This window comes from Dipodomys merriami, unplaced genomic scaffold (genome assembly GCF_024711535.1).
Source record: "Dipodomys merriami isolate MVZ:Mamm:240054 unplaced genomic scaffold, mDipMer1.0.p SCAF_112, whole genome shotgun sequence".
Taxonomy (NCBI): Eukaryota; Metazoa; Chordata; class Mammalia; order Rodentia; family Heteromyidae; genus Dipodomys; species Dipodomys merriami.
Window position 1 is genome coordinate 1,195,820 of NW_027202405.1, and position 288,358 is coordinate 1,484,177.

General features: G+C 39.5%; 3 protein-coding genes, 1 long non-coding RNA gene and 1 other non-coding gene across 18 annotated transcripts; 2 read left to right on the forward strand and 3 right to left on the reverse strand.

Annotated features, from left to right (window-relative positions):
- The first annotated feature begins 29,128 nt into the window (after nucleotides 1-29,128).
- On the forward strand, nucleotides 29,129-40,398 carry LOC138822556 (uncharacterized). Its single transcript, XR_011370550.1, has 3 exons — nucleotides 29,129-29,250; nucleotides 30,564-30,695; nucleotides 39,669-40,398. It is a non-coding gene; the product is annotated as an uncharacterized lncRNA (long non-coding RNA).
- Nucleotides 40,399-51,909: 11,511 nt separating this feature from the next.
- On the reverse strand, nucleotides 51,910-122,282 carry Mcm9 (minichromosome maintenance 9 homologous recombination repair factor). Of its 4 annotated transcripts, none has more exons than XM_070015324.1 (13): nucleotides 122,014-122,282; nucleotides 118,917-119,235; nucleotides 112,584-112,903; nucleotides 110,899-110,980; nucleotides 108,293-108,493; nucleotides 107,580-107,705; nucleotides 105,836-105,955; nucleotides 69,298-69,472; nucleotides 62,383-62,585; nucleotides 61,101-61,304; nucleotides 60,007-60,089; nucleotides 58,721-58,866; nucleotides 51,910-52,164 (listed from the first exon to the last, which is right to left on the reverse strand). In XM_070015324.1, the coding sequence occupies exons 2-13, from the start codon at nucleotides 119,218-119,220 to the stop codon at nucleotides 52,158-52,160; spliced, it is 1,971 nt and encodes a 656-aa protein (XP_069871425.1). In that variant the 5' UTR covers nucleotides 119,221-119,235; nucleotides 122,014-122,282; the 3' UTR covers nucleotides 51,910-52,157. The 4 variants fall into 4 exon arrangements, with proteins under 4 accessions (XP_069871425.1, XP_069871423.1, XP_069871421.1 ...); XM_070015322.1 differs by lacking the exon at nucleotides 51,910-52,164 and adding an exon at nucleotides 53,331-57,583 and having other exon boundaries at nucleotides 108,368-108,493; nucleotides 122,014-122,281; XM_070015320.1 differs by lacking the exon at nucleotides 51,910-52,164 and adding an exon at nucleotides 53,331-57,583 and having other exon boundaries at nucleotides 122,014-122,280.
- Nucleotides 88,342-101,963, forward strand: Asf1a (anti-silencing function 1A histone chaperone). Its single transcript, XM_070015327.1, has 4 exons — nucleotides 88,342-88,849; nucleotides 94,228-94,343; nucleotides 100,008-100,184; nucleotides 101,488-101,963. Exons 1-4 carry the CDS (start codon nucleotides 88,741-88,743, stop codon nucleotides 101,698-101,700), a joined length of 615 nt encoding a protein of 204 aa, XP_069871428.1. The 5' UTR covers nucleotides 88,342-88,740; the 3' UTR covers nucleotides 101,701-101,963.
- A 602-nt stretch (nucleotides 122,283-122,884) lies between the features above and the next one.
- LOC138822570 (U6 spliceosomal RNA) lies at nucleotides 122,885-122,991 on the reverse strand. The gene has a single exon (XR_011370555.1). It is a non-coding gene; the product is annotated as a U6 spliceosomal RNA (small nuclear RNA).
- Nucleotides 122,992-135,160: 12,169 nt separating this feature from the next.
- Nucleotides 135,161-224,411, reverse strand: Fam184a (family with sequence similarity 184 member A). Of its 11 annotated transcripts, none has more exons than XM_070015334.1 (18): nucleotides 224,147-224,411; nucleotides 187,813-188,667; nucleotides 186,928-187,063; nucleotides 185,350-185,531; nucleotides 182,767-182,964; nucleotides 178,316-178,438; nucleotides 172,171-172,332; nucleotides 168,810-168,931; nucleotides 168,262-168,412; nucleotides 156,623-156,835; nucleotides 154,975-155,128; nucleotides 152,542-152,669; nucleotides 150,570-150,754; nucleotides 149,888-150,034; nucleotides 142,319-142,436; nucleotides 140,171-140,275; nucleotides 137,093-137,127; nucleotides 135,161-135,511 (listed from the first exon to the last, which is right to left on the reverse strand). In XM_070015334.1, the coding sequence occupies exons 1-18, from the start codon at nucleotides 224,303-224,305 to the stop codon at nucleotides 135,430-135,432; spliced, it is 3,255 nt and encodes a 1,084-aa protein (XP_069871435.1). In that variant the 5' UTR covers nucleotides 224,306-224,411; the 3' UTR covers nucleotides 135,161-135,429. The 11 variants fall into 11 exon arrangements, with proteins under 11 accessions (XP_069871435.1, XP_069871430.1, XP_069871441.1 ...); XM_070015329.1 differs by having other exon boundaries at nucleotides 136,925-137,127; XM_070015340.1 differs by lacking the exon at nucleotides 224,147-224,411 and adding an exon at nucleotides 223,670-223,736 and having other exon boundaries at nucleotides 136,925-137,127.
- Between the last annotated feature and the right edge of the window lie 63,947 nt (nucleotides 224,412-288,358).

A 288,358-nucleotide genomic window follows, 5' to 3' on the forward strand; every position in this document is an offset into this window, starting at 1 on the left:
AGGCCGTTTTGTTAGCATCAGCGGACACTACATATGTGGCATTCTAAGCTGAGGAGCCAAGCAGGACCATGCACTTGAGTGGACAGGCCTGATTTAAACAGAAAAGGAAGTGGAAATCGATTTTTTTTTCAAACTCTGTGAAACCCCAGGGTGAGTGGGTGATTCCTGAGAATCCAAGAATCCAAGGAATCAAAAGCTTAAGGGACTTCTCAGGGCTTCTCACTCTTGCTTGGTTTTCTTCTTCACATTGCTGTGTTTCCATTTGACCCATGCCTTCAGTCTGACAGTTTACTGGTTTATATGAGATGGACTCTTACTCTTTTTTTTGCCAGGGCTGACTTTGAGCAATAGTCTTTCTAGTCTCAGCCTCCTCAGTAGTTACGGTTACAGATATGAGCTACTGGTGAATGGCTGGAACAAGAATTGTTGATGCTCAACATTGTCACTCTCTAACCTGGACTGTTATCAGCATTCCTTCTGGTGGACAATCCTGACCCTTAGTGTGTGTGTGTGTGTGTGTGTGTGTGTGTGTGTGTGTGTGTACATATATGTACACATATAGTAGACTGTATTTACAAAGCCAAAAATAAAACACAAAGTATAAAAAGTAAAGCTAGAGAAGGAATCATGGGTGAGATCAGAGAGCCTTATGTGCCATTTTAAGTAGTGGAGAACATTGCCTAATGCCCAAAAGAAACAGAATGTGAGCCAGAAATGTATTTTCAAATTTTATGATTACCACAGCAAGCAAGTCCTTGACTGCCTGGTCACGCTGCTGGCTTTCAGTTTTCTGGGGCAGCAGCTCCAAGACAATCTCATCTACCCACCCACTTCTCCTGGAGATGAGCCTTTTCTGTGAGTACTAGCAATCTTTATGTGAACAGACCCCAATCTAGTTGCCTGGGTTTAAGACATGCCTAAATCCCAGTGGGAATGACTCGAGGCCCTAGGTTCAGTGTCTCAGTGAATAGGGATGATGCAAATGATAAATCAGATGTGTAGATAAGACTTCAGGGTTTAATGTTAGAAATGTATTGGGGGGGAATACCAGGCATATTAAACTCAAAGCCTTACATTTGCAAGCTTTCTATTACTTGAGTCACCCTCCTATTCTTTTTGCTTTCAGTTTGTCTTTCAGACAGAATCTCATGCTATCTTTGCCCCAGGTCAGCCTTATATCTTAATCCTCCTACCTCTGCTTCCAGAGTGGTCTCATGATGTGCACACCCAGAAATGTTGATATTGAGACAGTAATAGGACACCAAGAAAATATGAACAGGAGATATTTGAGCTAAAGCTGAAAACATAATTTAGGATTTCCTCAGTGTATGGAAAACTAAGATATAAAATTGATGAGATTCCCAGAAGAGAGCACCTAGAATGAGAAGAAATACAAATGAGAAAGAAGAAAAATGCTGAATGAAAAGATGTCTGTGAAGGACAAGAGTCAGAGAAGAGACCAGGAAGAGGCCATGTCCCAGAGGCACAAGAGTGGACTGGTTAGTCCTAGAAGGAACTCATCACTCACTCATTCAACTCTTACTTATTGACTGCCTGCTCTGTGCCACAGGTACTGTGGCACAGCAAAAAACAAAACATACAGAATGTCCAGGTGAGATTCTCACTCTGGTATGACCATAGTAAAGAGGTCCAGAGAGACAAAGAACAGGCTCCACTCAACTAAAAATGGTCTTGATGTAATATGAGAGCAATTCCAGCAAGATTAAACTCTGATGTGTGGTGGATTGTTAGGAGCTGAGAAAATGGGAGGGGGAGGAGTACTGATAGTGGACATACATTTTAAAAATGATATATGTGGGCTGGGAAGGTGGCTCAGTGGTAGAGCGCTTACCTTACATGCCTGAGGCCCTGGGTTCGATTCCTCAGCACCACATAAGCAAAAAGAAAAAAGCTGAAAGTGATGCTGTGGCTCAAGTGGTAGAGCGCTAGCCTTGAGCTGAAGAACTGAGGGGCAGTGCCCAGGCCCAGAGTTCAGGCCCCACGACTGGATCCCCCCCCAAAATGATATATGTATGTATTTTATTGTTATTGTAAAGGTGATAACACGGAGGGTCACAGTTACGTAAGTCAGGTAATGCAATGAGTACACTTCCTTTTGAAACAGGGTCACCTCTTCACTGGCTTTCTCCCAGTTTTTCTCTCCAGTCTGCAGTGGCAGCATTCATTTTCAACATAGTGTGTAGTATCACTGTTGCATTTGTCCCACCCTGTCAGTGTCCTCCCTTACCCTTCTCAAAACAGATAAATTCACAAACAAAACAAAGGTACAGAAAAGAGCAACACCAAAAAGAAAAAAAACCTTCGTTTCCATTTGACGGAGTTCATTTTTATAACTATTATTTTATATGATCATATGTATATAGCTATCTGTCTAGATAGCTATACATATAGCTACCTATATAGATAGCTGTATATAGATAGCTATATAGATAGCTATGTATAGCTATCTAGACAGATAGCTATATGGTTTTTGTGATCCTCTCCTAAAAATATCCTCCTTTGGACTCACTGAATGAATGAATGTCTCATTTTAAAAGGAACAATGATATATCTGACACAGATTGAAATGGAAGTTTTTCTCTTTGGCCAAAAGCCTTGCATGCATTCTTGCCTGTATACATCACAGGCTTCTAGAGAAAGGAGCCCAAGAATATAAGGAAGCTGAAGCTTTCAAGAGAGAACACTTGATGGGTCCAGGGTCTAGAACAGAAAGGCAGTGAGAGCGCCAGATCCTTATAAATTAAGAACTATCTAATGGGTATGCCTTTAGAAACGAAATCCTTCTTTCCCCCACTGATACAGCATCCATGTTCAAGGCAAACCTAGGGCTACACTTCTCTTAGGATTTTTCTCTAGGAGAGAACAACCATTTCTCCTCCCCATTCACATCCTGGGTACCTTCCACTCCATCTATAGTATTTTAGGAACTACGACAGGACCCAGAGTGGTCTCCCCAGCCTGTTCAGTTGTGGTTTGCTTGCACAACTCTCCAACTAATCAGGTATGTTTTTAGGAGGTTTTTTTTTTGTCGGTCATGGGACTTGAACTCTGGGCCTGGGCGCTGTCCCTCAGCTCTTCAGCTCAAGGCTAGTGTTCTACCACTGAACTACAGCGCCACTTCTGGTTTTCTAGTGGTTTATTGGAGATAGGAGTCTCACGGTCTTTCCTGCCTGAACCGAGATCCTCAGATCTCAGCCTCCTGAGTAGCTAGGATTTCAGTTGTGAGCCACCGGCGCCCAGCTTTAGGAGTTCTTATAGACACATTTCCTCAGACAGCAGAAGTGTTCAGGATTCTGGGAGCTGCTAGTCCTGTGGAACCCAGTGTGTACCTGGGGGGAGAGGGGTTCAGGCAGCATCAGGCTACCACTGAAGACATTGTTCTGGGTTTCCCAGGCTGGCTTGATTACAGACACAAGTCAGTCCTCAGGCTCCAGGACTCTTGTTCTGAAAAGGAGCCTGTTAGTGAGTGTGGGCAGATATATATGGAATAAAAAGCCAGCTGCATGCAAATCTTAAACCCCAGTTCCTCTGCCTACTCATCTTCATTTATTACATCTTTCTATATGAAGACAGGACTCACCTCAAACAAGTGATATGAGATGACTGATTCCAGTGGCTTCACCAGGGCTGGACCTAGCATTTTGCTGACTCACACATGCACATTCCCTAGGTACTTTACACACTCCTACCATCAGACACTTTCAGCACGTGCGTGCGCGCGCGCACACACACACACACACACACACACACACACACACAGCAGAGAGACAGTGGAACAGGTACTCCCTGGCTCCACATAAGTTCATCTACGCAATACTTTCCTTCCTGATATGGCTGTAAAAACAAACCTACTTCCTGTCATGTCGGCTTCTTCCCACACGCCAAAGTCACAGGCCAAGCTCCAAATCTATGATAGTCTAAAAGAACTGATGTCACAATAGCAGCAACAACAATAAAAACCATGGGGCCAAGTCAAGCCCAAAAGCTAGAGGGTGTTTTATGTTACATAAAGGCATGTCTGCATCTATCTGGAAAATGCAGATATTTACATTCACAAACACACGTTCCCAAATAATTAATGTATACCAATATTAGCTAATTTCATTCAGAAATTGTTTCAAAAAAATAAATTTCATTCAAGTGTTCTCCTTCATAGAATAGCAAATGAGAATTTGGGCTTTAAAAATCACTTCTACTGCAGTTTGTTTATGATTATAAAATAACCAGATGGAAAAAAGTCTGGGCAAAAAATCTGTATCATCACTGGAGTGAACAAACACAATTAAAATGCTAAAAACATTCTCATGAAACTGAACAGAACAGGGGCTTTACTCATGCACAGTGCCTTGGATGAATTTTAAGCACCCAAACCCCAGTAATCTCTGGAGATTCCATATCCCTATAGCATCAGCTGCAAGCAACAGAGAAAGTGCTGGTTAATTTGAAATCAATCATTAATATTCGTCTTTATCTTGCTACACTGTAGCAACTGTGGTTTGTTATCATGGCCTTCCAAATGACATTACATTCCTGTTGAAGAAACAAGATAGGTAAGCTTCTCTCATTCATCCATTCCTTCATTCACTTATTCATTTTCTTCTTAAAAGACACATTTTCTAGAGCTCTCCTCAAATGACTTGAGTAATCTAAGCTGAAATAATTAGACATGTGAAATTAGAAATTAGAAATAAATGGTTCTTATTAATGTATATATTTTTTGTTTAGGAATGTGAGTGTTTAAGTAAAAGCACTTTTCATTAATCATGCTGCAAACAATGGGAGTAAAGAAAAAGGAACCAGAGAAATAATGCGGGCCACCAATTTCAATGAAATAGAAATAGAGATTTAATGCATGTAGAAAATACACTGAGCAAAAATGTGGTCAAACTCTTTTAAGATACAGTTGTGAAAAGATAGAAAGTAAACTTCTATGTTTCTCCTCATATTTATCACCAAATGCATGTGGTCAACTAGTTAGCCATGAACAGAACTAGTTAGCCCTAAGAACAGAAAGATAAACTAGCAGCATGCAGAAGGGAAGTACTGAAAGCATTTTAGAGATGCAGAGCTCCTGGTAAAACATAAATAAATTAAGGTTTTCTTGTTATCACCACCAAAAATGCTGTTTAGAAAAAAAGTCATGCAGTTGATTCATATTATTCATGAATTCTGCATTAGCAAATGTGGCCTTCTCACTAAAGTTCATTTGCCCCTCCAATATCAACACTCCCTGTGTGTTCACCGTCATTTGCACATCTATGTGGAGCACTGAATATTTTTGAATTACCCAAAGTACACATTCCCAGCTGAGGTTGAGCAAGGTGATATCCAGTCTTGGTCAGGATTTCTCAGGCTGCAAATAAGTATCCTTTTCATGACCTATTTAATATCACGTTTTGTCTTGTTTTTTGTTTTTGTTATTTCATTGGTCAAGAATAATGCTTCAATGCTGTCTAATGTCCCCAGGAATAATGTGATGTGCTTCACAGAGAAACTATGTTGTTAAATGGACTTCTTTGGGGCATGAGTTATAATGCTATTGACTATGGATTCTGTATATTCAACAGGGCGTCTTCTAATGGAAACAAAAGACAAAAGAAGACTGAGTATCTATCGATTGAATGATGTAGAGACTCGCACCCTCACATGAGAGCAATTATTCAGTATTTTCCAAGTCAGTGTTTGAAGTGACCAACAGTACATAGGTCCAGTGAGTGACAAGAATCAACTAGATTTACATTCTTTGTATTGCAATTTTTTTTTTTTTGGTTGGTCATAGGGCCTGAATTCTTGGCCTGGGCACTGTCTCTCAGCTCTTCAGCTCAAGGCTAGCGCTCTACCACTTGAGCCACAGCACCACTTCCAACTTTTTCTGCTTATGTGGTGCTGAGGAATTGAACCCAGGGCCCCAGATGTGCATGCTGTGTTTAAAAGCTTTCATCTCCCCTCCCCCATCCATTATTACTGACTGGAGTTTATGTCCTAAGGATGTCATTCAAAACCTTACTTTTATGCCCTAAACTATTTTTTATCTTTATGCCTAGTATAAACTTTGGTGGCTGAGAAAGATTCTTGTATAACTGTAAAAGAATAAAAAGGTTGAAATAAACATCTTTGTGTCAACATCTTTGTTGAAATAAACATCTGATGGAAAAGCAAATGCCAATTTGGATAATATTCTATAGCCCCAAAGCTTCTTTCTTCCTCAAGCACATAGAAAAAGGGGCTTGACCTTTTACTTCTGAGAGTCTGGCAGCAAGCCCTCAGAGTTCATTTTGCTGGAAAACTATTGTGTTGTTACCATGTCACTGACTTCATACATAGACTCTAGCCAAGCCCGGCTGTTTTCATTACAGCTGATGGAACTCCTGGCTCAGGACCGCAGGAGCTTGCACACAGCAATGATGTCAACTCTGACACTTTTGGTCCTGCAGCCAGAACTGTTCCAGGAAGCATAATCAAGTAGTGAAAACTTTTCACAGAGAAAACTTTTCAAAGGGTGGGGATACACTTTTTTAAGTTGTCTTCAGAGATTCTGGAGTTGAAGGTTTCAGATTCATTGACCTTGGAGCTCGTGAAGAGCAGGAACAGAGCCCCATCTATTGTGTTTCAGGTGCCAGCCCAGTGTCTGCCAGGAGGAGGTGCCCAGGTGATGATGGCCAGGTTGGTGCACGCAGAGATGCATTTGTGATTCATTAATATAGCTTGGCTCTAAAAATCCTCTGGTTCTTGGTTGTCCCACAGTCTCCTGTTAATAGTTTAGCCTGGCAGGCTCTGAGGGTGGACCAGTAAGAGGGTGGTCCCTCTTAACTGTTCTAGGAAGAAGGATGTGACATAAGAGAAGCTGCAAACACACTCAGAGAGGTCAAAGGCCGGCCCCACCTGCCTACTACAAAGAGGGAAGCAGAAAATCGATGAAAGTTGGGGAAGCAGGCATTGAGTCCTCATCACACAAAATTCCAATTTTTTCTTGGAAGTTTTTAGCTGGGGAGGGGCTCTTGGATGTTGGCTAGTGCCTGACCTTGCTGAGACAGGAGAAAGATTTTTTTTTTGGCTCTTGCTCTCACTAAGCTTCAAAGCCTCGCTGAATAGACCAATGTAAAAAAGGAGTCATTCTAATCCAGCAGGAGTAGTTGTAGCGTGAGGAATTAAGAAGTATGGAAGCCAGGCACCAGTGACTCATGTCTATACTTGTAGCTACTCAGGAGGCTGAGCTGAACACTGTGGCTTGAAATCAGCCTGGGGAGGAAAATCCTTGTGATTCTTATCACCAACTAACCATCAAAAAGTCAGAAGTGGAACTGTGGCTCAAGTGGTAGAGCATTGGCCTTGACCACAGAAAACTCAGAGACAGTACCTAGGCCCTGACTTCAAGCCCTATGATTGGTACACCACACACACACACACACACACACACACACACACACACACACACACACACACACACACACACACACACACACACACACACACACACACACACACTCACACGGAGCATGGAGTTAACTCTATGTCAGCCTGAGCAAGCTGTGAAAGACTGCTCAGAGAAGATGAGGGAAGAAGAAATGAAAACATGAGTGCTTCTGGGGAAGGGGAAGCTGAACGAGAGGGATCTTATCCCACATTCGCTGGTTAGCATTCTGGAAGAAGAAACACAGGATGGCCCCAAGCAAGCCTAGGACACTTAGGCTAGATGGATAGTAGACTCCTAATCCCGAGGTCCTTTTTCTTCTCAGGGATATGGAAAGAGTTGAGACAGTACTGCAAGCATCTGAGGTGGACAGCCAGTCACTGAGAGGCAACGGACCTGACCCTCATGTAAAAGCAGTGAGGTAACTTCTGTACAGAAATGTGGCTTAAATGATTTAAGTCAAAGACCACATGACAAACATAACTAGAGGGTTACACATAACCAGCAAGGGTAAATTCGAGCCTAGTCCTCAAGAGATCAGAGCTCTAACCAAGAGACAGACCATAGCCCACCAAACTTAAGTTTTAGCTGTAGGTTCGGGCAGAGCTCCCTGGTAATCAAGAGAACAAGGGTAATATCACTGGGGATGAAAAGGCCAACGAGATCTCCTTTTGCAGCTCTGAGATCTTTTTACCTTTTAACACTGTTACTACCTTGCAAAGAACAATATTGGGAAAGAAATGTAAAAGGTGCAGCGTTTGCATGTAATGAAACAGCTTAAATTCAGAGCAGCGAGGCTCATCTACGATGAGTTAAACCTGTCTACCTCACCCAAACCCAGAGTAACAGCCCCAAAAGGAACATTTGTCTCTGCTAAATAGTATACTATGCTTTATACTTGCAATTTTGCTCTAAATAAAAGAAAAAAGGCAAAGGAGAAAGGGTCAGGCCACTCTATTACTCATGAAGAATCACCTAGCAGAGAAACAGCAGAGTTGTTCTGGGGACTCCAGATCATTTTGCTCAGAATTCTGTCTCATGCTTGTATTTTCAGACCTCGTCTGTTGTGGACATCTGTGCTTCCTCCAAGCCCCAGAGAGAAGGAACAGAGCCTGCATGCCTGACTCTGGCTGCAGAAGTCAGCTGTTGATCCAGCTGCTGCTACCCCTGGCAAATACAATTTTCCTTTTGGCTGCCTCTTGCTGAAATGTGGAGAGAGAGAGAGAGAGGAGAGAGAGAGAGAGAGAGAGAGAGAGAGAGAGAGAGAGAGAGAGAGAGAGAGAGAGAGAGAGAGAGAGAGAGAGAGAGAGAGAGAGAGAGAGAGTGTGTGTGTGTATTTTATTTATCTGAGCATCAAGAAATCATAGTCCAACCCAGATGAAGACTTGCAGGACTTGTGCTGGTTTCACATCTTGTTGGTGGATGAGGAGTGACCAGTCTCCTAAGATCACACCTTGTATACGTGGGTCTAGCAACACAGCTTCTGCTTCTGGATCCACTGCTTTCCTCTCCTGACCATTTAGTTTAGGATTGGTGTGTATACCCTTAACTGTTTCACATTCCTGTTCCATGTGGCTTCTCTGCCTAAATTAAAAGTCTTAAAGACATTGAGATCTTTGTTAAAACAACAACAACAACAAAAACCTTCAGCACTGGCTTTTCCACAGAAGCCAAGGCTTCTCAACTAGTAACGGGTGACTTCTATTTATCCTCCTCAAATGTACCCCCACCACCCCTCACAGCTTCCCCTAAACCCCTTCAGCATGGATTGAGTCAGGAAGTGCCTTCTCATGTTACTCTCAGCCACTCTGATTCTTGCTGCATTCTGAAATACTCACAGTGATTTAACTATGCTTAGTTACCACATATGCAGTCAGGGTGATGGTTAAAACATCACTAATGCATTTAATCCTGCAGTTTCCTTAAAATATTGTTGTTTTGCAAATGGGAAAACTCATGCTTATTAGTATTATAAGTTTTGTCCAAAACCAAAAACCTAGCACAATGTGGAATCAAAATTTGGATCCATCTCTGCTTAGTTCCAAGGCCTATGTGCTGAACCCTACAGACAAGCCTTCCCTGAGAGTCTGGCAGTCCTTACCCTCAAGATGATCCTCCAGCTCTGAACTCCCCAATTTACAGACAAAATCCTTGCTCTCATCAGGTTGGAATCTATAATCTGTGCTAACTTACAACCTGCGTTCCCCCTTTAAATATACCATTGTTAAAGGACAACTTTAAAAGAGGAAATGAGGAGGAGGGGGGACCAAGATGGCGACGGGGCAGTAGGGAAACGCCACAGCTCTCTCCAACCAAAAAGAGAGTTCGAGTTCCAACGCTTAATCTCCCCAAGAGACCGACAACAACAAAAAGACGAACACTCAGAGAAAAACCAGAGGCGGAGAATAACAAAAAAGAAAGAGGAAAAGAATTTCAAAACAGAGAAAAGCGAAGACCCCTCCCCCAACCTTTACTGGCCGCGCGGCAGCGCGCCAAGCCGCCGGCCAGCCGGCCCGGCGGGGGCTGTGGGAGCCCCAGAGAAACAGCAGAGACACAGGGGGCCACTTTCAGAACATCAGGTACTGGTTTGCAGAACAGCAGATCGCCAGGAACAGAGAAACCTACCAGCCGGGAGTCTCCACGAGGATCCCACCCCCACCCCTCACTCTCCACCCGAGCAGAGAGGCTCCATCCCGCCAAAGCCGCTCGGCATCAGCAGAGTGACAAAAGGACCTGCGGCAGACCACCCGGCCCGCCTGATCGCGATCGCAACGATCCAGCACTCTCCACCCGAGCAGAGAGGTTCCATCCCGCCAAAGCCGCTCGGCGCGACAAAGGGTCCTGTCTGCAGACCACCCGCCCGCCCGATCACGATCGCAACAACCCGGCGGGGTCACTTGGGCCCCAGAGGTACCGAGAAGAAGCTGCCTGAGCGTGGACACTCTTGACCCAACAGCTTCGACAGAGACAGAGACAGAAAAGAATCACACAGAGCCACCACCGCCCAACCCAGCCCGGATTGCAACAACAACTGACGACCTACACCACACAGAAACAACCAGCTCCAGGGTGAGTACCCCACAGGGGAAGTGTATCCCTCAAGGGAGACCAGAGCTGGAGGGAATCCCCAGACCCTGACCTAGACTCCCTACCCCAGCACCCGGACCACAGGACCCACTAAAACTGGGAACTGTTTGAGAGCTCCACCAGACCCTGACCTAGACTCCCTACCCCAGCACCCGGACCACAGGACCCACTAAAACTGGGAACTGTTTGAGAGCTCCACCAGCCCGTGGAGCACACTCAGCTGGCCAGGCTAGAGCAAGAGCACCCCTGGAAGGGAGCTTAAATGCCCAAGCCAGGAACAGCGCCCCTGGGTCAAGACTACCAACAGTAGAAGAAATTTGAACTGTGTCCCCCAGGCTGTATAACCTAGGGGGTATACACATCAGCACAGGCCTAACAAGCGCGCTCCAGGCTGGGGCCGAAACCAAGCCCGGGGATCCGGAGCCTGAACAACACAACCAACTCCTCCCAATTGAAGTAAAAAGCTGAGCATACGCCTCAACAGAGGGGAGAAAACCAGGAAACAACACTCCCCCGGGAAGCACGCCTGTGACAACAAAAGACCTGGAGGCCCAGGACAAGAGAAGCCCAAACCCCACCAAAACTCCACCCATATACCCTAGACTGGGAATTGGGCAACACAGGCTGCCAGCACCTGATAGTAAGCAGGAGCTCAGACTGTTAAGGCGGCTCAGCAATAGAGTGATAGTCTTGGATGTATGAGGCCCTGCATCTGATTCCTCAGCATCACAAAAGCAAAAAGGGTCAGAAGTGGTGCTGTGGCTCAAACGGTAGGGTGCCAGCCTTGAGCTGAAAAGCTGGGGGACAGCACCCAAACCTAGAGTTCAAGCCCACAACCAGCCCAAAACAAATAAACAAAAACACATCAGGAGCCCATAGCAGACTCCAGCATTTGGGAGAGTGCATCCAGAGCATCTGTTCTTCACAAGAGCACCGGTAGGAGCAAACACAAGCAGTCTAGGCTGCTCAACCCTTCCAAAGGCGGGAACTGTCAGCAATCTACAGCAGAGAGCTGAGAATCCTAAGTAAGTCAGAATAGCAGCTGGAAATAGGCTCCCAACAGAACCCAGATCAGGCACAGACTCTCTCTACCAATACAGAATCAGCAACCAAGCAAAGACAGACACACCAAAACAAAATTGAAGAGCAGTCTCCTGAACCTCCATGCGAAAATCACAGAGAAAAATCACAAGGTTTACTACCACCCAGGACAGCAAGCTCACCTCAAAAGCCAGCAGCCACACAGGGGAGAGCCCCAGTGGGAGCAAAGCAGGAATGGAAGACAAAGGCTACTTCCAAGGGTTGCTGGAGGCAATGACTCAAGAAATAAAGCGAGAAATTTATCAGAAATTGAAAGAGCACAAGGATGAACTATCCAAAGAGATACAGGGTATCAAACAAGAGATGCATGCAAAAATAGAAGCTGCACAAACCTCAATAAGAAGTGAGATAAACGCCAAATTAGAGGTAATGCATACCTCATTGAGAGGTGAGATCAGTACTCTGAGAACCAACATTGAATCCATAAAGGGATCCATTTCCTCCATGCAAACCACAATAGAAGCCACTGTCAACAGAGTGAATGAAATGGAAGGTCGAGTGTCAGATACAGAAGACAGAATACACCAACTGGACCAAAAAGTGACAGATATGGAAAAATTACTCAAATTAAACCAAAGGGATATTCAAGAGCAAGCAGATAATGCTAAAAAATTTAACCTTCGCATAATTGGAGTGGACGAAGGTGAGGAATTCCAGAGCAAGGGAATGCAACACCTATTTAACAAGATAATCAATGAAAATTTTCCCCACCTCAAAAACGACCATCTTAACTACATCACAAAAGCTTATCGAACACCCAACAAGCAAGACCCCAGGAGAAACACTTCTAGACACATTATAGTAAAAATGATAGATCTGAATAATAAGGAAACAATCCTGCATGCAGCAAAAATGAAGAAGGAGCTATACTACAATGGGAAAAAAATAAGAATTACTGCAGATCTCTCCACACAAACAATGAATGCAAGAAAAGCCTGGGAAAGCACCATACGAGCCCTGAGAGCCAATAACTGCCAACCCAGACTGATCTACCCGGCAAAGCTAGCATTCACATTTGATGGAGAACTGAAAACTTTTAATAGCAAAGAAAAACTAAATGAATTCATAAACATTAAGCCAGCATTACAAAGAATTCTAAGAGGGGGGACACAACCTGAAGAAAGCAGCCAGGAACTGGGGCCTGCCCCAAACAGGCATTACTCAAAGTCTAACTGAGCAAGCACAGGAGGAAAGGAAAAAAGAAAAACTTAGGAAAACGGAATGGCAGGGACAACAATGCATCTCTCTATACTTTCTCTTAATATAAATGGGCTGAATTCGCCAATTAAAAGAAAACGAACTGAGGACTGGATAAGAAAACAAGACCCATCCATCTGTTGCCTTCAGGAGACCCACCTCTCAGCCAAACATACAAACAAACTCAGAGTGAAGGGGTGGAAAAGGATCTACCAATCAAACGCCCCCAGTAAGAAAGCAGGTGTAGCTATCCTGATATCTGACAAAATAAACTTTTCATTAAAATCAGTACAGAAAGACAAGGACGGACACTACATATTAATAAAGGGAACAATCCAAGAGGAGGATATAACCATCATCAACTTATATGCCCCAAATATTGGTGCACCCAGATATGTCAAACAAATGCTCTCAAACTTACAGAATAAAATAGATCCCAATACGATAATACTAGGAGACTTTAACACACCACTCTCACCAAAGGACAGGTCTACCAACCAGAGGATTGGCAAAGAAGCTACCGAATTAAGAGAGGCCATGCTGCAAGCGGAATTAACTGACATCTACCGAGTATTTCACCCTAAAACAACACAGTACACATTCTTCTCAGCAGCTCATGGAACTTTCTCCAAAATAGACCATATCATAGTTCATGCAAGGAACTTAAGCAAATACAAAGGGATTGACATAATCCCCTGTATCCTATCTGACCACAGTGGAATCAAGCTAGCTCTCAATAACAAAGCATACCGCAGAAATTTCTCCAATACATGGAAATTGAACAGCACACTCCTTAACAATGCCTGGATAACAGAAGAGATCAGAGAAGAAATAAAGCATTTCCTACAACTCAATGAAAATGAAAACACCTCACAAAGAAACTTGTGGGACACAGCAAAAGCAGTCCTGAGGGGCAAATTTATTGCCCTCAGTGCCCACATCAAGAGAATGGAGACAGACCAAGTAAATAATCTCATGTTGCAATTAAAACAGCTAGAAAAACAGGAAAAAATGGAACCTAAAGCTACTAGAAGAAGCCAGATAACCAAATTAAAAGCAGAGATTAACCAATTAGAAAATCAGAAAACCATAACCAAAATAAACCAAACAAAAAGCTGGTTCTTTGAAAAAATAAACAAAATTGATGGCCCATTGGCTAGATTAATTAAAAAAAGAAGAGAGGAAACCCATATTAATAGGATTAGGGATGCCACGGGAAACATCACCACACGTACCCAAGATATCCAAACAATTCTAACAGACTACTTTCAAAAGCTATACTCTCTAAAGGAAGAAAATCGGGCAGAAATGGATGCATTTTTAGAGAAATACAAGTTGCCCAAACTGAGCAAAGAAGAAGTTAACCAATTAAATAAGCCAATATCCTATAATGAGATACAGGAAGCTATCAAAAGTCTTCCAACAAAAAAAAGCCCAGGACCAGATGGATTCACAGCAGAATTCTATAAGACCTTTAAACAAGAACTAATACCCATACTCCTCAAGCTCTTCAGAGAAACAGAGAAGGAAGGAGCTATCCCAAACTCATTCTACGAAGCCAATATCACACTCATCCCCAAACCAGGCAAAGACCCAACCAAAAAGGAGAATTACAGGCCAATCTCCTTGATGAACACAGATGCAAAGATCCTTAACAAGATTCTAGCTAACAGAATCCAGAAACACATAAAAAAAATAATTCACTATGACCAGGTAGGCTTCATCCCAGAGACACAGGGATGGTTTAACATACGTAAGTCAATAAATGTAATCCAACATATCAACAGAGCCAAGGTCAAGAATCACATGATTATCGCTACAGATGCAGAAAAGGCCTTTGACAAAATTCAACATTCATTCATGCTAAAAGCTCTGGAGAAAATAGGAATAGAAGGAACATTTCTAAAAACAATAAAAGCCATTTATGACAGACCAATAGCCAATATTATACTTAATGGGGAAAAGCTACAACCAATTCTCCTAAAATCAGGAACAAGGCAAGGATGCCCACTGTCTCCACTCCTCTTCAATATAATCCTAGAACCCTTAGCCAGGGCAATAAGGCAAGAAAAAGACATTAAAGGGATCCTCATAGGAAAAGAAGAAGTTAAACTATCCCTTTTTGCAGACGACATGATACTATACCTCCACGATCCCAAAAACTCCATCCCCAAACTCTTAGAAATCATAAATCACTTTGGCAAAATAGCAGGATACAAAATAAACCCACAAAAATCAGTTGCCTTCCTATACACTGATAATGTACAGGAAGAGAGGGAAATAAAGGGAGCAACCCCATTCACAATAACCTCCCGAAAAATAAAATATTTAGGAATTAACCTAACCAAAGATGTAAAAGAACTATTTAATGAGAACTATAAAAAGTTAAAGAAAGAAATTGCAGAAGACACTAGGAAATGGAAAGACCTCCCATGCTCCTGGATAGGCCGACTTAATATAGTAAAGATGGTAATACTTCCAAAACTAATATACAAATTCAACGCAATTCCTATTAAAATCCCAATGACGTACATCACTGAAATACAGAAAACAGTCCAAAAATTCATATGGAACAACAAAAGACCTAGAATAGCCAAAACAATTCTAGGGGATAAAGACAATATGGGAGGGCTATCCATGCCGAACTTCAAACTCTACTACAGAGCTATAATAACAAAGACAGCATGGTACTGGCACAAAAACAGACCCGAAGACCAATGGAACAGAATAGAAGATCCAGAAATAAATCCACAGGCCTACAGCCAGCTGATATTCGACAAAGGAGCCAAAGACATACAATGGAAGAAACACAGCCTCTTCAACCGCTGGTGCTGGGAAAACTGGGCAGCCACATGCAGAAAACTAAAAGTGGACCCCAGCCTATCACCATGCACCAACATCAACTCAAAATGGATTAAAGACCTTAACATTAAACCTGAATCTCTGAAACTACTGCAGGACAGAGTAGGAGAGACACTTGAACTAATAGGCACAGGAAGGAACTTCCTGAACAGAGTCCCAGGGTCACAACAAATTGGAGAGAGACTCGACAAATGGGACTACCTTAAAATAAAAAGCTTCTGCACAGATAAAGCTATCGCAACCAAGCTAGAAAGACAACCAACTAATTGGGAAAAAATATTTACCAGCAATATATCAGACAAGGGGTTAACATCCTGTATATACAGGGAACTCAAGAAACTAATCCCTCCCAAACCCAACACACCAATTACTAAATGGGCAAGGGAACTAAAGAGGGACTTCTCAAATGAAGAAATAAAAATGGCAAAGAAACACATGAGGAAATGTTCATCATCCCTGGTGGTGAAGGAAATGCAAATAAAGACAACCCTGAGATACCACCTTACCCCAGTCAGAATGTCCCACATCCACAAATCAGCCAACGACAAATGCTGGAGGGGATGTGGAGAACGAGGAACGCTATTACACTGCTGGTGGGAATGTACACTCATACAACCACTTTGGAAAGCAGTCTGGAGGGTCCTTAGAAAGCTAAAGATTGACCTCCCTTACGACCCAGTCATACCACTTCTAGGCATCTACCCTGAACAACAGGAACCAATATACAAGGACACGTGCACCTCCATGTTTATTGCAGCACTGTTCGCAATAGCTAGGATATGGAAACAACCTAGATGCCCCACCACAGATGAATGGATCCAAAAATTGTGGTATCTATACACAATGGAATATTATGCAGCCATTAGAAATGACAAAATAATGGCATTTGCAGGGAAATGGATGGAGCTAGAAGGAATCATGTTGAGCGAGGTAAGCCAAGAACGAAGAGACAAACAGTACATGGTTTCCCTGATAAGTGGATGATGAATCCAAAATGTTAGGTGATATGACAAAACTAACAGGACTTAAGAAACAAAGAACTCCCACTCATCTGGTTGAACCACTACTAAATATCCCCATGCTGCTGATCACATATATGGTATATAACATATGAGCACCGTTATATATTACAGACTGTGATAGACAATTTGCTCCAGGAAAGTTAGAATGAACTTGTGACTTTAAATGAGCATCATTATTCCACAATACTGTGAATTTCCGGAAATTAAGTAATCACTTAATCACGATAAAAAAAAAAAAAAAAAAAAGAACCTTGGGGAAGGGAGGGAGGGAGGGGATGGTAGGGGGAAAACAATGGAGGGGGTAACAATGTTCAAGAGGAGTGTACTCATTACCTCACTCATGTAACTGTAACCCTCTGTATAGTATCTCTACAATAAAAAAAATTAAAAAAAAAAAAAAAAAAAAAAAAAAAAAAAAAAGAGGAAATGATGTCTCCTGAGTTATTGTGAAATGAACTTAATTACAAGATGTTAAAAACTCATTAATTAGTGATATCACCAATAGGATGGTAGACCCAGCTCTACAGGGAATGAAAACTACCACACATATACAGGCAAGCAGAAGACACCCCCACCCCACAAAGCAATAAGCAGTAGCATTCCACTACACATAGTTCATTCACATTTGTATGAGAAAGAGCCAGCTTTCTAGAACTTGCAGTGTAAAACTAAAAGATAATAAAAGAGATTGGGAAGTGTGTTGACCTGAATAAGCCATTTATGCCCATTATAATGTCTTTTTCAACTTACTTTGTATTATAATACATTTTTATTAATATGCATCAAATATAAACCTTTTCTATTAACACACATGGAGAAACTGGTATAGATTCAAGTCATGAGGAAGCATTTCAGCATTAGAATATAATAAAATTAACAATTCCTTCTATTCTCTTTAAGTGACATAGATTAGAAAAGAGTATTCCACAACCAAGGAGTTATTTAATCTTTCTTTAAACACTGTCCTGAACAGGTTCTACTGAGACTATTTGTCTTGCCTATAAGGCCTGCCAAGAATCATGGAACAGTCAATCACAGACATTCACAGGATAGGAAATCTTCAAGCCAGAATTAAATATTTTGACCAGAAATATAACTTTGATTTAACAAAATCCTTACCAGAAGCACTTCTTAAAAGAAGATATGATTCTATCTCTTAAAAAAAATACATCAATTTCTTCTTCCCCCAAACACCTGTTTCCTGCCTCATGAAGTTAGGCTTTTAATAAGTAGTCATGGACACTTGTGAATAAGAATTTACCTGATGAAAGGACTCTCCATCCAGGAATGGTTTGGCAACTGATATTTTTATCTAAGCTGCTCCAGGATCTAAGGCATCATTTTGCCTTCTGAGGGAAGCAGAGCCAGAGCCAAGAATCTCAGTGTAGGTACTTTATTTAGAATATACAGGAAACTCTTCTACAGGAGTGGGGAAGTGAGCGGAGCTGGTAGCAGGTAATAATGAATATGCCACTGAGCCACTGTCACAGTAAGTAAATGAAGGCTAACCTCTTGGGAAAATTTGAGAAAATGGTGACTAAATCTCAGATTTACTCCATCCAAGGAGCAATGGAACTGTGATTTTTTTAATCTATCAGTTCTTAGGAGTCATTAAGTGAGGGGCTGCTCCTGAGAAGTGCTAATTCCCCAGAACTTCTAGATTGCTGGAAGATCTGTAAACAAAGCCTTTAGACTCAGAGACACAGATCCTGGCAGCTGGAGTCAGTTGGAGCTACAGAAAGCTTGTGGGAACACAGGGGAGTGTGGAGTAGCAGAACTGAAGAAACCTGCAATGCCTCTCCCAAGCACAGCTTTAATGTGATTGGACTTCCCTCTTGATCTCTGGGTTTTGTTTTTCTCCTGTTTCCAAGCACGAAAGAGAATCTGATGGATAATCTTGACTCATCCTTATCCTCCTTGGTATAGGGCTTAGTGCCCTGGATAAGCTCAAAGGTCACTGCTCAAACTCTAGACTGGTTGTTCTGGATCTAGTACATACCACCAGCTCCTGTTTCTGAGCATGAACAGAATCAAGTGAGATAAAGCACAACGGTGTCTGCTAGAGAACAGCCTGGGGGCTGTGAGCAGGACTGACACGACACACATTCTTCTGTTCCTACAAAGACAGATGGCAGAATTGGAGCTTCATGTGGCTTTGCATATGTATAATTACCTCACTAGATGAAAATGGTGAGACTTAAAAGTCATCAGCATGCCTAACCTGAAGATTTGGGGGGTTCCCCTTTAGAATAGAGTGTTTCCTTTGGCTCCTCCAAACTTAAGACTTTACTCTCACCAATTCTTCTCACTTGTGTCCATGGATAAAATGATGGCTATTGCAGGATTTCATACTAAAAAATGTTATGATCTTGGCATTCAGGTATAGGCTGCATTTCAATGTGAGGACACTCTTCTAACTGTGCTCCTAACCACCATCTTCATGTTCCCTTGAAGAGCAACCCACCCCCCACCCCCACGGTCTCTCTCCCTGCTTCCTTTATTCTGCATTCATTAAAGTTTATTTTTTATTATTTGTTTATTGTTAATTTTCTGACTCACAAGTGAACTTCATGAGAGCAGAGGTCCAAATGATTTTGAAGTAAGGATGCTGAATCTAACCGGTGCCATCTTGCCCACATAGTGGATGATAGGGTATTGGCTTTAACTGGTGCCACCTTGTCTTCATGGTGGAGGCAGGGACGTCCCACCTCCCAGATGATGATGTGCCTGAATTCCTAGAGGCAGGGGCGGGGACTTGGACAATGGACCTGCCAGTCTTGGGTGATGAGCTCTAAAGCTCCCTGTGACCCTGCCCCCTGACCTGACCTATTACGCCCAGACCAGTTCAGACAGCATTATGCCATGCCACATGTCTCTGTGTTTGCGTCCTGTCTCCTGGCTCTTCTCTGACCATCGCGTCCCACTTCAGCTCTCCATTGGAGCTAATCTGGTTTGTTGATATTTTCTGCTTTTTCTTTCCTCTCTGGCTCTCAGGGCTGCAGGTCTTTGTGACACGATTCTACTTCATTCACTGGCCTTCTAACAAAGACTCCTAATCCGATCTCCCAAAATGTGGCTTCTCTGTTTTCTTGCCACACAACAATTTTATGAATAAAGTAAGGCCTTTAAGGCTTTTTCTAAGAAAAGGCATGAGAGATCTAGTTTTGATTGTTCCAATGGCATCTGTTGCATGTCCAATATTGGGACAAAGACAAGTTCTGTGGTGGTGGTCAACCAGGGCAGCAGGGAATCAGCTCAGAGATAGAAAGCCTATTGGGAAGCTAAGATATCAGGAAGACTAATAGAGCAGGAGCAGATGAGGTGGGCAGCAAGCAACATAGAAATATATCTAGTAGGGAATATCGGTCAGGGTGAAGGGCAGAGGTAATCATGATAATCATGCCTCATAGATAATGCCTCATGGGTAAACCAGTGGTCCCTGCCAAGGGCCATCCCTGAGGAGGAAAACTGAGTTGAGGAGGGAATTCTCAGTAGCCACATTGCTGATGTCAGCTGCACCACCATGACCTACACTCAGCACGCCACAGCTGCCAAAATAAGCAGCTGTGGAGATTGAGTTTCCAGATCTAGAATTCACTGAGCTTCTGGAAAAAGCAGTTTGCCCTCATTTGTAAACACTAGGAATCAGCACTTACCCTTACTTACTTTTGGTCTTCCTTGTATTTCTGACTTTGGAAATTCACACATTGGATATTAATTATTAAGTAAAATTTAAAAAGCATAGCTTCCTATTTTCCTTGACTTGACCAGTAAGTTCAACATGTTAGAGGAAATATCAAATGGCACTTAACATCTATGTCATCCACGGAAGATATTCTTTGGAGAAATGGGATAAATGAGAATAGCTTCTACTGGAAATGTACTTACAAAGACTTGAGACTGCTGCTAACATACCAAATAACTCTCTGATCAAAGGAAATGTGAGTACAAGCTGATTATATCTAAGTGTGAGGACAGTGTGACATTGACTTTTGGAAAGACAGGGTAATTAATAGGCTTTGAAATGATATAACAACATGGAGAGGAAATAGACTTCTGTAATACATGAGAAAAAAGTTTTACAAGTGCATGGAATTGCTAAATTGTAAGTGTAAATGGTTTGGGTATGAGGTATCCCCACCCCTCAAAGAAAGTTCATGTAGTGAAGAGTTTGTTCCCAAGGCATCAGTAGGTAGGGTCTGGAGAAGTGGTTAAATCAGGAGGGCTCTGATTCCATCAGTGTAAGGATGGACTCATGATTTGGCAGTATTGGGGAAGTGGTAAAACTATTAGGAGATGGAGCCTTGTTGGAGGAAAAAGGTCATTTGGGGCATGCCTTTGATATCTTGTCCCCTGCCTCTTCTTGTCTGTCTGCCTCTGTTTCTAGCTCACATGAAGTAAGCATGATACTCTCCATGATGATGACCTCCCTTACCATAGACTCTAAGCAATGGAGCCTAGCTACCATGCACTGAAACCTCTGAAGTCAGAGGTCTTTCTTCTTTTTAAGTTGTTTCCACCAGTTATTTGTAACAGAGACACAAGATAACTAACTAACACAGAGGGCATTCATACTTGAAAATATCCAGATGTTCAAATCCTGGATCAAGATGTGAACAATGTGTCACACAGACATGTCACTGAATAAAAGAAAGTCTCCAGGGAAGACAATTCAAATAAAGTAACTCCAAAGAATTTTCCAAGCTTATCAAAAATTCTCTCTTTAAAGAATGAATTCCCTTTCTTCCATTTCAATACACATTATTCTTCTTAGCCAGATTGATAATAATGATGTATTCTGATATAATGTTGTTAAAAATAGAATATCAAAACAAGGAACCAATATTCAATCAATATACAAATTCCTGAGGGTTCTAATCACGGTCTCTAACATTACCATTTTTTGTTGTGTTGTTGGTCATGGGGCCTGAATTCTGGGCCTGGGCGCTGTCCCTCAGCTCAAGGCTCAATGCTAGCACTCTACCACTTGAGCCACAGTGCCACTTCTGGCTTTTTCTGCTCATATAGTGCTGAGGAATCAAACCCAGGGCATGCAAAGCAAGCACTCTACCACTGAGTCACCTTCCCAGCCCCACTGGTATGCTTTTTAAATTGAACACTGACATTCAAGCACAGACATGAATGAGATGTGAGATTCAGTTTTGTGGGATCTTAGAGAAGAATACCTGCAGCCATGAGGTGGTTCACTGGAGGGACTTGGTTTTACTGTGACAGGAAATTTTTAGAGGTTTAGGGGCAGAGAAATGTCAGGATGTGATTTCCTTCTAAAAGAACCACTTCAACTTCTGTATTAGGAATAAACTGAGTTGAAGGACTTGACAGGAAACCAAAAGGCATAAATCAGAAAACCTGTTACAAAATTACTCTGGCAACTCTGTTCTTTTATCCAGATGAAATGTGCTGGCTCAGAGCAAAGGTAATGGAGTGAGGGTTGGTTGAATTCTAGACAAGTTTTGAAGGCATCAGAAGGAGGTACCAACCGCCTGGATATGGAATGTCAGAGAAAGGAAAAGAGGCTAACACTATGTTAGGCTAACACTAACATTTGACTTGAACAAATGGAAGGATTGAGTTACCTGCCATCAGCTGAAAAGTGCAAACCTATGGGTGAAGAGAGATGTGAGAATAAGACAAGGTAGGACAATCAGAAGTTCTATGCTGAACCCATTTGAGTTTGAAATACCAGTTATGTTAGTTATTCTGATCTCAGGAGAGTGGTGTGCTTTTGTGCATGCACTTGGAGGAGTATTGATGCTATAGAACTGAGTGAAGAGAAACAGTGAAGAGTAAAAGAGAATAGTTAGCCTAGGGACTCTCCAGGTGAGGGAGAAGAAGAACCAGCAAAAGAGGAGAAGGAACAAAGAAAGGGATTGGAGAAAAAATACTAGGTTGTCCTAAAAGGCAGGTGACAAAATTTTATTGGGCTTGAGGAACTTAATGCTAATAGATCTGAAAATGTAAGAACTGAGAATTGATCAGTGTATTCAACAAACTGGAGGCTACTGGTGACTTCAATCAGAATCATTTCAGTCCAGTTGCCAACAAGAGAGGCCTTATTAGGCTAGCCTTATGAGAGAATGGGATGAAAATTAAGAAAGAGAAGTACAAAAAACTTTTCTAGGTCATCTTTGACTAAGTAGAGAAATGGAGTAGGTAGTAGTTGACCAAGAAACACAGGTCAAGAGTAGAGTTTTGACTTACAGTTTATATGACCTTCCAAGGTAATGAAATGTCTCAAATGGGTTTTGTCTGTTTTGCTTTGCTTTGATTACTCCATCAATTTAAGGAGTACTTTCTGAAGTACTTTCTGAAGCAATATATTTTTGGCAGAATTTACACATCTATACTAGTAAACTATGTCCCAAATGTAGTTCAGTAAACCTCCCCCAACTTCTGCCCATTGACTGGTCCTAGGTATCAACTTAAATCTCTAAGCCTCATACACATCAATAAAAATTTGTACAGGGATAAAAGTCATTGTTATTCTCTCCCTGGAGATGACCTGCTTTGAAAGTGCATTTGTTTCCTTATAAACTTTTCTATCACCGTCACTTAAAAAATAAAAGAGTGGTTTTGTTTTCTTTGAAGATGAGAGAATTTACAGTGAGTTTCTATGGTGATGGGAATGAGCCAGTAGAGAGCAAAACTTCAGTGGGAGAAACTTTAGTTCTCTTGCCCTTTCTCTGTTTTTCCCAGGCTAGGTTCATTTCCTCTTTTGCTCTATTTCCCTCTTTAGCTAACCTGGACCTATGATATCTTAATGGTGCTTTCACTAACCCATTAGAATGCTCCCTTCCCAAGTCCACCATTTTCTTCTTCTCTTGAACTTGTAAGTTTCCAGTTGGGTTTATTGCAATTGATTCATGCTACCTAACCTTATTTGAACCCAGAAGGCTTTCCAAGTAGTTCTTCATTCTTATATTCTTTCATTGTTTACTTCCTAGCAAATGGCCAAGAGTGCTTACTCTGATTATTTTTTATTCTCATTCACAATTCATTCAATACAAACTTACAGGGCAACAACTGTGTTGCAGACACTGGAGCTGCCCTGACCACTAATGCTTCCCCTGCCCTGAGCCGATGAACTTTCCCCTACTTCACTGAAGAGACTGATGGAATTGTTTGATTTTCTCCCTTATATTTACTGTCTTTGAATGTCTCCTTTCCATTATTGCTTCTAAAAAATAAAACTGTTCTGCTTTATCTCAAAGACTAATTCTTCCATTTAGCTCTCAATTTTATTACTTCTTACATTTTAAACCATGGTTGTTCGACCCATTAATGTCACCAAAACCCACCTCATCTTTAGTATTGCCCCTACACAGATCCTTCCTTTTTCCTAGAGATAGCAACTATACTGGCTTTTTTTGTTTGTCAGTTGTGGGGCTTGAACTCAGTGCCTGGGCATTCACTGTTCCTGAGTTCTCACAGACTTTCATGCTCAGGCTGGCTTTGAACTGTGATCCTCAGATCTCAGCCTCCTCAGTAGATAAGATTATAGGCCCTGAGTTCAAGCCCCAGAACAGTGAAAGCGAGTGTGCACATACATACACATGTTACACTTAGAATCTGTACATAATTTGTGGTGCTTTCATTAATGGAAATTTTAGTTTAAAATAAGTGCTTTGACTAGAGGGAAAGAAATCTTGAAGATTGTTCATTTGTCTTGAAAGTAGCCATATGACACTGTTGAGAATAAAATCTCTGCTTTATGGAACCTGGGGTCTTGTGTGTGTGGAGAATTTGTGTGTCTGGCCTATGCAGAGGGCTCAGTGGTGATGGAACTCTGAAGGAAGGTCAGATCCAGAGGTAAAAACCACAGACTTTCAATGTGTTGACCTTGAAGGTTGAAGAATTTTTGTGATATTCTTGTAGAAATTTCAGTAGGTTGGTGAGTGACCAGGTATTGGTTGACTTCTCCTATACTAAAATTTATTTTCTCTGTCATACTTATGCGTTAGTTTCCTATTGAGACTGTAACAAATTACTACCAGTTTAGCAACTGCAAAAGAAAAAAAGAGAAAGAAAAAAAGAGAAAGAACGAAGAAAGAAAGAAAGACAGGAAGAAAAGAAAGGAAGGAAGGAAAACAACAAGATTATTATTATTATTACTATTATTATTGTTATTATTATTACTATTGCCAGTCCTGGGGCTTGAACTCAGGGCTTGAATTCCCTGAGCCTCTGTTTTTGCTCAAGGCTAGCACTCTACCACTTGAACCACAGTGCCACTTACAGTGTATGCGGTACTGAGGAACTGAACCCAGGGTTTCATGCATGCTAGGCAAGCACTCTACCACTAAGCCACATTCTCAGCCCAAGCTTATTATTTTATAGTGCTGGAGCTTAGAAATCCCAAAGCAGTAACCTGCTTCTCTGCCTTCTCCAGCTTCTGAGGCTGATTGGTTTCTTTTTTTTTTTAATGTCCCCTTATCAGTTTATCTGTCATCACATGTCCTCTGATTCAGATCCTGCTTCTTCCTTTTCTGGAAGCTCCCCGTGGTTATATTGTACCCACCCAGATTATCATGGATGATCTCACCTTCTCAAAATTTCCTAATTTAATTACATCTGCAAATTCTTTTTTTCCATGCAAAGAAACACAGTGTCAGGGAAAGATGTGGATGGCTTTCAGAAGCCCTTGTTCTGCCCACCATACCTTCTTTGTTTGGTTGTTTTTAAGTCTGTTGTAAGTCTGCTCTGGGGTCCTCTTTCACTGATCTCTATATTCCCTCTGATTTTGGAATAGTACACAGCATGCACTCAGTAAGTATTACTGGAACTGACTGAAGAGCTTTGGTGTGAGGTGAGGAGGTAGACAAGAGTGAGTACCCTACTGGAAATGAAATTAGAAAGGAAGTTTAGGGTATCCGAAGGAATCGACACCACTTGCCTGCAGGGAGGTGGCTGAGCCTAAATAATTTCTTGCAGACATTGTGGTGCCTAGCCAGGACATGGGGGAGTCTGTCCACCCAGCTCCAAGACCTAGAGGTGAGGCAAGCCATCCTTTGAAATTCAGATGCTTAGCTCAAGGTGAACTAGGAGGGTTCTGTGTCAGAGAAATGCAGATGTCATCTTGTTTTCCTGGTGCGGGGAGGGTGACACCCCCTAACCTCCTCAGGTGACAAGCATACACAGATCCCTGGAGACACTGGGCTGACAGGTTGCTGAACCTGTCAGTCCGTGCCTGGGACTGGAAGTATCCTGTGACCTTGTCCCCTGCCCAGACCCTATTTAGGGCTGGAACAACTTAGGCACCAGGATGCCATGCCATGTGTGTCTCTGTGATCCTGTTCATTGTCCTGGCTCCTGGTTCGTCTCTGGCCATCATGGTGTCCCAATTCAGCTCTCCATCCGAGCTGAATTGGTTTGTGGTTAGTGTTTTGTTCATTCTTTCCTTTCTGGCCTGTTTTCTAACCATGTTATATGTTATTTGGGGGCTGCAGGCCTTTGTAACAACTGGCTGTCTGCAGCCTGCTAACTGTGTAATAAAGATTCCAATATTCCATCTTCTGAAGTGTGGCTTCCCTGATAGCGACGGGGATAGCATCTGAAGGAACTGGCCACAGGACACACTGCTTGCCCAGACAGTGATAAAAGATGGAATTGAAGGAAAGATTGCTCCCTGTCTAACTGGCTGGTGGATATCTTGAAACATGTGTGAACATGGATGAAATGTTTTAGAAAGCACTTGCTTTCCCGATGAACCACATATGCATTCATGTTGATTGGCTCACTATAAAATTCACTGTACCATGTTTTTGTTGTTAGTTTATGGTTCCAGAGTTTGAACTCAAGGCTTTTCTCTTGCTAGACAGACATGTTGCCACTTGAGCTACATCTCTACCCTTTTTCTCTTGTTATTATTGAAATGGGGGTCTTACTTTCCCTCTCAGACCTTCTGGACCACGATCTTCCTATTTACACTTTCTGAAGTAGTTGGGATGACAAGCAGACCTCTTGTCCAAATACTGGTTACAATGGGGTTTCATGAACTTTCTTCCTTCCATGGATGGCCTTCAACTTCAGATCTCCCTGTCTCTGCTTCTCAAGTAGTAGCATCGCTTATTACACGGCATTTGGTGTAATTTCTTTTAATTTAGAGGATTTTGGTAAATGCTATCAGACCAATCTGTGATCCACTTTGAAACAGTGTCCTAGATGTGTATGTACAGGATATGATTAGACAAATAAGAAGGGAGGCCAAAGTTGCTTGACAAGGTTGGAGATAACTTTTACAGGGGCATCAGACAATGGTAAATAAAGAATGCAAGAACTCCCCCAAGGAAGAAGACTCTACAAAGTAAAACAAAATAAAGACAAGAAGAAGAGATAATCAAGGAAGATGAAGAAGGCGGATAGTAACATAGGTAGGATAAACTAATGCGTAAGCCACTGTGACACACAGAAGCTAAAGAAAATGGCAGTTCTTCTGGGAAAGTGTGTCAAAACTAACACTGGTGTTTTGCTGAACAGGGCATTGATGGCAATGCGGACTAGTGATGGATCTAGAGCCTTGGTCTCTGGCTCCAAAGCCCTTCATCCTTCCTGCTCCCAGCTTCTCTGAAGTTCTACTCAAGCCTCCATCCTCTACCTAGCTGCTGGCCCAGCATCTGCTTTAGTTTATAGCAACATAGCTTTGGGCACTGACTTATCCTGGTCCTATGGGGATTGCTCATGAGTCTTAGATACCTGTTATTTCCCACTTTTGACTTGGTGTTCCTCATTTTTTATTTCAGCAGTGTGACCTCCTAGGTCTGACTTCTACGGCTGTTTGTGTTCTCATGAAAGTTAGCCTTTGGTCCTCTTCCCATTTGGGATAATTTCCAGGTAGATACTATGACGTTCTTTCTCCCTGTAGCATAGACAATCAAAATGGGATAGAATGACTTGAGAGATAGATCTTGCACTTTGCTACCACAGCACAAACACAAGAGTCTAAAAGAACTATGGGGAACACAGAGGGCTGTGAAAGAAAGTAGGAAAGGAAAAGCAGTCCAAAGAAGCAATGCATGTGTCTTGTCACACAAGCACCAGCTTGGTCTAGTTGTGTACTGGTCCCTGAATGAGCACACTGGAAACTTTCAGGTGGCAACTGAGAACAGCTGGTGTGGGTGACATGCGATGGAAGAAGGCATCTCCTTACAGCAGCTTCTGATAAGAACATGGTTTCGGGACAGTCTACCTCCCTTCCTTAAAGAAAGCCCTCTCTGCCCCACTGAGTTCTTAACTTCCAGTGTGGCACCTTTGTTTTCTTGATCTTGTTAAACAGAAAGGGGAGGGTGGGGAGGGGAGGAAAAAGGGGAGGAAGTTGCATTTCCAGCACTGTTGGGTGGTGTTTCTGGACTATCTTTTCCAATCTAGGCTAGTGGTCAACTGGCTTGCTCAACTTCCTCTTCTTGGCCTAATTTAAATCTCTGAAATGACTGTGCAGTTCCTTCCACCCATAAATGTGCTTTAAAGTTTTGGAGCAGTATTAAGACATTTTAGCCCTGGTCTCATCTGAAGAGTACTTCCAAGTCTACACGTAAAGATTATTAATATAAATTGTTTATATTACCAAAGTAGTTGCTCATATCAATGAGTACTGCCAGTGCCTGCTGTGGTAGTGCACACATATAATCCCAGCACTAAGGAGACTTAGGCAGGAGATGAGGAGATTGAGCACAGTCTAGGCTACATGCTCTCAAATAAATATATAAACTAATAAGTATTCACATATGTATTTAAAAATGATAGCACAGTACACAATTGTCCTTATTAGCTGACCAGCTTGTCGAAGGATTGTGCTTTTTTTGTGTGTGCATATGTGCTGGTACTGTGGCTTGAACTCAGGGCCTAATCACTATCCTTTAGACTCTTCCACTCAAGGCTGCCACTCTACCACTAGAGCCATACCTTAATTTTTTATTTTTTTTTAGCTGATTAATTGGAATTAAGAGTCTAACAGACTTTCTTCTCTGGGTGACTTTGAATTGTGATCCTCAGATCTTAGCCTCCTGACTAATTAGGATTACATATAGGCATGAGCCACTGGAACCTGGTGAGTATCGTCAATTTGAGATGATTAACATCATTATTTTCTCCTAATAGTCATAAGTATTTATCCTAAGATGTAAATATATATATATGTATATAAATTGACATATATATGTATACACACACACACACACACACACACACACACACACACACACACACACACACACACACACACATTAATTGTAAGGTCTGCCAGAGCCATGCAGGCCCTGTGTAGACACCTCCCTACCTCTTGACTAAGTTCCCACTCAGTTATCTGTGTTACCTAGGTAACTGGCACACCTAGAAACAGTCACCTCCCCCTCCTGCTAGGTCACATCCTGGGCTGAGGGTCCCAGGCCCTGAGGTTACATCCAGATCCAGTGTGGCCACATCTTTCTCTGACCTGGCCACACCTATTCCTGTCCAGGGCCTAGATAACTCCTGGTGTGTTGCCCCTTTCAGACATATACCTCTCCTCCTGTGTACAGCTGGGGCAGCAGCTTGGTAAATAAACTTCTTTTCCTGACTGAATACTGAGTGGTGTTCTCTTCATCTGCTACCTAATCAAACCTACCTATTTAATATACCTTACATTAATGTATGTGTAAATGAATGTATATGTGTATGTATAGATGTAAATTACTATACTGTGTATGTACATACACATATAGATTGGAAAGATTGGGTTACAGCTTTAAAATGTGAAGATTGAATTATATCTTTAAATTTATAAGAATGTCATCAAATGTTAAAGCAAAGTTGTATTCTAAATGATAGAGTGCGTATCACTGGAGTTACTTTTCCTGAGAGTAAAATCAAATGCTGACTAGTGAGAGCCCTTATGCATTCATGAAACTTATGTATTGTCGTATATTCTCTATTCTTTCACCAGGCTCCTGCACATCTATTGGTTGGTGGGTCCTATTAGTACCAGAGAGCATGCAAACAAAGTGTGTTACATATTTTTTTAAATCTGTTTCAGCAAACAATCTTGATGATCTCATTTGTGTCAAGTGCCATTTCAGAGACTTGCTGGGATGGGCAGAGAACTTATGCAAAAACTTAGCAGCCTCTGAAGTCTTCCTAGAAGGAAAGGTTGGCAGGAGTGATAAACTGCTATAACACCTCTCGCTCTGTATCAATTCTGTGTTTTAAGTGGCCTTGGGGATTGAGAGCCACCTAATAGTCCATGTTTAATGCAAAGAACAAGGGTTTGAGGGCTGCCTCTCAACTCTACCATGTAATAGCTGCAATTGTGGAACAATGAACTATTTTAAAACCAGTTTTCTTATCTGTAAAGTTATCTGAGAAATGTATAACTTTATAGAGGATATGTATATGTGTGTGTGCATATAGATAGATAGATAGATAGATAGATAGATAGATAGATAGATAGATAGATAGATAGACAGATAGATAGAGATATATATTTAGTATAGTCTAATTTAGCACAGCTCCTTAAGTCAGACTACCTAGATTCAAATTCTGGCTCACCCATTCACTTGCTGTGTGATTAGGGTTAGCTGCTAACTGCCTTTAAGCTTCAGTTTCCTCAATATAAATAATATTCATAAAATGATCCTTACCTTACTGGTAGTTTTGATGCACCAGTGAGATTACCTTCAGAAAGAATCCAGCTTAGTTCTTATCTGAGTGTTCAAGTGAATGCAAGCTGTTATTATGGAAAACACGGTGGAAGTTATTTCCTGTTCTCTTAACTGGGTTGCAGCGTAACTGCACACTGTGGTGCTGGGGGTGCCCAGAGGCATACTCTCTACAAAGAATTTCTTTCTTTTTTTTTCTCTTTCTCCTCACAGAGTGTTCTGGCACACATTAGTGAAATGCCTTGGGGGAGAGGAACCTAGAAAGCCTGTTAGTGAACTATTTTCTTCACAACCAAATCCATGTGCTTTTTAGAAAAACCAGGTCCTGGAAAGAAGCCAGTTTGGGTAAGTGCCTACGACTGTAAAGAGACATGGAATGTTCTCTCCAAATTAAAGACAGATTGTTATCATCATTAATATCTTCAATGGCAGTATTTTTCAATATGGGTTATCAATTGAAATTGAACTTTATTCAAGGGACAACTGCATACATGTTTCAAATAATATCACTTTGGCAGTGTCCTAATCCATTTTCTATTGTATTAATCAAAGTAAACTTTTAAAAAAGTTCACCAGAAAAACATAGGCTTTCCTTTAAAAAGAAAAATGTTTTGCAAACCAGGCTGTCACACCTCATGTAACTGTAACCCCCTCTGAACAGTATTTTTACAATAAAAAACGTATTAAAACAAAACCAGGCTGTCACAATCTTCAGTAAAAAATGAAAATGCACTCCAAAAGATCAAAGACAGGGTTTATATTGAGGGATTTCCTAACAAATTACCACTGTGCTCTGACTATATAAATGAGAGATACAGTCATGCCTGTTCATGATTGGTTGATACTTAGATGTGTCTGTAGTTCATTGTTTATTACTTGGGTCCAAGTAGTAAGATAAAACCTTCCTGAGGCTCTTTATCTTGGCAGTTTTTAAGAAAGAACGCTCAAAGGACACAGGTTTATTTTATAGCTCCTTCAAAGATATAGAATCTCTGCATGACTCCCCCTCATCAAATGGATACCACACTCTACTCTGAAGTTAGCTCTAATTTAGCCATCTGAGAGTCTTATTGGAGTTTCAGCTTTTCTTAAAGTTCAACTGCCAGCCAGGGATAGTGTTTCACACCTCTAATCCTAGCTACTCAGCAGGTTGAGATATGAGGATTGCAGTTCAAAGCCAGCCCAGGCAGGAAATTCTGTGAGAATCTTATATCCAACTTACCACCAGAAAACCAGAAGTAGGGCTGTGGCTCAAAGTGGTAGAGCACTAGCCTTGAGCAAAAGAACTCTGGAAGAGCAGCCAGGTCCTAAGTTCAAGCCCCACACAAAAAAAGACAGTTCCATTTCCATAAGAAAATAGTTGAGGCTGGGTAATTTGTAAAGATAAAATGTTTATTTTCAATCATGAAGATGACAAGTCCAGGACTGAGCTAAATTTGGTGATAGCCTCATACAACTTCAACTCATGGCAGAATGAGGGAAGGAAGCAGTCTCGAGGAAGCCAGAAAAAAGGGCTGAACTGACAATAATCAGCTCATTGTCACGGGATAGACTTTCAGCAGTCATGAGGGCTCTGGCTCTTTGACCCAAACACCTCTGCCAAGCTCCTCATCCCAACTCTGTCACAATGAGCAGTGAGTTTCACAATACAAATTTTGGGTGGACACACTCACACCCTACTAGATAGTAATTCAGTTTCTAACAGTGGAATGATGTTTGGAGTTCAGGTGATGATTAAGATAAAAATTTTGGTTGTGAGGCCTTGCCCCAGCCTTGCCTTACGCTATGAAGGCCCCCAGACCTACCTCCCTTGCCTGAAGTCCTGGGCTCTTAGAGGATTCCTTGACATTTTATTTTATTTTATTTATTTATTTATTTATTTTTTGGGTCCGGTCGTGGGGCCTGAACTCTGGGCCTGGGCGTTGTCCCTCAGCTCTTCAGCTCAAGGCTAGCGCTCTACCACTTGAGCCGTAGCACCACTTCTGGCTTTTTTTCTTTTTGCTTATGTGGTGCTGAGGAATCAAACCCAGGGCCTCATGCATGCAAGGCAAGTGCTCTACCACTGAGCCACCTTCCAAGCCCCCTTGACTTTTTACTTTATCCAGTCCTGCTGACCTTTCTGTGGGAGTTCATGATGTTTGGCGAATGCATCAAGATTGGATGTCACTTTTACTTGGTGTATACAAGGGCATTCTAGGTCATGCTGATGTTCACTGTTAGAAAAAGACAAACAGATTTATGGGTTTTCAATTTTCGCACAACATTCACTTTTCCTTTTTGTATAAGAACTTTTTCATGCCACTAAATGAATATGCTTATAAGAGTGGCTGTGTGTGGTTACTAGGGGCTAAAGGTGGGGGTGGGAGACAGAAAGTCTTTTCCTTTCTTTCACTTTCTTTCTCCACTCCATTCGTTTTCTTGGGCATCATTGCCTTTGCCTCTTTTTCTCCTTCAAACACAGGCATGGTGTTATAATAGTCATACTTTACATTTGTGTAGCATCCTTTTCTTTACATTTTATTCTTGAAACAACCATATGAGATAGAGGGTGTTTAAGGTAAATATTATTATTATCATTGTAGAGATTTTAAAAATGAGATAGATGCTGGGCACTGGTGACACACTTGTAATCCTAGCTACTCAGGAGGCTACCTGAGGATGGTGACTCAAAGCCAGCCTGAGCAGTGAAGTCCATGAGACTCTTTTTTTTTTTTTTTTGTCGGTCATGGGGCTTGAACTCTGGGCCTGAGTGCTGGCCCTCAGCTCTTCAGCTCAAGGCTAGCATTCTACCACTTGAGCTACAGCACCACTTCCAGTTTTCCTGTGATTTATTGGAGATAAGAGTTTCACAGACTTTCGTGCCTGGGCTGGCTTTCAACTGAGATCCTCAGATCTCAGCCTCCTGAGTAGCTAAGATTACAGGCATGAGCCACTGGCACCGGGCTTCCGTGAGACTCTTATCTCCAACTAACTACCAGAAAACCAGAAGTGGTACTGTGGCTCAACTGGTAGAGTGCTTGAGTGTTTGCCTTGAGCAGAAGAGCTCAAGGACAGTGCCCAGGCCCAGAGTTCAAGCCCCATGACTGACAGAAAAAAGAGAGAGAGAGGGAGAGATGGAATAAATTTAAATGATACCTAGCTAGTATAAGAAGAGCTAGTCATGCCATGTGACTTGGGCCTATGTGCTAGTTAGATAGTGCTAGGCAGGATTCCAGGGATCATGGAGACTATGGAGAGAATAGGGAATAGCTTCACCAGCTGTGCAGCCCTAGTGACTGAGAAGTAGTAGTTGTAGTGCTTTGTACAATTCTTCACTAAGTTTTCCTGGAAATAGTCCTATGTGTTACCATCCTGGCTAAGCTTTCCAGAATGGAGATAGGTGAAGGAGACATTACACTGAAGGAAGCCAAGAGATACATATGTTCTTTAGATCCTAGATACTAAGCCACTGGACTCTCTGTAAAGTAGAAACTGAAAACAAAATACAGCCACGTGTGGTACAGATAGCTGGATAGATATAATCCTGGGGGTATTGGTGCACGGTGGAGCAAGCTGATCACCTCATGGGAGCTGGGAAGACAAAGAGAGAGGGAGGAAAAGACTGATTCTGATATCAGCCCTCCACTACCAATGACCTAAAACCTACCATTAGGCTCTGCTTCCCAACAGTGTAACATGAGGATCAGACCTTTAACACATAAACCTTTTCAACTGTTGGTGGTGGTGGTTGTGGAGCCTAAACTCTGGGCCTGGGTACTATCCCTGAGCTCTTCAGCTCAAGGCTAGTAATCTACCACTTGAGCCACAACACCACTTTTGGCTTTTTTCTGCTTATGTGGTGCCACCAAGCCACCTTCCCAGCCCCAACACATAAACCTTTTAAGAAATTCCAGATTCAGATTATAACACTGAATTATTACCCAGGTAATTGTAGCTAAGCATATTGGATTTGGGTAACTTAATTTTTTTTTTTTTTTGCCAGTCCTGGGCACTGACCCTGAGTATTTTTTGCTCAAGGCTAGCACTCTACCACTTGAGCCACAGCTCCACCTCCAGCTTTTTCTGTGTATGTGGTACTGAGGAATTAAACCCAGGGCTTCATGCATGCTAGACAAGCATTTTACCTCTAAGCCACATTCCCAGCCCTGGGTAACTTAATTTTAAAGTATGTTTCCACAATGTTGCCAGAATCAATGGACAGCCCATAGACTTGGATAAAATCTTCACCAGATATATTAATAAATATATTAAGAATATACAAAGAGCTCAAAAAACAAAACAGCAACTGAATAAACAATCCAATTAATAAATGGACAAATGACTCTCATAGTGCTCAGAAGTACAATGGCTAATAAAAACATGACTAGGCAATACTCTTAATCATACAGACTTGCAAACTGAAACTACACTGATCTTCCATCTTACACCAGTCGGAATGACAATCATTATGAAAACAAACAGTAAATGTTGGCAAGAATGTAGAGGAAAAGTTAACTTTGTTTTCTGTCCATAGAAATGTAATATAGTACAACCACTCCATATCAGTATGGAGGTTCAATAAAAGTACTAAGAATAGACCTATCTTATGACTGACTCTTGGGTATATATCTAAAGAAGTGTAAATCAAAATACAAGAGTAATTCTTGAATACCGATGTTTGTTACAGCTTTGTTTACAATAGCTAAACTAGATTCAGTTGAGATATTCAACAGCTAATACATGGGTAAAGATAATTACATATATCCATGTATATATGTATATATGTATGTATACACAGACACAGAAATATTATTCAGCCAAAAAATTGAATTAAATTAGGAAAACTGGTGGAACCAGAAAGAGTTGGGTTAAATGAGATAAGCCAAGCTCAAATGGGCAAACATTATACATTTTATCACATTTGTGGAATCTAGACTTAAAATGCTGAGGATGATAATAATGGCACATGAATATAAAAGGTGGATTATTGGAGGATCACTGGCATGGGGAAAGGAGAGGGCACTGGGGGATAAGGAGGATACACACACACACACACACACACACACACACACACATACATACACACACATAATGAAATCCAACAGACACTTAAAAGGGGGTGAGAGGAAGAACTAAGAAAACATAATAGAAGAGTAAAATCTGCAAAGTACATTATATGCAACTATGGATTCATAATATAAACCCCCCTTGTACTATATATTCTAATAAAAATAGAAAGGAAGAGTAGAATGCTGGTTGCTCACACCTGTAATCCTAACTACTCAGAAGGCTGAGATATGAAGATTGCAGTTTGAAGCCAGCCCAGGCAGGAAAGTCCTTGAGACTCCAATTAACCACTAGAAAATGCCCGAAGTAAAGGTGTGGTTCAGGTGGTAGAGTGCTGGCCTTGAACCAAAAGGCTCAGGGACAGCATCCAGACTCAGAGCTTAACTTCTGTTAAGCTCACTTTCTTTAAAGTGATTTAGTTATGTTAAGAAGAAAAAGACTAGCAGTCAACTTAATTTTTTGATTTATACCTCCCATGTCATAATTTAAGAACTCATTAGCTCAAGTCTTTATTTTATCTTTCTTAAATTTGTATTTGAGAAGATTAAAATTAAACTTTCAATGTGCACCAGAACCAGTTCCATTTATAACCACCTTTGGTCCTCAGCTCCAGCGAGACCTGAGCTCCTCCCAGTCCTAGAGTTGCCACTACACAGCTGGCCACTCCTCTCTGCCCAGACCCATCCACCTGAGCATGCACCTACCTTACTTCCTGCATCCAGGCCCTCCTGCTATCTGGATAGGGATAGATGCCATGTGCTTTTTCTTCAGGGAAATATGGCTCCTCTAATAAACCTTATAATAATCTCTCTCCTGTGTCTGCTTGCCTCCAGGTGGTCCTCTGGGATAGATGTGCACCAGAACCAGTTCAGTTTTTATTCCTTATTGTTATCTGCAATTACCCAGAGAGGAAAGGTTTTATTTAAAAAAATTTTTTTCCAGGATATAATGGTGACAATTTACATTCTTTTTTGTTTTTAAAGATTCCCCAGTTTTACAAGCAGTTAATTCGGGAATAGGTTTCTGGGGCACCCTCTGGTGGCTGAAAAGAGCCCAAGTATCCAGATGAGCACTAGCTCATAGCTTACTATAGTGACAGAAGCCCAGTGATCTCTGGGGCTTTTTCCAAACAGTCATCACTAAATTTTCCATACAACATTGACAATGTATTCAGAGCAGGAAAGCAGGAAAGGGGTGGAAGGAATTTGGAATCATATGACCTGGTTTTGAGTCAGAGCTCTGTCATTTGCTAGCTGTGTTAACATGGGTCTGGTGGGTCTGGTTTTTCACAGTGCTGAGGCTAAGTGCTCTGGAATGACTCACTAGAGATAAGAAGCAATGTCAAAACTACTAGGAGTGTGTGGTTCCATTTATTTAATATGTCCAGGAAAGGGAAATTCTATATATAGAGAAAGTAGATTAATGGTTTTCTGGGGTTGGGAGAGGGAATAGAGATGAGGGATCATATTTGGGTGATAAAAGTATTCTCAAAATGGATTGTAGTGATTGATAGATAGCTCAGCAGTATTCTAAAAATCATTGCATTGTACATTGAAAATGGGTGAAACTTATGGCATGTGAATAAGATAAAAAATTACTTTTTAAATAGTGGAGGGAAAAACAGAGTGGATAATCCTAGAGACATGTAAACACAGATCTAGGACTTCTCTGCTTTGAGGTTGAGCAACAGGGACTGTTGGTTAGGGAAGCCAAAAGACACTGAGATTGTTCTTTTCTATATCAGTAATGACAGAGCTGAAGGCTTCTTTGTGTTATATTACTTATTTAAATGATCTAGAAACCTGCAGCCAGTTCATCAAATATTGGATATATAGGGAACTGAGTTGATTATAGATACTGGCTTGCACACATTTTGTTTTTTATTTTTGTTCTTTGGTTCTGTGCTTTGGCAATTATAACATTGCTTCAGTTATTTAAGATGTAGCTTCTGGTTGGTAAGGACAGTCTTCTGTGAATGTGCCAGGCAGGCAGATTTGTGCAACGAGGGACCTCAGAGCAGAGCCACATGTTTGTTCTGCTGACAAGTGCGATTCCTGCTAGACTGTGTGTGAAGAGGTGCAGGTGGCATTAGAATTTTGTTTTTATCAATACAGATTTAAGGAATACTTGCTAAAAGCCTTTTCCTGAGTATTCATATCTATTCATGAAGATATAGGGTCATAAAATCAGTTTTTTTAATTTACTAAATTATGAGGCACTGTGCTGAGTAATGATACTAAAATATTTAAGCACAGTTATATTTGCTGAATAAAATATCATGACACATTCCCTGCAAAAGGAAATGGATATTTAACAAGAACTTTTCTAATGTGAGATAACCCTATGCAGCAGACATAAAGCCTTAGTTATTGCAGTTTTCCATTGCAAAATGTATGCAAAAATGCTAACACACATACACACAATACCACACTGCCAGGGCTTTATGGGAAAAGAAAAATCTAGGTGTTTCTCTCTAATTAAGAGATATATTCTCTTAGCATTTCACTATTTGAAAGCGAATTTAAGCTCTGAGAAAAATTGTTATTCATCTATGGAGTGATCCTTGGGATGCCTCAGGCTACCGCAGATCTCAAATGTAATCATTTAAATGGCAGCACTTTCTCGGTCTCTTTTACTGCTATGATACAGAGAGCTCTATTGTCTATTCTCCTGCTGCCAGAGCTGGCAGATCCCACAAGCAATCACAGAGTGCAATTCTCCTTCCTGGGAATAGAAGTGCTGGGAGAAGACACTCCACTCTGGTGGTTCAGCTCCCACAGCACCAGCCTGCTGCGAGGAGGAGGAACTCCGGGCCTGCACAAATCCCAGTGAGATCGTGGTCCTCACCAGCATGCAATCCTGCTGATCCTCTATATTGGCTAGGCCAGGCATCACTGGAGATTTCATTAATTCAGCCAGACGGCTCTATGTGTGCTGAAAACCCACACTTGAGAGGTTTCTCTTGGATAGTATATATGAATGATCAGAGGACACTGAGTTTGGGTCAAATGGGAAGATTTACAGGGAATGAAGTTTTTCATGTGTGTGTGGGGGGGGGGGGATTGAGAACTAATTGTAAGGACATGGTAAGGGATCTTTGCTGACTTTTTTCAAACATGAGAAAACTCTGGTTAGATTTTTACCTCTCAGGATACAACAATAAAAATGAAGAAGTTCAGATGGATCAGCTACATGTAAGAAACAAAAGGTGATTGTGTACAGATTGGAGGCATGTTTAGGAGAACCAACAGCACTTTGTAACTGGTATGATGTAGAAAGCTGAATGAAAAGTTGGGCTGGCAACTAGATTCAATTGGGCTTCAGTAGTGTGGGGCTCATGAGCTTCCTTGAATGTGGAGACTGGTGGAGGTTGTCTAAATCAGCCACCTGCCCACTCCTTGGTTGCCAAACCCTCAAATGAGGCAGTCCCTAAAGTTGTTACTACAAAATTGCTACATTTTGCCTGTATATAATCAATTTTTTTAAATTTAAGGACAATATATTTTTATTTAAGGAATCTCATATGTTGTAATTCATTGTTTGATTATCAAAGTCACCTTAGTTCCCTCAAAGCTGAAATTCAAGATTAATCTTCAAGATAGCTCTTTCTCCTCTCTCTCCCTCTCTCCCTCTCTCTCTCCCTCTCTTCCTCTCTCTTTCTCTTCCCTCTCCCCTCTCTCCCCCCCTCTCCAGTTGTAGGGCTTGATCTCAAGACCTGGGTGCTGTCTCTGAGCTCTTTTACTCAAGGCTAAAACTTTACCACTTTGAGCTATAGCCCCACTTCCAGATTTTGAGTGGTTTTGCAGCTAAGAATCTCATGGGAACTCTTCTGCCCAGGCTAGCTTTGAACTGCAATTCTCAGATCTCAGCCTACTGAGAAGCTAGGATTATAGGCATGAACCACAAGTAGTACCTGGATGATGGCTCTCTTTTTAATTTTTCTAAGTGATGCTTATTCAAGAGGGCCTATTCTACAATTCCTTTGGTCTCCTTTCATCTCTACTTGAATTATGGACATATCAATGACTTCAGAGATCCCTGTCTACATTCTTTAGGATCTAAGATCTTAAATCAATTTCCTTTCAGGTCACTTTTAGGGTAGCTGAGTAGGCTTGGCTCTCAACTGCTGACACCTTTTCTGAAGCTGTGACACTGAGGAATAGTACAGATCTGTCGTGTATGCCAGTAAATAATGATGATGATGATGATGATGATTAATAATAATAGGTGTTATATACATTTTGTTAACTGTCTTGTGTCTCCTTCTTACAGATGTAAGAACAGTCCTGGGAGTAAAGTAGAACTGCAGTTTTTAATGAGGCATTTCTAGCAATATATGGCTACAGGAGATGCCCCATCGGGATTGCACTCAACCATGAATATACTCAGTACTTGGAAACAGCCTCTTCAGCCTGACACAGGGTCGGAGCTGTCTCCAGATCGGGTGGGTATAAGGTCTTCAGAAGGGTTTTGTTTTTAGGACTTCAGGAATATGCTCTAATGTGGGACCAGAAATGCTGGAGGTTCTTTTGTGGTGTGCATTCGAGCTCCTCACGTGGCAGAAGCAGCGCGGCTGACGTTATAAAGGTGTATTACTGGATCAGCCTTGGCGTTCTGTAATCCTCACAGCATGGACCCGAAATTCTGTTTCCTAGACCATTGCAACCTTACAAAAGTCAAGCTTTTCATTTCCATCTTTCTCTAATGAAAAAAATCCCTAACCTCAAGTCTGTGTGGACTGGAAACTACTGGAAGAAAACAATACAAAGGTAGAAACAAGAAGTGCCTTGCTTCTGGTTTACCCCAGCCCAGATGCAGTGATCTGAGCTCAAGGCAGCTTTTAAACTAGCACATTTCTGAGCAATAACAGTCTTTCCCCATAACCTCTGGTGACTACAGAAACCATTGATGAGAGGCTATCAATCTTTTGATTAAATAAAAAACTCTGAGACATCTCACCTACTCATGTATCTTCTTCTCAAATCTGCCTCTGGCTGTGTTTTATTTGTTGGTGGATGGAAAGCAATTCTTTGCCATGCTTCAACTTGTCTGGTGACAGCTCTTACCTTATATACTGTCTTTTCAACTTATTTGTGCATAAAATAACTTTGGAAGCCAGAGCCTGCCCCTCTGGGGCAGAAGGCAGATTTGTTTCGGAGCAAGAATAATAAGGATAGTATCTCCTTCCAGGAAAAAGGTTGGACAGGTTTGTTAGCCACCCACTTCTAATACTGGAGGCATCCTAGGCTCAAGATTCCTCAGCTGTGACATAAACGCATCGTGTGCATAGCATCCAAGTGAGGCTTGGGGCTTACTTGTGAATAGGAACTCATACTGCCTGTGGTGCTGTGGGAAAGAAAGTCCATTTTCTCTGGATAGGAGTAAAGAATAGTCTATTTTCTTTTGGCATCAAACATTGTGACTGGCTCATTTGTAACTTTCAGACCTTCATAGATGTCTGGTCATTTCTTTGGGGTCATCACTTGACCTAGAGTTAGGGGGAAGCATAATTGAGGTTTGTGAGGCCAATGAGGTAAATAAAGTGGTTGATGTGAGAGTAATACTGCTCTCTCTCTCTCTCTCTCTCTCAGGACATGCATGCATCCTGGTTGTCATGTTTGCCTCGTGCCCTTCAGAACAAGCGTGGCCTGAGCAATTAGGACACTCATAGTTCTATGTGATGAGTACCTCCACTGTCTAGCCCTCCCTCGATATTGAATTTATGTTTCTTGTGATAGATGTGGAAGTTTAGTATTAACCAGGTCAGAAGTGTTAAGGAAGTTGGCTAACATCACAGAGCTTAACAGTAGAGGCAGTACTTCTACTCGTATTTATCTGGCAGCAAAGTCATGTTCCTCCCGCCACATCCCACACCATTCAGCTATGTGAATGAGGTTTCAGAAGAAAACAATAGTCATTTTAGTAGTGATATTTATGAAGAATTTGGATTTCAAAAGCATTTTAGTCTCATAAAAGCAAAGCTGCTTATTTCTTTTTCGTAACGCAAAAAAAAAATATCCCTAACTTATTTCCTTACCAATGGGCTAGCATTTCATTTCAATACTAACTGGGTACATCATAGAGAAAAACATCAGTTTGCCTAACTTCCTCTCCCTGAGTGCTCAGTACTACATTCCCCCTCCTGCCCCACCCCCCACTGGTTTGTTTTCCTATTTTGACTTCTACTAATGACAATTCATAGCTATTTTCATCTCTTCTTAAAAGCAGATACATTCATAGCATTTTTTTTTCACCAATGACTAGAAAGCTGTCTGAGGAAATGGCTAAAAGGCATTGGATTTTGCATGATGTAAAAGAATAATGACAGGAAGTATAAAATGAGCTGACACTTGACAGCAATGAGACTGTAATCGTGACCTCAGCTTCCAGTCTGTGGGGTTTAATATGAGTCCACCGGAAACCTGAGTTGGGAGCTCACGTCTCCAAAGCTTCTCCATAGGGGCTCCTTTGAGGGATGGCTGTCATCCAGCCCGTGGTTCCAGGAAATGAGACTTCGATTTCTTGGAGTGTAAACTGTTAAAGGAAAGCACTTTGATAATTCTTGAAAAGGGAAGAACCCTTGAGGAAAAGTCCAATGAAAAGACAGAAAAATCACAATCACTTTCATTTTCCATTGCATGGAGCCTGCTGCTGGGTGTGGACTAGCTCTGGAATTCTTTGTGGCTGGTGAGTAGGCAACACAGCATCCTTTAATGAGCTACTTAACTTACACATTTCCATGTTCTTCTGGGTTCCCAGAATTCACTAAATTCTTTGCCTGGGGATGCCTTGGAGTGCAGAAGATTTTAAAACAAACGTGTGTTTACAAATTCACCCTCACTGTCAGGTGAAGTAATACACTATTTTCAACTTTTATCCATTGCTTCCTTCAGAAAAATGCCCAGGGCAAACATATTCTGAAGTATACCAGAGTTCAATACCTTAATGTTTGTTGAATCTATCATTAGTGTTGAGTTAATGAAAATTACAGTTGAGAAGACATTTGTAATGGTTTGAAGATTCAAAAAGAGCAGAAAACATTGGAGAGGGAGAGAGGGGTCTCCAGAGTGGAGAGAATACAAACTTATGTGTACATGGAGTAATTGGATTGATCCAAGTCTCAGTGGTGACTCACAAAAGCCCAGTGAAGGGCAAGAAATCTGAAAATCCTTCTTTACTCGTCTATCTCGACTTAATCATCTGGCCCACTCTGTTGGATCATGTATGCCTGTTTTCTGAACTGTATAGCAGTGCACTAAACAGCAGCAATGAGACCAAAGAAGGGCTAGACTTACCCTTGGAGAGTGCACCCAGGATTCCTATAGAGAAAGAAGAGAGGGGATTTGTAGTTTTGAATCTGTCCACCCTCAGCCTCTGGTCACTTCTATCAGAGGTCAAACCACAGCTGCATCCCTGTCAGCCCAGCCAGCTGGCTGTTGACTGATGTTAATCTCATCATGGTAAGCCTCACCACTGACTGGCTTTGCCCAGCTGTGCTGTGGCTTCATTGGCAGGGCAGCCCATTTATTACCCCCCAAATACATGTACACTGTACTGCTCTGTGGTTTATAGAACAAGATTTATTTTCTATGGACGCAATTTTGGTGCTTTTGATTTTGGTGTGAACAACATGACTTAGCTTTTAAGGCACTGGTACTTTAAAGACAAAGTATGGGATGTCATGAAAAGTTGGGGTTTATGAATATGCCATCTGTATCTCTGTGTATTTCCTTTACTCATCCAAGTACTAACCAGGCCCAGTGCCTTTTATCTCTAAGATCAGATTGCTCAGGGTGGTATGACCATAGACTATATTTTTATCTCTGGACCTGGACTCCTCCTTTTCTGCTTTTTTTCTTTGTATCTCTTCTCTTTTAGCTACCTGTCTCTTTTTTATTTCCCGCCTGTGTTTTTGTCTCCTTGGCTTCTCCTTTCCTTTCTTTGCCCCCCCCCCCATTCATTTATGGAAGTTGGACTGAATGCCAACTACTGTATATTGTCTCTAAGATTACGCAATTTCATTTTCTTTCCAAATCTGGATCAATCAACTTTTTCATGTGGTTACTTACATGAATTTGTATTTTTCATTGTTAGTGTCCTGCCCAAACTGTGATGGAGTTTTACAAAGACGGTCAGTCATGATGCTAACCTTTTATTAGTGAATACAGAATGGTAGGCTAAAAAAGTGAATTGGGAAAATGAGAGGCGCTCCCTCAGGTAGAGAGAAATGAGACAATACTTTCTGTTAAAATGAAACATTTAAGTAAGCTTCATGATTTTAAACTTTTCCAAACATGGAAGTTCCGGCTCTATGAAGCATGGCATAACTAAAAACGTGGCAAACTGGTCAAAGTTTGAGTTTGTTTCAAATCTCCAACTAGTCATTTAAATCTTAAAGTGATTCAGCCTTGCCTGTGACTTAATTATTTATTTTCCTTTGAAAATCACTAGACTTCCTAATGACCTCAGGCTATGTCTACTTCTAGAATTGTTAACAAAAAGAAGCCTCAAGAGCCAGCGCTATACCACCAACCTCTCAGTACTAAATACAGTAGTTGAAATTCCTTAGGAAAAATACATGGTAAAAAGTGGCTTTGCCCTGGAATATAGTATCAAACTTTCTAAGAGTCTTTCAATTGATTACTAGAAGCTTCATGTTTCACACCAATAATTCCAGTATTACTAGGAAAGTCAGAAGACATGAGGAAAGACAGAATTCATTATTAATGAAAGTACTGATGCTCTCTAAGGAAAGAATGCACTTAATGCTCAGCTTACTTCATCTCTCCATCAATAAATCTATGCCCCATAATTGTTTATGACTTCCCTTGGTAGGCTCAGTGGAGAGTAAGGCAGCTAATTAACACACTGGCCTTAATTAAGCTGTCCTTCCTTGTCTGTTGTACGTACCATTTCAATATACTTTGAGGCTTTTCCTATTAATTTTACTCCCTTTACAGAACTGAATTCAGAGGATATGTTTTAAAACATGGTCAAATTAAGCCTCACTTATCTAATGAAATGCATGCATTCTCACATGTTCTGTATTTTAATGAGAGGAATTCATTTAAAGGACTAACATCTTTTTAAATTTCTTTCTTCCGTTGCTCCTTTTCCACTGAATCTATGAGTATGTTAGGTAGTTAGGACTGCTAAAGTACCACCACCAACTGGCATAAAGAACAGAGACTCATTTTCTAACAGGTTTTGGGGCTAGAAGTCTGACAGCATGTCAGCAGCATTGTTGGTTCTTTGTAGGTGAAAGAGCCTCAGGCCTCTCTCTTTGGTTTATTACATGGTTCCTCTGCACACGTCTGTCTCTAAGTCTCTTCTTTAAAAGGCACCATTCACACTAGATCTCAGGCCACCCTAATGACCTCACTTTCACTTAATTAACTTTGTAAAGACTCTTAAATAGTGACATTTTGACTTACTGGGGATTAGGATCACAACATTTTTTTTTAATTTTGGGGGGAAAAGGTCTTAAGAATAGAAGGTGAGACAGCCACAGAGGGATAGCGGAATTTATAATTAAGGCATCATGGTCTGGTGTCAAGGATCATACAGATTCAGACCTCTACTTCCTTGGGGGCCATCTATGTGACCTCAGAGGAGTATCTTGACTTCTCAACCTTCAGCTCCTGCATCTGTAAAATGGGTTCAAACTGATGTCTACTGAAGGGGACTTTTGTGAAGATCATCAAAAAAAGACCATCATCATCGTCATCATCATCATCATCTTTATATAAAAAGCTCTCCATAGGTGTTTGCTATAAGAACCTCACACCTCTCCCTCAAAATGATTAAATATGTTTATGCATTTTCCTCAGAGGGGAAATGGTGTGTTACACTCCATAAAAAGGGGAAAGTGTTTTGAAACTCATGGTGAGGTGAACTGAAATGACCACTTCTGACTTTTTGGTAATAGTCACCATTTTCTTTTATACTCATCATTTAAAATGATCATGAAGTGGACTGTTGCCCATACATGTCAGATTCCAGTCACCAGTCAAGATTGCACCCTGCCACCTTTTCCCCCTCAACACTCCTATATCTTCTCCTGCATTTGAACCAAAGGCAGTTTTCAGTTGTGGGCCTAGTTCTTCCTGAGAAAATCTTGTCCAAGATTTGCAGCTCCAAATTTAAATGCCTATTTTCATTTCCACAGAAAAACCCTAATTCTGGACCAGTGTCTTCTACTGGCAAACAAATACCTATGCATTTCTGGAGAAAATCTCATGTAGTAGATGGACACAGACTGTCATGATCACCAGCCTCTCTCGAGCCCTCCATCCCACCGAATCTTTTTCATCATCCCTGCTCCACAGCATCTCCCAGTCTTCTAGGCAGCTATTTCCAATCTTGTACTGAAGCCCGTTCTTCCCCTGACCCTAATGACCACTTCTTAGTCTTCACCAGGTGCACAGTGGTTCCAGCAACACCAAAGTGTTTAGTGTCCCACACATCATGACGGATCTCTCTCTTTTGGCCTTTGCTCTCATCCAGGGAATATCATGCCCCTCTGCCTTTGTCTCATTTATTCTTACTAAAAGAACTGTCCTTAAAGGTTTTTTTTTTTTTTTTTAATCGGCTTAAACATCAACTCCCCTCTCCAAAGCTTTGCTCTGATTTGAATGTGCATCCCTTCCAAATTAATAGAAAACTTCATCTAGTGTGAGAGTATGAAGAGGTTGGGTTGGGGTGCGTAGTGGTTAAGCCAGGAAAGCTCTGCCCTTGATAGTAGGATTAATGGCCTTGTAGAAGGCCTCAGACTGATGCCTTGCCCTTTTTGTATTTCTGCTGTTCTGTCATTTGAGAACAGAGGGGGGGAAAGTGCCATCTTGGAAGCAGATCCAGCCTTCCCTAGACACTTGCTGGTGCCTTAAACTTGAGATTTTTCTAGCACATAGAACTATGATAAATAAGCTCGTTTGTCTGCATTTTGTTATAGCAGCAGGAATGGATGAGACAGTATCCCACCTCACCTTTCTTAAGTTGTACCTCACAGTGGTGCACCCATCTCACCCTGCACACCATTATCTGAAACTGCTAAGTAGTTACCTGCTGATGTACTCGTTTCTTCCAGTAGATGGATCCTTGTGGTCAGAAGCTCAGTAAATGATTGTTGGATCTTGCTGTCCAGTGCAGAAGATGCCAGCAGGGAAGATGTGCAAATAACGTTCTGGCTTTTCTCCATTACACATAATGGCATTATAATCATTTGGATGCTGAGTTCCTCAAGAGCAGGAGTCAGTGTCTTCATCATTTTCATCTGTGTGGATTTAAAAACAAATGGATTTTTCTGAAAGGAATAAGTCAGTTTGCTGAGTAGGGAGATCAGAAAATTAGACAAGTCTGAAAATGGGAAACTAAAAACAGTCAGATCCTACCAGAAAACTAGACTACTCCATGTCTAGAATACACTGCCTGGCCGGGGTATTGCCAGCTATTTTTGGAAGCCAGAGGCCTGCCTATGCCATAATCCCCCACTGGGTGGGCTGGCATTTCTTCCCAACTTACTTCTGGCTGCAAGATAGACTAAGGTGTGAACATTTGGCTGGCTGAGTTCTCAGGGAGTTTAAGGAGGGCTGGGAGGGTTAAGTGGCCAGAGTCATTAGTAAACACCTCAAACAAGAATGGTAGCTGAGATAATAGTTACAAAATATGAATGAATCCCATCTGATGTATCTTAAGGAACTTACTTTGCTAAGGGAAGTCTTGACCAAGAGATTCCTTTCTATGAAGGGATGTCTTCATTATTGGGGTCAGGGGGATAGGGGAAAACTTAACAAAAAGCAATTCACATGAGTTAAGAGTCAATGACATGCCAGGCACTGAGTGGGAACACTGGATTTGTCCACCTGGGTGACACGGCCCTCACTAACATATAATACTCAAGAGGCCCATCACATGGGTCTTCTCATTTATCATAGCCCCAGAGAGTGTCTGGCACGGAGTTGGTACTTATGTACCCACTCTTACGTCCTTCTTGTTGGGACTGAATAATCTCAAAGGAGATAGTGTGCGATTTTGTCCATGTTCAGAAGCTCAAGTTCTTGCAGTCCAAAGCTAATGAGTAGTGGTTCCATTCAGTGCCCAGTCCCACATTCTTTTCATCCACTATGCAGGAATACTAAATGATGTATCATCAATAGATGCATGTGTGTATTGCTTATGTAAGAGACTATGATTTTTTTAAGCTTCTAATGAACTAAATCCCTCCAGGGGCCTTGTGATCTAGAAGGAGACAGCCTGCTAACGCCCTCCCAAAGGGTTGCATCATTGTATATTGACTTCAAAATGAACCTGCCCTTAGCGTTACAGCCTGGCACTTAAGCGTTCAGAAGATGAAGTAATTTTTCTACAATGACCAAACCACGTGCCTCCCGAGGCACCACCCGTTCCCCTGGCCCATTCCTCAGTGACCACTGGATCTTCCGCAAGATCCAAATGAGACTGATTTTGAAAGAAATGCTTCCATTGCATGAAAATGAGAACTAGAAGCTAGCAAGTTTTCTGCTTTGTGTCCCAGCCTTCCCAGTTTCTCTACCAGGGACTTCATGCCCCCTAGTGGTGTGAAGCCAGAAAGGATGGGCTGACCTAGATTTCTGTTTCCAGGGCTATCCATTCTCTCCTTGAATCCATCATTGTTCAAAGCAAGCAAAGGCAGAAAACAGACAAACTCTTTGGGCTGGGGATCCAGGGCACAGTTTTGAAATATTTTTAGTGAGGAAACGTTCGCCCTGAAAACACATTTGGTGGAAAATAAAAAAATCTTTGTAGGGCCTACCTGGCCATTCTCCAGGAGCATCATTCTGTTCTCTGGGTGTCTGGCAATTCCAAGTGCAGTTGACCTGCAGCCTTGCCACATTGCTTCTTAAATGCTAAAGTAAGACCCTGAGGCAAAAAGGACTCCCTTCTTTGGACTACATGAGCAGCTGTCAAGGGTGAGATGGAGATGCAGAACCAACCTCAGCCCCACATGTACCAGGCTAGTGACCATCAGGAGGCGGCTGCCCTACACTTTTCTTCTGGATCTGAACAATATCTGAATGGGAGATGACCTCAACATCTATGGCTTTGACCACTCCACTATGTGACATGATCTTTTTTGGAAGGTGTCCTGATATAGTTCATAGAGTACTGGTTCTAGGTCTACCATAACCCATTTGTTCTGTATAACCTTGAAAAATTGGACCCTGTTTTCATCTGTAAAGCAGGGGTACAAAAGTGTTGTGACATATATGTAGTATTACTTCAATATAGTACAGGCCTATCACACACACACACATACACACACACACACACACACACACACACACACACACACACACAGCCTCTAGTATGATGCCTAACACACAGGAGGGGCTCACTGTAGGTCATCTCTTTATCCTGTGCATCCTCACAGCCCTGCAGTCTATCTCTCCACGCCCTGGAAGACAACAGCCCTTACACATCGTAAAGCAGGACCCCATTATCATCCCATCCTCACACACTCATTATTCTTGCTGCAGAGAGGTGCAGACAGCCAGACATAATTTGCCTGAGTGAATTATTAGACTTTCTCAGCTCTCAATTTTTATTTGGTGGGAATGCGTTTTGTTCTGAAATGGCATTGAAGGTCTCATACTTGAGATTTCTTCTGTTCTGTGGTGATATGCAACCCCATTTCATTTTCCTACAGAACATGAGAGTAGCTTTTAACCAGAGATTCTAACCCAGGTTAGAGACTCCCAGGTTCCCTTTACTGGCTAAAACAAAAGACCAATGGAAACCACCACCACCAACAACTATATAGAAAAAAACGAAACAGAATTACAGGGAAGTGCAAAAACATAGACATGGTGATGGCAGACACTCCTGTAAGGAGAGGACTGACTAGAGCCAGTGCTTGGCCCCACCTTTTCCCCTTAACAAGTACAAAACTGCTGCCACTCAGTCCAGAAAGTGCTATCATCATCTGTTGACACAGCTGTGAGCCCAGCAGCCCTGAGGTGAGCAGCTTCTGTTTCTCCTCTGTACCAAGGTTTTCTGGTCAATCTTTGGTTCAGGAATTCTAAAGCCATCTATACCAAACAATTTTGTTGTTGTTGTTGTTGTTGGTGGTGGTGGTGGTGGTGGTGTGGCTTGAACTCAGGGCCCGGGTGCTGTCCCTAGAGCTCTTTTGCTCAAAACTAGCATGCCACTTCTAGTTTTCTGGTGGTTAATTGGAGATAAGAGTCTCACAGAATTTCCTGCCCTGGTTGACTCTGAACCATGATCCTCAAATCTCAGCCTCCTGAGTAGCTAGGATTACAGGTGTGAGCCAGTGGTACTTAGCCACGGGACAATTTTTGATGGGTAAATTGAATTTTTGAAATTCCTTATAATTCTGCCAAAAATTTCAGTAGCTATGGCTAGAGTACAATAAAACACACTACATGCACCCCTCATATCTGATAAAATCAAGTAAAAATATTTTTATTTACATCTCAAAATTGTCCTTAACAACAACAACAAAATGCATCCTGTTTTAGTCAGGTGCTTCCCCTAAGTTCCATATCACTTCTTCCCTAATTTCCTGACTATAATGTAGAGATGGCCTCCTGTGTACAATAATGGCTGGCTGGGAAAAACTAAGAAAAGAGAAGACTCATAGGAAATGTAGATAAGTAGTAATTACTCCTTCAAATGTCTTAAATGTCTCATTCAGCAAAAATGTCAGGTATGACATTAGTGACCAATTCCCTGCTGTCACAGAATCTCATGTCTAGGCGAGAAAGCAGTGCTATCCTAAGCCATATTGGAGCTAGAAGCAAAAGGGAAAATTAGTACCAATGATCTTTGTTTACAGATTTGATATTCTGTTCATCATGGAGTTTTGTTTTATATTTTGACTTTTAAAAATACTATATCAAAATATTTATCTTCGCTGGTACAATGGTTCACAGCTAAAAGCCTACCTACTTTAGAGGCAGGGAGATCAAAGTTCAAGGTCAGCCTGATCAAAACATTCCATCTCAACCAACAAAAGGCTGGCATGGTTATCTATGTCTAAAGAACACAGTCCAGGTTGACCTAGTCATAAATATAAGAACCTGTTTGGAAAATAACAAAAACAAAAAGGGCTGTGTGTGTCTTAAGTGGTAAAACTCCTGCTTAGGAAGTATAAGGCACTGGATTCAAACCCCAGTACTGCCTCCCCTCAAAAGAAAATACAAACCCACCTGGATTATTGAATTTTTTTTGTTTACCTTAGGTTTTATGTCAAGAGGAGTGCCTCTCATCCTAGTCTTCCTAATCAGATGGGGTTAAGTATATGGTAAGTGCCGAGATGCACTGCACCTCTTTTCCACTTACAACTGATGGATGCACATATTTCCTCCAGCTGCTGACAGTATAAGACAGCTGACAGGTTATAGCTGCATTTTTCGCAGCCTCAGTCTTTGCTCAATATCATTCTGGCTATCTGGCAGTATACAGCCAGTAATTGATCAAAGTGGAAAAGTAAGTTCCCAAAATAATGGAGAAGATGACAAGGCTGTCAGAAACAAGGTAAAACCAAATATTTCAACTAAGAGCAAAGTCAAGAGTGGCAGGCAGGAAAGCTGACTCACAGAGAGCTACAGTAATGCCCATAGTCCTCAGAGGAAAAATAGATGGGTGGTCAACATATTGCTCAGTCTATACCAATAATTTTTTTTTAATGCCAGTCCAGGGCCAGGGCCTGGGCGCTGTCGCTGAGCTTTTTTTGCTTAAGGCTAGCGCTCTACCACTGGCTTTTTTTCTGTTTATGTGGTACTGAGGAATCAAATCCAGGGCTTCATGCATGCTAGGCAAGCACTCTACCACTAAGCCACATTCCCAGACCTATACCAGTAATTCTTTAAGTTTGGTTCAGGACCGGCAGCCCCAGCACCTGGGAAGTTGGTGGGAATACCACTTGTCAGGTTCCAGCTCAGGCTTTCTGAAGCAGAAAATCTGGAATGGGGACAAGAAATCAGGTGAGTTGGATGCACTAATCAATACAGTCCCAGAAGACACCAAGAAAAAATCTGCAATTCTATGACCAGCTTCTGAAACAGAACCGTCAGGAGCTCAGGACAGGCTACTCAGCAAAACCTTGGTGTGTATTAAAGTGACTAGCCCAGTCCTTTTCCAAAGGGAACAATAGATTTTACATGGGTAGCTATTTTCCTAGGGAAGGGAAATAGGCCAGCATTTTAAGAAACAGATCTGGGTTGACCAGATCTGATGGCCAACATGATAAAAAGATATGGTTTCTGGTAAAATGGAAGTGGACAGGACAGGGACTCCTACCTCAAAGTAGGTCCAGGTGGTCCAGGTACCTATCCAGTAGTCATGTCTATAGTCTCTGAATGTCTAAGTGAAGTGGACAGTACTTAGAAGTTGTCTGAACAGCTGCATGCACACCTTGCTTCCTTGGCCTGTAAGAGCTCTCAGATTGGAAAAAACTCCAAGCTGCCCCACCCCATCCTTCAGGCAAGACTGCAAAATATAAACATCTCAGGGTAAATGGAAAAATGTAGTTTCCACCCTTAAAGACCTAAAGAAGGCAGAAGTAATCTTCAAATCTCCATTTAATTCTCTAGTCTGGATCCTATAAAGTAGATTCTAGAAGATGACAGTAGAACATCCTAAGCTCCATTACCTAGCAGGGCTAGTGACTGCTGCTGTGGAATGGGGCATGCGCTCAGCGCCATCTTGCCAGCTGATCTCACATCTCTCTACCCCGGACACTGAGACTTCCTTCACCACTGGTTAGCACCTGTGACACAGACATAAAACAAATGAGTAAATGTTGTGTTAGATGATAGAAATGCTACTGGGTAGGAAACTATGTGGTAACTTTGAACAGGCTAGTATTGGCTTCATGGGAAGATGAATGAGGGTATGATTACTTGGTAATTTAGAGGAAAAGCATTGTATACAGATAGAACAGCAGCAAACAGGCCCTGAAACTGTATCTTGTCTTACACCAACAAGGAGGCTGATGCAAGATGTCCAAGAGTCAGAAAATGACCAGACATGCATGGTCTTAAGGTATCATTATTAAGAGGACTATCTTCTCTCCAGAGTGAAATGAGACTGTCACTTCCCACAGCCCAAGCTACTGTGTGCTAGGTGACCATTCACACCTCATCTACTGTCCCAACTGGTGCAAATACCAAGGTTGCTAGCCATGGCCAGCAACATGGAAAGCAGACACTGCAGATGTTAGTCTAAGCACTTAAGAGACATGCATTAGTCTCACTTCACACTGGGAAGCAATTAACTTGGAACTGGGCTGCTTGGTAAGTTTTACTTCAAAGACTCACCAAGTCCTGGCCAGTACCTCGTGACTTGCTTTCCAGAATCTGAAACATCCATTGTGAATTGTGAATTGTGAATTGACTAAAAGGGAGCTCCAGGCCCCCTCATGTGTGGTAAGCCTAAGCATTAGTCTTCTAGCAGCTCCACCAGTTAGGCAGGTGGCCTAGGACCACCAAAGGGAAAAGAAATCAATCAAGTACTCATAAAGAATATGTCAATTTGTTAATTTAAATTAAAATTAAATTTGTCAAAGAAGTTTTTCATAATTAAAGTTCAGTATGCCTTAGGGAAAAGTAAAAATTTGATCAAATTAAGCCAAAGAGTTAACAATGTCAGAATAATACTTTCATTTTGCCTATGTTTTTGTAAGACAGAAATTTCCAGTAGAAATTGCTTCCCCTCATAAATTTTAGAATAGCACATAAATATATACTAAAGATTAATGTTTTATTGTCAGAAAGTTATTTTGTGAGGTTGTAAAATTAAAATTTTATTGAGTTGCCTCTCACATAGAAAATTAAGTACAGCTTTTATTGCATTTAAATAATTTTATAGTAAGATAATTTTAAGGAGACCAGTGACCTGAAATACAAAATTTTGACAAATCAACCAAGAAATAAGTTATTGTTTACACATTTTATTGACCAGAAATATGTTTTACATTGTACATTTCCCTCGCCTACATGCTTCCTTGTTACACATATCAAAGACCATGTACAACAAAATTTTAGTTACAAAATCATCTAACAAAGGGAGAAGATGTCAGTCAAAATATAACCTCAAGGTATTCAAGCCTTCTGCAGCTCTGAATCTCTGACCCAATAGCAGTGACAGAAACTTTGTCCACTGGTGACACTCATGTATATCCATCCCTAAGATCTAGAATTTGGCCTCAAAGACCATGGGATCTACAAAAACATAGAACTACTTGAGGATGCTTGATTCTGTGACTTGGGGAAAGAAAAAAAAAATAAAAAAATTCTGAAGATCCTATTGTTTTCAGATGCAACAGGTGCATTTAGAAATATAAAGGTGCTAAAAGAACACTGGAGTCCACCTCAATCGACCAAGCGCTGATATTCTGAATATCAAATATAAACATAAACTTAGTCATAATCCAAAAAACAAGGTATGACAGAAGTTTAAATTTTTACTAAGTCAGGGAATTTTTTTTTTTTTTTTTTTTTTTTTTTTTTTTTTTTTTTTTGTCGGTCGTGGGGCCGGAGTTCTGGGCCTGGGCACTGTCCCTCAGCTCTTCAGCTCAAGGCTAGCACTCTACCACTTGAGCCACAGCACCACTTCCAGCTTTTTCTGCTTATGTGGTGCTGAGGAATCGAACCCAGGGCCTCATGCACGCAAGGCAAGCAGTCTACCACTTAGCCACCTTCCTGGCCCCAGTCAGGGTGTTTTTATACTGAGTATTTTTCCCTGCAAATTATTATGTCTGTAACAGCTAATAAGTAGTAGTTTCTGTATTTGGATAGGCACCAAGAATAAACACAGAAACTGTGCTTCCTGGCAGAAGGTACCAGAGGTGAAATAAGATAAGGTTAGTAGAAGAAACAATATGATATATGAGAGGAATAAGTAGTAACCAGGTAGAAAGATGGCCTTGGTAATTCAAAATCACCAGGAGACAATTAGATACTATACCTTAAAATATGAATTATATAATGTCCTAACTATATAATTTAACCACAAAAGAGAACTGAGATTCCCAATAAAGAACAGAAGCAGTTTAAATGACAGTAACATCAAACACCCTGATAACAAAGTAAGCCAATAGGTACTGTCAGCCCCAAAAGAATACATTATTACTTCAAAAAATACCCAAAGAAATCAAGGTATCTAGGCAGGGAAACTAAATATAAGAAAGAACTTTAAAAGTTAAACATAAAAAAGTCAGCCCCACACTGTGGCTCCTATTTAGAATTACCTCATCTGTACAATCAGGCCATGATTATATTGAAACTGCATTGGTCAAAAATCTAGATCCTTTAATTCTAGTAAAAAAAAAATCCTTAAATATGAAAGAAAAAATACTGAGAGATGAGAAATCCAATAAATAAAGAATCATAATACACTGGGAAGTTTTTAAACAAGAACCATATTCTTGAAATTTTAGAATAGGTTTAAGTGAATATGCAACAATAAATTCTTTCATCACTATGTATGCAGATGTTTTATCAGCTGCTTAAGGTATTTTGAGGTTTTATGCATACTAAATTTGTTCTTAAAGATTTTTCAGAAATTTGTCAATTTTGGAATTAATACTTACATGCTATAGAAAGTGGTTTCACAAATTTTTGTTTCTCTGCATGAATTTCAGTATTTTTTTTTCTTTTCTTGTCAGTACCAAGGTTTGAACTAAGAGCGTTGTATTTGCTTAGCTGGTACTCTACTACCACTTGAACAATACACATCCAGCTCATAAAGTCAACATTAAATGAAGTACATGTAATTCTTAGTACTCTTTATATCCCAAAGCCCTTCAAACAATTTGGGAATCAAGTATTATGCTACAAAAACATAATTCTGAAGATAAAGTCTGTAATGACGGGGTTCTAAGAATATTAGAATTTTAATAGCATATGGAATTATCTCTCTCTACCCAATAGTATGCCTGGTTTTAAAAACAAATACATCATAGCTTAGCAGGAACCAAATTCCCATATCAACCACTTGGATGGATGTCACATGATATATGATTGAAATGATAGTTCTCTCTCCTAATTGAAGGTCCCCAAGAGCAAGAAAGAATAAGAGGCACAAAATGTTGGTTCAAGGGCGGGGCGGCAAGGAAAATTCAAAAGGTCAGTACTTGAGAAAGTTATTTGACCCACTGTCAGATCATGAATTTGTAAAGATGCCTTTCAAAGTTAGAAAAGCATTAGTCACATTTAATCTGGCACATGAGGATCAACACAGAAGAATTATTAGTAAAATCACACGATTTTGGCAGATCATTCCAAATGACAGTATTATACTCAGCACATCCCAGCTAGAAAAAAAGGAAAAAAAAACAGGAAGAATTAATCCACCTCGTTGGCCTTATGAGGGCTATATTCTTGGCATTGTTCATTGATGAACAGAAGAAGTGACTTAGAGAAGAACCCCTTCCCCATAAAAAAGAAAGATGGAAAAAACAGAAACATCTTTAGGAATATGAGTACTACATCTACAAATTATCACATGAATTTATCTTAAGAACTGGGATCACACTGACCTAAGTTCATTGTATAATTTTAAAGTTCTAAAGATAAACCCAAAATTATAAAACCTGATGGGGAATTGGTATTTGGAATGGTACTCAGTATGGAAAGACAGTATATATGTTTATAAATTCCACAATGATATTCTGAAGGCAGTGTTGAGTTGAAGAAGAAATTCGACCAGAAAGCATTACAGATCATGTCTTTTTTCTCATCTCTTCATCCCAATCAAAATCTAATGCTTCGTCATCCAGTTCTGATAGAGTGAAGAGAGAACTTTTGGAAACATTCATTTTCTCAGTAGGCCCCTGTAGATGAAAAGACTTCCTTTTGCTGCCAAGCACTGGAGAAGTGGTTGTGGCAGGAGGGCTAGGGCCTCTCTCATCCCAGTTCTCCCTTTCAGAAGGAGGAAGGGATTCTGATTTGGATTCTGATGAAGTAAAGGAGAAGTTTGCCAATCTGGCTAATGTGCCAGCATGAACCTTGCTGCCTTTATTACTGCATGAAACCTCTTCTTTTCTGTTTTTCTCACAAGCAAGATGAGAACTCTGAGTCTTGTTCCCAAGCTCCAATTCAGGCTCAATAATCCTCTTTTCAGCCCCACATTCCCTTTCTTCTCTTGATCCATCTTTCTCCAGTGGCTGCCATGACAGCTCCTTTGTTCTACTCTTCTGTTGATTGGAGCTTCTGTTTCCTGAATTTGATGTCAACTTTTCTGGACCTTTCACAGGCAGGGCTGCATCTTTGCCTGTTTTGTGTTGGGGAGTTTCAGGAGTATGAACTGCTATTTTACTTGTGCCAGGAGACACATGACTGTGGTCTTCAGAGGAGTAGATCAGTTTTGACTTCCTTTTGAAAGTAAATTTTGCTAGTTTGGCCAGTGGAGGAGTTAGACTCTCAGTAATTTCAAGTTCAGACTCTTTGTCCTGAGGAAGAGATTTTGGTCTCTTTTGGGGGGACATTTCTGAGGTTCGCTCGGGTCCAAGTCCACAAATGGCCTGAAGAGGGGAAGGCAAGGTGGGTTGTGAATCTGCTCCGGGAGTACTTGTCATGTATGACCCCTGGGCCTCTTTCTTTCGAAGATTGTGCAGTTGGCTGGGGACATGAAGAGTCTGTACTGATTCTGGCCCAGCAGTGTGAACTGCTTTTTCAGACACTACTGTTCCTCTTTTTGCCTTTTTACCTTTGACACGGGATGGCCTCAATGGAGCACGTGTGGCTCCTGGTGATGGAAGCTGCCCCACGTCTAATTTGCTCCTTTTTCCTGGCTCACTCTTTCCCTGAGATATACTAGAGGATTTTAACAACATATTCTCCTCAGTTGTTTTGGGAACAGGAGGCACAAGACTAGTGTTTTTCTGTTCAATCTGAGGGGTTGCCATTAAGTCAAACCAGTCCAAACCACCATCTCTACTATCTCTGTGCTCAGCTGAATGTTTCCTATTTTTTGATCTATTTGGTCCCCTAGAGAGTGGAGGGTCTACAGGAGGGTTTTCCCCAGGACTGTTGATCACAGGAGAGGCCTGGGTACTACAATTTGGTTCCTGTTGTGTTGAAGTTCTCAAGTTTGGTTCTTCCTTTGGATTGTTTCCTGAGGACCCTGGAGCAGTCTCTGCCTCCACTGCCTGTGGCTGGGGTTGGAGCATACTCTCATTCTGTAACCTGGGGCAGAGACAAATAAGGAAAATATGTATTGAAGAGAAGAGAATCTGCTTTAATCTTTCCTTTTGTTTCTGAGATGCCATCTGAAAGGTTTAAGTTCAACTTAATTCCAAGTTAATATCAAGTATAGTCTCAAAGAGCAGAAGAAAATTATCCTTTTGGAAAAATATAGAATTTAGTGCTCAGATGAGCATTTTAATTCAACCTAAAACTATAGTAACATAAAAAGAAAATGAAATTGGAAAGAAAATGAATTGGCCTACATTATTAGATTGCATTCAAAGTCCATTCAATTTAAGATTTTTTTTTTTTTTTGAAGATCAATGTAAAATGCTCAGGCTTGTCTCTCACTTGAAATGTTCAAATACAAGAGACTTATAGCTCTCTGCAAAGCAGCAGAATTCTGGCCAAAGTTCTTTAGGTAAAGAGTATGTTCTTACTAACATATTACACAGTCCTTCTCGTCATTATCCAAATTATTTTTGTTTGATTGGTTTTGGGGCTTGAACTCAGGGCCTGGGCACTGTTCTTGAGTTCTTTCGCTCAAGGCTATTGCTCTCCCACTTTGAGCCACCGCTCCACTTCCAATTTTCTGGTGTTTAACTGGAGATAAGAGTCTCAGGGACTTTCCTGCCTGGGGTTGTTTTGAACCATGATCCTCAGATCTCAGCCTTCGTAGCTGAGTATTACAGGTATGCGTGATCAGCGCTCAACTATTATCCACATTTTTACAACACATGACTAAGCTAAGTTTTCCAACACTCTTCTGTCATTCCTGAGTTCTTAGACCAACCAATACATTGTGGAGCAGAGACAAGCCATCTCCTCTGAACCAGTCTGAGTTTCTGACTCATGGAACAGTGAGCACTGTCATGGTGTAAGCCACTGAGTTTTGCAATGGTTGATTAAAGAGCCACAAATAACTGAAACAATACCCCACAGATGGACAGATGGATTTTTCTACTTAGTTTATATTTATTTTACTTTTCTTTGTGATTTTCATTTACTTCTATTTTTTATTATTCTTAAGCAGTTGTAAAAGGGGCTTCAAGTCAACATGTCAATTTACAAGTGCAATGCATCTTAATCAATGTCACCCCTTCTAACTCTATTCCCTTCTTGGGTTTCCTTCCTCACCTTTCAAGTCTTTGAAGCTCTTCACTTAAGAGGTTCTGAAGTTCCAGCTTTTCCAGAATGAGTTCACACTGTCTCCGGTACTGTGCTTGCGGATTTTCAGGAAATGAAGTATGGAGAGCATTCACACCTCCTAGCAGTGCACCTCCCTGAGGGGAGAAAACACTAGTGAAAGCCAACAGGCCAGCTTTCATAGGGGCCAGACATACTAGGGACTCTTTGTTGTTGTTGGTTGCTGGGCCTGTTCATTGTCCATGAGCTCTTCAGCTCAAGGGTAGTGCTCTACCACTTGAGTCCAGCTTTTTCTGCTTATGTGGTGCTAAGGAATTGAACCCAGGGCCTCATGCATGCATGCAAGGCAAGCACTCTACCAATGAGCCACCTTCCCAGCCCCATACTAGGGACTCTTGAACCTAGGTGGCAAAGACCACCTCATCCTGAGACACCCTCATCCTGAGAATCAAAGCCACCTGGGAACCTTTTTTAAAACCTCAATAATTGTCTTTCGTCCTTGAAGCCACATTGTCATTAATGAGAGTATGAACATACCTGGGGAGAGAAAGGGTGAGGCCTTTTTACCAATGGCAAAAGCAATGACAATAGTGGAGTGAAGGTCTCTATAACATTTCTTCTCACAAATAATTATTTTTGGCTATTTTTTCAGGCAGCATTAGGTCAGAATATAGTCATTTTAATACCTTTTTTTTTTTTTAAAGTGGTGGTGGTGGTACTGGGGTTTAAATTTAGGGCTTTATTTTTATTAGCAGGAACTCCACTGCTAAACTATACTTCCAGTCCTTTTTTGTCCTGGTTATTTTTGAGACAAGGTCTCACTTCCTGCCCAGGTGTGTGCCTGGACTGCAATCTACCTTCACTTCCTTTGGTAGCTGTGATGACAGATGTGCACCACCGTAGCTTCTTTCTGTAGAGATTTAGTCCTGTACTTTTTTCCCTAGGCTGGCTTGCAATGGTGATCTTCCCACTCTCAGTCTCTTACAGAATGACAGGCTTGTGCTACTAAGAGTTGAGAAAGAGGGTCTCATGAATATGAACATAGCTGGGTGCCAGTGGCTCATGCAATTTGAGGATTGTGGTTCAAAGCCAGCCCAGGCAGGAAAGTCCTCAAGACTCTTATCTCCAATTAACTACCAGAAAACCAGAAGTGGATGTGGCTCAATTGGTAGAGTGCTAGCCTTGAGCTGAAAAGCTCAGGGATAGGGCCCAGGCTCAGAATTCAAGCCCCAAGACTGACAAAAACAAAACAAAACAAAACCTGAAAATAGCCTTACCTGCATGGAGGACTCCATTACTGACACCGCTGTAATCGCATCTTCCAGAGTCACAGTACTGCGGAACATCAGGCGAGCATGAGCTAAGAAAAAAGACACATTTTAAAAAACGAATATTTGAATCAATAAGTATATTTTATGAATTAGCTACTTACTAATCACAAATTAATTTTATTAAAACAAGCACAAAAATCTATACTCAATTGGCTTCACAGTTGTTTCTCTAATAACAGGCCTGATTGCTTCCTCTACACAGCTCATGTAATTTTGTATATTCATATAAAAATGTAGTTTTGGAGTTTATCAGAGAAAGGGTCATATGAGCATATTTAATATTCAGCAACTTTTATTACTTTTAATCTGTTATAGGAATATACAAAATTAAAACTCATTTCTCATCTGTGACGGTTCTCTTTATGTATGATTTCTAAGTTTCTCAAAACTACCAACCTAGTAAGCCAGATTAGGCATATGTCTTGCCCTCATACTAACTAGAAATCCTTGAAAAAAAAATGAGCTCCATTTGTTTCATAGTACTTGATTCTATCATGATGCTTTTAACTCATGTAAAAATCTTTTTAGATTTAAAAATAGCCTAAAATGTTAAAAACAAGTATTAGGCAAAAATAGTTTGATATCCTCATTGGCTATGTGTGTACATACAAGATTTATGCTTTAGGGATGAGACTTAAATTGGTTGTTATAATGATACAGATACGTAACATCTGGGAATTACTTAGAAAAAAAAACAAAAATGCTAATGGAAAGAAATTCTAAACAATAAACTATGCCATTGAAAATGCATACAGAGCTGCTTCTAAGAAATAAAACATCAGAGAAAGCTTTCTAAATTAATAACTTCTTAAGTTATGGGAGGTGCAGAGATATTACCAAGATTCTTTTTTTCTGAAGAACATTACATTTTTTACTCAACCCCTCTATCTGTGCTCAGAATTCCGAGCCTTTAAGTGACTATGAACCCCTTAGAGTAGGTATTATTCTTACTTTGAATAAGAATAATCCTTGGTGCTGACTTCCATGCTGTGCATACAGTAGGCATTCAATAAAAGCATCCTTTGTTTATTGAAACAAACCTTCTGCTAATCGGATCAAGCTTTCCAACAGGCGGATGGTTGTCCGGGCTGCATTCCGGGAATCACTCTGCCTTTGCATCTGATAATACCGGAGAAGAACCTGATTCCCCACATCAGACAGTGTGGGCTGGAGATTCCTAATGAGGCAGAAGTAGGTTTTCATCTTCTCCATGCTCCAGAGCTTCTCCGATTTGCTTGGGTAACCTGATATGTATCAGACATTGGGTCAGAAAATTGAAAGAATAGATAAACATATCATTTTAAGGGACTGGAAAAAGTTCTTTTTTTATTGTCAAAATGATGTACAGAGGGGTTACGGTTACATAAGTAACATAAATAAGTACATTTCCTGTCAAAACTTGTTACCCCTTCCCTCATTTTTCTCCCACTTTCTCTCTCCCCCCAATCCTCCCCACCTCCAAGTTGTACAGATCATTTCCGACATATTGTCTTGTGTATATTGCTGTTGCATTGGTTCTTTGTCTCACCATTCTGCTGTTCCCCTTCCCTTTGGAAGCTCTTGCACTCATTTCTTTTGGTGGCTATTAGAAACTAGACTTACTCTCTGTTTTTGTTTTTGGTTTGTTTGCTTGATTTTGTGTCTGTACTAGGGCTTGAACTTAGGGCCTGGGTATTCTTCCTTAGCTTTTTTGCCCAAAGGGCTGCCATGTTGCCACTTGAGCCACAGCTTCACTTCCAGCTTTTTGGTGGTTAATGGGGGATAAATGTCTCATGGACATTATTGCCAAGGCTAGTTTCAAAACTTGATTCTCAGATCAAGTAGTGAGTAGCTAGAAGTAGATGCATGAGCTATCAATGACCAATAGCACTCAGTTTTAAAAATAAGCTGTTTTAGTATCTCAGCTTAATGGAAGTAAGCTTCCTCAGAGGCTAAAACTCTTCTTAATTTATGGTAATTATTCTGATTTATAGTAATAAAAATACTTGAATAAATCTAATTTGAACAGAAGTTCACATCTAGAGATATGCTTCATAATTCAGGGTAGCTTCCTTTGTGTGCAAGAGCTGAGTAGTAGTACAATTCATCAGAGAGGATGTGCTTAAAACTACAACCTTACCATGGCAAGAGGAGAAAGCTGATTTCCCTTATGCTCATTATTCTGTGGCCCCATATTATTCTGGGGCCTACTAAGCACTTCTGTCTAAGAATCTCTCTATTGTTTGTTAGGCAGGCATCTTGAATATAATTATCTTCATGGGAAACTTCCTTTAGGTAGGTCTAATTTTTCCTTGCCACCCTGAATGATCTGTCTTTACATACCTTTGTTTTCTAAGATAAATGAGGAAATTATGCGATCCCAGTCTTCATTCTTGGTATCAAGCAAAACCAGGATCAGGTCAAATCGACTTAAGAGTGGACTGCCAAGGGCAATGTTCACAGACACAGATTCATGGGGGTCATACTGGCCTTTGGGATTAGTTGCTGCCAGGATGGTGGTCCTTGTGTTCAGCTTGCACACAAGGCTGTGGAGAGGGAGAGACAGGGTAAAACTCACTGGCTAGAGGAATCAAATACAAATGAAGAATAAATGTGATAATAAAATGGGGCTAGAAAATCTGGAGAAACTCTTGTGAAAGATAATAGGGAATGATATAGGGAGACATTATGAATACTAAATTCAAACAAAGTACCCTGAAATGAGTTTACCTTGGACAGAACCAATTGTTCCATAAACACCATGCTTCTACAAATGAGCATATCACTGCTAAGTGCTAAGAGGCATACATAATTAAACAAACAGATACCATTCCTTAGGAGTTTTCAACTCATGAGCTATAAAGCATAGTTTAAGGCAGCATATGGTAAGTTATGTAAATGTAAAGATTCCAGGGGGAATAAGAATGGCATATATTTATGTAGATGGAAAAGATGATTAGAGAAACTTTTTTTTTCTTTTTTTGGTCTGGTACCCGAGCTTGAACTAAGTACCAGGGCCTCACAAACCCCCATGGCTTTTTTGCTCATGGCTAGACCTCTACAACTTTAGCCATAATCAGTCTTTTGGTGGTTAACTGGACATAAGAGTCTTATAGATTTTCCTGCCTAGACTGCCTTCAAACCACCATCCATCGATTTCAACCTTCTGAGTAGCTAGGATAATAAGGGTGAGCCACTGGTGCCTAGTGAGCTAAACATTTTATTTTATTTATTTGTTTTTTGGTTGGTCGTGGGCTTGAGCTCTGGGTCTAGGTGCTGTCCCTGAGCTCTTCAGCTCAAGGCTAGCCCTCTACCACTTGAGACACAGCACCACTTCCAGTTTTCTGGTGGTTAATTGAAGAGTCTCTTGGACTTTCCTGCTTGAGCTGGCTTTGAACCATGATCCTCAGATCTCACCCTTCCGGGCTACAGCAGCAGTCACTGCTAAGTGTTCACCAAACCTTGTTTTTCTTTCCCTCTAGTAAGAAATCAAAATTACATTTCCCATCCACCTTGACTATCGTGCTAAGCCTGTAAAAAACAAGCATAGACTATCTCTTCTAGATCTGGCACCTAAAAGCAAACCATCCCTTATTCTTCCTTTTACTTGTCAGAAGTACAAAATACAAGGCCCTGAATGACTATATGGAATAGAGAACCTAACTCTTAATCTACATCATACTGTGACAAGAATAAGAAGTTTCTCCAGAATGGAGAAGACCAAGTGCTTGTTGAAAGCAATCTCACCCTGCAGCTGTGGTTCCTAAATTTGGCTAATCAACCAGATTCAGGAAGGTTTTTACAATACAGATCTCCAGGTCCTAGCTCCAAGAAGATGATTCAAGAGACCCTGGTATTAGCAGTCAAATGGGGATCCCTGTCCTGGCTCTTATAGGGCTATTAGAAATACAAATGCAATAAATGTTTACTTACTTGTCTAATTACAAGGTTATGAACTTCTTTTCATATTTGTAGTGTCAGTAGCTAGCTGAGAGCAAGACACTGCTTAGTGTGCAATGTATATTTATTGAGCAAAACAGTAAGTTTCTACCTTGCTGTTTTAATATGCACATCATCCTTTCTACTTAGGCATGCAAGTATAATTTAATAGCACCAAATGTACAAGTTGTAATGTTAAATGTTCTCCTAAAATGCATTCTTAGCACCATAGCAAGGATGTCCTGCATTACTGATACCCTGCCCTTGAAAAGATGCTGTCCAGTTCCATTTATAAAGAATCTTGAAAATAGTGGTCTATTATCTTTCCATATCATGATCAGCATCATGCAAAGTCTTTTCAAATATATGTACATCATTGCCTAGATACAGGTGTTGATTTGCACAATATAAAACAACATGGGCGAAAGACTTAAAGAGAAACTTCTCTGAAGAAAGAAGGATGGCCAATAGACACATGAAGAAATGTTCAACATCCCTAGCCATAAAAGAAATACAAATCAAAACAACATTGAGATATCACCTCACCCCAGTTAGAACGGCAAAAATCAAGAACTCTAACAACAACAGATGCTGGAGGGGATGTGGACAGAAAGGAACCTTACTTCATTGTTGGTGGGAATGTAAACTTGTTCAACCACTTTGGAAAGCAGTATGGAGGTTCCTCAAAAGACTTCACATAGAACTCCCCTATGACCCAGCAATCCCACTGTTGGGCATTTACCCAAATGTTTACAAACAAGACCACACTAAAGCTACCAGCACAACTCTGTTTATTGCAGCATTATTTACCATAGCTAAGATATGGAACCAACCCAGATGCCCCTCCGTAGATGAATGGATCAAGAAAATGTGGTATATATACACAATGGAATTCTATGCCTCCATCAGAAAGAATGACATTGCCCCATTTGTTAGGAAATGGAAAAACTTGGAAAAAATTATATTAAGTGAAGTAAGCCAGGCCCAAAGAAACATAGGTCCCATGGTTTCCCTTATTTGCAATATCTAGTATATGTATGAGTCAAGTGGAAAAGGTCAGATAATGTGATGTCAGGAAAATGAACCCTTAGATATGTATTTTAATGTTTTTTTCTTTTATGCATGTGTTTCTAACGCATTTATAAGATTATCTCTTTGTTGCTTTGTATGTCCCTCCCCCACAGTATAACCCCTGCTTTCACTATATTTGATGTCAGTATAACTTGTGGAGGAGATGGGGAAAAACCAGTTGTTTAAGGATACAGGTGGACCTGTTGCAACAATGAGAAGTACAAGTTGTCATGTCCAAAACGAGCTTTACAACGTCGGTGGGGGGGGGGGAAGGAGAAGGATTGGGATTGGGGGGGAGGGGGGAGGCTGGAAGGGATGTGAAGGGTAAACAAAGGAGGAGGCTGCAATGCTTGGTAAGAAATGTACGCATTATCCTGCCCATGTAATTGTAACTCCTCTGTACAGTATGTTCACAAATAAAATAAAATTAAATTAAAAAAAAATATAAAACAACAGGTAAATCTAAATACTGACAACCCTTAAAAGCTCATATCACATTATTTGCTTATTAGTTTCTTCTTCTACTATTAAGCAGCCAGGACAAAATCCAAGTAAACTTTCTATTTCCATATACAGATGCAGTGGCTTGTTCCTACTGGGAGGATCTCTTGAAATCTGGAGTTTGGTAGCCATATCCTATCTCTTAAAAAATAAAAAGTTTCGCTGGGTGCCAGTGGCTCACGCCTATAATCTTAGATACTCAGGTAACTGAAATCTGAGGATCATGGTTCATGGTTCGAAGCCAGCCCAGGCAGGAAAGTCTGTGAGACTCTTATCTCCAATAAACTTCTCAAAAAAAGCTCCAATAAACTACTCAAAAACACCCAAGAAAGTGGAAGTAGAGCTGTGGAGCTGTGTGGCTCAAATGGTAAAGCTTCTACCTTGAGCAAAAGAAGGTCAGGGACAGCACCCAGGCCCAGAGTTTAAGCCCCCGGATTGGCGCGCGCGCGCACACACACACACACACACACACACACACACACACACACACACACACACACACACACACACACACACACACACACACACACACACACACACACACACACACACACACACACAAACTAAATGACATAATCAAAGAATAACAAAATTTAAAATCTTAGTCTTCTCAAACATGTATTAACTCAATATTATCTATATTTTGGTTACTGACGTGGTTTACATTTTAGTAGACTATAGCCATTCAATGTTTTTCTTTTTTTCTGTCTTCTGATCATAATAAGCCTTTACATTGAGGAAAACACAATGATTCCCTCCCAGTTGCTTACTCACTAACTGGTAGGTGTAGGTATCTGAAACACTGACCAGGAAAACACTGTATACTGGTTAATCTCAAGTGAAAAACCAACGTAAGAAATTAACATAGTATTATTAACATTCTTATATTTGAAAAAAAGAACCTATTTTCTACAGTACATATAGAATGGTGTGTGTGTATGTGTGTACTGGTCCTGGGCCTTGAACTCTAGTTACTGTCCCTGAGCTTTTGTGCTCAAGACTACTGCTCTACCACTTGAGCCACATAGCCCTACTTTGTTTTTGGGGTATTTTAAATTGGAGATTAGAGTCTCACAGACTTTCCTGCTCAGGCTGGCTTCAAACCATGATCATCAGATCTTGGCCTCTTAAGTAGCTAGGGTTATAGGTGTGAGTCATCAGCACCTGGCAAGAATGATGTTTTTTAAAAGTCTCAGGAATGCTCTTAGAGTCCATCAGCCATTCTGATACAGTGGGGTTCACACTAATATCCTTAAGGGATAAACTGGCAAATGGAGAGGAGATAAGGGTTTTCTGCAGGGTAAAACTTAGGACACTCCATATCTTTGTTTTTATTTTGGTCAAATTCATTATTACGTATTCCTTTTTCATATTTAACTGTATCTACTACTAATCAATACTGTGGTATCATATTAATCTCTGTAGAGACATTTTCTCAAGAGTTTTGTATTTGGTAATTTGCTGCATACGTTGTATCAGGAAGATTAGCAGGGCCCTAATTATTATGGGTAATGAATTCTGAATGATTCTGAAAGCTGTTAGACCAAAATGTTAAGATGAGCTACTGCTAGAGGTAGAAATTGCTTAGTGGTGCAGAGTGAGGGGTAAGAAAAATGAACACATGAGCTAATGGGAACTTGAAGGGTGTTTCCCTTCATTCCTACTACCAAGCAGATGAGATATACACACCGGTGACTTTGGCACATTTACCTGCTAATCCAAATGCAAAAATAACACATGACTCTTGCATAATATTGTCAAAATAAGGGTCAAAAAACTAAGAAAACTTGTAAGAAGTAGAAAAGGATCACCTAGTTGGTGGTAGCTCTAGTCTGGGGAGAGATTGTAAAAATCGCTGCCAACCTAGACTAAGTCTGTCTCACTCACTAGTTACATGAGACTTCATCTCTTTAAAGGCCTGCCACCTTTGTCTGTCTCTGAATCCTACTTAAACTTCAAGACTTTCTTCATTTAAAAACAAAACACCAAGGGACTGGGAAGGTGGCTCAGTGGTAGAGCGCTTGCCTTGCAGGCCTGAGGCCCTGGGTTCGATTCCTCAGCACCACATAAGCAAAAAGAAAAAAGCCGGGAGTGGTGCTGTGGCTCAAGTGGTAGAGTACTAGCCTTGAGCTGAAGAGCTGAGGGACAGTGCCCAGGCCCAGAGTTCAGGACCCACAACTGGACCCCCCCCCCAAAAAAAAAAACACACACCTAAAAAAGACTGATTCAGTCTGTCTGAACTGTTGTTGCCAAGCATTGACAAATCTACCTCACTTCGCAACACCCCAGTCCTTTGGTATATTCCTTATGATTCTTGTCTTCATTACAGTTCTGGACAAGCCATACACTATGATACTCACCAAGCACATAATCTCATAATCCCTTCCATGGAAACTGCCATACAGGAACAGCTGACTAGACTAGAGTTTGGCACCTGACCCAAGAACAGTCCATCCATAGACTGGCTAGAGGCCTAGGAGCTGTTGAACAAATCTTTTAATAGAAATGATAGTACCTAACTGGGCCTCCCTTGAAGATATTTGAAATAGTAAAGGTATTTGAAGTTGTTCAACTAAAGCAGGATGACTGAATCTAAAAAGACCCCAAAACAAAGAATCAATAAGAAAGAGAATCTATGAATCATAATAATGAGACAGCAGGGTTGAAGATAAATAAACATCTGAAGCTATGGCGACAATGCAGTAACACAGCTGCTGTTTATATCCACTTGAATATGAACGAACTCATACTCCCCAAATCATGTTCAATAAAACAGTAGTTATGATAGTACAGAGAAATCCAGTGGCATGCCCAGCTAACAGGCATTGGAGCTGGAACCTCAGTATAGTCAGGAGGGTTCTAGACTCTTTAATTATTATGGTAATTCTGTCTAAGCCCAAGAAAAAGGAAAGGAAAAAAAGAAAAAAAAGAAAGGGCTCTTGATGTGTTCTCTGAACTTGTTCCATGTCATACCCAACAAGTCATGATATACTACTGTAAAACCATACTTTATGTACATTTTCTGCAACTGACTAGGCTGCAGTTAAATTAGCTGTGGCTAAGTTTGTGGCTAATTTACAATATCTCATAGGTTATACCTTAAATGTTATTCTTCAAGCATCCACAGTTATCTTATATAAATGTATTGCTACTCTAGATTTTAAGACCACAAAGGAAACCTACCTGATGTCGAGGCAGCTCTATCCACTGCTAAGTCTCTCTTGTACTGATTTTAAATAGATGTCCTTGACCTCCTAACCTTTAATACTAAAGGAAACTGAACAAGTCTAATTGCATTTCTACATCTGAGTTCTTAAAAATAATTACACATAAACACCTCTTCAATTATTTCTTCTAGATATGATGGAAAACATAGGTAACATATTGCAGCATCAAAAATCAACATTATGGTTAAATGACAAAAAAAAACCACCACTAACTTAGATATAAATATTGATTTCCAAGTTCCCACAGAGAATAAATTGAATTCTCTATTGAAAGTTCATGAACCCCTCTCATTAGTTAACTCAACCTATATCTATACCTTATTTTCCCCTCTCTTTTCTGTAGTAATTCACTTTTATTTCCTCATACCTTTATATTATAATAAGGAAACATTTTCATGAGTATCTTGCAGTGATAACTAATAATCTCTGAAAGGTTCCAAAACATTTTTGCCATTTTCTCCTAATGATGTATTAAATAATTTCAGTATGTCCACAGATTTTAAAACAAAGTAACACTTACCCAGCTTTAGCAACACTTATGGTTTGCTGCTCCATGGCTTCATGGATACTGGTTCTATCATGCTCTTTGAGGCTATTAAACTCATCAATACAGCAAAGACCCGCATCTGCAAGCACTAAGGCCCCTGCCTCTAAATTCCATTCTCCTGAGTCTTTTACAGCAGTTACTGTCAGACCTGAGGAAACAAGGAGGCTGTGTCACATGACGGTATCTCAGACTAAGCTGGCTTCAGGATGAATTCTACCAAATATTTGAGGAAGAAATAATGCCAGCTCTACACAAAAATTTCAAATACATAGAACAGGGAACACGGCCCAACTCATTTATTGAAGCTACTACTATAATGATACTAAGCCAGGCAAAAAACATTTTTAAAAAGCAACCAACAATAACAACACAAAAAACGACAGATCAATGTCCTTCATAGAGATTCAAAAATTCTCAACAAAATACAAATACAAAAAGTTCAATAATATGAAAAAGGTAACCAGGATATAAACTTTTTTTGTTTATATTATTGACAATATCAACTAATGAGGACTGGGAAGCAAAAGGAACTGTCATTCACTGTGGCTATGAATGCAGAAACAAGAACAATCACGGTGGAAGACAATGGTGATATTTTACAAAGCAAACAAACTCCTGTAACTCAATTCAGCAAGCTTACTCTTTGGTATTTATTTAAAGGATCTGAAAACTTATATTTACACAAAAATGTGCTTACAGATGTTTATAGAAACTTTATTCAGAATTGGCAACAAAATTGTTAATAAAATTGAGAAGCAATGAAAAGACTAAATACTGGATGATTCCAACCATATTACATTCTTGACAAGAACATAGTACAAAAACCAGGGGTTGAAGGGAGAGAGGATCAACTCTACCTTGTGAGAGGCAAGAAAAAAAGAAATATTTCTAATGTTTAAAATACAGCATTAATAAGTATTTAGCATCTTAAATGTTTATATTTAGGCAGTCTTTATTTGAAACTTTTGAATTTGAAGGAAGGAAGGAAAGAAGGAAGGAAGGAAGGAAGGAAGGAAGGAAGGAAGGAAGGAAAGAAGGAAGGAAGGAAGGAAGGGAGGGAGGAAAGAAGGAAGGAAGGAAAGAAGGAAGGAAAGAAGGAAGGAAGCCAGGGAACAGTGGAAAAGGGCCAGTTCATTTGTCTACTCGTAGAGCATGCTTGTATTCTACAATTCAAAAGTACTTGTTGTTAATATTCAAGTATGTGTTAAAGAAGAAAGCACAATGTGCTCAAACAGTGTATTGGTCAAGAATTAAATTTAGTTGTATAATAAGGTTTAATTACATTGTCCAACTCTCTGGAGCTCCATCCATTTCAATTCTGCCTCCCGCCCTGAAGGGGATAGTAACATTTCCTTCCCACTTGACATTTCTCTTTTAATTTCCTGGTTAGAACCCCCAATGGATAGAAAATTACATAAAGCCTTTAAGAAGTATAGTTGTCAGAAAAGGCTCTTTATTTTTATTCTACTTGGAGTTTGTTGAGCTTTTTTGGTGTACAGACAGGATTTTTTCTCAAACTTGGGGAATTTCTAACCATTATTTTTTCCAGCATTTTTCCTCTTCTCTCATTAGCCTTCTTACCCCATTATTTGTGTATTGGTCCCTGTAATGAATACATTTCTTTGCTTATCTGTACATTCATTCCTTGTTATGGCTTTACCTATGTTTTTTGGATTGTATAATTTTTACTGCTGTTTTGAAGTTTGCTGACTGTTTTTATCTATGATGAACCATCTCATAAAATTAGCTTGTTATTATACACTTCAAATCCAGAATTTCCATCCAGTTTTTAAGTCCTTTTAATTCTTTTTTTTTTTTTTTTGGGGTCCGGTCATGGGGCCTGAACTCTGGGCCTGGGCGCTGTCCCTCAGCTCTTCAGCTCAAGGTAGTGCTCTACCACTTGAGCCACAGCGCCACTTCAGGCTTTTTTCTTTTTGCCTATGTGGTGTTGAGGAATCGAACCCAGGGCCTCATGCATGCAAGGTAAGCACTCTACCACTGAGCCACCTTCCCAGCCCCAAGTCCTTCTTGTTGGTATTTTCTATTTGTTGAGACATTATCACCACACTTTTCTTGGTTTCTTTAGTTTTTTTTTTTTTAGTTCTGTTTTCTTCTGTTATATTGTTTGCAGTGCTGGGGACTGAACCCAGGTCCTTAAGCACGTGAACCAATCACTGCATTCCACTGTTTCTGTAGGTCTTTGAGCATATTTATAATGGCCGCATTGAAAATTTTGTCTATTAAATCTTACATCCATTCTCTCTCAAAGGCAGTTTCTGTTTATTCTTTCTGGGTGTGAGCCACATTTTTGTTTCTTTACATGTCTTATGGTTCTTTGGTTATTATTGATATTCTAATTCGTTTATTGTTTTAGTTCTTTATGCTATACACTTTCCCTCTTAATCGAGGTTATTTGGTTGATGTTATTTGTTTAGTAACTTAGCTAAACACTAAACAAAAGCTTAGTAAAGTCTCTATCTCTTCCCAATGCTTCCGATGTTACTCCTCATGGCATGTATATAGTAACCCTAGAATAATAATGTTTTTTGCATTTTTTTCTTTTAAGCAAGACTATGTATCCTAGGCTGGCCTTGAATTCACTGTCCTTTGGCCTTAGCCTCCTGAGTACTGAGATTACAAGCCTGGCAAGTTTTAGTTTTTTAAAAAATAAATCTTTTCTTCCTTTACTTAGGGCAATTCCAGAGACCATAAGCAGTTGGGTCATTTAAATAATTTCCACCAGTTTCGCTGGCTTCACTGAGGAGCCTGTCCATGGGGCTCCCCATATTGTCACTGCAGAAGCAGAACCCCTTCAGAGATTTTCTAGCCTTTCTTTCACCATTCAGTTGTTCCAAGTGTAGCTGCGGGAAGTGGTGCTGTGGCTCCAAGTGGTAGAAAGAGCTCAGAGACAGCACCCAAGCTCTGAGTTCAAGCTCCACAACCAACAATAACAACAAAAAGGCACATTCTAAGTGCAGCTGTTTACCAGAAGCCTCTGGTGCCAGCAGGCCTCTCTTCGTGTTTTTAAGGAACTTCTGTTAGAATGGGGCCACTCTTTCCATTTCTTTTTAGAGGAAATGTAATATTTATATAGTAAGTTCTACCCGTGGACTTAGTGATTGTGATGTTACAATATAAACAAATTTCCAGTCAACAATAAGATAAGCACTGTTGTTCTCCTTTGTTAATTTGTCTGTTGAAGTTTCAAAATACCTAATTAGACAATCCCAATTTTGTCCTGTAAAGAAAAGCTAAGAAAACTAAAGGTAAAAAGAAAAAAAAAAAAGTAAAGCAAGTAAGAAAGAAACAACAGAGTCCCAGTAAGATTTAGACCTATTATCCAAAATACAAAAATAAAAATGCTGGTCATTTGTTAAACCACTTTTGTTGGGGCTGTAAATTAACATACTCATACGGTAAGCAGTATAGAAATTCTCAAAAAACTATATAAAATAGAACTATCATATTTCCACCTAGCTAGTCTATTTATTTAATTGCCCTCACAACAAAGAAATGATAAATGCTTTAAGTAATATGCTAATTATCTGACTTGATCATTATACATTGAAAACAAGTATCACAGACTCATACTATATACCATAAGAACAATAGGTTAATTGAAAATTAAATTTAAATTAAAAAAAATAAAAGATTAAGAAATGATATCTCAGAAGAACTGGTGGGAAGGAGCCAGAGCACTAGGTTTACATTCATACATTCAAAGTGCTGAAAAAAGGCCAAAAACCTGTCAACAATGTTTTTGTTCTTTTTCCCTTTCCTTTTTTTGTCTGTGTGCCAGTACTGAGGCTTTAACTCTTGCTTGGCTTTTTCACTCAAAGTTGGCACTCTACCACTTGAGTCACACCTCTACTTCTAGCATCTTATTTAGTTAACTAGAAATGAGTCTATAGGATTTGTCTCTCTGGGCTGGCTTTGAACCATGCATCAATTCTTAGCCTCCTCAGTAGCTAGGATTACAGGTGTGAGCTATTGGTACCCAGTTTAATCAAAATTCTTACACTGGCAAATTGCAGTAATCATGCTTGCAATCCTAGCTACTCAGGAGGCTGAGATTTGAGGATCAAATTTCAGTTGGAGGCCAGCCCAGACAGGAAAGACTATGAGACTCTTATGTCCAATTAACCACCAAAAAGCCAGAAGTGGTAGACTTGAGACAAAAGGAGTTAAAATCATAGTCTAGGAGTTACCAAGGAAGACTTTGCTACACTGCTTTTATTTTCTCCCCAAATCTCCTGGGTTTGAGGAATTAACTGAATAGATTAAGTAGGTTTGCTAAATTAAGATATACAAGCCAGGTTCCAGTGGCTCCCGCCTGTAATCTTAGCTACTTAGGAGCTGAGATCTGAGGATCATAGTTTGAAGGTAGCCGAGGCAGAAAAGTCCATGAGACTCTTATCTCCAATAAACTACTCAGAAAAACCCAGAGTGGTGCTGTGGCTCTTGTGGTAGAGTGCTAGCCTTGAGCTGAAGAGCTCAGGGACAGTGGGCGCTCAGGCCCTGAGTTCAAGTCCCATGAATGACTGCTTCTCTCCCCCACCCTCCCCAAAAACAACCCACAAAACTTGGGAGCATCATAACTAGCAGATTTACCTTTAAAAAGATTACTCAATGCAGTCAGGAATTCATTATATATGCCACAAAATTAAATAAAATAGGGGAAGGGGTGACTTGAAGGAGGGTGAAAATGTTGAAGGTATGGTCAAGATGCACTGCATGCATAAAATTTAATACATACCCTAAAAAAATTATGAAAAGTGAGGAAAAGAGTAGGTTGGGAGGGATGGGTAAGAATGTTGGAAGAGGTGACATTGATCAAGAGGCACTGCACTCATAAACTGTTTTGTTGAATGGCAATTCCTTTGTATAACTACTAAATAATAATACAGATTTTTTGTTTGTTTGTTTTGGTCCGTCCTGGGGCTTTGAACCCTGGGCCTGGGCTTTCTTTGTCCCTGAGCTCTTTAGTTCAAGGCTAGTGCTCTACCACTTGAGCCACACCACCACTCTCAGTTTTCTGGTGGTTAACCTGGGCTGGCTCTGAACCTCAATCCTCAGATCTCAGCCCGCTGAGGAGCTAGGATTATAGGCGTGAGCCACTGGCACCCGTCACAATTTTTTTTTTTTTAAAGATTACCCAAGAATGTTCTTCAAGCTGAAAGCAAGTTACCCTAAATGGTAATTCGAATCCAAAAGAAAGAAGAACTAGTATAGACAAAGGTAATTATGTAAGTACGAAAAAATGTAAAGGCAAATTTCATTTCTAGGCAGATTTAAAAAGCAATTGTATAAAACTATATAAATCTAACATACTTGGTCAAAACAGCAAAGAAACTATAGGTAGGAGAAAAGCTACAATGGATTAAGGAAATGGCTACAGATGGTAATGTAAATCTCTAACAACAAATGCAGGGAACTAGAAAGTTAATGTAACTGGGGCTGGGCCTGTAATGTATTACATGGTATTTGCAAGGTCCTGTGCTCAATATCTATCACTTCTCACAAATTAATGTAAGAATTTCTACATAAACATGCTGTGCTTTTTTCTTATCTTCTTTAAAAAGCACACAGTTACATAAAGAAGTAAGTATAACAATGTATTGTTTCACTTGTAATATGTATCTGGCATGTACATGTATATACATGTATATATATATATATCTAACATATATATATATACATATATATATATATCTAACATCAAATTATAGCATCAGAAGGGGAAAATATCTAGAACTAAATGGGAAACGCTTTTGTATCTTACCAAAATGAAGTAAAAACAATAATCTATTTGCCTATATCTATCTATCTATCTATCTATCTATCTATCTATCTATCTATCTATCTATCTATCTACATCTGAAGTAGATTCTGAAAAGTCCAATCTCAACCACTAGGAAATAAATAGCAAACAGAAGAATAAATAATTATGATTTTCTGTAGCTCAGTAGGGTTTCAGTGATCCTTTATATTTCAAGATAGCTAGCAAAGTTCAAAAGTTCCTGACATTAGAAGGACTAATGACCCTGATTTGGTCATCACACATTGCATATGAGTTATCATACTTTACTCATAAATATATATATATTATGTCTTAATAAAAAGAAAAGAAAAATAACTCATTAGAGGATTTAAAAAATGTTGATCTACCTTATATATCACCCTGCACCAGAATCAACTCCAAATGGATCAAAGACCTTGAAGTCAAAGCAGACACTCTGAAAACATTACAGGATGGAATAGGAGAAACCCTAGGTCTCCTTGGCTCAGGCTGAAATTTTTTGAATAGAGACCCGGAAACACAACAAATCAAAGAAAGGTTGGACAAATGGAATTGCATAAAGTTGCAGAGCTTCTGCAGGGCAAATGACATAGCTAGCAAGATCAATAGAAAGCCCAGGGATTGGGAGAAGATCTTTACTACCCATACAACGGACAAGGGTCTCATATCTAAAATATACTTGGAACTCAAAAAATTAAACCCCCCAACAACAAATCCTCAAAGAAACAACTGCCCAATAAATAAGTGGGCAAAAGACTTAAAGAGAAACTTCTCTGAACAAGAAAGAAGGATGGCCAATAGACACATGAAGAAATGTTCAACATCCCTAGCCATAAAAGAAATACAAATCAAAACAACATTGAGATATCACCTCACCCCAGTTAGAACGGCAAAAATCAAGAACTCTAACAACAACAGATGCTGGAGGGGATGTGGACAGAAAGGAACCTTACTTCATTGTTGGTGGGAATGTAAACTTGTTCAACCACTTTGGAAAGCAGTATGGTGGTTCCTCAAAAGACTTCACATAGAACTCCCCTATGACCCAGCAATCCCACTGTTGGGCATTTACCCAAATGTTTACAAACAAGACCACACTAAAGCTACCAGCACAACTCTGTTTATTGCAGCATTATTTACCATAGCTAAGATATGGAACCAACCCAGATGCCCCTCAGTAGATGAATGGATCAAGAAAATGTGGTATGTATACACAATGGAATTTTATGCCTCCATCAGAAAGAATGACATTGCCCCATTTGTTAGGAAATGGAAAAACTTGGAAAAAATTATATTAAGTGAAGTAAGCCAGGCCCAAAGAAACATAGGTCCCATGATTTCCCTTATTTGCAATATCTAGTATATGTATGAGTCAAGCGGAAAAGGTCAGATAATGTGATGTCAGGAAAATGAACCCTTAGATATGTATTTTAATGTTTTTTTCTTTCATGCATGTGTTTCTAACACATTTATAAGATTATCTCTTTGTTGCTTTGTATGTCCCTCCCCCACAGTATAACCCCTGCTTTCACTATATTTGATGTCAGTATAACTTGTGGAGGAGATGGGGAAAAACCAGTTGTTTAAGGATACCTGTTGCAACAATGAGAAGTACAAGTTGTCATGTCCAAAACGAGCTTTACAACGTCGGGGCCAGGGGGGGGGGGAAGGGGGGGGAAGGAGAAGGATTGGGATTGGGGGGGGAGGGGGGAGGCTGGGAAGGGATGTGAAGGGTAAACCAAAGGAGGAGGCTGCAATGCTTGGTAAGAAATGTACACATTATCCTGCCCATGTAATTGTAACCCCTCTGTACAGTATGTTCACAAATAAAATTAAATTAAAAAAAAAAAGAATGCCTAAAATAGGGCTGGGAAGGTGGCTCAGTGGTAGAGCGCTTGCCTTGCATGCCTGAGGCCCTGGGTTTGATTCCTCAGCACCATATAAGCAAAAAGAAAAAAGCCAGAAGTGGCGCTGTGGCTCAAGTGGTAGAGTGCTAGCCTAGAGCAGAAGAGCTGAGGGACAGCGTGCAGGCCCAGAGTTCAGGCCCCATGACCGGACCCCCCCCCCCAAAAAAAAAAAGAATGCCTAAAATAAAAACTTGTAAAAAAAAATGTTGATCTAGAAAACATATCTTTCTTTCTTTCTTTTTTTTTTGTTTATTGTGGGGTCTGAACTCTGGGCTTGGGCACTGTCCCTCGGCTCTTTAGCTCAAGGCTAGCACTCTACCTCTTGAGCCACAGAGCCACTTCCGGCTTTTTCTGCTTTTATGGTTCTGAGGAATTGAAACCAGGGCCTCATGCATGCAAGGCAAGCACTCTACCACTGAGCCACCTTCTCAGGCCCCACAACCTTCAGACACATAGAAAACAAAAAGCAAAATGTAGACCCTAAACAGGTTACCGGTGGCACATGCCTATAATTCTAGCTGAGGCTCCGAGGATCATGACTCAAAGTCAGCACAGGCAGAAAAATCTCTATGATTCTTATCTCCAATCATCAAAAAGAGCTGTGTCTCAAATGGTAGAGCATTAGCCTTGAGAGAAAAAGTTCAGGAACAGTTCATAGGCCTTAAGTTCAAGTTCCAGGACCAGCACACACACATACATACACACTCACACACAATACACACATACACACACACAAAATGCTGATTTAATCCAGTCATATTAGTAATGTTAAATGGGAATGGATTGAGGAATACAATTAAAAGACATTAAGTAGACAGGTGCTAGTGGCTCATGCCTGAAATCTCTAGCTACTCAGGAGGCTGAGATCTGAGGATCATGGTCCAAAGCCAGCCTGGGCAGGAAAGAGACTTATCTCCAATGAGCTACTCAGCAAAGGCAATGTGGCTCAAGTGTTAGAGCACGAGCCTTGAGCAAAGACAGGCTCAGGGACAGATTCCCAGTCTGGCGTTCAAGCCCCAGGATTGGGGCTTGAGAAAAAAAAAAAAAAAGGCATAAACTGGAAGTATATCCAACTACATGCTCTCTTCAAGAGATATTTTATATTAAAAGAGGCACTTGAGATAAAAGCAAAAGGGTATGTGTGTAACAAGAAATTGGCTTATCTATACTATTATCAGAGGAAACAAAACAGATTCTAAGCTGAAAAATGATGCTAGAGATAAAGAAGTGCATTTCATAATGATAAGTGTCAAACCATCAGGAAAATACAACTAGGCAGATCACCAAAAGAAAAATAGACTTTTGACCCAACAGAAAAATATGCATTCTTCTTAAGTACCCAAGGAGCATTTTTAAGGTTAGGGCAAAAGATGTGCTAATGGAGAGAACCTTGAAAATTTTAAAATATCGAAAAATTTTTTTAAATGTGGTTTAATATCTCTGGAGTTAAATTATAAATCACTAGCACTAAGTACAGATAATTCACAAACAAGTGGAAATGAAACAAAACACCTCTAAATTATCAATGGGTCAAAGAAGAAATCAAATACAAATTTAAAGATGAAAGAAAACAAAGATACAACAGATCATAACTTGTGAGATACAGATAATAATGTTTAGAATGTAACTTATAGTTCTGTCTATAATACAAAAGAGCTCAAATCAATTATCTGAGCTTCTACTTTAATACACTGGAAAAGGGCTGGGAAGGTAGCTCAGTGGTAGAGCGCTTGCCTTGCAGGCCTGAGGCCCTGAGTTCGATTCCTCAGCACCACATAAGCAGAAAAACCCAAAAAAGCCGGAAGTGGCGCTGTGGCTCAAGTGGTAGAGCGCTAGCCTTGAGCTGAAGAGCTGAGGGACAGCGCCCAGGCCCAGAGTTCAGGCCCCACGACTGGACCCCCCCCCAAAAAAAATACACTGGAAAACAGAGCAACTCAAAGTAAGCAGAAGAAAACCAATAATGAAGATAACAGAAACTAAAGAATGGAAGAGAAAAACAATAGACTAAGAAAACCAAAAGTTTGTAAACTTTTATATAGATTAAGTGAAAAACAAATAAAATTCTAGACTCAAAAATCAAATATGGAAAATAATAATTGACATTACAAAAGTAAATGTGATTTTAAGTGTTAGGTATTTAAAGAGGCTGCTCTGAATGGCAGGCAGACTCCTCCCTCCTTTCAGCCAAGTCTCTGCCTAGTACCTGCGTTACCTCGGCAACTAGCACACTAGGAGGAGGTCACATCCCATCCCTCTGAGGTCAAGTCCAGATCGCATGTGGACACACCCTTCTCCCACCTGGTCCCACCTCCCTTTACCTGGCCACACTTCCCTTCCCCCCTCCCCCGCCAGATAAGGCATGACCTGGGGCCAGACTTCCTTTTTTTTCCAGCCAAGTGGAGTGCCAACCTGGTCGGTGCCAGCCAGTCCACGGAATATACCTAGCCCTTGCTTGAATAACACCTGATGGTGTTGCTTTTACTCAGCAGCCTCTTTAAATACCTAACAATAAGAAAACATTATGAATCATTGTATGTCAATTCATTAGGTAATAGATGAAACTAGCAAACTCCTTAGAAAGACACTACCACTAAAACTGACAAGAAAAAAAAGAAAAAGAAAATCTGAATAGACTTACAACAAGAGTTGAATGAGTAATCAAAAAGCTACGCACACAGCTTCATGATAAATTCTATTCAACATGTAAAGAATCAAATGCCAACTCTTCACAAATTCTTCTTGAAAAGAAAAAGAAACATTTCTAAATTCAGTCTATGGAGTTAGTACACTCAAAATTCATGAGGTTAGAATTTTTAGTGTTCTACATACTAAAGTCAGACAGAGACATCACCAGAATGTTAAGTACCTGACACTGCTAGAATACTAAACATGCAGGATACTAAATTTACAGGAGGCTAGTATCTTTTTTTGCATATAGATGCAAAATTGTTCAACAAAATACTAGCAAATAGAACCAGTATACATATACAAAAGGATTATATATCATTATCAGCACGATTTTCTCCAGAAGTACAAGGTTGGCTTATCATCTAAAAGTCAATCGATGCATTATCCTCATATTTTTAGACTATGGGACAAAAAGCACATGAGTATTTCAGTTGAAGTAAAAACAGCACTTAACACTACTTTATAAGAACAATTGAAGCAGGAAAAAAAGTATCTAATAAAGAACTCAGGATGAACAACACCATTTTTAATAGTGTGAGATAGTCTTCTCACCATGATCAGAAATAAGGCTGGGATGTCTGTCTGCTATCACTATGTCTATTCAGCCTTGTGCTCAATGCTCCTAGACAAGGCATTTGGGACAAAAATATACACTAAGCACTTAAAAAAATGGAAATAGTAAAACATTTCTATTTATAGAACTTTTTTGCAGGTGACATGATCTTATTATAGAAAATGCTAAGCAATCTACTAAAATTTTATAAGAACTAATAAAGTCAAAAGACCAAAGACTACAATAAAAAGTATGTTTATATGCTTGCAAGTAAAATCCAAATAGATAAAGGAAATATTTCTATCTACTATAGTATAAAAAGGAAATGCTGGGGCTCGGAAGGTGGCTCAGTGGTAGAGCACTTGCCTTGCATGCATGAGGCCATGGGTTAGATTCCTCAGCATCACATAAGCAAAAAGAAAAAAGCTGGACATGGTGCTGTGGCTCAAGTGTTAGAGTGCTAGCCTTGAGCTGAAGAGCTGAGGGACAGTGCCTAGGCCCAGAGTTCAGGCCCCACGACCAGACCTCCCCCCCCAAAAAAAAGTAAACACTTAAGAATAAATTGTTGCTGGGTGCTGGTGACTCACACCTGTATATATTAGCTACTTAAGAGGCTGATATATGAGGATCATGGTTCAAAGCCAACCTGGGCAAGATAGTCCATGAGAATCTTATCTTCAAATAACCACCAGAATTTGAGCTTCTGCTGCTAGCGTTGAGTAGAAAAGCTCAGGGACAGCACCCAAACCCTGAGTTCAAGCCACATGACTGACAAAAAAATAATAATAATAAATTGTTGTAGTACAAACCCCTTTGCACAATTACTTAAATATAAATCAATTTAAAAGAAAAATAACCAAAAAGACTGAGCTTATATTCTAAAATTTACAATATTGTTGAAAAAGTTAAAGGTTGACTACATGAATGAAAGGAATCCATGCTCACTGACTGGAAGATCATGACTAAGGGGCAGTAAACCTCCAAGTGTTCTACAGATTTCAGCTTCTAACAAAATCTCAAGGCTGCTGTACAGCACAAGATGATCTAAAAATTCATATGCAAATTCAAGGGATCCTAAATAGCCAATCTTGAAAGAACAAATGTAGAGAATTCACATTTCCTCATTTCAAAAATTTCTATAAAGCAACAGTAATCAAGACAATGTGATAATGATATAAGAATATAGATCAACCAAACACAATTGTCCAGGAATGCACTTAGATCCTTAAGACAAATTCATCTTTGGTAAGAGTTCCAAGCCTATTCATTGGGGGCAAACTGTTTTCAACAGATGCTGTTTGGAAACACCCCCATGAAAAATTATGGATTTAGACCTCCTACTTCACATTGTATATAAGAACTAATTAAAACTGGATTAAAGACCTAAATGTAATATGCTAAAAGCATAATATCCTTAAAACAAAACAGATGTAAATTTTTTTGATCTTGCATCAGGTGATGTTTTTCAGAAATCATATAAAAATACAAGTCAGAAAAGGTAAAATAGATAAAGTAGACTCCATCAACATTAAAAGCTTTAAGGTGAAATGGTATTACCAAGAGCATTAAATGATGATTAATGGAATGAGTAAAAAAAAAAAATGCAACCCATGTATTTGATGAGACTTGATCTAGAATATATATCTTTTTTTTTTTTTTTTGACAGTCCTGGGGCTTGAACTCAGGGCTTGAGCTTCTTTTTGCTCAAGGCTAGTGCTCTACCACTTGAGCTACAGAACCACTTCCAGCTTTTTCTGTGTATGTGGTGCTGTGGAATCGAACCCAGGGCTTCATGCATGCTAGGCAAGCACTCTACCATGAAACCACATTCCAAGCCCCTGATCTAGAATATATAAAATGCACAATTCCAGAATTAAAAAAAATAAGAAGTGCCAGGTGCTGGTGGCTCACGCCTGTAATCCTAGCTACTCAGGAGGCTGAGATTTGAGGATCACAGTTCAAAGCCAGCCTGGGCAGGAAAGTCCATGAAACTCTTATCTCCAATAAACCACCAGAACAAACCAGAAGTGGCGTTGTTGCTCAAGTGGTAGAGCGCTTGCCTTGAGTTGAAGAGCTGAGTGACAGCGCCCAGGCCAGTGTTCAAGCCCCATGACCGGCCCCCCCCCCAAAAAAAAGTATCAATTAAAATACACAAAATGGGTAAGGGTAGCTTAGGCCTGTAATGCTAGCTACTCCTAACTACTCAGGAGGCTAAGATTTGATGATTGCATATTGGACCCAGCCCAAGCAGAAAAATCCATAACACTCTTATCTCCAGTTAATCAGAAAAAAGAAGCTGGAAGTAGAAATGTGGATCAAGTGGTAGAGTGCCAGCTTTCAGCAAAAAAGCTAAGTGAGAGCACAAGACTCTGAGGTTCAAGTCCCAGTACTGGTGTGTACACACACACACACACACACACACACACACACACACACACACACACACACACACACACACACACACACACACACACACACACACACACACACACACACACACACACAATTAAAAAAAATCTAAATACTTTTCAGAACATATACAAACGACCAATAAACAAATGGAAGATGTTCAACATCTTTAACCAAAATGCAAATCAAATTGTGATACTACTTCAAACATTAATTAGTATGGCTATTCAAGGACAAGTGTTGATGGTAATGTGAAGAAGTTTCAGGGGACGACACTCTTCCATTGCTGGTGGGAATGTATAATGGTATAGATACTATTGAAAAGTCTGGTAATCCCTCAAAAGGACACAATTGAGTAATATCATTCCTAAGCAAAAACCAACAAAAGTGAAAATGTGTCACATGCAAAAATCTGTACACAAATGTTCACTGTGACATTATTCAAAATGGTCATGAAGTAGAAAAGCTCAAAACAACTGCTGTCAGAGAAATAAAACATGATATATGTTTAATGGATGATTACTTGGTAAAACAAAGCAATTCAGTATCAATAAATGCTAAAACATGAATGAAGACATCATGCTTTGAAAGATGCTGGTCACAATCACATATATTATTCCATTTACACAAACACCCATTATTGGTAAATCTATAGACAGAAAGCAATAATTCAGCAAAACACATGAGAGGGATGACTGAGCAAGACGCATGTACCCCTCAGGAGTCGATGGGGGAACCAATTAAATGACTCCCTGTAACACATGTGCAACTATTGGCCAATGGAACAGGGAGCACTCCCTAAGGGGGGAGTGGGCAAGGAATCTTAGATATGGGGAGAGTAAACAAAGAAATACTGTCAATGCCTAGTTCCTGAGGTCTGTCCTTGTACATGAGTCTATTCGCTGTTCCTTTTGCTTTTAAATAAACCTGCTTGGTCAGCTTTTAATTCTTTTCTGCCCTTTCATGTATTACTATATCTTGTCTAAAATACCTTTTTGAAATGATGAAAAGTATCCTAAAATAGTCTGTGATGATGACTGTACAACTCTGTCCTAAAAAACAATTGATGCAGACATTTTAAAAAAGTGAACCACATAGTATGTGAATTATATCTCAATAAAACTGTTATTTGAAACATATTACTATCTATCTAATCATACCAGAGGGTACTTGGAGGGAGATTCTTTGAAGGTTAGTCTCGGAGGTTCAGCAAGAACAAATGGCATCAAACAAACATTTACCCTCTAATTACCTATTAGCTCATTTGTGAGACCTGCCCTCTTGCTTCCCTTCCTAGTTTTTTGTCTCTTTCTAATGACTGCATATAAGGCCTCCAATCTCACAAAGCCTACTTGCCTAGCTTCTGCTAAGCATAACTCCATCTAATGTCATTTGTCTCTATAGTAACCAACTACAAAGAGCTGCTTTGCTGAGCAGTGGCTTTGTGCAAGCAGTGGTCTAGCCTAGAGATGTTTTACAGATTTGAGTGCTCTATTGATCACTACTTTCCCCCTGGTATCAAGCAAAGAGAAGGACATCTGATGCATGGGAGAGGCAATGGGTTAGAGAATGGATGAATAAAATGTAAAAGCTAAAAAATGAACTGTAATGAAGACTGATAAGCTTGATTTCAAAGCAGATAAAGAAGATATGAGAAAACAAATAATTATGAGACATTTCCACTTGTATTCTTCTGGTGAAAAACCAATATATTAATGCCAACAAATTGTTGGCAATAAACATGGGCCTTCAGAAAGCTGAATGATATAGTTTGCAGCTAAATAAAGGGTGTTTAACTGTATTGGCAAATTACGGATAATGGATCATAAATCTTCAACAAACTTCTAACTCCATTTTTTTTCTTTTTGGGGTGTCCGGTCGTGGGGCCTGAACTCCGGGCCTTGGCGCTGTCCCTCAGCTCTTCAGCTCAAGGCTAGTGCCCTGCCACAGCGCCATTTCTGGCTTTTTTCTTTTTGCTTATGTGGTGCTGAGGAATCGAACCCAGGGCCTCATGCATGCAAGGCAAGTGCTCTATCACTGAGCCACCTTCCCAGCCCCGTAACTCCATTTTTACTAATAAAGTAGAAGACAATGGGAGGGGGTTCATTTCATGTAACAGACCAGGAAACCTTACAAAATATATAATGATGCATTCCAAAATGTAATCTGACCCCTGCCCTTTCAAAACATCCTCTTTGCAATGGGAAGCAGGATGCCCATAATGCTTCCATGGGAGGAGTCCCCAGCTCAGCCTTGGCTGAGTGTGTACCTAAGCCAATCTCATTAACAGAGCTTTGTCCTTAAGAGTTCATTAATGAAGTCATCACCACAGTGTCTGCTTGTGCTTTTTTTTTTTTTTCCAGGAAAGTATAACAATCTATATTTGTTCACATAAAGACCACTTCGAATTTTTCCTGACATGGTGAGCAGAGAGATGCACTAAGACAGCAACTAGCCAACTGAGGCTTTCTGGGTGCTAGTGTCCTTATCTGCTATAGGGAAAAATAATACTTCATCCTTCTATATTAAGATACTGGGTGGCTCAAAAGTTCTTCAGAAACAGTGAAGAAAATATTTTTTCTCTATTTTTAACATCATGGGTTAAAATGGCTCTTAACACTTTTTTAGTCAAATACCTATAAACTCTAGCAAATTTTTTACATTCTAAATCTTTGCAATTTTAACATTATGATTAAAAAAAATTTTTTTTTTGGTTCCGGTCGTGGGGCCTGAACTCTGGGCCTGGGCGCTGTCCCTCAGCTCTTCAGCTCAAGGCTAGCGCTCTACCACTGAGCCACAGTGCCACTTCCCGTCTTCTGGTGGTTTACTGGAGATAAACAGTCTTACGGACTTTTCCGCCCGGGCTGGCTTTGAACTGTTATCCTCAGATCTCAGCTTCCTGAATAGCTAGGATTACAGGCACGAGCCACCGATGCCCAGCAGGTGACCTCAATTTTACTTCAAATTTCAGATTCTACAAGCACTCAAGGGGAAGTCTTGGGTACTTGGAAACTAGCTGTATCTCTTTTCTCTTCCATACTCAAGTGTGTGTTCAAAAATAGATACTTCTTTTGAAGAACAGTCATAGCACAGGACTCTATACTACCTCCTAACCTTACTAGCATGGCCAAAGGACCACTGTATTGCCTACCATTGAAAGTACTTAACAACAAATTGATATTAGGATTAAATAAATAAGCTTAACACTCAATGGGGAAAACAATGGTCTCATAGCTAAATTAGTTTGTTGGGCGGCCTTTACAAAATTCTACAGACTTGATGGCTTATTTTCTCACAGTACAGGAGATTAGAAGTTCATCATCAAGGAATCAGCAGTTTTGGTTCGTTTCTTCTGAGGCCTCTCTGGCTGCAAATGGCAACCTTCTTTGTGTCCTTATATGGATCTTTACTCTGCGCATGTGTGCCCGGTGTTTCTTTGTATGTTTCTATTTTCCCTTTAGGAGGATACCAGTGAGACTATTAAAATACAAGCTCATGATCTCATTTAATCACTTTTTAAAAGACCCTTTTTCCAAATACAGTCACATCCTTAGGTTCAACATATGAATTTTGGGTATAAGGTGATATAATTTTGCCTGAAACAATAGCTAAATAGATTCATTGATTTTCTACCCTGGACACTGGTTTCGGCTTTACTCATCCAAAAAGCCAAACAATCTTGAGCCACCCTTCCTCCAGGAAACTGCAGAAAGAAGTAATTTAGAGATTTCATTTCACATTGTACTCTTAGCTTCAAGTGAGACCCTTTGGGTACCTATTAACTGAAGGCATTTACAGAAACCCATCTGTTGCAGTAAGGTTTTCTGTTTGGGATTTAACCAAAAAGTTGTTTGGTAACAGATTCTATAGATTGCTTCTGAAACCAGAAATATGCTTTTAAAATCTCTCTTAATTCTGAAAGCATATCAGGGCACAAATGAGGATTTTTTTTCTTGTCTTTTTAAAAGGTATTTTCCATGGCGAGGCAACCGTCTTTAATATCTTTGATGAACAGTAATAAGATAGATAAGCCAAGAGCAATATAAAAGGCCTGAAGCTAATTCTTGCAGCTTCTAGTGAATTCTTAAGAAGACCCTCCCCACCCCCCACTTAGATAATATTTGCAAATGATACATTGCTTTTATAGGATTCATTTTAACACATCTATGGACAAATGGTAAAAAGTTATTAAGGAGCATATGTCATTTATCTTTCAGGACTAGCATATCTTAAAAGCATATAGCAATCATCTTGGCTAATAGAAAGACCAGCACTAATACAAGCAAAGTATTTGAATTGTCTTTGAGCCACAGTAATGTTTCTCTCATCACAGTATGACACTAATGTGCACAAACAACTGGCTTTTGAAGTCTGGCAGGCCTTGATTGTTTAGTCCACTGATAATGAAGTAGGACTCCCCCACTCCTACAATTTTCTTAAACGTGGGAAGGCCTGGTATCAGCATTTCCACATTGACTTTAGGTGATCATCATATGAGGCAGTGCCTCATCAAAGCAACCTACTTAAATATTAACAATGCCCAAAGAAAATGACTAATCACAATTCTGGCAACTAAATTAGGAGAAAATTCTTCTAGTCTGATGCTTAAGAGTCATTTTCATTCTGAATTATATTTAGTCATTTAGTGGTTTTATTTATAGCACTTTAAAAAATGAATAGCAGATAACAAAACGAACCTTTACCATCCTTACTTAGCAAATAGAAACAATTAAGGCCCGCGAGTGAAAAACTTCCTCTTTCCCCAACAATGGTAGTCATCCAGCTTAAACAAGTCGACATTTCCTCAGTTGAGACTTCCACTGGTTACAGGCAAGAAAAGGTTCCTCTGCTACAAATTTTTATTTACTAATGGCTTGACACACATTTCTTTTTAAGATGAAATGTCTTGGTATGCCTTTGTGTTCTCCCCTTTTCCATTCTTTATTGAATGCTATCCTCTGGTTCTCTTCTCCTTTTCATCTTCCTGCTACGCTCCCCAAATGGCAGAACCTGGTGTAACTGATTACATCTCTTATTTATTTTTCCTAATTCTATTACTTTGTAGATCTAGAGTGGGAAGAAGACGACCCAGGCGCAGCCCAAAGATTCCCTATTTAGATTTTCCAAGCAAAATGTGTGGAAAATCATCTCACCCTTCATTTTGTATTTAACTAACGGCGCTGTCGTGTAGATACTGGCTAAGAACTCGATTTCCAAAATGGCTTTGCTCCTTTCTTGCTGACACGGGTCTATAAAATGTAATTTATTTACACTGCAACAAACCCTTCTCTCTACTCTCAGCATTACAAGATAGACAGCTGAACCTAATCGAGCGCAGACAACCGAATCTTATCTGCTAAATTCAGCAGAGCTCACAGAGCCGTTGCACCGATGCAAAAAGAGCGTCCAAGAAAAAAAGAGAGAGAGAGAGGAAAAAAAGGAAATGAAAACCAAAAATCCCACAGCCAGCCCAGGAGGGGCGGGATCTCTCTCCCTCCTCTCGCCTCGGCCACGCCCTCCGGCCACGCCCCTCCTCGTCCCCGCCGCGGCCACGCCCGACGTGCGGCGCGGGAGCCGCCGGGCCGGGGGGCGGGGCCTCGCCGCCCCTCCGCAGCCCGCCGCCGCCGGCGGCCTCCGCGCGGGCCTCCCAGCCCGTATTCCACTCACTTTGTTCTCCGCCTTTGTCCTGGTCCACACCAGCAGGTGGAGCCGCAGTGAAAGTTTCCGAGTCCATTCCGGGCGCGGGAGCCCATCTTGCTCGCCGCCGAGGCCCTCGCTGGAAGGAGGAGGGTCGGAGCTTGGGTGCAGCCAATCGCGGGCCACGCTGCTAGTTATCAGAGCAGAATGGGCTGTAGTTTAGTGGAATCGGAAAGCTGCAAAACACTGTAGAGTGCTCCCGTGTAAATAAAAAGAGGAAAAACAAAAAAGTTTCTCAAGTCGCCGCTGCAGGACGTCGGGCCGGCGCCGGGCCGGGGGTCTGCGCTCCGGAGCGGCCGCGCGCTGGACTTAATTGTGCCGCAAACAGCCCCCGTCCCCATTGTTTGTGTTTTTTTCAAAATATGGCAAAGGTTCAGGTGAACAATGTAGTGGTGCTGGATAACCCTTCTCCTTTCTACAACCCGTTCCAGTTCGAGATCACTTTCGAGTGCATCGAGGACCTGTCTGAAGGTGAGTCCCGCCGCCCGGCCGCCCTCCCCGACCCGGGCTGTCAGTTGCGGCTGCAGACGTTGAAAGTTTCCCGGGCCCGGCGTCGCGCGGGCGGGCGGCCGGCCGGCCGCGGCGCCGGCGGGTGCGGGCGGCTCTGCGGAGGGAAACTTGAAGTTGACGGCCGCCGGCCGCCGTGGCGCGCGCGGGTCGGGCCGCAGCCCCCGGCGCCCGCCCGGGGCTCAACTTGCAAGCAACTTGTTCGGCGGAGGTAGCCATGTTGTCAGCTTTGTCTGGCGGGCAGGCGGGCGGGCGGCGGTTCGCGGGCCGGCCACTCGCGCGCGCGGCGGGCCCCGGCGGGGGTCGGGCCGGGCTGGCGGTGAGCCGGCCCGCGGCGGCCTCGGCGACCCCCTCCCCCCGGCGGCCCCGGAGGGGAGGCCCGGCCGGGCCGGGCGTGCGTGTGGTCGCGCGGGCGAGTTCGGAGCGGAGCCATCTTACCCGGGTGGAGAATTGGGCAGGCGACCCCGGCGTCACGACGCGGGGGAGGGGGCGAGCCCGGGGCCCGCCGGCCGGCCCGCCCGCCCCGAGCCCCGGCTTATCCGCCTGCGGAGCGTGCGGGAGAGGCGCGGGACTCCCGGGGCTTGGCCGTACCCGGCCGCTCCGCGGAGAAGGACGAGGCTGTCCTCGCGCTGATTTCTGGCGCCCCGGACCAACCAGCGGGGCGGGCGGGCGGGCGGGCGCAGGCTCGGCCCCTCGGCGCCGGCCGCGGCTCCCGGGGGGCCGCCGGCGCTCCCGGCCCGCGGGCTCCCGGGATGCTGCTGCCCGGGGATGCTGGCGCGCAGGCTCCGGACCAGCGCGGACTCCCGCTCCAGGACGGAAATCTCGCCTCTGCGAGAGAACCCTCGCTGAGCCCGGAAGTTTCACTCAACCCCAGAGCTAAATGAGATGATCCTTAAAACATTTGCCCGACTTAATCGCTTTGCTCCTCCATAACGGCCTCTCAGAAAACTTAAGAACTTGCTGATGCCTAATTAAAACAACCCCAGATCCGCCTCACGCACCTATAGCTGCCTCTCCATCAAACCCAAGCCTGCGCCAGGGGATAAAAGGTGAAATCCCGATGGGCATGCAACTGTTTTTCATCTATTTTAAATACGCAGAAATACACTACGCTCCGGAAAGCAACATCTTGACCATTTTTATTTTGCTTTTCTTAGATCTCCTTAAAATAGTTCAGTACTTCCATCTCAAAATTTGAGGGGCGAAATCACTTTAGTGTTAAATTTAGTTAAACAGATATCTTTTGAACTTGCAAATACGTTCGACAAGATGCATTAAAATACTAGGTTAATAATAGCATGTGCAGCATTTTTTAACTGAGAGTTTAATCTTTAAAATGTGCTTTATGTAGAATAACGAATTATAAACCAATATATGCTCAGTGGATAAACTTTTTAAAAGTTGTACAAACATAAAATAACAGTTCACTCTACTTCCCCCACTCCTTTAATCACAGTTAACACTTTAATGTGTTTTTCTGTTTTATAATACATGTAATAAATGCACATGGATTTTGTATCGAGCATATTTTGAATGATGACTCATTATAATATAATCTCCAAATAGGCCACTGATAATAAAAATTAAAGAGTATTTTTCTTATTACTCGGAAGCCATTTGATCACTTTACCATAGTACTGCTCAACTACCAGGTCATATCTAACAGTGAGGTTTTTAACTGCAGTTTACGTACAAATAGGCAAAAAAAATACTGACCAATGCATTTAAACTGACATTAGAAGTTCTTCGAGTTACAGGTATTTCTCAGTTGATGCTTTAGGAGTTAACTCTGAACTAGGAAGACATGATTAGGACTGTTATAGGGCTTTCTACATTGGATAATTTAAGACCCACTATTCATGGAGGCCAAACTCTGTTCCATCTGGAGGTTAAGAATACGCCTACTTCCACTGGTACACTTCACATCCAGGCACCATTATTTTAAAATATTTCAGCTGAGTCATTCCAAAGCTGCAAAGGAATCTTTGAAAGAGGTGCCATATCTATCTGTGCACTCCACCTACAGGCTGTGTGGTTTGAGGATTTGCTAGGGAAACTCAAAAGTCCCCTTTACAGGTTCCACACTTTGATAAGTTAAATTATAGAGTATTTGGTCTTTATTCAAGTTTTGTGTCAAGCTCCAAGCTACGCTGTAGCTGTCACTTTTCCTGCATTAAGTTGTCTACAGCCACCAATATTTTTGTTTTCCTTTAAGAAAAAGGAAACTTTGTAACTTTGGTTCAGAAGAAGCTTTAAGTTTCCAATATATGGCTTATAGCAGGGAATAGAACGCCTTAAAAAATGGTCAAGATTGAAGTTTGAGTCACCAATATGTAAGTTTGATTGACTGTCCTGGTATCTTAAAGTTTGCATATTTCAATAATTACAGCTAGTGATGGTTGTATATTTACAGAGCATCAGAATTCAGCATAGTGCTTTATACTTTGAAACTTGTTCTGATTCCAAAGATTATATGCCGTCTACTACAGGTCTTCCCAATTGTGTAATTAACTTAAAATTTCCTTGGTGACTTCTCTCCACAAATGGATACACTCTCAGGCTGGGATTACCATGATTAAATGAAATAAATAGTTAACTTTTTAAATGAACAAGATAAGCTTTTCCAAAGAATAATCTGTGTAAGGCCACTGACCTCAGTCTTCTTTAAAATGAAAAAATGTGGTGAGTGAAACCAAGATTTAAAATATAAAATAAAACAATGCTAATTTAAGTAGCTACTACAAACATAACAGCATGAAAATCAATGTACAGGTATTCCTTAAAGACTAGCCTATCACCTGTGTGCTAATCCATGCCTCCTCCTCATTCCACTATTGAAAGCTAGAAAGGGCACAATCCAAGCACAGCTGATACTTTGATTTGTAAATTGTTTTAAATCACCTCTCAGAATCTTGCTTACATAATGTATATAATATACAGTATATACTGTGTTTGCATAATTACATCCATATAGTAAAGCTTGGAGATTTAAAGAACTGTATAAAATCAGAAGAGCAATGCTCAACACATGATAGATATTTTATAGAAATAGGTTTATAAATTATGGCTATGTTTCTATGATAAACCACAAATGCCAGCTTAAAAGTAATACCATTAAGAGACCACAAACATTTAAAATGTGTGTATCTATATAAATAACATATATACTGTATAATACCCATACATAAATATAGGTGCAATTAAATTTTATGTGAATCTTTGTGTCATAGTTCTCAGTTTTACCCTCTTTTGGATGCTTTAGTACTAATTTTTGGACTCCTTAATGGTTTGTTCATTTTGTTTTGGGATTACTTTTCTCTTTGACCATTAGTTTCCTAACCTACTTTGTTGATTCTTCATCTTCTTGATCCCTAAACTTTGTGGAACCCCAAGGCCCACTCCCTAGGAATGACATTAGCTTCTATGACTTAACATATGTTAATTGTCAATTGTCAAATTTGTATAGACCTACTCAGTATTTCCACTTAACCATCTAGTAGACAGCTAAACATGTAAAATTCAGATTGTTTCTCTTACTTCCTTGCCACAAACAAGTGATTCTTGCTGTTTCCATCCCCAAAGATCATCCAGAAGGCACCCGCTTCCCATCCCCATGGTCACACATGACCTAAGCCATTATATTTTTTGCCTCATTTATTAAAACATCCTGTTCTTTTGCCCACATACATAACAGTTGACATGATCTTTTAAAATGAAAGTTAGATACTCATTGCTCTTCTCAAAACCCTTAAAGGATAGGAATGTAGCTCAGTGGTGGAACAATTGCCTTTCATGCCTAAAGCAATTTAGGTTTGATACCCAGCACTGCATACAACCAAATTTTATTGGCTTTTCATGTGGCTCAGTGTAAAAGCCAAGGTCCTTACCAACTCGCATGACCTGGCCATGCTTCGAATGCCCTATCTTACAGTTGGTTACTTTCTCCCTTGCCCATTCCGCTCCAGTTCTAGCCTCCTTGCTTGTTTCCCCAGACATGCCAAGAATGTTACTATCTCTGTGACATTGTATTTTCTATTTTCTTTGACTAGACTTATTGCCTGCTTCCTACTTCCATCAATAGGTGATCTTGTTAGATGTCAGATGCAGAATCCTGCATCTAGAATGTGCTAAAAGCTAGAAATGTAAGTGGTCCAAGAGATAATAGGCCCTCTACTGACTTTTAGAGAATGTATAAACTTCAAAGAGTTGTCAATTTAATAAACTGTAGCTTATAAAATGATTTGACTAAGCAATACCTATATAATATGAATTTAAGTAACAAAAATACTAGTTACATTAAAATAGCACTAACTAGATTGTACAAGAGTGAAACTACCTGCCTTTGGGAGGTAGGAGTAGAGACTTAGAGTATCTCAGTGCAAGGATTCCAAGTGGCAAACCACATATGCTAAGAGGCTGAAGAGTCTCAGAGATTATTTGTATTTGTAGAGTTGTCTTCCTTGTTTTAAGACAGCTCTTTCAAAGATTAGTGGTTTTACCTATCTCTGTGTTCTCAATACACTGTTAACTATGCACAAGAAATCTGCTAGATTTAATTACACATAACACTTGAGTGTATCTTGCTTGTCCTTGTGCCCATCTCCACTGTATATATTTTGTATATGTCTCAAGAAGTGTAGAGGCTTCTTGGTTTCCTCTTCCAGATTACAAAATGTATGTCAGAAAGGGGTACCACAAGGGGGAAACAAACCCCACTGTGTCCATTAACCGCAGATGGTATAGTTAGTAAAATACATTATTAGTAGCTATTTGTTAACAGTAATATGCGGCTTCACTTTATGGTATCAGCAATGAGGAGTGATGATAATGTAACATCTTTTTTAGTTGAAGAGCTGAGCTAGTTTGCTAGTGATTTTTCCATGTTGGACTCCACTGACTTGGATTTCATAGCTCAACTCTTCCCAACTGGGTTGAGGTTTGTTGTAACAGATGACATACAAATGGGCAAAAAGACTGCATAATCAAATAAATAGAAGGCATGCTGGATTAATGTTCCTGGTATTCTTTAGTGGCGTTAAGTGTTCTGAAACACTTATAAATCCTCAAGACAAAGTTGATAGTGTTTCCTAAGATTTTGGTTATGTTTTATTTGTCAAGGGCACTATACAGTGACAAGTGTATGACAAAAGAGCATTTTGAGGAATTTTGGTATGCAGTGAACTCTGGTAAGAGTTTTATAAGGAGCATTTCATTTTTGTTTTTTGTTTTTTCCTCTGAAAGGCCATTTAGCAGCCAATAATGGTTGAGTGGACATTAAAAGGGACTACATCGTCTGGTAATGCAATTACTGATATGAAATATGTTTTGGTTTTTAACCCTAGACTTGGAATGGAAAATTATCTATGTGGGCTCTGCAGAAAGTGAAGAATACGATCAAGTTTTAGACTCGGTTTTAGTGGGCCCGGTTCCTGCAGGAAGACATATGTTTGTCTTTCAGGTAAGATCAATTTTGGTAAATGTATGTCAAAAATATTTGTAAAGTAGACTATATTATTCTGTGGTTCTTAGCCCTTTTGTGTTAAATCACTCTGCTTCAAGGACTTTCATTTTTAATCTGTTTCCATCATGTTTCAGGTCTGTCATAAAGGGACTGCACTTCTTGGTTTTCTATGCTGATTAGTGATAGTGTGGGGTTTACTTTAGAGAAGTGTACAGCATACAATGAAACATTAAACTATAGCATGGTATACATGATGGTTAATTTTGGGCTTTTCTGTGGAACAGACTTTCAAAATGTGTATCCATTAGCTTAAAACATGGGTTCATCTGATAAGTCATTTAGTAATATGTATTAGTAGTAAGCGTAACTGCACTAGATAGAAATACACATTTTTCAGTTTATAATTTCAGCTAGTAGGAGTGGTGGTATAACAATAGCAACAACTTCGGTCAGCACAGTCAGTACTCTGAGCTAGATTTACAGCCATATTAGTAGATACAGATGTGTGACCCTAGATCTGACTTAAATTTTAAGTCTAAATACTGTACAGAGAACTGATATAAATTAGTTAGTCCATTAGTTATATGTAAGGGAAAATTCTATTAATATAAATTATATCCTCAGATACCACTTATAATATTTGGGTATGTGTCAAGGCAATCTCCTAGAGCTGGGCGCCTGTGGCTTACACCTGTAATCCTAGCTATTCAGGAGGCTGAGATCTAAGGATCGCGGTTCAAAGCCAGCCTGAGCAGGAAAGACCATGAGACTCTTATCTCCAATAAACCACTAGAAAACCGGAACTGGTGCTGTGGCTTAGGCGGTAGAGCGCTCGCCTTGAGCTGAAGAGCGCAGGGACAGAACCCAAGCCCAGAGTTCAAGCACCATGACCCACCAAAAAAAAAAAATCCTAATACATGTTAAATTGATGTGTAAAGCAACTTGGTATTCAATTATCTATGCTTTTTAGAGGGAAATATAATATTGTAAAAGGTAACTACAGTTTAAAAAAAAACAGGTTTTGATACAAGTATTCCTACCCAAAAAAGTCACAGTGAAAAAGCTTAATCTAGAAAGAAAATCTCATTTATTTTTTTAACCTCTATTTTCTCACTTCAGAATCAATTTTAAATGAATAGTCTTTAAAATAATCCTGTCAGAAATGGGCGAAGACTCAATGAAGTTCATGTCACCTCTAAAAAATGTTACTTTGAGCCTGGCGTTGGTGGCCTGTAATCCTAGCTACTCAGAAGGCTGAGATGTGAGGATCGTGGTTCAAAACCAGCCCAGGCAGAAAAGTCTGTGAGACTCTTATCTCCTATTAACCATGAGAAAACCAGAAGTGGCACTGTGCTCAAATGGTAGAGCACCTACCTTGAGTTAAAGAGCTCAGGGACAGCACCCAGGCCCAAGAGTTCAAGCTCCAAGACCAACAACAACCAAAGAAAAGTTACTTTTCCCTTCCCTTTTTTGAATATCATTCAGAATTTTGGTCTCCTAGCTTTAAGTTCTTTATTTAAAAAGAAGTAATTTAGTATATCTAAACAATTGGTGAAGAAAAACTACTTAAAAGCCTCTCTCTCACGTATTAACTAAAAGTCATGTTAACTTTAGTTGTGTGAGCACACAGCCTTGTGAAAGACACAAGTAACACAGTGTCCTGTCCTATAGAGGAAGCACTGCAGTCAGAGGCCCTGGTCAGACAGATACCTGTTTTTATTAGCCATGGGTGATTTTAAACAAGCTCTTTATTCTCTTTTTGTCATCTAGTCACCTACAGAATGAAAATAGTATCCTACTACTTCACAGAAATGCTATATGGAATAAAACAGTTGACCCATCAATGACAAATCTAATTATGTCTGTAGACTTACAGTTAGAACTAAATATTTTAACTTATTAAATTTGTTATGTAAAAAGGCTGGGTTTGCTCTGACCCACAAGCCTGGAGAACCCATACAGCACTGAGGATAATTCATGACATAATTCAAGAAACTTGGGCTGACATGCAGTGGGAGGTCTTTTAGGTATCATAAAAACTTACAAATAAATGCCGTGGCTTTTGAAGTAAGCTCTTAGGAATCTTCTGTGCTTATGTTAGAAAACTGCTCGAAGCTTTTTGCTTGTTTTCTTGTAGGTTCATTCTCATTGAAAAAAATATATATTTGCCAGTCCCTGGGGTTTGAATTCAGGGCCTGGAAACTATCCCTGAGCTGCTTTTGCTCAAGGCTGGCGCTCTACCACTTGACCCACACTGAAAAAATATTTCTTTATAGTGATAGATGATATAGTGATATATATAGTGATATATAAAGTGATAGTGCACATGGTGTGGGGAAAAGAAGGAAAAATGTAATTTAAGTGTTTAGCCTTTCATGTTTTATAATTATGATCAGGAAGAGGTTCAGGTACCTTTTCACTTCCAACTACAAGTTTTCTTCCTCAAGTTTCCTCAAGCTGACACCTTTGACAAACAGATTTTCAAACACAAACATACCTAGAACCAATTTCCTAGTTGGTGGGAAGCAATATTAGGGGAAAGAGTTCTAATTCTAAGTCTTACTGTACTATTACCCTTCTCCTTCTACTGCTAAGTCTTTTTAGAACCCCTTTTGGAACTCTGGGAGAAACCTAACCTCTGGAAAGAGGATGCATAGGAATTCTAAGATAAACAGCATAGTTTCCAGGAAAGGCTTAGTGTCTACATCCTAGTGCCCTGCCAGAGCAATGAAAAAATCCCTTCAGGACAGGAACTGAATAATAAGCTAATTTCAAAACACTAAATGCTTATAGCTACATAAAACATAAGGTGAGCTGAACTGGGCTCCTGCCCAGGATGAATGCTAAAAATCTAATAGGGAACACAGAAGAATAAACATGTAGATTGCTGGATATGCATTAATAGAAGATTTGTGTCAAGTAATACAAACATATAGGAAGATGTTGGTCTACCTTTCACTTGGGGCTTCACTGACAAGGACACATTTGATGCAAACTCTAAAAGATGAATTTTTTGTGTAATCAAGTATTTTTGTTTCTAAAATATAACTGCTAATCCCAAAGCCATTGTGCCGAGTTCTTAATCCCTGCCTATGAGTTTTTAAGGTACTGCTTTTCTAAATATTCTATGTCATCCTTCTTATGTATCCATTTTACTTTCTTGGCTGCTAAATTTTGCATGCTTGTCTACTTCTCTTCTGTCAGGCCATTCTAAGCAGTAATTTCTCTTTTTTTTAAATGATACAAAATACTGAATTTTATTATAACACTTCAATGCATGTAGATAAAATACTTTGATACTATTTGCTCTCTCCTTATCCTTAGGGGGGAAAAATGAACTCTTACAATGTGAGGAAAGGACCTTTTAGGCTAAAAGGTCATTGTAATAAACACAAAGGTATAAAAGATTATCAGCATGTTGTGAACTCATCAGAACACTGTGTAACTCATATCCTGAGAACAATGAGGTATACAGTTTTAGGAGAAGTGAACAGAAAAGTTGGTTGAAAACAAATGGTGGAGGATTTTACAGATGAAATAACTGAGATTTTGTTGTTGTTTTTTTGGTCAGTTGTGGGCTTGAACTCTGGGCTTGGGCGCTGTCCCTCAGGTCTTCAGCTCAAGGCTAGTGCTCTACCACTTGAGCTACAGTGCTACTTCCAGTTTTCTGGTGATTTATTGGAGATAGGAGTCTCACGGTCTTTCCTGTCGGGGCTGGCTTTGAACCGCAATCCTCAGATTTCAGCCTCCTGAGTAGCTAGGATTATAGGTGTGAGTCAACTGAGATTTTTATACCTTTAACACCTTTAACACCTTTAACACCAGGTAATGGGATAGGAAAAGTTGAAATTGAAGGTGACTAAACTTTTAGCCTAGCTGACTAGCTATGCAGTGTTATCTGTACTACAATAAACATTAGTCTTTGAGCCAAGCTAAGACATTGGTTGAAATGTTCACTAAGGTGCAGGATGTTCTTCGTTGTCCTGTTAACAACAGTAAGGCTTCATAACTACTTCATAAGTACCTAGAATTTCTGCTCAGATGCCTTGGCCATCACTGCCTGTGCCTTTTTAGTCTATGGTTCCTTTCACCCAGGCAGTCTGTTTTTCTGTGTCCCACCATGGGCATAAGCTCAAGCCTCTCTGTATTCTTGGCTTCCTCTGACTCTTGCTTCACACTCTGCATTCCTCGAAATTTGAACACAATTCAAAACAAGGTCTTCTATGATCTCTACCTAAAAAAACCCTTGCCTTCATTTAATTTCCACTAATATAGTGTGAATCAAACAGTGTATTTTAATGCCTAGCAAAGTGACTGATTACAACAGGATTATGTTTCCAAAATCTTCTGCTCAATACCTTTTTACATTCTAGTGTAAGGTGTGTTTGGGTCCACTCTATCACTGAGCTCCCAATCCCCACTGTCGGCTTTACATTAATATCTTTGGGGACTGGTTAAGTATCTATGTTCTGGGTAGAAGATTAAAATTGGTAAAATAAATATTTGTTGCTGGGGCTAGCTGAGATGGTTTATGCCTATAATTCTAGCTACTTGGGACATGGAGGTCAGGAGGCTATAGGTTCAAAGTTAGCTCAGGCAAAAGAGTTAATGAAATTCCATATTAAAAAAATAATAAAAAGCTGCAGCTGGCAGTGTGGCTTAGTGGTAGAATGCTTGCCTAGCATGCATGAAACCCTGGGTTCAATTCCTTAGTACTACATAAGCAGGAAAAGCCGGAAGTGGTGCTGTGGCTCTAGTGACAGAGTGCTTGCCTTGGGAAAAAGCAGCTCAGGAACAGTGCCCAGGCCCTGAATTCAACCTCCAGGACTGGCAAAAAAAAAAAAAAAAGGCTAGGTGAAGGGCAACACCAATTATTCTATATATGTGGGACACATAAGAAGGAAGATTGTCACATTGGGCAAAAAATTTGAGAAAATACCTGAAAAAGTTTAAAAAGGGTTGAGGGTGTGGCTCAAGTAATAGAGCAAGTTCAAGACCCTGAGTCAAGCCCCAGTACTACCTAAAAAAAAAAAAATTAGCCAGGCACCAGTGGCTCGTGCTTGTAATCCTAGCTACTCAGGAGGCTGAGATTTGAGGATCGTGGTTCAAAGCCAGCCTGGGCAGGAAAGTCTATGAGACTCTTATCTCCAATAAACCACTAGAAAACCGGAAGTGGCGCTGTGGCTCAAGTGGTAGAGCGCTAGCCTTGAGCTGAAGAGCTAAAGGACAGCGTCCAAACCCAGAGTTCAAGCCCCACGACCGACCGAAAAAAAAAAATTAACAGTTAATAGGCTGTGTGGAAATAATTTAGTATTTTATACCAATTTAGGTCTGAAAATGATTGAATGGAAAAATTAGAATATGACTTATTTTATAAAATGCTTTGAACACTCCTGTTTTGTGAACTGCCATATACCATGAGAGAGTATTTCCCTCTGCAAGTGAAGTGATTGCAAATACCTAAGTTACTTAGGACTAATGTAGAGAAATGTGCAGTATTTTCTAGTTACCAGCTAACCTCTAAGCATTTGCCTTCCCAATGTGATTTCCAAGTTTTTTTGCTGTACTTTCAACTGACATGTAGGATAACGGAAACTCCCAACTGTTAACTGCCATTAACAGCTTTTTTTTTGCATTTGTTTTCTTTTTAAATTATTTTAGGCTGATGCACCTAATCCAGGACTGATTCCAGATGCAGATGCAGTAGGTGTAACTGTTGTGCTAATTACTTGCACCTATCGAGGTCAAGAATTTATTAGAGTTGGCTACTATGTAAATAATGAATATACTGAGACAGAATTAAGGGAAAATCCACCAGTAAAGCCAGATTTTTCTAAGGTAATGTTCTTACTATTCCTCCTGAATTACTTGTACTATATAGTTTCAAGCTTTGAGACAAAATAAATTTGAAGTCCTTGTGCCATCTGGGCAGAATAGTTATTCTTTGATTACTATGGATTACCTTAAATGCTACTTCCACAGGAGTCATAAGATACCTTGAGTGTCTAATGGTACAGCGATGGAGAACCTTTTTACTGCCGTTTGGGATATTAGTAACATAGGCAGCTAACAAAAAAGCATGTTTGTCCTATCAGGTACCAAATTATTTCAAGGGTCTTAATACATTCCAGATATTCCCCACCCCTGGAAAAATTAAAGTTCTTCATGTAAAAAATCAGGCTTTGTTTATGGTTCTCTGTAAGGCATACATCACAGTATTTCATCTAAACGTTTAGGATATGGAAATTTTTATCTACTGTAAAGATTAAAACAAAAATATTACTTTTCCAGTATTTCTAACCAAAATTGTAGGAAGTAGTTTTGTGTTTGCATTTCATATGAAGTTATCTCTGAATATCTAATATGCTTCTTTCTATTTAGAGGATAAACTAAAGGTCTTAAAATTTTCTGATGAAAAACAGGTTAAATTCTGAGAAGCTAAAATCAAAGATAGAATTGAGATCCTAGTATTTTATCATTTTCCACTGGGATCCACTAACCATCCACTAACTGGTGATTTTGTGTGTGCTGAATAAATGAAGTTGTGAACATGATACTCTGTCATACCATGTGAGAACAGTTATGTGGAAGTTGATTCGATTGTTCTCCCTCCCCATATTAAGGCTGTAATGTCTTCATCCTATTTGTGGGTCCTTCCATTAATCCAGTGTATCAGCTACATGTATGCTACTCTGTATAGCAGAAATATGAGGACACTAGAACACTGTTTCTAAGACTAAGCCATACTATTTTAAGTTACAAAGCCACTAATAATTGAGGGAAGTTGTTCATTTTCCTTGAAAGCACATCAATCTAAATAGCGTATTTGTTTAAAGCATCCCCTGAAGCATTTATCTAAAAAAGAAAAAGGCTTTTTCTCTCCATTTTAAGAAGCACAAATAGGATAGTTAGATATTTAGTAGACATTGAAAGATCTGTGAATTGCTTCAGATATACCTTACACCTTGTTTTATCTCTACAATGCTAAAGTAATTTATTTGTGAAGGCTTTAGTTCTTGCTTATTAGTCATGTTTAAAGTGCTCTATATGAATAAACCACTTAGTATGACTTAAATATTTTGTTAAATTTCTATTTGCATATGATGATCTAATTTTCTATTTATATCTTCCCTTCCTCTAGCTTCAAAGGAACATTTTGGCATCTAATCCCAGGGTCACAAGATTTCATATCAATTGGGAAGATAACACAGAAAAACTGGAAGATGCAGAGAGCAGTAATCCAAATCTACAGTCACTTCTTTCAACAGATGCGCTACCCTCAGCCTCTAAGGGATGGTCCACATCAGAAAACTCATTAAATGTCATGTTAGAATCCCACATGGACTGCATGTGACCCCACCTGCCATCCCTTTAGTACAAATTAAGCTATTAAAAACACAGAACTATTTCCCTGAAATTCCGTAAGTACATAGTCAAGACACAATGTGAAGAATTTGTTTTAAAACATCCTGTAGAAAGTTCATATGAAAACCAGTTTATAAGAAAACCAGTATTTGAACAAATTGTGGAATATAAATACAACTATTTTTAAGTAAGTTTTTCTCTAATGTGTTATTTTATTTGTTCTGAAAGAATCTGATTAAAGCATATATATTATTTTCTTTTCCTTTATATGTAACTAAAGCTCTTATAAACAGAGAAATATCAATAGATCAGATTATACAGATGTCTTAGCCTCTTTGACAATAATCTTTGGACCACTATTTTACTTGCCTTTTGAAGAACAAATGTTTTGAAGACATGCAATGCGGTTTTTAAGGGGGAAAATTCCGTTCTTTTATGAAAGAAATAGGTATTTGAAATCAACTATATATAGTACAAAAATTAAGGATTGTTTTTTCTAGGCCACTCTACAGCATTCTGTGGCTACAGTAATTGTTCATATAATACTGGACAGAATTTGGTATGGTTTCTAATAACAAATGTAGCTAATTGTTTATAAGGTCTTCTGGCTGTTTTTGTTTTTATAACAGTTTAGGACATCAGAGCACATGAACTACAAATTATTATTGTACAATAATTTCAACAGTTAAGAGCAAATACAAACTTCCCTAAATTTAAAAATAAGTGATTATAATGGCTCTGATCTGTTCTTTGAGTTTGTACAAACATTATGAACTTCAAAAACTGTTTTGGTAGATCATGTGTTGTTGGCATTATTTATTAAAAACAGTGGCTTTAGAAAAGCATAGTTAGCTTTAATCATAATACATTACTGTTTTGTAATACATTACTATTTTGGAAATAGTTGTGTTTTTTTTTTCACACCTGTAGTATTCTTCTCCACACCCTCTGACATTCATGAAGAATACCATCAAGCATATATGTAATTGACATATTCTAGGTAGTTTTTCCAGATAACTTTTTGAAAAGCAGTCTTGGGAAGGAATTCACTAATTAAATGGGCCAAAAGGTTATTTTTCTTTGATGAGAGCTAGGTACTTCCTCAAATAGTTCTTAAGCTCTGTTAAATTAAGGGTCGCATATTTTCATTTGGCTCTTGCTACTAAGCAGGATAGCCTATGATGCAGATTTTGCAGTGCCTTCAAATCTAAAATTTTTATACTGCACTTTTAAAGCATTTATTTTGAGGAAATAAAAGGGCATTTATCTTACCACATACTTGAGGTGTATATATTTTCTGTCATTCTAAAACAAATTTGTGAAGCAAAGTTTTGCTGAATGTTAAACTTAGAAATTTAATACTCCAGATTATCAGAATATTGTCAGTTAACTAGTTCAGATTTTAAAAATAAAATACTTCAGACTGTTAAAACTATATGTAGAAAAATCTTGTCTAATTGCAATTAAAAGGAACTGTTAAAATAATAAAATGAAAATAAAAGTAATACTTTCCAATGAAGAGCTCAGTGATTAATATTGAAGGAACAAGATATATATGCTTACTAGGAAACTAAATCACCAAATAAAGCAATTCACTGCTGAGTTTTAAATTATAAATAAAGGATAACTTTGTAGTGATATCAAATTATTAGGTTTTTATGTCAATTTGTAAAAATGAATTTTGGACATAAACATACCTTTATTAAACTTTATGTTCTGTAAGGTAATTTTAAAATTAAAAATCAGTGAAAACAGATTAAGAACAAAAATTAATAACCCCACATGTAGAAATTTTTTTCCCCACTTAGCCTCATTTATATACTATATCTGAATTATAGCTGCAAGGCTTAGAACTGTTTTTTCTTCTTTTGATCATAGTAAATAGCTGTGTTTAGAGAATACAAACAGGAACAGAAGAGATAGGTAAATAGGTTGGGAATGAGGGTACCATTTAAATTCCAAAACATTTTCAGAAATCTAAAGAAGCATGCATGCATACACTCATTTAGAACCTTAGGTTTCTCTGTTGCTTCATCATACTACAGTTTTAGGATTTGTAGTTACTACCTTTACCAAGAAAATGTAGCAGCAATTTTCAAAGCTTTAAAACTCTTTGGTATAAGTTAAGGCATCATCCTACAATGCAAGTATATATTTACATTTTAAAATACATGAGTACCCCACTTGTATGCAGTGTGCCTCCCTAGGGTTTGCAATGAGAGTTTACAGAAAGGTCAGTCTGATCTTTTGTGTTGGGAAGTAGCAGCAACAAATTCTCTACAATTGTAAAACCTGTATTTCCTATTCTTTCCTTTCATATTTGGATTATAAGATGGACACTAAAAAAGGCAAAATGCTTTTCTTTTTTTTTGTCGGCTGTGGGGCTTGAACTCTAGGCCTGAGTGCTGTCCCTCAGCTCTTCAGCTCAAGGCTAGCGCTTTACCACTTGAGCAATAGCACCACTTCTGGTTTTCTGGTGGTTTATTGGAGATAGGAGTCTCACCATCTTTCCTGCCTGGGCTGGCTTTGAACTGCGATCCTCAGATCTCAGCCTACTGAGTAGCTAGGATTACAGGCGTGAGCCACGGACACGCAGCTGCAAAATGCTCTTAATACCCTTTTTACAACTCCATTAATACCGATATTAACATAATCTTTTTGTGTTTGGATTATGATGTTGGGATTAAAGAGGGAAAAGTTAAAAACACTGTAACACTAATCAATTTATACTGAGCCAGCACCCAGTTCTTTATAAAACTTCTCAAATAGTCAGAAATTATTAGTAGCCTATGAGATGGCTTAGACTTTTTCTTGGCATTCTTTGTAATTAGGAAACTTTCCATGTAATTATTTGGGAAACAAATAATTACAAATAATTGCTGTATCATTTTACACAAATTCTAGAGCAGTGCGATATTGGATTGTAAAATGCACTTGGTTCTTTATATTTATATAGTTTTTACTTCCAATATCCCTAAGTTTACCCATTCAATTCACAAATTCCTTTTTGTCAACATTTATTAATTTACTTTAGCTATATTTTGAAGTCTGAGTTCTTTTTAACTTACAAAGGACTATTAGTGGGACATTTTCTGTTGAATGATAGATTTTAAGGTACAGCTTCTCATAAGAAATTTGAGTGTAGGCCAAAGAAGTGAGACTCTCTTAATAAGCAGCAATTAACTTGTAAAAGGTGTGAGACCAAAGATCTTATCTGTTTAACTATCTGTTTAACTGTTTATCAATACAAAACAATGAAAACATTTTCCCTAAGTCACCTTATAATCAAATCTTTTTTTCATACTTGGGTTTGAACTCAGGGCCTCCCTCATACTTACTGGGCAAGTACTCTATACCACTTAAGCCACAGCTTTATAATCAAACCTTGACATTCTGTCAGCCTTAAGCAACAACCCCAGTTCTATAATCAAACCTTGATACTCAATCTGCCACTTGAGCCAGGCCCATAATCAAACCCAGACATTCTGCCACATGAGCCACACCCCAGATTCTATAGTCAATGGTGATGTTCTGTCTGTCACTTGAGCCATGCAGTTCTATAATCAAACCTTTACATTCTGTTTACAAAAGCTTTTAAGCTTATGGAAAAATCTACACGTATGAATGAAGCTCCTTGTATATGTGAAAAGTATGCTTTCTAAATACAGATAAATCTCAAGTCTATGAAATTTCAGTAGGGGCTACCATTGCCCATGAAATTTAGGGTCATGAAAATGCCTTACATCCCATGCCATCTATTTACTTTTGTAAAGTGAACTTTTCCCTATTTATTTTGATGTTTTGTCTGCTTAGGTCTTCATAAAATGCCAGATAAGTAAGGTGTACATTTTACTGCATAAGTATATAAAGGTAATAATCACTAGACTGACAAAAATCCTAGCACTGTTCAAAATTAAGGTGCCTAAGGAAGTTGAAGATGGCGCTTTTAAAAAAAATATTTTTTTAGAGCTTCAAAAGTAATGTATATTTCCTTTAATATTTGGCAGTAACTTAAAAACTTAGCAAGGAATTTATCCTTTCATAGGTGCTTTTTCATAAAGAAAAAAACATTTTATTAGCTCCTATAGTAATGTTAAATTACTTGAAATCATCATGTAAAATACCTGCACTAGTAGATCCAATTCCTGTGGTCAGCACAGATCTTGGTGTAATCTTTGCCGCATATTTGAGGAATTGAGATTTCCCTGTACCAGGATCCCCAACCAGTAAAAGATGAGATTCACCTAGAAAAATAAAATATGTAATGTTTTAAATTTCTATGAGAGGATTCATGAATAATTATAAGTATAGTGAATCTAAAAGAAAATAGTTCATATGGAATGCCAACAAATTTTCTATACTATTTTGATGTATATTTTTATGTAAGGACATTCAAGAAAGGATTTAACTAGGAAATCTTTAGAAAAGTTAACTGTCAAAGCAACTTTTAGTTGATTACTGAATTATGACATTTCAAATATATATCATATTAATAGATTGTATGCTATTTCCAGATGTTTTAAGCCCTGTTTAACATTTTAAAAGTTCTTGGCATATAAGGTTTCTGATTTGATTTTTATCTATTTTTTAAATACCAAACTACTGTGATTAAAGCTTTCCATACAAGTCATACTAAGGTTTTATTCTATTTGTATTTAGGTATTTGTAAGTGCTGGAGACTTTATAAATGCTTTATACTTACTAGATCATTTAAGAACAATTAAAAGATTTTCATTTTATGAAAATTTTGGTAGTTTAAAATATCATAGAATTACTTAAGTACTCATTTTTCAAATATAACATGAATGGAATATAACAATTCTATGAAACATATCATTTCACTGACCAAAAAGTATTCCTCAAGTATTTTCTAAGTATATTAATTGGAAATCCATATTTAAGTTCAACATTTAGTGGAGTACCTTCCAAATAATAGGTGAGCAAAAAACATTCATATACCTTATAATTAGTATTTTGTACTACAATGGATGGTTTTAGAGTACCGGTTAAGTCTGATTTATAATAATGTCCTTTTAGTTCTTTTGGGTTACACTTTGCTTAATAGGGCCCATATAAGAGACATTCAGATCAGTTAAGCTGCAAAAGAGCTTTCTACCTTCCAGATACAATTACATTTTAGTTATCTTTACTTGAATGTGTGACCTATACCAGCATCTCGTGCAGATGGCACATTTATTCCCACCAGCAGAAGGGGAATCGGCAGGCAGATGACTGGAGTATCAGCTAAAGAAACACTCCGGTAGTTACAGATGGAGAGACTGACTTGGAGACATTAAAATCCACTATTTCTAACTTTTTTCCTCTTAAATAGTGATCAAGGGATCCAATGAAAAAACATCAGTAGGGCTGTGAAGGTGGCTCAGTAGTAGAGCGCTTGCCTTGCGTGCCTGAGGCCCTTGGTTCGATTCCTCAGCATCACATAAGTAAGCAAAAAGAAAAAAGCCAGAAGTGGTGCTGTGGCTCAAGTGGTAGAGCGCTAGCCTTGAGCTGAAGAGCTGAGGGACAGCGCCCAGGCCTAGAGTTCAGTCCCCATGATTGGATCCCGCGCCCCCCCAAAAGAAAAAACACAGTAATTAGAATATAAAAGTATTATTTTGTGCTATTCTCATCGGTGATAGCAGAAGTATAGAACTATTGACAAGTTTTAATGATTCAATCTTTCTGGAAATAGAGAAATTAGCTTCTAACAGATACAAATTTATGCTTAAATATGAAACATAACTGCCAGCTTTAAATAACTACATTTAGAAAATAAAACTCAACAAGCAGTTTTAATTTAGGAGAGAAAAAGTCTAGCTTTCTTCTTATATATGTTCATACTTCTCAAAAGTTTTCAGTGGTACTTACCCCTGACCCTTGTTCCTGCGGCATCTGTCCTTGGAATCCCACCAGCTAGCACCAGAGACACAGCAAGCTTTACTAGATACATCCCAAACACTTGAGGGCACAAGCTGGCCAGTATTTCATTCCTTCCTGCAAAAGACAAAAAGCTCAGATGTCACCTAGAAACCTTATTAAAATCTCTCTTCCTATATTAACTACTATCTTACTATAAGCATATTCTTCCTAAAGTAAATTAAGAGGGCCATATACAAATAATTCAAGCATGATACCAGAGTCTGTGTCCTTTGCTACTGGGATGATTCTTGTTACCAAGTTACAGTCCACCTTTTCTCAACAAAACTGACTCTTTAGGCTTGGGTGATTTCCAGTTTGTTTTTTATAACTGCTAGTGGGATCTATTAATGATTTCTCATCTTCCTCTTCATTCCTGTCCTCTAATCAAAGAATTTAAAACACTAAGGAAAAAGAGTAAAAGACTGAGATCTAATTTATGTAGCTATAAGCAAGGCTGGGTGCAGCATCAGTTTTGATCTGTGATCAAGAAAATTGCTAAGAATAAAAGTCTGCATGCCAGAAAAGAACTTCAAAAGACTGGGTAGATCCTATAGATCCTAATGCTTTGAACTCAGCTGAGAGTTACACAGCATTTAAGACTGTCTATAAATCACAGCATATGTTACAACTGAATGTGTTATCATTATGTCCTAAACACAAACCTGCAAAAGGATCACTCTTATAGTATTCCCAAAACTCTTCAAATTCCTTTCGAACTTCCTCATCCATGACAATACCTGAAGACTGCTCATTGTTTACTTGGACATAGTTGGCTTTCAGGACTATCTCCACCTCACAGCGCACATCTTGCTGAAAGGGTTTCCAACGCTGCATTACAACTCCAAAGATAGTGATGTCATCACCTAGGAAAAGTCATCAAATTGAGTCTGCATGCTGGGCACAGACACATGCAATCCACAGTAGGATTTAGAGTATACATGCTCATCCAGAAAGCAATCCCCCAGCAATCTGGGGGCAAAAGAATATACTAAATTCTCAATTATTATTTTTTAAAACAGGCACTTTTATCTGCACAGTTAAAGGTGAAATCAGTATTTTTGTTTTTCAGAATCTATATGGTAACACCAAATTATTGCTCTTCACTGGGAATAGTTTTCTGGTAGATTTATAAATCGTTATGTTGGTGACATGAGCATCATCTCAAGAGTGCAATTGGAGAAGAGGTGTGAGAATTATAGCCCGAAGGCGAATCTATAATCAACTTGGTGTTAGGAAAAGACAATCTTGTGATGTTTGGCGCCTACTTTAATTTCTCAATGTTCATTTTTATTTTGATTCTCATTTGTTAATATTTTCTTCACTGCTTTCCCTTCTTTAAAAAATGAACTAAAGGAATGAACTAAGAAATCAATGAATATCTCTTCTACAAAGTCAACCAGCCTGTTCCTTTAGTGGCTCCTTCCTAAACAGAGAATACTTCCTATCAGTAATAATCAGAATATTCATCTTGTATACTTTTCTAAAAAAAAAAAAAAAAAAAAACCTAGGTAATTTATCAGCACATTCACAAATGGTATCTGTGCTTGTTATTACTTATACTATATCAGCTAACAACAAATATATGTGAATTCTTGGCATTCAGTACTTCAATAATGGAGCAAAAGGGGCCAAAACCAAAAAGAAAACACAACTGCATAATCTTCTCAAATTTCAATCATACTGAATGTGGGATGTTGGACAGGCTTCACACCCAATCCTGATATTTATACTTTGCACAACAGTCTCAGGATTAACAGCTAAATTCTTTATAACCAAGACTGTGCCAATTTCCTGTTCTTTGCTGATGCAAAATGCTTTTCTTTCTCTAAATTTCAATGTGTAATGTGTTCTTTGTAGAACTTTAGGTTTCCTGAAGAAAAGTATTTTATAAATGCTAAATACATGAAAGTGGTGGAGCCAGTTCACAGAAGACACATTTCTAGCCAAAGGCAACTTCATAGTAGATGCTGACAAACACATTAAATAGGTATTTTATACATGTTTTGCCAAGATTTTTTCTAAACCAATCTGGAATAAACATTTATGATTCTGTTCACCCCAAATCTTTTAGGTAAAAATGACTAGATACCTTTAAACTTAAATATTTCAATTTCAAACAGTCAAGTATGATGATTCTAACAGGTTATATTAAGTCTCCACATTATTTAACTGAAGAACTTTAGATATACAGAACTTACTTGTAATACTCTAAAGTAAGAGTGACTGGAAAACGCACCTCATTGAAGAGTGACTAAACACAGTAACTCATCAAATTTAGATTTAAATCCTAGTTCTATTCCCATTGGTTATGTAACCTTGAACAAGTTACACAACTTTCCTACAAAGAGGGAATAGATTTATATCATAGGACTATAATGAGAATTAGGTTAGATAATGCATGTGAATTACCTCATTCCAAATACTGAGTATTTAATAAGTACTGACTACTATTCTACTAACAGTAGCCTGCATTTGTACAGTACTTAGTTTATTCTGAAATCCTAATTCATATTCTTTCATTTACTCAAGTATTCATTGAATGGCAGTTTCATATGGCCCTCACAACAGCTGTTCTTTTTCAAATTGCTAATATGCTGTGGTACACAGAAAAGAGCCTGGGTCCAGTTAGTGAATCTGTACTCCTGCCCTAGTTCTGTCACCTAACTCTAACTGACCATGGACAAGTCCAGCTGTCTATAAAATAACCAGCAGAGCTACACCCCTAAACTCTAGCCCACTTCTTGGACATCCCTCCTCCATGCCAGTTTACTAACAAGGGTAATTAATCCTCTACATTCCCTTGCTAGTGACCTTGGGGAGAAATAAACAGTGGCTTTTTCTAATCAGTACTTAGGACCTCCTATACAGGCTGACAGAAATTCCTGTGTGTGTGTGGTGCGTTGATCCTGGGCTTGACCTCAGGGCCTGGGCACTGTCCTTGAACATTTTTTTTTCCCATGGCTAGCATTCTACCACTTGAGCAACAGCTCAGCTGCTAGCTTTTTGGTGATTAATTGGAAATAGTAGTCTCATGGGCTTTCCTGCCCAAGCTGGCTTTGAACCATAATCCTCAGATCTCAACTCAGCTGAGTAGCTAGGATTACATGCATCTAGCTTGAGAAATTTATTCTTATTAAGTACGTTATACTATAGTCCTAACTATTCTGGAGGCTTAAGGGGAAGAATCACTTGAGCCCAGGAGTTCAAGCCCAGCATGAACATCATATAAAGACTGATCTCCACAGGGAAAAATAAGGTTCACTCTTACCAGATTTGCAACTGTCTACTAAGTCATCTTCTAGGATCACTTTCATAGATCGTGGAATACTTCCAACAGATAGCCTTTGAACCTAGCAAGGAAAAGAAAACACTCAACATACTGCCTAATTATCCAGAATCTACTAGTAGTTAAAATTACTGTTTCCATATTTCAGGTATTACCATAAATAAAATTATGATGGAGACTCAAGGAATATTTCTTGAAAATTACTCTTAGAATCAGTTTAAGAAGCACCAATATGAAAATTAGCTTCAGATCTTCCTTGTGGAGGATCAAAGTAAATATATGTTCAAAAACTAAATAACAAAATTACTTATCTAGAAAAGAGGCATTTCTTTCCTGGTTTCTGGTTACACATGACCTTGGATAAATCACCTAGTCAATGATTATTCCTTGTTGCAGAACCTGGTTTAATTCCATGTGGACATGTGTTTAGTGTATTCCCAGGTTTCCTTGCACATAGTATGGTCAAATGATTATGCCCAGTGAGATATAAGCAGATATATGATGCAGCCAAAAAAATTTGCTCAAGTAGAGATTTGGTTAGATGGTAGATGCATCCACCATTTTTCCTCTTCCCAGCCACTGACTAGAATAAAGACACGATAGCCACCATCTTGGCCCACAGACAGTGTAATAGAAGTGTGCATTAAGAATGGTGAAACAAGCTGGGTGCTGGTTGCTTACCCCTGTAATCCTAGCTACTCAGGAGGCTGAGATCTGAGGATGGAGGTTCAAAGCTGCCTGGGCAGGAACCATCAGAAAACCAGATATGGCGCTGTGGTTCAAGTGCTAGCCTTATCTAAAGAACTCAGGGACAGTGCCCAGGCCCAGAGTTCAAGCCCCATGACCAAAAAAAAAAAAAAAAATGGTGAAACAGAAAAACTGACATCCTCCACAGTAAAAAGCTAACATGCCAGTCTTAAATTGCCAAGTTCCTATTCTGGATGAGATAGTCTGTGATTAATAAGCTAAGGAAAGGGAAAAAAGGAGTGCATTTTCCTGTGTCAAAGTATTTACATAAATACTTCATCTGGCACAACAAATAAAACTGAACTGAATTCCAAATGGTGCTTTTAACAATGCTTAACGGGTTAAACTGGCTTTTCTCTTATCCTTTAGTTTAAGAACAGTTACTAGAGAATTCTTTTTTTTTTTTTTTGTCGGCCGTAGGGCTTGAACTCTGGGCCTGGGCGCTGTCCCTCAGCTCTTCAGCTCAAGGCGAGCGCTCTACCACTTGAGCTACAGCGCCACTTCCGGTTTTCTGGTGGTTTATTGGAGATAGGAGTCTCACGGTCTCTCCTGCCCGGGCTGGCTTTGAACTGCGATCCTCAGATCTCAGCCTCCTGAGTAGCTAGGATTACAGGCGTGAGCCACCAGCGCCCAGCACTAGAGAATTCTTAATAGTCACTTTTATTTTAACATCATTAAGTCATTCCACAATCTTCTTGTCAATGATCTATCCAAAATGGTGATTATTCTATGGTTTCTAAAAAGTGTATTTTAATATATGAACAAGTTTTAGGCTTTGAATTTCTATAAAATGATAACACAAGTTAATTTGTATCCATTCTATATCCATACAATAAAATCCATATCTTCTAATAGAGCAATTTGACCACAGGGAAAAACCAAGTCAATTTTATTATTTTCTCATTTATCTGATCACTTACTTGTTCTTGAATTTTTATTTCTTGGTAATCTCTACACCTAGCAGGTGTAGATGAAGACAAGCCTGAGAGGCAAGTGAATTTTGAGGAATTGCAGCTCTCCAAGCTGGGACATGAAGATGGTCGGCAGAAGGTGTAATACTGCTCAAAGTCGGCTTTGACCACAAAAACATGCTTGCATTTGTTGCACATGTAGTCCCGCTCAAACTCCAGGACCTTCACCATACTTGTCCGAATCACTGTTCCAGTGACAGATAAGAAGTGTCCTACATCCTTGGTTTTAGGGATGTGTTCTCTCACTAATTCAGGACAGATGGGCAAACCTGATGGGAAAACATCATTCATTGACTTATTCCATGTAATATTCTCATGGGGAGAAATTACAAGTGGAAAATCTTTGTTTTACTTAAGAAAAAAATCTGGTTATCAACCCAATTAAAAAAAACAGAAGGGCTGGGAAGGTGGCTCAGTGGTAGAGCACTTGCCTTGCATTCATGAGGCCCTGGGTTCGATTCCCCAGCACCACATAAGCAAAAAGGAAAAAAGCCGGAAGTGGCGCTGTGGCTCAAGTGGCAGAGCGCTAGCCTTGAGCTAAAGAGCTGAGGGACAGCGCCCAGGCCCAGAGTTCAGGCCCATAACCAGACCCCCCCCCAAAAAAAAACCAAAAGATTATAATTATCAATGGACTCTTAAAAGCATATATCTAAGCCAGGAGTAGAAAGGAAACAAGTGGATGCAGATATGCACCACGTTCTCGCCTCTCCACAAATGAGAAACAAACAAAGCCTCAATTATGTGGCTAAAGAAAAGGTGGCCAAGTTAGTGAGTCAGGCCGCACTAGTAAGCTGGAAATTGTGACGCATGGTCTCTCTACAGGGACACACACACACACACACACACACACACACACACACACACACACACACACACACACACACACACACGCACACGCACACGCACACGCACACGCACACGCACACGCACGCACGCGCGCACGCACGCACGCGCGCACGCGCGCATGGAAGATCTTGAATTCAAGGCCAGCTTGGACTTAAAACTCTCTCATGGAAAGAAAAATTAAGCTGAAACAAGGATAGAGGTTGACCCATTGTAACAATGAGATGTACAAGACACTATGTTGACAACGAACTTTACAAAAACCTGAGAGTGGGGAGGGGGGAGTTGGGGAGGTAGAGAGGGAAAGGATGCTAGGGGAAAAACAAAGGAGGAGGTAACAATGCTCAATAGGAAATGTACTTATTACTCATGTAACTGTAACCCCTCTGTACAGTATCTTTACAATAAATATATATATATATTTAAAAAAAACAAAAAAATATTTAATTAGTATTCAAGATTCAAAAACAAAAAAAGAAAGAAGAAATGGATTCTTGTAGGAGGATTATCTCAGTAGGCTGTAAATACAGGATATAATATAATCACATTTAACAAAAACAATGTTGCTGCTTGACACACATAAAATCAATTGATAATTCAGTCAATAACAAAGCAGAGTGATAAAGGGCAGGTAGCAAGATGACCAAACAGTTCCATAGTGCCAGGCTAGTTTGTTCCAGTTAGGATTTAGTGACACAAATAGGATGGTGTTTTCAAGCCTTGACTTACCTGTAAGCTTGACTCCAGTACCACTTTATCTTTTACAAAATTGTATTTTTGACACCAGGAAAGCAAGTAGCTGTGCTAAAGCATGGTAGCACCTCCTGTGACCCCAGCACTCAAGAGGTGGTGGGAAAGTCCAGAGGGTAAGGACAGTTGGCACAGAGCAAAACCCAATCTCAAAATAACAAACGACATAGCCAAAAAATAAAATGAAACAAACAAACAAAACCATAACCACAAAAGCAAGCAAGTACAGAGTGCCAAGGAAAAATTTTAGGCAGAAAAGCCATTTTGAGGTTTGCCTGTGATCCAACACTACAGTGGGAAGATACTGTGTGTGATTAAAGACTACCTTTTAACAGGTTTATCAGGTAAATTGGTTTCACTGGTTTACATCCAGTGGCCTATTGTCCCCAGAATTTAGTGGCACAAAAATCTGGCAACAGTGCACATTAAAGACTGGTCTGTCAGATTTGCTAAACTCCTAAGAAATAACCACATTAGGTATTATAAATACCGGAATTTTCTATGGTTAGCAAGTTTTCTCCTTGCCGAACAACAATAATAACTACCACAGTGTAGTCTGGGAAGTCTAGAGGGGAAAAGCAAAGGGGTTAAGTAAATTGACTAAGATGCTGGGCTACATTAACCTAATATTTGGTTATCGTTGTACATTCAGGTTTGAATTTCCTCCTTTGGTTGGCTGAGTCTCTCCATACACAAAGTGATACTGTATGGATAAACCAGATGGTCACTGCTAGCATCTCCCCGGATCATCCCTTTTTCTAAGCTTTCAAGACTGAAGCATACTTTGCTTATTTTTAAATGGCTGTATTTTTTAATTCACATTATTCAGGTTGCATCACATTCTGATACTAAAGAATCCACACTTTTGCTCTGTGATTTTGTGCTTTGTTATAATTGGCATGAACTTCACAGTTGAGGCTGTCAGAAAACAAACTTATTTCCAAAATCTTGAGGAAATGCCATGATGTTTTAAAATTTTATAAAAAACAAAGGTAAATAAATGTTACTATAAAAGAACAAATAAATTTTTGGTATATCTGTATGTGTACTAGACACGGGTCCACTCTATTAAGTCTGTGACTTTCAAAATATAGGTCCTGGATAAGCAGCATTTGAAAGCATTGAAAATGTAAATTCCTAGGTCTTGTTCCTGAACTTCTCAATTAAAAACTCTAGAGTGGGCCCAGTAATGTTTTAAAATCCTTCTAGATAATTTTGATATCCATTAATGTCTACAAACCACAGCTATAAGTAACGTGGGTGTTTTTTTTTCATTGACTTTGGTGTTCACTGTGTGCCTCTTCATGTGAACCATTGAGATAAACTAGGTAAGATGTAGTTAATAAAAATTCTCAAAACCGGGTGCTGATGGCTCACACCTATAATCGTTTTTTTTGGGGGGCCCGGGGGATCGGTCGTGGGGCTTGAACTCAGGGCTTGGGTGCTGTCTCTCAGCTCAAGGCTAGCGCTCTACCGCTTGAGCCACAGCGCCACTTCCGGCTTTTTTCTTTTTGCTTATGTGGTGCTGAACCCAGGGCCTCATGCATGCAAGGCAAGCGCTCTACCACTGAGCCATCTTCCCAGTCCCTCACATCTATAATCCTAACTACTCAGGAGGCTGAGATCTGAGGATCATGGCCCAAAGCCAGCTGGGGCAGTAAAGTTCCCGAGTCTCTTATCTCTAATAAATGACCAGAAAACCGGAAGTGGATCTGTGGCTCAAAATGGTAGAGAATTAGCATTGAGCAGAACTCAGGGACAGGGCCCAGGTCCTGAGGTCAAGCCCCAAGATGGATGAACGGAAGGAAGGAAGAAAGGGAGGGAGGTAGGGAAGTAGGGAAGGAGGGAGGGAGGAAGGGAGGGAGGGAGCGAAGAAGGACGGAATTCTCAAAGACCAAGTCAGAAATACAATTGAGAGAATAAAATTCAATGTATTTCCTGGAAAAATACACCAGAAACTCTTATTTTCATAAGGAAAGTGAATATAGAACTATCTTGGGGTTTAAATAATTATCTCATCTGATGGCCAAGAGGGATTTTCAACATACCTAAACCAGACTATTTCCAGCCCTCAGTTTTTGCATGCTATTCATACTGACTGGTACACCTTCATACTTTACTAGCTTACTTGTCCTTCTAGAAATGTCCAGTGATGCCCTCTAGGAAAATTTAAATACACCCTGTTCTGTGAGCTAAAATACCTCCATCTGTCTTGAGTGAGGCATGCCATCACATAACATGCAGTCTGACATTAAACTCCTCCACAGCTGTTTAACATGTACGTTCCCATGTACCCATGGGCATTCATATGCCATCTGGTAACTGCTTAACCACATAGCTCCCTTAGACCTAAATCATGTTGTTTTTAGTTTCCCGAGTCTAGCAATTTCATATACGCACCATGTTTATAGAATGAGTATTACTAAGTCAGCAACATATTTTACAATTTAGTTTTTCAAAGAATTTTAAAAATAGGCTAAGTTCATGTGAAATGGATAGGGTCACTCCGAGAATTTTAATATTTAAATTGCATGGGAAGGTATCTAAACATAAGGAGAAACCAGAACCATTTCCTAAATACCATTTCCATGTTAAGATTCATTTAACAATCCTTACTAATTCTAGGAAGAGTTTATTTAATGCTTTTAAGCATAATTATTAATAATCTTAATTTTTTTAGAGTAGGAAATACAAAAGCTACTTTTCACTTATTTCAAATATCTGGTCATTTTTAAACATTCATTTGCTTTTAAGTAGTTCTACTCTAGTAACTCAACTTTTTGGAATAATAATAAATATTCTTGTTGATTATAGGTACTTCCCTCAAATGTAATATAAGGTAAAATGGTGGACACTGTAACACTTAAGCCACTGTACCACTTGGATTTTTTTTGCTTTATTTTTTTGGATAGGATCTCATGCTATTCACTCAGAACAGTCTTGGCTGCCAATCCTCCTAGGTATGCAAAGTTTTTTTTTTAATGAAAGGAATGTATGGTTTTGAATTTAATGGCTAAATTTAATGAATGCCTTAAATATTCCAGAGTATGCTTTTAATTTTGCCAAGCCTTTCTCAAAAAATAAAATGAAACTGTACCAGTCTTTATTCATTTATACAATGATGATACTTTGAAAGTGTTTTTAGGAGGTTTGGGGATTGATAGGGAGTCTAGAAGTGAGTTTGCATGTGAAGAAACAGGTTTAGTGAGATAAAATAACCAACTTCTTCCCTCCACTGAGTAACAAAGTACCTTATGCTATTTACTATTCTGATGCAAAAGTACAAAAGGAAGGCAGGCCCACAAGCAATAAGTACTTAAGTTTCCCAAACCAGAGAAGTAGCTCTAACCAATTATCCCTTTTCTTTCATGATACAGTACTGCCTTCCAAGAAATGATTTCCTGGAATGAATTGTTACACAGTTAGTGCTTCTTTTTCCTAAAATTGTTAAGACTGGCTCTTCATTTCCATCCACCTGTTAATAATCATTTTGGGTCAGGTCATGGGGTCTGAACTCAGGGCCTGGGCGCTGTCCCTCAGCTCTTCAGCTCAAGGCTAGCACTCTACCACTTGAGCCACAGCACCACTTCCGGCAATTTTTTTCTGCTTATGTGGTGCTGAGGAATCAAACCCAGGGCCTCATGCATGCAAGGCAAGCACTCTACCACTGAGCCACCTTCCCAGCCCCCACCTGTTAATAATCATTTTGAAAGCTGGGCACCAGTGGCTAACCCTAGCTACGCAGAAGGCTAAGATCTGAGAATCATGGTTCGAAGCCAACCTGGGCAGAAAAGTCCCCATGAGATTCTTATCTCCAATATACTACTCAAAAAAGCTAGAAGTGGCTCTGTGATTCAAGAGGTAGAGCACTAGCCTTAGTACAGCCAAATCATCATCATCATCATCATTTTGAAAACAAAAACTAAGGGGCAAAAACCAAAGACTTGGTGGAAGGAACTCAAAGACACAACTTGGCTACCAGAAGTTGCCGTTTGCTCTACTGCAGTTAAAAATCAAGATGCTTCATCTGTCATGCATGAAACAAAAATAGTGAGGTCCTGATAGGTGGCCAGTACAATGCTACTTAATACATAAAACAATAAATTTCCTAAAATGTTTTGAAGATCAATGGACAAAATCTGCCACTTTCCTAATTCTATTCTTCTTCCTTTTTTTTGGGGGGGGGGGAGGCTAGTCCTGGGGCTTGAACTCAGGGGTTGAACACTGTCCCTGAGCTTCTTTTGCTCAAAGCTAGCACTGTACCATGTGAGCCACAGCACCACTTCTGGGTTTTTCTGTTTATGTGATACTGAGGAATCAAACCCAGGACTTCATGTATGCTAAGCAAGCACTCTATCACTAAAGCCATATTCCCAGTCCCAGTTTCCTAATTCTTACATGACCAATTCTCATTATTATTAGTAGTCACAGATACTCATAGCAATTTTACATACACATAGAAATACAGGTTCAGAAATACTGTTGACCGCACATCTCCTCCCTTCCAATTGTTCATATGACAAGGATCCCAGAAGATAATCACTGTGATCTCAAAGAAGAGACTGGCAGGGATACATAGAATATACATTTTAAGTATAAATAACTACCTCAACAGTACTTGAAGCGGTTATAATCTCTTTAACTGGTCCTAGAAAATGACATGGCAGCAACATTTATTAAGAGACTTACCTGATATCCTGGCATGAAGATTCTGCTTCATAGAGACATCCTCAGGCTGAGAAAGGGACTGGAGTATTGTCAAGGCTGATCTTTGGAGTGCACTATCAAAAATAGTTAATACTTCATTGGGAAACACATTGAAATATTCTCCAATTTCCATGTTGGTCTCAAAAAGGGTCATGGCATTAACCACAATTGAATAATGAGCATCTTCATCTCTTTCCTTCAAGATTAGAAGAATATCATTCTTATGGTACTCTGAAACATAAGACTCGAACACTTGACCCACCAGTGTAACTTGATCACTATTCATCTTGAATCTAGATCACTAAAGAAAAATAAAAGATAGTATTATACCTTTATAATTCAGAATTTATATAATATTTAACAAGAACGATTAGCTGTAAATCATAAGAATTTTGAGTTACACTATGATCACAAAGCAATATCTGAATTTAAACATCTGAATTGTTAGTCAGATAAAACATGTACATTAAAAATGAGAAAAGTTAAATTCAAGTCAAAGAATTAGAGAGTGCTATCAAAATGGTACAAACCACTTTTCAAATCTTTTTCCAAATCTTTGTTCACATTAAACGTACAATATGTTTAGCCATTACAACTGTATATAAGGCTCCAGATTTGTTTGACCACATTTCTCCCTCTCCCTCTCTCCTCTCTCCCACGCTCTCTCTTTTCTCTCTCTCTCTTACACACACACACACACACACACACACACACACACACACACACACTTGCTCTTAAAAATAAAATCTAAGCCTGGAGCTGGTGGCTCACGGTAGTAATCCTAGCTACTCAGGCTGAGATCTGATCATGGTTCGAAGCAAGCCCAGGCAGGAAAGTCCATGAGACTCTTATCTCCAATTAACCAAGTCAAGTGGTAGAGCACTCACTTCAAGCTAAAGAGCTGAGGGATAGCGCCCAGGCCCCATGACTGACCAAAAATAAATAAATAAAAAATAAAAATAAAATCTAAATCAGTCACTTTTTTTTTTGTCGGTTGTGGGGCTTGAACTCTGGGCCTGGGTACTGTCCCTGAGCTCTTCAGCTCAAGGCGAGCACTCTATCTCTTGAGACACAGTGCCACTTCTGTTTTTCTATTGGTTTATTGGACATTAGAGTCTCATGGACTTTTCTGCCTGGGCTGGCTTTGAACCGTGATCCTCAGATCTCAGCCTCCTGAGAAGCTAGGATTTACAGGCGTGAGCCACAGGTGCCCGGCTTAAAACAGTTATTCTTTTGGCTGACCATATTCACAGTGGAGTTCTTCACAAGCAAGCTTGTTCTAGGTTTTATTCAGACAAGAGTGTTCCATTCTTTCTTTGTAATTATACACATATACATCCACAAATATTCTGCATTGTTAGAATGATAGCCAGGTTTAAGTTGAATAATGATTCACTTCATAAGTGTATATATGGATATTAGTATGTTTCCTATTTTTTCTCCCTAATATAAGAAAACTATAGGCTTCAGAAAAGCTGAATAAATAAATCAAATTTAAAGAGCACCTTTAAAGAAGAGAATGAATTACATTCGAATGAGATGGGAGTAACTACTCAGGACAGTAACAAATGAACTGTCCAATTCAGAAATGCATACCTGCTTTGGAAACAGACTAAGTACTACAGGAAAGGTGTTCTTTAAATTTGACTTTTTTTTTTTTAGCACTTATCAAACGAGGCTTAAACAAATATGAAGATTGTTACAAAGTTCATAGATTAGCATCCTTTATATGTGTAATTTATGCTATTAAAATATTTTGCCTGCTTTGAGAACCTATTATGTGGGAATATGTGAAAGACTTAAGAACATACCACTGTTAAGCCAAAAATTCTTATAACTTCAAGCGTCCAGTATGAGATTAAGAATATAAAAGTATATGTCCAAGAGAATAAGTTAAAGAACTCAGAAGGTGGAGATCTGGAGGATTGCAAATGGAGGCACCTGAGCAATTAACAAGACCCCCCCCCCATCTCAACAAATAAGCTTGGCCTAGCAGGATATCCCTGTTAGCCCAGCGATGCAACAGGCCTAAGTAGGAGGGTGAGAGTCCAAGGTAGGGCCCAAGCAAAAATTCAGACCCTATCTAAAAATGAACCTTAAGCTTAAAAGGCTGGTATAGCTCAAGTGTAGCTCAGAGGTCAAACCCCTAATACTGCCAAAAAAGAAGAGGACAAAAATTGTGAAAGTAAATCATGGCCGCTACTAATTATCGTTGTATAACTTACATTCTGATAACAGAAAGCAGAAAAAGCATCTGGGAAACAATTGAGCACACAGATTTCCACAATATTGTTTTGCCTAAACAGTGAAACAACAAAAAGCACTGGACTCCTGAAAGGGGCTCCAGGAGAATCTCCCAAGATCCTATCAGCGCATATTCAATGTAGAGACACACATTTAGCAGTTTGGAAAAGAGCTCCATATCGACCAGGAGGAGGGCAGCTACAGAAGTTAAGATGCAAATTAAAGTCAGATGACATTTCGTCTAAGTCACACCAGCGTTTTTATATCGTTAAGGCTCTTTGAAAATAGCCTTCGTTTTCCACATCTGCCCCAAATTAGTCAACTTTGTGCTAACTCATATCCATGCAGGCAACTGATTTGAGGCACTTACTGTTTTGAGCACGGTCTCTGCACACCCCTTTCTTTAATTGAGTGTCTGGGGTCAAAATGAAATCCTTTGGCTTTATCTGGTCCCCTACAACACGTGTTTGGGAGCGGCGGTGGCCCCGCCCCTTCCAGGAGCCACGCCCCCACCATGAAAGCCACGCCCCTGGAGGGGCGGGGCCGAGCGCGACGTGCCTTGCCGCCCGGCCGCCCGCAGTCTCCCGCCATTCCCACCCGCTTGGCCGCCCGGCAAATGCGGAGTCGACGCGCTCCCGGAGGAATGCTTCCGAACTTTTCTTCCTAACCCACAGGTCCTCGGCCAGCAGGCCTCGCCCTGGGACACCTCCGCGGGTCGGACCAACCCAGGGCTTTGCTCCCGGCGCTCCTTGAGGCAGCGAGTCGCGAAGCTGAATAGTTGTGAACTATGAACAAAAAGACGTGGACAAGAATTGGGATAACCTGCAGTAGTCACCTGGGAGACGCGGCGGCGGCGGCGGCCGCTCACGGGCCCACACGCAGGGTCTGAAGTCTCCCCGCGGCCTCGCAGCGGGGTCACCGACGCGGCCCGGGGGCGCGCGGCGCCGGCGGGGGCGGGGTGTGCGCGCGGAGGCGCCGCTGGCCGCGGGAGCGCGCGGGCTTCGTCAGGCCTGCCTCGCGCCGGAGCTCCGAGCCCGGCCCGGCTCGGCCCCGCGCTCCACCGACCCAACTTTCCAGCCTAGGTGGTTCTTCCGGGTGGAGACGCCGGCGGGCGGGCGCGCGCGCACCCAGCTCGGCGCTGCGAGCGGAGGGCGGAACAAGGCAGGCTGGAGAGAAGGGGCGGGCGCCGGGGAAGGGGGGCGGGGTCTGGGGAAGGGAGGGGCGGGCCTCTGACCGGGCGCCTGGCCCCGGGTTTGGCCGGGGACTGAGGGCTGGGCGGGCCGGCCGCTCGGATTGGTTGAGCTTCTGGGTGTGTTTAAGAACTCTAACCCCAAACACAAAGGCTCTCCCGCTGTGTTTCCTGATAAATGCTTTAGAGCTTTTGGTTTCGAGAGTGTGTAATCTCATTTACCTTGGGGTAGGCATAAGCACTTGTTCAAAGAGATTGCCTTTTTTTTTTTGTGAACATACTGTACAGAGGGGTTACAATTACATGGGCAAGGTAATGAGTACATTTCTTATCAAGCATTGCAGCCTCCTCCTTTGTTTACCCTTCACATCCCTTCCCAGCCTACCCCCCTCCCACCCTCCCACCCAATTCTACCTCCCCCCCCCATGCACCAAAGTTGTAAAGCTCGTTTTCGACATGACAACTTGTACTTCTCATTGCTGCAACGGGTCCACCTGTATCCTTAAACGACTTGTTTAAAAATATGGAACGCTTCACGAATTTGCTTGTCATCCTTGCACAGGGGCCATGCTAATCTTCTCTGTATCGTTCCAGTTTTAGTATATGTGCTGCCAAAGCGAACACGAGATTGCCTTTTCTTACAGTTTCCCGTCGATGTCCAACATCAGTTGTTTCCTGGCGCTGGTGGTGTGTGGACTGGATTGTGTTCCTCTTCAAAAGAAGAAGATAGTGAAAATTCCTAATCCCCGGGACCCTACTTCTAAATAACATCTTCATAAAAAAATCCTGTCAAAAGTAGGGTGGTTAGGATGGCCTCCTACCCAACAGGATGGTATCTTCAGAAAAGGAGATTGTTGAATACAAATACACTATAGGGAAAAGTCATGGGACCCAGAGAAGGTAGCCACCTGCAAGTCAAGGTATGCTTGAGGGTCTCAGGCTAGGAGGGAAGCCTTTAGTACTTTTAGAAGGCATATGGCCCTGGCCATTTTTGAATTTTAGAATTCTGACCGTTAGAGTTGTGAGAAGATAAATTTCATTTGTTCTAAACCACTCACTTGTGGCATCCCTAGGAAACTATAGAGTGAATCACATTAATTTAATTTTGAAAGGATTCCCATTTGGTCATAATGTGTTTTCCTTTTTAAAACTTTTTTTGTCAGTACTGGGGATTGAACCCATGCCTTACACATGCTAGGCAACTCCTCTACCACTCAGCTACATCCCCAGCTCTATCTATCATATATATATACATATCCTTTATATATATGTTATTTTTATATTATATATTTTGGTATATATTATGTTTGTATATTACATATATTTATATATATAATGGATTAATAGATTTTGATAATATGAAGTTTTACATGTATATTTGGGATACTGACCTAATATTTTTATTTGCTGGTCTTGTTTGTAATGTCTTTTTGTTTTGTTATCAAGGTAATTCATCACTGAATAAATCAGTGTTTCCCTTTTGATTTTTCTAGAACAATCTTTTAAATTAGTTTCTCTTCCTTAAATATTTGTTAAAATTCATCAGCAAATCCATTTCACCATGAAATTTTCTTCCTGAGAAGTTTAGCTACAAATTCAAATTCTTTGGTAAGTATTATTCAGGTTATTTCTGGGTTTCCATAGTTGGTCTTTCCAAGAATCTTGTATTTCTTCTTGTTGCATGACTTATGAACATGGAGCTGTTTGTAGTATTTCCTTCGCTAGTTTAGTATCGGTGGGTCGTAGTGATGTGATGTCTGGGTTCTCCTCTCCTTTCACAAGTTGCATTTGCTGTTCCTCATCCCTCTGGATGCTCATCCCTCTCACCTACATACTTCACTCTTGCTCCCCAACGTCAAATACTTAACACTTCATGACAATATGATGGTACATCGCTTTCATGGGAAGTGAGGCAGGGTGAATGAGGGGGACAGCAAGACTAGCTTGCATTGTTTCTGTCTTAACAGATACAGGACATATTGTATTCATGTGTAGAAATGTCACAGTGAATCCCTCTCCTTGTAAAAGTAATGTAATGAAAAATTTAACTTTTTACACACTCGAGTCCAAATTTTTTGGTGGAAGAATCAGATTGCCCTAGAGTCTGTGTTGATCTTCAACCAAGCCAGGCTGACTGCCAGAGGCCAGCTTTGTGGAAAGGGAGAGTTTGCCAGAAACCAAAAGTGTCATTGACTTAGTAACTGGGCATAGATTTCCTTCTAACTCCTAGGAGTTAGATGGAATGCCTGTAATTTTGTAGAGCCCATACACCTGCTCATCACTGGTACCTGGAACTATTCTTGCCATCCTCACTAAACATCTAAAGTGGAATAAATTACAGAGTAAAAATCTTTTATCTCCAGCGTTCTTTTTATTACCCACTTCTTTTTGATACATTCTTGCTATGTATCAAACCCTTGCCTGGCATCAAACCCTCAGTGCTCCTGCCTTAGCCTCTCAAGTACTTCAATTATAGGCATGTACTACCATGCCAGCCCGTTCTTATCGCTATACCAGTCTTTGTGTGTGGGTGCACGTATAACTCTCATAATCAATAGAAGATGATCATTGCTTGTTTGCTCATAATGATCTTTAGAAACAATTGTGGTCCTGTTTTCAAATGATTAGAGAAAAATAGCTAATATCAAACATAGTTTGAACCACAATTGGTATATAATATTCAATGAAGTTCTTAAATAAAAGGAATTCAGTGGCTTTCCACAATATTGAAATGGTTTATAGTATTTCCCACACAGAAAATTGAGTTTTAATTTTGCCGAAGGGACATCTTATAGCTAAATCATACACTAAGGCGTCATGAACTGGTGACGAGACTGATGGTTTTGGAATGCATGACTGAAGCTCTTTGCCATGGTGGGTGACCAACATCTGCTTTGAAAGGTCCCAGTCAAAATTATTTCTGCTGTGCCTTACGGTGTGGAACTTTGCACTGGAAATCCACCAAAGATTGAGATTTAGAAACTAAAATGAATTCAGTTAAAAGCATTTTTTCTGAGTAAAACTCTCATTTTATTTGCAATGAGATAGTCAAAGATGGTCATAATGCATTAGAATTCCATAATTTGATTCCATTATGTCCTTTCCAAAGAATATCATTTTGTATCACAGATAAAAAGCAGAATTAGTGACTTGTCTTACCAGCCAAAAACCTAGCTGAGCCATGACTTGATGAAAGATGTCCAAGGGACTTCTTTAATCTCACTTCTGTCTTGGATCTAGTGAGACCAGTAAAGAGCTTTTCAAGTGTTCTTACACAGTTCTTACATTTGAGTTATTCTTAAATGCTGTAATTTTCCCTTATCAAAGGTTAGGAAAGCTTTTCCTATTTACAAAACATTATCAGAAGGAGTGACTTTGATCATGATGCATTTTACTTATCAATTGACATGTTGAATTGTATGACTATTTAAAGATAATAAAAAATACAGAATTAGTAGCAAAAAAAACCCTCCCAAACTGTGATCCTAAGATCTCAGCCTTTTGAGTAACTGGGACTAAGAATATAGTTTTTTTTTCTTTTTCATTTTTTTGTTGTGAAAATAAGAATATAGTTTTTATTATATGTCTTCAGCATATTCATTGTAGCCATATTTTAATCCTTTGGGGACAGAGCTGTCTGTGTATGTGTACAGTATATATATTTGAACTAAACATAAATTGACAATATATTTAGAGTTTACAATTTTATTTGCATGTACAATCACATGTGCATATGGAGATATTAACACATACATAGGGTGTCAGTCTCTTTCTTAAACATACAGATCTATTTCACTAGACTCCTCTAGTAACCTAGGAGTCAGACATTGGACCTGAAGGAAAAGCCAAGAGGTAATTACATAGTAATTGACTTGCACACGATTTGGAGAGATGATTTGGAGAGACGGTTTGAGGCTGAGCTGGCCATGCTACTTAATTCTGCATTGTGCCCCACCTTCCTCAGCCTCTGAACGCCTCATCTCTCTGTCCTATCATTGCCTTTTGTTCAAGGAGTTAGCACTTTCTGCCATTCATCATGTCTATTTATTGTCTAGCTCCCCTGCTTCTCATCTATGCTTCATAAAGATGCTACGGGCATACTTGGGTTTTTTGTTTGTTTTTTTTTAGTGATATATCCCAGCTACCTTAAATAATGCCTGATACTCAAGAGATGTTTGTTGAATGACCATTTGTAATAGGGCACACATGGTGAGGGCATGGAAAAAACTTCACAGTGGAAGCAAGCAGAGCTTTCAGCAGGTGGCAGCAGAACCCCATTTAATGAAGAAGTCCCAAAAAGCAGAAAGGAGAAGTGTAAATGCTTAGCACTACAGGTGGAGGCCTTCAGTTGATTGTGAAATTCTCTGTGTGTGAGGTCATCTTGTCATTGCCTCTGACAAATGTTTAGAAACTGAGACCTAAACATATGCTTAGACACTGAGACCTAAACATATGCTGAGGTACCAAATAGTAAAACATGCTTAGAGAAAATTACAGGAAGAAAAAAAGCAAATGGAATGAAAAGATTACCTCTCAATTTATATATAGTCATCTCTAATATATTGTTTATTCAGAAAACAGTGCAATCACTGGGATAAGTCTCTGCTAAAAAGTCTCCCTTTTTATTAGTGTGGTAAAATGTACATGAAATGCACCATTTCAACCTTTTGTAAAGTATACAATTCAGGAACGTTAAGCTCACTGACCATCTTGTGTAACTTCATCGGTATCATCTCCAGGATTAAAAAAACAAAAATAATTCTGCACAGAAACTCTTGAAAGGTTAGAGTATTTGAGGCAGTGACCATTTTTTGCTTGTTTCAGAGCAGAACAACACGTGGTGCTAAACCACCTGGTTGTGTGCCTTTGTAAGACCTGCAAATCCTTAACTAGGGCTCTCCTCCTGGGCTCTGCTGTGTCATGTTGGAGGCCGGAGGTGCAGCCCATTTAAATAAAACAGCTGTAGAGTCTATTCTCCATGGTCTTCTTGGTGGGGGTCCTGCGACCTTGGCATAACACTCTGTTCCCAGTAAACAATCATTCCTTTGTGCCCTCTCCTTAACCTCTAGTAACTTTTACTTTCTGCTTCCTGAATTTACCTATTCTAGGTAGTCTCATATAAGTGGAGTCACACAGTTTGTTGTTTTAATGAGCTTATTTCAGTTAGCTTTAAAGGTTTGTATTGAGGGCTTTTAAAGACATCTCAGAATTTCATCCTTTTTTAAGGCTGGAATTTTTTTGTGCTAATATCAGGGCTTGAACTCAGGGCCTCTTGCTCTCACTTGGCTAGCTTATTCACAGTTGGTGCTATATCATTGAGCCATACCTCCAGTCTGATACTTTTCTGATTAATTCAAGATGGAGTCTCACAGACTTTTCTGCCTCAGTGAGCTTTGAACCATGATCCTCTAGGACTTGACCTCCTGAATAGCTAGAATTCAAGCCTGAGTCATTGGTGCCCAGCAAGGCTGGTCCATTTTCTATTGTGTGTAACCACATTCATTCTTCAATTGACAGACATTTGGGTTGTTTCTACCATTTAGCTATTATGAAAAACGCTACTAAGCATGTTAGTTTATTAGTATTTGTCTCAAGTTTCCATTGTCAAATTGACTCGCGTGTATTTATAGAATGGAATTGCTGGGTCATATGGTCATCTATGTTCTTTGAAGAACTGACAGACTGTTTTCCACAATGGCATCACCATTTAATTCACAATCACAATGGCTCCAACTTGTCATTCTTGCCAACAATTATTACTTCACATTTTTTAATATTATAACCACTCTATAATTTACATCTCCCTATTAACTAGTGAAGTTAAGCAGCTTTTCATGAATTTGTTGGCCATTTTAACATCTTTGGAGAAATAGGTCTGAGTCATTTGTTCACTTTTAAACTGGCTTGTTATTCCTTGCTAAGTTTTAGCCATTCTTGACTGTTCTGGATGTTAAGCCCTTTGAAAGATATTTTTGTGTGTGTGTGAACATACTGTACATGGGCAAGATAATGAGTACATTTCTTTTTTTTTTTTCTTTTTGCTTATGTGGTGCTGAGGAATCGAACCCAGGGCCTCAGGCATGCAAGGCAAGCGCTCTACCACTGAGCCACCTTCCCAGCCCCCTAGAGTACATTTCTTATCAAGCATTGTTGCCTCCTCCTTTGTTTCCCCTTCCCATCCCTTCCCATCCCACTTATTTTGGTTGTCTTTTTAACCTGTTCCCATTGGTGCACAAGAGTTTTAACTTTTTATGAAGTTGAAATGTATCTATTGCCTGTGTTTTGGTGTCAAGTCCAAGAAACAAGGGGCAAAGTCCAAGTAATAAAGGCCTTTTTCTGTCCGTCATGGGGCCTGAACTCTGGGCCTGGGCGCAGTCCCACAGATCTTTTGTTTGTTTGTTTTGCTGCTACATAGATATTTTATTTGTTTTATTGTGAACATACTGTACAGAGGGGTTACAATTACATGGGCAAGATAATGAGTAGATTTCTTATCAAGCATTGCAGCCTCCTCCTTTGTTTACCCTTCATATCCCTTTCCAGCCTCCCCCTTGCCTCCCCACTCAATCCTCCCCCCACCCCCAAAGTTGTAAAGTTCGTTTTCGACATGACTACTTGTACTTCTCATTGTTGCAACGGGTCCACCTGTATCCTTAAGTGACTTGTTTTTCCCCTTCTCCTTCACAAATTATACCAACATCAAATATAGTGAAAGCAGGGGTTATACTGTGGGGGAGGGACATACAGAGCAACAAAGAAATAATCTTATAAATGCATTAGAAACAAATGCATGAAAGAAAAAAACATTTAAATACATATCTAAGGGTTCATTTTCCCTAACATCACCTTATCTGACCTTTCTGCTTGACTCAGACATATACTAGTTATTGCAAATAAGGGAAACCATGGGACCTGTTTCTTTGGGCTTGGCTTACTTCACTTAATATAATTTTTTCCAAGCCTTTCCATTTCCTAACAAATGGGGCAATGTCATTCTTTCTGATGGAGGCATAGAATTCCATATATATACCACATTTTCTTGATCCATTTATCTACTGAGGGGCATCTGTCCCACAGCTCTTCAGCTCAAGGCTAGCACTCTACCACTTGAGCCACAGCAACACTTCCGGCTTTTTCTGTTTATGTGGTGTTGAGAAATCGAACTCAGGGCCTCATGCTTGGCAAGGCAAGCACTCTACTGCAGAGCCACCTTCCCAGCCCTGAAAGGTTTTATCCCATATTTTCTTCTAAGAGTTTTATACTTGTAGCTGTTACATTTAAATTGTTGATACATTCTGAGCTAATTTTAACACATAGTATAAGCTAAGGGTCAACTGCATTCTTTTACAGACAGTTTTCCCAGCACCATTTGTTGAAAAGATTGACCTTGCTCAACTTAAAGGTCTTCACACATTTGTTGAGTCAATTGAGCTATGTGCAAGTTTGTTTCTGGGCTGGATTATTTTATGATTTCAAGCAGATTTTGACTGATAATTAAAGTAAATTATATTTACAATCATTTAAACATAGCTATACTCAGAAAATTATACCACCACATGATGAAAAGCATGGCAGGGCAAATCAGTCATGGCTCTGTGGTGTAAGACTCTGTCTTCCTGTTCTAGATCCAGTATAGAGAGCCACAAATGCAGTTCTCCCTTCAAGGCCTCTGTCTTTGCTATAGATTTAAAATTAAGGAACACAGGGAAAGCTGCAAGTCAGGAACTTAAGTGTTTGAGATGATGAATAGATATGGGGTAATAACTTTTAATAATTCTATATGTAACAATAAAAGAGAGGTGACAAAATAAAGTAAGAACAAAACACCAAAAAACTATGTGTAAAAATCAGCCTCACACCTAACAACTAATGGAATGTCTGCTGTACATTTATGTGGAGGGACACTGGAGGCTCATGCCTCTGATTCCAATCTAACCACCAGACATTTATCTTCAATTAACGACCAAAAAGCCAGAAGTGGAGGTGTGGCTAAAGTGTTGGAGCACTTGAGCATATTGCCCAGACCTTGAGACCTGCACAACAAACAAACAAAAAACTCCATTCAAAGGATGTGAATTCTGATCACTGCTCTGAAAACAGGCTGACCCCTCTCCTCCCCTTCCTCCTCCACTTACAGTATCTTAATCCTGATTAAGTCTAACTCTCTACCTCTTATAAACTTGCATTTGAGAAGCTGAAGATAGATTAAAAACTCCAACCGTATGGACAGGTTTAAATATAAACATGTAATTTATTGTAATTATTAACTGATAATCTCATTTACATTTCTCAACTATATTTACTTTGTTTTCTAAGAACACTACTTTCTTATCTCTACCTACCAATTTATAACCTTTCCCAAATGATATTTTTTGAGGCGGGGGGGGGGGGGGGGGGGGGAGAAACAGGGGTCAGTCATATAGCTTGAACTCAGGGCCTGGGCACTGTACCTGAGCTCTTTTGCTCTAGGCCAGTGCTCTACCACTTTGAGCCACAGCTCCACTTCTGGTTTTCTGGTGGTTAACTGGAGGTCAGAGTCTCCTGGGGACTTTTCTGCCTGGGATGGCTTTAAACCTTGATCCTCTGATCTCAGTCTCCTGAGTAGCTATGATTATAGGTGAGCCACTGGAACCCAGCCCCACATTTGATTTTGTTGTTGTTGTTGTTGGTCCTGGGGCCTAACTCTGGGCCTGGGTGTTGTCCCTCAGCTATTCAACTCAAGGCTAGCACTCTACCACTTGAGTCATAGTGTCACTTCCAGCTTTTTCTGCTTATGTGGTGCTGAGGAATTGAACCCAGGCTGTGATACATGCAAGGCAAGCACTCTTCCACTGAGCCACCTTCCCACCCCATACATTTGATTTTTTACATCCACCCTTACATTTTCTGTTAGGAAGCTAGGGTAGAAGGTATGATTTTATTACATGGCTGAGGAGTCTGAGTCACAGTAGCAAAGGTACTGGTTCGTGGTGGCAGAGCCAGGGCCAGGGAGCTTCAGAGGAAGGAGTTTCCTCTGGCAGAGCCACAGTTCACTCAGGGACCTGATGGGAGATCTAAGCATTCTCTTGGAGATTGCAAGAAATGGCCTCTATAGCTTTTTCTGCCTCTTAAGATTGTAGGAACCTGTGTTTCTTGTGATAATGTCTTCAGCATCCACCTCTTCTTTCCTTCAAATCAGGATTTTGCTGTCCCTACCGTGGATCTGCTTTTGCTAAGATTTTCTTCCAGTGATTAAAGCCAAAGGACATTTCATTTACTCTCTTTCCTGGTAACTGATATCTAGCTTTTCCTGATCTAACATTGCTTGGTTGGCTACTCTCTCCTTGAAAATTTCTTCTTCCAGAATTATATTTTTTCCATCACGAATTCTACTTCTCATTCACCCCCTACCAGCACCTTAACAGAATGGGGTCTTTCCATGCACAGCCCCTTCCTTTTTTTTGGGGGGGGGGTCCAGTTGTGGGGCCTGAACTACGGGCCTGGGCGCTGTCCCTCAGCTCTTCAGCTCAAGGCTAGCACTCTACCACTTGAGCCACAGCACCACTTCCGGCTTTTTTTTTTTGCTTATGTGGTGCTGAGGAATCGAACCCAGGGCCTCATGCATGCAAGGCAAGCGCTCTGCCACTGAGCCACCTTCCTTCTTTCAAACCACACTTGTGGTTTCATACATGATGCTTCCAAAGTATTTCCAGCTCAGACTCTGATCTCTAGGTTTTTATATTTAGCTGTCTATTAATGATCCCAGATGAACTTTCTAAATGTCTAAAATAAAACTTTACCTTTTGTTCATAATTCGTTTTCTTTCTGGACCAATATACTTTTTTACCAGTTCCTATCAATCTGGGTCTTCACTCTCAATTCCCTCATCTCCATTCCCAAGAGCAATTCTTCAATGAGTTCTCATCTGTACCAACTCAATATAAAACATTTGTGTTTTTCAGTACTGAGGTTTGAGTTCAGGTCCTTGCACTTGTACTCTATAAACTTTTTTTTTTAAATGTGGTACTGAGGAATCGAACCCAGGGCCTCAGGCATGCAAGGCAAGCACTCTACCACTGAGCCACCTTCCCAGCCCCTCTATAAACTTTTGCTTAATTTTTTTGGATAGGATTTTTTTGGGGGAGGGTGGCAATGTAAGTATTTTAAATGATTAGTTGTGGAAACATATACACACAAAAGTGAGAATCTGGAATTAGCCCATGGACCCAATTTCAAAGTTTCTGCTGTTCTCATTTTGTCTTATGTTTCTCTCACCCACTATACTATTTCTTCAGATAGGATCTTGCACTTTTTGCCCAGGTAGGTGATCTATCTAAAGACTGTGATCCTTCTACTTCTGCTTCCTGTAGAACTATGATGACAGAAGCACACCACCATGCCAATCTTGGGGTCAAAAAAAGCTTTCTAACACCTTGGCCTTGGCTGTCCTCAAACCATAATCCTCTTACCTTCACTCCCCATCTAGCTGGGATTATTGATATGTACTTCCATCGCTGGTCCCACTAACTGGTTTTACCACATGCCCCCATCTCTTCTGCACTAATTGTAATCAGAATGGTGATTGGTTTGTTTGTTCCTAGGTTTGAAATCATGCTATTACCTGCTCAAAATTCTAAAGGCTCAAGTTGAGTTCCTCAGTAAGCATTCCTGATTCTCTGTGGCATAATGAAAAATCAAACAGGTTTCAATTTTTGCCAGTTTGTTGTTGTGACTAATTGTGATTGTGAGTAGTTGGGGAATGTGTGTTTCATCTAAGTTGTCACAGGGGTAAAAATGCAAAAATAGAGGTGTCTAAGTCAAGGTAGAAGCTCAAAAGATGACTACTCTCAAGATGACTTATCATGCCTGACATGTTCCTTCCATGCTGGCCAATAGGACAGCATGTGGTTCCTGGATTTAGCCATCCTGCCTTCTCCACTCTTGCTTGAACTTTGCCTGGAATTGTTTCTGCCCTTGGTGTATTTCTCTGGGTAATTCCTTCTCATCATCCACGGCTGTGTATGTTATTACTACTTCTAGGTCAAGCATTACCGGATGTATCATAGAGTGAACTACTTTCTTCTCTGCTCCCATTGTCTCCTCCACACATCTTTGCAATTCTCCTGACACTCTATACTGTAGAAGATGTGGGTGATCAGCAAACCTGCAGTTAGCTTCTGGAAAACAGTTGCCCATCCATCCTCTAGATGCAGAGCTACTGGCACAAGCCCTAATAACCAATACCAGGTTAATAAATTCCGTGTTAGGTAGTTTAGTATGTACTAGGGTCAAGAATATGTGCTATACCTAGAATTATTTTCTGAAGTGAGCATTGTTGGTTGAAATTTTTTTTCAGGGCAACAAAAAACAAGTTATAAACCATGCAAACTCATATGTGAAGGTTTGTTCCTTGAGCGTTTTGTGAAGCTAAGTGAACTGATCCCCGCAGAGCTCCTTAGTGCAGGGCTGGATGCAGTGCCATTTAGAAGCCAGTCTTTAAGGTTATTGTAATCATTCAGAGGTGACGCACGGTATTGGCATTTATCTCACTCAGCAGATTCTTCAAAATGTGTGCATGACTGGCCAGGTATGGTAAGTCATGCCTGGGATCACTACACTCAGGAGACTGACAAGGAAGATTGAGAGTTCAGGGCCAACTTGGGCTACATAGAGACCCTACCTTGGTGGGGGAGAAAAGAAAGAAAATTACATTACTAAATCAAATACATTTGGGATTCTTAAAAATGAATGCGTTAGTTTTTAGGCCCTAGAAACGTTCAGCTAAAACGGACTAAAGCTTAAAGAAATCAAAGTTTGGACAACATTATATTGGGGAGTTGAGAATCAGAATCAGTATTTGACTGATCAGGTTCAGAATCAGTATTAGACTGATTGCTTAGACATCTGACAAACCACCTTCTAAACCAGCTGAAACAGAATTGGCTATCTCTTCACATAATAACTTTTGGCCATAAAGCCTAAAATTAATCATGAGTTCTAACTATATTACAAGTTCTAGATCTCATCTAACAGATAAAGAAAAAAATGTAAGTGAACAATACTTTATATACCCGAAAGCCTACAATAAACATAGTACTTTTAGTTTTGTAAACGTAGACAATTTTGTTAAAATTATACATGATAATAGAAGATGTCAATAGACTATAACTTATTTATCTGTCTGTATATTGTTATAATTATTGAAGTCAAATGATATCATTTTGTAGACAAGTCTTACCTGGCATATAAATGTACTTAAAAGGTCCTGGCATAGTGGTACATACCTGTAATTTCAGCTACTTAGGAAGTAAAGATTGGGCAGGCTATGGTTCAAAGTCAGTTTGGGAAAAAAAAGCGAGCCCATCTCAACCATAAGGTAAGATCTAGCAGTGGGCTCCTGTAACTCAAGCCATGTAGGAGGCGTAGGTGGGTGAACTGCAAAAATGAGAGACCTGAATGGAATGAGAAATAAAGCTGCAAGGGTTGGAGGCATACTTTTAAGTGGTAGATCTTGGTGAATGCAAGGCTCTCAGTGCCAATCCCAGTAACACACACACACACACACACATACACACACTTAAAAATTAACCAGGGTGAGGGGATGTGGTTGTGGAGGTGGGAGGGAAGGGATGGTAAGGGAAAAACAAAGGAGGAGGCAACAATGCTTGATAAGAAATGTACTCACTACCTGGCTCATGTAACTAACCCCTCTGTACAGTATTTTCACAATAAAGAACTTATTTAAAAATAAAATGAAATCCAAAACGAAAAAATTGAAAGCGATTATAACAAGAAAAAACCATGGTTTCTTCTAACAAAATTTATTATACAGTAATTAAAAAGGTTAAAGACTTCCATCTCAAATAAAAATAATTGTTATAATTACACACATCATAGAGTACCTTATAGAGTGATTCCAATATATATGTATATATCACTGTATATATAATCTCAGGAAATACAGCGCATTTTCAAGTCGGAGAGACAAACACCTTCTTATTCACAGTGTTCACAGGGGAACGCCTGTTCACGGATGGGCTGTGTACAGTCATGCTCCAGGCAGTCCACGCAGCGCCGGCCCTTTCAGAAGGTGAAGTACCGGGCAAACCACTCCTGGCGCTGGGGGTCCGGAGAGGCCGCGGGGGACGCTTCGCTCTGAGGGGGACTGAATTCACAAGAGAGAGACGTGAGGCCCAGTGGGAAGCGGCTTTGCAAAGAGGGAAACACACAAAACGCCAGTGTAAGTTACCACAAGTGGCTCCCCGGGGCTAAGCTACAGCTGCGCTCCATTCTGACAGCAGAGGGCGCCCGCAGCGCACAGAAGCCAGCTGAGGAGCCCCGCCTCCCCATCAAACCCACCATCCCCCAAACCAAGCAGCAAGCAATTAAAAAAGTAATGTCACTGTCTTTAAATAAAATATTCCCAGGGAAATTGTGTGAGAGAGGACGACCGTGTTCCTCTCTTCCAACACTTCCACCCTTTTAATTTAAATTTCAGAATCAGACACAAGCTTGACATTAAGTCAAGGCATAGTGGGTTTTTTTTTTACTATTTACATAATTAAACATTCATTTCTTAATTCCATAATCAGATACTCCACGAAAAGACCGTAAAAATTCAATTTTGCTTCTATTTTCCAACTTGTGTAACTCACACTTAACTCTTAACTAAAGATTCTTTGTGCTACTTAAGAAAACAAAAGAATCCCTACCGTGTCTGGGGAAAATTACAAGGCACGCAACAATGTAATGGAAATTCCAGTAGTCATGTTTCTGGAGCTCATGCACATGCACCTTACTGATACCTGAACAGTACCCATGCACGGGGTGAGGGGAAATAAGCAACACAAAAGTTTTAGCAGGAGACAATCACACATCTATTTGAGTATATTTCATTCTTGCTATGTTTTACTATTGAGCTGTTCACTAGGTCAGAAATCACTTAACACAAGAACAAAATTAAACTCTACAGGTGGGATTTGTATGAGTGGCATTGCTGAAATTTAGTAAAAAATAAGAAGATACTTCAAAGCAGCAAAAAAAAGTCAGTAGTAGAAAGGTTTACATAACACAACAGTATTTTCTTATCTGTTGGTTAAATAACTGAATTTCATCCCAAATTTGTTAATATAGTCAACTCTGAGGTAACTTAAAATTGAATATAAATTTTAAAATTACTTTTTTTCTAAATTTACTCTTTTGCTTATATATGCCATTAAGATTCCAGAGCTTATAACTTTAAAATATGAAAATAGGATTATATAATAAGCCTGGTGAGCAAAAACCAAAAAATAAAGACAGAAATTAAAACCATTTAACAAATAAAAATTAAAGTTCTGCAATATCAAAAACTTGGCAGCTCTTCCTACACTTAGAAAACTCACTGATAAGAAATTAGGGAGGGGGAAAAATCTTGGAACAGACTCAAGAGGCAGTTCTCTAAAGAGGTGGCACGCCCTTATGCTACTATTTCACAGGAATACTCCTCAGGCTGTTCCCTGTAGTGGATTTACATAATATAGGAAGGTGAAATTCTCAAGTTTCAAAAAGAACAAGCCATTGGTGAGACAGGGCTCACCTCAAAAATGTCTTGGGCTCTTTGGGTGGCACTGGCTGTGGAAGAGGTTTGCTGCTGTTGAACTCAATATCGTGGACTGGAGAATTAGGAATGGGATCCAGGCGGTTAGGATGTCCATTGCCCACAATACCAGATTCCAGAGCACTTAGATTGGGAACACTCACAAACCTGTTTGTTGGTGCTTTATCATTCTTCTTCTTTTGCTGCATTAAAAATAATACTTGTGAGGATTGTCCCTGCATGAGGACAAACAAGAAAGTGGAAATCATAGAAGATACAAATTTTGCACCAAAAACTCTTGGAAGCTTTGTGTTAATCATGATGCTGACTGAACCAGTGTTACCCAAAGTGTGGTCTGGGGATCCTTGAGAGTGTGTGTCCACATGGAATCCATCTCACAGATAGACATGCTACCAGGAGAAAAACAGCCAGGAGGAAATGTCTGGGAGCCACCGACCAGGAAACTGGGAGGGGGTGAGCACCAAGGGGTAAGGAGAATACTGGGAGGACATGGGACAAGGGGACAGGAGGAGTAGATCCTCAGATGCCACAGGGTTAAATGGACTTGGGCTAAGATTAGGAAAGGAGTAAAGTTAAAGGTAATTGTAAAACAGAGGTCCTTGAACTTTAACCATCTGTCAAAGGGAGGCAGTTCTTGCCTAGGGAGAAAAAGGAATGAGAAAATGTTGGCAATGTAGTTTGAGACAATCTCTTACTTCTATTTAAGGCATAAAGCTGACTTAAAGAAATAATGGGCTTTTGAATTTGCTGTGATATCTTTCTGAAGAGAGAAAGATCTGTATGAGTAAGTCTAAATTTATCAATAAATTAGCTGAATAATTAATTGGCTCAAAATTTAAGAAATAAATATTATAAAATAAAATTAGCCAATATTAAAATTTTTTAACCGGTCTTTAAGAAGGAACAGAGATTTAAAAAAGAAGGAATACAATTAGTTAGCAGACCATGAAACCCTATCACTTGTAAACCACTAGCTTCACTCTCAGCATTTATTCATACTTCAGAATTAATAGCTGCAGAATAAAAGCATTTACAGTTTTCTCAATTTTGATAATTAGACGTATACTCTAAACTTATGATTTTCTTCTGGTAAAATTAAAACTGGAGTTTGAACAAATAGGTATATACATGGAAGTTTTCGCTCATTTACAGAGCAGTGATCTCAACTCTAGATATTTCCTTCTGGGTCATGCTCTATGAGTCATGGTCTCTGAAAAGGAACCTATTTCAGTATTAGCACACAAAGACAGGAATAGTGATACCCTTTTCAGATCTAGTTGTGAAAACTGAAGTCATTGTTTAGGAGTCAAAAGTATTTGGGAAGTTCTTACAAAGATCTTTTTTTTTTGTTGTTGTTGGTCATGGGCCCTGAATTCTTGGCCTAGGTGCTCTTCAGCTCAAGGCTAACACTCTACCAATTGAGCCATAGCTCCACTTCCGGCTTTTTCTGCTATGTGGTGCATGCGTCGTGCATGCTAGGCAAGCACTCTACCACTGAGCCACCTTCCCAGCCCATAAAGATGTATTTTTAGTTTTCTTATTTTATCATTGGGGGCATCAAAAATACCTACTTAAGTTATCTGTTTTAAGAAATCAAAAGTATCACTGAGTCATGAATTTATAACAAAATGATTCCAACAAAATCATTAATTTATCTTGTTTCCACAGGTCTCTTAATCTTGTTTTAGTATTAAAAGCTTATTTCACTCTAAATTATAACTAAAACCAAAATGAATTCTATTCATTAACTAGTCAATTATTTATTAAGAGCTTTCTATTGTCAGGCAGTTCTAAAGATACAGCTACACACCTCTCTAATCATTCTAATTTACAAGATTTTCTATTTATCAAAACACTCAAAATTGGGAGCACTTATGAAGGACAGTTCCTTCCTTTAGTGTTCTTTTTTTGGGGGGGGGTGTTGGTCATAGGGTCTGAACTCTGGGCCTGGGTGCTGCTCTCAGATCTTTAGCTCAAGGTTAGCACTCTACCACTTGAGCCACAGGGCCACAGGGCCACTTCTGGCTTTTTCTGCTTATATGGTGCTGAGGAATCGAACCCAGGGCCTTATGCATGCAAGGCAAGCACTCTACCTTCCCAGCCCCCTTTAGTGTTCTTAATTGAGAAGTTTCGTATGTTTTTGAAAGCAAAACGTCTGGGTAAGCACCTAGTAGAAATTAGCATGATATGAAACTTAGTAGGATCTGAATTAAAACATGGTTTCAACATCAGTTCTTTCATTTATTTTACGGATTTCTCCCTAGAGATTTACAATCACAATGAAAGCAATACATACTGGCTTTGTTATTTACTCACTACTTGCTATATGCACAGAATAGTTTGTGGTGACTTATAGAAAACGTGATAGCCTAACTAGCTACTCAGGAGACTGAGATCTTGAGCATCGCAATTCAAAGCCACCCTGGGGAGGAAAGTCCATGACACTCTTATCTCCAATTAATGTCTAGAAAACCAGAAGTGGCACTGTGGCTTCAAGTGGTAGAGCACTATCTCAAGGATAGAGCACTATCCTTGAGTGAAAGAGTTCAAGCCCAGAGTACAAGCCCCATTACAGTCAGACAAAAAAAAGTGATAAAATTCTACAGATAAATATTCATTGAATGTATCTACTTTTCCTAAAGCACTACGGTTGGAGCCATGGGGTAAAAAGATGTATAAGATACAGTATTCTGTCTCAAGGCCTTTCCATTTGTTCTAAGAGGCTGGTAGGGTATGAGGGTAGGCCACACTTGTAATTTTCAAGGGCAGTCATAAGGCTGAGAGACTCAAGCCTTTTTTTCTGAAATGCCTAGGCAACAAAACTAATGTTCACCTGAGTTTCATTCAGATGGTAGGCCTTAAGCCAGGGAGTAACTGTTGGGTATCGGAGGCTGGAGTATTTTGCAGACCCCATTAGGGAGAGTGATAATCAGTAAGGAAATGACAATGGATTAATTAGAGTTACTAGTTTTCATTAGAAATATAAAAACCCCAAAGGCAGACTTAGTATTTTACAATATTAATAAAAGTTTTATGAAATATAAATTAACAGAAAAAAGTAGTTCATTTTGAAAAGAAACAAGGAACTTATCGATTTTAGTGCTAGATCATTAAATTTAAGAAAATACTTTTTTGGAAACATCGTATTCTGCTCCAAATAATTCACCAAATTTTTAACCACGTTTTTTAAGGTATATTCCTATTTTCAATGTCCACAGCACATACCTTAGCCAAGGGATTAATAACACCAACAGTAGGACTTGAGTTAAATACTTTGTTGAAGTTAGTTTCTCGATTGACTAATTCCAGCTGATAAAATTTATTATCCTCCTATGCAAAAGAATTATAAACATCTTTTCAACATTTTCTATTGAATATTTACAAACTTAACTGTATAAATGCCACTTCATTCAGTTTAACAGAAAAATGGATGGTTTGTATACTCAGTTAAAAAATTTCTAGCCAGGTTTGGCAATGCCTCAAAGGTTGCTTGTAGCTAACTTTTCAACACCTTTTGAATCCTATGCTCTGGAACTCTACCCTACCCTTTGCCACTTTTCCTTTTAAGACCGGCACCACCTCGGTTTTACAGAGATAACAGTGGATCTTGAGCAGGTGTAACTTGTATTCATATTTGGCTACTTTCTACACATGAAGATGATGGCACTACTATGATTTATCACTATTTTTCAGTTCCTGGAGATTGATTTGACTTTGTCTGACCTTTTCCCTTGAGCTATCAATGCATTAGAGCAATAGCAACAGAAAAAAAAAGTGAACTGCCCATATAGAGATAAACCCTTTGCTTGAGGATTCATGAAAAACAAGTGACACTAACTGAACTCTAGACTGTTGGAAGGCATAGCAGATAGAGCAGTGTGAGTAGAGGCAGGGGTGTGCTTTAGTAGAACCAGATTCTAGTGGAGTCAAGCAGAACTAGATCATCATCTCCTGTTAGTTAACCAATCATCTTAGCATTAATCTTGGCACAGGTGCCTTATAGACCAGAAACTAGGGTATTGTATTAGGAGTATAAAATAACCCTTGGCTACATTCCTTGCCCTGAGTAGACGTGTTGCTTTGCAAAGTTTAAGTTATTCATTGAATTCTAATACCTACATGTTGTAAAGATAAAACACAATTATATATGTAAATACCCCCTCAATAAGAACTGGAAATCAATATATATATATATATATATAATTATACATAAGTTATACATATAATTTACTTGCTTGCATTTTGGGTAGTACTGTGGCTTGAACTCAGGAGCCTCATGCTTTTGCTCTGCTTTCTTGATATGGCTGGTATTTTATGCCACTTGAGCCATGTCTCCTCCAGTTTGGCTTTTTGCTCGCTAAATGGACAGAGCATCTTTTCTGTCTCATCTGGCTTTAACCTGATTCAAGCTTTAGCCTCCTGAATAGCTAAGATTACCAGTATGAGCCACAGGCACCTGGCTATTTTATATATAAAACAGAGTGTAATTTTCCCTGAGTCTGTTGCCATCACTTTGGCCATCTATGAGGCCTCTGCTCATGGGGACAAAACTTGGAGAACTTGGCTGGTGGTGGATGGAGGCAGAACCTCCTCTGGGATCCTGGGACACTGGCTGGTCTTGTTGCTTTCAGTAAAAACATCCAATTTTAGAAAATAGGTGGACTTTCCTAAGTTTAAGTGTTAACTCTTACACTCTTTGCATGCTAATACCCAGTTTTCCACTAGGACTAAATGAGTGAGTTGGATTTTTAGCTTTATTATGAAAAATTTTCATTTATTAGTGGCAGTAAAAAGCAATATTTTAATTGTTCACCAGGACATAGTATTTTAGAGATATTTTATGAATTTAAGATTTTTGCATATATTATTAGGGAATATTGCCTTTAATGAAGGCAGTGTGTTTATTCTTATATCTTACTTTCATCTCTGAGCCCTTAACATCTTAGTACCGCTGACTTGTCAAGAGACAGCATGAAGCTTCTTAGGCTAGACCACAGAACTTCTTTGTATAGATGTCTCTTTGAATCTCTGTTTAGGAAATTTATGTGAACAGTCTGAATGCATGTACATAGCTCAATACTTAGCTGCTGAGGAGCAATGACAATATTCAACATTCAATGTATTGAAAAGAATACATCTTTTTGAAAAATACTGATGAAAAAAGGCATGACTCCCTTACCCTGATGCCAAATATAAATTACTTTAATATTATTTTGTATTCTCATGACAAATATTTTAATAAACTTACCATAAGGAACAGATTCTATTCTTTCCATTTCCATCTTTGTATTACTTAAAAATATTTTCCTTGTTTTCCCTATCAACAGTCTATCGATTAACTGATATAATTATACCCAAACCAAAATGTCTTACAATTAGTTTCTTGATGACCTGGTCTCTTTCTGTAAGCATGGCCTTCAACTCTGTAATCAGCTGCACATCTTCTGGCTTTGATTCTCTCATCAGATACTTTTCTTCCATTTCATCCAGTCTAAAAACAGGAAAACTTTACTTCATTGAAATGACTCAGACAATATTCTTTTATAATAAATAACTAGTCTGGTTAAACTCACACATATGAATTTAAAACAAGACATTTAAATTGTAATACCATGACTGCCTGAAGACTACAGTTATATTAAGGCTTTGTAAGGGCTACATGATACTAAGTGATTTGAAGGTTGCTTTTGGAAGAATTCACCCATTTTAAGCCATTCAAGAATATCTGGAGATGAGTTCAGGTGTGCTCTGTAAAAGAAATGGTATGCTGAATGCTATGAACCTAACAAATGACCCAGGATCAATGCTAGAAATAGAGCTTCCTATCAGAAGTCGTTTCAATACGTACAATTTGGTGTATGGCATAAGGCTTAGTAACATATATAAAGGGGAGAAGAAGAGATACAGAAGAGATACAGAGAAAAGGGGAATGAAAGACACGCATGTATGCCATCATTCTTTCTTGGCTTGTGGGAAGTCCAGTTTTAAAATTCCTATTATCAACCAACATATATAAAGTGAAAAAGATTCATAAGCTTAGAGAAAAATCAGGCCTCTTTGTAAGCCTACTGTTCCCTGGATGACAAGAGATGGCAACATGACCAAACATGACTTTGAACAGAGGCCGCTTTTTATGACCAGAGGTGACAACTGGTGTCCTGCACAATCTGAGAGTTCAGGACAGTATACAGTATGCGGTATAAGATAGAAAATGATTCAAGACAAAACTATTGGCTTAGTGTTTAGGGGTTTTTTTTGCAAGGGGAAGGCACCTTCAGACTTAGAAGTTATAAATAATTGAAACACAACTTTTTTTTTTATTGGGTTTAGAATGTAAAGGTTAGAAGTTAAGCTTTTAAAGTTGTGGTTAATGAAGAGTCACAGAAAAATGTACTCACTTGACAAATATTGCATGCCTTTCACATGAACAATCATTTAGAAATCAGTGATATCTCAGTTCCTCTCCCCTCCCACTCCCACTTTCCCCCCTCTGCCAAATTCTAGAGAGGTCCTCGAATCACTGCCTATTTCACTGCTACCTCCACTGCTAACAGCCCCAGTGAAGGCAGGTCTGGCCATTTGACTGGTTCTAATGTGGCATGTCAGGGAGGGCTGAGGGCAGGGAGTGGGGCATTAGGAAATGATTGTTTGCAGGCTCAGTTGGAACTTCTGGCTTCACTGCCAAGTTAGTCAGAAAAGTCTGAAAACTTTATTTCTCCTTTCTTTTAGAAATTCGGATTGGGATTCTCTGACTCCACATTAAAGTTATCGCACAATTTTATTACAATATGGAGAGTTTCTTCTTACTCATTTTATGGGCAAAGGTTTAAGAAGGTTGATAGGTGGTATCTGGTTAAGGAAGAAGGCACTTGGGCTCCATGCTAGAGCAGCCACAAGATGTCACTGGAGCCCTTTTCTTTACAGGATTCTGGGGCTGCTTCCTGCAACTGAAGAGCAAGTCTGGCATAGATAGTAGGAAACTGTCTAACAAATCATTGTCATTTTAAAAGTACTGTTTCTATTTGTTGCAGTACAACAAGATGTCAGGTAAATTGAGTCTACAACAGAACACCCTTTGTTGCATAGTATAGCACCATGAATCCAAATTCTGCTGTGTGTTTTCACATAGCTTAAATATTCTTTACCTACGTAATTATCAATTAATCCTCTTCACAAGCTATCTTTACATCACCCACATTTTAATATTAAAAGATAACAGGATATGAGAGGAAAAATAATCAGTCAGAAACAATCTATAATGCACGTGGGAAAGCATTAAAGGAGAGAACAGATAAGCAATATGACACAGAAAACGCTTCTAGAAAACTAGTGTCTCAAAATTCTAGTTGTAACATTAGACAAGTTCCCTTTCTTCAGTTGCCTGGCAGCCCTCTATACTAGCACTGCTTCTCAAGACCAGCCATGACTGACTGTCCATCACTGGTGAGGCCTAAGTCTGCTTTTCTTGAATCTTTTTTTGTCATAATTGTGATTCTATGATCTAAAATGGCCTTCATAACATCTGCTGTTTATCCTGTTTCACATCACTCCAGTAAACACTGCACATCGTGCTAACTAGGTTCTGATTTTAGTTTAACAGAATTTGCATTCACAATTATAGTTTTTAACTTTTACCTAGATTAAGGGATGGGATTTTTCTTTCAATAGTGATGATGGTTTTAATGTACTAATATTACAACATCAAGTTTCCTTGTTAACTTTTTATGTTAAAATGAGTTAACAGGCATTCACATAGAGTGAAACCAAAGAAGGATATTCTTAGGAGAGGATCACAATGGTGCAATAGCTCTGTGCCTTGGATCATATAAAATATTATTTATTGAAATGAACTCCAGGAAATGGCAACAAGATTTTTTGTTTTTATTTGTTGCTGTTTATGTTTTCTTTTCCTTTTGTCTTATTTGTTTACCTGTCTTTGAGAAGGTAAGGGGGGCACAGAAATGGGACAAAGGGTGAACAAATATAGCAGTGATTCTTACTGAAAATGAACTATACAACTTGTGGGTAGGAACAAGAGGGAAAAACTGGAATAGAGTGAGGGGAGGTGTGGCTGTTCAAAAAGAAATGCACTCTTTATCTGATGCATGTAACTATAAACACTCTGTATATCACCTTTATAATAATAAATAAAAATTTAAAGTATCAAGGAAAAAATTTCAAGAATATCTGCTGATATTTTCTTAATATAAAGTTTGATGTGACAGACTTCCCTCATCTTTATAAAATTTTTTATCGATAATAATAATGCATGTGCCCCTAAATACTGTTGCTTAGCTCTCAATGCACTGATCGTAATCACTTATTTTCTATAAAATACATGAGCAGAACTAGAACTTGAAAATGCTTTTACACAATCTTATACAGTCTTTTACACAGCAGACATGACCAAATCCCCATAGGTTATATAAAAATTATTGAAGTCTGGGAAACACTTTCTTCAAAAGACCACACAATATATTCAGCCTTTTATTCAAAATAGACTCCCGTTAACAGCAATGCAAAACCTGAACAGAAAGGAAAATACATAAAACAACTCCTTTGTATTGCTGCTGGATCTTCAGCACGAGTGAATGCCCTGATTTAATTCTTCCCTCCGCACCGCCATCCCCCTGAGAATGCACAGGTCAGCACACAATTCATGAGCAGCACAGGCATATAAGGTTGTGTAAAAGACTGTATAAGATTGTGTAAAAGCGTTTTCAAGTTCTAGTTCTGCTCATGTATTTTATAGAAAATAAGTGATTACGATCAGTGCATTGAGAGCTAAGCAACAGTATTTAGGGGCACATGCATTATTATTATCGATAATAAATTTTATAAAGATGAGGGAAGTCTGTCACATCAAACTTTATTGTATGAAGTAAAGGAAATGGAGATATGAAACATTTTAATGTTTAGCTTCTTTTCCAATTGATTCTGAGCTCATATTCTGATTGTGATAACAGGGCTGCTCGCTCTTCCTTCCTTCCTTCCTTCCTTCCTTCCTTCCTTCCTTCCTTCCTTCCTTTCTCTCTCTCTCTCTCTCTCTCTCTCTCTCTCTCTCTCTCTCTCTCTCTCTCTCTCTCTCTCTCTCTCTCTCTCTCTCTCTCTCTCTCTCTCTCTCTCTTTCTTTTTGTCGGTCATAGGGCTTGAACTCTGGGCCTGAGCGCTGTCCCTCAGCTCTTCAGCTCAAGGCTAGTGCTCTACCACTTGAGCTACAACACCACTTCCAGTTTTCTGGTGGTTTTTTATTGAAGATAAGAGTCTCATGGACTTTCCTGCCCAGGCTGGTTTTGAACCGTGATCCTCAGATCTCAGTCTCCTGAGTAGCTAGCATTACAGGCGTGAGCCACTGGCGCCTGGCTCAGGGTTGCTATTTCATTACTTCACACAAGGTTTATGCAAATGAACCAAAGAACAAAATAAGAGTCAAACAATGCCAGGCACTAGTGGCTCACACTTTTAATCCTAGCTACTTAGGAGGCTGAGACATGAGTATCCTGGTTTGAAGCCATCCCAGGAAGGCAAGTCCATGAAATTCTTATCTCCAATTAACCAAGAGAAAACCAGAAGTAGAGCTGTGGCTCAAAAAGTTAAAGGACAGCGTCCAGGCCCTGAATTCAAGTCCTACAACCACCACCACCAACAACAAAAGTTCAAACAGTAATAATAACAAAATCATGTGGGATACTATAAGATAAAAGGAGTTAAAACTGATCTAGGTGTGAAGGAGTGCTTCATTTTAGTTAGGATTACTGACCTATTTAATGTCCAAGTACAGAATCACCATTCTTTCATGAAGAAATTATCTTTTTGTCCTACTACAGAGGCAAGTTAGTATGAAGTAAACCTGAAACACCAATATTAATCTCTGAACCATTTTGCATAGCAAACTTCTGTCATGACCTCAAGTTCTAGAGAATGTTTTTGTTCAGCTTAATCTTAACCTACAGAAATAAAAGTGACTAGCCCATTCCCTCATTTGCTTTAAAATGAATAAAACACATGAGTTTTTGCAACTAGATATAAGCATCTTACTAAAATACCATACTGAAGGGAAGTTTTAAATATAACACTCTGAAAATCTAAGAGGATTTTAATATGTTGAACTAGAGAACAGAATTTCAATATGTGTTTCAAAAGAGATGGTAAAATCTTACAGCCTTTGCCACAATACCTGGAAATTTGTTACTGTCCCACCTCTTGAAGCCCCATGAGAAGGAGAGAGAGGGGAAAGAGGGGGAGGAGCAGCAGCAGCTGCAGCAGCAATAACTCAGACATGTCCCTCAGCACCACAAGCTGGAAAGGACTTGCTCTGCCTACCAGCACTGCAGAAATCCCAGCCACTCATCAGATCCAAGCAGGCTTTTTTAAGGATACAGATAGATATATCCCATTGCTGCTTTCCCACATGGCAGCCTCTAGTCTATATGAGGCCATTTGCATTTAAATTCATTAAAATAAAATTTAAAATTCATTTCCTCAGTCACACCAGCTACATTAGCCATTTGTGGCTACCAGCTACTGTACTGAACTAAGCAGACAGAAAATCTATTGGGCAGAACACCAGTTGAGAGCAAATTCATGTGTGATTATTTTTAACTAAAAAAGTAAATACCTAAAGCTAAGGGAAATTATATAGTGACAGCAGGTTTCTGGTGAAAAAAATATGTGGTTGATTAACATACACCTGCAGTGTAGTTTAAGATAAATACCAGGTCTAGAAAAGCAGATAAAATATTTCACGTCTCAGAAATACTAATTCTTCAATAATTAACATGTAATAACATAGAAAACTGAATTGTTGGTTACCATCTATTGAAAATTCATAATGTACAAAACCATAAAAAGAAGAAAGCACAAAAGATACAACCTTTACTGTTCGTAAATTAATGTTCCTGAGGACACAGGACAAACAGACAGAGGTTGCTCTTTGTGTGAGTTTGTTCTTTCAGAGTATGAAGAGGGAGGCCAAGATTTCAGGGTCTACCCAATGAGGGTTGAGGCTGTGAGAAGTGGGAGCTTAGAGACTGAGGATTTTTGTTTCGTGTCTGCAAAGAAAATGAAGCTATCTTGAAGAATTTGTACAAGGCAAATACCTGAGTCCATACTGGCTCTAATAACAACAAAAGCCAAAGTCATTATGATTGGGAAATAAACAGTAAGTTTCTTCACCATTTGAAGGACAGTTTCACAAAGGAGTTAGTTTTGCGAATGGGAATCCTCATAATTAATAATATATTCACTGAATACCACTGATATGAAAATCCATAAAAAAAACAACCAGCTTATCTCAAAGGAAACTCAAAGGGAATGCCAACTAGAGGGTCAACTTTGTTTCTGTGTGTGTATGTGTGTGTTTGCATCTGTGTATGCAGAACTATTTACTGAGACAAGACTAAACTGCTAGGGTGACATAGGATACAATGACTTCTATGTTTGAAGAAGGTAATTAGATATCAATAACCTAGGAAGCAGAAGATGGTTCACTGAAGTTAAGGGACTTTGACACCCAGGGTCATGAGATTAGACACAAACTGCGATCTTATTGAAGTATGTGGATAATTAATTGGAAGAGGAGATATTAAAGGTGAATGCACCATTAGCCACAGGTTAGATTAATTCTAAGATAATCTAAGTTGGATCAGGTTTAAGTCACAAAAATAGATTAAATACAGTTTGACTGAACTATTAACAGTTTATAAGTACCCAGGAAAGAGAAGGCTGTTAATTGTTGTAAAGCATATTCAGTAATTTTCTTTTTGTTTTAACAATATTGGAGTTACTACATAAGAATAGTAACTTTATGTGTACTGATTTGGGTAAGTTTTTTTCTTTTGGTGGTGATAATGAGGTTTGAACTTACAACCTTATACTGGCAAGGCAGGCATTCTTCCACTTAAACCATGACTTTATCCATTTTTGTTTTAGTGATCAAATAGGGTCTTACTTTTGCCTGGGGAAGCCTCAGATAATTCTCCTACATAGTTGGAATTATAGATGTGAGCCCACATGCCAAGCTTGTTCTGTGAGATACAATCTTGCTGTCTTGCCTGGTCTAGCTTCTAACTTGCTATCTCTGTCTGAGTAGATGCAATAATAGGGGTAAAGTATTATGCCTGGCTCATCATGGATTTTTCTTTTTAAATCTTGACAGAATTAAAGGATTATAGAAATTCAATGTACCTTAGGTATATGAAATCTTTGTTTCCCATACCCCCAGTACTACTTAATCTTACTCCCTAAAGAGAACTACTAATGTTAAACACTGTTTGTTTTTTAGACAATCTTGATATGTTTGTAAAATACATGTTATTAGTGTATGCAGAGGATTATAACATTTCTATTGCTCATAATATACTCTTTTTACTTAACATTTGGACACATTTTGAGTTGTTCCTATGGCAGGAGTAAACCACCAGGGACATTTCTTTCTTTCTTTCTTTCTTTTTTTTTTGGTCGGTCATGGGGCTTGAACTCTGGGCCTGGGCGCTGTCCCTTAGCTCTTCAGCTCAAGGCGAGTGCTCTACCACTTGAGCTACAGCGCCACTTCCGATTTTCTAGTGGTTTATTGGAGATAGGAGTCTCACAGTCTTTCCTGCCCAGGCTGGCTTTGAAGCATGATCCTCAGATCTCAGCCTCCTGAGTAGCTAGGATTACAGGCATGAGCCACCAGCGCCCGGCTCACCAGGGACATTTCTTTAAGGTCAGAATTATCTTAGTGGACATGCAGCAGAAGCTGATGAGACATAATGAGTCAAATGCCTCACCCTAATTAAAGGACATATCACACTGCAATTATCATCCACAATACAGCACTTATGTTTGCTTTCTTAAGTATCATTTTTATTAGACTCCAAACAGCAGTTTATCTGGGCTTAGACACAGTGCTCCTCAGTTTATTATCCAAATATAAATTTTCTTTAACATAATATGACTTACGACACTTGTAAGGCAGCATTTATTTCCTTGAGTAGCTCATTAGTCTTATTAAAATCTGCTCGCATGATATTTTTCTCTCTGAGGTGGTCTGCTGTCAAGTCATCCAGTTCTTTTTCAAGTTTCTTGTTTAAATCTTGTTCATGCAACCTGTTTAATTTATTTTTAGTTAAGAAAATGTTATTCTGAAGTCAAGCTTTCAAAACTTTTTATAGTTTATCAAGATTTGAAATGATTCTCTTTGGGTATAATATATGGAAAATTAATGTAAAGAACCTAAATTAAGCTACATACTTTGCTATAACTTTCTAGCTTGCGTTAAAGTTGTCTCCTTTAATGCTTTTCTAACATTTAAATAAGATTTTAGTTAATCATGTACAATTTCCCAAGTTAATGTTACACACACACACACATACACACACACACACACACACACACACACACACACACACACACTTTCACATGCATGCATGCACACGTGCCATCCAAAACTGTCATCATGCAACTTTTCCCCTCTGCTATGGATTATAACACAGTCATCAAGTAGAGTACATTGGTTTTCAGCCTGTAGTAGAATGCAGTCTAGAAACAAAGCACCAGGAATACATTGCTAAATAGCATGGCAGCAGTTGTTTAGGAAATGCTGCCCATCCCACCTCCCCCACTCCTGTCATTCTTGGCATACCTCATCTGCTGGTTAGATTCACTTCGTATTCTCAGGATTTCCTTCCCCTTAAATTCCAGTTCTTTGGTTAGGGCATTGATGTTGTCATGAAGGTGCTGTACCTCCTTATCCAAGTCAGAGATATGATGTTCTCGGTGCCTTAACTCTTCCTGCAGATCTGTGATTCTACACAGGTGCTCCTTACTCTAAAAAGATAAATCATTCTGAAACATTTTCTACACATTTACTTTCTGTGTAAAGAAATGGCATACTTGAATGTCAAATATAATCATTTTCATGTTGCCTTACAAACAGCCCCTTCGGTTTCCATATCTCTAAGGAGTATTGATACAGAGATAGTTTTAATCACTTCAGGACTACAAGGAACCCCAAGAATCATAAAAGCACATCTCCTCCATTTTATAATGAGACAAACAATATCTATAAGCTGATTTGTTCCAAGGTTTATAAGTAATGGCAGAACTAATATTATAACACGGGCCTCTTGGTTATACATGTTCTTGTAGTAAAATGTTAGCAATACAGTCTTAATCTAAAAAGGATCTGCCTCTGGCGGCTCTCCCCTCCCCCCCCCCCCCATCCCAGAGCTTAGTAAGCAGTTTCTGCCAGCTCAGTGGTGTCCCAGCAATTATCTAATAAATTACCTTCCCTCCATTTTCCTAACAGTCATTGTTTCCTACAAGCTTTATGTTTTTGTTTTGTTTTGATTTTTTGTTTTTTTTTGATTTTTTGCTTGTCTTTTTTTGTTTTGTTTTGTTATTTTCCAGTCCTGGGGCGCGAACTCAGGGCCTGGATACTGTCCCTGAACTTCTCTTGCTCAAGGTTAGCACTCTACCATTTGAGCCTCAGCACCATTTCCAGCTTTTTTTGATACTGGTACTGAGGAATCGAACCTATGGCTTCATGCATGCTAGGCAAGCGTTCTACCACTAAGCCACATTCCCAGTCCCCTGCAGTTAGTTAATATTGGTGAATTTCTGTGCAGGCCTTCATGGAAGAGAACAACCCTTCACAGCTGTGAGGTGCCTCATTTAAAGCCTTTTGGTGTTGAAAAAAGAACATTTGGGCTGACTAATCATTCAGCTTAGGTGAAGATTAACAAAGCAGAAGTCTGAAGCCTAATAAACTAATGTCTAAAACTTCATCCTTCCAGACATAACTACACTTAAAATCACTAAATATCTAATTAAAGGAAAGTACACTGGGCTAAAGATTGAAATTTAAGAAGTATAAATAGTAGCTGTGCTAGAATGCTATGGAAACGTAAGGTATCTTTGTTCTTCTTGACAACTTACTCCTTCTGTAGCTGTGCCATCTGCTATGACTGCTGGTTTAAAGTCAAATTGAAAATGTACTCTTAGGGTTGCACTAGATACATTTGACCCCTATAGCTACTGAACACCATGGTAGAGGGCTCCGAAGCATCATCATGGATAGTTCTATTAGACTGTAACATCCTTATTCTTCATATCAGTTATATATGTATTTTTGTGTGTGTCAGTAGTGGGGATCGAACTCAGGGTCTCATACTCTTGCTTATTTTTTTCTACTCAAAGCTAGCTCTACCCCTTGAGCTACTCCTCTACTTCTTCCTCTTTTTGCTGATTGAATTTGAATACCAGTCTCATGGACTTCATTGCTTCAAACCATGATCCTCAAATCTTATCCTCCCAAGTATCTAGAATTACAGGTGTGAGCCACCAGCAACTGGCTAGTGTTAGTTACATTTCATTGTTCATTTGCCCAGTTGGCCAATATAATTCAATATTCCATCAGAGGATGATAAAAATAAAATGCAATTTATGTCTACTAATGTAAAATTACTTTTACTTGTCCCTGAAAAAACAGAAATATATAATAAATATAAATAATAGCTTGTAAAAAGAGTAGCTATTAGAATATGATTTTCAGAAAACTGTGAGCATCCTGGCTACTTATAGTCAGGGATTATCAAAGAGCAGAATATTCTTACCTGTCTTCTGCTGATATCTATGCTTCTTTCCAACTCCATCTTAGCAGCTGCCAGTTCTTGATGATGATTATGCCGTAACAAATCAATTGAAGCTGCATGTTGATGGTTGAGTTCTGAGCGTAAAGAAGCTTAAATGCAAAGGAAAAAAACATTAGGAAATTCAAAAACATTATCAATACTTTAGACAAAGTGGTAATATACAGAATATTATAGACAACTTTAAATATGGTTACTATGTGAGGAAACTGTGTCATTCTTACAACAGAGATGCAAAATGATATGGCCATTCTGGAAAAGTTTGGCAGTTTAAAAAAAAAACAATGAGATGTACAAGATGTTATGTTGAAAACGAACTTTACAATTTTGGCTGGGGGTGTGTGGGAGGGGGAGGGGTGGGGGGGAGATGGGAAAGGATGGGAAGGGGAAACAAAGGAGGAGGCAACAATGCTTGATAAGAAATGTACTCACTACCTTGCTCATGTAATTGTAACCCCTCTGTTTGGTATTTTCACAAAAAAAAAAAAAAAAACCAAACACAACTACCGTATTACCAAGCAACTGCTCTCCTGGGCTTTCATCCCAAAGAAGTAAAAGCTTATGTTTACACAAAACGTACTAAGAATGTTTGAACTCATGAAAGTAATAGCTAAACTGAAACCCCAGATGACCTGGGGTGATGGACAATAAACTGCTGAAACCATGGAACAGTACTTGGCAATAAAAAGGAACAAATATTGAAACACACATGAAGAGTAAAAAAGCCAGTTAGTAAGGTTAGATACTGTATGACTCCATTTAACAATTGTCAGGAAAAAAGTGAAAAGCCAGTTAGTAAGGTTAGATACTGTATGACTCCATTTAACAATTGCCAGGAGTTCCAGGCAGACAGGAGAGGGGTTAATGTGGCCATGAAAGGACACAGGGATCATCATGGCAATAAAAGCATTATCTTCTCAGTGTCCGTGTCAATATGCTGGTTGTGACACTGTATAGCAGCTTACAATGCTGCCATTGGGAAAACTGGGGAAAGGCAACTGGGGGTCTCCCTGCATTATTTTTTAAAACCACGTGTAAACCTACAATGATCTCAAAACAAAGTTTTTAAAAGAATCTTTCATCAACAAAAGGGTATTTTCTCTATTTCTTCTTTTTTTTCCTTTTTTTGGTGTGGTATCAGAGATTGCAGCCCACCTCGCTTGTTAGGCAAGCACACTGCCACTTCACCAACTATGGCTCCAGTTTAACCATAAGGCTTTTACATCATACTCTAATGCACGAAACAGCAATGGTTCCATGTTCTCTGCTCTTTTCCTCACATAGCGGTGGAAATGTTCCCTTTGGCAACCATTCTATAAAGGCCACCTCTACTGTGACTGTCATCCCTGTACAAAGACAGCAGTAATTCACTTTTAATTCCATTTTCTTAGAAGTCGCTAAGGTATAATTTTTATAAATTTTTGATAAATATTCACCCTTAACATGATTTGCTTGCTAGCTACCATAGTACCTTTTCTATGGCGAAAAGAAGAGAGCTATCAGACTAGGCCTAGAACTCCTGGTGGCCAAAGCAAAGACCAACAGGGTGAAATGGCTTTTCCTTTCAGGCCCAAATATTTCACACTTTGTTCCTAAATCCTACCTGGAAAGAATGTGTACTACAACATGACAAACATGAGCTAAAAATATTAAGAAAATCTCTCCATCCATCTCCATCCAGATAACCAACAAAATGCTGGCCTGAATGTGTGGTTCAGGAGCAAGAAAGCCAAATGAAAGCTTGAGATGCTAACTTTAAGCCCTGGTACCAGTACACCCTCAAAATATATTAGGAGAATTTTGAATAAACCAGACAGAAAGAAAATACGGTAGAAGGTAGGAATACAATAATTATTCAATTATGTTACCAAACAAAATCAAAAGCAGATCTTTAAATATATAGCTAGTTTTTCTTCAGAATTTATCACCTTATAAAATGGATCATCTCCTAGGTTAAAAAAAAACAACAACAAACATGTAAAATATACTTAAAGGATAGACCGAATCATAAGTTTTGTCACGAAAACAAAATCCTGAAGTGGAAAAGCCAACATGACCATGCAATCTGAAGAGATGAGTCCCACATGGCTTCATGTGGTCCACTGGACTGGACCCTGGCGTCTCAGATAGTCTGAATGTTCTCACAATGTTTAGTACCATGAGGACAGATGGGAGCACCAGGGGCTGTTTCTTTCACAGCCAGAAGGCAGAAAAGGCTGAGGGGACTCTGCAATCTACCCACTCTATTCCTCCTTCTAGTAGCTCTGAATAAAATCTCCAACACATTTTAATATTCACCTTGAATGCTTCAAAAGATAAAGATAAAAGCTTATGATTTCATATTGAATTTTAAGATATACAAATATATTTGACATAAATATAATCTTTCACAAATACCAAGCATAGCCTTTCCTTCATCTTCTAATTCAAACCGAAGAGTCTGGAGTTCCTGTTCCATTTCTACCCGGAAGCCCTCCATTGACTCGCGGTGTGCATCTTTTAGTGACTGAAGTTCTGCAGAATGTTTTTGTTGTAAGTGATTTTCAAGAGCCTTGATAGGAGAATCAATTCAAAGACAAGAAAAAATACAAACAAAATAGAACAAAATAAGTTACCAAATAAGTTACCAAAATAAGTTACCAAAACTCAGTTATCAGTTATTAAGAACAAGGTTTTTTAGTTCATTTTTAAGAAAGTTAGATGCATCATTAGAAAATAAATTATTAGGGACAATACAGAAGAATGAATCATCAGGACATCAGTGTGACTCAGATATTTTGATGAATTGGAAACACAGCATTAGCTGCCTTCAAATAAAATTGTTTTCTAAGCTGCTAAAGGGGTATAAACTACCTAAAACTAATAAATAATTCCTTGTGTGCAAGGCTTAAACTTAGGAATGAGGAGGAGAAAGGTATTACAAAGGCAAGATCTTTTTTGTTTTTTAATTAGTACTTATTAATAGTACGAAAGAACTTCACTGTGATAATTCCATGGATGTATGCATAGTACTTTGAACACGTTTACCACCTCTGTTATGTCCCTATGTCCCTTCTTTTCTTCCCTCTGTTCAAACAGCATTTGGTAGACTTCATTATGTTGTCTCCACAAGATTTCCACCTTGCTTGGAGAAGTACACTGAGGGCTTTTATAACTCTAACCTTGTTGAATATTTTGAGGCTATTTCCAGCAGTTATTTTTTGCTTCTGAATTTGCTTCTGAAATTCTCACAAATTCAGAGTAGGTAGCTGGAAAAGCAAACTAAAGGCTTTGATGAGATTAGCATTAAAAATTTAGCCAGAGAGAAGAGATTCCTTGTGCCAAGGACTAAGATAAAAATATATGGCCACAGGGGGAAGAAGGGAACATGGTGATCAGGATACTCCAAGTTCAGATTCTAAACTGTGAGAGATCATTTTTGTTTTTCAATGTTTGTTTCACTTTTACTATAATTCATAAAATCAAACTTTGCTGAGACAAATAGACACCATACTGTACCTATGAATGCATTTCTTTAGTCATTTTCCCAAAATGCTATTTCAAAAAATTAGTATTTAACTATTTATGCTCACTATTTTAAGTGTTTTTTTTTCTGTATAATGAGAATAAAGTATGTGAGGGTAAGAATTAGGATGAAAAGATATATCTCTTAGATAAATATCTCCTTTGTGGACTCAGAATGAAAAAAAATTAAAAATTTCATGTAAGACCGTCATAAGAACAATAATATTAAAGGTTCAGAATGGCTATAGCTCAGAATGGTTGTGTTAAAAGATTAAACTGAAATTATTTCATCACTGTTACCTACCTAACAACCAGAGAGTATATTGATCTTGGTATTATTATTAGAAACAAATAAAATGTTGACCCTCGGTTAATTTGTATACTGTATACAATAATTGCATATGTTTAATCACTGTGTCTACCTACAGGGAGTCACATCCTAAAAAACATATTTAAATAAAACATGTTTTGGAGCAATAAAAAATTCTTAGGAATCTGAAGGTTAATTGTGACTAGGCTCGCGAAGTAAATGTGAACTCACTCTTTGCTCTTTTTCTTTTTCTTCTTCCATGGTCTGAAATGCGAGGATGTGTGCTTCTTTTAATGATTTCTGTCTTTGTTGGTGTTGCTCCTCTAACTCTTCCAGCTCTTGGGTAAGCCGCTGTCGTTCTTGTGTGAACTGGGCCTGCAGCTGCTGCAAAGAAGTCTGCGACTGGGAAAGCTGCATCTCCAGATTCTGTTTCAGCAAGGAAATCTACACCACAGAACGGTCCACAAGGAAGAGGAAACACAAGGCAGGGTCACAAATTGCCAATCAAAGGGGGAAAAGCATTTCTAGGATATTTTATAAAATAGTCACCTAAAGATTTCCACTTAAATTGTTTTACAATAAAAATCTAAAATTGAGATATCACCATTCTTAATTCTATTTTCAATAGTTGCCTTGAAAATAGTTTAGTGTTATCTATAAACGCAGGTATCTGCACCCTCCATTAGAAATTCTATGTAAATGTTGCAATAGAAAAAAATCATGATATGAAATAAAAACAGAAGACAACATATTTATAGGGTTGTGGTTACTTGGAGGAGATAAAGTTAAAACTGCTAATTCGTGAAGACTATGGGTTCTGAGTTAAAAAACAACAACAACACAACAACCTTGCTCTGGCACTGTAATGTAAACATCAATTCTTGGAAGTGGCGCTGTAGCTCAAGTGGTAGAGCACTCGCCTTGAGCTGAAGAGCTGAGGGACAGCGCCCAGGCCCAGAGTTCAAGCCCCACGACCGACAAAAAAAAAAAAAAAAATCAATTCTTCACGTTATAGGGAAAATTAGGTGTGTTACTATGTACACTCCTGTAGAACGGGCTCCTACCCCTACCACATACAATAAGCATTTGGTAAATGATGCATATTTGAAAATAAAAGACTTACTCTTTGAAAGATTTGTCAGTTTAAAACTTGGAATCCTTCTATAACAAATTTGGTCTAAATGTTCATTTTTGTATTTTGAAACTTTTCAATGTTGACTTAGTTCAATGTGTCTTCCTTGGAAGACTCCTCTCTCTCCCCGGGCCTATGCTTCCTCAGCTTGCTTCTTTGGCTAGTACTCCACCACTTGAGCCATACCTCCAGCCTAGAATTTTGCTGCTTAGGTTGTCATTTATTTATTTAGCTATTTTGGAATCTCATAGTGTTTTCTGGCCAGGCTGTCTTCAAACCAGTATCCTCCAACCTCAGCCTCCTCAGTAGCTAGGATTATAGACATGAATCACTGTGCCCAGTTGAACTTGATAAACTTATAAGCTTTTTAAAAATCATAAACATCTTCCAAACTTCCTGTTACTACCTTATGATAATATATAAGATAGTTTGCTTTCCCTATATAAAATTTACTTATCAGTCCTTTCAAAGCATACAACATCAGTTTAGTATATCTTTCTAGATAATTTAATATAATTAAAATGAAATCTTTATCAAGAATAAAAAGCACATGTAGACATATTTTATACATGTTTATATATCCTATTGATTAATTCATTTAATTTGATCTATATATAGACTCATATAATCTCAAAATTATATGACTATATTAAATGACTACATAACTCAATCAGACTCTAAAACAAATCAGAAGAGGGAAAAGCCAATAAAAATTTTAAATAAGATGCATAAGCAAATTAAGATACAAATGAAGCAGTTCCTGTAGCCAACAAAGCCAATGAAAGAGGAAACTTGTGAGTTTTTGTACATGGGAAAGATTTTCTTTTGATTGATGGCTATCTTCCATGTCTCACAAAGAAAATATGTTGGAAAGTAAGAGAATGAGTAGAGAACCATCAGACATGTAAAGCAAGAAAAGGGGAAAACAAGAAAGGTGAAAAACAAGTGCTCATTCCTTTAAAACCTTAAGAAGCAGCCACAGACTGCAGTGATCTAGACTCTAGCTCAGTTGTATGGAACAGTTTTGGTCAGTCACTAAACCAGGATTAATTGTAAAGGTTGGCTCATGCCTTTTTTTCTCCCACATCTTTTATGAACACTACTTAATTGGACCAGGTTTCATACTGATATGTCCATATATGCACACAGCATACCTTAATCAGATTCACACACTGGCTCATACCTTTATATAATAGTCAAACATTAGTGAGAAATCAAATAGCTGACATAAATTTTCAGTAAGCTATAATGTAGTTACAAAGAAGTGACTCTCTACCTATTGACATGTTACAAATTCTACTTATGGATTTTTACATAAACTCACGGATTTAGGGATAAGGAGAAAAATGCTGACTCCAGATAATACAAAACTCCTTATAAAAGTCTACATGGTGGCAGAACCCATGATACACAGGCCAAAATCAGCCCTGCAGATGTGGAAATTACATGAAAAAGCCACAGCCACAGCAAAGGCCACACTTGTGGAATAAGAATTATACAATATCACTGCTCACCATCTTATACAATGACAATTTGAATGAAATGAGTATCAAGCACAGCCCAGAAAAAAATTGTCATGAAAGGGTAATAGGCAACAAAATATTCGGAAGACTGATGTATAGTTGAGAGCCATTCTCTTTCTAGAAATTTAATGACTAATATTCTCAAAATTATTTCTTGGCAGCCAACAAAGTGGGGGCTAAAATCTACCCAGCATGCTCTCCTCCAGCCTATCTACCCTGATATCAACATGTATCTACCCACAGAGATTTCTGTGTTACCTATTTTAAAACTTTACAATCTATTGCCCACTGTGTTAGACCACAGTTGTGTCAGGTTGTGTAAATTTGATTATAAGTTGATTTTCACTTTAATTATTTAAGGATAAAATTCTAAGGAATTATAACATTAAGTTTCTAAAGTACCACAAAAATATAATAAGTATACATTTCAAATTTACAGTTCAATTTCTCCATCTTTAATAAAATATACTTAAAAATTTTTACATTGTAATATACTTTACCTTAAAGTACTCCAAAATAGTGTTTTCCAACTTAGGATGTTGTAGAAAGGTATCATGCAACTGAGTGCACAAATATATTTATTTCAAAGTTACTTTTAACTTTGAAAACACACCAAAACAATATAAAAGCTATCTACAGTCTCCAGATTCATGCTCAAGTACAGGGTAAATTATACGCAGACAGCCTTAGTCATGCAAGGCAGCATTAAAACTCATTTCTTTAAAAAATAAATTAGTAAAACTGCAATAAGTGAATCAGGCTTTATTCAGCATGAGAAGAAGTATATTGTATTTCAAAAGACCAAAAATGAGCAAAGCAATGTAAAAGTGAGCTAATAGCTATAATTTAAGCATTTGGGTTAAATATGTTATAAAAATAAATACTTAACATAAAACTTGATTATTTTAAAACAAAAAAACAAAGACTCGGCATTAAAATGTCTAGGCAACCTTGATTAGCACTTTCTGTATGGGATTATATAATAGCTAGAAAGGCATTTGTTGGATAAATTGCTGTTTTAAATTATATATGCTATTTCAAGTTAACTATTGCATCATAATACTGTCTATATAGTGTCTATATAAAGCTTAAATTTTTTCAATATTTTTATCTATTTTAAATCAAATCCCTGTTTCAGAAAACAATCCTGGCTGGGTGCTGGTGGCTCACTCCTGTAATCTTAGCTACTCAGGATCTGAGGATTTCGGTTAAAAGCCAGCCCAGGCTGGAAAGACTGCAAGATTCTTATCTCTGCTTAACCACCAGAAAACCAGAAGTAAAGCTGTGGCTCAAAGTGGTAGAGTGCACTATCTTGGAGCAAAAGAGCTCAGGGACAGTACCAAGGACCCACAATAGACAAAAAATATCATCATTATATTTCAAATTCTTGCCACAGCAATTTAGGAATGAATTAGGTAATACATTCTACTAATTAATAGGGACTAATAGTTTGCAAACAATTTTAAAGGTAAACCACACTGACAATAATTATTGGCTTCTGATCTTTCTCTACTACTTCTAAAAATGTTATCAGTGGGATGTCAGTCTTTTTTTTTAATTATGAGAATACCGTACAGAGGAGCTACAATTACATGGGCAAGATGGGATGTCAGTCTTTATGCCTGTAATCCTAGCTACTCCCAAGGGCTGACAGTGGGTGATTGTGGTTTGACAACAGCTTGAGCAAAAAGTTTGTGAGATCCATCTCAACCAACAGCCGATGGCACACTCCTGTCATTCCAGCTGTACAGGAGAGGCTGAAATAGGGAGGATCAGGATTCAAAGCCAGTCAAAATAGTTTTCAAGACCCAACTGCAACAGAAAAGGCTGGGTGTGGTGGTGGGCGCCTGTTTACTCAGCTACTCAGGAAGCATAAATAGGAGAATCAAGGCCAGTCTGACTTGATAAAAAAAGTGAGACCTCCTAGAAAAATAAGCAGAGAAAAAGGGGCTGGAGGTGTGGCTCAGTGGTAGGTTACATGACTAACTAGTGAGAAGCCCTGAGTTAAAACCCAAATACTGCCAAAAAGAAAAAGTATCATTTGAAAATAATGTTTTGTTATATTAACTTCCTCTCTTTCTTTCTTTCCTTTCTTTCATTTTCTTTCTTTTTCTGCCAGTTCTAGGGCTAGACCTCAGAGCTTGGTTATTGTCTCTGAGCTTTCTCATTCAAGACTGGTGCTCTACCACTTGAGCCACAGATCCACTTCTGTCTTTTTGGTGGTTAATTGGAGATAGGAGTCTCATTGACTCTTATAAATGAAAAGGAGTATGTCAGGCTGGGTGTGCAGCTCAGTTGTAGAGTGCTAGGCTAGCACACTGGACATCTTGGGTTCCAGCCCCAGCACTACAGGAAGCGGATACATTCTTCACTTATATTTCCTGCCAAACTCTATTCTCAAGGGATAACCAGTGTTACTATTACGGTGTGCACTTTTGCATGACTATAAAGCTAGGTCTGTTTTTATACAATTGCTTATTTTCTTTTGCTTTTAAAGAGTATATCACATGTAAGTGAGTGGATGATTTTTATTCTAAATGTAGAGACTATATCTGTGTAATTTAACACTAAATTGGCTATGTCTTGTATGCAAGTTTCCTGGAGGCCACAGGGGACCTTCCCCCCCAGAGAAAAGTATTTGACAAAGTAGCTGAAACAGAGACCCCTGAAGCTGCTGTTGGAGACCCACCTCCATCTGTAGCACCAACAGCATTCACATCACTTCAATGTCAATGGCAAGGATGCTTTTCCCTGAAGCTGTTTATAGAGGGTTTTTCACAGAGCCAAGTCAGGGTAACTTTCTCAAAATGAGTACTCCAGGGATTTATTAATAAAGCTTAGTGGCTTATTTCCTTTCCTTATGTTTTAGTTTTTTTTCTCTCTTCCAAAATAGTATTCATAGAGTAATCATGGTATTTAGATATGCCCTTCTTTTTGTGCTTTTATTTTATTTTACTTGAGCTAGAGTCTTGTCAGCATGGCCTTCATCTTACAGTTAAGCTTATAGATGCCAGAATCATGAATAGCTTTCTTCTCCCTTGTCTATTAAATGACTACATAAACTTCACATGGTAGGCCCTGTTCTCTGCCCCTCCCCCTATCATTTCTTTCTAGTTAGCTCAACTCTTGGCTTGTTTCGGGAATAAATGAAGTTCCCTTAAAGACGGTAAGTACCTCTCCTACCATCAACACATGAACTGTGGTTAGGATATGAAAGTCATGATAATGGAATTCTAAGAAATTAATAACAAGTCTAAAACTTTCAAACTTAGAAAACAACATTAATAATTTCTCTGAGGCCTAGCAAATACATCAACAAAGTAAATTCTCATGTATAATGTTTGACGGTACTGAGATAGTTTTTTAAACTAATAACTTGGTATGACTGAAGAGTATAATTAAGAAAAGTAAATTGAAACTTACATGTAATTATGACTATTTGGAAAATTTTTCTTGGCAATTCAGAAAACATAAAGATCTATAGTTAATTCATCAGTTCAGAGCCACAATACCCCTTGTTAAATATCTTAGAGATATTGTAAAATATGTTTCCAATCATCCTCTCATTTTTAAGTAAAACTAATTAGGAAGCATCTATAAAGAAGAGATGTACAGATGAGTGCCAGTGCCTCTTGCCTGCAATCCTAGCTACTCAGAAGGATGAGATCTGGAGGATTTGTGGTTCAAATCCAACCCAGACAGAATAGTTCACTAGACAACATATTCAGAATAACAAGCATAGAGCAGGGCTGGAGGCATGGCTCAAGTGGTAGAGCACCAGGGTAGCGAGCTCAAAATTTTGAGTTCAAACTACAGTACTGCCAAAAAAAGTGAATATACTAACATTCACTTACTTTTTGCTTTTTTATAAAAGATGACATATCTGAAGAAAACCTTCAGTAAGCACTTAATTCTTTTTTTTGGGGGGGTGGGGGGTGCCCGGTCCTGGGGCCTGAACTCTGGGCCTGGGCGCTGTCCCTCAGCTCTTCAGCTCAAGGCTAGTGCTCTACCACTTGAGCCACAGTGCCACTTCCGGCTTTTTTCTTTTTGCTTATGTGGTGCTGAGGAATCGAACCCAGGGCCTCAGGCATGCAAGGCAAGCACTCTACCACTGAGCCACCTTCCCAGCCCGTAATTCTTACAACTATTAATTATAACATTAAATGTAAAATATGTCCTGAACCTCATGAGATTTTATAAATGTCAAATCTTTTAAAATAAAAAATCGATACTGCTTTTCAAAGGATAAACTAGTTTAACAAAAGAATTATATTTTTATGATAACCAACTAGTTAAGTAGTTCTCACAAATATTTGTCTTTCAAAGTTAGTATTAAAATAAAATTTTGTGTTTAGATGTAAAAATCTCGCTTAGGCTTATAATGACATGTACCTTTATTAGTACAATGTGGTAGATGTATGCACATGAACAAACGAGTGACTGAAAGGAGCTATGAATACTCATAAACAAAACATATCTTATTGAATGCCAAAGTGCATTTTTATGTAAGTTAAAGCTTCAAAGCAGTGATGTTTATGCAAAATCAAAAGTGTACCATGCCCTTGTGTGGAAGCAGTAAGTGTGTTCACTTACATTGTTGATAGACTTATGCAAAGCTTCACCCAGAGAGTGTCTCTGTGAGGAAAAGATCACAGGGGTAGAGGGAAACATTCAGAAATCAACCATGTGAAGGAAGAACGGATAAAAGGGGAAAGTAAAACACAGAACATTAATGATAATACACTGAAGAAAAAGCCAAAAACAATTTTAAAGAAGAAATTAGACAAAAAGAGTTAAAATATCCTCTATACTATCTGTAAAAACTGTCTGGTATGTTTGTGAGTTGGCAGATGTACCAAGGCAAACTACAGAGACTAGGAAATTTGTAAACCAGAGTTTAAAAGAGGATCATGGGAAAGAGTTATGAAAAGGGTGACATTGATCAAGATGCATTGTATTCATAATCTGACATGTTGAACTGAAAACCTTCTGTACAACTACTTGAAGAAAATAACAATGATAACAATAAAAAGATGATTACTATTGAAAGTCTACATTCCTCCCTGGAATCTCCACTATAATCATTCACAGTGTGCACCCATACTTCTCCAATGAGAAACTGGCAGATGATAGGCACACACAAACTTGACTGACTAGTGCAGTTTGGGGCCAGAAATAAATGTGAGATAAGCAATGAAACTGAAAATTTAGTAATAAATCTGGTCTTTTACTTGGGGAAAAGGAAGATGAGACACCTTTCAACTTTCTAATTCCCTTTCCTTGCATTTATTGGGCAAAATTGTTTATGATCTGGGTTCATTTTTCAGAAGGGATAAGTCTTTGGAGAAAACCTACATCCCTGCCCTTCCAATACAGAGAAAAGTGCAATTTCATTATTAACCACCTTACTTTTTACCTTCATAAAATACAAGGTGGCATTTTCCATTTTTGTTGCTAATGTGAATTTTAAGAATTCCTTTAAAATGGTTTCAATAGAATTTTATTTGCCTATTATTCCCTGGTATGTCACAAACTAAAGTTAAATTTTATTTGAAAATAACTTTTTACTAATTGATATTCCAGGGTAAAGTTTACTAGAGCTGAAAAGTTAGGTAAGAAAAAGACACTTTCTAGTTATTGCATAGCTTCTCAATCTAAATTATAATTTCTCTTTGACTTTCTAAGGAATAACATCTTAATACTAGAAGTTAATCTAAAAGGTAGCTATTTACATATAAAACATATTTTTCATTCTAAGGTATTATCCATCAGACAAAAATACACATGTTATTTAATAAATAATGTCTTTTAAAACATTTTTGATAAGTCAGAACATTACAACAAATCAAGTAAGTGCATGTTTTAGGTCCTTTATGACAAAAGCACATTTGAGCATTTGGAATCTAAATTCACATTATCATTCCTTTTGTTTACAAGTACTTGTGGACCACAGAAACATCTGACCCAAAGGGGGTAGACCTCATGTGAGCTCACAAACCATACATAGGACAGACCTGCATATAGTATGGGCACAGTTAAGGCTGCCGGGGGGGTGATGTTACTATACATATAGTCATTTTTTAATTTTTCACTTGATACTGTTTATATTCCAGAAAATACTGTAAGTACAAAATGAGCTACAGAGCTACCCAAGTGAGCAAAACCAACATGACAAAATTAAGAACAGGTAATGATTTTTTTTTAAAGCTGCTGGGAAAGGAAATGCCTGAAGGTAATATTGGGTAGACAGTAAGGAAAGACCATTTAGAAGAAATAGCATTTAAACATGGGTCCATGAAAATGCCAGGGGAAGAATATATAGCACAAACAGATGAGGCAGCATAAAGACCATGAAGCGGAAGTGGGATGCTAGACAACGATGTCTGTGGAGAAGTGTGGGTCTTTGTAGGACAAGGGAGTTCAGCCAATAATATCCATTTAGTGGAATACTCTGCTAGGCAAGGGAATGGTGTGATCTGCCTTACAGCCTAAAAGATCCATTGAGTGCTTTGAGAAAAGTGAACCTGGAGAGGAAAGATGGGAAGGAGGTCATTGTGATAGTAGATCAGATTAGTGTTTACTAGGAGACAAAGGAAATGGATAGATAGAATTGGAAAATATTTTGGAGACAGAATAAGCAAGTTTAACAGATACATAAGAGGCAACAGTCAAGTAACAGTGCCAGCGGGTCACTGTTGTGAGAAATGAAGGGAAAGAGAGTATTTTTGAGTCAGATGTGCTGTTTCACATGACTGTCAGTCATCCATAAACATATAAATTTGGGAAAGAGGCTACACCTGGAGACTTAAATTTGGAAATGACTGACTTAAGTAGATGGCATTTAAACCATAAGACTAGATAGTATCCGGGTGCTGTGGACTGAATGCCTGTGTGCCCCACCCCCAAACTCCAGTGTTGGTAACCTAACAACCAATGTGGTGAGATCTTTGAGGACATGTTTCATGTGTTGATTAGTGCCCTAATAAAGAGACTCCAAAGAGCCTCTCCTGACCTACCGTGAAAGAAAGCTCTCCATGAGCAAAGATACTCCATCTGACATAAAATATGCTAGGTCCTTGACCTTCAACTTCCCAGCCTCAAGAACTGTAACAAGTAAGATTATGGTTACAAGTGGCTTGATTTAGGGTATTCTATTGTTGTAGCCTAATCTGAGATAACAAATTGCTACCAGGAAGTGAGGGTGCTGCGCTAACAAATATCTAAAATCATAGAAGTGACTGGAACTTAGTAATGAATAAAGGTTGGAAGAATTTTGAACAGAGTGTGTGTGTGTGTGTGTGTGTGTGTGTGTGTGTGTGTGTGTGTGTGTGTGTGTGTGTGTGTGTGTGTGTGTGTGTGTGTGTGTGACAGAGAGACAGAGAGAGAGAGAAAGAGGGGGGAACAGAGAGAGAGGGAGAGAGAGAAAGAGAAAGAGAGAAAGAGAAAGAGAGAAAGAGAAATAGTGAAAGATATACTGGGGTTTTAATTTAGGCTTCAGGTAGTACAAGGTTCTGGATGGATTCTGGATTGAGAATCCATCCATCTTTGAATGAATTCTGTTGAGGGCTCAGAAAGGAAAGAGCATATGTACAAAGAAAACCTCAATCACTTCAGGTAACACTTAAAAATACTGAAAGACAGACTAGAAATATAGATGGTATTGGCTGATGGAAGTGAGTATGGTAGTGACAATAAAAGTCACTTACTATATAAGCATCTGTATTTACTGCCTTCCTCCTATGAGACTGTAAATTTGTGACTTGTAAAAGGATGTCATATACATGATTTTAACCAATTTTAGTGGGCCTCAAAGTTCACACTTTCAAAATAGAGTCAAAGTTAATTCCCCAGATGACATCTAAATGACTGTCTCCTTATTTCCTCAGTTTAATACTATGAATGAAATGAAAACAAGAAGAAAATTAGAATTAATAATTCTTTTTTTTTTTTTGGTCGGGTTGTGGGGCCTGAACTCTGGGCCTGGGCGCTATCCCTCAGCTCTTCAGCTCAATGCTAATGCTCTACCACTTGAGCCACAGTGCCACTTCTGGCTTTTCTTTTTTTTTGCTTATGTGGTGCTGAGGAATTGAACCTAGGGCCTCATGCATGCAAGGCAAGCGCTCTACCACTGAGCCACCTTCCCAGCCCCATAGAATTAATAATAATTCTATTGGTCAATAATTCTATAATAATTATTTTCTTTCTAACTCCTGAGAGAGAATAAGTTAATGATTAAGAATGTCATTCTTTTACTGGATAAGAATTCAAAGATATTCACTGATTACTCCAGGAGCACATCTTGCCTGTGACTAAAGTGTAATCATTTAAACCTAGTGTCATGGCACGTGCCTGGGCTGCCTCCTGCTTATTCAAGGTCAGCCTTGGTAACACAATGAGACTCTACATCAATAACAATCAATGAGAAATTATTAAGAAATTATCAGGCACAAATAGTCAAGCCCCAATCATTATTGGAAGACGTTGCATATATCTATTTAGGAAACTATCCTATAGAAAGCCTATCCAGATTATTTTGAAATTCATTATCATCAAAAATACAAAGATAATAGTGGATTTCTAGCATGAAATTACAAGCTGCTTTTTGCTCAAGTTCTGTACTTGCTCATCAACTGGTGATTCATACAGTCAGATATATTTAATTACTGGTTAAGCAGAAGAATGCGAAGAATTCATAAACTTAGAAGCTATATAAACAAGTAAAATGCAAACTGTTTTAATTATAATTATATATGTTTTGGTAATAAGAGGATATGACATAAGATAGGCTCAGAAATATCACTACCTTTTGTTTATGGGATGCCCCAAAGGGTAAAGTATAAGCCTCTTGTAGAGAAGAAGTAACCATCACTTTTGGTAAGTGGTTTTAGGTACTCAGGATACATTTAGTAACTATTACCCAAATGGCAACTAGTGGCTGGAAAAAACATTTTACATTTTCAAAAAAATAGCTTTCCTATTTTAGTCTCTTATGCATTCAGTTCACAAACTAAACTAAATATTTATAAATTATTCTCAGAATGTAGGACTGTGTATAAAATTATTTACCAATATGTTCTATAAGTTTCTGAATAAGCCTCCACATTTAAATGTCTAAAAATATAAAATATAGAAAAATATTAAAATACAGAGGATTAGCAAGCAGTGTTTTGTAGTATTCTCCCAAGCTAGACAATTGGGTGCAGAGTATTAGCTACCTGGTTTAAGAGATCTTCGACTTTCTTCTGCCATGAATCCCTAGCTGCATTTTTCTCTCGTTCTTTCAACTGTAACAATTGAGACATTGCTGATTTTTTATCCTCTTCATGTTGAATCCTCAACTCTTCTTGAAGTTTCAAACATTCTTGTCTATAATAAAACACAAGCATTTACTTTGTAAAGAGAATTCTTCATCTCAAGGACTATTATGCAGTGATTCACGGGCTTTTTGAACACTTACTTATTCATCTTAAAAGTCCATGGCTCAGAAAAGCTTAATGTTATAGTTAAGGACCATAACTTACCCAAGTCCACTCACTTAGCAACTTATCAATGACAGAATTGACTTCAGGTTAGTTCTCTTGCCTATCTTATAGGCAAAGAGATGAAATTCAGAAAAATCTGAATCTAAATTGAAAAAAGTAAGACTACACTCTCTGTAGCAAATCATGGAAAAATAAATTTAAAGGACTGCTAGCATGAGCTATATGACAGGAAAATTTCCTCACCTGCATGGGTAAGATTATGTTATAGGGTAGAAGTGTACCTAAGATTTTCCGTCCACTTTATCTCTAAGTCATGGGCCATCTTGTCCACTCTGAGCTTCTCTTCTTCTTTCATGGCAGCTAGAGTTTCTTCATACAGGTGCCTCTCTTGTTCTAGCTCAGTCTGGAGAACAAAAACATTTCAGTGAAGACCTGTCTTCAAAAGCAAAGACACTGCTGATGGTTGTAGAGAAGCAGAGTGCTTTTACTATGACTTGTAAAAATTATCATAGCACAATAAATAATAATGCTGTCTGTGAGAACTGTTCAAGATTATGACAGTAAATATACGTATGTTTCAGATGGCAAATGCTCTTACCTAAATAATCTTTAGTTGTAACTTATACTTTTTCAAATTAAATAATTTAAAGTCAGAATTAGTCATCTAAATAAGACCTTTCTTATCATGTATATCTAATAAGATTGACTAATGAACTATCTACACACACATCCACACAGATATTCATATTTGAAAGCATGTTATTTCTTCAAAGCTTAAGCATTTTATCTATATCCCACTGACATGATTAAAAGAAACATATAGATTTTAACTTACTGATTATTCTTATTTTATAATTCTTAGTCCATGGTCCATGTGCTTAGTGTTATGGTAGTACAATAGAATATAAAAAAATCCTTTAGATTAGCATAAATCAAGTTGCTCCCTAGAGCCATGGGGCTACACGTTACCTGTTTGGACAACACTGGCAACCATGAGCCGCTGCCGGTGGACCAGCTGTTCTAGAGTGCCAAGCAGAAGAGGAGCAGATGATAGTGCATCCTCCTATAACCACAATGCCTCCATGCAGATCACTAAACAGCTTGGTATGGCTGTTTGTGGGGGCATATTCAGATTAATAGAGAAAAGCAAATCAATACTGAAATTCTATCCAATACTGATGATTTGGCCTTTAAACAGTAACTGCTGAAAGCTAAATTCACCTAACTGTTCTGTTCCAATATTCTGATTGTAAGACAAATCTTTTTTCTACCATAGGTAGAATTAAATAGAGTAGAATTACTTAAAAGCATGTTGTGGTGTGTGTGTGTGTGTGTGTGTGTGTGTGTGTGTGTGTGTGTGTGTGTGTGTGTGTGTGTGTGTGTGTGTGTGTGTGTGTGTGTGTGTGTGTGTGTGTGTGTGTGTGTGTGTGTGTGTGTGTGTGTGTGTGTGTGTGTGTGTGTGTGCGCGCGCGCGCGCGCGCTGGTCTTAGAGCTTGAACTTTTTTACTCTAGGCTACCATTTTACCCTTCAGCCACACCTCCACTTTCAGCTTTTTGGTGATGAAGAGTCTCACAACTTTTGTACCCTTCAAACCATGATCCTCATATCTCAGTCTCCTGAGTAGCTATGAGTACAGACTGGCACCTGGCCAAAAGTATTTCTTTTACTCAATGCAAAGCACTTTGTCAAATGAACAGTTGATTATTACTATTTTCTACTATTTGATAGAACTAAATTTGAGATAAGAACTTTCAGGAAATGAAATCCATAAGCTGACAGTGGCACAATAGGTAGAGGGAAGGAAATAAAATATCTCCGGCATTTTATAAACTCTAGAACAAAATATCTTAAGTCAGGAACTTGGCTACATCAAGGAGAGAGATTTAGAAACTCCATGTACTATAGTAACACAACCTACTTTCAATCAACAGTCATGAAAAGTATTTCAATTGGAGGAGCATAATTTATTTAGTGGCATAACATTTGCCAGGCATGCACAGGCCAGGGGTTTGATCTCCAGTACTGTCTTTGCCTTCTTACTCAATGCGCGCGCGCGCGCACGCACACACACACACACACACACACACACACACACACACACACACACACACACACACACACACACACAGATCTCCAGTACTGTCTTTGCCTTCTTACTCAATGCGCGCGCGCACACACACACACACACACACACACACACACACTACACACAAACTGCAACTCTTCACAATGGTTGCTACAAAATGTAACTTATTTCCCTACTCATGTAACTGTACAACATTTTTACAATAAATATATATATTAAAAAAGAAAAAAGAAAAAAGACAAAAAATAAAAAACAAAACAAAACAATCAGTTTAACTACCTTAAAATATCATCTTCCTTTTTTTCCCAATGGGGGAAAAACTTATTAATGTAGTCTTGTCATCAATTAAACGTTATGATGTAGAATGCTACCACTGAGGTTATAGGCAGTATTTGGCATAACATTTTAAATTTACCAAACTCTATAGTATAATAACTCTAAATGCTAACTTTTTTCTTATTTTTGTGAACACTATCATATCACATAGCACCAGAGAAAGGTAAACATAATAATCTTATTTTGTCACATTTCAAAAATAAAAGTAGTATATTCAGTAACTAACACAATTCTACCTTAGATAATGTGCACAGTGTCCTTGTTTATATCCACAACTGTCCTTGTTTACATGTTTTAGAATGTTACCAGCTCTATGCAAACAAAAACAAAATTAAGAAGCTTAACAGTTACTGTTTCTGCTCTGATAAGCACTGTGCTGTAGTAAGTCTATCACATTCAATTATTACAGTAATGCTATTATTATCACCCTCCCATCCTTCATTGTGCAGATGAGGGGGCTGAGGCTTTCCCCTGAACCCTGAATAGTGGATGTGGAATTCAAACAGGATCAACACTCCAGATCACCTCTGCAGGAAAAGGTTAGGAAGGGTTCCGTGCTATTATATTCCTTGAATCTTTTCTCAACTATTTAAGCAGCTGAAAACTTTGCTTTGCTTCCTGAATGAAAAGGAAAGGCAAAAGAAAGATATATTTGCTATATATGTAAACTCCAAGTCTCACCAGTAAAATAATTTGTACATCCTATATTTGAACATATTATGGGTTGAACCATGTCTCCAAAAAGATTTCACGAAGGATTAACAGTCTGGCTCACCCCACCCTCAGAAGGTAACTTTATTTGGAAACAGGGTCAGTGAAAACAAGATCACTCCAGTAGAGGAAGCACTTAATCCAATATGACTAGTAAACTTATAAGATGACAATGTGAAGTCAGCAATTATGTGGTCAACTGGGAGGACTGCCTGAGGTTATCAAAAGCTGGGAAATGCAAAGGAGAACTCCTCCTACAGAGAGTTAAGGAGAGTTACAGAGAGTTAAGTGCCCTGCCAGTACCTTGATTTTAAACTTCTGGCTTCAAAAACTTCAAGAGAACAAATTTCTCTTCCTTTAAGTGACCTAGTTTGAAGTATTTTGTACTGGAAACTCAAGAAATTTACACACTAATTATATATCATGAGATTGAAATAAGGTTGGGGCAAAGTAGCTAAATTATATTTTCATTTTGCTGTTTAAGATGACAGTAAAATTATGCGATTACCTTGACAGTTAACAGAGCCTCCTTGGTCTCCTTTAGCCTGCCTTTAGTCAAGTCAAGCTCTTTCTGCAGCCTTCCCTGGGAATCTTGAAGACTAGCAATGAGTCCTTCAGCAGAGCCAAGCCCTTGTTCACTTTTCCTTACCATGTCTTGGAGGCGGCCAATCTGCAAGGAAACAGGGTACTTTACATATGCCTCATGGTGACAGCTCCACAGCTTCTTAAAAGTTTTCTTGAGTTGTTTTGTTACTGAATGGATGCTTTCTTCATGAACGTGGTGGAAGCACTCAACTTAGGATGATAAACTTTTATCATGGGTTGTTTTGTGAAAAGACCTTGTGTTTATGCTTTCCTTTTTCCAGGACCACCATGTAAAGAAATGGATATACCCCTCAAGTTCTTAGCTTAAAGAGAATCCTTGGTTCAATCATATAATAAATCACCAGTTGAAAGAAACTAAAGCAAGATAAAGACTATATTAAAGATTAAAATACTTTTAAAACATTCTTTTAAAATACTTTTAAAAAATTCTATTTGAGTCCAGTTTTTTGCTAACCACAAAAGAGACAGCTCTGTCAATATGGATCTTTGGTACACACAGCCTATAGAATAAGCTGTGATTTCTGTTTCCATATAAAACTTGTCTCATGAAATCTCTTAAGAGTTGAATTTCTATCCTCTTGAAATTAGGGGCAAATGGACAACTTATTACAGGGCAGATCACTGCTGTCTAATAGTAAGAATCAAATCTATGAATGCCATACTTCAAATTGTCTAGGAAAATGTTTAATTAAAAGTTTTAAAAAACAGTCCAATGAAAACGCTACAAAAATTACACTTGGTCATTTAAAAATAATACCTGGTTATTTCTCCTTACAAATATAGATATTACAAAGAAAATTATGAAAGCTTTCCAGTTCTAGTTTCTTTCTCTCTAACTCTGTCTCTCTCTGTCTCTGTCTGTCTGTCTCTCTCTCTCTGTATAATAAAATCCGAACTCAGGGCTTTTTACTTGTTAGGCAAGTGTTCTTCAATTTGGGCCACACCCCTAATCTTTTTGCTTTATTTATTTATTTTAATGCAGTCACATGTTTTTCCTGGGGCCAGCGTGGAGTGATTCTATTTAGGCTTCCTTTACAGCTGAATGGCAGGTATGAACTACTATACTCAGTGTCTATTGACATGAAGTCTCACTTTTTACCCAAGTTGGCCTTGAACTGCAATCCTCCCAATTCCTGCCTCCCCAATAGGTAATATTTCAGGCATAATCTACTTCCAGTATTTCAGTAGTAAACTTCCACTAAATATTTACTGCACAAATGAATGAGACAATTACTGAAAAATATAAACAATAGCAACTAAGAAATAAAATCTCTTTAGCATCTCAATATGTAAGTATTTAACTTCCAGAAGGTCCTCCCCTCCCCACAATAGCTTCTGTTTCTGGAGTTTTATAGTATACCAGGGTCACTGTTAGGCCATTATTGTGCCTCTGAGCCAAGAGGGCAGTTCCCTTAGGTGTGGAAGCAGCTCCAGGTATAGAGGGGGCATAAGCAACATTTACCTGTGAATCAGGGAAAGACTTCCTTTTTTTAGGGAGATGGTTCTGTGGAAACTTAAGTTGTTTCTAAATTTCTTCTGTAAACAGTGCTGAAAATGTGTCAGTACTCTTTAATTATTTGCATAAGTTTCCAACACAAAACCGAAATGGCTGAGAAAACTACTTGCCTATCTACAGCTCCCACACATGCTGCTGAGTTCCTTTCTGGCAAATTTATACAATTTTATGTTGCGCTCAGCAACTTCTGAGTGTTTATTTCTGTACTCTCATCAACTCTGTTTGGTCTCACTTAATTTTTATCACTGTTAATATGTGTAATGGAATACCATCAAAATTCATTTCATTTCTACTTCTTAAATTATGGCAAACACTAAAGTTGATTTTCATATTTTTACCCTACAGAATCATAGTGTCTATATTTTTCTTATTGCTTTGTAAACACTCTTACAATATTAAAGACATGAATTCTTAGTGGGTTATACAATTTGTCAGCTATTTTTCTCTTTTAATTCTAATTACGGTATGTTTTGATATGGAGAAGTTTTAGCTTTAATTGTACAAACATTATCTGTTTTGAATTTATATATATATATATATATTTTTTTTTTTTTTTTGGTCGGTCATGGGCCTTGAACTCTGGGCCTGGGCGCTGTCCCTCAGCTCTTCAGCTCAAGGCTAGCACTCTACCACTTGAGCCACAGCACCACTTCCAGCTTTTTCTGCTTATATGGTGCTCAGGAATCGAACCCAGGGCCTTATGCTTGCAAGGCAAGCACTCTACCACTGAGCCACCTTCCCAGCCCTCTGTTTTGAATTTATGAGTTTATTATCTTGTCAGAAAGTCTTCATTGTCCTAAGCTTGTCAAATGTGTATTTTCATATTTTACCTGTATATTATGAAATCAAATACACATTTCAATCCTTAACACATTTGGGATGTTTTTTTCAGTGTTGAGATTGAAAAAATTTAACTTTATTTTCCTCACCTCTTCCACTTATACAGAGGGTACTATCCAAATTAAACTAGGAATGTTAGAATCTATCCTTTTTCATTGAAGCTATAGAACTTTGCTCAGAGAATTCCTGATTACACATCCTAGTGTACGCTTTTCGGGCTTCATACTCTGGCTTCTAAGTAATGCATGACATCAACTCTTTTCATAGTTTTCTGATATCCATTCATCTTTGTCCTCATGCTTCTGCTGCTTCTCAATTATTATTTGTTTTCCTGGCTCTATTAACTCAGTACTGGTCCTCCCCTTCCTCACTGTATTCGTCAGCTACCACGGGTAGTCTGAGAGACTTAAAGACTTAAAGACACTGACCAAGAGTTCTAGTCTCACTAGGAACACTTCGTTTTTAGCTCTAAGCCTTAACTTTCCACTCTGTTCTTCTATGATGTCTCATGATGCATTCAGAATGAACATATCCAACTCAATATCTTGTCATTCTCATAAACTTTCCTTGCTATAATTTCTTCTTCCAATAGCAGCATCATTATCTGTCCAAATAATACTTGACTCACTTCATAAAACTTTCTAAGTTTTACTTTTGCAAAAGCCTTTCCACTCCCAGTTTGCAAAGCTGCAAATCACATCCCAGGGCCGGTCTACTGTAATAGAATCTTAAGTCGTCGATCTACGTCTGATCACCACCTCCCTTCCCACACAGGTCATCTTTCTACCACAATTCTTTTTTCTAAAACTATCACTACTGATAGTGTGGTGGCTCTTTTTAATATAAGTATCATCAGCGAAAGCCCACAATCTTTGCCTTGAACAAAATTCCCTCACAATTTGTCTTCAGCTTCCTTTCTACTATATTTCTTTGTCAAGCCCCATGTATATCTTATAATTAAGTGTAGTAATTCTCTTGGGGTCAACAGCTCCCAAAGAACATTTGGCAATGTGTGGAAGCACATTTGGTTGCTATGTTTAGATGAGTGATAGCTCTACTGGTGGGTAAATAACAAAGTATAAAATTATTAATAGTGATGAAGTAGAGAAATATTCATGGTTTGCCAAGACACTGAAACCTGTTTACCAATGACTGTACTTAACATTATTCTTCATATCCATATTAACTTTGATATTTCTATATCTGGTAAATTTCAAAGACTATCTTCCATTTCATAGTTTTGAAATCTCCGATATTATTTTCCAGGGCTTTTATGAAACTATTTGATAAAAAAATAAAATCCTCTTTCTATGGACTCAAATCTTAACAGCTGTGAGTTTCTTGATGTTTTGTTAAAGTTTTGCCACCACCCAGAAAATACCATTACTTAACAAGTGCTTCCTATATCATAAAAATATGGAAATGTTACTTAATGCACAAAGCAAATATTGACAGAATCTAAGGGGAAATTAGAAAATCAACATGGTGTCAAGTTTTTAGCAAACAACAGGACATAAAGGTCAATGTCAGAATAAACACAGAAAGAATTGAAGGAAATAGTATAAATCCTGATTTTTATGGACAGGCATGTTGTCTCTACTGCATGAAACAACTGACTGTGCTCAGAACATTTAATTTCTCTCTTGTTCTAGGTCACAAAGCTAACTTGAACACGTTCCAAAAATTACATTGGTATAAACCAGTTTCCAACCACAATGCAACCAATGCTGAAAAATAATTTCAACCTTTCACACCTCTTCCAAAAAACCGAAGGCCCGTGTCCTACTTAATTTTATGAACCTAGTATAACTTTGACTTGAAAATCATGAAAGTATAATATGAAAGAGCACAAAGCAGCCTTACTTGAACCCAGTCTCAAGAATCCTACTACAAATAGCAAACGGAATCTAGCATTTTATTTAAAAGATAATATATTTAACTAGGACATACTTCAAATATTCAAGGTTGATTTAAATCTGACCAAGTTGATTTGTATAAGGTACCATATTAGCAATTTTGAAAAGCATGATTATAACAGGTTCAGAAAACTACATCTATTCATGATTCTTTAAAATGAGACTATCATTAGTAGGGAATTTCCCTAATCTAATAAAGGGCACTTACAAAATGAAACTCTAGGGAAGCATCTTAATTAACTGAAAAATGTTGATATCCTTCCCTTTCAGATCAGGAAGCAAAACAACAATGTTTACAGTCTCTATAGACCCTACTCAGCAGAGCAGGACAAGAGAAAAGACATCCAAAAAGACATCCCAGATGAGGGGAGAGCAGAACCATATGGAAGGCTGAACCAGGCAGATTCTTGGGATCCATTCAAAGAGGCACCGAGACATTAGCAGGACTAGAAAATATAACTGAAAATATAGCTAGAAGAAAAACAAGTTGACAATACTCCTGTCAGTGAAGTTACAATATGTAGGCTGGAAGAATACTTAAACCACTTAAAATTGGAAGAGAGAACCTGAGGGATCTGAGAGGGACACACAGATGGTCAGTGAAATGCCTGTAATGGAGAGGGGACATAGCAACTAGGAAGGTCAGGGTCTACTGAGAGAGGTATGCAATTATGAAGCCAGCAGAAGATCTAGGGCAACAGAAGCCAGGCTAGGCTAGGCTCAATAAAAGCCTTGTTCCCAAAGGGAGCATTTTACAGTTTCTCTGGGCAGAGGTTTAAAGATAACTCAAATAGGGAGAGGGACTGTCCAGGGGCACTTGTGCACCTCGGTGCACATTTCGTATGGCTTCTATGGACAGAAGCAGAGTGGTAAGAAGGACTTGATGACAGTAATAGTAGTTAGGGTAGGAGGAGCTGACAAGATGACATATGTCAAGGCTGGAAGTAGCCTGAGGGAGATCACCCCACAAGCCATGGAAGGATGACAGCTGGGAGGGGTCCCAGCACATAGCCTCACCTGAGACATAAGTGGAAAGAGGAGCAAATTTTGTAACTGGCCTTTACATTATGTTATCTGCAGGTTTTTATAAAATCAAAACATGTGTGTTTATCCTGTTCTGAGCCTTTTCTTTTCCAGGCTAAAGAATATTTCATTTATTTACTTCAGAGGACAATATCTAGAAGTCACAAACTTTTTTTCTCCTTTAAAAATGAGACACAGTGTTAGAAGACTAAGATAATGTTTTGCAAAAAGGCAAAGATGCCTGGTTTCCTTCCCAGTAAGGTGACAATCTTCTTTGTTTTGCTTTTCCCCAACAACAACAACACATTTCATTCCCCTTGGTACATGTTAACTTAGTGAGTTACAACCAAATTCTTACAAAACAATCAGCGCCAACTAAAGTTCTTTAAAGATTCTTTAATTTTACTTTAATATGTTACCTTCACTAAGGCTCATTCATGTAGACAGAATCACCAGTATAAGTTACAGAGAAAGGAGTATGTGTGTGTGAATGTGTGTGTATGGTGTATGAGTGTGTATGTGTATGGTGTATATGTATTTATGTATGTGTGTATGTGTGTATATGTGCACATGTGTCCAGATGTGTCTGTGCATATGTGTGTATGTGTGTGTATGTGTGCATATGGGGTGTGTGTGTATATGGTGTGTGTGTATGGTGGATGTTTGTGTGATGTATGTGTGTATATGGTGTATGTGTGTATCTATGTGTGTATGTGAGTATATTGTAATTGATAGGCTCAAAGGATTCTTGCCTCTTGATTGGCTGTATTCAGCTTGTCTTCTAGTACGTCCTTCAGGTTTTCTAGCTCTAGTTGAAGTTGATTCTTATCCTCTTCCATATGTAGCTTTTCCTTTTTATATTGTTCCTCCAATTCCTTATGAAAGAAAATGAATTAAAAAAAATTTTTAAATACACATATTGTAGTCCTTGAAAACCAGAAGATATTCTTCTGAAGTATATTCTCCTTTATATTTTGATTATTTTTCTCATCAAATTAGCTTTGACCTTAAATAATACCAGAGCTAAAGAATGAACCTACTGGGGCTGGGAAGGTGGCTCAGTGGTAGAGTGCTTACCATGCATGAATGAGGCCCTGGGTTCAATTCCTCAGCACCACATAAGCAGACAAAGCCAGAAGTGGCACTGTGGCTCAAGTGGTAGAGCGTTAGCCTTGAGCTAAAGATCTGAGGGACTGCGCCCAGGCCCAGAGTTCAGGCCCATGACCAACAACAACAAAAACAGAACGAACCTAACTCAATTCTAGAGGCTAACATTTCATCATTGTGAATCACCTATGATATAGCATTTAAAAACTATTAAAATCCTGAGGCTATATAACTCATCTAGATTATTAAAAAACCAGAAAAGTAGGTAAGCACTACTTATAGGCTCATGGCTATGATCCTAGCTCTTCAGGGGACTGTGATCTGAGAGTCTTAATTTGAAGACATATTGGGTACACATTTGCTCCATGAAACTCTAACTTCCAATTAACCAGTAAAAAAAAAAATCAGAATTGAAGGTGTAGAGTGACTCAAGTAATAGAGAGCCGGTTGTGAACAATGAAAACTGAGTTCTTAGCTGACATCAGATCAGGCACAAGTTTCCATGCACCCAGATACAGAACACTCTTAAATTCAACAACACATATGCAATGCTGACTATCAGAAAAGCTTCAGAGAAATTCTGTGCCCTATTCTTGTTGGTGGTTTTCTCCTCCTCTGCTACTTCTTTTCTTCTTCTTATGAAAGGGGATTTTCTACATAAGCATCTTCTTCCTGGCTTCTACCACAATCACAAACTATCAGCAGAAAAGCAGGTATTCTGCATAAATCATATTGTTCCTGTTATAGCTTAGGTACACTGACATTTGTACTAGGGAAAAGTCGTACCTGTCTTGAGATCCAAGTTCCAAGATGCCAACAAAGAGGTTGTAAAGGCAGCAGTTGCAGCTCATGACTATAATCCTAGCTACCCAGGAGGTTGAGATCTGAGGATCCCGGTTCAAAGCCCGCCCAGGCAAAAAAGTCCACAAGACTCTTATCTTCAATTAATTACCCCAAACTGGAAGCAGAGCTGGCTCAAAGTGGTAGAGTGCTAGCCTTGAGCAAAAGAGCTCAGGAACAGTGCCCAGGCCCCAAGTTCAAGCCTTACAACCACCACCACCAACAAAAGAGTAAAACAACTTGTGACTACGTGAAGTCAGACTAGCATCAGTAAACACTTGCCTTTTAGGGATAAGATGTATGATTTGTTCCTAATCTACTGGCTAATGTACTTTTTTCCAATCATGTTCTATAATCCTAGCTACTTAGGAGGCTGAGGTCTGAAGATCGAGGTTGGAACTAAGCCTGGGCAGTAAAGTCTGGTCTGTGAAACTTTTTTTTTTTTTTTTTTTTGGTTGGTCATGAGGCCTGGGTACTGTCCCTGAGCTCTTCAGTTCAAGGCTAGTGCTCTAACACTTGAGTGACAGAGCTACTTCTGGTTTTCTGGTGGTAATTGGAGATAAGAATCTCATGGACTTTCTTCCCTGGGCTGGCTTTGAACCGCAGTCCTCAGATCTCAGCTTCCTGAGTAGCTAGGATTACAGGCATGAGCCACTGGAGCCTGGCTCTGTGAGATTCTTACCTTCAATTAACTACCAGAAAACTGGAAGTGGAGCTGTGGCTTAAAGTGGTAGAGGGATAGGCTTGAGGGAAAAAGTTCCGAGACAGCACCTGGACCCTGAGTTCAAGCCCCATGACCAAAAAAAAAAAAAAAAAAAAAAAAGACAGCAGTCTTTTTTGCTACTTCAATTCCTGTGCACATACTCTTATGACAGAAAATATAGTCCTTTTGGATAACTATATATAGAGTAGACAAGCCATCTTTAGGTAAATGCTATGGAAAGAAAAAGTTATTTGGTACTCAAAAAAAAAACTATCCTGGTAGGAGACTAGTTTTGGCTACAAATTCAATGTTCCAATAAAATAACTTAATGCTCCAATAAAATGAAGGAGAAGGTTAGGGTGAATCTAAATGTAGAAATGAAAACCAACAAAAGACAGCTAGGAAAGAAACTAGAGAAGCAGCGTTGCCATTTGGTCCTTTGCTAGGTAGCCCTGAGGATGTGGGCATGCATCCAGAGCTGCAGACTGCCCTTGTGCCACAGCACCAACTGGCCTGGAAAGTGGAGCTGCCTGGTGAAAACTACAGTCACTGTTCAGAAATATGTGTCATAATAAGTAGTAAGTTTAGACAGATTAACATTCTCGGAGAAAGTCTTATCTAAATTTCTAATTTTTAGACCTTAAAATATCTGTTTTCAGCTTGTGCCAACAAAGGAGGAACACACAGGCAGAAGAACTAAATTCACACCCTATTAGGTTTTTGGCTCTTTATAAGCCATTTGATTCATATTTTAACATATATTCTTTCATCTATCTATCTATCTATCTATCTATCTATCTATCTATCTATCTATCTATCTATCTATCTATCTATCTATCTATCTATCTATCTATCTATCTATCTAATCTATCTATCTATCTATCTTGTTGGTTGTGGGGCTTGAAATCTGGGCCTGGGTGCTGTCCCTTAGCTCTTCAGCTTAAGGTGAGTGCTCTACCACTTGAGCCACAGAGCCATTTCTGGTTTTCTGATAGTTAATTGGAAATAAGAGTCTCATGGATTGGAAGTGGCGCTGTGGCTCAAGAGGTAGAGTGCTCACCTTGAGCTGAAGAGCACAGGGACAGCGCCCAAGCCCAGAGTTCAAGCCCCACGACTGACAAAAAAAAGAGTCTCATGGACTTTCCTGCCTGAGCTGGCTTTGAACTATGATTCTAAGATCACAGCCTCCTGTGTAGCTAGGATTACAGGCGTGAGCCACCAGCACACAGCCAAAAAATAGAAATTTACCCCCTATATGATTAAAGTGATACCAACTTTCAAGTCATGAGTGGGCATTAAGAAAGTTCTCTGGAAACCAGAGAGTGCTATTGCATAAAACGTACATATCACAACAATTATTAACAAATGCTTATATGATGGGGTGTTTAAATCCCTTGGGGTTTACCAGACCTAAGACCTGAGTTCAAAATCTCACTGAGTGTTACAGGTTTTAGGTGCCTAAGCTTGTGCCTCACATTAGTAAAACAGGTATATTAATTAGACCCAAAGCACTGTCATAGGTTTAGGTGGAAAAAATTATGTAAAGCATTACAACTTTATAGTACATAATTTCAATATTGTTATTGGTACGTGGTAAGAAATACTGACAAGTAACACTACTTACCACCGTGTGCTAGCATGCGTCCGGGTGCTCAATCCTTTATCTCATTTAGCATCCTCCCCTCTGTCCCATGAGAAGGCAGAGGCATGGGGGCCTAAGCTAGTGCAGCTAGTAATCAAAGAACAGGGTAAGGTCTAGGTCTGCCACACACCGTGCATACTCTGCTTTTTCTATTGTGCAATACTGTTGGCCATGTAGTACCACTAGTAGACACGTTATTTTATTGAGGAAAGTACGAACACACACACACACACACACACACACACACACACACACACACACACACACACACACACACACACACACACACACACACACACACACACACACACACACACACACACACACACACACACACACACACACACACACACACACACTTTCCCAGGGAATGAAACTAATCTACAAGAAAAGTGCTTCAGTAAGTTGTGGCTTTCTGGAGAGAAAGTTATGATTTAAAAGAGTGCTGAGCTGGGAGCCGGTGGATCATGTCTGTAATCCTAGCTACTCAGGAGGCTAAGATCTGAGGATCATGGTTCAAAGTCAGCCTGGGCAGGGAAGTCCATGAGACTATCTCCAATTAACCACCAGAAAACCGGAAGTAGTGCTGTAGCTCATGTGGTAGAGTGCTGGCCTTGAGCTGAAGAACTGAGGGACAGCATCCAGGCTCAGAGATCAAGCCCCACGACCGACAAAAAAAAAAAAGAGAGCTGGTTCTGTGTCTTATGAAGTAGCAATGTCTGGTATAAATTTGACAAACTACATTCTAGACTGAGAACTTTCATGTCTAGCACTATTTAAACCATGAGTTAATGAATAATTACAGGAAACATCAAAGTGAAGGAAATCATATCTCTACAATACAGGTCATCTTGGACCATTACTGAAATCTGGCCGGTTTAAATGCAATGATAAATCGAATTTTGACTCACCATTTGCAGTTTCTTCTTGTCTCTAATGGCACTGCTGTGAGCTGCCTCAATTGCTATGTGATGTTTCCAGGCTAGTTCTTCCAGAGTCTTAGAATGAGCTTCATTTAGTTGACTGACCTCTTCTTCCAGTCGACTTTGCAAGTTCTTGAGCTCTATTTCATAATATTCTTTCTGAGCTCTCTTTGTTTCATTCACTCTCTGAAATTAAACCAAATAAAATAAAAAATTAGTATTTTTTCATTACTGCTATTAGTATATGAACACCTTACGAATAACTACAATTGAATGAATTGAAACCTGAGAATGGATCATTGGAGTTCTCAAACAGTAACAAGGTGATTGAGGAAAATAAAGTATATTAAAGCAAGAAATAAAATTGACTATCAGTATTAAGTTAGAACCAAACATGCAACTTTAAAAGATAAATGTTTCCTGTGTGTCTAGCAGCATACTAAATGGTTACCCATTCAAATGATATTATTTGACACTTTTTTTTTTTGCCAGTCCTGGGGCTTGAATTCAGGGCCTGGGCACTATTCCCTGAGCTTTTCTTGCTTAAGAATAGCACTTGAGCCACAACGCCACTTTGTTTTTTTTCTGTTTATGTGGTATTGAGCAATTGAACCCAGGGCTTCATGCATGCTAGGCAAGCACTCTACCACTAAGCCACATTCCCTACACTCAATACAGTTTTGTTTTGTTTTGTTTTAAATTTTATTTCCTCGTAAAGATGCTGTACAGAGAGGTTACAGTTACATCAATCAATAAGGTAATGAGTACATTTCTCTTCGGGCATTGTTTCCCCCCCAAAGTTATAAGGTTCATTTCCAACATTGTGTCTTGTGAGTATCATTGCAATGGGTCATCCTGTGTCCTTGTTTCAGCATTTTGTTATTCCCCTTCCCCTCCCCAAATTAGATAAATGTATATACAAGATGCAAAGTAGCAAAATCAAATACAGTGACAAAAGGAATGTACCGTAGGAGGAAGAACATACAAAAGAAAAAAAATCACATAGTACATTAAAAACAACAACAAATAAAAACCTCTTGGGTCTGTATCTTGGGGTTCATTTCGCTTAGCATCATCTTTTTTTAGTGCTTTTTTTTATTATGAAAATACCATACAGAGGGATTACAATTACATGAACAAGGTAATGAGTACATTTCTTATCAATTGGCATCATCTCTCTCTCTCTTTTTTTTTTTTTTGGTCAGTCGTGGGGCTTGAACTCTGGGCTTGGGCACTGTCCCTGCTCCTTCAGCTCAAGGCGAGTGCTCTATCACTTGAGCTACAGGACCACTTCAGGTTTTCTGGTGGTTTAATGGAGATAGGAGTCTCACGGTCTTTCCTGCCCGGGCTGGCTTTGAACCGTGATCCTCAGACCTCAGTCTCCTGAGTAGCTAGGATTACAGGTGTGAGCCACCAGCGCCCAGCTTAGCATCATCTTATATGGTCATAGGTACATAGCTTTTCTTTTCTGCTCATCTGATAAGATTATCCTAGACATATACTAATTATTGCAAATAAGAGAAACCATAGGACCTATATTTGTTTGGGTCTGCCTTACTTCACTTAATATGATTTTTTCCAAGTATTTCAATTTCCTAACAAATGGAGCAGTATCATTCTTTCTGATGAAAGCACAGAATTCCATTATATACATACATATGTGTGTGTGTGTGTGTGTGTGTGTGTGTGTGTGTGTGTGTGTGTGTGTGTATATATATATATATATATATATATCTGTATGTATGTATGACATTTTCTTGATCCATTCATCTACTGAGGGGCATCTGGGCTGGTTCCATATCTGAGCTATGGTGAATAATGCTGCGATAAACATAGCTGTGCTGGTTGCTTTAGCTTGAGTTGAAAGAAAGAGCTGGCCTATATCTAAGGATTCCACCGCCACCACTGAACAGTGATACCCACTGTTATTGGACAAGTGTGGGATGTAATGGACATCCTGGAACATCAGTGGTAAGGGAATGGATGCAGGTGGAGAATCAAAGCAAGAATGCATGGCCCAGGAGGGGAGGAAAACCTGAGAAACAGTGAAGTGGGAAGAGCAGGCAAGACTGTAAGCCAGTAGGTAACAACAGTAATTTGAGACCTACCAACCCAGCAGCAGTATGCCAACCAGGTGAATAACTAAGGAAGCTCAGGCAAAGGCAGTCTATGGAGTTGGTAAAAGAAGAGCTTACCAGGTCAGCAATGAACTGGAAAAAGGAATAAGAAGAGACATGCTAAAATGTATGTCATTGTATGAGCCAGGTGCCAGTGGCTCATGCCTGTAATCATAGCTACTCAGGAGGCTGAGATCTGAGGATCGAAGTTTGAAGCCAGCCTGGGCAGCAAAGTCCGTAAAACTCTGAATTAACCAGAAAACTGGAAGTGGATCTGTATCTCAAAGTGTAGAGCGCTAGCCTTGAGCAAAAAAGCTAAGGGACAGCACCCAGGCCCTGAGTTCAAGCCCCAAAATGGACCAAAATGTGTGTGTGTGTGTGTGTGTGTGTGTGTGTGTGTGTGTGTGTGTGTTTTGAAGGAAGGAAAAGATGTGTGTGCCCTCTTACTTTTTACCTTTTCCAGCTCCAGAACCTGCTGCTTCTGCTCTTCATCCAGACTTTGAGTTCTACTTTCAAAAAAAGCTCTTTCTTCTTCAAGCTGACATAATCTCTCATTGGCCCTTGATTTTTCTGACTCTAAATCTTTAATTGTAACCTCCTGGGTCATTTGAGTTGCTTGAAGCATTCCAATGTGACCTATCCCACGAAGAAGAAAATGCTCTTAATTTATAATTTATACTTCAGCTGCCCTGAGACAAGACAGTTTTATTTAATGACATAATTGGACTTTATATCTAAGTAAAATAAATTGCTGCACATGCAAGTTTTTTTTTGTCTTCCTAACTCTATAAAATGGAAGTATTTACCAGGGGAACACTTCTGGCCCAATTTTCTTAAATTAAGGAGTCCTTTCTCAGAGCAGTGATGCTGGTCTCTATGACTGCTTAACTTTTTTTTTTTTTTTTTTTTTTTTTTTTTTTTTTTTTTGTCGGTCGTGGGGATTGAACTCTGGGCCTGGGCGCTGTCCCTCAGCTCTTCAGCTCAAGGCGAGCGCTCTACCACTTGAGCTACAGCGCCACTTCCGGTTTTCTGGTGGTTTATTGGAGATAGGAGTCTCACGGTCTCTCCTGCCCGGGCTGGCTTTGAACCGCGATCCTCAGATCTCAGCCTCCTGAGTAGCTAGGATTACAGGCATGAGCCACCAGCGCCCGGCACTTTTTTTTTTTTTTTTTTTTTTTAAGTCTGCAAGCTATGTAAGTTGAAGTAGAAGCAACTCAGATGTTTATATAAAACGTGGGAAGAGACAGACAGTGAGAGACAGACAGAGAGAATTGCATTGTGAGAGCAGGGTCACATAGAAAGCATAGTTTAAGACAGGAGGTCCTCAAAGTACCCTAGCCAAGCAGCAACACATTGCTGCAGACCCAGAGGTCAGAACATATGAAGGTAGAGCTCAACACCTGTAGTTTTATCAACAGTCAGTTATTCTGATGCAGGCTGAAGGTTACTACAAACAACTGCTTTGTGGGAAGGGAAATCTAGGATTGACCAATGAGCCAATGAGAATCAAACAAAGGCATCAAACTGCTTTATGAGCCACATTAAATGCTCAGACACAATATCCCATCACATTTGACCTGGACCATCCTTCTCTCGTCCTCTAATAAGGACTGCATAACAACACATTAGTCACTTCAGAACGGGCAACTCAGCTCTGATTTTTAAGAACACCCTTAACAACAAGCATTTGTGAAATGAGGCACTGTGGGTTACATGCAGTTCAACTAATGAGAATACTCCAAAGTATGTTTAAAGGACAAAGTCTCTTTGAAAGACTGCTTCCTTTTGCTTTTACTAAGTACAGGTGGTTTTACAGCCTAATCCTTGATGTTTTTCTAGAAAAAAGATACTGTTAAAAATAAGTCACTCCTCATTTGCTTCTTTTGGACAATTAGTAATAGAATTCTTTAGCAGAGACTCCAAATATTTTTAAAATATGGGAAGAAAATTTAAATATTCAACTAGAAGACATTTTTAAATATTCAAATTTATCTGGAACACTGAGTATTCCATGAAACTTTGTCAGACATACTGGCTTTGAGGACAAGATCTGAAGCTTGCTGTTGTAAACGTTCTCTGGCAGCTGCTAGCTCACTTTCCACTTCTTTGTGCCGGCTTAATAAGGCCATTTCTCCCTCCTTGGCATCGTCAAGCTGTTTCTGAAGAACCTAAGCAAGAGGAAATAGACATGATCAAAATTAAGACTGATACTAAGCTAAATAATTCGCTAAAAATATAAGTCTCAGCTTTCTCTCATCAAGAAGTCTTATTTTCTGATGCTTTGTTTTAAATCTGTAGGTGATGGAGATACTTACAACCTCACTTTACAAGTCATAGGACTCCTCCCCCTCTTGTATAGTCTAATATCTTACAGGTACAAAAAACAAAGCGATAATGCTGTCCATGCCAACAGAACAAAACTTACAGTGCCTTTGTAGCCTGGTCCATACTCTACCTTACCCTTGTTCAATTTAGCAATCAATTTTGTTCAGTATCTAAATATTGCCTAATGGGAATACCAGAGAAAACCAAAGAAAAAAGAGAACAGGAAAAAACAACAATGATTCAACACTAATATTTTAAGTCTCCTAACCCACTTAACAAAATATAAGCAAGTTGTTTAGCTAAAAGCCTTTCATAAATTATCAGGTTTTTGTTATATTTTTGGGCCCTTGATATCTGCAATTCTGATAGAATTGCTACAGGATAATAAAAATGATCCCTTGTGGAGTTTTCCTCATAAAAAGGTAAAAAAAAAAACAACAACCAAAAAACAAAAAAAAGCCAAACAATTTAAGTGGTGAAAATGAGGCCAGCCAGGTTGCAGCAAGAGAAAGCTGCAAGGAAGCCACAGGGCAAGTGGCAAGGGAATCACTCTGAGGGAAGGCAGGAGTTGAAAGGTCTACTCTTCACTCACCTGCACATTGCTCTCTGCTGTCGCAAGCGCCAGCTGCAGCTTCTGGCATTTATCGAGAAGACTGCCTGCTTCATCCTGCACCATCTGCAACTCAGTCTTTAGTTTTCCTATGGTTTTTCGTAAGATTGCTTCTTGTCCCTGAAATTCTTTGCGAAGATCGGCTTCCTTCTCTTTGCTAGCCTTCAGGCTTTCAGCTGTAAAAAGCTGTGACCTTTTCAAAGTATCAAGCTCCCTTTCATAAAAGGACTGAGCTTTATTCAACTTGTCTTCATAATCCTCAATGATTTTTTTCTTTTCAAGTCTGAGCTCCTCTAGAGTTCTGTTTAAAGCCTCCAACTCCATCCGGTGCAGCTCCTCGGCCTTCTCCTGGCTTTTGCTTATGGAGGCACTGTGATCCTGCTGTGACTTCAGCAGCTCTTGTATCTCTCTTTGGTGAGCAGTTTGTAAATCTTCCAAAGCCAATCGTTTATCTTTTTCAAACTGTATTTGGAGCTGTCCAAAGCTCTGCAACCTTTCCTCAAACTTTCTTCTGATCTCCTCTACCTCTCTAGACATGGTCACTATGCGCTGGACATGCTGGGCTTCTGCACACAGCTGCATGTCCTCCACTCTCTGCTTATAGGCTTCAAATTCTGTCAGAGCTTGCTGTTTCATTTTAATGTGATCTTCCAAGGATGCTTCTAGAACTTGAATCTTTCTCTTAAGGTCTGACTCCTCTGTTACTTTGCTTTTATACTGTAGTATTTTTTCTCTTGTTTCTGCAAGAATTTGTTGGATTTCTTCTTCATGAGCATCTTTGAGGGCTTGAATTGCAGATTCATGCTCATCATTTTTGGTGTTCAAGGCATATATTACCTGTATTGGTTTGAAGGAGGGAGAAGAACTGAACAAACCACATTCTTTTACAACTTAAGCTATTTTTTTCCCTTTGGGTTGCTACTTTTCCATATATATTAGTACTAGTTATGGTAAATATTAAATACTGAAAATTATTCCACACTCACTGATTTACTTAGCAAATTACTATTTTAGCACAAACTTTTCAATTCTGATTCTAAAGTATTCAAAATTAGCTGAGCATAGTGGCACATTCCTGCAATCTCAGTCGGAGACTGGGTAAGAGGACTGAGAGTTTGAATCTAGTGGCTACATAGATAATTGGAGGCCATGTCTCAAAACACAGAAAGTACTCAAAATTAAGAATGATGTGTCTCAAGTAAAATAGGAAAAAGGGACAAAGGAAGCCACTTAGCTAAAGAGAAAGGCGATCTTCCTAGGGATCATTCTAAGTTACCATTGGAAAGAACCAAAAAAAAAATTTCCATGCTTTAGTATTGTAAAGATAAGAGGTGCTTTTACATTAGAGGAAGCACTGGGCTCCAAATGTTTCCCACAAAAAAACTCTTTTATCTGTTTATGTCCTTTTTAAATATTTAAAAGTGTTGAATGCCCCTCAATGGATTAATGAAGAAAATGTGGTATATGTACATGATAGAATTTCACGCATCCATCAGAATGATATTAGACCATTTGGAAAGAAATGGAAATAAACCCAAAAAATTATGTTAAGTGTGGAAACTAGACGTAGCTTATACACTTGTAAGTATGTTGGGTGTACAGTTGGGTGGGTATGCAAGTGTAGACAAATATATTAACTGAAATATAGTAGATACAAGGGAGAACTGAAATAGGGTATTTTCTTAGAAAGGCAAACTCAAAGTTCAACCAAATAAACATCAGGAAGCAGGTACTTAAAAGGGGTAGGATGTTGTCAAGGGGAAAGAAATAGAGGAATGAAGAAATATATATATATATATATATATCCTACAAAATTAAGAAGACTGAGGGAAGGTGCGAGGAGGGAGAGACTGGTGGGAATGTTGAAAGGGGTGACACTGATCAAGATGCATTGTATTCATAAACTGCTTTGTTAAATTGCAACTCCTCTGTATACCTACGAAGATAATAAAAAGAAGAAAAAGAAATACTATATGGAAGGGTTGAAAGGAGACAAATATATATTAAAAAGAAATTTCCTTATTCTCCTATGGTTTGTTTTTCTTTTTTTTAGAACTATTTTATTTATAGTAATGAAAATCTGCTAATTTCTAAACAAAGAAAGGAATGGAAATTTCTTTGCTACTTTAAGAAGTCAAGTTCCAAGCCAGGCACTGGTCTCTGACACACCTATAATACTAACTACTGAGGAGTGGCTGACATCTGAGGAAGCCAGCCTGGACAGAAAGTCCATAAGACTCTTGTTTTTTTTTTTGTTTTTTTGTTTTTGTCGGTTGTGGGGCTTGAACTCTGGGCTTGGGCACTGTCCCTCAGCTCTTCAGCTCAAGGCAAATGCTCTACCACTTGAGCCACATTGCCACTTCAGGTTTTCTGATTGGTTTATTGGAGTCTCATAGACTTTCCTGCCCAGGCTGGCTTTGAACTGTGATCTGCAGATCTCAGCCTCCTTGAGTAGATAGGATTACGGGTGTGAGCCACCAGCACCCAGGCAATGAGACTCCTATCTTTGATTAACAACAACCAAAACAAAACGAAAGAAAACAAAACAAAAAACAAACAAAAAAAAGAGCTGGGCACTGGTGGCTCACGCCTATAATCCTAGCTACTCAGGAGGCTGAGCTCTGAGGATCTAGGTTCAAAGCTAGTCTGGGCTGAAAAAATTAATCACCAAAAAATGGAAGAGATGCTGTGGCTCAAAAGAGCTCAGGGACAGCACCCAGACCCTGAGTTCAAGCCCAATGAATGACTATATATACATACACACACACACACACACACACACACACACACACACACACACACACACACACACACACACACACACACACACACACACACACACACACACACACACACACACACACACACACACACACACACACACACACACATATTTTAAGAGCTGGAAATGGAGTTGTGCTTCAAGTGGTAAGGCACGAACTTTGTGCCAAAAAGCTCAGGGACAGCACTCAGACCATTAGTTCAAGCCCAGTACCTGCATATACACAAAAAAAAGTCAAGTTCCATTTAAGGAATTCAAACCTAACTTGGACTGCTTAGTGTACTATGGTTTTCCAGAACACTAGTTTCTACAAGTTTCCTGTCAAAATACAATTCACACTTTTTATCCTTCATGTATTAAATGCTATGTTTTTACCTGGTGACTTATTTTCCCTCAGCCTTTATGAAAGCCCCATTGCTAGAACTAGAGAGTGCTTAAGGCAGGTTTTATTTTCACTTGAGATTGTGTATTTTGTTGATTCCACTGAGATTTCTCCACTCATAATTACACACAACAACGTATTGCCTGTACCCTCACATTCTCTCTTCCTATTCATTTTTCGGATGTCTTCTTCACATCTCCATGGAGAAACGCTGCAATATCCATGACTGTCACCTAAGGCTTGGACCTGTGCCTGCGTTCATCCTCCTGAAAAGTCCACAGGAAAATATGTGCACACAGTAGGTGCTTATTCAAACTACTAAGTACCCTAGTTCCAAATTCCAAATGGTATCCCTACACAGACCCTCTGGAAAACTCTTTTCATCTATATATTTAAGCTTGATGGTAGTTTATCACCTAAAAAAATTGGGTGGCTTGCTATTCCTATCCCACAGTCATACCAGCCTATACAGTCAACGGCTAGGAAAGATTCAACATTTCTGTGATATTTTAAAATAAAAGGACATATATTTGGTCTCTGCTCTTGGTTCTTGACAAAGAGCTCCTAATTATCTGACACAGACTTCCTGATTCCCTTGGAATTTTCTAGATGACAGGAGAAACTTTGGCTCTAATAAGGTAACTTTGGTAGGTTGCTTCAGGACTAGGGCTGGATGCCAGAGGAATAAATCAACAATGACATATCCTCATCGCAACCTCCTTCCTAACCTCCAAAGAGGAGAGAAAAGGCTGAAGGCCAGTTGACCAGCAATGGCCAAGAATTTAATCAATCATAACTACATAATAAAGCCTTCATAAAAACCCAAGCAAACAATTTAGAAAGTTACCGGGCTACTGAGCACATGGAGATACTGGGAAGGTGTGTGCCCAGCACACCATAGAATACATGGAAGCAGACACACAAGCTCTGCATGCCTTCTTGCATGCTTTGCCCTAACCATCTCTTTCACCTGCCTCTTCATCTGCATCCTTTCTAGTATCTTCTTAAAGTAATGGACAAATGTGTTCCCCTGAGTTTTGTGAGTCATCCTAGTAGAGTAATTGAACCGAAGGAGGAGGTTGTGAGAATCCAAGACATATTATAGCCAGTTGGTTGAGAATATAGGTAATCACCTCTTGCTTGCAAGTGCCATCTGAAGTGAGCACAGTTTCATGAGACTGAATTTTCAACTTTTATAAGATCTGCTATTATCTCTAGGCAAGTGTTGTCATACGACATGAATTACAGGGTAGTTAGTTGGTGTCTAATAGATAATTGGCTGTTGGTAAGGAGAAGCTCCACACACATTCTGGTGAAGAGTGAGAGGTAAAGTATATTGAGTTGCACTGAGGACAAGTGTAGCAAAAACATGATGTTTTATCCCATTGCAAACAGAGTTAAGAAAAAGCAAGCTAGCTAGCTAGAGTAAGTACATTTGTCAGGTTTCCTAGAATAAAAACAAACTGGTATACACTGCACTACATACCTCCATCCCCTCCAGAGCACATCTGTTCCCATTCTCACTTTGCCTTACTAATAACCTCACAGTAAGAAAACAGAATTCAAAGAGATTCCCAGGAGAGAACAAAGTCACATCGTTAGTACTTTGATCTGGAAAATGAATTTGAAAGGAATCATTCCATGGTGGAATTTCTTATTTGGGGGATCAAAAGAGAAGTGAAGCAACATGTAAGCTTCCCCTTGTCAGTGATTTATGGGAAAATTCCTATTTCCATTATTTAATTTCCCTCCAGTCTTTGAAGAGTCAGTTCAGGTCCTGCCTGCTTTAATATGTCATCGACAACCACCACCGGCTGGAGTCTACATTTCTTAATATCCATCATTTCTCATCATTCTTTCCTAAAACTCAACAAATATTTGGTTCATCATATTGGAGGGGTACTGTTAACAAGGCTGGAAAGATGTATGAAATAATAGCCTAGAAAATAAATTAAAGATACAAATGTACTGTGGTACTCAAAAAGTTGAAAACAGAGGGGACTCAGTGCCTATAATCCCAGTTCACAGGTGGAGGCTGGAAGGACTGCGGTTCAAGGCCAGTCTAGATGATAAAAAGTCTGGCATGATGGCACATGCTCATAATCCCAGCTGAATGGAAGATATAAGGAGGAGATTGAGATCAGTTCCAAAACCAATCCAAAAATTAGTTCAAGCCAAAAAGGGCTGGAGGAAGGATCGAAGGATACAGCACCTGCTATACTCTTAGCCATGGTCCTAAATTCAAATCCCAGTACTGCCAAAAATGAACAAATACATGGAAGAGAGATAGGAATTAAAGCAATGAGTTAGAATAGCACCTATGTAACAAGAATAATTGAAACATGTTACATCGAGGAGCTTTATTTCACTTTAAATTCTAATCCAGAGGTCAGTAAATGACAAATGAGAGCCAAACGTGGCTGCTGCTTGTTTTGATAAACACCAATGTCCATTTGTCAATGTCCAAGTGTTTAGGAATTGCCTAATTACCTAGTCTCCCACCACAACAGTGAAGTTGAGACTGTGGAAAAGACTACTAATGCCTAGTATTCTAATCTAGACATAAGCAGGGCATGTTCACCCACATTGGTAGCCAAAAAGAAGGCCTGAAGTTGCTCTAGCTTTTATACAATCCACAGGTTTCCCACTATGGTGTATACATTCAGAAGACCAAATATGTGATTCTAAAGATAATATAATATAAGTATATATTCATAACAACTACACATTGGTTTCTTTCAGGGAAGAAGCATTAAATAAATTTATAAAAACCTAAAGGGGGACAATAAAAATTAAATATTAAGTGACTAATTGAAGTATACTGTTAAGTTTTATTATTTTTGAATGGGAATATATTTGGATTTTCAAGTTCAGCCTAACTATAGTATCTTCCAAATGTTTATTCTCCAAGATAATTATAAAGGCTATTGTGTTAACATCTTTTTAAATTGGTACAGCTCAGAGCAAGGTACTGTGAAAATCCCTCTGTACTCTGAATACAGAAGATAGGACTTGAGGAAGCAGAACTGGCCTAAACTGGATTTTTTTACCTTACAAGAACTCAATTTCTCCAAGCTTCAAGTTCCTCAAATATTAACCAGGGTTTCTACATATTTCATGTTAGTGACATTGTTGCTATATAACCAAAAATTTAATGATGTTATGTAACTATTTTTGAAAAAAGCATAAAGCACTAAAATATGATAAGCCTCCCTTGTTAGCTTTATCATTTATTTATGGAGGGAATGGGACTAATTTTAGAAGAGCTTCAGAGTAAGTGACCATAATGCTCATCCATAAAGTTAGTTACTATTTTCCAAATAGGAAAAGAAACCTCTCTTATGCTTCTTTTCATCAAGTAATTTAAAAGACATTATAAGACATTTACAACTTTTCTGGAGCTGTGAACATTCATGCAATATGAACTAATCATCTCAGCAATTTCATTTTTATGCTAGTAATGCATAATTTAACTACATACTTCAAGATGAATAAGCTACTTTTACTTTTCTATTAAGATTTTGAGATAATCTTTCCCCCAGGTAAAATGGAACTATTCTAGATTATACTTTTTAAATTGCTACTTAGGTGAAAAAAAATCAAGTCATTTCTAAAACAATTTTCATCCTAGGCAGCTACAACATTGAATTTTATTCCTCCAAAATTCATATTTTGAAGCCCTATCCCTGGATAGATGGTAGCTGGAGATGGGACTAAGGGGATCCATCTGGGAGGGGCCTCATGAAGCAGGAACTTGCCATGTGAGGACACACCAAGAAGCCAGGAAGACAGCCTTCACTAGAGAGACTGGATCTCCCAGCCTCTAGACTGTGAGAAAGAAACTGTTCCTGTGTAAGCCACAAGTCTATGGCATTTTGTTATGGCAGACTGAAATGATAAATACACTGCCAATGTATAAATATGTCCCATTACAAACTAACTCAATAGAAATAAGGTACATTCTTATGATGTACTGTGTGATTTTTTTTTTTTGTATGTTCTTCCCCCATGGTATAACCCCAGTTTTCACTGTATTTGATTCTGGTGCCCTGCATCTTGTATATACATTTTTCTAATTTGGGGAGGGGAAGGGAAATAACAAAATGCTAAAATAAGGATCAGGTTGACCCATTGTAACAATGAGATGTACATGACACTATGAAAATGAACTTTACATCTTGCGGGGAGGTGGGGAGGGAAGGGATGGTAGGGGAAAAACAAAGTTACTCATGTAACTGTAACCCCTCTGTTCAGTATCTTTACAATAAAAATATTTTTAAAATGAAAAAAATTAAAAAAGAAAAGGTACATTCACTGAAAAAGCTAAAAAATTAAGAATCCATTATTAATAAGGTGCAAGAGTAAACAAAATGTGCTATGTTAGTTTCTTAGTTTAATACTTCAACTGGACTTTCATTGTTGTGTGTTCTACCAATAAGCTATCACTACTAAGGCAAGGGAATCACTAAATAACTGGTAATATATCTATTCAGCATAATACTATGAAATCATCAAAAATATACCTCAAATGAAAGCAAATTTAACTTTTAAGAATATTTTGCAAGCTGGGCACAGGTGGCTCACACCTGTAATCCTAGCTGAGAGCTAAGGATCGTGGTTCAAAACCAACCTGGGCAGAAAAATCCATGAGACTCTTATCTCCAATAAACCACTCAGAAAAAACTGGAAGTGGTGCCATGGCTCAAGCAGTAAAGCGCTAGACTTGAGCACAAAGAGACAAAGAGGCTCAGGGACAGCACCCAGGCCCTGAGTTCAAGCCCCAGAACTGGCAAAAAAAAAAAAAAAAAAAAAAAAAAAAAGGAGGCTATTTTGCAATGGTTCCTAACAAGCAATGAAGCTGAAGTATAGAAAACAGTCTTCCAACAAGGAAAGCCTGGATCTGTATAAATGTACTGCTGAACTTTACCAGACCTTTAAAGAACACTGGGTACTTATACTCCTCAAACAATTCTATAAAAAAAAGAAAGGGTGAAAATCCTTCCAATTCCATCCTATGAACCAGAAAATTACTATTATACTGAAACCTCATAGGAAAATAACATGAAAAGAAAACTATACACCAATACTCCTGATGAACACTGATACAAAAATTCTCAATGAAATACTTGCAAACCATACTCAAAAATACTTTATAAAGATCATATACTATGCTCAAGTTGTTTTCATTCTAGAGATGCAAGAATAGTCCAACATATGCAAATCAATACTTATATTATAGCACATAACAAAGGACAAATATCACATAATCATCTCAAATAAATGCAGAAAAGCCTTTGATACCACTCAACATCCCTTCAACACAAAGGCTATGAAGAAACTGGGTTCAAAAGGATCATACTTCAACCATAATAAAAACTAGGAATAACACACCTATAGCCAGTATCACACTGAATGGGGAAAACTAAAGCATTTCCTATCGTTGCTAATTCAATATAGTGTATTCTTCTTCAATACTGTATTTGAAATTTTGGATAGGGAAATCAGGCCAGAGAAAGAAATAAAAGGGATATAGATAGGAAGAAAAGACATAATCTCTATTTGCAGATGGTCTGATTCTATACTTAAGAGATGCCACCAAAGACTCTTAGACTTGTACAAATATAGCAAAGCAGCCAGATACAAAATTAAAATACAAAAATCAATAGCTTTTCTATATTGCAAATACATTTGCTGAGAAAGAAATCATAAAATAAATACCATTTAGAAGAGCTTGTCACCACCCCCATCCCCTGCACATGAGAAGAGACCCCCAAACCTACAAATGAACCTAACAGAGGTAAAAGACCTCTACAATGAAAAATTTAAAACATACAAAAGAGAAATAGAAGACACAGAAAATGCGAAAACTCCCCACAGTCACGGATCAGCAGAAATGATGTTGTGAAAATGGACTCATTACTGGGTGATCTGCATATTGAATACAATCTCCATCAAAGTACCAATGACATCCTGTAGAGGAGTAGAAAAATAATCCTAAAATTAGAGTAATAGCACATTATGAGTACAAATTCAAGTCTGTGTTTACTATATTACTTGTCCCTACCACCCTCTTTCAAATTAGGGTTTACTTTCATGTTCTTCTTGATGAATAATTTATTTACTTCAAACTATATTGAAAAAATGGGAGTTGCTTTTGAGTATCTAGCAAGAAGAATATTTCTTTCAGATAATATATTTGAAGAAATACTAAATATCAATAAAAATTTCCCCAGCCATTGCTACTACTTTTCTGAATCCCCCCTGTCATCAGCATATTTTTATCATATGTATACACTATAGAATTTTCTGTGACTACCTTCTTACTTAGCCCTTTCCTGCTGCATTATTACCTGCCTTCTTAATTTCACTAATAATGTCTACCAGCCTCAAAAAAAAACTGATAACACCCTATTCAATTATTCAGCTTAAATCTATTAAGAAATAAGGAGAAAATACTGCCAAAAGGATTAAATGTTGTTTACAATAGGCATAGTCTCTGATCGTGTGTGGCAAGTCCACCAAAGGGGCTTGCGTGAGTGCGTTTCTGTGGATTTTCTGCCCTTTCTTTTCCTGAGTGTAGGGTAAAACTCAAGGTGAGGCTTACAACTAAAAGGCTGGAGGAAAGGTGAAGGAACAAAGCAACTACTCCACTAGATATTTAAAGAGGATCTTACTAACAGTTTCTCACAACATGACGTACAAACTCTTTTAATCCACATGCTTACACAATATCCAGCCTCATATTTTGTTTTTCCACTAATGACTGTAGAATAGGGTCTGCTATAGCACTGTACTGCGGATCTGATATTCAAGGTGAGTGGATGGGAACAGATGCTGCACCATACAGAACACTGCAGCTCTGGCTGGAAATTAATTACTTCCATTATTTTCCCCTTGGTCCAATTTCTTTTGGTTTGAATTAGAAAAGGGGAAAAAGCTGTTTTTCATACATTATGTAATCAAATTAATTCCAGTAATAGACTATGTCCAAATGAAAATTTACAAGGGAGTTTGAGAGAAAGGAAAAAGCTCGTTTGGATTTGTTTAAGCCAAAGGCACTCTAAAACCCTGATTTTTAAAATAATTTGAAAATCCCGTTGCTTTGGGGAATCGTTTTAAAGATATAAGTGTTTACTAAGTGTTTCTATAATTACTGTTGGGAAACATATTTTGGAAAAATATTTGAAAGTCTAATAGTGTTTTATTTTTCTCATGTTGTAATGTAGCATACATACATCTGTTTCCTCAGATTTGACTTGAATTTGAAACAGGGAACATTAGGCTTTCTATACAGCCATTATTTAGAATGCATGCAATGTGATCTATGTTACCAAAGTTTAAGAAAATAAAAATATCTTCACAACTTTTTGTGAATGCCTGTTATGTGCTCAGTATTTTTATATGCATTCTAGCAAAGTATGAGTGTTATTAATCTTACATAGAAAAAACTGTTAAAAGCAAACCATACACAAAATAATGGCAGGCAATTTTAGATAATATATGTTGTGTCAATCTGAACTCTGTAAAGTACAGAATGCTGCATAGAGCTTGAGAAATTTTCCATAGAAACAACTGGATAAAGACTGAAACAATCAGAAAGGCTTGAAAAGGAAGCACAGAAATCTGCAAGGAAAGCAACCTGACCTAGTGCACAAGAGAGCAATGATCTTGCTGCTGGGAGAGGTTCCTTAACCCTTCACTGAGGAAGGGTGAGAATCAGGGAAAGCCAGTGAAAATTTACATTTCTGCTGATTCATGTGTCACAGAAATTTAACTGGGCAATGGGTCTTTGCAGTAATTTTAAGAGATTTTTGAACCTACATATTCTTTTATTTGCATATCCATGATAGTGCTGCTGTGATAGTGATTCTAAGATATTTTTTTCATACTGAAAGAGTTCTCAAAGCAGAGTACATATTACATATGTACATATGCATGTCACAGTTTCACTGACAATACTCCCTCCCTTAGCAGTACATAAAATACTGATGTGCCTTAAAAATTAACCACTAAGCTGGGCAATAGTGGCTCACATCTATAATCCTAGCTACTCAGGAGGCTGAGATTTGAGGATCATGGTTCAAAGCCAGCATGGGCAGGAAAGTTAACCAAGAGAAAACTGGAAGTAGAGTTGTGGCGTAAAGTGGTAGAACACTAGCCTTGAGAAAATTGCTCAGGGACAGCGCCCAGCCCTGAGTTCAAGCCCCACAACTGACAAAAAAGAAAAAGAAAAAGAAATCAACCACTAGTTAATACAGTCAAAATAGATCATCTGCAACTATAAAAATATTTTTTAAATCAACAAACACCACCATGAATCAGGAGTGATATGAAGCTATTAAGAAGAATGAATAAAACATTTCATGTTGAAAATAGAACATAATTGGTTCTCAATAATACAAATGGATTGCCTCAAACTCTTAACCAGATGGTTAACAGCAGGAATCGGGCAGCAATATGTCTGAATTGAGTCCTTACAGTTGGGACTCCAATCCATAGAGACCAAATGAAACTTACTGTAAAAGGAAAAGTAGGCCTCAAAGGAGGAAAATCACAAGTCAGGGAACAAAAGCAGGCTCTAACAATGAGGGAGGATGTGTTTCCGTAAATCACTGACTTCAGTGTTCCTTCACAAATAGGTGTGTGAGACTATCAGTATATAAAAATATATAACTATATATAACTAGGAAGACAAACATAAGGGAAAAGTAGCTGTTATGTTCCAAAGATCATCAGTGGTGGCATACTCAGCCACCACCTCCTGGCCATCTCTGTTCTTGGTACTGTACTTTGATGTTCTACTTTCGACAAGCCACAGCCTTTCCTGTGATTCAAAAACATACCCTCTGCTTTTTCATTTCTGTTCTTCCTTCTTAACCTGTAACTTCTACTGAATCCTTTGTCCTCACCTCCTTTCGCTTAGAAAGTTTACCCTACTATCTCTAAGCAGGTGACTCTCAAATCTCGACTCTGAGCTTTCATGTTTGTTCAAAAGTTTACACAAATTATGAAATAATAATGAAAAATAATCCAATATTTCTCTTTATCTAAACAATCTCAGCTTTTTTTTCTTTTTGACAATATCATTCTCCCAATCCGTTAACTTTCACTGACCAATGCTTACTGATTCATCTTCTAACTTTTTCTAATCATCCATTCTCAGTCATCAGCCTGGCCCTGCATAACCAAAGTTAAAAAGTCCTCTGCTGTTTCTCCTGGCTGGTTCAACTCTGCCAAACAGCCCACGTTTTATGACAGCAAAGGTACCCGGCCTTTGTGGTGGATTGAAACCTAAATTTGAGCCCTGAAGGTCTTTTGCACAATTTTGGTCATGTTACTCAAACTCTTACCTGTTTCCAAAGAGAAATGTTAGAACTTACTTCCTGATATTCTTACAGGGATTACCTGAAATAGAGTCATCAAAAGCATCTGCTCCAACAACCTAACCTTCATAGACCTTTAGAGAATATCGGTTAACATCACTCATCCAGTCTAACTGCATAGCTGCACCAATGCATTCTGTTTTAGCCAGATTGCTGATTTTTAAAAAGATTAGTGTTTCTAGTCCATGTGAGATAGTTCATTTTGTTCCTTACTCCCCATGGAAAGTTACCCCTCTTGCAATCCCTGCCTTACACAACTACTATTCACTCTTTCTTTCTTTCTTCCCTTTCTTTCTTTCTTTCTTTCTTTCTTTCTTTCTTTCTTTCTTTCTTTCTTTCTTTCTTTCTTTTTTTTTTTTGTCAGTCGTGGGGCTTGAACTCTGGGCCTGGGCACTGTCCCTCAGCTATTCAGCTCAAGGCAAGCGCTCTACCGCTTTAGTCACAGCACCACTTCCGGTTCTCTAGTGGTTAATTGGAGATAAGAGTCTCAGACTTTTCTGCCGGGGCTGGCTTTGAACCTGTGATCCTCAGATCTCAGCCTCCTCTGTAGCTAGGATAACAGGCATGAGCCACCAGTGCCCGGCTCTATTATTCACTCTTTCAAAACCATCTCAAGTCTTTGGCTGAAGTCCAAACCTACTTAATCTCTCCTAGCTTTCCCAAATTACTCTTCCAGATCCCCTGACGGAATTAGATGTGTGGCAGTCTTTTGTTTTACATATCTAAGTCCTCCCTCTGTAAATGCAATTAATCTTCATCAAATAGCAGTCATCTGTCATCTGAGAGCTTTGTAAAAAACCATCAAATCAGATATTTTAAATAATCAAGTTTCATAAATATTTTTTCCATCTTAACTTGTTCTCTATTGGTCTTGTTTTCCATACTAGCCTCTCCTAAAATTCATTATTTTGATTCACTGAAAATGTACTAAGTAGGAAACAGCATTAAATCCAGCTCTTCAATAAGTCAGCAGAGCAAAAGGATTTTTTTTAATGTCAACTCAATTAACTGGTTTAATTGCTCTCATGGCATGATTTTACTGTTCACTATTCTAACAAACATGTACTCCATACTCAGATAAGAGAAAGAGACCAAAACTGTATTGTGCCTTTTGGAATTGAAAGTAACATTTATCAAAGAATAAGAAGTTTTTCAAAACATGCCAATAAGATAGACTAATTATAGCAAGGCATATTAATGTAGACTACACATGTAAAAACAGTATTTTCTAAATATAATTAGAGCCATTTCTACTTATGTGTTACTATAAGAGACTGACAACATTTCAATATTAACAAATACTTTAAGACAATTAAGTAGCAAGGGTAGAGGGAGCTGTGGTGGAGCTTTAAGAGATGGGGTTTCATATAAGATGATGTTAAGCTAAATGAACCCAAGTGGTTTTTCCTTTCTTGCTATTGTTTTCAACACAGTTATAATGCACTATGTGATTCTTTTGTTTCTTTGCATGTTCTTCCCCCACATATAACCCCTGTTTTTACTATATCTGATTCCAGTGTCCTGCATCTTGCATATACATTTTTATAATTGGGGAGGGGAAGGGATATAACAAAATGCTTAAATAAGGATACAGGTTGACCCACTGTAACAATGAGATGTACAAGACATTATGTTGAAAACGAACTTTACAATTTGGCGGCGGGGGGGGGGTGGGGAGGAGGGGGGATTTGGGGAGGTGGGAGGGAAGGGATAGCAGGGGAAAAACAAAGGAGGAGATAACAGTGCTGGATAGGAAATGTACTCATATAACTGTAACCCCTCTGTACAGTATCTTTACAATAAAAATATATACAAAAAACAAAAAAATAAAAAAGAGGTGAGTCTGGTGAAAACTAGTCATGGAACACAGCTGGTATGAATGGCCACCCATACTCACCAGGTAAGTGACTGAGTGGAAAAAAGATCAAGAACCACTCACTGCTTTACTACATACAAAGATAAGGGTCATTAAATTAATTCAGTAATTAAGAGGACCAAAAAACAATGCCAAGCTATTTGATAAGAATGAGAATTCAGAAGTGTAACAGTAGGTTCCTAAATTGAATAGAGAAGCAATAGTATTCTGAAATACATTTCCTGCCGTTTGCTATTGCAATAAATACTTTAATGACTCTGCTTCTCAACAGGAGCTATATATAGTTTAGTGAAACAAATATTATGATGTTTTTTCTGTTTTTTAAATTTTTTCTGTCAGTTGTGAGGCTTGAACTCCGGGCCTGGGCGCTATCCCTCAGCTCTTCAGCTAAAGGTGAACGCTCTAACACTTGAGCCACAGCACCACTTCCAGTTTTCTGAGTGGCTTATTGGAGATAAGAGTCTGCTGGGGCTGGCTTTGAAGTGCAATCCTCAGATCTCAGCCTCCTAAGTAGCTAAGATTACAGGCAGGTAATACAAGCAGGTTAAATATGTTGTAAACAGTTAAGCTCTTTAGAGAAAAAGATATTCATATTTAATTCAATGAACCCTCCACATTTATCTTTGTACTATCCCTTGTCCACTTGTGTCTTTTTCTTTTTCCTGAGGAGTTAATATTTGATGAACTGAGCAACAAATGATTTCAGTTATTAGCAGTATCAGATCACAAGCAAGATAAGCTGAAATAGAAGAGTACAAAAGTCAGGAGACTTTGAAAAACTAAAGTCAATATAGTTTCCTACATTGGAGAATCAAAAGGAAAAGAACACATATGAAAAATATCTTAAAGGAAGAAGCAAAATCACTCAAAAGAAAAGAGGAAAATTTAGTATCAAATTTTCACCTTACAAGTTTGGATTTAAGGAAGGGTCAGCTGGAGCTGCTAGAGTTGAGAAAGTAGAGTAGGTATTTGGGGCTTATGTCTTTTTCACACTTGTGAGATGTCTGATGTAAAAGATGATTAACTGAATTGTGGGTGTGTGACACTAAGGGGATGGCAGACATCTAGATGCAGATAGCAACAACCTTACAAGGTGCAATGGACAGAAACTTCTTAACTAGTGTTCTTCCATCCCATGGCAAAACTTCCATCACCGAAGTGTATCTCTTCTGACAGCATCACTTAACAATGGACACCAAATTAACTGGATATTTCATTGTGGTTTTAGCTCACAGTTAGGTTTGTCAACTCTGCCACTAAAATCTTAAAAAAGAACTCTACAGATTAAAACAATTTATATGACTCCTAGGAACTTTATTATGAGGCCCTCACTTTCTTTCCAAAGTGCTGTAAACTTGGGTACTGACAGTACATGAGGCAGTTATGTCGTGATATAAGGAAGCCAAGTGACAACAGAAGAACTCAATTATAAACATGTGGCTATGTAAAGAAAAGAGTGTAACCCTCTAGTCAAGTGTTCTGGCTGATTCCACTTTAACTCCCCTGTTCCAGCAGCCAGATGTGTAAAGAAGCCGTGTTGGAAGGCAGATCCCTAACCCTAGTCATTTCAACTCCTAGTTGAATTACATCTAGCCCTGTTGGTTTCTCTGAGGCCTCACTCATGAATCAGAAACAAACCATCCAGCTCCCTTGCTCTGAATTCCTGACTTGAGAATTTGTAAGACTAATGAGTGGGTTATTGTTTTATACAGGAGTTGAGTGGTACAAAAGCCAGAAAGAAGTAAACAGAGCAGCAATAGGTAACTGAATACATGTTTCATAAGATGGCTAGTCCTGAATTTAATGACCATGTGGGGCACATGGGCAGCAAAGATGGCGCTGAGAAGAAGTTGAGTGGGCAGAGCCCCAGTTGTTTATGTTAAAATCTGACTGGATACCACAACCAGGCGAAGTGACGTCAGTGCGTGAACAGCTCGTGGACAGCAGGGAAAGTACAGAAAGCTTAGGCGCATGATAGGGTGACCTCTATAGTGATTGGTTGGTTCCTTTTCCTCCCCTTTCCATGCCACGCGGTTTTTTGCTTTAAAAAGTGCTTGCTGTGTGGTAATAAACAAGTTCCTGCTTGACTTGACTCCCCTGCTTCTGACTGTCTCTGAGGCTAAGGGAGGCTGGGGAACGGGCGAGCAGCGCACTTACCTTTCCTCAGACCCCGACGAAGACCCAACATGACTAGATTCTACTTTTTTAATTTACTTTAACTTTCATTCACAATTAACTTTTTTGTCAATAACAAAAAATAATTTTTATTACTTTGTCCACTTATTTTGGCAGTCCAATTTTAGGGTTTTGATTTCAGCTTATCATGTTCAATACTTCCACACAAAATCCTTTTTATTTGTTGGAATTATTTCAGAATTTTCACCCTTGTATTTTAATATATGCTAAAATTAGGTCACAATTGAAGACATAATTACTTGAAGGAAGATGCTGTGCACCTAATTATAACCAAGGTGAGTGAACATTCTGTCCAGCATAAGAATTCTTCAGCACGTATTGTAAACAAATCACTATTCTAGTACTTCAGACGTTTGTCATTATAAATTGTCATTATAAATTAATATAAGTTGGCCCAGTAAATTTCACTTATCTACTGTAATCTACACATCTCTCCTTTTCCTATTTTGCTGGAAAAGTGAATTTTGATATTTTAGAAGACTATTGTTTGATATATGGTTTTAATATATCAAACCATTGCATTTTTATAAATACAGTGTATTTTAGAGCTTGCCACTATACTAGGCATAAATTATTTACTCACAAATAGGTAGAAATTATTCACTCACAAATCAGAATAAAAAAGGGAAGCTTGACTTTCTTTATGACTCCTAAAAACTCCTTGGCAAAGAAAAACAATCCTGTTCCTTCTAAATATTTAGTCACTCCTTACAGGTTAGACTCTTCAGAAGATATTCAGTTCAAATCAAGCATAACCATCACAGTAACAAATAGAAATTCCTTCCTGGAATTTCTCCTGATAGTGTTCCTCTACATCCATCCTATTTAGCTGTGCCTTCCCATCAGTGGCAGCAAGATTTTATTTTTACTGTAACGTGTAACATGGCTCAAGGCCATCCTGAGAAAACGGTGTGTGAGGCTCCATCTCAGCAGTACAAAGCTAGGCATAGTGGCAGGTTCTTGTCAGCATAGCTGTAGCAGGAAATATAAAATAGGAGGACCACAGTCCAGGCCAGACTGAGCAAAAAAAGTGAGACCCTATCTCAAAAATAAGCACAGCACAAATACTAGAGGCATGGTTTGAGGGGTAAATTACCTATATAACCAAGTATGAAACACTGAGTTCAATCCCCAAACATTGCCAAAAGCAAAACCCAAAAAGATTTAGTGGAAAACATGAATAGCTTTCATATTGATTAAGATCTCCGAATTTGAAAAGATGAAGAACTGTGAGGGTAGGATGTCAGCCCATGGACAGCAGTCCTATGGCAACAGAAATATAGGTAGAACTGCCAGTTGGTCTAAACCTGCAGAATGTTACTTACAGAATGAGCTAGATGTACCTCCAGGAACTGAGGTAGAAGAAATGTGAGGTGGAAGAAATGTGTGTTAACGAGCTGTGGTGCTTGCAAAGGCTGCAACAAAAGTAGAACCCTGGGAGAGAGCCAGAATTACTTTTCAATTAAAGAAAGGATATAGAGTTTCTTGTGAAGAGATGAGGCTGCAGAGACATTTGTTCAGGATGGAATGAATTCTAGAAAGCAATTATAAAAGCCTGATGGGTGTCCAAGAGAAGAAAGTACACAGCTGCCTAAGGACAGGTAGAAAATTCAACAGCTTCATTTGAACCTGAGATCCAACAGAAAGAGTCTGAGGCAAGACGGAATGAGCGGGCTTAAAGCTTCTCAAGTGTACTCTGGTCTTACCATTTTTAGCAGGGCCAACTTTGGCCCTTACACAAGATTTCAATTATGTAACTGTCACAAAAGTTCATTTGTACGATGTCAAGCTTTGAAAAAGTTATTTTAAACATCTCTATCATACCTTTAGATTTTTCCCCCCTGTAAAATAAAAATAATCACTGCTCCAAAAACAAACCATAAGAAAATGAAGACTGGTTGGGGCAAGACCATAGCATGAAACAGTAATAAAACTTCTCCAGACAATAAGAATTCCAGGACCAGATTGATTCATTGCTGAAATTTACCTGACCTATAAAAAACATCTAATACTAATGATTCTCAAACTATTCAATAAAATAAAAAGAGAAGAACTTTCAAACTCATTCCACGAAGCCAGTACTATCCTCAATTCAAAACCTCAAAAGGACACAGTAAAAAAAAAAAAAAAAAAAAGGAAGCTGGGCGCCAGTGGCTCACACCTGTAATCCTAGCTGTTCAGGAGGCTGAGATCTGAGGATCGCGGTTCAAAGCCAGCCTGGGCAGGAAAGTTCGTGAGACTCTTATCTCCAATAAACTACTAGAAAACCGGAAGTGGTGCTGTGTCTCAAGCGGTAGAGCGCTCACCTTGAGCTGAAGAGCACAGGGACAGTACCCAAGCCCAGAGTTCAAGCCCTACAACCGACAAAAAAAAAAGGATGAATGCTCTTGATGAACATAGACAAAATTCCTCACTAAAACATTTGCAAACTGAATTACCAGCACATTAATAAGATCATACACTATGATTAAATTTTTTCATACCAGGGACACAATAATACATAAATCAGTAATATTAACAAAACCCAAAAATAGAATCATGGATAAAAAAAAATCACATAATCATCTCAATAAAAAGCCTTCCACAGATTTCATTATCTCTTTATGATAAAAGCCCAGAAAAAAAAAAAAACATGAATAGCAAAAGCAATCCTGATTTAAAAAAGAACAATGCTGAAGGAATATCTGATTTCAAATTATATTACATATTACAGAGCCTTAGTAACAAGAACAGCATAATGCTGGCTAAAACCAGACACACTGGCCAATAGAACAGAACGGAAGACCTAGAAAAAAAACCTACACAGCTATCTCCGTTGATTGCCAACGGAAATGCCAAAAACATAGAAAAAATATATTAAAAAAATAGAGAAAACAGTCTCTTCAACAAATGGTGCTAGGAAAACTGGATATGAAAACTAAAACTAGATCATTATTCTCTCAACTACTCAAAATGGATCAAGGATCTTAATGTATTTCCTTTTTTCCCCCCTGGTCCTGATACACAAACTCAAGGCTTAGGTGCTGTCCCTGAGCTTTTATGCTCAAAGCTAGACTCTTTCACTTAAGCCACAGCTCCACTTCTAACATTTTTGTGGTTAACTAGTAGGAGTCTCAAGAAATTTCCTGGCAGGCTTCAAATTGGAATCCTTAGATCTCAGCCTCCTGAGTAAGATTTACAAGTGTGAGCCACTGGCACCTAGCTATATTCCTAACATGACTATAAATCTTAGTTACTCAGGAGGCTGAGATTTAAGGACTGAGGTTCAAAGCCAACTCAGGCACCAAAGTCTATTAGACTCTTATCTCCAATGAACTACCAGAAAACCCAGAGTGGTACTATGGCTCATAGTAGAAGAGCACTAGCCTTGAGCAAAAAAAGAGCCCTCAGGGACAACACCCAGGTCTAGAGTTCAAGTCCCATAATTGACAAACAAGAACAACAAAAAACCCTTTGAAACAACTAAGAGGAATCTAAAGAAAACACTTCAAGACTTCAAGGTACAGACATAGTGTGTGTATGTGTGTATGTGTGTGCGCACACGTGTGTGTGTGTGTGTGTGTGTGTGTGTAATTCCAATAAATAGCTCAGGTAATGAATAACAGTAAGAATTGACAATGGCAAATAGGATTGATCGCATTAAAAACCTTCACCACAAAAGAATCAAACAGGAATGAAAAGGCTACCTACAGAATGGGTGAAAAATTTTGTCAGCTCTTCTACCAATACAGGATAAAAATATAGCATATATAAAGAACTCAATGTGGGCCTCTCGTTACTCACTAGACACTATATTGAAAATGAACTATACAACTTGTAGGTGTAGACGGGAGGAAAAAACAGAGAGAGAGAAAAAAAGAAAGAGAAAGAGAGAGAGAGAGCATACAAGGGAAGGGGTGACTTTGCCCAAAAAGAAATGTACTCTTTAGTTGACTTATATAACTCTAACTCCTTTATATATCACCTGTATAATAATGATTTTAATTGTTTTTTGGTCAGTGTGGGACCTGAACTCTGGGTTCAGGCGCTGTCCCTCAGCTCTTTAGCGCAAGGCTAGGGCTCTACTACTTGAGCCACAGTGCCATTTCCAGCTTTTTCTGCTTATGTGGTGCTGAGGAATTGAACCCAGGGCCTCAGACATGCAAGGTAAGCATTCTACCATTGAACCATCTTCTCAGCTCTGATTTTATTGTTTTTTAAATCTGGAACATAAGAGTTGTACAAATGTAGAACACTTGTCTAGCAAACATGAGGACCCTTGAGTACACCAAAAATTCTATTTTAAATAAAAGGAAAGAAATGAAAATAAATACAATATCAATAAAAGAACAGATAATTTAGTGAACGAGTAAAGGATCTGAACACATAGTTCACAAAAGAAGTAAAAAGTACCAATAGTTATATAAAAAAGTGTTCATCATATTTAGTGATCAAGGAAATGCAAATTAAAACTACCCTGAAATTCTATCTTACCTTATCTGACAAGCACATAGGCAAATAAAGGAACCCTTCTACAGTGATTGTGGGAATCTAAATAACTACCATATTCCCAGTTATAACACTCCTGGGGTATATACATAAACACAACACAGTTTTATTCAGCCACTAAAGAACAAAATTATGTAACTTTGGTGAAAATGGATGAAACTGGAGAATATTAGGTTAACTGAAACAAACCAGATTCAGAAAGACAAGTATCATGTACTTTTCTTGTACATATACTCTAAGAGGAAAAAAGGAGAGAGAGACAATATAAAAGTAGAAGGGGAACTATTTTGAAAGAATAGAGAAGCAGGTCAAGAAACAAAGGGAGAATAAGGGAAGGTGGTCAAAAAAGTGTGTAGATATGGTCAAACTATACTATGATATAGGAATGTATGAAATGTCACAACAGAACCCATTATTCTGTGTAATTAAGATGCAGTACTAAAATAAGATTGAAGAATAATAAATGACATGATATATGTGAAGTGCTTAGCACTGTAATATTAATTAATTTTAAAAATTTATCTTATTTTCTTTTGTTTGACAGTGCTGTGGCCTGATGTCTCTACTGTTATTGACAATATTCCTCTCAAGAAGTGTTAGGTACACAGGGGACAGGACTGGTGAGCGGCACTGATGCCCACACTGTGGTAGAAACAGCTGTGTTTGTCAGGGGAAACAGTTTCACTCAGAACTAAACATGAAGATGTTTGCCAAACACTGTTTAATTTCAAGTATTCTCCATCCTGTACTTCAGTTATGTTGAAATCTCCCGCAGGACAGGCTGCTGGACTCATTCGTACCCCACTCACCACAGAACCTACTATTTAGTGGTTACTCAAAATGCTTGCTCAGTGACTGTCCATAGAAGAACAAGTATCTATGACTCAGAGATGCTTCTAGAAGCTATATTTAACATAATTTCTATTAGCTGTCTAAAAGATACTTAGATTTGATGTAATATCATTTTCAGATATAAAGCTTAAGCATAAAAATGTGATACACCTAAAATAAGACTTCGATATATATAGTAAATAGAAAAATACTGGCATTTTTATTTGTTATTCTTAATATAGGACAAAGTTTGCAGAAATTTTGTGCAAATAAACTAGCAGACAAGTTGGAAAGGAAGTATGACTAATTTGCTTAAATACATCACATTTTTGCTTCAAAATTTTATTGTGCATTCTAGATGTTCTCAGAAAAAAACCCTAAGTACATGAGATTTGCATTCCAAAACTATATACTCTATATTAGCCATAAAACTGAAGAGCAAGTTACAAGTAAAATTCTAGTATCATCTTCATTCCCTGGTTTTGCCCGCCATTCACTACCATCCCCATCTACTCCCATTACAGTCTCTATAATCCTTAGCCTGCTTTTAAAGAATAAACCAAACATGGGATGCCAAACTAATTCCTTACATTCTCAGGGCCCTATTCCTTGCTGAAATCTGGTTTTGGCTAAACACCCAGATTCTCTTCACTGTGCATATGACTCACGAGACCTAAAGTGATTTATTTGGGCATTTACTTAATTACCCAATGGTGTATTCTCACAAACATTGTAGTCAGACAAACCAGATTCAAATGCCAACTCCTCAAGCAGCATGGCTCATAGCTAGTTACGTACCCTTTCTTACTGTCAGCTTCCTCATGAATTAGTCTCCATCTCATGGGACTTGGTAAGCATGACCACATTATTATGCAGCTTTGAAAACCAAAATGCCTCAGATCAGTAACATCTAGACATTACTTACACACGTAACAAGGATCTTCCCAGTGATCCCCATATTTTCCCTCAACCTATTAGCTTCATCCCATCCTCCCATCTCTACAGTCAATAATAGTAGATTAACCAAATTATTCTCTCCTGAAGCTCTTCAACTTTCTTAAAATCCAGTTCTTGTGCTATACCTAGCAAGAAAGAAAATCAGGTTTGGATTAAACCTGTAATAACCTGCCTGCTTCTCATTTCCACATACTGAACAATAACTGCACAGGACTTTGCAAATATTTGTGTCATTGCCTTTTCTGCTGTATTGTTGTTGGTCTTGAAACCAACAGAACACACCAGATGTGATGACAGGTCACTTTATGATTATATTCTAATGAGACTACAGTTCTACCATGGTCTCCCCTCTGGCTGGCCCAGATCACCTTCTATGAAGAAATTCATGTGGAGAAAAATTAAATAAAGTCTCTTATTAATAGCCATGCAAGGGGACTCAACAATAGACCTCCATCCTGGGTAAGTCTTCAGAGATTAGAGCCCTAGACAGTATCATGAGAAGCCTTAAGCCAGAACCATCCAGCTAAGTAACACTTAAGATTCCTGAACCTCAGAAACTAAGATATTACAAATGTTTCTTGTTTTAAGCTACTAACTGTAGGAGTGGGGATAAATACCCGGCAAGAAACACTAATAAATGTTTTCTCAAATTACTACCTTAACAGATATTAATATCCATCTAGTCTCTGTCCCTTATTCATCAACTATTTATCACACATCTAGTGTGTGTCAGGGACCTGCTAGACTTCCCCTATAATATATTCCCACAAAGTCCTGACAAATGTTCTCAAAACCTTTCTTGTCACCATCATTCTAATTCAAGCCCTCATCATTTCTCATCATATTATTCCAACAGCCTTCCAACAAGGTTCTTTGATTCCTATCTCTTCACAAGAAGAGGATCTATTTAAGACACAAGGTCAGGAGAATCTCTCTCTCTCTCTCTCTCTCTCTCTCTCTCTCTCTCTCTCTCTCTCTCTCTCTCTCTCTCTCTCTCTCTCTCTCTCTCTCTCTCTCTCTCTCTCTCTCTCTCTCTCTCTCTCTCTCTCTCTCTCTCTCTCTCTCTCTCTCTCTCTCTCTCTCTCTCTGCCCCTTTGTGCTCAAGGCTAGTACTCTATCACTTGAGCCACAGCACCACTTCTGATTTTTGAGTGGTTAATTGGATGATAAGAGCCTAGCATGCATGAAGCCCTGGGTTCAATTTCTTAGTATCATATAAACAGAAAAGGCCAGAAGTGGTACTGTGGGTCAAATGGTACAGTGCTAGCTTTGAGCAAAAGAAGCTCAGGGACAGTGCCCTGGCCCTGAGTTCAAGCCCCAGGACTGGAGGGGGCGGGGAGAGTCTCACGGGGACTTTCTTACCTGGGCTAGCTTCAAACCGTGATCCTCAGATCTCAGCTTCTTGAGTAGCTAGGATGACAAGTATGAGCCACTGGTGCCCAGCGAAAATGCTCTCTTAAGGTCATTACTGCAATGACCACCAGGATTGTTGCAGACCAAAACCCCTTAGAGTCTTGACAGTTTTACTAAAATAAGCCTCAGCTTCTCTACCACTATATACATATCAGAAGAGAGAACACACTTTCCAATTATGTCATAAGTGATCAGATACAATTTGATTACATAACTGAGTAGAAAGCCATATAAGTCCTTGCATTAGTTTTCTGATGCTATTGTAATAATTTGTGTGCAATGCAAATTTCCTAATCTTATACTGTTGGAGATTTTACTGGGACGAACTACAAAAGCCCTTGGTGAAGTTGTTTCTTTGCCTTTTCTAGCTTCTAGAGGCCATCAGCATTCCTTGACTTGTGGTTCTCTCCCATTTTCAAAACTAGCCATGATTGGTCAAATATTTCTCCATCTTACCATTGACACTAGAGTTCTACCTCCTCTTTCACTTAGAAAGGATCCTTGTGATATATTTTTATTTTTACTTTTTACAGCTGTAGTGGGAATTGAACTTGGAGCCTTGTACTTACTAGTGGACTTCTATAGGTTGGGCTACTCTGCCAGTCCAACTTTGACAGATCTTGTGATAATACATGCCCCAAACAAATAATGGAGAATAATCAAATATAAGAATAATCACCTCGGGGCTGGGAAGGTAGCTCAGTGGTAGAGCGCTTGCCTTGCACTCATGAGGCCCTGGGTTCGATTCCTCAGCACTACATAAGCAAAAAGAAAAAAGCCGGAAGTGGCGCTGTGGCTCAAGTGGTAGAGCGCTAGCCTTGAGCTGAAGAGCTGAGGGACAGCGCCCAGGCCCAGAGTTCAGGCCCCATGACCGGACCAAAAAAAAAAAAAAAAAGAATAATCACCTCATCTCAATATGTCTAGCTGGGTGCTGGGTGGCTCATGTCTATAATTCTAGCTACTCAGGAGGCTGAGATCCAGAGTATCATAGTTTGAAGCTAGTCCAGACAGTAAAGTACACAAGCTCAATCCCAAAACAAACAGCAAAAAAATGGGTGGGAGGCATGGCTCAAGTGGTAGGGTGCTAGCTGAGCAAGCAAGCTAAATGAGAAAGAGAAAAAGAAAAACAATGCTTAACTTATTCACATCTGTAAATGTAAGGTAACATACACACAGGTTCCAGACATTAGGAGGTAGGCATCTGCCATAGTCCATAATTTTCTCTAGCAAAGCTCAACTAACAAGGAATAGTAATTCAGAATTTAAGGTTAAATATATACGTTATATATACATACACATATAAATATATATATATACACATATATATACATATGTATATCATATATACACATATGTATATGTGTGTGTGTATACCTAAAGAGAACAATATTAAAGTGATGGGTTAGGCTTCAGATTAAACTGTTCTATTTTTCAGGAAGCTAACTTTCCTAACTTCTTCAAGAACACTATGTACTCTTAACTGGGATCTTTTCTTCCTTGGTATTTTTTGAAAAGCACCAGGTGACTGTGACAAGAAAGCACAAACATACCTACATATGCTCCTATTAAAAATTCTGAAAGGGCTGGGGATGAAGCTCAGTAGTAGAATACCTGCTTACCACATTTGGTCTATAAAACAAGCAATCCAAAAACAAACAATAACCACAGAACTCCACCACTCATAGAGCACTCTTCTTTAGATCACTTCAAGCAGGTATGTCAGGAAAGAAACCAGGAAGACTCCTAACACATTCTATATCTGAATAATTCAAAAACATTTCCCCATACATTGCATAAGATTACCACATAAACATTCAACCAAATACACTATAGTCTCCACACTATATGATTTCTAGTAATCTTTAGTTACCTGGGAAAAGGTTTTTAACAAAACCAACTTCCACACCTGTAGTTTCTGCTGGAAAAGATGTAACTACAAACATATTGTAAGCAAATGAGGACTATAAAAGAGAAGGCTTAAAACTAAAACATTCTCAGGATTTTAAAGCTTTTGCTCCATGTTCTGAAGTAATTTAAAATTTAATTGCTTTTTCTGACCTAGGGCAATATGACAGATCTGATTCTGAACATTTTCAGTTAATATACAAGGAAAGGATCTAAATGCAATTTTATCTCATACCTATGACTGCAGGGTGGTGTACGTGGCTGGCACTCAAATGAGTCTTTCGGCCCCCACAATCCCTTCCATCCCTCTCAACAGAGGGTGTTTAGGGAAATAATAATAGTTTACCCTCATGTGAGAGTGTTTAGGGGGTTTAAGTCACACAGGCTCCTGACAGCAGCTGACAAGCCAAAACAGGGGCTGGGTAAACAGTAGATGCAAAATTCTACCTCTGCTTTTAGATAGTTGGTCCTCTTTATTAGAAAACTTTGTATTTATGAATTTACTTACTTGACAAAATGTATAAATAACCCCCAAATCTAAAAGTGAGTTAGGCAAGCTTCGGGCAGACAGGAATTAGGTAGTACTACTGACTGTGAGTTCAGTATTAATGTACCAATAATAATTAGTAAACCAAGTGTTTCAAACAGAAGCACATACCATATTATGTTGTGATGGGCCTAATCCCTGGATTGCATCCTGGAATGTGGAATGTAACTACTGTGAATGAGAATCGACTGCTAAACTTTTACTTTTTTTTTTGCTCAGTCATGGGGCCTGAACTCTGGGCCTGGGTGCTCCCTCAGCTCATCAGCTCAAGGCTAGTGCTCTACCACTTGAGCCACAGCACCACTTTTGGTTTTCTGGTGGTTTATTGGAGATAAGAGTCTCATGGACTTTCCTGCTGGGATTGGCTTTGAACCATGATGCTCAGGTCTCAGCCTCTTAAAAAGCTAGGATTACAGATGTGAGCCACCGGTGCCCAGCTCTAAACCTTTACTTTTGATAGTTGTAGTCCCTAACAACGTAAAACATAACTCCACAGAAAAAGAAAATACAGAATATATGCTAAGCCTAAATGTTAAAGAATACGTCAGCAGAAATGTAAATAGGTGCTGGAGAGAGTGGAAAGGACTTGTGCTTCACATGCCTCTCTTTCACATAAAGTATCTTATTTGGACTTTGTAATAATTTTGTGAGGTAGGCTTTGTTATTCTTACATTTTAGTTGAGTACACTGAAGCTCCTAGAGGTTAAAACATTTATTACAGGCCACATACTAATCAGTGATGAAAAATAAGACTCTCACAGAGACCTGTCTAATAGAAGACCTTTGACCATGTGAGAGGCAATGCTGTGTCCTTCCATTTAGCCCTGGGACTGTAGCTCTCAAGTCTGCCCATCTATACCTACCATACACATACTAACTCCCAGGTTTCAGAAGACCAAGATTTCCCTTCATCTTTTTATTCCCTGGCCAAATAAATTCCCAAGATTTTAACCAAGAAATATATCAACTGAGGCATCATAACTCTAATTAAGAAGTATGTGTAAAGTGCTAGCATAGTTCTTTACCTAAGAAAAGTAGATATATAATTTCTATCCAAAATTACCATAACAAATAGGAAAGTTACTCATAGGTATGCACTTAGCATTCACTAGACTTACTCTGTTAATAAATATGTTGCACTATGTAATTAATATATTTTCATTGCATTTTCTCATTGAAAAGCCAGAAAAAAATAGTCCAAAATGGGAGAGTAAATTAACAGGAATAAAGTAATAGTACCTAACACAATGTCTTTCCTATACTAAATGCTGAAGATTTTTCTAAACACATGGACCTATGTGCTCTCTTTCAGTTACAGCTATTTTCTTTTATCTTAGAGCACATGATTGAACACACATATATACTCACATTCAAACCCACAACTCCCTTCACAAATTAAAAAATATGTTTCACTAGGCAAAACATCTAAGAATAAAACTATCTAGTATTTTGATCATGAACTGTTTCTTGAAGGAAATGAGATTCTGTAGAAAATGCTTAAGGAAGAACAGGATAAGAAAGGCAAATACAGGTTATGTATACTAGTTCAAGAAGGCAAACTGTTCCAAAACCTGAGTCATTTTGTGCCCAAGTGTGATGTCACATGGAAAAATCCCATACCTGACCTCATGTGACACAGATCAAAGCTGATATGCAGGTGTACAAGAAAATAAAAATAAAAAACTGTTTAAAATTTCCTTTAGTCTATGTGTACAGGTGCATATAAACATAACTGAATTTTGTGCTCAGATTTGGATCCCAATTCCAAGGTATATCATAATGTGTATGCAAATATACAAGAATGAAGTGTTTCTGGCCCTCCAGCATTCCAGGTAAGAGATTCTCAACTTATACCTGTGAACACATGGACACACTAGAATAAACTAAACTTGGGGTTGGGAAGTGGCTCAGTGATAGAGCGCTTGCCTTGCATGCCTGAGGCCCTGAGTTCGATTCCTCAGCACCACATAAGCAAAAAGAAAAAAGCCTGAAGTGGTGCTGTGACTCAAGTGGTAGAGCGCTAGCCTTGAGCTGAAGAGCTGAGGGACAGTGCCCAGGCCCAGAGTTCAGGCCCCACGACCAGACCCTAAATAAATAAATAAATAATCTAAACTTGTTCAACCGAAAAGGCCAAAGTCTAAAATTGGCATATTCAAATCATGCACTGCATTTATAAGAAAGAGAGACAGGGCAAATAAAAAAAATCAACAAAATTTACTCAGGAATAATTCAGCATTTATAGGTTTGGCCTAACAGGGTTAGTGAGGGAGAAAACTTGTCACTGGCCTAATTGACTCAGTGTTGTCCTCACTGGCTTTATTTTTTATACCCATCTTATACCCATCCTTCTTGTCCTTTCTGCAGTCCAAGGATGGGTATATATTTTTTGACAGGAGGAAATTTTTGACAGGAAATTACACAAATAATGATTTTCTTGCCATGCTTAGGTTTTCCTGACCAACCTTGAGATAATGTTCAACAGGACAAAAATTTTGACCTGGAAATGCTTAATTCTGTCTCCTCTTACCCAGTACCAATTCTTTCTCTACTTACAGTTAAAGTTAATGCGGTACTGTAAAGAACAGTCTTGGGATTCCTTTATCTGTCTTTCCAACATGGCCACATTTGACTCAATCTCTTACTTCTGCAATTAATTTTTATGTATTTCTTAAATGGCATTTGGAACAAGTGGCCATGCTTATCAGAGTAGAACTCGTATGGCTAGAACATTTCACCTTAAAGCTTCTTGTTACATTACTATAAATTGAGCCTAATTTAGTGTATACATACTAATGGTCATATTAATGATCCAGAGGTAAAAAAGGATTCTAGAAGCATTTATGAATAATATCTTTAAGCCAGGTACCAGCAGTTTATGCCTGTAATCCTAGCTACTCAGGAGGCTGAGATCTGAGGATTGAGGTTCAAAGTCAGACCAGACAGGAATATCTGTGGGACTCTTATTTCCAGTAAACTATCCAAAATGCCACAAGTAGAGTGGTGGCTCAAGAGCTAGCCTTGAGGAAAAGTAGCTCAGCTCAGGGACAGCACTCAGGCCCAAACTGTCGCGCGCGCGCGCGCACGCACGCACACACACACACACACACACACACACACACACACACAGAGAAACACACACACAGTGTTTAAAGTGAGTATATTATACTAGAAGAGGTGACATTACTAATCCCCATGATACATTCCAGGTAGTTATAATAATTTATTCTTTAATAATTAAGTATGAAAAGGAAGAAACTATAGTTTATTAAAACTATCAATTGTATAATAATTCAAAAATTAGAATATGAACAAAATATTTATATTCAAATCTTTCTAGACTTTAATATAGAAATGGTAAATAAAAACAAGATTACAGATTAGCAATTCTAAAAATCACAAGGAATACCATCTTTTTTAGGGTAGACAATGTAGCACACAGAAGCCAAGTCTAACATATCCAAATCCTGTGTATTGCTCTTGACAACTAAGTCTTTGTTTTCCCATCACATTTCTTTACATTTATGCTTCATACCAATTTGGAAGACACTGGCAACTCTCAGAGAGAGAGAGAGAGAGAGAGAGAGAGAGAGAGAGAAAGAGAATAAAATGATAAAACCCAGAAGTTTTACAACTTACTGCATTCCCGAATTGCTTCCAAGAAACAAGAAAGTAAACAGTCAAAAAGACATTTAAAATAACCATAGTAGTAATGTTTATACCAAACAGGGGTTTCTTTCCTTTTTTTTTTTTTTTTTTTGTTTTTGGTCAGCTGTGGGGCTTGAACTCAGGGCCTAGGCACTGCCATGAACTCTTTTGCTCAAGGCTAGTACTCTACCACTTTGAGCCACAGCATAACTTCTGGTTTTCTGGTGATTAAATGAAAATAAAAGTCTCACAGACTTTACTGCACAAGCTGGCTGTGAACCACAATCATCAGATCTCAGCCTCCTGGGTAGCTAGGAATACAGGCATGAGCCACCAGTGCCCAGCTAGGCATGGAAGTCTCTAAGTCAATACAATTTTTTTAACTGGAGTTACTAAAGCTGCTAATAAAAACATGGAAATATTATGACATTTATCTTAAGAACACATGTGGGGGTAGAAGGGGAAGAGGGAAAGTCAGTTATAAAATTTGCAATTTTTAAACCCAGAAAATTTCTACAGTGAAATGGAAAAGCACACCAGTTTCAGAGTGACAACGACAACAAAAATCTGTGATTCAGATCAGTAAAATATGGTTCCAACAGGAGAAAACCAATAGTTCTATGAAACCTTACTGAGTAGTTGTCATTAGAATGTATACAGAGAGCATCTAGTATAGCTGCCAAAGAAATCCAGAGACCTGGTTCAAGTCAAGGTTCTGGTAGTGACAGGTTGTATGTAATCATGAAATAGCTTTTGAGACCTCCACTTTTGCATTTATAAATGTGATAGTTAAGCTGGTTAGAATCTAAAGGTTCGATTAGCTATATACCTTTTCACACTAAAAGTCCCTTTGGGAAATTTTGGACAATTAATCAGATATCATACTTTTGTATACATCAGTGAAATACCAGAAATGAATCTAAACCACTCAGATATGACCAAGTCACTGCACAAGATAATAGTAAAGCCGCAAAGGAGAGAGAAGATGCCGCACTCGGCATGTGCCAGAGCTGAATCCAAACACGATTGGCCATAAGACTTTAAAAAATATATTTGCTATGAATCTAGTATATTAATTCACTTATCTGAGTAAGTAGGGCTACAAATTGAGTACTAAGAAGACTTAATGATACTAAACACAGAGAACAAAAACTACTCTCTGCTCTTTGGGCACTCATCCTAGGTATGACTAAGTGATAAGTGTAGACTGAGTTGTATGAAGAGTGCATTCAGGTGAAGAAACATTTGTAAGAAGCTAATTTGAATTGGTTACTAATAAGGAAGTTTCTACTGAGAACCCAGAGACTTTTAAAAAGAACATTCCAAAGAAAGTACCAGAACATGCTTAAAAATTTCAAGAGAGCATAGCACCAGTGGCTCACACCTGTGATTCTAGCTGCTTAGGAAGCTGAGATCTGAGGATCACGATGGTCTGAAGCCTTCCAGGGAAGATAAGTCAGAGACTGTTGTGTTCAACTAATCAGCAAAAAACATGGGAAGTGCAGGTGTGGCACAAGTGGAAGAGTTCCAGCCTTGAGCAAAACAAAGAGACAGTGCTCAGGCCCCAAGTCCAAACCCAAGTACCAATGTATACACACACACACACACACACACACACACACACACACACACACACACACACACACACACACACACACACACACACACACACACACACACACACACACACACACCTCCACACCTCCAATACTAGTGAGATGGGTTGGAGGGGATTACAGAATGAGTTCTGGAGATTTCTTGAGGGAGAGTTATGATAACAAGGCCTTAAATAGGGAAGAGTTATCCCACGGTAAAGGCTGGGGAAAAAGGCAGGCGGGGTGGGGGGGGAGCTTTGAGGGGACCATGTACTTTGAAGACCTGGCACCTGATTTACTTTGGAAAAATCTAAAGGACAAGAAGAAGCTAGACGAAGATGCATGTGAGACCAGGAGAGAGGGCTGAACTAGGAGCACGGCCGAGTTTATGTGAAGAATGATGGGTCCTATGGACCAGATGTGAATACTATGAGAGACAGACAGAGCTAGGATAGAGTCCTCCCTCCTTATCCATCTTTGCAGGGTTCAGAGACCAGGCCTAGCAAGACAAAGGAGGAAGAGTACACAAACTAGGTGAGAAGAAGTCTGTAACACCCTGTGTTCTGATTATTGGCTCCCCTCCTTGCAAGAGGCAGGGCTAGAGGGTCACCATGGGGTGAAGGAGAAGCTTCATTTTTAACTTAAGCCTGGGTTATAATCCCAGCATTTGGAAAGCAGAGACATAAAGACCAGGGCTTGATACTTGGCCAGGTATGGCAGTGTACCTGTTATCTCAGTTACATGGAAGACCAGCAGAATCCCTGAGGCCAGCCCTAGGCTAGAGGCTGGAGACCATAGCTGAAATACCCAAAAAGTAACTACAAGCATAAAAGAATGGGGGTATGGCTCAAGTGGCAGAGCGCCTGTCTAGCAAGCAGAAGGTCCTGAGTTTAAAACCCACAACTGTCTCCAGGAAGAGGGAGGGACAGCATAATTGTTTAAATAAGAGGAGTATTTTTTAATATATTACCCACATAAATTTTGCAACTATTCTATATATGTACTCTCAATGGCAGCCTGAACAATGAGCCTACTATGTTCTTTTGCAAATCCAACTCTAAAACAGGCATAACCATCCTTCTTTCAAACTTCCATAACTGAGCTCAGAGTTTGAAGACTTGTTCAAGGCCACATTACTACCAAGTTCTAGAGTGGGAATTTTAACTCAGGAGACTGTGTGAAGTTCCCAATAGAAGTTCTGTAATTAAACTACTGTGTACTGGCTGCTTCTACTGACTCCTTTCCAAAAGAAGCAGGATTCTAGTTTAATCTTTACAGTTATAATATCTAACTTTGAAATATTAGCCATTATCAAGTCTCAAACAGTTCTAGTCACTATAGTTCTATCTATAATTCTATTCACCATTAGCAAACTCTTCATGAGTGAAAATGTTAATAGCAGATATCAGTAGTTTCTAACTATCTATACATACTCAATTCATGATATCATGCTTATACCACTGTATATACAGTAAGTCTATGGACTGTTAAATTTGACAATCTCTATGTTTTCACAGAAACTGAAGGGAACTGGCCTCAAAGAGACCTATTATTAGATTGTCTCATTCTTAGGCTTTATTTTAGTAAATACAAACTCAAGAGAGAGGGGTGAGGAAGCCGTAGGAATTTCAGTATAACTTGGAGATACTTGTCTCTTACCTGGCATGATTTTACTACCTCTGCTTCACCCTGCCCTGACCCAAGAACATCTGGCCATTTCTGCTAGACACAGGCATGTGGTAGTGTAGGTAGTATAGGTAGTGTAGGGATACTGCCAGACACCCTAAAATGTGCATAACAGCCCACTGCGCATACAGTACTATTGGCATTTTTAGAATGGAGAAATTTCCACATGGAGAAACCTGAGAAGATAGGATTAAATGTCTGAAGTTCTTAGATGTGGGTGGGGTAATGAGTGTTTAGGAACTGTAACTACAAACACTAAATCAGAGTCCAAGTAACATTCAGTGGTGATTAGGGCCAGCATTCAGCAGTGATGGGCCACTGGCAGACTTGTGGAGAGTGGTGAAAATAGAAAAAGTCATACCTCCTCTATGCACAACTTTGCCCTAACTTGCTTCTTCTGATAAAAGGACAGGAAATTGAAAAGCATTATGTAACAAGGGAAAAAAAAGTTTCCTGAAGAGAAACAGGTTTTATTAAACTCTACCCAGTCTGAGGACCAATTTATGGAGTGTTTCAGGACCAATTTATGGAGGGCTTCAAAGGGTTACAATCTAAAAACAATGTTTGTCCCAGAGGGAACAAAGAAAAACCAGAATAAATATTCATGTGCTTCACGCTGGACATCAGTATTCTGAAGATCAAATGCCAGTGCAGGAGGCCTGGCTTCACCCCACACCCACACTGATGACACAGTTATTGGACCTTTTAGCTTTTCCTTTCTCTAAACTGCAGGTCTTTCTGTTACAAAAGAAAAGACTGAAAACCAGACACTTAGCAACCTCGAAAGTAGTTCTGACAAACAATAAAAAGACAACAAATGAAAACAAGTCAGAAAATTCTCTTCTTTCTTTTGCTTATGCGTGTGTGTGCGCGTGCATGCACACACAAGAGCATGCATGCACATGAACACACACACGTTCCAGTACCAGGCTTGGCTTTGTGCTCCTGTTTGGCTTTTTCACTCAATGCTGGTGCTCTATGACTTGAACCACACCTACATTTCCAGGTTTTGCTGATTAATTGGACCAACTAATATGTTGAATTAAAGCTGTTTTGCAGAGCTACTCAAGAACAATAAAAAATAAAACTAAAATTAAAATATGAGAGAGTCTCACAGACTTTTCCACTGAGGCTTCAAACTTTGATGCTCAGATCTCAGCCTCCTGAGTAACTATGATTAGAAGCCTGGGCCAGAAGCCCAAGGGGTTTTTTGTTGTTGTCATTTGTTTGTTTCTTAAATCAGTACCTAATAACATTTCTTCACTAAGAGCTTTTTAAAAAAAATTCTTTTCTCACCACCTTTTCATTCTCATTTCCTTTGCTTTCTTCCCAATTCCAGTACCTTGATTACTCTCTCAAAAAACCCATTAAAACAAGAGCCAGGCACTAGTGGCTCAGGCCTGTAATCCTAGCTACTCAGGAGTTTGAGATCTGAGGATCATGGTTCAAAGCCAGCCCCGGCAGGAGAGTCCATGACACTCTTAATTAACCACCAGAAAACGGGAAGTGATACTGTGGCTCAAGTGGTAGAGTGCTCACTTTGAGCTGAAATCCTGGGGACAGCGCCCAGGCCCAGAGTTCAAGCCCCACAACCAACAAAACAAGACACTAACAACAAAAAATGCTGAAAATCCAGGAGTTAGTCAGACTTCAGATATCACCCAGCAGTAAAAACCCCTGCAACATCCACCTCTGCTCAGATACCAACATCAAGGGTAGAGTGGTTGTCACCTCTCACTTCCAGACACCACAAATCACTTCTCATTGGGGGAGGACTGCAAAATCGTCCCTAAGAGCCAAATGGAACTGCATCCTAGGTCGGAACTGCTTTGGCTTCACAGGAACCAGCTCTTCCTTATTATCACCATTAAACAAATTAGAGGTAGAAAAAAAAAAAAAGAATCAACTCAAGTTACCATCCTGAAACTACAGTTGTTGAACCGATCCTCAGCGTTTCAGCGCTTCCATTGTCTTTTGATACCTAAAGGCACACACACAGTGTGATTCATCCACAAAGCCCTACTTGACTTCTGGTTAGGATCAGGAATGACTCACTCACTAGACACCTCCCCAAACTGCATGCAAGGAATGCTTTTCCCTCCCACATTCCTCAGAATAATCTCAGAAAAGTTTATTTTCCCTCTGGAACTAACCGTGTGGATCCCATAACACACGGATTAATTGCGAGGATTCCGGGTCGTACCGGGTAAAACGGTACTGCACTTCCTGGGGGACTGGAGCAGGGGTGCCTGGCTGGCGGGAGCCTGGTGGCAAGCTATCCTGGAGCGCAACAGTCAAGCGGATCAACTGTGCTAGAACAGGGAAAGTGAACCCCAATGTGTTCTGGGAGAAGGGAGACGTGGTGGGGGGAGGTTCCTTTCACCCGAAAGCTCCACCAGGGTCAAGGTCCATCCACCCAAACCGTGCAGTGGCGTGGTCTCCCCTGAATCCACGTCGCCAGGCCTCCAGCTTAGTCTGGCGGGGGTGTGTGGGGAGGGCGGGGTGGGTCTCGAGGCCGTGGCTTCCCCGCGGAGCCGGAGGGGCCCCCCGCCTCCCGGCGCCTCCCCCCGGGGGGGGGCGGGGAAGGGAGGTGAGGCACAGGTGCGCCCCGCGGCGCGCGCCCGCCTTACCTTGGTGAGCTGCGCGATCTTCTTGCTCATCTTCAGGTGCATGTCCGGGCTGTAGTCCAGGCAGTGTCCGGCCAGCTGCGCGGCCGCCGGCGTGGGCGCGAATTTGGCCGCCCCGCCGCCGTAATAGTGCTGTTGCCAGCTCATACCCGGGGTCGCCATCTTCCCGACAGACCCCGGCCGGGGCACCTGTGCCCTCGCACGGGGGCAGGCCCGTGTGACAACGATGTCTGGGAGGCCAGAGCCCGGGCGGCCGCTTCCACCCCCGACACCCCGCGTCCGCCAGCCTCGGCCCCACGCGCGTCCCCCTTCGCCAGCCCCCGGTCACCACCCCCTTCCTCCTTCCAGAGACGGGGCGGCCCTGCCCCCGGCCCCAAGCCACCACCCGCGGGCGACAGCCGCGCTGTGCGCACACCCGGGTCCGGCGGCCGCTGCCCCGGGGGTCCGGCCCACCGGCCGTCCGCTCCTCGGCCTGTGAGGGGCGGGCACGCGGTGGGCACGCGGCTCCACGGGTCCCGCTCGCAGCTGGCAGCCGGGATTCTGCGAGACGGCCGCCGCCGCCGGGGCTGCGGAGGGAGGAGGAGGAGACGGGGCGGGCTGCAGCGGAGGAAGGCGGGGACAAGGAGGAGGCCGCGGGAGCGCGGAGCCACCGTTACCAGGGCGCGCGGCCCGCGGAGCGCGCAGCGCGCAGCGCGCGGGGACGGCGACGTCATTTCCCCGGAGCCGAGCTCCGCCCCGCACACCCGCAGCTCCGCGGCCGCGCTGCGGTGCGCGCCCTGCAGAGGGCGCGCTGCTGGGGTCGCGCAGCCCGGGGCATCTCCCGCGTCCCCGTCCCCGGGGAGGAGACCCCTGACCCCGGACCCCAGAGGCGAGTCCTCAGGGTGCTGAGCGTGAAGCTTCATGTAAAATTAACAACATAAAATAAAATCGGCCAACCGTGATCACCCTGGAGTAGCATGAAGTCTTCCGCTCCACAGGGCCTTTCCACGCGCATCCTCGCGCGTGCTGGGCCCCAAGAAGACAAGCAAGCTCACATCCACCCGCCAGGGGTAGTAGAGTGACAGGGACTCGGATCACCCTTGCCTTGATCCTTCCTTCCATACTCTCCCAGATATATTCATTATCATGTCTTGGGTTGACACGGTAGTGCTGAGACCACTGTTGTCCATTCGATACCTAGTATGTATGTGTATGTATGTGTATGTATGTGTAGAAGTAGAAAGTATAATGAGAAGGGCCCAGAATCTCTATATTCTAGACCTGCTTGTGCCACTAAACCACCTCTTTTTCTTCATCTGTAAGACAAGGACATTGGATTAAGTGACTTTTAGGTTTCTTCTATTTCTTATGTATTACATGTTGAATGATTTCACATTTTAGGACAAAGCGTGTGTGTGTGTGTGTGTGTGTGTGTGTGTGTGTGTGTGTGTGTGTGTGTGTGTGTGTGTGAATATACACCATATTGCTTGTTCTTCAACCCCAGCTTCCGCTTCATAACATACTCAAAGCATGTTGCACAAGATAAGCCTAAATATGGTTGTAGATTTTTTTTAGGTTTGATAACACTTCTTTTATTAAACTTCTTTTATTACACAGTCTTCAATGTGCTCTTTTCCAGTCACTCGTTAACTACATTTTCTTCACCATTATTAGTTTTCCCCCCTTTATTAACAATGCCAACCTTGTCTATAAACACCATAACTAGATGCCAATCGGCTTCTGGTATCTATTTGGGACTGAAGCAAATAGTTTATTTGGTGGGTGATCTTGGGAGGCACTAAGGTCAGAGATCTAGTAAGGAGTGGCCCTAAATAATATGTTGCTGAGTTGGTCATCACCGCAGTCAATTGGAATACAGTTCCTAAAGACACTCTTGGAAGAACCCTCTAGAATGCATCCCTCAAGTGGAGCAAAGGCTAATACATTTATCCAATGGTTCACTTCACTCATTTAGTGGAGGGTGTCTTCTGGAGGAATTAATTCCCAGGACGCACATCCAGTGTGGGCTTGAACTTCTGTGGCTTTTGGAGAACGTGGTGAGTTGGGAAAGCAGAGGGCTGCAGCCGCCGCTTGATGGAAAACAGTGGAACTGTCCAGCACCTTTGCTGCTGAAACACAAAACGGTATAGAAGAACACCAGAAGGATATCTCACGGTCTAACCCTGGAACATTTTTTTGGTGTCAGAACATTTTTGTTTTATAAAATCCAATCTGCCACTAAAATTTTAATGTCATATCCGGCTTCTGACTCTGGAAAGTACTTAAAGCATAGCAAACACTAACAGTGATGTTCCCAAGGGCCTCTCCTCCCCTTTCCCATTCCTTCATCCTTGGTGAGTACTCAGCTGACAAAAATTATTTGCTTGAGGAATCCAAGCAACTGGTGAGTTTAACTGTGTCAGGCTGGGATCACTGGTAAAATTTTAAATCCAATGCTTTCATCGGGCATGTAAGAACAGAATATTGTCACTGAATCGTTTGCATTATGCACATATTCTGCTTCTGTTATTTAGCAATATTAGTTGCACAAGATCTCTAATTACCTTTCCAGTAAAAAAAGGGTCTTTTTGTATACTATACCTTTTTATGAGCAGCCAAAGTGAGCAAATGGTAGTCATAGCTAGAGTCTTATGAGAACTTGACTGCATCTTCTTGTATAATTGATTTTCTCCTTGCCCCCATTCGTCAGCAAGACCTCTAACAGAGCCTAAGAATATAGAAATAGGAAGCATGGGTTTTTCACATGGATCACTGAGGATTAATGGTGAGAGGATCCAGTTTTGGTTTCCAGACTTACGTATTCATAATTGGGTACACAGTACCATATAATCAGTCATTAGGTCGAGGCTAGATGCCATATCATGTAAAATAACTTCCAACCATATAGTGCTGTTTCCAAGTTGACCAAACCCTCAATAACACATTCAATCATTCAATCATGCCAACTAGGATAATGTGGCATATAGTAGTTACAGTGATCCTACAGTCTTTTTATGCCTTGCCTCTATTTCTCTGGGTCCTTTGATGTAATATATCTTGTTTGTAAATGAAACCTTCTATAAGCTGTCAAATAATACTCCTAGAACTGAACCACCCATGCCAAAGAGGACAAACATATATTCAGAATAGGAGGCACTTCCACTAAGGATGACTCAGTTCTTCTCCAGAGAAACAGGGTGACAGATCGGATGTAATCAGTTCATCATTAAATGCTTGGCTGGTATCCTTGAAGATTGGTACTCCATCAAATGTTTAGTATCGATCTTTGCTGCTGTCAAGAACTTCTGTAGAAACAGTAGCTATGTTTGCTTAGTGAGAGGAGCCAATGCTATTGAGGACCTTCTAGTTTCCATATCAACCAGCCAGGCTACTTGTTAAGGAGTCCATTATACTTGCATTGGAAAGCCAAGATTAGAAGCTGGTTTAATCTTCATAAATAACATACCACCTACCTGGTTATTAAGAGCCTCCTTGTTGACAAATGCTCTCTAAGGGACAATAGCATGGAACATGAAGATGTGAATATGTTTTTGCTCCCATAGGTAAATCCATATCTTTTTCCATTCTAGTTCCCTAACAACTCAGTTAAGCAAGAATATGTGTGTGTGTGTGTGTGTGTGTGTGTGTGTGTGTGTGTGTGTGTGTGTGTGTGTGTGTGTGTAACCAGACACTGCAAGAAGAAACAATCCATATGTCTACAAAGCTAAACTTAGGAAAGATCCTAGCAATAGGATTTGATAATGTCCTGTCAAGTGGGTTCTTTGTTTTAACCTTATGTTGCCTTATGTTATTGGGAGACGAACTAGAAGAAAATGGTATATATAATAGAGAGAGAGAGAGAGAGAGAGAGAGCCTTCCATTGTACTTTATTTATATTTTTTCCTTGCTTAAACCTAATTCTTCTTCAACATGCCAAGCGTTCATGCTATGCTCCTCACTACTGTCTTTCAGAGCTACTTGTGAATGGTTTCTAGTGGGGTTAAATGCCACTTATTAAGCAATATATTAAGCAATTTTTCTGCTTTATCAGTTGGTCACAGGGAGCATCTCATGAGGCCATAGGTGTAGAATGTTGGAGAATGAGGGCTATGACACCCATGGCATGTTGGGGCACAAAATTAACCTGTGCCCTGTGAACTTGCTCAGGTTCATTGTACCTGCTTCATTTCCATCACAGGAGGATTGAGTTGTGCAAGCTCATTTTATGATAGATGACTTGACAACCACCAGCTCAAACTGGACATCTCTGGTCATGGTTTCTCTATTACCTGACTGTGAAGCTCCACTTATTTCCTGCAAAATAGTCTCTTGCTTGAGCCCCCAACTTGAAATTAGTCAGCTTTTGAGTCACTTGATAGACAGGTTGGAAGTGTCCTACATGTGGAGCTATTGTCTTCTTCCCCAAAATTCAAAACACCAGTTTTGTACAATATTTCTAAGTGTTAAGAATGAAAAGTTCAGGCTCTGTCTGGAGGCAGGATGGCAGAGTAGAAACTTTCTTTGTCAGTCTCCATGAATCAGTAGAGTCTGGGTAACAAAGAAGAGACAAGACATAGATAAGAATGGAAGTAAAGGAAGAGCCCTGGGAACCATAAGAGAAAAACTGGACCACTAAAAAGTGTGGTGAAACAGAAAGGAGACAGAGAAAATTAGAAAATAATTGGTAACTCCAGTTCTGGTGCCACTGGGGTAAAGAAGAAGAAGCCACAAGCTAAGCCTGGTGGCATTTGTGACTGGCTAGCAGATGTAACTGTGGGGAAAATCCATACTTTCTGCAAGCCTTAAACCCCAATGTAGGGATTTGGCAGCAGAATGACATCCCCAGCATGACATGCCAGCATCAGACAAGACAGGCTTTCATTCTCCATATCTCAAAGAGCTACAGTGAGGTGCTATCTTGAGACAAGGCCTTCTGAACTTGAGTCATCAGCTTCACCCCATGGTGAGAAGAGCTTCATGGCCTGAGAATTCTTTAGAAAATGAAGCAGCTAGCCTCTGCTGGTAGACAGCTCAGATTACAGTGTGATCAGTTTACATCAGCTGCTTGCTTGACCTGCAGCACTGCAAGAAGAAACAATCCATGTATGTTTTATAAAGCTGAAGTTCAGAAAGATCCTAGCAATAGGATTTGGTAATGTCCTGTGCAGTGAGGGTTTTAAAATATTAATTAATGCATTAATTTTTTAATTGTATGTTTTTGGGGAAAGAATGACAAACAGATGTTTAGTTGATTAATCCTTATTCTTGGCTTCAAAATCTGGTGTCCAGGATATAAGAGGTTTTTTTGGGGGGAGGGGGGTCCGGTCGTGGGGCCTGAACTCTGGGTCTGGGCACTGTCCCTCAGCTCTTCAGCTCAAGGCTAACGCTCTACCACTTGAGCCACAGTGCCAGTTCTGGCTTTTTTCCTTTTGCTTATGTGGTGCTGAGGAATTGAACCCAGGGCCTCATGCATGCAAGGCAAGCACTCTACCACTGAGCCACCTTTCCAGCCCCGAGATAAGAGTTTTGTAGTGGCTTTCCTGGTACCTTTTGCATGCTCTTCAAAGAAGATATTGGAACAAGTAGATGGAAAATAGTGTCAATTGTTCTAAACTTTTCTGCATTTTTGCTTCATCTACCATGGAGCAGCTGACTCAAATAGTAGTAAGATGTTGATTCTCCGTGGGTTTCTATCTTGCTATGGTGGGTAAATTGACTTTGAGCTTTGGTATGATACTTACTTGTACTTAAATTTGTCTCATTGCACCTTTCCTCAAAGCAACTCTTGGGTCATTTGAAAATTTTTTTTCCAAGAATACATCAAAAATCACCCCTTTAGCAGGGCACTGATGGCTCACTCTGTAATTCTAGCTACTTAGAAGGCTGAGATCTGAGGATCACAGTTCCAAGCCAGCCCAGGGAGGGAAAGTCAATGAGATTCACCTCCAATTAAACACTCCAAAACTGGAAGTGGAGCTGTGGCTCAAAGTGGCAAAGTGCTAGCTTTGAGCAAAAAAGCTCAGGGACAGTGCCCAGGCCCTGAGTTCAAGCCCTAAGATGAAAGAAAGAAAGGAAGAAAGGAAGGAAGGAAGGAAGGAAGGAAGGAAGGAAGGAAGGAAGGAAGGAAGGAAGGAAGAAGGAAGTCATTGAGGTAGCAACTTGACTGCCAGGAAAAAATAAGTGTGCCCTCTGCATTCTGAGTCAGTGGTTTGAAAACTGTCTTCTCAGCTTATTGTCTAATAGGATCATTTTCTGTGACACTTGCTTCCAGGGATGTCTTCAAGCTACTGATAGCTGGAGTTGCAGATTTTGGAGCATGGTACTATTTTGCATATTTTGGAAGAAATGCAGTAGAAGAAGAGGTTGAAAGAAAAAGGATAATGCCAAAGCATATTATCCATATTGTGCTTCCTTATTAGATTCAGTATGGGAGTCACAGCACTGTCTAAAGTTTTGGATGCACACTTACCTGTACCTCCTCAATCCAACCACTCCCCATCTCTCTACGTCCACACTCAGGTAGAAGCCTATTCCTGGCATTGTAGACTTGGCTTTGGATGGTCTCCAAGAAGCCCATTCAAGTTTGGAATTTAGACATGAACATTTTGCATAGACCTCCTTAAAAACTTTTATTTCCTCACTTGAAGATTTTTTTCTGTGTCACCGTGGGGGATAAGGAATGGGGTTAAGGAAGAGGAATTCTGAGTGCAAAAGTGTTGGCACTAGAAGAGGAGATAATGAGAAGAATCCAGATTTAGAAAAAGTATAGCTAAAGGTATAATGGGGTCAGGACATTGACGACATTACCTTCCATCTAGTGATTCACACTGTTTTGTTTTTCTCACCTCTGTCTCATGACTGGTTTTATTCACACTTAAATAGTGCTACTTCCTTTTTCTAAAAATGTTTATTCAACACATCCACGTGAAAGAGCTTAGCTTTGAATTCGCCAGTTCATTTCTTCTTCCTCCTTCCCTTCCTACTCTCTGATTTCTGGTGTTCACTTAATTTTTTTTTTAAAAAAGAAAGCAAAGACTTAAATAAAAGCTTTTACATATCAGCATAAATGAATTTTTTAAAACTTCAACTTAAGTTCAAAAGCATACTCTGAGACAAGTTTATTTGGGAGATAAAAGATGACCCATTGTTTTTAATGGACTTATAGTATATGAAATTGTCTCAAAAAGAGACAAGACGTGGAGAGTCCTTACACATCAATATCTACTCCAGAAATGAACTCTCTGAGAACCCTTGGGCAGAGAGATGCTTGAGGAGAGAAGACACTGGAGGTGAGAAACTTATCTACCCAATCTCAGGTGACCTCCTGAGCACTCACATCAGCCAGCTGCTTTTTGGTCTGAAGGAATCCATCTGTTAACTAGCGTTTATTCTTTCTTTTCTTAAAACATGAAAAGCTCTTCTCTCTAACGTGGCTCTATCTTTTCCAGGCTCTACCATAATTGTAATATTGTGTTTCCCACTTCATGATGTACTTTCATTTAAGATCACAATCATCTTTGAAATGAATCTGCCTCATTTTCCTGTGAAAGAACTGCAGCCAAGGTAATTTAAATATTTTCCCATAAAACCAGAAAGAAGGTCAGTTGCTGATGTTCAAACTTGGCTCTTTTGATTCTAATCTTGGAAATTTCTCCACATTTATTTCCTATAACAGCACACATTTGTTGAGCAAGGGATATCATGTGTTTCATATGTTAAAATGCCTTAGTCATATATATATATATATGTATATATGTATATGTGTATATATATACATATATTATATATGTATATATATAGCTGTAACATTCTTCTTTTTCTTTTCTTTTTCTTTTTTGCTGGTCTTGGGACTTGAATTCAGGGCCTGTGTGCTGTCTCTGAGCCTCTTTTGTGCTCAAGTCTAGTGCTCTACCACTTGAGCCAAAGTACCACTCATAGCTTTTTCTGAGCAATTTATTGGAGATAAGAGTTTCACAGACTTTTCCCCAGACTTCCTTTGACCTGAGATCCTCAGCTCTCAGTCTCCTGAATAGCTAGGATGACAGGCATAAGTCACTGGCACCTGGCTAACTTTAACATTCTTGACATGACTCTCTATGTCAAATCCCTAACTGGTTCTTTTGGGATATCTAGGAGAAAATAAGGAGCCAATATAAAACCAAAAAGGTTTTATAAGAGCAAAAGATTATGAGGACATATATATATATGGACAAAGTAGGACATATATATATATATATATATATATATATATATATATATATGGACAAAGGATTATGCTAGGACAGAACTGAGTAATAGTAAGAGCTAGGAGAGGGCACAGGAGTCAGCAGATTTTTGTCCTTTCCACATGGAGAATGTGAATAAAAGTGAAGTTGATAATTGTAACCTCTCTGTACAGTATGTTCACAAAAAATAAAAATTAAAATTAAAAAAAGAGTGAAGTTGATTATGAATGTAAGATCCTGGACTCTTAGGGTTTGTTGTAGGACAACAGTATAATCCTTCTCTTCCTTCTTCTTTCGGTGGTAATGGTACTGGTGTTTTAGTTCTTCACACTTGCTAGGCAGGTGTCCAACCACTTGGGCAACATTCTTCAGTCCTTTTTTGTTTTAGGTACTTTTCAGACAGGGTCTTGTGCTTTTATCTGGGCTGATCTCAGACAGCAATCCTCCTACTTATGCTTCTAAGTAACTCGGATTACAGATGTGAACCACCGTACTGGGCTGGTGTCTCCCAAATTGTTGCCTAGGTTGACCTCAAATCTATCTAGGTGCACTACAAGTCTTATAATTCTTAATTTTCTTTCAACTGAAATCATCATAAACCAAAAAAGAAAGAATGCATAAGAAAGAATTCTGTGCCTAAAATGATCTCTACTGTGAATCAGGCTTACAAATGAAAAGAAATTATAGCAAAATGAACTTCACTATATTTAAGGAAAGCAGAGAACTATTATCATATCTTGACTTTGAAAAAGAGTATTAAGAAAAGGCAGAGAGTACCAGGAAAGAACAATATAACCTCTAAATGCAGGTTTAAAGCAACAGACCTGCCAGGAGATAATGCAAAGGGAATGTAGCAAGCCTTGGTTTCATAAAAAGATCCACTGTGGTCTTCCTCCCCCATTTCCCCCCCTCCCTCTCCATTCTCTTCTCCCATATATTCTCTCTGTCTCTGTCTCTGTCTCTGCACTCTCTGAACTCTCTCTCTCTCTCTCTCTCTCTCTCTTTCTCTCTCTCTCTCTCTCTCTCTCTCTCTCTCTCTCTCTCTCTCTCTCTCTCTCTCTCTCTCTCTCTCATGTGCATGCTCTCACACACACAACTAAAAATGAACTCTATGATTTTGTTAATATTCTAGCCTATCATTGTTCTGGCAAATTCTTTCTGGCACTACCACCATGATACCCAATTTTGTTTCTTTCACAGCACTTTTGAATCTGACATCATCTCCTGTTCACCATATCCACCATTCTGGAGCGTAACAAGTGCTTCCTAATTGCCAACCCGCTTGGCCACTTTTCAGGAGAGGAAATCAAAACAAAGGGGGGAAAAGACAGTGCTGATTTTATTCAGCTGTGTTTCCTGTGTTTGTTTTGCAAGGGGTGGTTAGGTGGGAGAATGCCAATCCCTTTAAAATAAAAAAACGATATTCTTAAAAGAAAATCAGAGTTTTGAGGTTCTTGAATTCCACCACATCTTGGATAGGATTTCTCAAAGACTACATTTTTAATTTCTGTAGTCTCAGACCCTTTCTCTGGGTCAGGGACATTAAGGATGTTTAAAATGAGCTGAATGAATTCTGATTTGCACAGGACTAAGAATTTGGGTCACATCCAAGGATTCAAGACAAGGAAAACAATTTGAAAAGACTGATTCTCCAACTGAGAATCCAGAACAGAATGCCTGGCTAGAAGGTCTACTTTACTAACTCATTGCCAGAAATGTGGAATTTTTCCAAGTACTTAGCATTAGTGTAGATGTCTTGGCTCCTGAAGATGATCACCCACAGAGAGACACATTCATAGGCAGTCTGGGTGAAAGGACAAAGTGTGCCCCTCATGAAGGTTCATCATGGTAGAACTGACTAGAAGCTCTGATATGTAGAAATGTTTACACTGGTGTCCCAATAAGGCCAGAGCTCCAGAGGACTAACAAGTTCACATGGACACAAGCATTTGGCTCTGTTACTCAGAGGATCAAGTTTCTGTTAACAGGATATTTTGCTCGGGTGCTCCTCTATCCTGGTGAGATCCTGGAGCAATCACCAGCTCGTTTCAATCATAATTCACCCCTTCCAGGAACTGAGTGTGTGGTCTGCAGACATTATTCTTGCGTGTGAATAGGAGAAGTGAGACTCTCTGGGAAAAGCTTTTTATGCTAAGACTTGTCTTAGCCAAGCCACTGGCTCAGGACCTTGAGGAGGTGGTATCCAACACTTGGAACTGAGCACAAAGCCAGAACACTAATGACACTAGAGTGGAGAAAAAGAATGATGCTTGATGATACATGGTGACACTGATGAGTAGAAGCATCCTCCTCCAGCCTCTTAATTTAATTTATTATTATGATGATTGTTATTATAAAGGTGACATACAAAGGGATTATGTTATGTGAGGTAAAGAGCCACCCCTTCCCTTGCTCTCTCCCAGTGTTTCCCTTGCATCCCCACCCACAAGATATATAGTTCATTTTCAACATAGTGTCTAGTGAGTAACACTGCTGCATTTGTTTACCCTTTGTCCCTCCATTTCTGTGCCCTTTGCCCTCTCAAAGACAGATAAATGAACAAAAAAGACAAAAAGAAAAGAAAAAACAGGAACAAAGGAAAAAACCCCCTCATTTCTGTTTCCTGGAGTTCATTTTGATAAATATTATTTTTACATGATCAGATGCACACAAGCATTGCACCTTTGTGTTCCCTTCCAACCTATTTATTGAATACTTCTGGATTCCTTGATATTTGTATTAATAAATTCTATTATTTAAGCTGGGCTGGTGAGGAATTTCCTAACAAGTATAGTGAGACATTGTGGCTGACATAAGGGCTAAGCTGGTGGTAGACCTTCCATCACTGCACATCCATTTGCCCTTTCAGTAATAGAACAGGAAAAAAATTAGCAGAAATTAACAGGTGGTACATAACAGTATATGCTTTTACTTGTTAGGAAAGATTCAAGGGGATTCTAATTCTAAGAAATTACACCTATGTTTTCCTGAAGCAGAAAAGAGAATATATATTTTCAAAGTGGGAAGAAAATCCATTCTTTTGCCCAACGATATTACATTGAGCCACTTATTTAAAAAGTAAGGGTATGGCTGGGAATGTGGCTCAGTGGTAGAGTGGTTGCCTAGCATGCATGAAACCCTGGGTTCGATTCCTCAGTATCACATAAACAGAAAAAAAAAGCTGGAAGTGGCACTGTTGCTCAAGGGGTAGAGTGCTAGCCTTGAGCAAAAGAAGCTCAAGGAAGTGCCCAGGCCCTGAGTTCAAGCCCAGGACTGGCAAAAAAAAAAAAAAAAAAAGGTGAGGGTACTCTCAAAAGCTGTTTAAATTTGTCAATTCCAAATTCCATGACCAGAAAAAGGGGGAAAGGGTTTGTAAATTTATTGCCAAGATGCAATATATTAGTTAGTAAATATTAATTTCAATTAATTATGTGTTAGCAAATGAAGACATCACCCCTGCACATCTAAATGTCAGTAAGTTACCAACTGTAGATGTCAACAAACTGCTCATTATTAAAGATCACAGAAGATTGTTTTGGAGTTTTGCATGCTCAAAAATTGTTATGAGTTAGATACTACTAAGAAATTAAACACATTTTAAAAGAGAACATATCAGCTGATAATTTGTATAGCTATTACTTAGAGTATGATCCTTTGTCTTCTAATCTGTGCTCATGGTCTTGTGATTTTGAACAATAAGCCAAGTTCTGGCTTTGCTAATAGATAATTAATTTAACTCTTATAGCTGGAGTAATCATAGTATACGTACATAATCGCTTCCTTTTTCTCTCTCTTTAAAAATTTTTTTTGTGGTGCTGACCTTTCAACTTAGGTCTTATACTTGTTAGGCTGCATACCACTGAGCTATGCATCCAGTTTTGATTTTTACTGGTTATTTTTAGATAGGGTCTCACTTCCTGCCTGGGAATAGCTGAATTGATATCAGTCTGATTTTAGGCGTCTAGTAGTTCCTGAGATTACAAGCATATGCCACCATTATTTACCTTTCCTTAGTGGAGACAGAGTTATATTTTTTTGCCTTGGGTGGTCTACTATAGAGATCCTTTTTATCTCAGCCTCTTACATAGCTTAAGATACATCTGTGTACCACTGAACCCAGCTGTAAGTTGAGAAGGAAGGGTCTGGCCTCAACCTATGATCCTCTCACTCTCAGACTTCTAAGTAGCTAGGATTACAGGTGTGAGCCATCAGTACCTGGCTTAATTACTTGGTTTTCACTCTAGTTTTGACAGCAATTATGTAGGTTTCCTTAGCTATAAAGAGGACTAATTTTAATCATCTGATAAAACACTCAATTGTCATAATGGCCAGTAAAATAATAAGACATTGTATTAGTTTATTTTGCACTTCAATGCATAAAACTGGGTAATTTAAACTTGGGTGGCTGTTGAAGGGGTTATCTGTATCATAACATGTAGGAAAAGCTGAAGGCCAAGAAGACTTGCAAGGAAGAGAGAAAACAGGAGGGGAAGACTCCATTTATTTTTTTTAATTTTATTTTCTTGTAAAGATGCAGTACAGAGAGGTTACAGTTACATCAGTAAGGTAATGAATACATTTCTTGTCGGGCATTGTTACCTCCTCCTTTGTTTTTCTCCTACTATCCCTTCCCTCTCTTCTCCTCCTCTCCCCAAAATTATAAGGTTCATTTCCAACATAGTGTCTTGTGAGTGTCATTGTTACAATGGGTCGTTCTGTGTACTTGTTTTAGTGTTTTTGTTTTTCCCCTTACCCTCCCCAAATTAGATAAATGTGTATAAAAGATGCAAGGTACCAAAATCAAATACGGTGACAACAGGGATATACCATAAGGAGAAGAACATGCAAAAGAAACAAAGAAAGAATCACATAGTACATTAAAAACAACAACAAAGATAAACCTCTTGTGTCTATGTCCTGGGGTTCATTTTGCTTAGCATCATCTTATATGATTATTATGTACATAGTTTGGGCTTTTCTGCTCATCTGATAAGATTATCCTAGACATATACTAATTATTGCAAATAAGGGAAACCATGGGACCTATACTTCTTTGGGTCTGGCTTACTTCAGTTAATACGATTTTTTCCAAATCTTTCCATTTCCTAACAAATGGGGCAGTGTCATTCTTTCTGATGGAAGCATAGAATTCTATTGTATATACATATATTTTCTTGATCCATTCATCTACTGACAGGCATCTAGGTTGGTTCCATATCTTAGCTATGGTGAATAATGCTGCAATAAACATAGTTGTTCTGGTGGCTTTAGTATGGCCTTGTTTGTGATCATTTGGGTAAATGTCTAGAAGTGGGATTGCTGGGTCATTGGGGAACTCCATGTGTGATCTTTTGAGGAACCTCCATACTGCTTTCCTGAGTGGTTGAACAAGTTTACACTAGCACCAACAATGCAGTAAGGTTCCTTTTTAGCCACATCCCCTCCAGCATTTGTTGTTATTAATTTTCTTAATTATAGCCAAGGGGTGAGGTAGAATCTCAGTGTTGTTTTGATTTGCATTTCTTTTATGGCCAGAGAAGTTGAGCATTTTTTCATGTGTCTATTGGCCATTCTTATTTCCTCTTCAGAGAAGTCTCTCCTAAGTCTTTGACCCACTTATTTATCGGGCAATTGTTTCTTTGAGGATTTGTTTCTGGAGGATTAAATTTTTTGAGTTCTAAGTATATTTTAGATATGAAGCCCTTGTCTGTTGTATAGCTAGTGAAAATCTTGTCCTAGTCCATGGGCTTTCTGTGGATCTGTGTCCTTTGCCATGCAGAAGCTCTGCAGTTTCATGCAATCCCAGTTGTCCAACCTTTCTTTGATTTGTTGTGTTTCTGGGTCTCTATTAAGAAAATTTCAGCGTGTGCCAAGGAGCCCTGGAGTTTCTCCTATTCCTTCCTGTAATGTTTTCAGTGTCTGCTTTGACCCTCGAGGTCTTCGATCCATTTGGAGCTGATTCTGGTGCAGGGTGATATATAAGGATCTAACTGTAGTTTTCTGCAAGCGTTTATTCAATTTTTCCAGAACCATTTACTGAAGAAGCTGTCTTTCTTCTGTTCTATTTTTTTGGCTCCCTTATCAAAGATAAGGTGGCCATAGGTCTGTGGTTTCATTTCTGTGTCTTCAGTTCTATGTCATTGGTCCTGAGGTCTGTTCTTGTGCCAGTACCAAGCTGTTTTGATTACTATGGCTTTGTAGTAAAGTTTGAAGTTTGGTATTAATATTCTTCCAGCACTGTTCTATCTGCTAAAAATTGTTTTTGCTATTTGAGGTCTTTTATTGTTTCATATGAATTTTTGGGTTGAAGCTTCCATTTATACTAACCCATTCCAAAGATAAACTCCCTTGCATTCCTTAGAGAAAGTCATTCATCTCACCTCTTACAGGCTCTATCTTCTAACACTAAGTTTCAGAGAATATGAACTATATTCAAACCCCAGGAAGTGAGAAGTGTGTTTGAAGGTGAGGTGCATTTAAGGGTACTAAATATTCTTTGTAAATACCAACGTTCACTGAAAAAGAAAAGGCTCTGAAGTGTGGCAAGAGGGATTGGTAATTCCAAGTTTTTCCAAAAATGAGAAAAAGCCATACATATTCGTTACATTAACTTCTCCAAAAATAACTTTGTGAAATTTTCTAGTCACATCTCTCTTCCACAGCGCTCATAGGAATATCAAACTAGGGAGTGAGACAGAGATAAACGTATTGGCCTGAAGTTATTAATAAGAGTGAATTAATGTACACACCACTATTAAGGATAAAACCTGCAGATAAACATCATTTCTTTATGATTTCATTCTGTCAAAATCAGTGACCTATCTTTCACAGATGTTCACACTCCTTTCCTAGGTTGAAAAAACTTGAAATTCAAGTTTAAACTACTTTTTAATATTATCCTGAAGAAGTCCATAAAGATTTTGGAAAAGAACAGTAAATAACTCTTTCAGTTCTTCTTTGTCCTACTTCTTAATCCTAAGAATTAGAGATAAAATGATATCCTAAAAATATCAAACATGAGGGAGGAACCCTGAAAACAACAATCTGGGCATTTGTAGGGAAGGAATGGCCATGTCCTCTCTTCTCCTGAAAGATGGAAACAACAAATGCTGTTCCTTAGAAGGATCCTAAATTCTTATTTTTTACTTTTAGAAATATAAATACTTCTTTTCAGAAGAATAAATCTAATATCCCCAGGAAAGGCTTTTAATAGCAATTGAAGCTGCCTCAAATGTGTTGAGCTGAAATGTAAAATAGTAGCCAGTGTATCACTGCAGATTACAAGGATAAATTTGAAAAATATTTTAAAAGCTGTCATGGATAGAATGATTATGGGATCGAGCACCTTCAAAATTTACTCTTTTTAGTGTGTTTTAAATGGTATTGATTGACTTCTGATATTAGCTTTCTAAAGTGAAGACATATTGATTAAGCAGCAACAACTGCAAATATTCTTTACAAATACGAATCAAATTGGAGATGTTCAGGCAGAATCAGGATTTCTGGTTCCGAATCTATGTTTGAAAAAGAGCTCTATGTAATTGTGTTTTCAATTCTGAGAAGCAATCATTCATCTTTGGGTATGTGTGTGTAAGGTTGCCAAGAGTTTTTTTTCTTTTTCTTTTTCTTTTCTTTTTTTTGTCCGTGTGGGCCTGGGCATTGTCCCTGAGCTGTTTTGTTCAAGATTAGTTCTCTACTACTTGAGACACAGCTCCACTTCTGGTTTTTGAGTGGTTAATTGGAGATAAGAGTTTCATAGGAGGGCTGAGAAGGTGGCTTAGTGGTAGAGTGCTTGCCTTGCATGCATGAGGCCCTGGGTTTGATTCCTCAGCACCACATAAGCAGAAAAAAAGCCAGAAGTGTCGCTGTGGCTCATGTGGTAGAACGCTAGCCTTGAGCTGAAGAGCTGAGGGACAGCACCCAGGCCCAGAGTTAGGCCCCCAAACCACCACCACCAACAACAAAAAAGGGAGTCTCACAGGAACTTTTCTGCCCAAGCTGGCTCTGAATGGCAATCCTCAGATCTCAGTCTCCTGAGAAGCTAGGATAGAGGCATGAGCCACAGTGCATGGCAATATTTTTTTTCTTTTTGTCTGTCTACTGTTAATATGTATTGTTCATCCATATTTTACGATGCTTTTACATAAGATGACTGCATTCCCCTTGGCTCCCTTAACCCTAGTTACTTTTTGGTTGAAAGAGGATTTTTGAAGTGGGAGGAGTTTCAGAGTTTGCCTAGGGTAGAAGATGAACCAGCACCCAAAACTAGAGCTGCTTCTTTCTTTTGAAACTCTATACCATCAGAGCTTTAAGGACATACTCTGGTGTCTAGTCTGCTATGGAAGGCAGCCAGCTCTGGCAGCTGTTTTCATTTCTGCCATGTCTCAGCGTAGCATACTGGGGTTGCTAGTCCCAAGAACTCTTTTATGACTTTTTGCAAGACTCTATTCTACCTTTTCAAGTTGTACACTTTTCTTCAAATTGCAGAAAACATCTGTTTCCCAGTTTCTTCCCCTTGTGGAAAAGGCCACCCCTGTGGAGGTTGTGTCAGCTCTTTCTTTGGTCAGCCTCGCCCAGATTTCGATGGGGTTTGACAGACAGTGAAGAGAGATAGGTGCTAGCCCATGAGCCAAGACTCAGTACAAGCATGGGCAGCTGGATTTTCCAGGACTTGAGCGGCCTTGAGAGGAACCATCAAGAATCTTTGTTCCCCAGGAAATAAGATTTATTTCTCCTACTCAACTTCAAATCTTTTATCTTCTAAGCTTTTGAAGGCATTTATAAGTTGACCCAACATTACAAATCTACATACATTCTCACTCTTTTCCAAAGTTAATGTCCTTTCCCATCCATGAACAAAGTTACTCATGACTGTCTCATTCCTTTCAGCTTAAAGAGTCCTTAATTCAACCTTTTCCTCCTCCCCATTTTTATCTTTTCTATGACACTTCCCCAGCTGTTTTTCTTTTTACCTTATAGCTATCCGTGCTTTCTCAGTTGCTGTAGTACTTGTCCTCCAAACCATACAATTTAGCCACTAATTACATACTGTGACATTTCATTTGCTTTTGTGTTAAAGTGCCTTACTTTTTTATTCTGCAACTGAATTATAAACATCATGAGTCACTTCACATTTCTCACTTCACAAATAAAGAAACCTGCTCTGAGTACAGAAGAAAAATGAGGGCCACAGATTTAGCCCTGGTTATAGCACTCAAACCTCAACCTCCATCACACTCACTCTCCTGTTTAGATGTATTCCACTAAGTGCTCTAGTTCTCAAATAATTTCTCCCACTCCCATTTTTTGTAAATTCTTTTTTTCCTCCCTTAGATGTTAATAAAGGCTTATTTTGCTGGATAGGTATTTTAGCTATTTACGTAAACCTCTAAATGTTCTTATAAAATATAGTAAGATACGGGTTTTATTGACTAGCATTTTTAAAATGAGTTATTATAGCATATAATAATTATAACGTCTAGTTATTATAGCATTGACAAATTGAATATATTTGTGAATAGGGACTCTACCATTCACGAGGGTGTTTTTGGCGGAGTATTTTAGGAAATTCAGCTCTTCTTTTTTTTATTATTTTAAGTGGCATTCCCTTCTGCTATCCCCACTCCTAAATGTCCTTCCTTTGTTGACTTCCTAGCTCATTAGTTTAAGTGTTGTACAGATAATACCTACCATAAGTATTAAGTAGACCCACAGCTAATGAAAGAGAATACAGTTCTATACTATTTTAGGCCCTTCTCAATGAAAAAAATCTACTATATTTATTGATCCTATTTCTGAATATATTTGTAATTAAGCTACCCATCTTAGAGCAAATCCATCCATATTTCAACCAACATGAGGCTAAATATGATCATTTAACTCAATAGAGAATTTTTCTCATATAATAGGAAAAAGGAGATCCTACTTGAAAGCATTCCAAGGAGAGGTGGGGGTCAAAAAACAACTAACCAAGCAAAACCTAACATTGAATGCTCCAGAGAGAGCCCTATCAAGAAAGTACTTCTGAGCTTCCAACGAAAGGCCAGAAATTTGTTATGTGGTCATAGCTGGCCACAAGGAGTGTGTGTGAGAAACTCTAGCTATGTGATAATTGGGTGTTCTATGGATGTATTCAAAGGTGGGCTTTTTATTAGTAGAGAGGAGTGAGAAGGATATCAGACAACTAGTAGCATCTGTTACATAGAAACGCTCTTGGATCTTGATCCAGGAGCAGGCCAGGGTAATTTCTCATGAACAGTGAGCACCTGTTTTCAAGGTTTCAACATATGACAAGATTACGACTATGTGGTTGGTTGGCTGAGACAAGGTTATGAAACTTTTAGACAAGATTATGAAAGCTCTGATCAGAATTCCAAGCACTTGCACACTAGTTTCACTGATTCATTATCATTTATTTCACAATTCAAGCAGTCACATTAGTTAAACCCAAATGAATGCTTCAAGCATTCCTTATATTGAACGTAGGAGATAGTTTTAGTCCATTTCTGTTGCCAATAATAGACGGGGTTAGTTTTAGTAAAAGGAGATTTTTCGATCCAGTTGTAATGGTACATGTCTGTGATTCTAGCACTATGGAGGGAAGCTGAAGCAGGAGGACCTCAAGTTCAAGGCAAGCCTTGTCTATGTGGAGAGACCTTACACGAAGAAGAACGAGAAGGAAAAGCAGCAGCAGCAGCAGCAACAGCAATTCATGGTAGCTCATGCTTGTTGTTTTAGGTACTCAGGGGTTTGGGACCAGGAGGATTGTGGTTTGAGGTTAGCCTTTGCAAAAGTTTACTAGATCCCTTTTCAACCAGTAGTGGGAATGGCGACATATACTTGTCATCTCAGCCATAGTGAAGCTGAGATCAGGAGGATCATAATTCTAGGCCAACCCAGACAGAAAGTTTGTGAGATTCCATCTCAAAGGAAGAAAATTAACATGGTGGTGCATGCACATCATCTCAGCTATTGCAGGAAGCCTAAATAGGAGGACATTGGTCCAGGAGCAGACCTGATTGGGGGAAAAAAAATCAACCCAATCTCTCTTTGGTATTTAATAATGTGTTCACTCCATGGTCTCATTTTGTTGTAATTACCTCTCAAAGGTTCCTACTTTTAAACACATTGGATTAAATCTCCACCCTCTTGATATTGCATAATGATTTTTAAATTTCAGTGCATAAACCCTTGGGGGAATTATATTCAAACAATATCCAAAACCATAGCAGAGTCTTGCAGAAAAATGTCGGATCTACTCTGAAGAAGCTAAATTCAACACAGTAGAAAAACTTTCTATGTTTTTGCATGTCTATAGTCAATATGTGGATATTTGCTGCCACCTGCAGTTCATGCTTGATTTTACTGTGGGCATACTGACCTAGGAAAGGAAGAATACATGTATTCTGTTTACCACTGCTGCTTTACACTTATTAAAAATTGAATTCCCATCTATTAGAAAGAATGATATTGCACCATTCATAAAGAAATAGAAGACAGGAAAATTATGCTAAGTGAAGTAAGCCAAACCCAGAGAAATAAAGGTTGTATGGTTTCTCTTATTTGTAATAGCCAGAATATGCATATAAATCTGTCAGTAAACACATTGGCTCATATGCCAGTGGGTACAAATGAATCACCTGAAGTATTAACAGACTATGGCGAGCTCAAATAGTATAATCTTTTAGAAAGATTAGTCAACAAAATCAATACCAGCAAATGGGTACACTGGGGTGGGAGGGGAGGAAGGGGAGGGAAGGATGAATGACAGGGGAAGGTAGGAAGGATGCAGTCAAGAATGCATTGTCTATGCTGCAAAACTAAGAAAAGTGAGGGAAGGGGGTGAGTTGAAGGGTGAGAATGTTAAAAGGGTGACATTGATCAGGATGTGTTGTGTCATGAACGGCTTTGTTACATGGAACCTCCTTTGTACAACTACTTAAAGATACTTTTTAAAAATAAATAATTAAAAAACAGAGTTTCCTGTTTATGAAACAGGACCTTGAAGTAGCACGATTTACAAACTGTGGAAGCAACTCCAATGTCCAGAAGAATGGATGTACATGTTAGGTTTTTAAAGAGGTAGCCAAGTAAGAACCACACCACGCACGTGGTATTCAGGTAAGGGGTAGGTTTATTCATCGTTCTGACTGGCACCAGGCCAGGTTGGCACTCCAGGCTGCTGGGAAAGAGAGCGTCTGACCCTTAGACATGCCTTATCTAAGGTAGGGGTAGGGGGGATGAAGGTGTGGCCAGCTAAAGGGAGGTGGAAATAGGTGGGATAAAGGTGTGGCCACATGGAATCCGGATGTGACCTCAGAGCATTCGGATGTGACCTCTTCCAGCTGTGCCAGTTGCCTAGGTTATGCAAGTACTGGGAGGAGACTTGGCAGTGAGGAGGGTGGAGTCTGCTCGCCATCCAGGAGCCGACCTTACAGTACACACTGTAGAAGACATATACACTGGGATATCATTCAGGAAGTGTTGGTATACATTGCAACCTATACATTTTGTGCACATGGTAAGTGGAATAAGGCAGTCACCCAGGGATGCATACTGCATGATGTTAATAATAAGAGAGTCCTAGAGCTCTCATAGTCACCGAAGCAGTAAAGTATCCCATGCTGTCTCCCTTTGGAGAGCTGATGGGAAATTCAGATCGAAGCACATCCAATCTGGTTCCACTCCCTAACCACCATAAAAGTCCAAGTATCTTATTGGGTTTTGTTAATTTTTAATTTTTGTGCACTCTACCATTTGTTCGGCAGCTCCATCCACTTCCATGTGTTCTGGTGCTTAGCTGGAGATGAGTCTCACAGACTTTCCTCAGATCTCAGCCTCTTGAGTAGCTAGGATTACATGTATGAGACACTAGTGCTTGGCTAGTTTTGCTATTTTTTAAGTAATGTATTTATTAAGATATAACTCACATGTCTTAAAATTTACCTCTTTAAACTATATTTTAGTATATCCCAAGAGTTACATACCCATTACCGATGTTTAATGTTAGAATATTTTATTGCCACAAAATACCTTCTGTACCCATTTAACTGTCATTCACAATACCCTTGTCCTTCCCTCCCTCCTTCCCCCTCAGTTCTGTCAACCATTAACCTACTTTGTCTCTGGATCTGCCTGTTCTAGACACTTAATAGAACTGGCAAATTCAATATGTAGTCCTTTATATCTTATGTATTTCAGGTAGCACGTTTGCAAGATTCATTCATGTTTTGTTCTGTGTCATTCCTTTAATTTTTTTTTTTTAATTTGCCAGTCCTGGGGCTTGAATTCAGGGCCTGGACACTGTCCCTGAGCTTCTTTTGCTCAAGGCTAGCACTCTACCACTTGAGCCACACCACCACTTCTGGCTTTTTCTGCAAGCACTCTACCACTAAGCCACATTCCCAACCCCTGTGTCATTTCTTTCATGGCCAAGAATGTCAGCATATTGATAAATGGCATTTTGTTTATCCATTTATCTGCGGATAGATATTTTGTCTGTTTCTACCTTTTGGCCATTATGTTATAATCAACATTTAGTATATATGCTCTTAATTGTGGTGTCATATGGTAATATTTAACATTCCAAACTGTTTTCTAATGTGACTTCCTCCATCAGTGACATACGAGGATTAAATTTCTGTCTTTGCTAACACTTCTCATTGCCTTAAAAAAGTCATTCTGTTGAATGTGAATATGAAATGGTATCTCATTGCAAAGGCTTTGTGATTTGGGTGGAGAAATTGACTACATTTTAATGAAATAGCGTTTTGTTTAAATGAGCTTTAGATGTACAAACAGTGCAAGGTTTCAGTTTGAGTGCTATTTCACTTATTTTAACTAGTCCTTGAAAATGCATCATCTATAACTAACCAACTTCAGTAATGTAAAACAAAATCTAGAGCAGCATGCATCTATGCTCATTCTAGTGCAGACATCTAAGATATTTGCTGTCAATCAAGTAATAATTTGGTATTTAAGTGCAAATTACCTATCAGTTCTATCACTTACACATGGCTACCTACTAAGTAGATTGGAAAGCTAAGTCGATTGACTATAAGGCAAAGTTGTTTTCTCAAAGAAAGCATGAAGATCTACACTGCCAATGAAGTATCAGGTTCTGCTGACCAGACTCTTGCAGTACTTAGCAGAATTGGCCTCTATTTATTATCCTTTCTAAGTATACTATTTGTCTCTTTTTAGTGCACTCCTTTCTAGGAGTGAATTAATAAACCCATCACCTAGGGTCATTACTGTTCTTTCTGTGTGGGGATGTGATTGTTATAGAAGCACCCAAGGGGTAGCCTTCCAGTCTCAGAATTTTCAGCCTTTGTGGCCAGACAGAAGCCAGAAATGTCATTCAAAGAGCAAATCCTGCATCCACAGGCCTTTCAGGAGAATCCAGTTATTGCTGACCCAACAAAGCTAGCTCCTTTTTGAAAGCCCCTGATGTTTATACTTATAATTTGATCACATTTCACAGTATGTAGAATATGTATAGATGTTTGAGTCAGAAGGTGTTTGGGGAATCAGATACCCTGAAGAAATAAATATGTGCATTTGTATACCTTTTAAAGCAGAAATGTCATTATGGTATTTCCATACATGCATGTAATATACTTCAACCAAATTCACACATCTTCCTTGATGAGGAGAATAGTACATCTTACCTGGATTCCATCAGTGCAGAAGTTGCTCTTCAAGTCTCTGGTCCTCAGAGTTGTGTCTGTGGTTCTCTTCTGTTTTGTCACAGATCCCCTTTCGATCTCAGATTGCTGGGCTTTCCTTTTTGTGTGGAGCCTAAATTTAGTGTTGGATAGTGGATTAAAGTTCTGGGCTGGGAGCAAAGGTGTGGGGTGGGATGGGCTGGGAAGGGATGTTGCTTGGTGGATAGGGGAGTTATTGCTCCCCACCCAGGTTTTGGTAGGGGCGGGGCAGTTCCTGGAGTGTAAAGATGAGTTCTGCCAAGCCCTTTTGTGCAGGGAACCCAGTGGCCACTCTTGCTTTGCACTTTTCTGCCTAGTACTGTGGATGATGTTTGGTTTACGGAGTGGTGCCTGCCTAATAGCTCTGTATACTAAGTTGGGCTGGACTTGGCATGATGTACCCAGCTTGGATCTGCTCTTTTTGCCCTGGGTGGGATTCTCAGCCAACCAAAGTTGGCTTCTGACAGAGTAGACCAAGGCTTGTTGGCCTGTGGGCTTTGCTTCATTTCCATCACAGCCTGTGGTTACTCTAGGGACACAAATACCCTGCTGGGCAATGCATGAGGGTATGGGTCAGGTCAGATCCTGCTCTGCAAGTTTGCCTGTTTCTCCTCAGCTGCTCTGGGCTCCCATCAAGCAATGCTTTCCCTTTGCTTCTTTTATAGAACTAAAGTTCAAGATTTGTTGATTTTCTCTAGTCACAAACTGGCACACTCTCCTGCTTTTGTAAATTGCTCACCTTTCTTTGTAGTTACGTATCTAAGGTTTGTATTTCTGGCTGGTGGAGATACTAGTGGTGAGTGTCTATGGTCTGCTGTCTTCCAGTTCCATATTTTTCTTTAATATGGTTTCATTTTCTGGTCTGTAACCACTCACGTTACAGCAGGATTACTTCTACTCCAGCCCCTCTTAGTAACATTGTGGAAGACTTCTCATCCATTAACGATGCAAAGAGGTTTGCAATATCAAAGTTCATCTTAAAACTTCTTTTACTGATCCCTACTATTTTATGTAATTTTTAGAACTGGATTATGCTGAAACTTAGGATGTTGTCTCTTAAATTTTTAAGTCAAAGTAATAAGGATTATAACTAGCCCATTGGCTTTAATTTTGTGCCAGTAATTATAATTAAAAATTTGACATTTATTTATAAAATTTTACCTAGGGGTATAAATGCCTTTTCATACTCTATTAAAATCATGATGGTTTTATATGCTATTAAAGTGAGTCATGCTGAAATCATTGCTTACAAGGGGTTCATCTAAATGATAATGGATATAGAAAGAAAGTTATGCCTGAAAAGTGAAGATCTTTTTCTCCATCTGGTAAATCTAATAATACTTGAAAATATGTTAAGTCATGAACAAACGAATAGCCTAATTAGGAGATCAAATAAACTCTGCCCCCAATAGTTCAGCTTATCATATCAGAGGACTTTGATAACAATGATTATTTTGCATATTCCAAATGGATACAGTCTCTTTCTAGTGTAGCAGTTGGTTTTAACTTTCTTAGGGTTAGGTATCTGCTGAAAGCAATAAACCCTTTTCCTCAGGAAAATGCATAGGTGCCTGTCAGGTCGCTAGAAGAAGTAGCAGCTGGGAAAAATGTCAGGCTGTGAGGGAAAAACAAGCTGTTGCAGAGAAAGACCATGTCCCCATCAAAAACACCATCAGAGTCAACCATTCTTCAAGTGCACTGGCCTAAGACCATTCAAACTGGCAAAACAAGCTACTTGACACAAGTCCCTGTTTGCTACAAGTGCTGCTTTTACCCCACCTGTAAAAGCTCTGCTACAACTACACTCAGTGCGACCTCTCCCATCCCCACCAGGGACTTCACCTGGGAGCGTACCCCAATAAACTTTTCTTTCTTCACTTCTACCTCCTCCTGTGTGTTCTCTCCTCGCCTAAAACCTTACAGTGCACATTTACTTTTATATAAAAATTCCAGGAGTCTGCAGTCCTCCATGGCTGCCATTTACTTACAAGCAGACGAAATATTTATTGTAATTAAACTAATTTTGCTAATGCTTTGGAAGTGCTTCAAAAGGTAGTATTTATAAATAATTATTTGTAAATATTATTAATTTTAATTCATATGCTTGTGGCTACATTCAGGACCAGTTACCATGGATACCTAATTCTTGCCCCTCTTTTTTTTTTTTTTTTGTCGGTCGTGGGGCTTGAACTCTGGGCCTGGGCGTTGTTCCTCAGCTCTTCAGCTCAAGGCGAGCACTCTACCACTTGAGCTACAGCGCCACTTCCAGTTTTCTGGTGGTTTATTGGAGATAGGAGTCTCACGGTCTCTCCTGCCCGGGCTGGCTTTGAACCGCGATCCTCAGATCTCAGCCTCCTGAGTAGCTAGGATTACAGGCGTGAGCCACCAGCGCCCAGCTCTTGCCCCTCTTTTTAACCTAAGTTAAATATCTGTACAGGGAAGATGGGTTGGAAGCTGTCTTGTCTCTTCCCATGGTGAGCGCATGCCACATCAGTTAGATCACCCTTCTCTGACCTCCATGATTACTTGAGTTTTAAATGTGGTGTATTGTGGTTTGTGGTCAGACCTGATCTATGGAACCCAATTGTTTAACCTAAAATTCTTATAACAGTGTGGCTGGGCAGAGATACTTGAAGGCAAGGAGAATGGTATTGAGACAGTTCTGTCTGTGTCTCACATTGCTGGAACCAGCTTGGGCTCCCTTTCTTCCCAAAGCCAGTTGGTAATCAGATATGGCAGGCTTTCACTTTCCTGTAGATAGTATGGGATCCACAGTACTTCTTTAGAATGTTTATTATTTGTCTTTATGTGCATTTTAATTAATGTTATGCAAACTTCTTTTGTAGAGTGTGCATTTTATTCTAGTCCACCAGAGGGAACTAGAGGGAAGAGATACTGTGACTAAGACTTCAGGCTCTTAGGCGGCCGGTCAGTAGTAGAGAAATTCTCAGAGGTTCTTGAGCACTAGAATCACCAGAGTCTGTTGTTATTCTTGTTTGTTTGTTGATTTTTTTAACCTAATTGTATTAAAAGTAGATGTTTTAGGGAAGTTTCACATTCATAGAAAAGTCGAACAGAAGGGGAGTTTTAAAAATGTATGATGTAGATTTCTAGACTTACTTCAGATCCACACATACAGCAGCTTTAGATGTGAGGCATGGGAATCTCTGTTGTAAATGTTAGTAGTACTCTAGCCTTTGTCAAAAATCCACTTAACTATAGGGACCCAAAGCCCTAAAAGGGCAGAAATACTTAGAAAAAATTTTAGCACATGAAGCAGGATGTAAGAACACAGGCTTACAAGGATTTGAGTGTTGGTAAGAGCAGAAGGGTTGTAGATTGCTAGTAATTTCAACTGTTAATTCGAATCCAGGTGATTTTCTGAGAGCCAGAGGTAAATCTGAAAAAAAAAAAATCCCGTTCAAGAAAGTTTTGTATCACAGTTGTACAAACGTGCATCTTATGCAGGGAACAAAAATAAATACCCTCAATCCAATTGTCATCAGGTAAAGATATTTTCATAGTGCCAAATACACCTAGTAAACTGGTTCAGAAGTAAGAACTGGAATTACAAGAAGAAAAGAGGCCACAGGCTTGCATAGGGAAGTTAATACATGTTGTCCTTATAAAACACAATTAAAATAAAATGGAAATAATCATTGATTTATATCTTAATACAAATCAATACGATTAGGTTAGCCAAAAATCTAGGAAAATAATTAACAATCGAATTTAAGAAACATGGAACAAACTCTCCCTATATATCCTGTTCTTTAGATTTTTATGTAAATAAAAATCAAATGACCAGAATTCTTATTCTATGAGCTTTGCAACAAGTCTTAGAGACTCGAGCATGAATATCAAGTAAAAACAGAACTGCCAACCTTAAAGCCCTCCTGCCTTCTTTTCCTCTCATTTTCTCTTCCTCTCTCACGCTTTCCCCACAACAGTCCCTGATAAAACTGGACAAGATTCTTCTCTGTATCCTTTTGCCTGTAGAATCTAAGCATCCTGGCAGTAATCAGCATTCTTCCTTACTCTCTCTTCATAGGTGTGTTCATATGTGTGCAAGCCCCTTTTGCTCTTCAAGACTTAATCTATCTAGAATGCAGTCCTTTATGGTGCTGTATGGTAGAGACATTTTAACACAGGAAAACAGTAGAGTACTGGAAATATAAGACAAGGGTAAAGTGATTCTTTATCTTCAAACTTTCATATGAAAGTATAGTTTTATGTGGGAGAACAATAAACAATCTCTACTCAAATCTTCCAAGTAAAGTTGGCAAATGCGTAAAATTCCATTTCCAGCTAACTTGATTAGATTTCTTTTCTTGCATAATCATGCCTCATTTTGAGAGTGCAATCTTTAAGGTTGTTCCCCATAGAAAACATTTCTTTCCTTTCTTTCTAGTTGGAAATAGCAAATGCAGGCTTCTGTGTGAGTTTTAATGACACTCCATATCAGAATATATGTCACTGCTCTCATAATAAAGAATAAATTTATGTTGTTCGCCAGAGTCTAATAACTGCAGAATCAGTTTCAGTCCCTCACACACATCTTTGTGCTGAGCACTTTCCCCCTCCTATCTGAGGGTGCAAATGAAATACAATTTGCAGTGCTAGTTGGCAGCAAACCTTGGTAACTCTTCTTAGGCTGACTTAGCCAGAGGACATGAGTTCTTGTTTAAGGTTCTGATGCAGCTCTAACCCAGTGAGATGATCACAGTTGTCATTTACTGCCACAAAAGCTGCCTGATTTCCAATCTCAAGAATTCAGGTACACCCATCCTACAGTTTTTGCAGACAAGGGTAATTACAGTTGCAAATGTTGCTTTTTGTTGACTGCAGTTTTTTTCTTATTTATTCTATCTCCTATTTACTTACACTGTTACTCCCAGCTTGTTCCCTGCCAATCATGTCTGTGGATGATATGTCTTGTGAGTACAGTGCTCTTTGCCTTTGAATGAGAACAGAGACTTCTCAGAGACCTTTTCATACAAGGATCCAAGAAGTTGCTACCAATCATTGGAAGTTGCTACCAGCCACTGAAAGTTGGCATTTGAGATGAAACCTATTTCTTACTCTGGCTTTACGGTTACACCTTTCCAGTACATTAGATTTCAATGAACTTTTCCCTGGGTGGTGAGTTGTTTAGAAAATGGGCTGGACTGGGACCCAGATGTCACAGAATGCTCCTTTCATTTTAATCAACACTTAGGAGTTGAAAATTTCAGGGGACAGACAGCCAAATCAGGCAGTAGAGACAATTTGCTCATAAATATTACCAGTCTGTCACTTAACATGAGTTGCAGAACACAGGCATAGTAAATCTTATTTGATTCTGTTTGTGTAGACGCAATTGTGATACTTTGGTATGGGCAAGTGGTGATAATCTCATTGCAGGTTTGGAAATTAGTAATTTTCTTTAGAGAATGCTCCATGAATTGTTGTTGTCAATTATATCCTACAGCTCAGTTCCTGTACAGGTTTTTAAAAGGAAGTTTCTTTTTTTTTCTAGATTGTTTTACTACTTTGTTATGAATTCCTTCCGTTGATTAAAATGTCAGCGGTTTTATATTCATACTTCTTGCAGTACGGTGGGTAAGTCATTCAGAATGGTTTTTCTTTTCTTTTTATCCTTTTTGGTTTGTTTGCTTCCCTAATGTACTGGTGTTCTGAGAGGAAAATAAAGAGATGGAAGTCTTCCCAAAGAGAGCTCAAAGCAGCAACCCTGGAAGTCAGCAAGCTTAAAACAATCTGTGCCTCAGATTCTGCTAAACCTGAGACCTTGAAACCCCTTTAGATCAATGCTCCACCTTTGACCAACACCACAGGCTGGCCACCAAGCTTTCCTGGTGCAGGAGACACAGTGACTTGCTCCCAAGGACAAATCCATCTGAGGCAGTCCCATAAAACCAGAACCCAAAGACCACAACTTCAGTCTCAGGGTGCTAGGAAGTAAACACCTCAGCCCAGAAGGGCCAATGAGGAAACTTGCTTTGGTGCCAAGGGAAGGGAGACTTCATAATCTGATGCTGTCTTGTGTAGGTGTGTAATCTGAATTTGTGCTGCACTTATGGCCCAACCTTTGATATGCTGAATTTGTCTTAGGCTGATGGATGACGGGCAGAAGCAGTTGGCATCAAACAAATAAAAATTGAGAGAGTTACCAGTTACTATTAAAAAATACTTGGGAAAGGAAATCCCAAAGTTTCTATGAAACTTCCATGAAAGAAGGTAAAGTTATACCCATTCAAGATCTAAAATGCAAGAAGGAATGTGGAAGAAATGTGTCGCTAAATATATTGATTAATACAAGCACATAATTGTATAAAGTAATAATAATGTTTTATTTGTGTGAGAAAAGCAAGATAAAATGAAAATACTAGATAAAGGTAACTTGTAGAATGGGGAGGGGTAAGGAAATAGTTTCTAGGGTTCTATTATTATTTAGGACGGGAAATGAAATGCAGCATTAAATACACATGTTTCATGGCATGGATTGTCATTTAACAGCTAGAAATAGTGAAACTTCAAAATAATGCATGAACAAAAAAGAAAGAGAAAACAAGACAAAAATAAGCTTTAATCAGTCTAGAAGATGAGAAAGCTAAAACTGAAAGAAAAAAGAAATAAAGTAAGATGAACAGAAGCATACGCTACAGTGCTGAGAGAAAGACGAAATACAACAGTAATCTCAATAACTTGAGTTAAAGATAAATTTTGTCACATGAAAGACAATTACACTCTATGAGAAATGTAGCTAAACATAAAACCACAAAAAGATTGAAAATCAAAGTATTGGAAAGATAGACAGGCCACATCTAAACAAAAGTTAGAGATTATAAAAGTCGATCAAAATACACAAGGTTTCAATTAGACATGATCAATAAATTCTGACAAATCTATGTTATATGTTGAGATTCTAACTACTAAGGTGATGGTTTTAGGAGAATACACTTTTGGGGGGTGATTAAGTTATGAGGGAAGAGCCCTCTTAAAAGAATTAGCACAGGGAAGCTTTTGTTTGCCACTCCCAGAAACCTAGGAGACAGTGAGACAGTCTCATTTATGTACTAGAAAGTGGTCTCTCTCAGGACACGAATCTACTGCTTTGGCTGTGAACATTCTAGCCAGCAGAACTGTGAGCAGAAAATTCTGTTGTGTATAAGCTATCTATGGTATTTTGTTACTGCAGCCTGAAGAGACGAAGACAATGATATGTCAAGTCAAAACTTTCACTCATTTAATGAAGTCTCAAAATATATAAAAGCAAAACTGGGCAGAACTACAAAGACACATTTATAAATCTCCAGCATAGTGGGAGATATCAAATATCTTTCAGAGTAAATAACAGTCAAGGTATACAAACATTTGTGAAAAGTATAGGTTCAGAGGTGAGACAAAAGACAAGGCAGGGAGAACCAATGCAACATTATACACAAGACAATATGTTGGAAATGATCTGTATAACTTGCAGGTGGGGTGGCAGAGAAGGGAAAGTAGGAGAAAAATGAGAGAAGGGTAACAAGTTTGACAAGAAATGTACTTATTACCTTACTTATGTAACTGTAACCCTTCTGAATATCACCTAGATAATAATAAAAAAAGAACAAAAAATAAACAGCCCCAGATTGGAGTATGCATCTTTTTTTAAAGTTCAGGTGATCCATCTTGAAAACTGACATTCTCAAAGCTCCTATTTTAAGTTACCTGCATTAAGTTACCTCAAGTCAAAGAACTGTGTCATGGACTATACTTTTCTAATTACAATGCAACTGAACTGGCAGCTCATGAAATAAATATAAGTAGAATAGTCTACATGTGTAGATATTTTAAAGTCACACAAGTTTATGTGTGAAAGTACCAGAGATCAGAAGAATTAGAAAATATTATTATCTGAACAATAATGAAGATACTACTCATCAAATTGATAGGGATCCAAATGAAGTGGTACTAATGAAGACTTATGTGTTAGCTTTCAATCACTATGACAAAATGCTGAAAAGTCAATTTATATAGGGAAGACACTCTTATTTTGGTTCCTGGTTCCATGTTTGTCATTACTTGTCTCTGTGACTTTTGGGCCTATGGTAAGGGAGAGCATCATGGTGCAGAGTATACGGAGAAACCAAGCTGCTTACCTAAGGCAGACAGAAAGCAGAGAGAGAGAGAGAGAGAGAGAGAGAGAGAGAGAGAGAGAGAGAGAGAGAGAGAGAGAGAGAGAGAGAGAGAGAGAGAGAGAGAGAGAGAGAGAGAGAGAGAGAGAGGAAGAAGCTAATATTCCCATCAAGGGTACAAGACAATGGCCAAATTACCTCCACTGGGATTTGGCTCTAACAGATTCTACTACCTTTACAGGCCAGCCACTAAGCTTTCAGCATAAGGCTCTGAAAGACATTTAAGATCCAAATGATAACACATTCCACAAAAGATAGGCTCTAGATTCATGAATTGCACATATATATTAGGAAGTTTAAAAAAAGCAAGCAAACAAATGGAAATATAAGCCTGAAGAAAGGGAAAGGGCTAAGTATGTAGCTCAATGATAGAATGCTATCTTAGTATGCTTAAGGCCCTGGGTTTGATTCCTCAGCACTATAATAAACAGAACAAAAGAAAGGAAGGGTGGGGGGAAGAAAAATGTAATTCAAGCAGAATGTAATTAAATATGAAGCAAACACAAGCCAGGTCAACACAGTCTAGGCAACAACAACAAATCTCTGGGGAAACTAGAAAAAAAAAGGAAGAGACTCTTCAATTAAATATTATCAAGAATGAAAAGGTAGACAAAACTACCACTATCCAAGAGTAAATATAAGAAAAATCGATAAAATTTTAAGCCCAGATAAAATGGATATATTAAGTTTTCATCCTTTTAGTAACTCATGGTAGGAATTAAATTTCAACACATGGGGATCCTGAGCTGGACACACTTTTAAAGCATAGCCAAACCTCATCATTGTTCACTGCATACATGTATCAAAAATGATCATACTGCATGTATCATTAGTATGTATTATCATTATCTGTCAGTTAAGAATTAAAAGGAATACATAAGTAAAGAAGAGAAAAGCTTGGCTACTCTTGCAGATTTGCCTCCAACTGGCTAGTGGTATGAGAAGCCTAGCCAATAATTATATCTCATACTGATTGGATTTACTTTTATTTGTTGGCCACTACATAAAATATAATGTAGGAAGAAAACCAGGTGATTATCCCAACTAATGCAGAAAAAAAACTTGAGGTTTTGAGATAGGAGATAAACAACAACAACAAAAACCTTTGGAAAAACTCAACATTTGTCTAGACTTGACAAACTAATAGCTTGGGTTGCCAAGAAGACTGAGATGGAAATTAGCATACAAGAAGTTTATTGAAGGACTGTTATTGGTCAGCACCTATTGAAGGGAAGGGAAGAAAGTAGGACTGGTAGGTAGATAGAGAAAGGAGAAGCCTTAGCAAAAGCTCATTCAACCCTTCAGAGAACTATTAAAATCAGCTCTTTGGAGATGTACTGACTGGATAAGTAGGTTGGCCTAGAATGTGTGAGTATAGGGTGGGCAAGGTGAACCTTTCAGCTGCAGAAAGCTCATAATTTAGGGCTGTCTACCATTGGCCACCGTCCTAGGGGCTTGGAGAACTACATCCCCTTAAAATAGGGGTGGGTGTGTGTGCTCAGGAGACAAGTAACATACTGACTGTGTTCTGAATGCACACAGAAGCCAGGCACCAGTGGCTCACGCCTGTAATCGTAGCTACATAGGAGGCTGAAATATGAGGATTGTAGTGCAAAGCCAACCTGGGCAGGAAAGGTTGTGAGACTCTTATCTCCAATAAACCACCAGAAAACTGGAAGTGGAAGTAATGCTATGGCTTAAGTGGTAGAGTGCTGGCCTTAAGCTGAAGAGCTTAGGGACAGTGTCCAGGCCCAGAGTTCAAGCCTCACACAGACAAAAAAAAAGTACACCGAAACTGGGTGCCAGTGGCTCACGCCTGTAATACTAACTATTCAGGAGGCTGAGATCTGAGGATTGCGGTCCAAAGGCAGCCCAGGCAGAAGGTCCTCATGAGACTCTTATCTCTAATTAACCACTCAAGAACAAGAAGTGGCACTGCGGCTCAAGTTGTAGAGTGTTAGCCTTGAGCACAAAGAGGCTCAGGGACAGCGCCCAGGCGCTGAGTTCAAGTCCCACAACTGACAAGAAAGAAAGGAAGAAAGAAAGAAAGTAAGAAAGAAAGAAAGAAAGAAAGAAAGAAAGAAAGAAAGAAAGAAAGAAAGGAAGGAAGGAAGGAAGGAAGGAAGAAGGAAAGAAAGAAAGGAAGAAAGAAAGAAAGAAAGCAAGGAAGGAAGAAAGGAAGGAAGAAAGGAAGAAAGAAAGGAAGAAAGAAAGGAAGAAAGAGAATGTACACAAAGCCATAATTAAGACTGAAATGCTTAAAGCATTCTCTCAAGATCAGAAACAAGACAAGGAGCCCATTATCACGTGGTAGACATGAAAAAGAAAATAGTTTAAGGATTGAAGGAAAGTGAGTGTGATATGACTGTGTATGCAGAAACAATGAACAAAAAACTATAATAAAAAACTTTGCAAGAGTTTCTGGAAGCAAAGTACTGTATATATGTGTGTGCCAATTGTATTTATATAAACAAGTACTTATGTAGTAAATTTTATATTAAAATACCACTTTTAATGGCATAAAGATGGAATAGAACCAGAAATAAATATAAAAATGTGTAATCCATTTATGGATAAACCAATAAAACTTCTCTAGAAGTTTTCTCTAGACGTATAAAAGAGTGTCTAAATAAATGGGAGCTATATAATATGGATAGAAGACTCTCTTTTGCAAAGAATTCAATTCTCTGCAACTGCTCTATAAATTTGAAAAAATCCCAATAAAATAAAGTGGTTTTTGTGGAGTTTGGCAGGCAGATTTGAAAATTTGTAAGAAAAAAGGAGTAAAAAGAATGATAAAACACCTATACGATTGGATATTAAAACTTACCCGATTATGGAATCAAAAGTATGTTGCTGGAGGAAGAGACAAATAGGCAAGCAGAACAGAACAGTAGATAGACAAAGAGCGTACTTCATGTTTACTGAGCAAGTGCTTTACCATGAAAGCCACATTATCCACCCTTAGATAGGAGATTCTTGCCCAGGAGATCTCATGAAGTTGCAGGAAGAAGTTAGCTAGGCTGTAGTCATCTGGTAGCTTGACTATGGAGGCAAACCTGCTCTTAAGGTGATTCACTTATGTGACTACCTAGTTGATGTTAGCTATTGCCTGTACCCCGGTGGAACATCTTTCTTTTTAACATGGCAGCCGAGGTATCTCAGAGAAAGTGATCCGAAAGAAAGACAGATTAAAATCTGAAACATCCTTTATGATCTTGCCTCAAAATTAGTCTATCATTTCATCAATATTCTTTTGATTAAACAGATCAATTGTGTTTACTATGGGAGTGTAGTGCATAAGCATTAGAATACCAGGAAAAAATATTGAGTCATCTTGGATGCTGGCTACCACAGCATCTAATAGATGGCTCTCACACTTTCTCCATGAGAGGGTACCATTATACTCATTCGGGCCATAATGGTACTCACAGGCAGATATACCATGTTGTGTGGACTCTCCATCCTTTTACTTTTTTTTTTAAGACAGGGCCATTAACCCATGTTGGTTTCCCTTATTCCCAGTGCATGGAATAGTAGAAACACTATACCTTGTTTGTGGGAATATAAACTAGTACAGACATATCCAAAAGTGTTTGTACTTCCTAGGAAAGTTGAACTTGTATCTAACTTATGGTCCAGCAATTCTACTCCTGATGTTTAACTGAAAGACACTTTCCAATATGTACACTAGGTAGTATGGTCTTATGAGCATAAATATTAAACAAACCATAAATGAATGGACTAATTATGGTATATGCTATAGTTTATATATTGTCTGTGTCCTATAAGGGGCCATTATGATTAAAGGCTTGGTCTCCAAAGGGGGCCTGTTGGGAAGTTAGCTACCTCAGCCACCTCATTGTAGAAATGTAAATTTGTATAAGACTGTGTATTGATAAAGAATCCCACAGTTACACAAAAATAAATGATTACCTGTTTTAAATTATTAAAAAGCAACATTGAACAAAAGACTGAGGTTACTAAAGAAAACTCACAATATATTCTTTAGAGAAACAAATATATGAACATCATATTTACCTCATACATGAGGTAAACCTATAAAAACAATAGAATAATCAATATAAAATAAAGGCTCCAAGGAACTGGTAATGTTCTCTATTTTAAACACCATGTGAGCTTATTATTATTCTATAAACTCTACCAACACGTTAGTATAGTCCTTTGTAACAATGATATCCTTCACAATGAAACACATTGAAAATTAAAGTGTTCTTTAAAAAAGACACAATTTAAAATGTCAGGGCTATTTCAGTGAGTGAGTGAATGTTCTTAAATATTCATCATTGATGTGTAACAAGCATCTCCCTATCCTCCATTTCTTCCTGTCAAAATAGGAAAGCATACATGGAAAAGAGAATGGGCTGCCTCAATTCACAAATGTTACTCCAAAAGTCATGGTAATGTGCCTTTACAATTCCCCTTGATTCACTATCTGGCTCCAGATCTCTGATGGAGATTTTCAAGAGAAGAGCTGAAATAGGCAGAATAATAAGCACCAATCCAAACTTCCAGCAAGAGAAAGGTGAATTCTACCATTTTTTTTGGTCTACAGTACCCATGAGTTCGTTCATTCGTTCCTTCCTTTCTTCCTTCTTTTCTTCCTTTCTTCCTTCTTTTCTTCCTTCCTTCCTTCCTTCCTTCCTTCCTTCCTTCCTTCCTTTCTTTCTTTCTTTCTTTCTTTCTTTCTTTCTTTCTTTCTTTCTTTCTTTCTTTCTTTCTTCCTTCCTTCCTTCCTTCCTTCCTTCCTTCCTTCCTCTTTCTTTCTTCCTTTCTTTCTTTCTTAGTTTCTTTCTTTCTTTCTTTTTACCTACCCACCTACCTCTAGTTCTTTATTCTATTTGTTATTCAAATGCTTCAGAGTTAAAATTTCAGCAATTGTTTCCTAGATGTTCTTAAATGTTAAAGTTCTTCTATTGACAATAATCAGCAGAAAGAATATTTCCAGAAGTAAAGCACATTGTTTTCTAATGCATATATTAAGTAATAAATTTGTTTTTTTCTTTCTTTTGTGTTTGGTTTCTGGGTGTTTTGAAACAGGGTCTTACTATGTAGCCAGGCACCCTTGAAAATGCATGATTCTTTTCCTGTTCAAATTTCAAATTCCTATTATAGCTTTATGTGTGTTGAGTCATGTGACTATTTTTTGACAATAAGAAGATATAGGTTAGGTGGCAGCTTCTCCAACATTGCTACCATGACAGGGCTGGGTATTGGGAGAGGTTCAGAATTTTCTTTTTGAAAGGAAAATCAAAAGAATGTCATTACTCTTTTTTTTTTTTTTTTGTCGGTCATGGGGCTTGAACTCTGGGCCTCGGTGCTCTCCCTTAGCTCTTCAGCTCAAGACTAGTGCTCTATCATTGGAGCCACAGCACCGCTTCTGGTTTTCTGAGTGGTTTATTGGAGATAAGAGTCTCACTGACTTTTCCTGCCTGGGCTGGCTTTGAACTGTGATCCCCAGATCTCAGCTTCCTGAGTAGCTAGGATTGCAGATGTGAGCCACCAGTGCCTGGCTTGTCATTAGTCTTAGTTGGGCAAAAGAAGATATCCACTATAATGCCTTCTGCAAAAATTAATTTTGCTATAATATTTGAAACAAAAAAACATTGGACAGGGGCTGGGAAGGTGGCTCAGTGGTAGACTGCTTGTCTTGCATGCATGAGGCCCTAGTTTCGATTCCTCAGCACCACATAAGCAGAAAAAGCCAGAAGTGGCTCTGTGGCTCAAATGGTAGAGCTCTAGCCTTGAGCTGAAGAGCTGAGGGACAGTGCCCAGACCCAGAGTTCAGGCCCCACAACCGTTGCACAAAATAAACTAGGAATACAAACACAGGAGAGTTGCCCTGATCAGGCTAGCTGCCACAACACAACACTGTGGAGTGGGTGGCATTAGACCGAGGAAACTCAATTTTTTTGGTCGGTCATGGGGCCTGAATTCTGGGCCTGGGCGCTGTCCCTCAGCTCTAGCTTAAGGCTAGTGGTCTACCACTTGAGCCACAGCGCCATTTCCAGCTTTTTTTTTGCTTATGTGATGCTGAGGAATTGAACCCAGGGCATAATGCATGCCAGGCAAGCACTCTACCACTGAGCCACCTTCCCAGACCAGAAATTTAAATTCTCATAGTTCTAGAAGCTGGATTTCTACAATCAGGGTGCCAGCATGGTGGGTTAGGCCAGGGCTCTATTTCTGTCTTGCAGACAGTTGTCTTCTCTTGTTCTCACAAAACCCCTCAATGCATGTCTGTGGAGAGCACTATCTGTCTGTCCCTCTCTGTCTCTGTCTCTGTCTCTGTCTGTCTGTCTGTCCATCCATCCGTCTCTGTCTGTCTCTCTCCCTCTTCTTGCAAGACAGCCACTTCTAACAGATTAGGACCTCACCCTCACGACTTTAGCCCATAAGAGTGCTATAAATAAACTCAATGGCACCAAGAGTTACAACTTTAACGTATGTATTTTAGGGGACACGTTTTAATCTATAATGGGCACCTGCCATGGAACTCATGATTTGCTAACTCACTTTGGATCGCCTTCTTGCCCCTAAGCACAAATGTGATGGCAAAGTCCAGAGAATGAATGCCAGCTGCTTCCTGAGTAGTCTGTCAGGGATTTGTCCGGCTCTGTGGGCTTTATTGCTGTTGGCAGCCCCACTTCTCCTCTTCCTGGACCAAGCAACACTGTCTCCAAGCCAAGGCCCTGCCTCTAATATCTGTATGCCAGGTTCTCTGTCTGAGTCTATTCTTTTTCTGCAGTTTGTCTCTATGGCAGTCACTGTTCCAGCTTCAGAAGTGTTTTCTTTTTCCATTTTTCAGACATCCCACTAGAGGTGTACAAATGGAGACCTCTAGAGGAACCCCGAGAGGGGCTATGTGGAGTAGAGGGAAGATGTGGAGATTAAGACACCTGTTTGTCCCTAGGTCCAGCAGTTGTAGTGATACAACTTTAGGGAAATTGTTTAGCCTGTAGTGAGTTCATTAATGCCAAAAATTCTTTCTTTATTTTGTGGAAGGATAAGTATATAATGCTGTGAGAGGTTTATGATGGTGTGAGATCAGTGAATCTGGCAGTGCAGGTCACAGAAGGGTTTCTTGAAGAAATGACTTGAGAGGGAAATGAAGGATGAGCAGGATGAAGGATGAAGAATTGTGGTGAGCGGGAGGAATGGTGGAGGCAAGTGGGAAATGCAGACCATTCAAGCCACAAGAAGAAGCAGAATGCAGTTGTGGGGACGGAGGGGCTTGGCCAAATAGGAAGAATGATGTCAGACAAGTCTGATCAGGAAAGCAAGGACAAGGACTAACCTTCTCCAGGCTCTGCAGACTGCTTGCTCTCCAGCCTAAACCCTCTGCTAGGAAATGGGGCTAGCTCATTGAAGTGTCCAGAGAGGTTGGCTATTTGGAATAGGTTGGGGAAAATAGAGATGCAAGAGAGATGCTAGTTGTCAGTGGCTCAAATCTACAATCCAGGCTACCTAGGAGACTGAGACCTGAGAACTACAGTTCAAAGCTAGCCTGGGAAGATAAATCTATGAGACTTATCTCCAATTAACCAGCAAGAAGCTGGGATTACAGGTGTAGCTCAAAGGAAAAGCTGAGAGTGTGAGGCCCTAAGTTCAAGCCTCAGTATAGAACACACACACACACACACACACACACACACACACACACACACACACACACACACACACACACACACACACACACTACCAGTCATCATATAAAGGTAACTGTGCCACCAGGCATTGGTGGCTCCTGCCTGTAATCCTAGCTACCCAGGAGGTTGAAATCTGAGGACCAGAGTTCAAAGCCAGCCTAGGCAGGAAGTGCATGGACTCTTATCTCCAATGAATCACCAAAAGCTGGAGGTGTGGTTCAAGTAGTAGAGCAATAGGCTTGAGGGGGGAATAAAAGCTCAGGGATTGCACCTAGACCCCAAGTTTAAGCCCCAGGACTAGTTGCCAAAAACAGTCAGTGTGCCCCAGATTGTATTCTACTCACCTAACCGTCCAGAGAGTTCTCTTCTGACTAATCCTCTCAGTAACATTAACTGAGAAATTACCATGTGTCAGACACATTTCCAGGTGCTGTGAACAAAATAAAGATCGTCCTCAAGAGGCTTGTATTTACTTTCCAGTTGAGCGATTCCAATGTTACTGTGATTGTTGAAGGATCAGATGAGATGCGGACATGCTACTCAAATGGGATTTGTCATTCATTTCTAGAGAACATTGTTTATGTGTTTGGTGGGTCTGAACTCAGACACTCTACCACTTGAGCTATACCTCCAAGAATACTTTTTTCTATCCCATTTTCCTTCTTGCATTAGTGTTCAATCTTTGCTGCAACAATTTATCACAAATTCCCAGGCTGAGCACAACATAAATGCAGAGGTTAGAAATCTAAACTGATGCTCGCTGAGCCAAAGTACAGGCTTCTGAAGGACTGCATTCTGGAGGCTGTTTAGAAGAATCCACACCCTCACCTTTTCCAGCCACCTGCTTTCTTGGCTAATGGATGCTTTGTTTTTTTAAAGCCAGCGATACCAGTCATCACACCACTGTGACCCGCTATCTTCCTTGTCTCTTTCACTTGTGATGGTTCTTATAGTTGTGTTGGACTTACCTAGAAAAATGCAAAAAAGTTTCCCCATCCGAAGATCCTTAGCTTCATCTCATATGGAGAGCCTTGCTGCTTGTCCTATATGGAAAAAACCCCACGGGTTCTGGGGATTCTGACATAGATTTTTTAAATATATTTTTTTATTGTAAAGATACTGTAGAGAGGGATTGCAGTTACATGAGTAAGGTAATGAGTACATTTCCTATGGAGCATTGTTACCCTCTACTTTGTTTTTCCCCTACCATCTCTTCCCTCCTCTCCTTTCCAACCCCTCCCTCCCCCTGACATAGATGTTTTCAAGGTCCCCATTCTTCCATTATCTCTGTGATCCTTTAGGATGTTCAGATCTTAAAACAGAGACAACTTCTCTCTTTTCTCCTTTCGCTTTTGTTCATAGTGTGCAACCAAGCAGTAAAGTGACTGAAAGTAAATCAGCCTTTTTATTCCTGTGCCTGAGAAGCTTCAAGAGAACCCCAGAGAGCCTCCTCTTTGTGAGGGAGTCAAGTGTCAAGTCCCCCAGACTCCCCCAGTGTTGCTGGGGATTGTTACACTTGACTCTCTGTTCTTGGAGCATTCCATCAGCATCTGGAAACTGTAAGTGCTCTGCGAAGCAGGATTTCCTACTAACAGGGTTACTGATGGGAAAAGCTAGCTTTTCAAGGCTATCGCTAACACTTTTTTTTAAACAGTAGAGTTAGAAAATAGATTTGAATAAAATATGAAAATATGAAACTTGTTTCTTTCTGGGTGGGAAAAGATTCTAAGCAATTCCTAAAAGTATTACACTTGCCTGTAACATTGCATATTTAAGATGGGAGAAAAAAAAAGAGCAAGAAAATAAACAAAACACCATTGCAGATATTTATTGACCCATTTAAAATAAAATTAAGCCTGGCACTGTTGGTTCATGCTTGTAATCTTAACTACCCAGAAGCCCGAGATCTGAAGATTACAGCTCAAAGCTAGCCAGAGCAGAAAAGTCCATGAGACGTTTATCTCCAACTAACCAGCAAAAAGCTAGAAGTGGAGGTGTGGCTCAGGTGGTAGAGTACCAGCCTTCAGCAAAATAGCCAAGAAAAAGTGTAAGGTTCTAAGTTCAAGCCCCAGTAGTGGCACAAAAATAAATAAATAAATGCAAATGAACTGACATCTCATCCTCTAGGGTCAGGCTACAATTTTACAAACTGTCCTGGTGATTCCCATGAAAGAATGAGCAGCTATGAGAAACAGGGATTGTGTTCCAAGACCTCTTGCATCTTTCAAGAAAATGATGTTTCTTTTTATTTTATGAGGAGCTACTAACTCAATCACAGCAAGGGAAAAATTGAGGCACAGTTGTGTGAGATGTGAGGGAAGTTTGAAGCTGTCTTCATCTTGGGTGCTCACTCCTGAGCTTGGAATCCCTGTACTCAGCTGGGTCTGCCCAAGGCCAAAGCCCTGGGAAGGGGAAAGCTCAAGGACTAGCAGGGAGAGTGGATTAAATGATGTGGTTGAAAGTGGACTTGAGGAGGATAGGATAGTACTAGAAAGTGCTAAAAGAGAAGGTATTGAGTGGTGCAATCTCTGTGTGTGAATTGGGTGTTCATGGGGAGGCAAAATGAACCATCTATCTTTTGAGTTTGGCATTTCCCATGCCACTGGGCTGACTGGTCAGCTTTTCTTCTTCAGTAGAAATGGTTCTCCGTTTTCCTTGGGTCAATAGAGCCCCTGGGAGAAATAGTGAAACTCACTTCAGGCTGAACAAGCCTCATCTTTGAAGAACAAATGCACAGGAGGAAGCAATAGGCTGTATCCACTTTCCTCCAGGCACAGGGCACTTCTTTCTTCCTTTCTCAGCCATGTTATTTTTTTTCAGAAGCCGGCTCTCCACTTCCTTTCAGTCCTTGTAATCAGCATCATCTCATCCGCACCATTCAGCCGTGGCCACACGACGCCAGGTTCCCCTGCCTTCCTTCCTGATTGTTGCAGTCTCAAGTCTCCAGGGCACCTGCAGAAGAACAGCGTCAGCTTCTTCCAGGAGCAGAGAGACTCCTTTCCCACACACCAACTGGTAAAATGGGTGAGAGGGAGGTGAAGGAGGGTCTCTCCTTCCCTTTCAGACTCTTGGCATCCAGGCCCTGCTAGGATTTACATATGCCTCTTTATTGTGCACCACAGTCCACAGGCACTGTCTTTTCTATGAAAGCTAGAATTGATTCACTAGGTTATAAATGGATGAATCCTCCCCGGGCTTTCCAGCAAAATTACTTATGCTATTAGTAGCATTAAGCAGGCTTTTACAACTGGAGATAAGCCACCCTGGTGTTTGGCCTTCTCAGATATGTGGAAGGAAGCCAGGACTACTTTATCTGGCAAGGAGTAGGTAGCAGGGACAGAAAAGAAGGCAGCCATTTGTATCTCAACTCCTCTTGTCTAGCTCTGTTCAGATGAAGAATATGTTATTTAATTCTTTCACTAGAAAGCCACCGCTCCTTAAAACCAAGAAGGCACAGAAAACATAAAATACCACACTTAAAAAAAAAACTGACATTGCTTAGGGTTGAACAAGCTGCCCTGTCAAATTGCCCTGGCTTTGATCTTAAAGCAAAGCTGTTTCTGTACATAAATCACCAGGTGATCCTGTTCAGGCACCAAGACATCAGTCTTGCTGAGTTTGTCCCTTTCTCCTTCTGGTTGCTTTCAGCTCATCGTGGAAGCCAGGGTTGGCGCCACCTGAGCAGCCTGAATGCTGTAGGATGCATGGAGATCAGTGGACCTGATCTGAATTCCATGAGAGTTTCCTGTCAGGGCCCGCTGTCCTATCTTCCACAGAGAGGCTGTGTGATAGAACTCCAGTCACAGTTTGCCAGAGATGGGCTCAGGAAATCTTATGCTATTTTTGTTACATTGTTTCCTTAAAGGAATGACAAAGTGAATTTTTTTGGAACAAATATTCATCCCTTAAGGTTTCTCTCTCCTAGAAATGTTGTCATATGGTGGGGAATAGTTACTCATCTGGCATACAGGACATGTGGTGAGTAGGTAAGTCAGTTTCAGCAGTAAAGCATTGAGTGTTCATCATTTGCTTACTCCCAGGAAATCTGTTGTGGGTCCTTAGTTTGGAGAGGATTATGTAGGCTATGGGAGAACATCTGAAGAAAATATATCAGTTAGGCAGCCTGGTCCTCTCTGGTGTGGTAATTTTGGATGTGGTGACTGTGACATAGACTAGGTAGGGACACAGTGACCTTGGGGCTTTCATGGCCTGGCTCTTAGGGACCCCTGTGCCTTTCATGTCTCTTCCTCAAAGAATACATTCATGACTCAACCTCGGAACCTGTACAATGTGACTTTACATAGAAATTGGGTCTTTGCAGATATAATCAAGTTAAGATAAGGTTTCCCAGAAGTAGGAATGGTCTTTAATCCAATTTCTACTGTCCTTGTAAGATGAGGGCAGTTTAGACCCACACAGAAAAGAGAATGCCACATGAAGACACAGACACAGACATCCAAGGGGAAGATGACAGATATTAGAACTGTGGACCTGTAAACCACGGACATAAAGAATTTTCAGTAGCTACCAGAAACTAGGAAAGAACAAGGATGAAATGCTCTGTTTTGGCTCTCAGAAGGAACTGTCTGTGCTGACACCTTGATAATGTCCAGTAGGAACAATGCACCCAGTTGTGAGTACTATGTTACAGCATACCTAGGAAACAGACACTGTAAGGATTACATTTATGGGAGAAGGAACATTAAGGAACCTGGCCAAGTTTACATAGAGAGTGAATTATTGAAATAGAGACTTAAGAACTAGGTATGGTGTCTCATAATTATAATCCCAACAACATGGAAGGCAGAGATGGGAGGATCACAGTACAAGGTCCGTCTGAGCAAGAAGTTATTGAGGCTCCATCTCAAAACACAAACTGAGCACGGTGACATGTATCTGTAATCCTAGCTATGCGGAGGCATAGGTAGTAAAGTCATATTCTAGAGTGATCTTGGCCAAAAGTGAGACTCTACCTGAAAAATAACTAAAGAAAAGAAGTGCTAGGAGCATGACTCAGAAATATAACAAATGAAAGGTCTTGAGTTCAAATTTCCCTACCCCCCTAAAAAACCTGAAAGTAGAGCTAGGATGTCCAACCCTAGACCTTTCCCTTTCCTGCTTTATGGGACACACACAAAAATTATATGTTTTCCTGTTCAGAAAAATCAACTCATCTGTAGCTCCAAATATAGGTAAATGAAAGAGGTATGCACAGTTCTCCTGAGAATATGCCTAAAAGAGGTGAAAACACCCTTGTGTGAAGCCTTGTTCACAGTAGCCAAGAAGTAGCCAAGTATCCCACAACTGATGAATGCATAAGATGTAATTATACAAGGAAATATTACTCAGGCTTGAAAAGAAACAAAAGTTCTGATATATGCTAAGACAATGGATGAACCACTGGGATATTATGTTACATAAAATAAGCCAGCCACAAAAGGACACATAATGTATGATCCATTTATATGAGCGATAGCTAGGGAAGTTAAAGCCAGATGAAAATGGGAAATTATTTAATGAGCACAGAATTTCAATTTTATAAGATGAAAGAGTTCTACAGATTGGTTTTACAACAATGTGAATATACTTAACACTACTCAACTGTACACTTAAAATGATTAAGAGGGTAAATTTTATCTTTTTTTTTTTTAAATGACAACCAAGAGAACAGGGAAGAGGTGTGGATGAGACTTGCTCTGAGAACATGATTTTTAGCTTGGACAGACTGTGAACTGACCAGACAGAGCAAGCTGGCCCTTTTGATTTCTTTTCCCACCATTGGAGAATATTCTAATGAAATAATATCTATTACTCCAGTCCTGCCTGATGCTACACTCTGTGAAGTATTCAAAGAGGGAGGGGCGGCCACAATACCTCAACATGCCCCATTGAAACCCATAGCTCTCTGAAACCCATAGCTCTGACACGGACTGGTTTTGCTTTCACATCAGCCTTTACTCTGCCACCTACTGCTGTTCCAGATTCTTTGCGATGGTTTGTCATCTTCCTCTGGACAATACTGTGTTCTCTCAGAAGACCTGGGGAGATAGTAGGAAGATACATTTCTCTTTGTTCACCTTCAGAATCATGCTGCATGATCCATGCATGGCCCCCTAAGTGAAACATTGTTTCAGTTCTCTGCTTACTAGATAGGAGCCACATGCTGAGCAGCTGCTACTTCCTCTCAGGGCTCTAGATGGGAGGAGGTATATACCTCTACAGATGGTCCTTCATTTACCATCTTTCCAATTGTGATTTTTTTTAACCCTTAAAATGGTGTAAAAGAGATATGTTTTCATTGGAAACTGGACAACCAGTTTTGACTGATGATCTTTTTTCCCAGGCTAGCAATACACAGTAGATAATCCCTCTTGATACCTACCTAATCTGTGCTCTGGGCACGTGTAAGGTAGGCTAAGCTAAGCTAAGCTATCCACTAAGTTAGGTACATTAAATGAATCTTCTACTTACAATGTTTTCAACTTAATGCTAGCTGTCTTATGACCCACAATAATTTGAGGAACATCTAGCATTTTGTTTGCACTGCCCCTGACATAGGCAACTCAGTCTGATTTATGTGACATTTACAACTTGTTCTGCTGAGAGTTTAAGGCGTGCAAAGGGGAAGCTAAGGTCCACAAACATCATGTTAGGCGAACGTGCACTCTGGCCCACACTCCCATTCTGCTGACCTCCAGCTTCCAATGGTTTTGGTTCCTGGAAGAGAATTCATGAGACAGGCAGGCAGACAATCCATTGATGTTGGTGCTATCTCTACTGCCCTCCACTAAGGTTGTCTACTTTGGGTTCTCTCCCAGAGATGTAGTATCCATACCTTGGTTTTTGTATTTCTAGAAATTTGAATATAGCTTAACAGTAAAAAGCCTGTTTCCCAAACCCTAATGGGACACCTGATGGGGCAGTGGCAGGCTTTGTTTCAGGTACCTGATCTCCCCTGGCTGCTCATAACATGTGTCACCCTCAAACCACCATCACCACCAGTGGTCCTTCTCCAGCTGAAGCGTATCTCTTCCAAGTTCCTCATTCATGAATGGCAGCAAATCATCATGCTGTTTTAGGAAGTGGTGCTGTGGCTCAAAGTGGTAGAGAACTAGCCTTGAGCTGAAGAGCTGAGGGACAGCACCCAGGCCCAGAGTTTAAGCCCCATGACTGACCACACACACACAAAAACCCTTAAAATCATCAATCTGCTTCAGCCACATATTAATGATCAGGAAAGGTACTATTTGGGGAGGTGCTGGAAATCATATCAGGTGAAGCCTATCTGGAGTACCCAGGTCATTGGGATATACCCCTAGGAACTACTTCTTGCCCTGCTTCTTCCTATTCATTTCTTGCTTCCTGTCCACCATGAGGTGAGAAACCTCTGCCATACACTTTCTGCTGTGCTCAAGAAAAAGCAATTGATTGGCAGAAATTAGGATCCAAATATTTCTTTGCTCCTGTTTTTTTTTTTTTTTTCAGTACTGGGGCTTGAACTCAGGGCTTCATGCTTGCTAGGCATGAGCTTTACCTCTTGAGCCACATCCCTAGCAAATCTTTCTTTGGTTGAGTTGAGTCATTGATATTAGGTGGTTTTTGCCTTGTCACTGTAATAGAAATTGACTAATACAGATGGGGTATATTGGTTTTCTATTGTTTGTCTGACTCAAGATGAGGTCTCTGGGAACTGACCACTGTTTCTAAGCAGATCCTTGAATCATAACCACTCAGTGATGAAAAACTGAGAATACAAACGGCCTAGACAATATCCAATGACAGGACTTTGACCCATAATCTACAGCAGAGAATCTTTCTTGGAAACCAACCCCATTATTAAACAACTGAAGCAATCCAGCCTGCTATTAGCCAGACTTGCACGAGGCCAGATGGCTATTGCTAGTGACAATCCAGGAAGTGAAAAAATAACTTCAACAATCACCCTCATCCTTACAATGACTCCAGTGGGGAGCAAGTACACAAAGCCAACAATGTACCCACCCCTAACAACCTCAGAGGCTTCCCGCTTTGAGTTGGTCCTCTGGCAGCCTTGTCAGGGCACACCTGGAGCTTCTCTCTTTCCCACAATGATGCTGGCCCCCTCCACTGTCCACAAGGGGAGTGGTCTCTGCTAAAAGGGAAGGAGCAGTGGCTGACTCCTCCTGCTTATAAGCAGGCTTTGCTTTTCTCATATGATTCAGTTTCATTTAATTCTCTAGAACTATAACCTGCTAATCTTTCTCCCAACCTTACGTTAGGGTCCTTACTGATGAAAGTCTGGACCTCACTTTCTCTGTGTGGAAAAGTTTCCTTCCTTTGCTGAGAAGTGGAATGTATTGGCAAGAGCCCTTTCTTTCCTGGGGGAGCACACAGGTAAGGATGGGCTGGACCTAAGGGAGGCATCTGGGATGCTCAGCTTCTCTGAAGAGCCAAAGCTTACTTACTGGATGGGTGTCAGCTCTGGCTCCCCTTTTATTTTCTGACCCATTCACTCCTTAAGATTGTGGCCTAATCTTACCCTAGCTTGTTTTATCTCAGGAATTGAAGGCTTATTTATGAATCCAAGCCCACTAGTGTGGCCCTAATCCTCAGTGGGTACATTTCCTCTTTGCTAGTCCACATGGCCAAGTCCTATGGGCCACATTTTCCTCACTCCGCCTGTTGTTTCCCGGCAGTTTCTCAGCCCTTCCTTTTCTAACATTTCCCAGCACAAACACTGCCACTCCCTGTGCCATAAAAACAAGCCAGCATCTCTGACTTTGTGAACAGGTTGGGAAGTGACCACATGATGGCACTATGAAGCTACCGAAGCTCTGAGAGTCACGAACTGCAAAACTCCAGGGAGTCGGGATCTGCCTTTTTCTACTTTCTGCGAGTGGCAATAAAATAAACACGTATCATGGTCTCCAGCCCCCGGAAAATCTTATTATTTTGCCGAGGATTCTTCCTAATCAATGGCCATTTGTGCTGGACACTCGTCAAACATTAACTCTCCTCTTCAGCACCCCATTGCCTAATAGCAACTTCTTTTTGCACCCCACACATGTCCTCTTCAGTCCCACTCTGTCCATTGCTCCATACATAGAACTAGGTAGTCACCATTTTCAGAAAGTTTAAAACGACTTACCTAAGTATGAGTGAAATGAGTTCTTCCTTTGTTTGAGCCCACCATTATGCTATATAAATAGAAGCTGTTCTTTCTTCTTCTCCACACGCATAGCTGACCACAGGCACACACACACAAATGTCCATGCCTAGAAAAGTCCTTCTGCCCTGGTTGCCCATACATTGATACAGCATGGGCAAATGTGGCCAGGAAATCATACAATCATTTGATTTGATTTGATTGATATAGCCTTTTCTTGGCTGATTCAGATTCTTTGGAATTGTTATGGACACATTTTTGCAAACAGAGCAGCAGGGGTAGGAATGACTTGAGCCTGGTATTTTTATTATTAATAAGATTTTTATTGTGAAAATACCATACAGAGGAGTTACAATTATGTGAGTAAGGTAATGAGTACATTTCTTATCAAGCATTGTTGCCTCCTCCTTTGTTTTTCCCCTACCATCCCTTCCCTCCCATCTCCAAGACGACACCCGCCCCTCCCCCACCAAAGTTGTAAAGTTCGTTTTTCAACATAGAATTGTTGAAATGCGTCCATGTAACACAGTGCAGAAAAGACATCTCTGGGATCAAGTGCTGGTGGATGGAGCATGGAGCGCTAGGACTCCTGCCTCTGGCCTTCCTGTTTGCCATATTGGCCAATATTCCCCATGTTTCTCCCTTCTTGGACCCTCAACTTGTTTACTTGTGACCCATTTCTAAAGTTGCTTGGAGGATTAAATGAGATATGACATTGCCATAGATGTTCAGTGACAGGTAGCTAATTTTCCTGTAAGTACAGTGTGTAACTCATGACCAGGAAAATTGAAAGTAAGGAAAGTCCCTTTGGAAATACCAGGTAGGGAATACAGTAGGTGGAGTTTGCTTTGCCCATTGGTGTGATGAATTCAGGAAAGTTAGGCCAAGCCTCTGAGCTTCAGTGTCTCCATTTGTAATGTTGGCAGTCATAGCTCCTGCCTGGATGTGAGCAATGAGTGAGATGATTTGGATTTAGGGGTTGACTTGCATGCCCTCAAAAGTCCTAGCCTCTAATAGACCCTGGTTCTCTAGGTCGATTTCTCCTTGTATTAGAATCTTTGCAGATGTTCTACCAAGTTGAAGTCATTAGGTAAGACCTCAATCCAAAATCCAAAAATACAAAAATGGGCAATTTGGACTCAGAGAGATATCCATTCAGGGAAAACCCCATGCAAACACTAAGACAAAGATAGATGGGGCTGAAGCATATATAAGTCAGGAATGTCAAGGAATGAAAAAAACCATCCACAAAAAATCTCATGGAGAGATAGGACAGAGGCACAGAATAGAGTCCCTTTTACTGCCTTCACTACAGAAGGAGCCAAGCCTACTTATTTATGAAGGCAAGCTCACCAGTGGCCCTAATTCTCAATGGATAGATAAGTGGCCCTAATTCTGAATCAATACATTTCCTCTCTGCCAGCTCCCTAGACATAGGGCTATGTCTAGCTTTCTGAGTCACCTCCTCCCAGCCCGTGCTAATGTCATGCGCTCCTTAGCCCTCCTCAGGCAGAGAGGATGGAAGTTTTATGGTGGAAGAGGGGGAAGGCTTCTGGTGTCCCCTGAGTGGAAGCTTCTGGCCCAGAAAGCTGCTATTGGGTCAACTAAAAGCTGGACATCCAATCTTGGGATTCTGGCATCCAGAACTCTGAGATAATACATTTCTATTGTGTAAGCCACCCAGTCTGTGGTAGTTTATGGAAGCCTTAGCAAACAATCGATACATCACAGTTGCATGCAACCCAGGGCATGGCACCTTATCAACTTTCAGTCAATGTTCAAAATTATGACTACTGTTGTAGCCAGTGAGAGTCTTACTTTTTCTAACATAAAAGCTCCTTTGTAACAGAATGCTCTCAGCTGGTTTCTCCTGCCTGGTTCCTAGAATTTACTTTTCATTGTGATACATAAAGCAGGTTTCAATCAAGCTGTTGTTTATATATATATCTATATATATATATAAATACAAATGCCTTGAAGGGAGATTGCTAAAGAGGAAGCTCAGTGTGTGAAGAAGTTATATACAAGGTGAAGGTGGAGCCAGATTGCATGATTAAAATGCAAAGTGTTCTGGGAGATGACATGTCCCTGGCTAGCATTAGACACCCCAGCAGGATTGGGGTGGTGAGGGAGTGTGGGATCCAGGGAGGTGGGAGCACTCTGTAAAAAAGCACAGGATTCATAGCAGAAAGTCTCAGTGACGCGGGTTGTTTAATTGTCCTGTAATAGCCCAGTTCTGGCTGTGAACTGTCTCACTCTGAACTGTTCAGAGTCATGTAGGATACAGCTAGATTGTCACTGGAGGTTGAGTCTTGATGTCCAAACTATTTCTTTTTTTTTTTTAATTGTATTTTATTTTATTTGAGAACATACTGTACAGGGGGGCTACAATTATATGGGCAGGATAATGCATACATTTCTTACCAAGCATTGCAGCCTCCTCCTTTGTTTACCCTTCACTTCCCTTCCCCGCCTCCCCCCTCCCCCCACCCAATTTTACCCCCCTCCCCCCACCCAATTATACCCCCCTCCCCCCCCCCACACTGACATTGTAAAGCTGGTTTTGACATGACATTTTGTACTTCTCATTGTTGCAACAGGTCCACCTGAATCCTTAAACGACTTGTTTGTCCCCATCTCCTCCACATGTTATACTGACATCAATATAGTGAAAGCGGGGGTTACACTGTGGGGGAGGGACATACAAAGCAACAAAGAAATAATCTTATAAATGCGTTAGAAACACATGCATGAAAGAAACGAAAACATTAAAATACATATTTAAGGGTTCATTTTCCTAACATCACATTATCTGACCTTTTCCGCTTGACTCATACCTATCCTAGATATTGCAAATAAGGGAAACCATGGGACCTATGCTTCTTTGGGCCTGGCTTACTTCACTTAATATAATTTTTTCCAAACCTTTCCATTTCCTAACAAATGGGGAAATGTCATTCTTTCTGATGGAGGCATAGAATTCCATTGTGTATATATACCACATTTTCTTGATCCATTCATCTACTGAGGGGCATCTGGGTTGGTTCCATATCTTAGCTATGGTAAATAATGCTGCAATAAACAGAGTTGTGCTGGTAGCTTTAGTGTGGTCTTGTTGGTAAACATTTGGGTAAATGCCCAAAAGTGGGATTGCTGGATCATAGGGGAGATCTATGTGAAGTCTTTTGAGGAACCTCCATACTGCTTTCCAAAGTGGTTGAACAAGTTTACATTCCCACCAACAATGAAGTAAGGTTCCTTTCTGTCCACATCCCCTCCAGCATCTGTTGTTGTTAGAGTTCTTGATTTTTGCTGTTCTAACTGGAGTGAGGTGATATCTCAATTGTCCAGACTATTTCTAAGCCAGAAAAATCTGTAAAAGCACCTACCCAGCAGAGAAGGTAGCTTAGCTCCCAACTCATAGGAGGTATGTGATAATATATTTTTATAAGAATAAATGTGGTATATACACCATAGAATTTTACCCATCCATTACAATGATGCTGTATTATTTGTAACAAAATGGAAAGACTTGAAAAAAATTTTATTAAGTAACCCAGACCCAGAGAAACAAAGGTTGCATCTTTCCCCTCACTTGTGGTGGCTAGAATGTGCATATACATCTCTAAGTAAACACACTGCATGGTATGTAAGTGATTACAAATGAATTAACAGAAGTATAATAGACCCTAAGGATAGCTCAAAGAATATAATCTTTTGGAAAGGTTAGGTCAATGCTCAACAAAATCTACACCAGGAAATGGTTCTATCCAAGAGAGGGGTGGGGCCAAGGGGAGAGGGAAAGACAAATGAAGGGGGTAGGGGGAGCAGAATGTAAGTCAATAATTCATTGTATATGCCACATAAGCAAAGTATGGGTAGGGGTGGGTTGAAGGGGGAGAGGTGAGAATGTCAAAGGCGGTAATGCTGATCAAGAACCATTGCATTCATAAACTGCTTTGCTATATGTCATCTCCTTTGTACAGCTACTCAAAGATATTAAAAAAAATAAGTAAACAAGAAAATAAAAAGAAAAAATATGTATAAGTGAAGAATGCTTGATTCTAAGGCATAAAGATCATTAAGCTGGCCACAGCAAAAGATATGCCATTAACATTGGAGATAGAAAACAATGATGGTCTTTCTTCCTGGAAAATTGAACATGGTAAACATTTCTTTTCTCTTATGCATGTGGTGTGCAAATAATCCCTAGAAATGAACTGTCTGGAGTGCTTTACTTCTTAATTAATACAGTTTTGCTACTTGTTATAAACAGGATGGTGTTCAGGCTTGAATGAAAGTACAGGAAAGTTTAGGGGATACAATCCAAGGAGGAGTTTCAACTCCCTCTACATCTGCTGGTCTAGTTTGCTTTAAATTAGCTTTTTAAATTGATTTAATTTTTCATTTAAAGTGACTCAGCTCTCCACCACCCCTTTCTCGTTTCTTCTGGTAATCAATCCTCCTGTCTCTGTGTCCCTACACCTTCACTTGGGACTAAATACTATTCTTTACATTATCTGGCTATCCTTTTTTCTGTCTTTTTTTTTTTTAATCACTTAGCTAGACAAGTAATGTTTTAATAATGAGAAGATTGGCATTAAACAATATGATTAGCCTAAGTTTATTGATAAATGAAAAAGACAACATTCTCCTCCCCAGTGCTGATGTTAGGAATTTTGTCCTGTGATTTTTTTTTACCTTTTCCCAGGAAGCACCTTTTCATTCTTTTAACATGTCAATACTCAACGTGACACAACAAAGTAACACAACCTGACATTTGCATGTAGCTTCCCCTTCTGGAGAGCTGAGACACGGTTTGTGACACAGGTAGCCCACTGTTATTGGAGATCCCAAGTCCTGTTTTTGTTATTTTGCAGCTTCCCACTAAACAAGATGTGGATAGGCTACCCACAGACACCACAAGATAAGCCGCCTGCTGACGGGCCCACCCGAAACTCCTAGCTACTCAGGAGACTGATGCTGGAAAATTGAAGTTACAAGCCTGTCCAGTCAGAAAAATGTCCAAGATGTTATCTCCAAAATTACCAGCAAAATGCTGTGCTGGAGGAGTAGCTTAAGTAGTAGAGTGCCAGCTGAGCAAGCAAACAAGCAAGCAACTGCTAGACCCTGTGACCCTGGTTCAAACCCCAGCATTGAAAAAAACATGGTAAAATTAAGAAATTGGGAACAGAGAATTACATATAATAGTTATGAGTCTAGAAAGTCAAGACTAAGGAACATATGCTTGATGGATGGAGATGGGTTTTTGTGGTTGAATTTAAATATGACTTCAATTCTCAAGAGGCCAAAGGTGAAGCGTCAGTTACAGTTTTAGTGATCAGAAGCAAGAGTGAGTCTTCTTCTTTTTTTTTCTTTTTTCTTTTCTGTCTCTTTTTATTATTATCCAGCCTGGGGCTTAAACTCTGGGTCTGGGCACTATTTCTGAGCTTTTGTGCTCAAGTTAGTGCTTTACCACTTGAGCCACAGCTCCACTTCTGGCTTTTTTGTTTAGTGGAGATAAGAGTCTCCTATTCTTTCCTGCCCTGGCTGGCTTTAAACTACGATCTTCAGAACTCAGCCTCTTGAGTAGCTAGGATTACAGGCATGAACCTGTACTCGGATAAAAGTGAGTCTTCTAATAGAGAAAATGTGGGCATATGAGTTTCTTTAGTCCCACTAGCATGACAGGGCAAGGAGAGGAGACTTTGAGTCATGCACTTTCCTCTTCTAGTCTCCAGTTGTCAGTCTTAGATGCGTATGCCTTCTTTCATCTCCACATTTCTTCTAGTGTCAACACAAGTCCACAATAACAACAGCAGCAATTACAAAATGAGAACGAGATCCCAGAGACATCAATTTCTGCAAATAGCCACGGGCTGGTGGTAGTCACTAGTTCTGCATACTCTTCTAGGCATTTTGAAATATATCACATTGTTTTACTCAATAGTTACCCTACTGCTCTACAGAAAACCCAGAAAGAATTCCTTCTCTCTGTACTTTGGTGCCCCTTTAACTACTTTCTGACTCTATCTCCTCTTTAACCTTCTCAGTCTTTAGTGACCATTATTCCATTCCTTTGTGTTTTTCTTACAAGATCAACTTTTTACTTTCCACAAATGAATGGGACCATGTAGAATTTGGGTGCTTAGTATCTGGCTATTTCACATAACACAATGACTTTTGATTGTATTCATGTTGCTGGAAATGACAGAATTTTATTTTGTATGATTTAATAATATCCCATTGTGTATATATGCCACTTTTTTTTTTTTTTGCCAGTTGTGGGGCCTGAACTCTGAGCCTGGGCACTGTCCCTCAGCTCTTCAGCTCAAGGCTAGGGCTCTATCACTTGAGCCACAGTGCCACTTCTGGCCTTTTCTGCCTATGTGGTGCTGAGGAATCGAACCCAGGGCCTCATGCATGCAAGGCAAGCACTCTACCACTGAGCCACCTTCCCAGCCCTATGCCATGTTTTTTGACCCATTTTTCTATTGCTAGACACTTAAGGTTGAACTGATATTTTAGCTGTTGTGAATAGTGCTAGAGTAAACATGGGAGTGCAAGTATCTTTCTGTGATTTCATTTCCTTTGGATAGTAGTAGAATGACTTGGATAGTAGTAGGATAGCTCTGTAGTTCTATTTTTTGTTTGTTGAGTCTATAAAGATTGTACTAATATACATTTCCAATCTAAGAGATGTCAGAGTTCTACTTTCTCTACATCCTCATAACCATTTCTTTTATTTTTCCTTCCTTGCTTCCTTCCTTCCTTGCTTCCTTCCTTCCTTCCTTCCTTCCTTCCTTCCTTCCTTCCTTCCTTCCTTTCTTCCTTCCTTCTTTCTTTGCATTTTTGATGATAGCTGTTCTGAGTGGGGTGAGATGATATTTCATTGTGATTTTGATTTGCATTTCTCTGATGTTTAGTAAGATTGAGCAACTTTTCATGTACCTATTGGCCATTTGTATGTCTTTTGAGAAGTGTGTGTTTATTTCTTTCCCCTTTTGTAATTGGATAATTTGTTTCCTTGGCATCGAGCTTTTTGAATTCCTTTTATATTCTGGATATTAACGTTCTGACTTATTGATGTGCTACAATTTTGGCTCTTTCTCTTATTACTTGCAATGGTTGTTTTTTGTAATTTCACCATTATAAATACTATTGCAGTGAAAACTTTGAAAAATAAGTTTCATTTCTGATTGTGTATTTAGAATAGAATTATAAAACTCTTTCTTTATCCCACATTGTCTGGGACAGTGTATTCCAGTAGACACTGACCTTTTCTGCCTTTTATCAGTGACCCTGGATAAAGATAAATATGACCACCAACTATTAGTGTGCTAATTTTGCTTTTTTTTCCATTTTAAGGATAATGACTGAATCATTCTATTACTGTAGCCTTATGACCACCTTTTGACTTGCATCTTTACCCCAGCTAAGTCTGCAATTCACCACGGCCTCCAAAGTCTGGGTATTCCAGACAGTCCTGTAACATCTAAAAAAGGAGACAAACCAGGCCCAAATTGATGGGGTCCCTTCAGGAGTTGCTTTTTAGATGGAAAGGATTGAAGGTGAGTGCATTTTTATTATAGTGTTCAGTTATCCTGAACGCCTATTGACTTGACCCACAGCTTGACTTTATTTTGCTCCTGGTAACCTCCTGAAGAAGTCTCTGGCTCTAATTTATGCAGAATCTGAACTTGAGGCTAAATCATTCAAGGACAACCCAGAGTGGGGTAACAGATCATCCTTTCTTCTTGGTGCTTAAAGTGTTCCCAGGAACTACATACGCTATTCTTGCCTCCTTAGGAGGACCAATGTACCTTTATTGATGTTCTAGAGGTAAGACCTAAGTGCCTATAGATTTGTAAAGTGAACTGACTAGGAAGTGCCATGAGCCTGAAACTCAAATCTGGTTATAAGGTCCAACTGTGTACAGGCATTCTTATAAATCCCTCTGGCCACTGACATAGGGTTACTAGCTGAAACTTGCATAGGGGTCGTGTGGCATGCATAGTAAGACACAGATGATGTGATGGGCAAAGACAGAGCTCAAGATGGTTGTGTGGTGACAAACAGAGTCAAGACCCTCAAGATGATCAGATACCACTTCTGCTTGGAGAAAAACTTGGGGATTTGTTTCTGGACACTTGGCTGGTCCTGTAGAAAGAAATCCTCAGAAAGGTGGGAGAAAATTAGAAAGGTGGGAGAAAATTACATGATGGATTGGAAGCTGCTTATCCAACGCATGACAGTGCAAGGCGGTGAGAGGCAGGTGCAGTGAGTAGCTGTTAGCACGTTCAAGAACACAGCCAACAAGTGTGATTTGTTCCACCGAGATTTCCTTGTTTGAGAGTAAAAGAAACTCTTTGTCTGGAAAGAGAGGACAGGCAGAATCAAAAGAGGCACTTCTTAATTAATAGCATGAACTTGAAATAAGTGATACACACACTTAACTGCAGCCCAAACACTGTGGTGAAAAAAAACCCCCAACAATCTCATAGCCAAAACCTTTGCCAATATATTTTTACAAGGCGGTTAAATTCTGCCAACACTCTGTGATGTTGAGCCAAATTACCCTGGGATATCGTGGTACAAAGCACAACACCATGTTTTTGTGAAAGACTTAGAGATACCAAGGGAACAATCTACAGGCTCATGTGTATATCAGAGGGGGTCAGATGTATGCACACAGCCCTGGGTGCTGAGGGCCTCACTTCTGAAGTGTACATGGCTTGTGAGGATAGAGTTAGTCCAAGAGGGACTTCTTACTGGGAGGCCCCAAAGCCAAGACTTGGCATCATTTGAAATCTTGAGAATAAACCTTTGACGTGGAGTTGGGAACTTCTCCTAGCCTCACCTTTTACCTCAGTAGATGCCAGTGATCTTTTCCAAGAGCCGATCTCAGCACTGGCAGGAGCTCAGCTTCCAGGAGCCTGGAGAAGGTCTTGTTGAGATCATGGATCTCAAAGCATGCCCAGAATCCAGCTTTCACCAAATGCTCACTGCATCTGTGGCCAGGCTGGGCCTGCTGCCTGCCTTAATGATTGCCAGCCCTGCCAGTACTGCTCCCCACCACTCCCAGTGGGGCTTCCTGCCTGCCTTCCTGCAGTCCCTGACATTCAGCCAAGTGGCACAGTTAGTGAACTGTGGTTTAGTCTGTACTTGAGAACAAGGAGATGCAGAGGGGTGAGACGTGAGTAGTGGGCAAAACCTGAGTAGAGCTTACTGTTATCATCCCTTTACTCTTCTTCTAGGGTTTCTCCAAAGAGTTGGTGTAGCACGTGATTTTTCATGGGGCTAATAGAGATGAGTGTTATGGGGTTCGGTGGAGGCATAGACAATGACAGGGCTATGGTAACTATCTGGGTTATCAGTGGAGTCAGATGTAGTGGCACACAACTATATCCCAGAATTTGGGAAGATTCAGGGTTTGAAGTCAGCCTGACCTATGCAGTGAGACGTTGGTAAAAAAAAATCAAAACAAACACATGCTGTCAATATAAGCAGTTAACCCATCAATGCATCACACAGAAAACGAGTAAATGTGCTATGACTTGTTGCTATAAAAGAAATGATTCATAGCATTGTAAGAGGTTAAAGAAATATTATTTTTATACTAGAAAATTTAGATATGTTTTTAAATTAATAATTATTGTTGGTTTTGGGGTTTGAACTCAGGGCCTGGCACTGTCCTAGAGCTTTTTTGCTCAAGGCCAGTGTTCTGCCATTCTGAGCCACAGCTCTACTTCTGGATTTTAGGTGGTTAACTGGAGGTAAGAGTCTCATGGACTTTTCTGCCAGAGCTGGCTTTGACCCTCAATCCTCTCAGATCTCAGTCTCCTGAGGAGCTAGGATTCTAGCTACTCTGGTGGCACGAGTCTGGCTTACAAGATGTTTTAATTATATTTTTAAAATACTAGCAACAATATGGACAATGTGAGGAAAATACATTTCCTTTTTTCCCCTTTTGTCCCCTGTAGTGTTTTTGCTGTTATGATTAAACCATGACAACCAAACAGGGAAGGAAGAAGACGTGGCCTTTGGGAAGTCTTTGCCAGCCAGCTAGAACAGGGAGAGGAGGAAGGATCTTCCTCTGTGGGTGAGGGATGTGAGGAGAACAGGAGCAGCTGTATCTGCAGGTTACCCGTAGCTGTTAAGTAAGTTGTTGGCAATAGCCAGTGGCATTGATTTTGTTTGGTAACAGGAGATCCCCAGTTTGTCCTTGCTAAACCTTCCAGTCTCTCTTCCCCAATCCAACCCAGCTCTCTGTTGGGAAATGCTTCCCAGGCCACTGTGGCTGGAATCTGGAAGTGTAAACTAAAAGAACAAAAATGGATGATGCCAAGGCAGTGCAGTTTGTGCTTGCCATCTGTGAGCTTTCAGAGATTTTGCTTCCAGCCTCTCCTCCAGAGGCCACAGACATTATTTCCAACATGAAGCCTCCCATATTCTGGCAGCCTTCTTTGCTTGCCAGAAATAGAGTATCCAGGTCAAGAAGCTTCCCTTGAGATCTAGTCCATTCAAGAAGACTATTCCTTGTGGCTTCCCACTCCCTGGGACCTGGGCAGCCTTTTGTTCCTGGTGATGAGTTGGGCAGATGCCATGCTATTGGCCTTGTGCATGATGAGGGAGCTTTGCAGCTGCTCTTATATCCTCCACATCAGCTCAGCACATGGAACTTCTGACAACTCCAGTTTCTTTTCCTTCCTTCCTTCTTCCTCTCTCTCTCTTTCTTTCTCTTTCTTTCTTTCTCCCTCCCTCCCTCCCTCCCTCCCTCCCTCCCTCCCTCCCTCCCTCCCTCCCTCCCTCCCTCCCTCCCTTCCTTCCTCCCTCCCTCCCTCCCTCCCTCCCTCCCTCCCTCCCTCCCTCCCTCCCTCCCTCCCTCCCTCCCTCCCTTCCTTCCTTCCTTCCTTCCTTCCTTCCTTCCTTCCTTTCTTTCTTTCTTTCTTTCTTTCTTTCTTTTCTTTCTTCCTTTCTTTCTTTCTGTTGTGGGGCTTGAACTCTGGGCCTGGGCACTGTCCCTCAGCTCTTCAGCTCAAGGTGAGAGTTCTACCATTTGAGCCACAGCGCCACTTCCAGTTTTCTGGTGGTTAATTGGAGATGAGTCTTATGGACTTTCCTGCCCGGGCTGGCTTTGAACCGTGATCCTCAGATCTCAGCCTCCTGAGTAGCTAGGATTACAGATGTGAGCCACTGGCACCTGGCCAACTCCAGTTTCTTAATAGAGAATTCTAACCGTTTCCTCCTGCCTTGCAAAACACTGCTTAGTCTAGCTCCACCCTGCTTATGCAAGTTGTTTTGTACTTGTCCTCAACATCCCCTCCTCAGGCTAGTCTCCCCATTGGCTTTATTACAAATGTTCTCATCTTCAAAAGACTTTGCCAAATCTTGTGACTCTGAGTCTTCTTCCTTCCTTTCATCATTGGAATTCATTATGCACTGTCTCTCAAAGCTCACTCTTAGGTCCATTTTGCTGCCCCTTCCCCAGCTCTTTTTTAAATGTGTTGAGCTTAAAGTCACTAATTCTTTTTAAAAGTCTTAGTAGTCATAGATAAGAGTCATCAGTGTGGCAAGGAGACACATATGGTCCTATGTTTATTGCACCATTGTTCAGAGTAGCCAAGGTATGGAATCAGGCAAATAATCCATGAAGGAATAAGTGGATAAAGAAAATATGGTCCATATACACAGTGGAATCAGTATACTTATCTTAAAGAAAGAAATTCTGTCATTTTTAGCAACATGTATAGAACCGGAGGACATTATATTAAGTGAAATAAGCCAGGTAAAAAGTGATAATATGACATGATCTCATTTGTATGTGGAAGCTAAAAAAGTTGATTTCATAGACACAGAGTGGAATAGTGATTATGAAGGAGAGTGCTGGAGAATAGGGACAAGTTAGAGACAGACACCAAATCACAGGGCAGAAGAGTGAGTTCTAGCATTCTACAGTACAGAACACTTGAAGATGTCTCGCATTTGCAACAATTAAAACAGCAGAAACATAGATTACATAAAGCCCTAAATCAAACCAAACAAACAAAAATATACATGAGTGTTGAGGAATTCCCAGACAGGAGTCCCACACTCTTATCTGAGACCTGCTATAAACAATGAGGGACTAGGCATCTAATTCTTATAAGAGGAGGAATGAGGCAACTACTGGCTGAGAATAGGAGAAAGTATCATTTTCTCCTGGTGTGGCCCACGGGGGTCCTGCCCTTTCTGCCTTTCTTGGCTTTTATTTCTCCAGCCTATTCTTGGGGATCTTGTTTATCCTTAAATAAGGACTGTAGAGAAAGCACAGCCTACAGTGTTTCTGGGAAGGAATTTTTTATTTTTGGTCTGTCATGGATCTTGAACTCTGGGCCTGGATGCTGTCCCTCACCTCTTCAGCTCAAGGCTAGCACTCTACCACTTGAGCCACAGGGCCACTTTCAATTTTCTGGTGGTTTATTGGAGATAAGAGTTTCACAGACTTTCCTGCCCTGGCTGGCTTTGAACCACGATCCTCACATCTCAGCCTCCTGTGTAGCTAAGATTACAGGTGTGAGCCACTGGTGCCCGGCTTTCTGGGAAGGAGTTTAACCCACCTCTCTGTGTTGAGCCCTTGAAAGGATATGAAGGAGAAATACATTTCCTGCAAGAAATCATGATTTCCAAAGTTGGGCTGTGGTAGACTGCTGTCTAAACACCTGTACTTCTTCCAAGGTAGAGGAGGACACATCTCTCTCTTAATTTCTTCTTATTGGCTATAAGGGACAAATTTGAAAATGTTGAGACTAGCTTCTCATCTCCCAAAGGGCTGGAAAGGCACACTCCCAGATCCTTTGGAGCTAAGCATTCAGCAACTGTGGAAAGACTTCATCTGATTCCCCATCTTTGTGGTGCTCCTTCCTCATTCCCATATGCTCGGCCATATCCTCTTCCCTCCTGAAAAAATAGAGGGAGCTCTTAGCTCTGAGTGTTACACAATCATGGGACCATATGACTGACCTATGCAGGCAGTAGGCTTTACCCCTCCATTTAGGGCTTAGGTAAGCATACGAGTGTGAAGGATGAAGGATGAAAAGGAGGGCAAGGGAACAATTTGCTGAAAAAAATCCCAACCCTTTAAACATTAAAAAAAAAAGTGATCACTCTGCATGATCCCCATATTTCATCCCTAGTTTCGAGGCTCATTTGGATGGCGCTGCCATCTGTGGTGAAAGTGGTAGAAAGGCCTGTGTTGAGCTCCTCCCAGAATAGGAGCCTGTGGGTAAAGGATACAAAACCATTAACAGGAAATAAGCTAGGCACCGAGGATAAATATCACACGACCTCGCTCATACGTGGATGCTAAGAAAAGCATGGATGCTTCTAAAGAGCTCATGATGCACTCTGCCAAGCCCTGCACTTGTCACCATCTTCTCACAGGGCCTTACAAAGAGGAAGTATGGTCCACAAGGAGGTATGTGGGTCTGATAATGTCTCTAGTCCTCCTCCTCTTCTCTCATTTATGCTCTTGTCCACTGCTCTGCTGCCCCCTTGTCCCCTTACTGTCTCTTGATGTTCCACACACCATTTTAAGAATTTTTTGCTTAAAAAATAAGTTGGTTTCTTTGCCTGAAGCCGTATCTTAATAACTGCTTAATAAGTAGTATCTTAATAACTAGGTAACTTAATAACTGCTTACTTCTTGACATTCTTTATATTCTTCACGGGTTTTCTCAGCTGTGTTATTCTCAGTGAGGCCCTTGCTGAATGCCAGAGCTTAATATTATAATATTACAACTTGTATAGTACCTGTTCAGCTGTTCCATGCATGCCTGATTATCTTGCCTTATTCTACATTTAAATTGTTCTATAGCTCTTGATAGTCTTAAGCATTAAGAGATGTTTTAACATTTACATTACTTATTATCTTCCAGAATGTAACCTTCCCAGGATCAGGGAACTTGGTCTTTTGTGTTCACTACTTGCAGTCATATGACTGGCATGGCAGACATTTAATAGCTGATACATGAATTCAGTGAATTTGATCTCATACGAGATGGGGCTGGACCCATACTTCAAGGCTGGCCATCTTGCCTTCCCACCACAGAACTCATGGCCTGTCTAGGTAAGAGCACTGTTGACTGCTCAAGAGATGCCTGTTGTTTATCTTATCTTAATTACCCCATTAGGCTGTCCCCACCTTGTAAAGCTACTGGAGTTATATCTGTGAACATGGGGCCTTACCTTTTTTTTCCTGCATAACTGGTTTATCATGGGTGTTGTTCCTATGAGGTAGCCTGCTACTTGTCACAGAGCACAAAGCTAAATGGTCCTCAGCAGTGGCCCAGACAAGCCCTTTCTGCAAACAGCACAAGCTGGTAAGCCCAGGCTGGATGCTTGTGATCTCTCCAAGTCAGACACCTGTCAAATCCATTGTTGGCTCCCAGCCTTCCTCAAAGGATTTGCTCTCTAGGAAATGACAGAAGGGAACAGCTGGGGCTGCTTAGATGTGAGGTGGAGATGCCAGGGTGGACAGATCCTGGGAGGGTGTGAGGAGAAGCTAGTGGAGCAAGGAAATGGCACTTTACCTGAGAGGCTGCTCTCTGCACAGGAATGCACTGAGCTGTAGGGCTGGCCCGCAGCTGGGGGTTTTCCTAGTCTATTTTCCCCTACAGTTCATGATGGAGATGATTTATAATAAAGGAATCCTGTATCATGAGGGCAGCATTAGATCCTCTGGTGGGGTTCCATCAGCTTTAAGCATGCAGCCATTTAGCTATTCGTCTCTAAATCAGTTTCTACAGAATAGATTTTCCCTGAACTCTCACTCACCTGACCCTTTATTTGTTACGCTTGTAGTTCGGGTTTCTGTCTGCTTCTGTTGTTTTTGTTCCTCTTATTAGCTGACCTCATTTACATTGACATTGAAGATAATTTTCATTGTAAGCTCAATAGCTTGGTAATAAAAAATTACACATTATATGGCTGTTGGGTGAAAGGCGGCATTCATATTTATTCTCATACATCTTGGCTCACAGTTAGTGTTTCTGGGATAGCCCTGAAATTAATGTTTTAATGAACACTCCAACTGCCCAGAATACTATTTTGGAACATATTAACCCAATCAGTAAGCAGCCAGTTAGGCTGGTATTTGGTCAACAGCAAGCATTTCTTTCCCACAAAAGAGAATAATGGGATTAATTTAGCATTTCTTAAGCTTGTGACATCTAGCTGGATATAAATCGCCATACAAAGATTGATTGCACATATAACTATAAAGGCAGAGTATTTGGGGGGAATATGATGATGAGAAAAATCAGAACACAAGCACAAATCAGGCCTAGGCTGATGACATACATGTTCTGTGAACAGCACTTAGAATATGGACTTAATGAAAATAAATCATGTCTATATAATTTCACACAAAAGAAGTTGATATTGGCAAATATCTCAGTGTTGGAATGGGCATAGCATTATTTTAGTTTGTTCTGGATAGCCAACCCATCCTAAGACAAGGAAAATCCGGATTCAATTTTTGTTCATCAGCATGCAGTTGGTTGATGACCCATTGATGAACTCACCTGGCCTAGCAGACAATATATTAATGATCCTTGCCTGTAGCAACTTCCCTGCTCATATTTGCATCTCTTCTTATGTGTTTCTAATAAAAATGAAGTAAGTGAAGACTTACTATGTTCACTGAAAAGTAACTGGCACCATTGGAAGAGTAATGAGCAATTGAAGTAGAAGTTTCTAGATCCAAATAAGGCAAGAAATGTATGCACAGGGAGCTTTTAGTTATCTGAACCACCATTTACTTGTTAATGGAAGCATCTGTCTCAAAGAAGTCTTTTTTTTCAGTTTACAGAATTGTCTTTTGAGAATCTGATTAGAGTTTGGATCCTTACCACTGAAATATACACGTGCAGCCTAGTGTTCTTAGGCCCCACCCATGTTTCTTCAATTACCATTACTCACTGAACACAGTGCCAGCATTATGTGTGTGTGTGTGTGTGTGTGTGTTTATATGTTCTTTGGTATGTAGCTTAGAAATGTGCCAGAACTATATTATTTATATTTAAATATGTACAATAATATATATGAATATGGTTGACACATCTCTTAAAGAGTGATTCAATGAAATAATGTATGGGAACCCATGTGACAAGAAATCTACTATGGGACTTGAAATTTTACATTGGCCATTTTAAAATTCAGAATTAATTAAAAGTGATGTGTGATGTAGCAGATAATTTATTTTATGGAAACTAAAGTATGACTTTTCCATTGTCATAATCCCAAATTCCTCTTGTTTTTGCTTCAATCTAA

Bases quoted from the DNA above. Each gene is read 5' to 3' on its own strand.
- Mcm9 (XM_070015320.1), bottom strand. From the start codon at position 119,220: ATGAATAGTGATCAAGTTACACTGGTGGGTCAAGTGTTCGAGTCTTAT. The intron at 110,981-112,583 runs GTAAGTGATCAG...TTTCCTTGCTAG, and splicing joins AAATAAAAATTCAAGAACAA to GTTCAAAGGCTATCTGTTGG. The intron at 57,584-58,720 runs GTGAGGAAGGAA...TCTCTGCCCCAG, and splicing joins GAGCTTCAAAGACTTGAAAG to GTTACAGAATGAGAGTATGC.
- Fam184a (XM_070015329.1), bottom strand. From the start codon at position 224,305: ATGGCGACCCCGGGTATGAGCTGGCAACAGCACTATTACGGCGGCGGG. The intron at 168,413-168,809 runs GTACACTTCTAC...GTTTTATTATAG, and splicing joins AAGTGGACGGAAAATCTTAG to ACAAGAATGTTTGAAACTTC. The intron at 140,276-142,318 runs GTAAGACATTTT...TCTTTTGCATAG, and splicing joins AGGTCATCAAGAAACTAATT to GAGGATAATAAATTTTATCA.
- Asf1a (XM_070015327.1), top strand. From the start codon at position 88,741: ATGGCAAAGGTTCAGGTGAACAATGTAGTGGTGCTGGATAACCCTTCT. The intron at 88,850-94,227 runs GTGAGTCCCGCC...TTTTAACCCTAG, and splicing joins CATCGAGGACCTGTCTGAAG to ACTTGGAATGGAAAATTATC. The intron at 100,185-101,487 runs GTAATGTTCTTA...CCCTTCCTCTAG, and splicing joins TAAAGCCAGATTTTTCTAAG to CTTCAAAGGAACATTTTGGC.